Raw genomic sequence first — 288,358 nt, 5'->3', positions numbered from 1 at the left:
ATCAGGCTGAAAGTGCCACTGCACGGCCCAGTGGCCTGGGGCTTCCCTTGAGGGATGGCGCGCACTGGTGATTCCCTCGGCAGAGCTCCTGGAGGATCACGGCTGGGAGGAAAGACCCGCTCAGAGAACCCAGGGATGCTATGCCAAGTCTGGTGGTTTGTGGGACAGCGAGAGAGAGGGTCTGGGGCTGAAATGAAATGAAGGCTTAGACTCATGCGGTGGCCTTGAATCTCCGGGAACCTGGGGGATTTGAATATTAAAGCTGCCCTTCCTCCCTGGCCATCTGTACACACACCCCACATTCAGGGCAGACAGCTCCAGCAACACACCCAAACTGAGTTCTCCAACTGAACCCCACAAGAATTATTTCCCCTCACACTCCGGGAACAAGGTTGAGAACTGACTTGAGGGGTATAGGTGACTCACAGATGCCGTCTGCTGGTTAGTTAGAGAAAGTGTACGTCACCAAACTGTGTTTCTGAAAAATTAGATTGGTACCTTTTTGTTTTTTACAACTTGAAAGAACCCTATCAAGCAAAGCAAATGCCAAGAGGCCAAAAACAACAGAAAATCTTAATGCATATGATAAAACCAGATGATATGGAGAATCCAACTCCAAACACACAAATCAAGATATTGGAAGAGACTCAGTATTTGGCAGAATTAATCAAAGAACTACAATCGAGGAATGAAAACATGGCAATGGATTTAAAGGACATCAAGAAGACCATGGCCCAGGATATAAGTGACATAAGAAGACCCTAGAAGAGCATAAAGAAGTCATTGCAAGAGTAAATAAAAAAATAGAAGATCTTATGGAAATAAAAGAAACTGTTGGCCAAATTAAAAAGACTCTGGATATTCACAATACAAGATTAGAGTAAACTGAACAACGTCGCAGTGTCCTAGAAGTCCACAGAACAGAAAATGAAAGAACAAAAGAAAGAATGGAGAAAAAAATCTAAAAAATCGAAATGGATCTCAGGGATACAATAGATAAAATAAAACATCCAAACTTAAGACTCATTGGTGTCCCAGAAGGGGAAGAGAAGGGTAAAGGTCTAGAAAGAGTATTCAAAGAAATTGTTAGAGAAAACTTCCCCAACCTTATACACAATATAAATACACAAAGCATAAATGCTCAGCGAACTCCAGATAGAATAAATCCAAATAAACCCACTCTGAGACATATACTGATCAAACTCTCAAATACTGAAGAGAAGGAACAAGTTCTGAAAGCAGCAAGAGAAAAGCAATTCACCACATACAAAGGAAACAACATAAGACTAAGTTGTGACTACTCAGCGGCCACCATGGAGGCGAGAAGGCAGTGGCATGACATATTTAAAATTCGGAGAGAGAAAAATTTCCAACCAAGAATACTTTATCCAGCAAAACTCTCTTTCAAATTTGAGGGAGAGCTTAAATTTTTCACAGACAAACAAATGCTGAGAGACTTTGCCAATAAAAGACCTGCCCTACTTCAGGTTCTAAAGGGAGCCCTACCAACAGAGAAACAAAGAAAGGAGAAAGAGATATAGAGAATTTTAACAGACATATATAGTACCTTACATCCCAAATCACCAGGACACTTATTTCTCTCTAGTGATCACGGATCTTTCTCCAGAAGGGACCATAAGCTGGGACATAAAACAAGCCTCAAGAAATTAAAAAAAAAAAAAAAAAATTGAATATACTCAAAGCACATTCTCCAACCACAATGGAATACAAATAGAAGTCAATAATTTTTGAACTGTAACTCCACTATTTACTTCCTACATGATATAAAATACACAAACTCTAATGACAAATCAGTGGTTTTGAACTCAACGTAAAATATGTAATTTTAGACAACTATATAAAGGTGGGGGAATGGAGGATTATAGGAACATAGTTTATGTGTCCTATTGAAATGAAGGTGGTATCAAAGAAAAACAAGATTGTTATGGATTTAAGAGGTTAATTTTAAGCCCCACAGTAAACACAAAGAAATTATCAGAGAATATGACCATAGAGATGAAAAGTAGAGTATGGGTTAAGAGAAATGGGGGAAGGGGCAATGGGGAGTTAAGAAATGAGTGTAGGGTTGCTGTTTGAGGTGAAGGGAAATTTCCAGTAATGGATGGTGGGAAAGAGCATTACATCATTCTAAATGTGATTAATCCCACTAATGGAAGGCTAGGGAGGGGGTGGAATGAGAAGGTTTAGGCGACATATGTTTCCACAATTGAAAAAAAAAAAAAAAAAAAAGTCTAAATAGTTGAGAATTGAATGCCAAAGATGAGCCTGGATGGGATTGGAGGATGGAGGACAGGAGGCTCAAAGGGACACAGTTGAGACATAAGGAAAAGGAAACATAGAATGTAAGCTTTGTATCATTGTTGAATCTCTTGTACTTCTTAGCTGCGCTTAATGGGATTGCATAAAAGAATGTTCTTATTCATGGGAAGTGTATATATGAATTACAGTGCTTGTTCAAGGGTGTGTGCAGCTAGCTCTCATATGTTCAGAAGACAGAGCAATAGATGATGGATGATAGATAGGGAGGGAGTGAGGGAGGGAGGGAAAGAAATAGCGATGTGACAGCATGTTAAAGTTGGTGGATTGGGCTATCAGGGGAGGGGGGTCAGGGTATGATGAAATTCTGTGTATGGGGTCAGCATTGTTTTTGCAACTGTTCCTATAACTTTGAATTTATTTCAAAATAAAAATTAATTAATTAATTAAAATTAAAAAAATAAAAAAAAAAAAAAAAGATGAAGCTGAATTTCTTCCAAAATTCCAGAGACACTGGAAGTCTCAGCAAGGAAAATCTCACCCTGGTCCTGCCACCCTTTAAATCACACCCATGGTTTTTACCCAACATGGGAGAAGCATGCAGTCACCATCTTAGAGACTTCTGAGGAGGACCCAGATTCTGACAGAGGGCTCTAATTCAAAGGAGAAATGAGATACCTGCTGCCGTCTGAGGCTGAAGACGTACTTGAGCTGTAGAGAAGAAGCGCGTTGGTTCGTGTGTCCTAGTGGAGAGGGCTCTAACGTTACTGAGCATCTCTCAATCATCCATCATTCATTGACTCCGCGCAGCCACCCTGCAAAGGGGGAATCTCACTCTTATTTTACCGCTGAAGAAAACAAAGTTCCAAGATGTGCGGGGGCCTTCCAAGGTCACGAACTCATGAGCTGGCGTTAGAATCCAGGTGTGCAGCTTTTCCTTCATGAACTTTAACCCTCCTAGTGCCTTCCTGGTCTCTGCATGCAACCCCGTCATTAAGCACAAAGTCAAAGGGAAGTCAGGAGAAGGCAGTTAAGCTCCCGATAATTAAGGGATTAGAACTGTAAACCAAAATGAACGTTCTTTCATGAGTCTCTTTTTATTACTTTCAAGTTTTATTTGCTTCATAAGTTAATGAGAGAAAAAAAACAATCAAGAAGGTTCTTTGATTCTCTCAATACCCAGGTAGCAGCGACATCCTCTTCATCATTGTGTTTTGTGGACAGATTAAGTATTAAATTATAAAGCTAATCTGTTCTGATATCAGGAATAACGTCAACTTTGATGAAGCTTTGCTTGCTGTGAAGATTGCTTTCAAGATGAACTGATCTGACTCAATGAATAATTTAACAATTGATTTTCTCGCAGAGGTAGTAAAGAATGAAAGACACTGTCTGCCATGGATAATCTCGGGAGGAAAGATTTCCTTCTCCCTGAGACCTTTATTTCACCTTAGGTTGGCCATGACAAACTGGCTTTGATGGGGAGATTCCACCATTTGTCCTTAACGGACAGACAGAGATTTGCAGCTTTTCAGATAAATGTGTTTGTTTTGATAGGGAGTTATATATCCAAATCCCTGCTCAGGATATCTAGGAAATTTTTTGATAGGGAAGTTTACAGGGTCCTGAACCTGAGCAAGGCACTAGAGATGCAGCAGCGAAGTAGTACACGGTCCCTAAGCTGGCAGAGGTGGCGAGCAGGGAATTCTGGGCTGCTGGGTTAATGTTCTGGAAGCCTGGAGGCAGAGACGGCTGGGGACTCCTACCTCACACAGGGGTGTCCGAAGTGGCTTCTCAGGGGTGAACCACACCAAGTACAAAGTCCTGTTGGCGAACAGCAGGAGGTACCCTCAGGGAACCGTGTGCATTTAAGCAAGCTCTGAGCTTAGGATGGTGGAGAAATGGGCAGAGGCCATCTCATAAATACACTGCTAAGCCATAAAAGCTTTGACTCAGCAGGACTGAATCCAGGAATCAGAATTTTTAAAAATCATTCTGTAGGAGGGGACTCTCTTGTTTCCATCAGAGTCTTCCCCTAGGGAAATCGTTTTCAATTGTATCAGATTCAATGCGCTCTTTTTATAACAAATATTTTGTAACACCCCCATTGCTATCCAGAAATGAAATTCAAAGTTAATGTAACCTACCTAAGCACGCAGTATTAAAAAAAGTTATTATACTACTCAAACTGTAATATAAAGGAGTAAAACATTTAAGTAATTTATAATAAAATGAAATGTATTTCAGTATGTAAATATTTGGGCACAAGTCTACCGGAAGCCAAAAGTAGCAATCAGATGCTTGCACTTCTGTATGGAAACAAAATGAATATCATAGCCATAAAACAGACCAATAATGGTAGATGCTATTTGTGCTGGTTTGAATGTATTATGTGCCCCAGAAAAAGCCATATTCTTTGATGCAATCTTGTGGGGGCAGATGTATTAGTGTTGATTAGATTGCAATTATTTGATTGAGTATTTCCATGGAGATGCAACCCACCTAACTGTAGGTGATAACTCTGATTAGATAATTTCCACATAGGTGTGGCCCTGCCCATTCAGCATGGACCTTGATTAGTTTACTAGAACACTATATAAGCTCAGACAGAAGGAGCGAGCTGGCTACAGCCAAGAGGGACACTTTGAAGAACGCACAGAGCTGAGAGAGGAGCTGCAGCTTACAGAGACATTTTGGAGACAGCCTTTGAAAGCAGACTTTTGCTCCTGAGAAACTAAGAGAGGACAAATGCTCCAAGAGCAACTAACAGTGACATTTTCGAGGAATGTCCTGGGAGAGGAATGTCCTGGGAGAAAGCCATTTTGAAACCAGAACTCTGGAGCAGATGCCAACCACGTGCCTTCCCAGCTAACAGAGGTTTTCTGGATGCCATTGGCCATCTTCCAGTGAAGGTACCTGATTGTTGATGCATTACCTTAGACACTTTATGGCCTTAAGACTGTAACTTTGTAACCAAATAAACCCCCTTATAAAAGCCAATCCATTTCTGGTATTTTGCATAATGGCAGCATTATGCAAACCGGAACACTATCATATTGGTGATGAAAATATTACAGGAGTCATCATTGTCAGTGATAAAATTTTCTGAAATCATGAAAAATTCTCAGAAAAGTTCTCAATCCACCAATGTGTAATCAACACTCAATTCCAGTTATGTGCTTTCCTACAAAACTCAGTGTATAGTGTATATCGAAACTGTACAAAAAGTACTTTCTTCATGTAAAACAGATTTAAGTTCTAGATATAAATAATTATAAACATCATTCATCTATAAGAATGTCTGGTGGGACATTTAAAGTAGTACATGGTCAGGAAGAATTCTTTAATGTGCAGAATTTTTCTATGTATTGTGATGTCTTGCCTCACTAGGCCCCATCCACTAAATGCCTTAGCACCCCACATTATTATGACCCCCCCACCCCCAAAATTACATAACAGCCCCAGATAGCAGAAGCCTCCCTGTTGGTGAAGGGTGATGCCCTGATGTCTTTCCCACCCTAACCCACCTCTGCCCTGGCAGAGTTTTGATTGATGAATTTGGGAAAACTTCATCCCTTCTGGCTTCTCTCACAGAGCAAGCAAGCTGGAGGATATATGCATTCTAGACTGCTCTCCAGCCAGGCACAAATGCTTGCCAATGTCCAGTTCAACCCAGGATTAATGGGTGAGTTAATTCTGAGAAGGAGAGCCAACCATTTGGCTACAGATTACAGCCACCTTCTCTAATCAGCTTTGTCAGTATTAAAGCTGATGTTTTACTCTCTCTCTGTCTCAGAAGTCTCATTTCTCAATTGCTTTGGACAGGGAGGGAAGGAAAGGGCATTGTTTACTGCCATACACACACGACACTTGGAGAAAAGGATAGTAATTGTTGTTATTAGGAAGGATGAGACCTTCTGAGGACAGTGAGTGGCATGAAGAGTGAAAAGGCCAAGACGGAGCCCTGCAGAACCTCAGCCTTTAAGGCTGTGGTTTGCCATCTGAGCTTCTCTGAGCCCCAGGATTCTGGTGAGATGCTCTGTAGGGGAGAGCAGCAAAGGGAAGGGGCAGGGCTTCTCCTGGCATCACCAGCCTCCAAGAACCACCATCAGCCATTACCACCTTCAGCAGATGTGGTTTTCTCTCTCTGCTCCCCCCCCCCTTTTTTGGAATGGGACACATGTTGTATATAAAATTTCATTTAGTATAACACAAAGTTCCACTGCAAAAAAAAAAAAACAATAATCTTGAAAACCACCAATTTAAAGAATGGGCCGACAAAGAGGAACTCACAAAAAAGAATAATTAAGATAAGCCAAAAAGGCAAGGGAACCAAGACGCGTTTGCTGACCAGGAGGCCCAAGCAATGGAACTTTCCAAGAGGGAGGGAGTGCTCAAAGGCACCAACACTGGAAGGAGGTCAAGTAAGAGGAGGACAGAAGAGCGACCATTGGGTCACTGACATTGTGACCTCAGTGGAAGGTCAAGGACCAACCCCAAACTGCAGTGGATTAAGAGATAGGAAAGAAGTGAGACACTGAGACAGTCTCAACTTGACTGGGAAGAAGGCAAAGGAGTTAGATGGTATCAGCTTCCCTAATCCCCTCCGGTTGTCAAAAGAATCCATACTCAAAGGACAGTCAACTGGCAAAACTTGGACAATAGAATATTCTTCACGGTAGCAGCGGGGAACAGCGTGTCAGCACACCCTTGACTTCTTCCCTAAAAGGGCTGGTGTTTTTTTTCTTTTTCTTCATATTCAAAAGAACATTACTCTTTCTGGAAAGTCCAAGTATCAGATGAGAGCTGCAGTTAACGATGCCTCCTCTGCGTCTAACATACTAATGAGTGTCGGATCAGCAGGAGAGAAATCACTCCTCCTTCCCCCATATTCCATATCCTGCTGGCAGCAAGGCCATGAATGTTGCTGAACTGGCTGCCTAATGGCCCATGGAAGTCACAGAAGTGACATCGTTAGTGCTGGAACCACGAACAGGCTCTTTCCTTAGACCCAGAGAAATGCACGGGAAAGAGTCAGAAAGCAGCAACTCACGAGGACGAAAACTCCTTTAGATAAGAAACAAGTAAGTTCCAAGGAAACAATTAGGAATCTTAATCGTTACTTTGGTAAGTTCCATGCTGACATTCAAATTATGCTTGAACTCCTCCATACAAGGGCATGGCCTCCGAAATCCTCTTAGACAAAAGACTTACAAGAGACACTTCAGCCCATCAGAGGAATGAAGGCCCATGTTCTTCTGATTCTGACTCGGATGTCATGAGGGACCCTGCTTTCTACCATCTGCATTCTCTAGGTCTTCTTCCACTCATCAACAAACCGTGTCTACGGGCCACTGGGCAGATAAGTCATTAGCGTCAGCCACGGTGTTCAACCAACAAAAGAAACAGGTTCAAGGGTCAGGTGGGAAAGGGCAGCACATTTATTGGGGCCTTTCTATGAGCAGGCACTGTGCTTGGTGCCCCATGTACGTTTTTAGGTTTCATCCTCCCAACAGCCTCAAGGGGCATTGTCACCGATTCGGTGGATGGAAAAACAGAGGCCGAAAGAGAGCGGGTCCCTGGCATAAGGTCGCTTGACTGGTAAATGGCAAAACTGAGACAAGAACACAGATGTGTCTGGCTCTAAACAGCACGTGTGGAATGACGGATGAATGAGTGATGGTTGAATGAATGATAAATAAAGGAATAATGAACTAACATTATTAAATACTTAGAAATGTTAGATCCCGTGAAGTGTCTCTTTTGTTTCTTTTCCAGTTTGCTTTAGGAGTCACTTCTTTGTCCATAAGCAACTGTAAGCCAGAGTCCTGGTCAGAGATTCAGTGCTCAAAAAGCGATAACAAGGCAAGTTCTGGCACCTTCTTCCTGTGGCCCAACAAGTTGTACAAGATTGGTAAACCTTAAAGTATCCATAAGCCATAGAATGCATTATAAGTGGAGAGCAGATAAAGAATGCCATTTTTTGGTTACATAAATTATGATATAGTCACAAAATGTAATGCAATGCATGCACTGAAAAAACACGATGAGTCATGAATGACATTGCAATGTTAAGTGTGAAAGAAGCATGCGTGCACACACAAGAGTAACAATAATTGACTTTGGGAAAAGGGATCATGGATAATTCTTTCTTCTTTTTTACACTTTCCTTTGCCAAATTTTCTTCAATTAACTCATAATTTTTAGAAATAAAAAAATATGTCAAACTTTCTATATTATTGAGCTGTTACAAAAGCAGCCCACAGGCATCCTTCTGTAGGGTACATTGTGTTCAGAAACCTCAGACCACTTTATCCCCCCATTTTCCATGGACACCCTGACTCCATGGGGTGTAGTTTCAACATTCTACAATATCACACAATTTTGCCTGTCCCCTGAACAGACTTGGCTAGAGGCTTGAGAGTCTTCCAAGCAGCACCACTGAAGCCAGCTTTCTTCCTGGCTTGGTATTTTCCACAGTCAGAGCTTAGAACAGAGGTATAAGGGCATGACATAGCCCAGCTGAGGATCTTCCTGCTCCTGCATCCCCGAGGAAGTCACTGCCCCTCAGTAACTGACCCTGGAACCAGAATTTACACTTTATTTTACAGAGCTCTTCTCCATGCTTCTTTGGAGCACTTCAACAACTCTTACCCTTTTAACTCATGAGCAAACTGAGGCTCAGAAGGTTCCGTGACTTCCCAAGCTCCCATGGCTAAAAAGGGGCAGAAGTAGAACCTGAAACTCAACTTCTGTCTCCAAATCTCTAGTGCATTCCAGTGAAGCACCCTGCTGCCTGAGTGTCCCTTTTCAAAGACATGTCCTGACAGGTTTCATGGGCCTCCAGGAGCCACCCCAGGCTGGCTGCAAGAATCTTTTGCTCTCATATGGACCACAGTCCCCTTTGTCCAGTGTATGGGTGGATGAGTAGAAAAATGGGGGCAAAACAAAACAAAACAAAAAACTTTCACTCTGATCTCAAACAGCCCCTTTGATGACAGATGAGGGGTTAACAAGTGTCCAATGCTCACTTTCCTTGGACGGAAACTAAATCCTTGGAATAGCAGCCAATGCTTCTGGCAAAGCTGAATAAGATCACCAATAGCCCCAGTAACAATTTTTAAATGCCTCTGATATGGAGGAAAAAATAACAGTCAAAACCTAATAACAGCTCATCACCATTTCTTAAGGAAATGCAAATTAAAATTTTAACAAGATGAGCACTATCTGTCCACCAGAATGGCTAAAATTTTAAAGACTGACTGTACCCAGTGTTGGCAAGGATATGGGGCAACTGGAACATAGCAGATAGGAGGGTAAACTGGTTCAATCACTTTGGAAAACTATTTGGTGTAATCTACAAAGGCCAAAGAGATGCCTATCTAAAACCCAACCATTCCATTCTCAGGTATATATCCAAGAGAAATAAGTGCATATGTCCACTTAAATATATACTCATGAATGAATATAGCAATTTTATTAGTAGGCAAAAACGGACAATAAGCTAAAAGCCATCAACAGGAGAATGAGTAAATTGTGGCACATCTCTACAGTGGAATACTATACAGCAATAAAAAAGAACAAACTATTTATACATGGAAAGACAGGAATGAATCCCACAGACCTTATGTTGATTATGTTGAGTGATGGAAGCCAAGCGCAAAAGAGGAGTACACAGAGTATCACATCAAAGTGCTGGAGGCGGCTCATACTGGCTCATAAGAACCGATTTGTTACATTTTCAGGAATTTTGTGAGCCAATTGTCAACTACAGCCTTTATTTTAAAATTTAATTATATCCCCCAAATAACCAAAACAATCTTGAAAAAGAAGGGCAAACTAGAAGTCTCACATTTCTCAATTTCAAACCTTACTACAAAGCTACAGTAATCAAAATAGCATGGTACTAGCATAAGGATAGACATATAGATCAATGGGATAGAATTGAGAGTCCAGAAATAAACCCATGCATCTATGGACAATTGTTTATTGACAAATGTGCCAAGAGCTTTCAATGGGGAAAGAATAGGCTCTTCAACAAATGGTGCTGGGAAAACTGGATATGCACATGCAAAAGAATGACATTGGATTCCTACCTCACACCATATACAAAAATTAACTCAAAATGGATGCAAAACCTACATATAAGGGCTAAAACCAAAAAAAATTCTTAGAAGAAAACAGGGATAAAGTTTCATGACCTTGGACTTGGCAATGGATTATTAGCTATGACACAAAAAGCACAAGCAAAAAAAGAAAAAATAGAAAAATTAATTTCATCAAAATTAAAACCTTTTGAGCATGAAAAGACATTATCAAGAAAATGGAAAGACAACATACTGAATGGGAGAAAATATTTGGAAATCATATATCTGATAAAGGTCTAGTATCCAGAATATATAAAGAACCCTTACAATTCAACAACAACAAAAGCAAACAACCCAATTAAAAAATAGGCAAAGGACTTCAATAGACATTTCTCCAAAAATAGAAATGGTCAATAAGCACACAAAAAGATGCTCAACATTAAGGAAATGCAACTCAAAAGCACAAGGAAGTGCCACTTCATACACACTCAGATGGCTATAATCCAAAAAATGGAAAACAGCAAGTGTTGATAAGGATGTGGAGAAATAGGAATCCTCTCACATTGCTGAAAGGAATATGAAATGGTTCGGCCACTGTGGAAACAGTTTGGCAGTTCCTTAAAATGTTAAACATAGAGTTAACATATGATCCCACAATTCCCCTCCTAGGTGTATACCCCACAATTGAAAACAGGTACTCAAACAAGTACGGGTACACTAATGTTCATAGCGGCACCATTCACAATAGCCAAAAGGTGGAAATAGTCCAAGTGTCTATCAATGGATGAATGAATAGGCAAATTGTGGTATATCCATATAAGAGAACATTATTCAGTCATAAAAATGAATGAAGTAGTGATAAGTGCTTCAAGGGACATACCTCCAAAACCCTATGTTAAGTGAAAGAAACCAGACACAAAAGGTCATATATTATATTATTCCTTTTATAGGAATATCGAGAATAGATAAATCCATAGAGACAGAATACAAAGCGGTGGTTGCCAGGAACTGGGGACAGGGAGTTATGGGGAAAAAACTGCTTAACATGTTTTACTTTGGAGAGATGAAAATGTTTTGGAACTAGGTAGAGGTGGTGGTTGCACAACACTGTAAAGATACTAAATGCCACTGAATTGTTCACGTCAAAATGGTTAATTTTATATTATATGAATTTCACCATAAATAATTACTTTTTAAAAAACTATGTGGGGGGGAGGCGGTATATGGGAAGTATCTCTACTTTCTGTGCATTGTTTTCCTGTAAGCCTAAAACTGCTGTAAAAATAAAGTTTAGTATTTACAAAATTAAAAAAATAGAAAACAATATTCCAAACAAAATAAAAAGTATATAAACTTACAACTAAATAAATTATATTTAAAACAAAGTTAATAATCCTTAAAACTCATTGCTTCCTAATTATTTTACTACAGTGTAGTAACTGTTACAATTGACTTTGCAATGGAGCCTGCTTGTGCTGACTGTATTTGTATGATGGAAATCCTAGGGGCTGCTGTGTTTCTGCTCATCTCTGCCTGACTCAGCAGTCAGTGACCTGATGTTTACAGCTGGAAATCAGCATGGAGATTGCCAGGGATATTGACAAAATCTAAAAACCAGGGTGGGTTTGGGTTTGGGTTTGATTTGGGCTTGGAATTGGGTTTGGGTTTGGGTTTGATTTGGGCTTGGAGTTGGGTTTGGGTTTGAGTTGGCTAGGGTTGGGTTGGGTTTTCGAGATCCAATTGTCCAAGATTTACCTGCACACCTCTGCTATGGTTGCATCTGCCTGAAGTTCAAGAATAAGAAAAATGAATGGTCAGGCAGCTGGCAGGTGGCAGAGTCAGCATTTCTTTTTTTTTTTTTTTTATATTAAATTCAGTTTTATTGAAATACATTCACACACCATACAATCATCCATGATATACAATCCACTGTCCACAGTATGATAACATAGTTATGCATTCATCACCACAATCTATCTCTGAACATTTTCCTTACATCAGAAAGAACCAGAACAAGAATAAAAAATAAAAGTGAAAAAAGAACACCCAAATCATCCCCCCATCCCACCCCATTTGTCCTTTAGTTTTTATCCCCATTCCACCACTCATCCATACACTAGATAAAGGGGGTGTGATCCACAAGGTCTTCACAATCACACTGTCACCCCTTGTAATTTACATTATTATATAATTGTCTTCAGGAGTCCAGACTGCTGGGTTGGAGTCTGGTAGTTTCAGGTATTTACTTCTAGCTATTCCAATACATTAAAGCCTAAGAGGTGTTATCTATATAGTGCATAAGAATGTCCACCAGAGTGACCTCTCAACTCCATTTGGAATCTCTCAACCACTGAAACTATTTTGTCTCATTTTGCATCCCCCTTTTGGTCAAGAAGATACTCTCAGTCCCACGATGCCGGGTCCACATTCATCCCCGGGAGTCATACTCTGCGTTGCCAGGGAGATTTACCCCCCTGGGAGTTGGGTCCCACGTAGCGGGGAGGGCAGCGAGTTCACCTGTCGAGATGGCTCGGTTAGAGAGAGGGCCACATCTGAGCAACAAAGAGGTCAGAGTCAGCATTTCAACTGCAGGGACCCGCCTCTCTTGCCTAGATTAATCACTACACCCCACTGACAATAAGGAATCAAAAATAGGCTACTACATAATTAGCACCCTGATAAGGCGGCATCAGGCCACCACGTGTGTCTCGATCACCTGTTCCTGTGAAAAGATAGGCAGGGAAAGTCCAGCCATTTGGCCTCCATGATCTGCTTTCCTGCCCTTTCCAGCTTGGCAGGCAGTTGTGAACTGATATGAAGTAAACTAAGGGCAACAAAATAATCGATTGGAAATCATTCAAAAGGGGAACTTTCCCCCCAGGGCTGCAATTTAGTCAGTAGGGCAGGCAAGGCCACCTGTTCCTTCAGATAAACAGAAACCCAGAGAGAACACATTATCACTGATCTTCCCCAGCTGAGTTCAGCCTCCCTGGCAAGGGAAAACTTAAAGTCTTAATGTGCAGCTGGTAATTAATTACTCCAACTCCACCCTGTCTGAGCATGTGATTCTTCTCACACTCGAATAAATTTGCAGCATCACCCAGACATAATGAAATTTACTCTCCTCACAATTAGGCTGGGGTGATTTATAGAGCTGGGAGGTGCTTTACAAATCACAGCACACTTGCTTTTATGGGTGGGCAGACTGAGGTGCAGAAAGGGGTTCCAAAGGGACCCCATGCAATAGGTGAGGGAACTAGGACAAAAGCCCAGGTTCCCCCCCACCCACCCACACACACACACACACACACACACTTAGCCTGCTACAAGATCCCAACCTGTTCCGGGCCAGGAAGTGCTTCTCGGATATCTTAGGTTATGCCGTTTGCTCTGTGACTGCTGCCCCCACCAATGCCCCCTCCTCCACGATTGCCAGGCCTTGGTGATGATATCCCCCAAGCACACATTTTGTGCCAGCCCTGTGCTGCAAGCAGACTAACCTGTCAGTTTCTGAATCTTGCATGATAAGAGCCCTGTCTAATGCCAGTTTCAGAGAAGCCTGTGGGGGAGTGTAGTTGGGTCCAGAAAACACTACAGAAGCCACCTCAGGTGGCTGGGGGAGAGCGGGGGGCGGTGGGAAGGCCATGGAGAGGACCACGTGGCTCTAGCTACCGTTGCTCGGGGCCAGAGCAGAGCGGAGCACAATGCGGAGCGCAGTAGGATATCGGCAGGGTTAAAGTCACGTCTCCTCTTCACCTTCCTCCAAACACTCTCTCAACTTTTCAACTTCTTGGATCTTCTCTCTTCTCTGTCTCTCTCCCATTTCCCACTCTCCTCAGGAGAGAATTTTAGTCACAGCAACATGGTGGAGTTCTATACCGGCCTGAGATGCTGACCAACTTAATCCAGCGTTTCTAAGTGTTACTGTTCTGTAAAATGAGGAGCCTCACAGGCTGTTAAAGGATCTGAAAGAGGTTGTGCACATGGAAATGTGCACACGCACATATGTGTACAAACACATACACTAATTTTTCTTTTCTAATGTGCCAGACTCACCAGTTAAAAAATATTAAAACTTCCCCTTCACCAACTCGTCCCTTGCCCTTCCTCCACCCACAGAGAGACCGGGCTTGGCTGGAATTCTGCCCCAGGTCCCCACTTACAGACATTCTGGATTTTCAGGGCCCTTGAACTCCCAGTCTTTTCACAAGACGGCCTGTCGGCCTGAAAGGACTTTCTCCTTCCCCTTCTTTACCTGGCTAATGCCTACTAATACATTAAGACTCAGCTCAAGGGGCCCTTCTTTCTGGAAGCCATCCCTTATCTTTCCAGAGATACCCTCCCCTACCCGGGATCCCTGATTTGACTTCCTTCTATTCACAGCCTTAACCCCCATGACATAGCCTCAGGACTGGGGGCTCCTGTCTTGGGGTCCCTTTCCCAATTTTGTGCCCTCCTTGAGGGCAGAGACTGCATCCGCAAGTCTAGCAGGACACCTGGCACACGGTAGGTGTTGGTGAACGGAGTACCCTAACTCAGTATCAGGGCTTTTCAACTCTCATTTAGTGTGAAAGAGTATTCACACTGAAGTGTTGGTGACTTAATGCCTTTCCCAAGTAGCTTTGCTTAAAGGAGGACTAAGGAAAAGACAATATAGAAATAGAAACGGCTAATGGTGAAATTTCAGGTCCTAACGGAAGATATATAACCACCAGGATGGGGTTCTTCCTCAGGTTCCTGAGATAGGAGACAGACTTTTTCAAACTGGAAGGAGCCTAATAAATGACCAAGTTTCAGTTGTCTTTAGATTGTGCCCTGTGGACCCTTGAGGTTCCTGGAAAGTGTGGGGAGTGAGTAGCAAGAAAGATAAGAGTTGGAGGGATGCAGCCCCTATTGGACTTGTGTAAGATTTTGTTTGAAGAAAGGGTTCTACGGCTTAAAGACAGAAACAAAAAACATTGATCTTGTCCAGCTCACCTAGTTTATAAATGAGGCCAACAGCGCTCAGAAGGCTAATGCCAGCTGCCCAAAATGGCTTTTGGATGCTCTGACCAGGGCTTATTTCCCTACCTGCTCTGGTCTCCAAAGCACGGTGCCTCCAGCTGGCTGCCCTGATGGCAGGAAGGGCAGAAGTTCTCTGGCCACAAACCTCCTCCCACCCCACCCACCTCTTCCCAAATTCACCCTCCCTTGAAGAAGAGAGGACACTGATTTGATGGGACGGGGGCTCAGGTAGATTCTGTAGCTCATCCTTAGTGGAACCCAAGTTTGCCTCACTCAAGTATCACCGTGTACTATGCACAAGACATGCCACAGGGGCTCGGGGCAGGCTGATCTCGGACTGGGTCATTGGGGGGTGGAGGGAAGCCAGGTGGGGAGCTGTTGGGGTTGGGATTCCCAGGCAGCCCCAAAGTGAGGAAAGGCATCACTATTTCCTAAAACTCTGAGAAAGTTTCTGCTAGGACTATGTGGCATAATTCTCTCGTTCTGGAGTGTTAAGTTCCTTATATCAGATTAAATACTATCTACTGACTCGGGCCTGCCTGTGGCTGAGCCAAAAGAGCCACACAAACAAAAAGCACAAAAAGTTCTATCATTCTACAGCATGTTTTCTTTATTTGTGCCTTCAGGAAACCAGCTGACTTAAGACAATAGACCTTTAAGAATTTACCACCAATTGGAGCTGCAAACTACTGGCAGGTGCCTCTTGAAAGCCCAAAACAAAACACTCCACAGGGAGACAATAAATAAGAGCTATTTCATCTTAGGTTCATCCTGATTCCTAAAGTGTCCTTGCCTTCTAATAAGATTTTTTGTTGTTGTTGTTTTGCATTTCTTCAGTTTGTTTGCATTCTTGTGATTCTGGGAAGCCCAGCCCTGTGACCTGTGCCCCAATCAGGGGCCAATTACATTGTGCCAGGTATGCTCCATGAGAAATACTAATAACAACTAGCTAAATAATAATAACTAGCGCTCGGGGCTTCCTGTGCACCAGATGCTCCTCCTTGTGAGAATGCATTTAATCCACACAGGAACTCTATGGGTTAGCTACTATCATCATCATCCTTATTTTACAGTGGAGGCGATGGAGGCACAGAGAGATTTAGCAACTTGCCTGAGGGCACACAGCTTGTGAGAGGCAGAACTGGGCTTCCAACCCCTGAAGGCAGGGTCCAACGCCCCACCCTTGGCTGCCTCAGTGTTTAGTGACATGAGAGGTGAGGGTGCCCTTGCTAGAGCTAAGCAGAATACACAAAAGAGGGGGATATTTGGGCATCAGGAATTTGCTGGCCTGATTTAGAAAGATGAGCAAACATTCCTTTGGGCAGGGACCTATTTATTCTGAATTACGGCCACAGCCCACGAAGCAAGTCAGAGCCTTAGAGTTGGGAAGAAGGCAGAGACCATTTAGTCCAGCCTGTGAAACAGTGTGAAGCAAAGAAAAGGACAGGGCTTTGCACTCAGGCAGACAGCTGCCCTGTTTCTCCACTCACTGACTGTGAACTTTTGGTAAGTTGTGTCATTCTCTGCATCTCAATTTTGTCATCTGTAAAATGGGGGAAATAGCATTTCTCAAAGGGTTGCCATGAGAACTAAATGAGAAGCCGTGGGCAAAAGCCTTGGCTTGTGGGGGCACTCAGAACACCTGATTGCCCTTCCCTTCCCACCCGAAAGGCACACTCCCCTTCCCATACCCTGAACCATCAACCTCCGCTTCTGGGCCCCCTCTCTCATGGCTCCACCTTCCATTGCCCACTGCTTCACACACTTGGCAGGGCGTGAAAGGTAGAACGTGGACTTTGGAATCAAACCAATATAGATTTGAAGTCTGACTCTGACATTTACTAGGATCACCTTGAGTAAGTTGCTTTCTCTCTTCAAGCCTCCTTTTTTGACCAAGCGAAATGGAAATGGCAGCCAACAGCTGTTTCTGGGGGCCCTGGAGGAGGATAAATGACTGAGGACAGTCATCTAACCTGACTTTCCCCTTCCACGCCATTCCCTTCGTGTTCCCCCATTCCCAGCCTTTATTAAACTAAAAGCTGCTTCCCCGTGCTCCTATCCTTTGACCTTACTTATGCCCTATAGAATTGTGCCAAAGAAGTCAACTTCCTGCTCCAAACCTCATTGCTTGGAGCATGTGGTCACAGCGATTATGTCTCCCCTTATTCTGCCCCTCCCCTGTGTTGGCCACAATTCGCAGATGGTTCAGAGTCTGGAGCCCTCTCCTCTGGGCATCCTCAGTGTTGGTAGGGTTCCTTTTTAAAAGCCATTCCAGGAACAGAACAGGTTTTTCTCTATGCAACCTGCCCAGCTGGGAACACAGTGAATCTACCACTTCCCAAGAAAGAGAAACACTAGATCAATTAATGCAGTTGGGCAAGCTGGTTTCCCCCAGCTTTGCAATTGGATTTCTGAACCTGGGTTTGGGAATTTACGCTAAAACTGATTAGTTAGAATCTAATAGTCCCAAGTAATTCTCAACCCGGGTTCTGGCATCTGCTGCATTCCCTATTCCTCCCAATATTGTTTCATCTGACCGTTTCTCTGCTCTTCTATCCAAGTCATCAATAAGAACATCTAGATCATGCACCCTCAAGGGATGTATCACCCCATGGGGACCAAAAAATCTTACTCTTTTATGCATAAAGCACAGATATGCCTATAGCATGTAAACAGGTAAACAGTATAACCATGATGTCAAAATTTCACAGGGGGAAGTGGGCATTAGAAGAAAGTCGAGAGGCTCCTTAGGGGGTGATAATGGGAAAAAAGGTTGAGACGTACTGCTCTACGGGATCTGGCTCTGGACAAGCCATTACACGAGTGCTCTGGAGATCTCCCCAGAGCCATCCACACTCCATCAGGATGGCTTGGTCCTCGGCCTTGAATGGGCTGGCTGGCCATTTTCGGATAGGCAGGGATCCATAATGTTACTGGTGCATTCTACCACATTGTGCAGCACCACTTTCAGCAACTAACAAAGAGGGCACAGTGGTTAACAATTCATTCCATCTCTAAATGGTCATTAAATCATTCATTGGTTCATTCATTCATCCATTCAACAAGTATTAATTGAGTGTCTACAAAACGGCAGGCAATGTTCTTGGGGCTGGGCATACAATCATTAGCACAAGGTAAGCTTCATGGAGCTTACATTCTAGATGGGTTTCATTCTAGAGGGGAGACAGATAATAAACAAAAAAATAATTAAACTATAGAGCATTGTTAAATGGAGATGAAACGCCACGGAGGGGAAAAATGTCTCATAAATCTGTGGTCTGAAACCATGCAAAAACACAGAGGAAAGGAAAGGGCACCACCAGTCTGCTTGAAATCGGAAAGTTTGGCAAGAAGAAAGAGTTAAAATGGTTATGAGTGTGAGTGAAGTTGACTTCGTACTAGCGAAATGAATCCATGTGCCAATAGTGGTCAGTTGAAATAGTGCGACGAGAAAGAAGCAGGAAGAAATCGATTCCAAGAGATGATGTGGAACAGTGAGAGCAGAAGTGCTCAAATAAGCTGGTCACAGCAGTTTTGAAGACAGTTTTAATCATAAACCATTAAAGCAACTGTACAAGGAGGAGAAGGAAAGGAAGCCAAGTCATGATCAGTTATAAAGGAAAGTTCAGGTCTGGAAACAAGGGATGCAGTAATCAAAACACAGAGCAGAATTTAGGAATTAGGAGTTGAGAGGCAATTGCATGTAATTTTGAACGCTTCTCGCCCAGACACAATTTCCAGCTCATAACTAATTAGAATAAGTTTTATGAGTTTTTCATAGCTATACTGAACTATGAAAAACAATAATGAAGAAAAGGAACATTTTATTATGCCAAGATTAATTTATCACAGGGGTCTGACCAATTGATAAGTTTCTCATCAGAAGGACTTTAAAAGCTTCCAGATTTCAATAACATGCAACAAATTAAATAAAACACCAGATATGAGAATCCAGGTGTCTTCGTTAGGCCAGATATTAAAGAGATGTGCAAAAATATAAATTAATGACACTCTTCTTACTATGTGTTTTGTTTTGGAAAACATAATTACATTTCATAAAAATGTTATTTATATTTACATTTAGTGGGTTTATTGGAAGTATTTTAAATGAATTGATAAATAAAAGTTTTAAAATGTAACATAGACCTGTGAAGAAAGGAATCAGGCCTACAGGTAAGCTGAAAGGGAGTAGTGACATCATCAGTCCATGCACCACCCAAATGGACATTGAGTCTCTATCACCTGATGTGTCCAGAAGACTCCAGGAACTGAAAAACATGCCAAAAGAGGAGCACAGCTCCTGGCCCTGTCCTTGGAGAGATGACAGTTATCCCTTCCACATCGCGGGGATTAGGGCTATGGTGCCCCCATGATCCGAAAAATCTGCATAAAATTTTTTGGCCCTCCCTTTGTATCAGAGAAGAAGTCTGAATTTTTTCTTTTTTTTTTTAATGGGGTGTTTGCAGTACCTTATTTTAAAATTTGGATTAAATATTTGGTCATAGGCTATATGTAGGTCAATATTAAGTAAAAATACTGTTATTTGCAGGCCTTCTTGTGTTGTCTATGGCTTCAGCAAGACTCCCCCAAAATTTGCTTTTAAATTCTTATGCCCACCTGCAATATATCAAAACCGCAATGGGAAAAGTTATGATGTGGAAGGGATAATTGTATAGTCTTACTGGAAAGACAAGACTTGCCCACCTGGAATAAAAAGAGCAAAAAGCTGGGGAAAGAAAAATAGTATTCTGTTAAACACATCAGAGGAGTAAAAAGGGAGGCCAGATTAGGTGGGCTCAGCTGGGCTTAAACTTTCTTCCCCACAAGAGGAACTTTGTCTTTTGAGCCTGGGATGGAGACGGCAGGGTGTTAGGACAGTAGCAGCAATCAAGGGACAACCTCACACCACAGACACCCAGACTCGAGCTTCAAAGGCCAAGCTCAAGTCCCGTCTCCTCTAAGAAGCCTAACACTGAGCTCATCTTTCTCAGAATTCCACACTGTGCCAGTCTGAATGTATTATGTCCCCCAAAACGCCATTATCTTTGATGTGAACTTGTGTGAGCAGACGTATTAGTGGTGATTAGATTGTAATTCTTTGATTGTTTCCATGGAGATGTGACCCACCCAACTGTAGGTGATAACTCTGATTGGATAATTTCCATGGGTCTGTGGCTCCACCCATTCAGTGTGGACCTTGATTAGTTTACTAGGGAGCTAAATAAGTTCAGACAGAAGGAGCAAGCTTGCGACAGCCAAGAGGGACACTTTGAAGAGTGCACAGGAGCTGAGAGAGGAGCTGCAGCTTACAAAGACATTTTGGAGATGGCCTTTGAAAGCAGACTTTTGCTCCAGAGAAGCTGAGAGAAGACAAATGCCCCAAGAACAACTAAGAGTGACATTTTTGAGGAGCTGCAGCCTAGAGAGGAACGTCCTGGGAGAAAGTCATTTCGAAACCAGAACTCCGGAGCAGATGCCAGCCATGTGCCTTCCCAGCTAACAGGTTTTCTGGACACCATTGGCCATCCTACAGTGAAGGTACCCGATTGTTGATGACTTACCTTGGACACTTTATGGCCTTAAGACTGTAACTTTGTAACCAAATAAAACCCCTTTATAAAAGCTGATCCATTTCTGGTGTTTTGCGAAAAGACAGCATTAGCAAACTGGAACACACGCATATGCATTATCTAGACCATCCATCTGGAATCCTCAGGGGCAACGTGGTAGAGTGGGCAGCACTGAATTTTCAGTGACATCTGGATTCCAGTGGAGATCCTTCTCTCATTAGCTACATGTTCTTGGGCAGTTTCCTCATTTGAAAAATGGGGAGAATGTGAGGATTCAAAGCCCCTGTGTTTGAGTATGTGGGGCAATGGGAACTCTCATATATTGCTAGTGGGATATAAATTGATATGAGCCCTTTGGAAAACTACTTGCTAAGGTCTCCTAACATTAAAATATATACCTACTCCATGAGCCACCTATGTCACCCCTATGTACATAACCAATAGAGATCAGCGCTTATGTTCCCAGAAAACATACACAACAATGTTCATATCAGTCAGGTTGAGCACAATAGCCCCAAACTGGAAACAACCAAAATGCCCATCAGTAGTAGGATAGATTTTTTTAATTGTAATTTATTTGTACAGTGGAAAACTATACAGCAACGAAAGCAAACAACCAACCACTAAATGCAACAATATGGATGAATCTCACAGGTATAGTGTTGCATGTAAGAATCCAGATGCAAAAACTACATACCAAATCATTCTGTTTATACAAAGTTTAAGAACAGGCAAATTTAAACTATGGTAATAGAGGTCAGAAGTGGCTGCTTTTGGTGTATTTACTGGGAAAGATATAGAGGAACATTTTGTGGAGCTGGAAATATTCTATATTTTGATCTGTGTATTGCTGACCCAGATATAAGTGAATATGTAAAATGTAAAAAAAAAAAAAGTAAAAATTAAGCCATTCACATGAGATTTGTGCACTTTAAGCTACACTTCAATATTTAAAAGTTAAAACAAACAAACAAACAAACAAACAGGAGAAAAGAGCACCTGGCTTTGCTTAGAGTGTACATCCTCACAATATACATCAATAATGACCAACTGGAAGGGAAGCCAGGGGGAAGGAGGGGTCCTGACAGCTGTGTGGTTGGCTCCTCTGTGTCCTTAGCTCTGCAGAATCAGAGGCTGCTCTCCTACCTCCACCTCTAAGAGACAGTCACATTCCCTTGTTTTAATTTTCTTCATAGCACTTTCTTAACAAATTGGAAATCATCGTATTTTCCTTTGCTGGCTTGCTTGTTTAATGTCTGGCCCCCACCCCCACAAAAGCAGGGATGGTGTTGTCTGTCGTACTGTTTGCAAGATGCCCAAACTCAGCACAGTGACTTGCCACATAAGCCCTCATTATATTTGTTCAGTAGACGCATATATGAATGAAGGAACAAATGAATGCATGTCTGATGCTACGCTGGAACCTGGGAATATAAATATTAATAAGACATTTCCTTCCCACAAAGGGATCACAATTACCAATTCCGGTTGACCCTACCTTTAAAAAGTCCTTGGAGGCACCCACTCCCCTCTGTCTGAATTGTACCATCTTCCTCCTGGACTTGTTCAGCAGTCTACTACCTAGTATCCCTGCCTTGGGTCCCCCCCTCCACATCCCTCATACATGCACACACAAAACACACACAACCTCTATATTGCCACCAGTTAACTTGCTGAAAATAACTCTCATCGTATTACCTCACTGCTCCAAACCTCCTTTGGCTCCTGTGGCCAAGACCTAACTACCCAGCATGGCACAAACTGGCCCCCACCTCCATACCTGTTTGTCCATCACCTCCACTGCTCACCTCCCAACCCTGAGCAGCCCCCTCGTTCTCTTGGCTCCACACCTCTTCCCACACTGCTCTACAGCCTCTGGCCACAACGTAAAGCCCCCACACCACCCCTATTCTCACAGGCTTCTTTCCCAGCCCCCAACCCACACTGGGCTGTGTCTCCCTGACCAAGGTGGTCTATTGCTTGAGAGCTGGAATCATTGAAATGAGGCTGAAAACACATGGATGACTCCTCTCAGGTTGTTTCATTAACTTGTATTGTTTTTTTCCCAGTTTTTCCAAAATGCACATGCTTCTTTTAGGTTATTTAGAGAGGCAAAAAGAAGAAAATGAAAGCCATATTTCATCCCCTAGACTTCATCACTATTACAATTGAGGTAACCAAAATGATAAAGAAAAAAATGACACAGGGTCACTGACTGAGCCAGTTTGAATGTATTATGTCCCCCCAAATGCCATTAACTTTGATGTAATCTTGTGTGGGCAGACCTATCAGTGTTAATTAGATTGCAATTCTTTGAGTGTTTCCATGGAGATGTGCCCCACCCAACTGTGGGTGATGACTCTGATTAGATAATTTCCATGGAGGTGTTGGGCCGCCCATTCAGGGTGGATCTGAATTAAATTACTGGGGCACTATATAAGATCAGATAGAAGGAGTGAGCTTGCTACTGCCAAGAGGGACACTTTCAAGAACGCACAGAAGCTACAGATGAGAGACAGTTTGAAGACGGCCATTGAAAGCAGACTCTTGCTCCAGAGAAGCTAAGAGAGGACAAATGCCCCAAGAGCAACTGAGAGTGACATTCTGAAGAGGAGCTGCTGCCTAGAGAGGAATATCCTGGGAGAAAGCTATTCTGAAACCAGAACTTGGAGGAGATGTCAGCCGCATGCCTTCCCAGCTAACAGAGGTTTTCCAGACGCCATTGGCCATCCTCCAGTGAAGGTACCCGATTGTTGATGCATTACCTCGGACACTTTATGGCCTTAAGACTGTAACTGTGTAACCAAATAAACCCCCTTTATAAAAGCCAATCCATTTCTGGTGTTTTGCATTCCGGCAGCATTAGCAAACTAGAACACTGACCCTTTGGCTTTAGTTTCTTATATAACCTTAAGATTATGGCTTTTTTTCTTTGTGTGTAGTAGGTTTTTTGTTTTTTTTTTAAAAAAAGATCATGCTGAACATCTTGCCTTGTCAACTGTGTGTACTCCATAAATGCACTCATAGTAGGTGTTTGACTTTTTGTAAGGGCAGAACAGTGTGTAGCAAATATTCAGTACAGCCAGATGTAGAACTTCTAGGCATTAAAGATGTATCTAGCTCTTGTGATGGGCAGTGGTTTCTCAGACATGACACCTAAAGCACAAGCAGTGAAAGAAAAAATAGATAAAAGGGACCTCCTCAAAACTGAATACTTTTGTGCATCAAAAGACTTCCAAAAAGGTGAAAAGACAGCCTACTCAATAGGAGAAAATATTTGGAAGCCACATATCTGATAATGGTTTAATATATAGAATATATAAAGAAATCCTACAACTCAACAATAAAAATACAAACAACCCAATTACAAAATGAGAAAAGACTTGAACATTTTTCCAAAGAGGCAATAAAAAATAGCTAAAAAGCATGTGAAAAGATGCTCAACATCACTAGCCATTAGGGAAATGCAAATCAAAACCACAATGAGATATCATTTCACCCACTAAAATGGCCACTATTAAACAAACAAAAAACTGCAAGTGTTGGAAAGGATGTGGAGAAATAGGGACACTTCTTCACTGTTCGTGGGAATGTAGAAGACAGTTTGGCACTTCCTCAGGCAGCTAAATATAGAACTGCCATATGATTTGGCAATTCAACTACTAGATACATACTCAGAAGAATTGAGAGTGGGAACACAAACATATTTTCACACTGATATTCATAGCAGCATTATTCACAATTGCCAAAAGATGGAAACAACCCAAATGTCCATCAACATACGAATGGACAAACAAAACGTGTTATATACATACAATGAATGAACCTTGAGGATATTATGTTGCGTGAAATAAGCCAGACACAAAAGGACAAATATTGTATGATCTCACTAATACGAACTAATTATAAGTAAACACAGAGTTAAAATCTAGGATATAAGTTACCAGGAGATAGAATGAGTGTAGAGAATGGGGAGCTGATGCTTAATTTGTGCAGAACTTTTAATTGGCATGAATGTAAATGTTTCAAAATGGATAGAGGTGATGGTAGCACATTATTGTGAGTATAATTAACAGTGCTAAAATTGTGCATGTGATTGTGGTTGAAAGGGGAAGTTTAGGGTCGTGTATATCACTGGAAGGAAAGCTAGAGGATAAAACATGGGACTGTATAACACAGTGAACCTTGTTGTGGACAATGACCATGATTAACAGTTCAAATATAAGCATGTTCTTTCAAGTATATCAACTATCACAAGGAGTTAATAATAGAGTGATATATGGGGGGAAAATGCACATAATGCAAACTATGGATTATAGTTAACAGTAATATTTTAATATTCTTTCATCAGCTGTAACAAATAGACCAGACCAATGCCAAGGGTCAATAATGGGAGTGTGTTTGGGGGTGGGGTGGGGGACTACTAGGGAGTGTGGGTTTTTTTCTTTTTGGAGCAGTAAAAATGTTCTAAAATGGATTGTGGTGAAGAAAGCATAATTCTGTGATTATACTGTGAGCCATGAATGTACACTTTGGGTGGATTTTATGGTGTGGGAATATATCTCAATAAAACTGTTTTTAAAAAAAATCTAGCTGGAAAATTCTGTATAAAACTATATTTCAGGGAAACTTCAAGAAGAATTAGCAATTTCTCAAAAGAGAGAGACACAGAGAGAGGAATTCAAATTTATTTAGTTATTTACTCTTTACTCTTTGTTCCTTCAGTATTTACACCAAGAACAAGAGTTAAAAGTCAGAGTTACAGACATTCCCATTCTGTCTCAGCTGAACACCTGATATTCTCTGTGACTGGTAGAGGGCTGGCTCAAAGCAGATATAGAAATAAACATCATGTCAAATAGGACCAAATTAAACTGAATTTCAAACGAAGGTACCCAAATCCCTCCTTTCTCCAATTACTCAGAGTGGGAAATGTTGACACTTCCTTTGCTTTCTTCCCCAGTCTCCCGCAGCCTGGTGATTCTTCTCTTCCGATAGCTCCTAGTTCAGCTTGTCCTCCGTGTTCCCGTCACCTCTGTATAACCTTATTAACTCATGCCCAGAGACCTACCACTTCTGCTAACTGGCTTCCAGGCTCTCCTGACCCCATGTCTAACTTTTATGTTCTTGCCATTTAATTTTCCCAAACCGAGGAATTCCACCCGGCATCCCCAGCTAAAGTTCGTGAGTGCTCCCTTTGCCCAAGATACAGCTAAATTCCTGAGCCTAATAGAGTAGTTCAGAGTCTAGACTCACAGTCTCCCGCTACAGGAGCCCCATGTGGCCACTGAGCACTGCAAATGAGGCTCATAGACTGAGGAACTGAGTTTTTAATTTTAATGAATTTAAATTTAAATTTTATAACTGAAGCATGTAAAATATTTTTCTGTGAAACACAGCTTTATGTTTCGGTTAAACAACATTTCATTGTAACTATTGCATCACGGAAGATGTTATTGGAGTGCATAGGAGGGCACAATTATCGTTTCATCAATGGATTGATTCAGTTCAAAGGGTCTTTTCTATGCATCTATGTAACATTTTAATGTGTTTATTTGGTTATTTTCTGCAAACAGTAAGAGGTACATAGATATCCATGTAAATCCTAATTTGTAACTAAATTAAAATACGTATTACCTTAATTAAAATGTAATTAAATTATTTTTCAAGTTTAAAATAAAAGTATGGACAAATTAAAAATTTTAAATGAGGGTATATTATTGATTCAGAATCAAGTGGAAGTGCAGAAGCTAGTATTACCACAGGAAGAGTTAAAAAAAAACAAAACAATGACTGGGTAATTGCAATTTACTACAGCAGATTGTCCACTGGGTGGAAAAAAAAGTAAGATGATAAAGTGGACAATATTAAGAGATATTTCAGTGAATATATTGTGAATTTGATAAGAAGTTTCCTTTCAGTTAAAAAAGAATTGAAAAAAAAATCATTGCCTAAAAACAGAATGAAATTTTCAGCAAAAAATTTTAAAATAATTTTTACCAGGACCTGAGCTTATAACTTTGGCCAGCTATAAAACATCTTGGATTCTTGCACAAAGAGAAAACCACTTTTGGATGAAGAGATGGCCAAAGAAATTATTTTTAAGTAATGGAAATTTTCTTAAAATGTTCTGAGGAAAAGACTGAAAAAATAGTTTATAAAAAGTGAAAACTCTTCAATTAAGCCAACCAAATTATTGCCCATAAAACACTAGACTTTTGTAACAATAGCAAAGGTCAATTAATTAAAATTTTGAAGAATATCAAGTACTTGTTTTTAGCTTTAGATTAGTCAGGCAATATAATAGACACTGCCCAATTAATACGTTGGGTACATTTTGTTTCAAAAGACCTCAAATTTACAAAGAAATGTTGTCAATCACAGCCTAAAAAAATATAACTCAAAACATAGGCATTTTTTATATTTTACATGTATGAAAGAAGAATTCCAGGTAGATATGGAAAAATCACTTTCTATCCCAGCAAATGGTAGTCTGCCATCTTAAGTCAAAATTTTGAATGTACTGAAATTTAAAAAACAAGAGACTGATATTTCCTCTATTGCTTCATTCCGTTATATGATACTTATGCTCAGTTTTCTGCAGCAGACTCCGTGTAACTCATATTGGATATATTTGCTAAAATGCTTCAGTAAATACATGCAAATACTGTAAATCACTGTTGCAAGACATAGAAAATGATGAATTTACTGACCTGTTTTTTGCCAATGCCCATTGGTTGAGTCGTGGAACAGTTTTACAAAAATCGATTCTAGAGTTTAAGTTTAAATCAAGATTTTCTTGAAACAGAAGGAATGCTTGCCAAATATTCAATAATCAAACACAGAAAATGGCAGTGTGATTTACATTTTCTCAACAAAATCACACTGCGTAAGAGTGAGCTAAATAAATTTGAAGCTCTAAGGTAAGGAAAAGCTTATTTGTGACCTAGCTAGACAGGTATGTGAGAATTTATGTTGAAACTGAAACTTTTCATAATACAAATCAATAATAATTATTTTACACCTTTTTCTAACATGAATCAGTATGCCAAATGACTTGAATTTTGTATTTAGAGGGTGTGTGTAAATCAAGCTGCAAAGAGTAAAAAAAAAGATTAAAGGAAACTTTGTTGTTATTGGTAAATGTGGGGTTGCTTTTCTACTTATGCAATATGCTTTTGAATTTGATACTAACAATACCGAGTTGACACCAGACTTGGTGAATTTACTTAACTTGAACAGATGTAGTTTTGACACCATCTCCAAAAGTCAAATGAGTTCTAAAAAAGAGGAACCAGTTTTGTTGCTATGGATGTAAATATTAAAGGATACTTATTTTTTTAGTATTTGATTCAGTTATTGGAAAACTTTTAAATATGTTTGGGACATCTTGGGTATGTGAATCTACTTTTTCAACTGTAAATTTCATGAAAGTGATTACAGACCCAGCATTTCCAATGAAAATTTTGCATTCAAATCATGATGTGCTGTAAGTAAAAACTAAACACTGAATTGCCAAGACTTAGTATGAAAAAGATATACAAAATACCTCATTAATAATTTTCTTATTAACCGCATGTTGAAACAATATTTTGGATATATTAAATATATATATATATATATATATATATATATATATATATATATATATATATAATATATCTTTAAAATTAAATTCACCCGTATCTTTTTACTTTTTTAAATGTATATCCTGGAAATTTAAAAATCACATATGTGACTTGCATTACGTCTCTATTGGATAGCTCCTATCTAGAATGTAACTACCGTGAGCATGTGGCCTTTCTCTTGTTCATTGTTTTATTCCGAGATCCTAAAACCAGAGCCCAGCACAGACTAGGTGCTTAGTAAATATCAACTAAATACATGAATCTCATCACTCCCCACTGGTACCAATAAGAGTTCAGTAGCAGGAAGCAGAAACCACTCCAGTTATTTTAAGCAGAGAAAGATCTACTCCAGGAAATCAACAATTACAAAAATCAATGGAAGGTCTGGAGTGGCCGGCCCTAGATCACTGTGGAGCTCTCCTGCTGGAGATGCTGCCATCTCTGCCACATCTGGAAGACAGGAGCCAGGAGGCCACTCCTGGAGCTGCTGGATCAGGGAACATACCTCCCCAGCTGCCACAGCTTCAAGAGTTAGATTTCAAGCCACACCACAGCTGCAAAAACAAACAAACAAACAAAAAAACAGACACCCCACACCCTGCCTCTCACTCCCAAGAAGCTGGTGCCTGGACGCCAGCATACACTGCAGAAAAATCTGCAGCAACGCCATACCAAGCCTGGTGCCATGCAGAGGCCTTCCAAACCACATGCAGGTGCATCTCATTTATGAAACCTAAGTCACATCCAGAAGCTCCTCCAAAGACGTCTCTCCAACCTCCTCATTCGCCTCACTGGGCTAACACCTTCAGCTTAACATCCCCTTCCTCCAGATAGCATTCCCTGACTTCCCCAAGACTATATTAGGCCTGCTTTCTGTGTACTTTTTAGTGCATTCTTGGCTCACTTCAGTAAATTTATTTATTGTAAGTGTTTGTCTTTCTCCCCTGAAAAACTGTTAGCTCCATGAGGGTGGGGCTGTGTCTGCTTATTTACCATCATAACCTCCCCACCTAGAGACAGATGCTAAATCTGCATGTGTTGAGTGAGTGAATAAGCACATAAATGAAGCGCAGGGAACAGGCTTTGAACCCAGCATCTCCCATGACACGAGCCCTCTCGTAACACACCCACACACCCACACACCCACAACAGATGTCCAGCACCTACCAGGGCAAGACTGTGGTTGGCACAGCCTCCACCAGGATGGCCTGGGGCCCGTTCTAAGCGAGGGATTGTCATCTGCACAATGATTTTCAACAAAGTGCTGCAGGCTCCAGGGTGCTAGACCTGAATGTGGGCTGCAGAACAGCCAAGAGAAGAGAGGACCAAGAGGCTGTCCAAGACGTGGCCCAGAACACGCCCAGTCAGGGCTCCTGGCATCAGGGAGGGCAATGGGCATTTAAGTGAGACATCCGGAAGAGGACTGGGGTGCTGAAACAATGGCACCCTAGACGAGAGCATTTTCACAGCCTATGAAAGAACTCCCCATGCATTGGCTCATTCAGGATCATCACCCCCCATTGTGGGCAGCCAACTCAGCACCTGGCAGTCGGCCTAGTGGCGCGGTCTCTGGGCCTTCAGTACATGTCGCGGTGACCGTTCCGCAAGGCGGAGCACCGAGTGGCACCTATGACTCCTGCCTAAAAGGAATTTGCTTCTTGCTGCTGTTTCTTATATTCTTACTGCCTCTTTTTCCCATTTGGTGTCTTTCGGGCTCTGTGGTGGTGAAATGCTCCCACACCTAGCTACATTAATGAGCCAGCAGCTTACCCTGCATTAGCGTCAGTGTAGTGACAATGCCTGCTCCTTTCTTAGAAGACAATAGGTCACCCTTTCTGCTCACTCCCACTGGCCACCTGTCAACTAGGCGGTAATCCCCCTTCCCAAGCTTTGAAAGAGTTAGCTAGAAGAAACAAAAAGGTAATGATTAACAGATTCAAAAACATGAACACAAAAAATAGTTATAGATTGCTTGGTACCAAATAACAGGAACCGTTATGCCTGTGCCAAAAACACTGTGTCTTGCTACGCTTCAGGGAGTCTGTCCCTGCTAGCCCATTGATCATTGTGTAAGAATAAATAATGTCTGAAATTTAGCCAAACTATTCTAGTACTGTATGCCTAAATGCTAGTGTGTATGTTGTAGAAAATTATAAAAATAAAGCTCTGATGCTCTGCTTGGTCGGAGATTTCATCTTCGTACCCAGACACGACAAGGTGTCTGTCTTCTTTCTTCGCCGACTCCAGCCCCCCTATCAGGACCCTGACCATTGCTGAGGCCGGCCCTCGGCACCCCATGTTACAGATAAGGAAACTGAGGCACAGCCACATCAGCAACTTTTCCAAAGGCAAGTCACATCCACGTCTCAAACCCAAGCAGCATAAGCTACAACACAGGCTCTAGAACCGAACAGAGTCAGGTTTGAAGGTAACTCGCCACACGCCAGCTTGGTGTCCTTGCGCTAGTCACTCTGGGTCTCCTTTTCTCTTACGTGTAAGAGCCCCTCATAGGGCTGTGGTGAGAAGTAAATGAAAAACGTAGGCAAAGTGCTGTGTGCAGAGTCGAGTCGGTAAAGTTTCTATTTATTATTATTATTATCATTCCAAGGACTTTTTCTGTTATTCCAGTTTGCCTTCTAAATACACAAGTATTGTTATAATACTTACAATTTACTTTAAAATACTTCTGCTGAGCCAGTGTGATATAAATGAGGGTGTTAAATCCTCACTCGACCTTTCAGTCACCTCGACTAAGAGGGCATCCCCAGGGCATCCCCAGGGATGGGGAGCTCTCACTAAACCCAAAAGACCCCACCCACACCGTGAGCCCAGAGACATTAGGTAAAGCCCAGCCAACACCCAGAGGCTCTGCCAATCCACATAATGAATTTCGGTTTCTATGGGAGTGCTTAGTGGCTTGTTAGTGAGTATAATGGATGCAAGAAGGGAACTCCCTTGAAAAAATTAGTGGTATTCAAGAAATGAGTGATGTTGAAGACAAAAGATTTTAGAGACCTACTTCCTGCCTTTACTTGAATACTTCACCCTTTATCCTCAAGGATGGCGCCCAGGACTTGATCCCCACCACTGGCCAAGGGGTCCTGGTGTCCTCTAGTGAACTTTTTATGAAGGTGTTTTGCCAGTACCGAAAAGGACAGAGGGCTGGGACTTCACAGAGTTCACCAAAGCCCTCTAGGGTTATTATTAGCCTACAAGCTAATAAATATTGTATAGTGAAGTTGGTCTGATACTTACTTCCTTTATTGTGCCATAGCCAGTTGGGGGGAGGAGGTGGGGTGTAGCTAACCCTCATTTTTCTCTTTACTTCTGATGGCTCCAAGACTTACTAAGAAGAACCTAATATATTTGCAGGACCAAATTGGCTTAGAGAAGTTTGCAACAAAAGTTCTACTGAGTCTATCTCGCAGGATTGTCATGAAGCCCAAATAACAGAATGCACGTGAAAGTCCCTCATAAATTTGAAAGCGGTATGGAGATGTTAATAGAAGACTATTTGGGTTTGTCTTCTAAGTTTCCTTTGCTGGCTCTTCCCCAGGATCAGGTCTTTAACCTTTTTCTCTCTCCAGGAGCTCTCACACAGTCCCTTGGTCCTGAATATCCATCATATGTTGAGAACCTAACAAATTTTTACCTTTAGCCTGGGGGTCTCCAGTAAGCTCCCAATTATGCATATATTCAACTGCCCACTTAAGACAGCTCCAATTGAAGGGTGTCTTACAGGCATCCTCCACTTGCCATGATCAAAACACAACTCCTGATCTCATATCTTCCAGCTCCATCCTCGTTGATGTCTTACCCATCTCAGAAGATGGCGCTGCCATCCACTCAGACACTCAGACCAAGGACCTAGGAGTCATCCTTGGTTCCTCTCTTGCCCTGCATCTAATCCGTCAGCAAATCCCGTCAGCTCTACCTCCAAAATAGTAGAGCTATTCTCTATCTATCTCTGCTGTTTCTCTATCTCTGCTGTTTCTGCCCTAGTCACCGTCATCCCTCACATACATCCCCCAGCAGCCTCCTAACTGGTCTCCCTAATTTTCCCCTGCCTTACCTAAAGGACAAGATGATCTTTTAAGAATGTGAATCAGACCATCTGCCTCCCTGTTTAAATCCCTCAAATGCCTTCCATTGCTCTTAGAATAAAATCCAAACTCCTTTCCCAAAATACCTGCAACCATCCTCCTGCTTTTTGACCTCACTTCCTCCCACGTCCACCCTTACTTTATTCCGCTTCCACTGGCTTGTTTCTGTTCCTTCAATACCAACTCCCCCCTCTCAGACCTGCCTTACAGCCTTTGAGCCAGTCGTTCCCTCAGCCCTGGGTCCTCTCCTGGGTCTTCACCTGAATGTCCCCTCTGTGCCCCTCTGATGTCAGCCCAGTCACCTCTCAGAGAGGCCCTTCTTGGCCACACAACCCAAAAAAGGCCCAGTTTCCTTACAAGCCACCTTCATACCATCACTCAGTTTAATATGTTCATGACACTTTTCACTACTGTCTTGTTCATTTCTTTGACTACTTTTATGTTGTTTTTCTCTCCCACCAGAATAAAAGCCCCACAAGAGCAGGAGTTTCATTTTGTTCACCAATGAACACCAACAGTTCCCACCATAGAGAAAGTGCTGGATAAGCACCTGTCCAGTGGATAAATTTATTTATTACCACCTCCACATCCTTGTAGAAGTGGAAAAACCTGCTCATGAAGAGAAGGGACGAACAAATTGTGCTATACTCATACAATGGAATACTTCTGAGTAATTAAAAAGAAAGACCTACTGTGACATGCACCACATCATGGAAGAGTCTTGAAAACAGTGCTGAGACAAAGAAGCCAGGCACGAAAAGAGTACACGCTGTGTGCTCCTACCCATACAAAATGTGAAGAACAGACAGAACTAATCCATGGTGTTGAAATCAGAGCCCTAGTCAGTTGTCTCTAGGGAGGGGTGGGACTGACTGGCTGGAGTATGAGCAAACTTTCTGTAGCAATGAAGCTATTCTATTGTAAAAAGAAATTAAAATAGAGTTACTATGGCTAAGAGATTTAAAATGGAGTCAGGAGTCATTCTGGAGGTTAATCTTATGCAAATCTCAGCCAGATATCACAAACTGCCAGAGTATGCAAAGCCTCAAGCAACAATGCTCCTCAAAACCTAAGGACATTGGGACACCATAAACAAACCACAAGGTAAAGAACTCAGCAAACTATGGAAACTGAAGGATATTTGGAGCACCCCAAATATCCATGAACCACAAACAACTTACATAATCTTTTTCTTTAAAAACCCTTGCCTGGAAATTCCAAAACAGAACACATTTTGGGGTGCTACTTGAATCTGTGCTCCCCAAATTGCTTCTAATACTCCAAATAAACACCTTTGTTGCCTTGCCACTTGGTTTGTTATTTCTCAGTTGACACTGACTTGATTGGAGTATTGTATACACAAGTTTATGCATTGGCCAAAACCCACCGAGTTGTACACTTCAAATCTATCTTTCTCTGTATGTAAGTTTCGCTCAAATTTAAACAAAACAAAACAAAACTATTCTTGGAAATAGAATGACCAACTTCTTAGTATCATTTCAGAATGAAATAGTTTGATTTAGCTCTAGTTCAGAGACTATTTTGGACTCACAAGTTTCGTTTCAGTGAATCATTTTAGCAGAAATATGCTAAACTTCCTTTAGCTTCTTTGGGTTTAAAAAAAAAAAAAAGGCGAAATTTTGGCCCTGTTTATCATCCTATAAAAATACATATGTATATTTAGTGTCATTCTGCTTAGGGACCAGTTCCTTCTGGTTTTGTTTTTAATTTGTTTGCAAAGAAGATTTAGCCGTACATTCTTGGCCCTGAGGAGATTTTGGGGCAGGTACGGTTTCAGCAGAGTAGTAGACTAATCAGTGGTACCAAAGATAGGCTAATCACCTCAGGTTTTTAACCATCACCCTAAATGTAAAAATCTAAAGAAAATGATCATGTTGAATGTGCCCATCAGTTTGGGTCAAAGAAATGAAACTGCATTAACCACACTCTATCCTTCCTTGGTTCACTTGTATCCAAATCTGGCTGACCACTCCCGTTGGTTACTTCCCCCACCACCACCATCACCACCCGTGGGAGGTGAACACCTTTCCCCCAGGAGCCTGCTTTGTGGACTGGCAGAGAGGAGTAGAGAAAATTGGGGTGGTGACAGAGTGCCTTAGACACAGTCTTAGATGCATCCTTAAAACATCCCTCCCTCTTGAGGGAGGGGGAGATAAATTTATTGTTCTAGTCCTGCAAGAGTATGCTGAGCCAGAGGGGGAATAAATTATCCAACAAAGATTGTGCCCTGAAGGAAAGGCCTCGCCTTGACCTCCTCCTCCTGAGCAGCTACAGATGCCTACTAAAGATTTCCCAGTGCTTGGTGCTAAGCTCTGAGTTTCAAATCACTTCCTTACATTAAGTTACAAAGAATTTGCTTTGCCCTCTTACAGCCTCACCTAAAAGATGAACTGTCTCCAAGACCTAGGAGCAAGTTGTTGGGTTGTATGGGTGGTTGGGTTGGAATGACTTTTGTGGGTGACAATCAGGCAGCCCATGGGCAGGAGTAGCTGCCTGAGAAGCCACCCAAGCACCACCCAGCTCTGCTGCCTCCAGGCAGGAAGCAATGCTGCCCTGGATGCAGAAACTCGTGCTCCAAACTCTTCCTGAGCAAGATCCACCCAGGAGGCAGGGAAATGAGTGGGAGGTGACCCGAATTTATCTCGGGGAACAGAGAGAAGAGAGGAAGGCTTACGCCAAGCCTACAGGTACCTCAAGAGTTGGGTAACCTGGGAGAGAAGGAGCAAGACATGGAGTGGGAAAGATGTGAAGTTTTCTCGGAGGAAACTTCAAAGCTTTCTGCTGTATCTGATGAGATTTAGGCAAAACTTTAGATATCTCCTGTGTATTCAGAGCATTTACGTCTTGCCTGCACAGGTAGATTCCAAAGGCAATGAGAAATAGAAGTCAATAAATAAAAGGAACTGACCCAAGCTATAACTGCCTCCTCTTTTTCTCTCTATTGTATGAAATACCATCTCAGGAGGTTTTAGAATCAGATAGTCCTGAGCCCGAGATGAGGTGGAGAGGAAAAAAGGGTAAGATTGCCTTAAATTATTCTAAGGGCTGGTCTGTAGATTTGAGATTAAATTTATCTGTGGGCCCCCAAGGGGTGGAATTAAATCCAGAAGGAGGAAATTGCAGGAAACAGATTTCTGCTTAGAGTAAGGAAGGCCTTTTAGTCTCTCAGAGCTGTCCAAAGAAAGAGGAGCGATCTCTGAAAGCAATGAGCCCCCCGATACGGGAGGTGACCAACCCTCAGCTGGATAAGCCCCTTGGCGATGTGTTAAGTCCTATGTCTGTGTTGTGAGTCACAGGTTCACAGGGTGATTATTGCCCTTATCCCTTCTTTACAGGCTCAGCAGAAATGAGTCCCTTCCCCAATAGCACACAATAGTGAGACAGCACCCTCAGGATTCGAACTCTGATCTTTTAATTTCAATTCATGTTCAGTCCATTAAGCCAACCTTGGTGAGAAAGGGTGCCCACCAAACCAGCTCATCGCTGGAGGCACTTGGGGAGCTTTCTAAAAATACAGATTCCTGGGCTCCACCCCATATTTAAAATTTTCCTAATTGGAGTAAAAATCACCAAATTCAGAATGTAGTTTCTAGGGGATGAGGGAGAGGGAGATTTCACTGCAAAACGCACCCAGGGACTTCAGCTGTACCAGTAAAGCCTGATTTCTTAAGCTAAGTGAAATGTACAAAGATGCTGTTATGTTAATCCATGCACTGTTTTTTTTTTTAGGCCAGAACTATGTCATAATAAAAAATTTAAAGCTCCCCATTGATGCTTGTGGGAGCCCCTGGACCCCAAGTGTCTTGAAAACTGCACACAGCAGTTTGCTTGACCTAGGACCTATTCTCCTTGTAATATCAGATGCTAACTGTAATCTATACCAAAACTACCTCCTCCCTGAGATTCACTGAAATATTGCTATCCCTATAATCCTCCCCTCCTCCCTGTTGATTACAATCAGCCCCTCCCTACATTGCATGACCCCGTTCCCTGCCTTATGCTGTCAGAATGTCGAGCCCTTATAACTAGCTTATTCAATCCCCCAAAGCACTGACTACTTCCATGTTGTGCTCTGAACTCACCACCATTCAGAGCAGCTCCTGAATCCATTCAGAGAAGCTCCTGATTTCAGGGCAATGTGGCTTGACTTCCCCACTCTGTAGGTAAGCCCCATAATAAAACTCATGTCTCAGAATGTGTCCGGTGCTTTCTTTAGTCTTTTGGCTACAAAAGTTCTCTTGGGCTGTGACAATGCTGTAAGTTGCTAGGTTCGGGAACCACTAAGTTGTCTCTAGAGTCTTTTTTTTTCTATCCTGAAATTATCTGACCTAATTTGCTATAACACGGGGCAATTTCTATAGATCTGCATCTCTTCTTGGTAACTAGACCCTTTCCCACCAGGTTTACTAGTCACAGGAGTAAACCCAGGGCCCAACAGCCACTTCACTGGCACAGGGAGGCAAAGGTTAGCACCCAATGTGCCACTCACCCAGTCCCAATGGAGCCAGCTGCTTTAGGCATTCCCCGGGCCATCAGTTTCCCTGGCTGCTCTAGGAAGACCCCACAAGGTCTCTGGGTTGGCCCCATGTCAGGAAGGATGGCCACCAGCAGCAGGACACACAGCCGGTGTGAGCCTGCCACAACCTGTTTCTAAGTAGCCTGATTTAACCTGCTGCTGTCACACCTGATTATAATGACAGCTGGCTGCACAGCACACTCTGACATCCAGCTGTCCCCCACAGGCTGCTGTCTCTCCAGCTTTGAGCTCAGTGGGACTGCATAAACCCGTGCTGGCATGTGCAGAACAAGGCACGAAACCCAGGCCCAGCTCCATCCTGAGTAACGACTGGGCAGAACCAGCTGGGAGGCCCGGGCCACCCCACATTCAGCCTGACCTCATTACTATTTGCAAGCTGAGAAGCAAGGAGGTTTGTGTAGAAATGAGAGCGCACGTAACCGAGGTGTGAGGCAATCCACCTACCGTCCTCCAAGCTTTACGAGGTGCCTCAATAATCAGAATATTTAGGGATATGGTATGTTGCTATCATTGCTTGAGCCAGCATTCTCAAAGTGGGGGTGAATGTACCCCCGGAGACACAAAAGATGATCCATGAGTGGGAGGGAACTAATGATTAGAACTTTTATTTCTATTTTTGTCTTTGTTTCTAAATTTCTATTTTTCTTTATATTTTATAATATCTCTATTTTATTCTACTATAGGCATAATAACAGGTGACGTTATTGAGTTCTTACTCTTGCCAGGCAGTGTTCTAAGAGCTTACATAAGTCATCTCACTTAATCCATAAAACAACCCCATGAAGTAGATTAGTAGTTATGATTCCCACTTTACAGGCACAGAAAGATCAGGTGATCCTGTTGAGGTCATGCAGCTGAAAAGTGCCAGGGTTGGAATCTGAACCCCTAATCTGGCTACAGAGTTCACATTCATAACTGCTACATGATATCATCTCATATATAAATTTCCTCTACAAATAAGTAAACAAACATATTAGGACTGTGGGCTTAAGGATTTTGTGGTTTTGTTTTGCTTTCCTTTGTTTTTTAACTGATGGAGGTATTCAATCAAAAACAATGCTTGGAGAACATTGGTAAGTTCTGACAAAAATTAAAACTGTTTGCCTGCTAATGGTCCATGGGTGCCCCTGGGAGAGGAGGGATAGACGACAGGCTCTTCGAGGTCTTGGGTGCCACTATGAGCTCAAGAGCTACACCACCATGTCTTCCAAAGACCAATCCTTTGTATGTCACCTTTGCAGTTTTTGCCATGTCATCATCAGCACTTTTTTCTAATTCACATTTTTCTTTAAATCAACTCACTTTTTAACACTTAAATAATGGATTTAAAAAATAAACACTGCATCAGCGCCATACTTGGAAAACCAACATTCCTTGCAGAAACATCACCATCTCATTACACAGGATTACAAAAAATTCTACTACAAAGATCTTGTTTTAATAAAATCACAGCTAATATTTATCAAGTACTTACAGGGCCAGGCCCTATTTCAAGCATCTGAGATAGATTAAGTCATCTGTTTTCAACTGCCATTGATGTTACCAGGTAGCCCATTTTATAAATGAGGGACAAGGTCTTTCAATAACCTGTGCAAGGTCACACAGCTAATGAGGCAGAGGTTAGATTTGAACCCAGGCAGCTGGCAGCAGGATGGACGTGCTTACCAGCTACATCCACAGCAATGGTGGTTACCCATGGCCCTTGGTATATGCTAAGGGAGAGGGTTGGCAGGGTGTGTCCTCCTAACCTCAGCCTGGGGAGAGAGCACCTATGGCCCTCAGACCTCGCAGGGAGCTTGGTGCACCTGCAAGGAGGTCTCCTTAGACTATGCCGAGTGTCTGGACAGCCCCTGCACTCTCCTCCTCCAGTGGGTCCAGTGACTGGACTCCCCTCGATCTCCAGGACCAGGCATGAACTTGTAATAAGAATGTTGACCTGGGGTCATTTTAGAAGGAATGCTCCTGAGAAAGTGGCCTTCAACCAGAGAGGACCCCAGTGGTCAGAGGCTGTGGCATGAATCACCAGAGGGAGAAAAAGGCAGGTTTGGGAGCTTGTAGGGGCAGAAGAAGCACCATCTGCCACCCCTGAGCTGCTGCTAGACAGGCCTGGCAGGGGCACCCCCAGAGAACCCACAGAAGTGCCCACAAGGGAGAGCCAGCTTCAGAACTCACCCAAGTCCGGAGAACGTGGGGTCAGAATATTCCAGTATCAGCCAAGTAAGAGCCCTCCACTCCCTTGCATCTCCTCCTGCTTCCAACCCTGAGAAAGAGGCGGCTTACAGAGAGAGAAACTGGCCACCGCTACCCCCTTCACCGAGCAGAGGTCTGGGGACAGGTAGATGACCGAAAAAGGCCCAAGACTTTTTGAGAATTACCAGAAAAGTCATGAGACAGCCTTTGTTTTCATCCAGAGAATAGGGGAAGGAAAATTCCCACCAGACAATTCTCAAGGGACAGTTGAAACAAAATTGAAGGTACTTTTATGATCACATCCAGAGAGTCCTGCTTGTCCTACTTCTAAGAATCTTTTCTCAGCCACATCCTTTGGGGAGGGGGGAACAGTGGTTGGAAATCCAGGTACCAGGCACATGGGATTGTAATACTGCTAAAGATAAATGGAAAGTGAGTGAATGAGTGAGACTTCCCTCTCAATCCCTCTGTGTTATCTTATTTCCAACACAGAGCCTGATTCAGGGAGCTCAATAACCAACGACCAAGTGTGGGCTCCAATGACAATCAGTATATCAAGTATGTATTGCCAAAGCTGAATGTCTTCCCTAATTTTTGGATTAAGAATAAACATAAATAAAGTGTCTAATATTTCTTTCTGGTTCCTAATATAACATCTGTGAACCCATTGACAAATCCAGAGGGGAGATATTACAGGTTCTTAAGCAAGAGACAAATACAATAAAAGCTGTGCTTTAGAAGTCAAACTTGACCTCGGTGTCCACAGAGAAAGAGGAACAGGAAAGGCATAGGTTTTGAAGGGAAGAGAAAGGGACTGTGCTGGGATCATGGCAAGGAGATAGACAGGATTTGCTAAATCTCTGATTCAGATCTCTCAGGGGGTGGAGGGCAACACTTAGGAACAAGTGATCAGTCTTTCCAGGAATCCTAAATAACAATGACTGCCCCACTTCCTGCAACCGGGAACAACCCATATCCACCAGTCAGGAAAGTAATGAGCCAAAGGAGGGAGAAGACAGAAGGAAACAGGAGAACAGGCCAAGCCAGTCAGGCCAAGGCACCATCAGATAAGCTCCAGTGGGTTGACCCAAACTTGGCTTTTCTTCCCTGTCATAAGTAAATGAGGAAGGGGAAGAGGGTGGAGGAGGCAACCTAATTGATAGACAATTAGGGGCACCCCAGGAAACTCCAAGGCCAAGGAAGAAGGCAGGTGAGATGGTATTTGACTGAATCCTGACCCATTTTCCATCCTCACTTCAGAATCCCCCTACTGAGAAGATCCCTAGAGACAATCTGTCCAGAAGCAAACAAATCAAAACTAGTAGGAAAAGGTCAAGAGCACTAGGAGATGAGGAGTCATGCCAGATCCTGGAGGGAAACCTGGCAGAAGGGAGTGGGAGACAGATTAGGTCTGTGTTCAAAGACCAACTCAATTTGAGCAAGATGCTCAAATTCTCTAATTCTTTTACTTCATCTGTAAAAGGGGGTCAATCACGGCTACCTCAGAGACTTGAAGACTGAATGAGATGACACAAGTGAGAGTATCCAGAACAGGTTCCCAATGTCTTCAATGTTATTATCCAAGCAAAAGGACCTTAACAAACCAGCTGCCCATAATATACAGCAAATATGTTCTTGTCTGTCACTTATCTTTTGTTGGTTTGTTTATTTACTTGTCATACAGAAGTTTTAAATATTTATGCATTGTTTTAGTATCCTAGGCTGTTTAAAGCAGATATCATAAAGTGGGTTAAACAATGGGAATTTTACCTTGCAGTTTGGGGCCAAGAAAATGTCCAAATCAAGGCAACATCAAGGCGATGCTTTCTTCCTGAAGACTGGCTACCAGTGACCCATGGCTCTTCTGTCACAGGGCAAGGTACATGGTGGCGTCTGCTGGCCTCTCCCTTCTTTTCCAGGTTTTCTTGCTTTCAACTTATTTCTATGGCTTTCTCTTTGTCTGAATTTACATGGTTTTCTAAAAGATTCAGTAAAAGGATTAAGACCCATTCTGATTGAGGTGGGTCACACCTTAACTGAAGTAGCCTTATCAAAAAGATCCTACATACAATGGGTCCACACCCACAGGAATGGATTAACTTTAAGAACATGTTTTTCAGGGGTACATATAGCTCCAAACCACCACATGCACTCAAATCTGTCAGTCTTTTCCTTTATGGTTTTTAGGTTTTGTGTTTGCTTAAAATTGTGTTTCCCAAATCCTATTATGAAAATATTCTCCAGTATTTTCCTCTAATGCAGCTACAGCTTTGTTTATATTTCTTTACTTTTCAACTCATGTGGTATTTATTTACAGATACGGTATAAAATAGTGCTGAGTCTGCTTTTTCCTAACAGATAGCCTGCTGGCTTGACATCATTGGTAGAATAGTCTAGGCATTTCCCACTGAATCTCCTATTTACGCCTAGATCTGCTTCTGGACTCACTATTCAGATCTGATCGATCTGTTTAATTATCCCTGTAACGATATCACAGTGTAATCACAATAACTTTAGAGAAGATTTTGATATCTGTAGGACAAGTCTCTCAGCCCTCATTCTTCTTTTTCATAAAGTTGCTGGAATTCTTGTGTGTTTTCTCTTCCAGATGAATTTTAGAATCCATTTATTGAGTCCTATGAAATACAGTATTGGCTTTTTTATTGAGATGACAGGGAGTATGTATATTATTTGTGGAGAACTGACTTATTTACAACACTGAGTCTTTCCATCCAGGAGCATAAGCTGACTTTCCATTGATTTAAATCTCCTTCATGTACTTGAACATTGCTTTAGGTTCATTCCTAAGTGTTTTGTTTTGGTTGGGTTGGGTTGGTTTTTGATAGTTTTGTGAGTGGGATTTTTATGGCATTTTATAATGGATTATTAGAAAAATCTTCTGATTTTTTAGCATTGGTGTTCCACCCAACATTCTTCATTAGTTTTTGTTGTTTTTTTTTTAATTGATTACCTTGGATTTTTCTCAGCAAATGATCACACTATGTGTAAACAACAACAGTGTCTTTTCTTCTTTTGCAATATTTATACTTTTTTCCTATTTTTATTACATTGGCAATAACCTCCTTCCTTTGGCTAGATTTTAGAATATTGAATACCTATAGTAAACTGGGTGTCTGTCTCATTCTTGACTTTGAGGAAGTTCCTTTCCTAGTTGCTGAGTCTTTTATTATGAAAGGGTATTGCATCATGTCAAATGCTTTTTCTGTGTCTATTGAGATGATCCAGTGGATTTATCTTTTAGTCTATTGATAGGGTATATTACAGTAATGGCTTTTCAAATGTTAAACCCAACATTGTATTTCTGGAATAAAGCCCACTTGGTCATGATAAATAATCCTTTCTATATGTTGATGGATTCAGTTGGCTAGCATTTTGTTAAGAATTTGTCTACATTCAGAAAATATTATCTTTTCTTGTGATGTCTTTCTCTGGTTTTGGTATGAGGGTACAACTGGCCTCATAGAGTGAATTGGGAAGTGTTTCTTCTTCTGTCTTTTTGAAGAGTTTGTGAAGAAGTGGTTTTAATTCTTCTTTAAATATTTGGTAAAATTCACCAGGGACACTATCTGGTGCTGGCTTTCTCTTAGTTGGAAGTTTATTTTATTATTAATTCAATCTCTTTCCTTATTAAGGTCTTATTCAGATTTTCTATTTCTTCCTGAGTACATTTCAATAGCGTCTTTCTAAGAATTTGTCCATTTGATCTAAATTATCTAATTTGTTGGCATGCAGTTGCAATCATTTCATCTCAATTTTCAAATGTAGGAACTGAGGCTTTCAAAATATTCTCTCACAGTTTCAAATTCCTTTTTCATATTTAATATCATTTTCATTAAAAGGATTTATATCCTTCAGTTCATTTTATATTTGGAATTATTCCTGCTATCCTATTTATGTGTTCTAATTTTTATGTTTTCTTCTTGCTTCTTTTCTTTTTATGTTTTCTCCTTTGATTTGATTGATTATGTTCATGCCACACTTTTTTCCCCCTCTTCTGGTTAGGAAGTTAAATAGTCTTTATTTACTCTTCCAGTGGTTACCCTTAAATTAAAAAATTTTTTTCCATAATTATCTAAAAATAATAATTATACCACCACTTTAATAGAATAGGAGGCTTCACAGTTTCATATCTTGTCCTCATTGTAATCACTTCCCATTAAATCTATATTAACTTTGTTTCATTATATTGTTCATCATCACTTAGATTTAACACCAACTTTGTTTTATTACATTGTTTCATCATCAACTTAGATTTAACACCAACTTTTAAAAGTTTTCTTTGGCTTCTACTGTTTCTTATAACCCTCATCTACCTGCTTCTTGTATTCATTTTTCACTTTGCCAGAATAACATTAAGAATGACAGCTGATTTCAACAGAAACAATAATCTCAAAAGACAGAAGGAGGAGCTAAAAGAAAGTAACTGTCAACCTAGGATCACATAGTTAATGAAATTACACTTCAAAACTAAAAGCCCACAAAAGGACAAATATTACATTCACACTAGTATGAAATAATTATACTAAGCAAATGCTGGGAGATAAAATCTAGAGTGTAGGTTACCAAGAGATAGAAAGAGACTAGAGAATGGGCAGATGGTGCTTCAGGTGTACAGAATGTTTAATAAGGTTGATTGTAAATGTTCAGAAATGGACAGAGGGGATGGTAGCACGATACTGTAAGTATAATTAACAATGCAGAGTGTTAATATGGTTGAAAGGGGAAGTCTCGGGCTGTGTGTGTCACTAGAAGAAAAGCTAGAGGATAAAACATGGGACCTTATAAATAGCGAAATCTATTGTGGACAACGAATGTGCTTAATGGTACAAATAAAAGAAAGTTCTTACGTGAACTAGATCAAATGTATGTCACTATTACAACGTTAATAATAGGGTGGTATATGGGAAAAATACAATTAATGCCAACTGAGGACTATAGTTAACAGTAACATTGTAATATTCTTGCATCAATTGTAACAAAGTTACTATATCAAAGCCAAGCATCAATTATATGGTTTAATGGGGGTATGGGATTTTTTTTTTTTTCAGTGAAATGAGAGTGTTCTCAAATTGATTGTGGTGGTGAATGTATAGCTATGTGATTATACCAAGAGCCACTGATTATGCACTTTGAATGGATTGTATGGGGTGTGAATGAAACTGTTTTAAAAAAACACAACAGAACAGTACTATACAACACAAACAGTGAAACCTAATGTAAACCATGGACTATAATTATACTACAATTATAAAAATGTTCTTTCATGAGTTGTAACAGATGTACCAGACCAACGCCAAGGTGTTTAATGATAGGTGGTATTTGGGAAATCTGTATTTTCTGCATGATTTTTCTGTAAACCTTCAACTTCTCTAAAACAATTAAATAAAATTTAAAAAAAAAACACCAAGTTACCAAAAAACAGAACTAAAGGTCAAATAAGGACAAGTAAAACAGAATTTATAGCCAGTAGACACAAAAAGAAACATGAAAGGGAGTTTTTCAGGCAGAAGGAAAGTTACTCCCAATGAAGTAATGCAAAATGGAAGGAAAAACCCACAGAAAGGGCAAATAAAAATGAATATTGACTTGCAAAACAACTGCAAAAATGCATATGTCCTTTGAGCCAGTAATTTCCTTTCCAGAAATTCCCATGTCCTTTGAGCCAGTAATTTCCCTTCTAGAAATTCCCATGTCCTTTAAGCCAGTAATTTCCCTTCTAGAAATTTCCATGGCTATATTCTCCACCATTCAGCTCCATTCTCTGCGCTTGCACACCCAGCTCAGGGCCAGGAGGCTTACCCCTCTGGACTGAATCCAACTGGCTTCTGTGGTTGGATTTGGCACAGGGAGGCACTGGCAGGAGGTTGTGGGCAGGAAGAGAGGGAGGTCAAGGTATTTCTTCCCTGTTCCTCCTGTGCTTTGATGCTCAGTTTCTGGAAGTGGTGGGATCTGTCCAGGTAAACAGCTCCTGCTAGGTGGCTCTTCCCCAGCCTCCAGGAGCCCTGTACTCCCCTCTAGGCCCCCAGGCAGTAATGACTTCCTGCTATTGTCAGTCTCTAGATAACTGAAATCCTTTGATAAGCACCTTAACTCTGCCTGCACCTCTGCAAAGTAGTCCCTTCATAAAGGTTTCTTCATTTGAACCTTCTGAGTTTCAGGACCCTGAATGACAAAGATTCAAACACAGTGAATTTCATTGCAGAATTGTTTGTAGAAGCAAAATACCTGAAACAGCCTCATATCCATCAGTCCAGGAACTAGAAACAATAGAAAGAATAAAGTAGCTTAATAGGAACTGATAGGGAATGATCTCCAAGATGCATTATTAGTGAAAAAACAAAAATGGAAGAGGTTGGAGTTTGTATCATAAACTATCATTTATACAATAAAAAGTGCTTGTGCATGTGTGTATTTATATAAATATAAATATCTCTGCAAGAATATGCAAAATGTGGTAGTATCAATTGACTGGTTTTGTACTATTTGAATTTTGTTTTACCACATGCATGTATTACTTTTACAAAAATCCTTTAACACATCTTTTTAAAAAGAAAATCTTTTCCCAGGAGTCAAAGCCAGTGTTTAATCATTAGGCAAATCAGCTTCCTCTCTCCTTCTCACAGTGTTTCGCTCTCTAGAAAACTCAGAATCAGCCAAAGCAAATCTCTTATTTTAAAAAGGACTTGTGAGGAACTTCAATGAATCAAAGGAAAAGAGACAAAGTATCCAGATTTCAATGACCTTTGCCAGCTGTCCAGGGACGTTCCTCTCTATCAGTGGAGAGAAGACTCTTCAAGATTGAAAAGGTTCTGGAGGACACAAAAAGGACAGGAACCATCTGTTGAAAGTCCTCTCCCTGCCTGATCCTGCCCTTAGAGGACTTATTTTGTCTGTCATCTTTCACACTAACTGCCCCTGGTTCGGATAAATTTCAGGTCACCTCTTGTAGTGGGTGAGTGATACTGAGCACACGGCCAAGCGCCCTCCAGAGCAGCTCTGTGTTTACCAAGCAGCCTTCTCCCCAAACAGCACAAAGACTAAAGAAGATGGCTTCAGGGATAATTTGGGGCTCTAATTAAAGCTCTCCAACATCAAAATCTCATCTTGAGGAACCCAGCTCCATTGCAGATGGCCGATAAAACCAGAGTAAAAACATGAACAAAGAGAAAAAAAAAATCACAGTAGTGATACCAATGAAAAGCAGTGGATTCTTTGCCTGATGCGCTCAAATGACCAATTCCTGAGACACCAGTGTTTCAAAGAGAGAAAATCTATTGCTAGGTGCAAAGAAGGAAATCAGATGTCCTATAGGCTTAAAAATCTGTCTCCTGGAAGTGCAGTAATTCTGGTAGTTTTATAGTATCAAAAGATGGGCAGGTTTTAGGATAGTGGGCACAATGGCTCTAGTTGATGTAACTAGAAGTGATCTAATTATTGAGCATGCACAGATCGATTACATGCTCAGTTACAGACCTATGTAAGAAAATGGCCATCTTAATATGATGACGGGCCATGATTTTTTAGTATTAAAATGAGGTATAGGTTAAAATTAAAGCTACTGCACAAGTCAGGCGGGCCCATTTGGTTAGATCCAGCTTTGGTTATCAAGATAGCTCTGGAATTGGGATGGGTTAGCTCTGGTCTGACCCAAGGCCCTTCATTAATAGACTTAGGGGCTGTCTTTAGTGATCATAAGACTCTAAAGTTAAAAAAAAACAGATAAAAGGGTTACAAGAGATCAGTCAAAAGGTTTTTACAATCACAAGGCAAAAGATAAAGGCTATACAGTTATACAATCATTATCAAAGATCAAGACAACTAGATTACAGTTTGGCAATTTCAGGTATTTCCTTCTGGCTATTCTAACACATAGAAAGTAAAAAAAATATATAGTTAATATAATGATTCAGTAATCATAATCATTTTTTAATTCCTAACTTCTCGGTTACTATAGACGGCAGAGCATGACATAAAGCTAGACGCTTAAGAGGCAAAGCCAGAAGTACATTGGCTCCAAAAGAATTACGTTTACTTACCTGTGTTCTGCATTATGCTCTCGGCTCACATGTAAGAAAGAGCTAAATGATATATTCTTGTACATTATTCATTTGAAAATACTGCTACTAGATCCCTCAGCTCCTGTGGGAAAAAGCAGGGTTTCTTCTGAGATAACGGCACTCCTTTGTCCAGTGGAGGTTATGTGTCTTATGACTGCCCACGTTCTCCTCTTTGCCTTGTCTGATAGGAAGTTCAAAGATGAATTTTCTTCCCACTTTGAAAATTTTAGCATCAGCCCTGAAGGCATCCACATCTGTGTATTGATTCTTCTGAGCTTTAGCATCCTATTCAGGTCTCTTTTTCCTTTAGCCCTGATTTCTTTATTTTGTTCTTTTAAAATCATGCTGTGGTTTATGTATTTCTGGAGCCTTTAAATGCTTTTTAAAAACAGGTAAACGTCATCCATATACGAAAACAGGAGCTCTTGGGTCATTTTCCCCAATTGACTTACACAGTAAGGGGGAAGGACCTCAAATTTATTGTACTTATTTATTTTTTAATCAGTAAGTATTTATTGAGTGCCTGTTATATACCAGACATTGTTCCAGCATCTAGGATGTAGCAAAGAATAAAACAAAATCTGTGCCCTGATAGAGCTTTCATTCTATCAGGGGAACAGATAATAAGCACATAAACAAGTAAATATATAATCTGATAGATGATGATGATGCTAAGGAGAATAATATAGAAAGTTAAGGAAGGTGAGTAAGGTAGGGATGGGAATATTTTATATAGAGATCAGGAGTCAAGCACAACTTCTCCAATAAGGTGATATGACATTTTTCTTTTATAATTATATTTGGCTTTATTGAGATGTATTCACATACCATACAATCATCCATGGTGTACAATCAATTGTTCACAGTACCATCATATAGTTTGTGCATTCATCACCCCCAATCTATTTTTGAACATTTTCCTTATACCAGAAAGAATAAGAAAAAAAAAATAAAAGTAAAAAAAGAACACACAAAATCATCCCCCCCATCCTACCCTATTATTCATTTTCTTTTTGTCTCCATTTTTCTACTCATCCATGCATACACTGGATAAAGGGAGTGTCATCCACAAGTCTTTCACAATCACACTGTCACCTCTTATAAGCTACATTGTTATACAATCATCTTCCAGAGTCAAGGTTACTGGGTTGCAGCTGGACAGTTTCAGGTATTTACTTCCGGCTATTCCAATGCATTAAAACCTAAAAAGTGTTACCTATATAGTGCATGAGAATGCCCTCCAGAGTGACCTCTCGGCTCCATTTGGAATCTTTCAGCCACTGAAACTTTATTTTGTTTCATTTCACATCCCCCTTTTGGTCAAGAAGATGTTCTCAATCCCATGATGTTGGGTCCAGATTCATCCTTGGGAGGACATTACATTGAACCTGTCTCCTCCTCTCCCTTTATGTGCCACTGTCTTCATTTACACAACAACTGGGCTCTGCATGTCCTGCTTCTTCTTCAAGTCTATTCCATCCTTTGCTTTGAAGCCAGAGTGCTCTGTTTAGGTCAAACTCCTGATGAAGTTCACAAGCTTGGCACTTAAGATCCTTCAATGTCTGGCTCCATCCTGCCCCATTCCAAATGCCCAGTGGCACTTGCCCATTTGCTTTACCAAACATACTCTCAAATTTCACACCTCCACATCTCTGCTCGGTTGCTTCCTCTGCCTGAAACACCTTTCCTTTCCTTTTCTAACTGCAGAAATCTTACTCATCCTTGGGATCCAATTCACATACCACTTCCTCTGGGAAGCCCTCTGGAGTGCTTCAAGTAAGTAAAATTAATTGACCTTTCCTCTGAGGTTCCCAAATTCTTGTTCAGAGAACTATTACTGCACTGAAGACATTGTTTAGTAATCAGGTGTGAGTGTGCATCTGTGTGTGTGTGTGTGTGTGTGTGTGTTCGTATGTCTGCTTTTCCTCCCCAAGATTATGAATTTTTTGAGGGTCTTAGATGTAGCAGGCATTCAATAAATTTTGACTAAATTTAATTAATCAATTAATTAATTAAAATTAATAATTTTGCAGTTGTTTTCATCCTATACTAACCCTATGAAATCACAAAGACACTAACTGTTACTATTTGTCAGGCACGGAAATGAAGGATGAGACAAGCTAAGGGATTCATAGCTAATAAAAGGCAGAGCTCAGTTTAGAAATTCTGAACCTATGTCTCCTTTGACCACATTCATTTGAATGCCTATCTCTGGAATGTTTATTAAAATTTTTTAAAAATCAGCTTCATTAACTTATAGTCACCCCTCATAAATATTCAGTAGATATGAAAAGCCCTGTGAGTCACATTCATTTATTAAAGCAATAAGCAAACAGGGTAGGCTGCCAGAGGCTCAGCCACTTTGCTGATGTCCAATGAAGGTTGATATTTTAATATGCTTATGCATCCATGGACAATTAAGAGAGGTCAGGGCTCTTGTCTGTGGCATCCATAGAAAGGAAGAGCTGTGGCCAAATCCATTCATGGGATGGGGTTCTCCTACCACAGCCCAAACCAATTGTCTGTGTGTTTTTACAAGTGATGTAATCAGTCTTGATCCAAGCCAGGAGTCAAAGGTAAAATGGAAATATTTGAGACATTTGCATTTCCCTTGCGTGTCTGGTTTCACACATCTGCATTTAAAGCAAGGACTCATATTTAGACAACAATTTCAGGCACTGAACTTGTAATTAATTGCCAGAGATCTTAAATCAATGAATGACTGTCCAGAATATGAGCATAAAGACGCATTCTTGCATGCAAATACTAATTTCCCTTCCTTAATACTACATACACCGTGTTTGGTGTTCAGCTGTTAAACTGTACGTAGAGTACTAGCAAATAAATAAAGCACATGAGGAAAGTTACTATGATGAGCCCCCCAAATACATGAGCCCTTGTGATTCACTTCCCAATTTTAAGAATTCTAAAGCTCATTGACTGCTTACTGTGTGCAACGCACTGTTCCAAGGCTTCGAGGTTTTTATTTCATTATTTCATTGACTCTCCATAACAACCCAGTAAACTAGGTTCTATTTTATCCCCAATTTTACAGAGGAGAAAACTGAGGGCACAGAGAAATTAAGCGACATGCCCAAAGTCATGCACTTGCGGTCAGTAAATGAACTTGAAGCCAGGCAGACTGGCCACGGAGCCCAGAGGCTCAACGCTGCACTCGCATGGCATCGGATCACGAGGGGGTGGGGTCCACCTATTTTTTCTAGTTACTCCCTCCAAATCTAGCCACCACCACCCCCACCCACACTAATCACTCCCCAAGCTCTTCCCCAATGTCCATCACCATGATCTGACATCTCAAGGCACCTTCAGCTTGACACAGCCCAAAATTGAACACATCACCTTCCCCTCGAACTCCTCTGTGATGGTAACCATGCATCTGTCACTGGATTTTTAAGCCCCCAGTCACCCACCCTGAAATCTGGAGTGGTGGTGCTGTTTTCTGTCTGTTCCTTGCCTTGTTAAGTCACATGGACCCTGCTCCTGCTATGACATCTTTCCCCTCCAGCCCTCCTGTCTTCTACCCCTGTCTGCCTCGCTGGTCCTTGTCCATGACCACTGCCAATGGCCATGATCACTGCGACACCACGTCCCCTCTCACCCAATTCCAACTCAGTCTCCATCCTGTTGCCTGGTTAATCTTTACAAAAGGGAACTCTGATGGGTGAGAGTACCAGGGTCTTGGGGTTACAAGGTACTATATCATACAAGACTTCCCAACAGCCCCACAAAAGGCATATAACTCCCATTGTACAAAGGAGTCCAGGGTTATAACAAAGCTCCTACAGCTAAAAAGATCCCAAACCCTTTGGCTTCACTACATGCTGCCTCCTGCTCAGAAAAGTTCCATCTTTTCTGAAACTTAATTCTGAAACAGAATTGAGGGGAAATTCCTCACTCTGGCATTTGAAGTCCTCTCACAACTTGGTCCCAACCAACCTTTGCCGTGTCTGTGTCCCTCTTAAGCCTTGACACATTCTAGGGAAGGGAAAAGAGCGGGGAAGAAGGAGATCCAAAAGCCATCAAGTGGAAAGGCGATTCCTTCACCCCAAGACAAGGACAATTTGAAACAAAGTTTGGTGTGCATTGTCCTCTTAGGAAGAAATACATCTTAAAGGCTATTCTCTTGACTCCATAAAGAGGCTAATAAAATGCATGCTTCAGTTCTTTCTCTCATTCCACTTGCTTTTTTCATAATCATTTCTTAATCAGCCTATTAATTATGACATCACATTTTTATTACAGGAAAATGCACAGAAGACCTCCCAAAGGATGCTTTGCACTAGGAAGACTTCCTACATGTGTACAAAGTTAAACCAGGTGCTTCTGAGTTCTGAGTCAAACCCTGAAGACTGCAAGTTAGTGCCAATGTCCTTTCCCTCCAAGGGGAGGGGGTCTGAGTGTCAGGTGAACAAAGCTGCCAGTTCCCCGGGATAGAATCCCAGGCAAGGTTGGTTTTCTTCTTCATTACAGTGAAAAATTGTTCATTAACTTTTTAAATGGGTGCAAATTCCTCTAAATTCTGCTATTTCTAGAACATAAATATCAAATATTTGTTACATGAGTAATTATTGTCTTCCTAAATCGAGCAATGGTGCCTTCTAGCAATCACCACTTTCCTTTCTAAGTGCCACAAATCATCTGTTTAATAATCCCTTCTGGAATTTTGCTGGGTATTTGGCAAAATTTTCTCCATGCATGTTTGTTTTCCCTATTGATAGTAATACTCGCCAGCTTTAATGAGTAGTTACTGTGTGCTTCATAGATCTCATCTCATTTAGTTCCATAAGAACCCCAGGAGGGCTTTACATTCTCATGGTCTAGCTGAGGAAACTGAAACTCAAGAGGCAAGAGGCCAGGCAACTGGTCCAGAAGTTCCACAGCTGTTAAGTGCTGGAGCTAGAACCGCCAGTCTGGCACTTTAGCCCCGTAAGTCCTAAGCGCCTTACTTAAAGGGATTTTTTTTTTTAACCCAGAAGATTTTGAGAGTTATTGCTTCCTGTTCACGTGGGTGAATGTCTCACCATTCATCACGAGCACCACAGCCAGGACTAGTTTGTTAAACGATAAAAGGGGGTTTGCCATGAGTATATCTAAAATGGCTCCAATTCTGCCTGACTCATATCCAAGCTTGAGTTTTGTAATACATTATGCCCCTTAACTTTACCAAATTGCAAATGTTCAGGTTGCTTGAACATACTCAACCACTTTTTCCAAGTCATTCATCTGACAGCGCCATGTCCCCAGTCCCGAGACGTGAGCTCACCAGGTTAACAGCAAAGGCTTTCTGGGATGTTCTTAGAAACTTGACCATTGTACATGACACAAACGAAGCACAAATCTGGTTAATGGGTCCCCTTGTTAAGAAAATGTTTGTCCTTTCAACTGTCTCTTCTTGCATGATACATGTCTTATGGGGCATTCAGTACATTTCATCCACTCCCAGCTCTCTTCTCCTCTGAGACGGGAGAATGGTGTTAAGACGATGGCTCCAGTTAAATAGTCCCGCTTTCTTGTAGGATGGATTTCTATTTTATTCCAGCTTTAATGTTTGCTTAAGTAAGAAATATTAAGTTTTAAAGCAGTTATTAATTTTGTTTTTTTGCAAGCATGAATTTTGCTTGAGTTCACAATGGCTGTATTTTTTCTTCATTTTGAAAATTATTTATTTTTGAAAAAGTAATATATGCACATGGTTAAATTATGCGTAAAGGTAGACAGTGAAGTCTCCCTCCCATGTGTGCCCCATCCACTCACTACACAACTTCCTGCCCCCTCCTCCCCAGGAAAGACAGTTTTCATAGTTTCTTGTGTATGCTCCAGAATTTCTCTCTCTCATTCTCTCTCTCACTTTATCTCTCTCTATCTATCTATATATATATACACACACATACATATATACACAAGCCATTGTGAATATATATTCTTATTTCTCCCATACTCCAAAAGATAATTCTCTGCCCCTTGTTTGTTTATTTGTTTGTTTTCTTTTATGTTCTTTATTTTAAATTGATATTGTAGAACAGTAAATTATCTTTCACAGCAGTGCCTTCTGGTCTGATAATACAGTACTTCATTTCTCAATGTAGAGATTTAAAATAAATCAAAATGAACATTAAGGCTTACAAACAGCTACAGTAAGTCTGCTTTTATTTGATAAGGATCAGTTTTTACTCATATTCAACTACATGGAATATTGGCACAAAACTGAAGCTGCTGTAGAAGGATCAATCACAGATGTTCTGTGGATTATTGAAACTTGCATTTCTCTAAAAACACCCTTATGTGGTCTTAATTTTACAAATTTAAGTTTTGAGAAAATGTCTAAATAATAAGTAACAATTAAAATAAAATGTTTTATTTGTAAATTATGTACAGAATACATTTTATGTTATGAGAAGGAATTGGGGAGGAATGAGAAGAGACATCACCTTCCAACCAATGCCATTTGTTTTCTTTGTTGGAGATGAACATCTCTCTACTGAATCAGACGTAAAAACCAGTTTGGATTTCCTTAGTTGGAAAAGGAGAATTTGTAGCTAAACTAAAAGTGTTGCTGCATTATTACTAGTTGACATGTTTTCACAAAATGCTTTTGAACCGCATTAACTGAGAATCTTAAAAAAGAAATGTCCTGGTATAATTTTATAAAATTACAAAGAAAAGCTTAACTATCAAAAGAACTAGTTTAAGCATTTCATCTTAAAGAAACTATGAAATGGCTACATAACTAAGCATAATCGGAAATGTTGGTGTTTCTCTTCTAATCCCTTTTATTCTGATTACTCTAACAGTAAAAAGCCATACAACTATCAAAAATGCCATTAATCTAAATGTTACTGTGGAAAGTGCATCTTTGATAATTATCAGAAGGAATGAAATCTATTTACTGTAAAATTATTATCAATGGATAAAAGTTAAGTGTTTAATGGCTTTAGACTGTACCAATAATATTAGTCTATAAAATGAAGGACTGATTATAACTAATTTGATGTCAAATGCATTGCAGCAAATGGATTTAAAGAATGCTACAAATGCCACATGTACATTTTAACGATTGGCCAACACAGAAAATCCAACCTCTTGCATTTATTCTGTCCCAGAATTACAGTAAGTGTATGATTTTTCATGTGAAGGTTTAGTTTTCTCTCCATCATTTTCTTCCTCTTCCTCCTCTTCCTCACTGTCCCCATCTGTTTGCTGCTCCGGTTCCTCTTTTGTGATCATTTCAAAATTATTCCCATTTCTGCTATGGGGATCAGTCGCCTTCCCTCCTGTCACTGTCTGTGTCTGAATGTTGTTCTCCACCGGAACCTTCTCTTCCATTATTTCCTGGTCCTACTTTTCCCTCTTCATCTTCTTTTTTCTCACTGTCTGATTTTTCCTCACTGTCAGACTTCTGCTGCTCTATGGCTTCAGCTTTCTCATCTTTCTTTAAATCCGTTTTGGTCCTTTGTATTCACGTGTGTACAGAGGCCTGAAGGAGTCAGTGAAGCCCACGTCAGCAGTCAGATTTGGCAGGAACCAAAAGTGATGCCTTCCTCCAGTTATGAGCCAAATGATGAGGAACAGAAGACAACGAGCAGCAGCAAGGAGGAGAACGCCGGCTACAAAACAGCCTGCGCCAACACTGAGGTAAAAACACCTGCTCTCATTTCCGCTGGCCAAAGTGGGGAAAGGGTTGCCGCTATCACTGCAATCACAAGACCCAATCCCATGACAGATGTTTTAAAGTGAACTGGGTCATAGATCCACACAAATACCTCATTTCCATCCAGAAGAACTTGATCATCACGTGGTTCAAATTTTGGAGTTTCATCCTTTTTGGAGTCTTCCTTTCCACCATCTTTTTTCTCTCTTTTTCCTTCTTTATCTTTTCATGCTTTATATTTTCTTTCTTGCTCTTTTTATCATCTTCTTTTCCACTTTCAGCTTTTCCTTTCTCTTTTTCTTTCTTTATGTCTTTATCGTATTTCATTTTCATTATTTTTAGTGCTCAGTGAAAGAACTGCTTCTTTAAAAGCCTGTTGCAATAGTCAACCACAGACTCCCTGGTTGTAAATAAAGCTTCTTCTCCTTTCTTGGCCTTTGCCCACTTCAAATCCAAAAGGCAATCCACTGCTTTTGAAGCAATAAAATAATCAACACGGTGACCCATCATATTGGTGGACTTTGTTGGACAGTTGAATCGAAGATATTTGGCTACAGCCTTTTCTTCCTTAGATGGTTCACCACCTTCCTGGACCTGCTTCTTGAGCCTCCTGCATGCCGCCATGTTGGCCACTCCTTTCCCCCTTGTTTGTTTTTTAATGGTGTTATTCAACATACCATATACCCCTTGTTTTTTCACTTATCAATATATTTGGAAATCTTTTCATATTATTATATAAAGTGTGTCCTCATTCTTTATATCAGCCATGTTACACTCAATTTAATGAATGAGCCATCATTTATTTAACCAGTGTTCTAGTTTGCTAATGCTGCCAGAATGCAAAACACCAGGGATGGATTGGCTTTTATAAAAGGGGGTTGATTTGGTTACACAGTTACAGTCTTAAGGCCATAAAGTGTCCAAGACAACACATCAGCAATCAGGTACCTTCACTGGAGGATGGCCAATGATGTCCGGAAAACCTCTGTTAGCTGGGAAGGCATGTGGCTGGCGTCTGCTCCAAAGTTCTGGTTTCAAAATGGCTTTCTCCCAGGATGTTCTTCTCTAGGCTGCAGTTCCTCAAAAATGTCACTCTAAGTTGCATTTGGGGTATTTGTCCTCTCTCAGCTTCTCCAGAGCAAGAGCCTGCTTTCAATGGCCGTCTTCAAACTGTATCTCATCTGCAGCTCCTGCGCTTTCTTCGAAGTGTCCCTCTTGGCTGTAGCAGCTAGCTCCTTCTGTCTGATCTTATATAGTGCTCCAGTAATTTAATTCAGACCCACCCGGAATGGGTGGGCCAACACCTCCATGGAAATTATCCAATCAGAGTCATCACCCACAGTTGGGTGGGTCACATCTCCATGGAAACACTCAAAGAATTACCATCTAATTAACACTGATAGGTCCACCCACACAAGATTATATCAAAGATAATGGCATTTGGGGGACATAATACATTCAAACTGGCACAACCAGATTCTAATTGATAGGCATTTTTGTTGTTTCCCGTCTTTTCAAATTTACATAGTGCCACAAAAAACAACCTTGTATGTATGCCATTCGATCGGTAAGCAAATATCTTCACAATAAGTTCCCAGAAGTAGAAGAAGTGAGTCAAAGAGTGCAACTAACATGCCACCCCTCCCCCGGAACCAAACCCATTTCCCTTCCCAACAGCAGTGTATGACTGTGTCTTTTTCCTCACAGTCTCACTCATGGATTGTGTTATCCAACTTTTGATGTCTTGCCAGTCTGACAGATGAAAATAACTCAGTTTCAGTTTAATTTGCTTCTTCTGATTACAAGTAAGGTTGACTATCTTTCCAAATATTTAAGAACTATCTGTATCTCCTTTGCTCTAAACTACCTGTTTTTGTTTTTGTTGTTTTGTTTTTCCCATGTTTTCTATTGAACTTTGGTCTTTTTCTTATCAATTTCTAGGGGCTTATCTCCATTAGGGAGAATAGCCCCCTATCTATGATTATTTGACTTTGTTAATGATGTTAGTGATTTTTTAAAATTAGAAATGAATTTTCCAATATTTTCATCTAGCATTTTTATGATCTTATTTTGTATAATAAAATCATAGATCTGTTTGGAATTTATCTTGCTATATGGTTTTATGGTAAGAGAGAGTTTCTCTCTAAATTCTGAGATTCTGTGCTCTTTGTGTATAACCTGGTAGTTCCCTGGAACATTGGGTATCTGCGTGACATCTGAGACTCAGAGTTGGAGTTCTGAAGCTCTGAAAGTCAGCATTACTCCATATAGCAACTGTTAAAGAAGCTGAATGAGAAATCAGACTCCAATTAGAGATATGAATGAAATGGACCTGGTTAGGACTAATGTAAATAGTAATACAGGATAAAGGATGATATTGTCTGTATTCTAAAACTTCAACTTCTGTGTGAGACAAAAGGAAGAGATGTTTAGTTGGTCCAAGATTTAAATTTTCTGTAGCACACTATCTAATTTAACCTGTCAGGTCAGTTTATTTAAACAACCCAAATACATGGAAACTAGAATAGGGAATGAGATTATATTATTGTGTACAGGTTAATGTAATACTTGGACACATTCTAGAGTATTTGGGGGCAGAAAATAAAAAAAAAATTGCAAAGTATACTTGAAGGGCTGGGGAAAATGTGGAACTATTAAACTTCCCCACCTGGAGAATTCCTGATATTCTCTCAAGCACTAGGGACTCACAATTTATTAAGCCAAGCCTTTGATCTTGAGGCTTGCCCTTATGAAACTTATTTCTGCAATGGCGAAGCTAGGCCTGTTTGTAATTATACCAAAGACTCAGCCACAGAGAGCCTCTTTTGTTGCTCAGATGTGGCCTCTCTCTTTAAGCCAACTCTGCAAATAAACTCACTATACTCTCCCCTATGTGGGACATGACTCCCAGGGGTGTAAGTCTCCCTGGCAACATGAGGCAAGTCTCCCATTGTTAGCCTGGCCCTGGCATCATGGGATTGAGAATGCTGGCTTGACAAAAAGAGGGAAAAGAAATGGAACAAAATAAAGTTTCAGTGGCTAAGAGATTTCCAATAGTGTCGAGAGGTCATTCTGGAGGTTGCTCTTATACAAGCTATAGCCAGATATTGCAAACTACCACAGTATGCCAAGCCCCAACCAACATTATTCCTGAAAACCCTAGGGAGTACCCTAGGCTCTACCTAAGTCTCAATAAAAGTTTTTCTTTGTAAGACTATTTTTTCAGAACTTTAGGCCTCCAGATTGATCCTATGCCAGATAAGCCCTGAAGCCCAGAGGTACTAGTCTCTCCATCTCTCCAAGAACATCAACCAGTTTCATGCCTCTAACCCATAGGGTCAACACCCCTTTTCAGCATGAAGAATGGTCATTGCCCATATACTCCTGAAGACTGAGAGAATGATTAAATGAGAGGGAGGAGGTGTAACTGAGAAATTTGGATTTAGCAAATGACTGCAAATACTGACTCATTATACAGATATTTCTTTTTAGTGTCTAGTGTTTTAGAATAGCCAGAAGGAAATACCTGAAGTTGTTGAACTATAATCCAGGAGCTCTGATCTTTGATAATGACTGTACAACTATATAGCAAAAAAAAAGGTCAGTTGCCCTTATAAACTACTTCTGTATGTTGTATGTTTTGTTCAGACCCACTAATCTATGTATCTATCTCTGACAATACTACATTGTCTTAGTTAACCTACCTCTGTTGTAAGTCTTAAAATTGGGTAGAGTACAATACTAGTGATCAATAAGAGGGAGTGGTAAGGCGTATGGGATGTTTGGGGTTTTCTTTTTTCCTTTTGTCTCTTTTTCTAGAGTATTATAAATGTTCTAAAATGATCATGGTGATGAATACACAAATATGTGATGATACTGTGAGCCACTGATTGTAGGCTTTGGGTGGTATGTGAATATATCTCAATAAAATTACTTTAAAAAAAGAGAGAGTTCCTTGCTTGTTAGTAAATTTTGCTCCTGTTTTCCATATGTTTCTTATGTTATCTTGATATAAATTCTATGCCAGAGCTTATTTTTAATACTAATTATTTAAAGGTTTGAATTTTCCTGGAGCAGCCATTGGGGAGAGGCAGGAAGGAGTCAGGAAGGCTTCCCAGGATTCAAAACCCAAAGGTTCTCTCCTTCTCTGGTGCCACAAGAAGCGACTTTTTCCTGCAAAACTGGCTGTAGGATGAATTTCTTTCCATAACCCTGCCTCCGCCTCTTCTCTGGAAACAAGTAGTCTAGGAGAGCTTCTGTCCCCAGGATACTTACCCAGCTCCCTCGCAGGTGGTTGCAAAAAAGGGCCATGACTTTTGCTCTTCAGGGTGAGCCCCTCATCTTCAGGAAGCCTATTTTTGCTGGCACTTTCTGAGATGTGCCACTGCTAGGTGCTTCTCCTGCACTTCTTTCCCAGCAACTTCTTATCTCAGTGGCTTGGGCAGCTCTTACAGGTATTTTAGAGTTTGTGGATTATTTCTGTCTCTTAGTTTCTCTGAAACTATGAATTGTGGGAGAGACTGGAGATGGGGAGAGGCGTGTTTATCAGCCTTGTTGCTTTTGTGTAATTTCCAGGAGGAGAAGCAGGAAGATCCTGCCTTACATAGCCATGCTCAGACCTGAAGTCTCTCAAATTAATTTAATTAATTTATAACCATCAAAGTGGCCTTTGTGCTTCCCAGTCCCATAATCTGGGCCCGTTCTACACTGCTAGCACCCAAGATAATGAGCTCCTCGTAGCAGACAAAGAGGAAGAGTCATGGAGTGAGAATATTTTGGGTTCCAGCCTGAGTTCAAATCCCTACTCTGTCCCTTCCTAACTTCATGCATGGCTCCTCCCTCCCTGGATTCAGGTCACTGCTCTGATGTCACCTCCTCCAGGAAGCCTTTCTTGGCCATCCTACCAGCACACCCTTTACTTTCTCTCCTCTGCTAATTTTTCTTCAAAGCAGACTTCACCACATGACACTGCATTGCACAGTTATAGATCTACCTGTCAAATATCTGTCTCTTCCAGAAGGAGAAGAAGTCCTAATACCCAGGCCAGTGCCTGGCACACAGTTGGGACCCTGTAGTGAATCAGCTTCCCAAGGGCACATGGAATTTTATTCACAGATGTAGACGAAGTAAAGACTTTTGGTTAACATCCTGTCATGCGAACACTAATTAACCTAAAGTTATGCTACGACATAGCCTATTTATAAAACTTGAGGTATAAAATTTAATTGGTTATTAAATGCTTAATGAACAAATCAGCACTTTCTGGTTAGGCTGGCATGTAAATGTATGTAAGATGAATGAATGAACTTGTAAATAAAACAGGCTGAGGGTGAAAGCCACCACCCAGCCCAGTGGCCCACCATCTCCCCAGAGCTTTTCCAGCAGAGAAAAGTTCCTTGCCACAGCCAGGATCTACAGCCCAGCTGCCAAGATCACCACGGCCAGCAGAGCCCACCATGAAGCCCCAGGTCCCTGAACACTGAGCAACTCCCGGGCACTGCATTGTGTGAAGCGCTTGACACGCAGGTCACATTTCATCTGTACCAGAGCCCCAAGAGGTATCGTTGCACCCATGTTTTTTAGATTAAGCAGCTAAGGCTCCAAGAGGCAGGGGAAGCACCACCGGGCTAATAAGGGGCAAAGCCAGGACTAGATTCCCGGCATCTGAATCATGGAGCTCTCCTGCCGCTGAGCAGCTCATCTTAACTCCGGGTCACTTCTCATCTGTTCTGCTCCTCCAGTGCTTCAAGTCCCCGGAGGTCTTTCTGTGTCCATGGGTCTCTTATTTTCCTGCTAGCCTGGCTCCTTGAGGGTGCAGATCTAGCCTTCCCTCCACATGGAGCGGACTCCCAGCAGAGGGCTTGGTCTTCAGAGGCTCCCCAAATCCTTGCTGATTGACTGATGAACAGATCAGCTGTTGTGGAGGGGGAGGGGCGCTGGTCCCTTCTCAAGCCATGAGGGGCTCATCAACAAACAGAGCCCATTTGGCAGCAAAACTCAAATCTCACAGACTTCCACTAGAATATAAGCTCTGTGCAGGCAGGGCCGTTGTCTGCCTGGTCCCCTGCCACATCTGGAGCCTCCAGAAGAGTGTCTGTGAACACCTGAGGCTGACAATGAGGGGCCCAACGGCCGGTCAACAGGGGACTCCTGGCGATCAGTTGTCCTCCTTGTCTTACTGCATCCTTCACTGACGCCTGTCTGCCCCACTGAAAGGTGAGGTTCTCAACGTAAAGACTGCATTTCTTCACCCTTGTATCCCCAAAGTCCACCATTTGTTCCTTACATTCATTGATTAATTCAACAAATAGTTCTTGTGTACCTACCTAGTGTCAGGAACTAAGGATACTGCACGAAAACAAAGCAAGCAAAAATCCCTGCCCTCATGAAGCTGGTATACCAGCCAGTGGTTACTAAGGATTTTCTGTGTGTCCAGACTGAGCAGGACCCTGGGGACATGACAATGAACCAGGCAAAGAGGTCCCAGCCCTCCAGAGCAGATAAAACGCAAGCACCAAATAAACGAATAAGTGAAATAATTACCGACTATGAAAATTGCTAGTCCAGTGTATAACTGTGGTTTAACTGGTGTTCAAAAAGGAGAGGTATGGTGTGGTTGCTAAAAGCACAGACTCTGGAAAGAAAAAGACCAAGGCTTAAGACCCAGCTCTGAACTTTTTAATAAAACTTTGCCTTAAATGGAATGGGCTTCCTCATGAGGCAGTAAGCGACCCATTGCTGGAAAACTACTTATTTGAAATATTATAGAAAAGATTCATGTATAATGTTGAATTAGATGAGCTGTAAGATTCCCATTGAGATTCTCTAGTTTTACTATTTTGTTAGAGTCCTTTTTCAACCAACATTTAACATTCCATCCACAGCCAAGCAACAGACAATGTGAAATTAATTTTTCTGATACTGCAAATTATACTGTTGTTAGATCCAAAAAAAAAAAAAGACCCAGCTCTGCCAGTCACCAGCTCCATGGCCTTGTGCAGTCACATCATCTCTCCAAAGCCAAGTTTCCTCACCTGTTGCATTTATTTCGGGATTGCTATGATGATCAAATGGGATGAGTACGGGCAGAGAGGCAGGGAGAAAGGGAAAGCCCCTAAGGAAACAGGCAAGCCAGTCTCAAGCCAAAGCAGAAGGGCAGCTGGTTTAGCGGCTCAGGAAGAGGCCAAGCTGACAGCCACTCTCTGTGCCCTACATGCCTGTCCCCTCCTGGTCTTGACACCAGTCAAAGGCAACACTCTGCAAGACCCCACCCACCCCACGCAGCCCCACCCCACCCCAGGCTTCATGAAACACCTGGGAGCAGCTTCACAGGAATTTGGCCTCCAACATTCAGATGTCAATTAGCATTCATGTTTAGCTCAAGAGGGATGGCCAAGCCCTTTCAGCTCCAGATCCAACTCAGTTCCAACGCTAACTCCTCTCTGGGCCAGCAGAAGCCACACATCTACTCCAACATCAAATATAGAACAACTCAAGGAGCAGGAAAGACCTTGCCAGAGACGAGGAGGGCGGTGGTCCTCAAGTGAAACCAAGTGTGTAATTGATCATTCATCCATTCAACAAATATTTATCTAAAACCTCTGTGTGCAGGGCATTGTTGGGCTAGGGCACAAAGATAGCAACGTGTCAGTGTGTTTTTGCAAATGCTGGTTCCCTTTCCTGGAATGCCACCCACCACCTTCACCACTTCCCCCCCACTCCTCTTCATCTGGCTAACTTCTTCTCTCAAGGCCGAGTTCAGGCACATCTCCTCTTGACCACCTCTTGGGTCAAATGACCCTCTGCTGTGCTCCAAGATGGTCCCATCCTGCAATGAGTTTGTCCCGTGCTTGTCCTGCTGGATAGTGACCACCTGCCTCCTGGTCTTTCACACTAAACTGGGATGTTCTTGAGGACAGATATTGGCCTTTTCTATGTATACACCCAGCGCCAACCAAGTGCCTTGAAATGTAGTTGAAGCTTGATAAGTAAGTGTTGACTGGGTATTTTTGATCCAATTTCTTCATTACACATCAAAAAAAGTGCTGAGTCTGAAATTCAGCCCATTATATATAGAAAAGAGCCCCTGCTATCCTTCCTGGAAATACTAAGCCATTGTGCTTGTATAACTACATTTTGAAACACAGTGCTAGGCAAGTGGCAGAAACTGAATAAACAATAGCTATTGTGATATCATTGCTATTATTACTTTGGTGATGTTAATATGATAATTGTTATGTGTTGAATTGTGTCCCCCCAAAATATATGTTGAAGTCTTAATCCCTAGTACTTTAGAATGTGAACTTATTTGGAAATAAGCCCATTATAGATAGAATTAGGCAAGTTAAAATGAGGTCATGCCCACTAAAAGCAGGAACATCAAAAGAAACAATAGATAAATTTGATTTCATCAAAATTAAAAATGTTGTTCATCAAAAGACATTATCAAGAAAGTGAAAAGACAACCTACAAAATGGGAGAAAATAGTTGCAAACCGTATAACTATATATCAGATAAGGGCTTAATATCTAGAACATATAAAGAGCTTTTACAATGCAACAACAAAAAGACAGACAATCCAATTAAAATACAGGCAAAGGAAAAAAAATACAGGCAGCCACCATGATGCACACAGCGCAATAAAGCACAGGTTGTTTGCGTATGGAAAAACAAAGACCATAGCCCTTCAGGGGACTGTGGCTCCCACCCCCCGTGATAAAGTAGGGGGCAGTTGTGACATCACACTCATCACTCTGTAGCCTAAGGCCTGGTTTTACCTGTTCTGTCTATTCCCAGAAAGTTGGGGTATGGAAGAAGGGTTAAAGTCCTTTGGTTGGATGCCAATGAGGGCATCATGGTTCTTTTGGGAGAGGTATTGGCCCACTGACTCTTGGGCCTCCAAAACCAGTCCCTTAGAAGAGCTCTGAAGCTCCCATAGCCTCCCTGCTCCCAAAGAAGGAAGAAAAGTATAGAAGAAACAGGAGGGTTTTGAAGACCCAGAACATGTACAGGAGGCCTGGAGGCCAAGCAGAGCCCCACCTTGGAGTTAAGTCAACTCCTGAGATCCAAACTTCCCTAGAAAATCCAGATTACCTCTGTACATACTGTTCTAGTTTGCTAATGCTGCCAGAATGCAAAACACCAGAAATGGATTGGCTTTTATAAATGGGGGTTTATTTGGTCACACAGTTACAGTCTTAAGGCGATAAAGTGTCCAAGGTAATGCATCAACAATCGGGTACGTTCGCTGGAGGATGGCCAATGGTGTCCGGAAAGCCTCTGTTAGCTGGGAAGGCACGTGGCTGGCATCTGCTCCAAAGTTCTGGTTTCAAAATGGTTTTCTACCAGGACGTTCCTCTCTAGGCTGCATTTCCTCAAAAATGTCACCCTTAGTTGCACTTGGGATATTTGTCCTCTCTTAGCTTCTCTGGAACAAGAGTCTGCTTTCAATGGCTGTCTTCAAACTGTCTCTCATCTGCAGCTCCTGTGCTTTCTTCAAAGTGTCCCTCTTGGCTGTAGCAAGCTGGCTCCTTCTGTCTGAGCTTATATAGTGCTCCAGTAAATTCATCAAGGCCCACGCTGAATGGGTAAGGCCACACCTCCATGGAAATTATCCAGTCAGTCATCACCCACAGTTGGGTGGGTCACATCTCCATGGAAACACTCAAAGAATTACAATCTAATCAACACGATATGTCTGCCCACATAAGATTACATCAAAGATAATGGCGTTTTGGAGGACATAATACATTCAAACCGGCACACATACTTTCCTTCAGGGTCATGACGTCTCCTCTTTCAAGAAGCCCTCCCTGATCTGGTTGCATAAGCCTGGTTGGGTTTTGTGCCTAACCTCAGGGCTCCCCATACTAACTTGTACACTTAGGTCACTGCACGTAGGTCACAGCATCATAACTGCCTGTTTACATGTCCATTCCCACACTAGTCTTCAAACTCTGTGAACTCTGTTTTGATCATGTGTAATAAACACAGAGACATTAAGAAATAGAGTCAAGCCAGAGGGATGCTATGGTCTAGAACACAGCAGGCAGAGTTGAAAATGCCATGCACCATTGAAAACAGAAGCATTAAGTGGAGATCTACTTATTGAATGGTGAGTCTGTCTCACTCTGATGCCACCACACCCCACATACCATCAGCTTCCAGAACATTGGCAGCTGGGCTTTCATTTCCCAGGCCAAAGTGTGGAGGGGGTTTCTCTGGAGAAAATGAGCTGAGAAACCAGCCTGGAAGGAAAAACCCACAGAGACTGTTATTTGAAGGTTTTCATAATGAAAAAGCCTGGCAATTGCCCAGTCGTTCTATAATAATGACCATGAGTCAACAAGTTCTGCCATAAACTTTAGTTCCTTGTTCTAAAATATTAATGGGCAGCCAAGGAACACCTGACATTTGAGAAAGGCCTCTTACACAAAAGACAGAGATCAAAACAAATGCCAAAAAGAAACTCACAGGAAGCAGAAACAAATGCCAGGAGCAGAAGAAAACTCTGGAAATTCCTTAATCAAAAGCTCAGAGATAAAAGAGAACATATTGAGTCCATGAAACAATAACAGGGTGCTTGAGTAAGGAATGCTCAAAAACTGGCAAAGGCTCTTGGAAATGAAAAATGTAGTAACTAAAGTAAAAAATTCAGTTGAAGGGTTATAATATAAAATTGTGGAAATATCCTATAAAAGAATAAAAATTAATGAAACAGGCAACCAGAAAGGAAAAAAAAAATAATTAAATCATCAATCTGGGAGATCCACCAGGTCAAATTTAAACAGGAGCTACAACAAGAAAGTGTAGACAAAATAGAGGGAAGAAAATTATCAAAGAAATAATAATAAAAAATTTCCTTAAATTGAAGAACAATATTTTCCAGATTTTAAGGGCCCACCAAGTATCCAGCACAATGGATTTTTTCAAAAGGCCACATAAAGGCACCTAATCACGAAATTTCAGAACACCAGGGTTAAAAAGAAAATCCTGAAAGCTTCCAAATTGAAAATGAGAATTACATGGGACTTCTCAAAAACAAACTGAAAGCTGAAAAGCAATAGGGCAAGGCCTTCAAAATTCTGATGGGAAATTATTTTTTAACCTAGAATTCTACTTCTAGCCAAAGTGAATAAAGACAACTTCAGATGTGCCAGATGCTGATGTATTCCTTGCCTTCCCCCTGCCCCAGAACCTAGGGGTGTTGAACACTGCAGGCTGTTTCCCAGGTTTTCTTTGTAGCTGGCTTCTGGCTTGGTTTAGTCCATTCATTCTCAACAGGAGCCATATTAACCCCAAGCAGGTGAAAACTGCTTCTTGGCTAGAGGAGGAGGGGCAATTAATTATTATTATTATTAACAAAATTATTGTATTATTTTATTATTTTTATGTATGAAGCACAGTTATACATACAGTATATAAACAGATAATCTGTGGTAAGAAAATTGTATGGGGGAATGTGTGATCAGGAGAAAAAACAAAGGCTCCTAAGTGGGGGGTGACAACATAAACAAGGTTTAGAAACACCAGCTCAGTCAATGGAAGACACTGGCAGGAGGCTGGAGAGAGAAGCTACTGGAAAGGGAAGCCCTTTCTCCCCTACCTGTCTGCCTTGGGCATTGTCCCCAGCTATGGCAAGAGCTTGAATCCAGCTTCTGCCAGCTTGTGTACATTACCCAGCCATTCCCCAAATGGGGGGTGGTAGGAGCATCCTGTGGGGTTAAAGCCCTGGGTTGCCTCACCAGCCAGTTTGGATTTTTAGCAATTCCATCATTTAGATAACCACTCCCTTTATTATACTCCCTCTATCAATAATGGGAGGTAAATGGGGCAGCCCTATTTGACTTCATAAGCTATGTACCTTACATTGCTTGTGAAAATCATTTTTAAAGTTTTAATTAAAACATTTTTAAAGTTCCAGAAGGAATTTCAGTCCATCTTTTAAATTAAAACAATAATAATTGGCCAAAACCAAAAAGGTATGGGAGGCAGGGTGGAATGAAGATAACAAGTAGGCAGTGTTTTCAGTTCTGGAGGGCAGAGATAATGCCTTACTTCTCTGGGAGTCCTGATACCAGACAAAGGCCTTGGATTCTGCCTGGTAAGTTCAAATGACTACTTCCTGAGACACTAGGGTTTCAAAAAGAGAAAGAGTTTATTACTTGGCTTGAGGCTGGAGATCAGATGGCCTATGGGCCTAAATTTCTGTCTCCTATTTATGGATTCTAACAAGTGGCAATGAAGTCATTGCAATTTCAATAGCAAGTATAAGCAGAAAGGAAGAGAGGCAGAGCTATCTTTTCAATAGCAAGGATAGGCATAAACAATTAACAATGTAAAGGTATGAAACTGGACTGGAACCAGTTAATGGTTGGTTCTGAGCTGATTCAAGTTCCTCCATGAGCATTAGGGCATTTGACCTTGCAAGTTTCTAAAGCAAAAAAAAAAAAAAAAAAAAAACTGGAAAAAGAAAACCCAAAAACAAAAACACACAGATAAAGGGAGTGCAGGTTTTTGCAATCACAAAGCCACACGATAAAGGTTTTTACAATCATTATCAGAGATCAGGGCAACTGGATCACAGTTCAGAGATTTCAGGTATTTCCCTCTCTCCACTCTAATACACCAGAAAGAAAAAAAAAGGAATATCTATATAATGATTCGGTGGTCACAATCATTTGTTAAATCCTAACTTCTCGGTTACAGTCCCAGAGCCCAGGACAACCTTGAGCACACACAGTGGGTCCTAAGGGACACTAATGAATGAGATGTGGTGACACAGGTGGTCCAGAGGTTCAGGGTTTGGTGACACAAACCAGTGGCTGCCAGTGCCGACACCCTCCTTGCCTTCAGGCCACACACGGGTGAAATGACCTAGAGCCTTTCCACTACATCAGCCCGGTGCCCCCAGAGAGGAACAGGGTGTCTCCCACCCATTTCCTTCTACCCAAGCCTTCCACCATGGATGAGTCAAGCTTGGTAAAGGATTTGGAGGTGTTTGTATCTTGGGTAAAACAATGTACAGAGGTTCCTTTCTCTTCTTCACTCATAAGGAAACCAATTTCCCATGCCCTTTATTGATGAACCCATCCTCACCTCTCAGGATTTAATAAAAGGACAAAAAAAAAAAAAAAACTTTTCAAAATCTATTTTTATTCCTTCCGTGAGTGACAAGACCCTGCTCTGTTCCATTCTTTATCTTATCCTCTATTATTCTGGCTATTAGAAGGTGAACATTGAGTAAAGCTCAGGCTGCAGAAAGGATGGGCAGTATGGTTCTCATTTCTGTTTTTTAAAAAACAAACAGAAAGGGAGAGGAAAGGAGAGAGAAGAGCTTCCATACATGGGGCCAGAAACAGATCTGGTGGGATTATAGATCATTTTTCTCTTCTTTCTTTGAGTTTGTATTTATCCATTTGTTTATTTGTGTTTTCTAATTTGTTACAAAATGGGGTAAAAAGACTTTAGAGATTGATGGATTGAGTGGTATTTAAGAAATGAAAGCAGGGAGGGAAGCAGCAGGGAAGATGCAATGGAAATACCCCAAAATGACACCCCTGGTGTTCGCTTGATGAGCCTGAGGGCAATTTTTCCTCGCCTTCCTTGTTCTCATTTATGTTTCCTATGCTTTCCACAATGTCCACACCTCACCTTAGTAATAAATATCAATAAAATCCCTACACACAAAACAAACGAACAATATACACTATGTTTTGTCTTTAAGAAAGAAAAAGACTAAAATTCACCAAAATATAAATGGTGGTTATCTAGGAATGCAAAGATTTAGGGTGCTTCTTTTCCTTTCTTCTCTTCTCTGTTTTCCAAATTTCAACAACAAAGGCTATTTATTGTGATGGTGGGAGCATTGATTTTGTAGCAGGAAAAGATGTGGTAGCCTTTTTCCTCTTGGCTTCTATTTTCTCAGTGAAATGGAAAGCTCTGTCATAAGCTGGGAGTATGGGAAGAGGTGTTGGAAGTTTAAGGAGGGAAGAGAATATGTGTCATCGTCCTCAGAGTGGGACTTGGGCCTGGAAAGCGACTAGAGAAGAAAATGGTGAGCCAGGCACCCGGAGCCTCCACGGGTGCACGTGGGCATGGCCAGGATGTCGGTCAATGACAAGGATGAGGAGAGGTCAAGCACAGGCTTGGAAGGTTACTGGGGGAGAGAGGAAGACTCTCAAGGGACTAAAAGACCCACTGGGAAGTGTGGAAAATATCCCCCACTCCGGGCTGGGTATGGGATGTGAAGAAATAAGCTCCCTTATTCCTTCCAGAGGGCAGCCAGAATGGGGTTCTCTGGGGAAAGCCTGGTTTCCTTTTGGGTGAGAGCCTGGTTTCCATTTGGGTGAGGAAACGCAGAGGGGAGGGAAGGGTGTTAACAACCAAGCCTCCAGTGGCACCGTGGAAAATGTTAGAGGGGATGTCAGCAGTTATGAGAAAGCCATTGAAAAGTTCCTGGCCAACTGATTAACAGAATGCTTTCTGCAGCTTTGCAACCAAAGCCAATAGATACTTGTTGAATAAACGATATGAATGAATGAAGCAATTACCAAAGCGTTGGCCCTGGGTCATCCTGGGTCATCCAGTGCACTTTTCCCTCCTCAAATTGACTATGACTAGGAGCTTGTCCCCAAACCAACCAAAGCTCTGCTCTCCTCCCCACCACCACCCCACTCCCTTCCCCCAAGAATACCAAGACGTGACTCATGGCACAATTCCTGGAGGGCAGAACTGGATCTGGCATTTATGTGGCATTCTCTCCCGCCTCCCCCAAGCACCCCGCCTCTCTCATACACGCAGGGCACCCACACTCTCTGAAAAGAAATAGCTCATCCAGACGCAGAAACCGAAAGGGCCCCCCTCCCTCCCTCAAGGGAGGGAGTCTCCAGCAGAGAGAAATGCGCAAATGTGGAGAACGCATCAAAAAGAGAAAGCAGCCGCCACAGTGAGGGCGACGCAGGCTCCGCGCTGTGTACACGGTTCTTTAAGGCACCCAAATGGGATTTATTTTCCCATTTGCTTTCGGGTTTTAAATGCCCAACCCTTGTCCTGTGTCTCCACCCTCCAGCCGGGGATTTCCACATTGTCTAACTCTCCTTTGTGCCGTCCGGCCCGAGTCCCAATCACAGAATCGCGCTGTAGGCAGCGCGCGCAGGTCGGGCCCTTTGTTGTCCGAGCCCTGGCAAAGGCGAAACACACAAGCAGCCCAAAAGATAAACTCCTCATTGCTCCCCAGGCTGCAAGACCGATGCCAGATTCCCGGTTTTATCAGCGAGACCCAGGTGGCCTCTTTGCTGCCCGGCCAGCTGGTAAAAAGCAAGGAAGAGTGTTTAGCCGCGATTTACAGGCTTCCGCGAGCCTCTGGAAAGCGTTGGTGTCGCTTGTCTGCACCCAGCGCTCGGATAAAGTTCCACTGGCGCTGCGCTGATGGCTGGGTGCATCAAGCGTCATAAGCCATGGTTCAAGTGTCATAAGCCATGGTGTGGAGTGCTCGGAGGTGTGAGGGAGACGAGAACGGGAACCACTGCTCCTCTCTGGAGCCCGTGGACTTAAGTTCCAAAGGCCAAACCCTGCTGGGCATCAGTGTCCTCGCCTCTAAAATGGGCACGCTGACAGTACTCACCAGCAGGGGCGGCTGTGGGGATGGTATTGCTGATGCAAAGCATATTTCCAACACCAAGGGGGAGCTGCTCAATAAAAGTCAGTCTCCATTCCTTTCCCTACGAGATCTGTATTTAGGATGATTCTGGAACATCCTATTTGGATCCTGGGCCCCCTCGAGCTGGAAAGTAATATGAACAGAGAGGTGTCCCCTCGGAACAGCTCTCCAGTCCCTTCAGGGATCCTCTAGCAGGCAAACGAGGCCCTTCCAGATCTGCCGCTCTCTCTGTCTCAAGACTTGGCCTCCTCATTCCTGCCTGCACAGGAACTTACTGGGCTCTCCTCAAGGCCAGGGTTCCTTCAGGCTGCCAAGCCTTTGCAGGGGCTCCGCCTGTACAGCCCTTCCTTCTTTTCTGCACCTGGATATATCCAAATTCATTCCTCAGAACTAAGCTTGTGGGGCTATCCCCTCCTCCAGGAAGACTTCCTGGCCCCCACTAATGCTGAACAGGGGTGTTCCTCCTCTGGGCTCCTGGCTGTCCTGACATACACAATGGAAAACCATTTCTCGGGGGGCCAGACCAGGAGCCTCTGAGACAGGGACTGGATTTCATTTTTGTATTAAAATTTCCAGTGTTTAACACTATGTGCTTCAAAAACTAAAAACTAAAACATAGCAGGCACCCAAAAATGAACAAGGATGATGATGATGATGAAAGAGTACCTCAGTTCCCTTATCTGTTACAGAAACCAACAGAATGAATGCATGTTTGATTCATTCATTCAACAACCATTTATTGAGCACTTGCTATGTTCCTGGAATACAGACACTGCAATGAACAAAGAGTCAAGATCCCTGCCATCATGAAGCTTATATTTAGGAGAGAGACAATAAAAAATTAATTATATATGACAAATGCCAAAAAGAAAAATAAACACAAGGAACAGGGATGGGGACTGTGTTGAGGTGGGCAGGATGATCCTATCTTATGCAGACTGGCCAGGGAAGGTTAGGAGTGGGCACTGAGCAGAGTCTTGAAGGAAGTGAGGATGGACAACATAAGTATTTGAGGGAAACAGACTTCTGGGATTCAAATTCCAGCCCTGTGACTTATTATCCATGTAATTCTATGCCTCAGCTTCCTCATCTGTAAAATGGGAATAATAACAGTATGTATTAAGTATACTGTATTTATATATAATTTATATAATTACATATTAACTCTAATATACAACTAATAGCTGAGAGGTTTCAGTAAGTTAACACGTGGCCTCTAGGAAGTACTCAATAAATGATCCGAGATAGGTCCACCTTTCGTGACTCCATCTCCCTCCCATGCTGGGCTCCAGGCCCACCAGATAACTCACTGTTCCTTGTGTGGAGGCTGAATCTTCCCTGCTGTGCTCCTGGCTCATGCTTCCGCTCCAAGTGGAAGGCATTGTTCCCCCATCACTGTCTGATCAAATTTGCCCCTGCTCCCCAGAGCCTGCTGCAACTCCAGCTCCTCTTATGACTGTTTCCTTCTAACCCTGCAGGCCTCTCCCAATCTCAAACTGGCTTTCCCAGGTCATTCTCTCTTCACCCTGTGCCTTTCTCCGCTCCACTGCACTTAGCACACTCTGAACTTACTTTATTTGTTATCTTGTCAGTTTCCCCCCACTGAAATGTAAGCTCCAACAAGGGCCAGGCCTTCTCTGCCTTGTTCACTGTTGAATCCTCAATCACTGGCACAGTGGCTAGCATACAGTAGGTGCTCAATATATGTAGACTGAATATATGAATGTATGCAGGAATGAATGAATGATCCTCCTCCCCCCATCCCACCAGAATTAACCTCCCCTATGGTGCTCAATTTGTACCTTGCCTGGAGCATGCACCATGCAGCCACATCTGGCATTTAGTTTTGCATTCGACTTTTCAAACAAGATTATCTTCTCCTTGGGAGTCTGGAGCAGATCTGCACCCACCCCCACCCAGGATGGGGCCCAGTGCATAGAAAGCGCTCAGTAAAAGAACCTCTCTGATGATGGCTATGAATTCTGGCCAGAAGGCTTCATGCTTGAAACCACCCCATAAGAAGACAGAGGGGACAAATACAAACACCCCGTGTCAAACCAGCCCACCCCAAAAGTTTTTTAACTGGCATTTGTTTTCTCAGTTAAAGAGCTGAACCAGGAAACAAGTCAAAGGCATCTCCAGACAATGGTGTTGGCCCCACACTGGGCCAGTTTCTCCAGCATCCTCAGGATGTCTCCCTACCAGCAGTTTACTAGGAGCAATAGGCTTTGGGCTGGAAACAGTCCCAGGGGTCCTTGGGACTCCAGTTTTGTGGCTGCTGTTGCTGACCAGTGGCCAGATAGGCTGCCCATCAGCCCTCTCCACGCAGCCTCCTGCAGCACAGCAAGAGGGGTGAGATGCAGGAGGGGTTGAGGGGAGGATGAGCAAGCAGGCACACCCCCACGAAAAGAAAACTCACAGTAATCTTTCTGGATGAGGCAGAAAGGCTCAATTTCCAGACAGAGCAAGGAGGAAGCAACCATCTACAAATAGGACCGAGGGAAGAACAAGAAGGATTCAGTAGAGCGAGAGATTAGAAAAAATCCTCAGACTATAAAGGGACTTCCACAGCAGCCCACCCAGCTGCCAGGACCCACTCCTGTGTTCTGGTCCTGGAGCAACTTGAATGCAGAACCCACTTGGCTAGAACACATTTCAGGTCGTCACTGCCCAGAGGGGCAGAGTTAAGCACGCCCTAGTCTAAGGTGGACTCAGAGATGGAAGAGAAGCTGCCACATTTCCACAAAGATTTTTAAAGTCTCCATGCTACAATATACGCTCAGTCTCCTCCCCAGTCTCCCAAAAGGGAGCAGGAAGGGACGATTCCATCTTACTCAGCGGCCTTGTCTATTGGTAGTTCAAGTTTGGCAACTCCATCAATTGCATGGCACTGGATTTTGAAGACTGCAAAGTATTTCATTATTGTATCAATGGAGCTACTTTTATATCAGCAGCATTCCATAAAGAGCGATGGTATTCAAAAGCAATCAGCTGGAATAAGTACCTGCTCATTCCCAACCGGTAACCCTCGGGAAACTTGGCAAAGAACAAAGAGAGAAGTCAAGAGGGAACCTGGCCACATTCTTAGCCCTCTGAGTTTACTCATCAATCAAGTTCAATATTAGGTTACCTAGTGATGAATAACTTATGAATATCTCTGTGCCATTTGGATATATTATATCCTTTCAAAAGCCACGTTTTAATCCAATCTTGTAGGACAATTGGATTAGGTTGTTTCCATGGAGTTGTGTCTCACCCAGTTGTAGGTGACACTTTTTGTTAGATTATTTCCATGGAGATGTGGCCCTGCCCTTTCAGTGTGGGTCTTGATTAGTTTACTGGAGTCCTTTAAAAGAGCCAGCACATGTTGATGTTGTCACAAACATCGGGACTGGCGGTTTGATGTGCTGAGCCCTCGATCATGGGACTTGCCCTTATGAAGCTCGTTACCGCAAAGGAGAGTCTAAACTTGTATGCAATTGTGCCTAAGAGTCTCCCCCTGAGTACCTCTTTGTTGCTCAGATGTGGCCCTCTCTCTCTCTAACTGAGCCATCTCGACAGGTGAACTCGCTGCCCTCCCCCCTACGTGGGACCCGACTCCCAGGGTTGTAAATCTCCCTGTTAATGCAGAATATGACTCCCGGGGATGAATGTGGACCCGGCATCGTGGGACTGGGAGTATCTTCTTGACCAAAAGGGGATGCAAAATGAGATGAAATAGTTTCAGTGGCTGAGACATTTCAAATGGAGTCGAGAGGTCACTCTGGTGGACATTCTTATGCACTATATAGATAACACGTCTTAGGTTGTAATGTATTGGAATAGCTAGAAGTAAATACCTGAAACTGTCAAACTCCAACCCAGCAGTCTGGACTCCTGAAGACAATTATATAATAATGTAGATTACAAAGGGTGGCAGTGTGATTGTGAACACCTTGTGGATCACACCCCCTTTATCTAGTGTATGGATGAGTGGAGGAATGGGGATAAAAACTAAAGGACAAATGGGGTGGGATGGGGGGATGATTTGGGTGTTTTTTTTCACTTTTATTTTTTATTCTTGTTCTGGTTCTTTCTGATGTAAGGAAAATGTTCAGAGATAGATTGTGGTGATGAACGCATAACTATGTTATCATACTGTGGACAGTGGATTGTATACCATGGATGATTGTATGGTGTGTGAATGTATTTCAATAAAACTGAATTTAATTAAAAAAAAAAAAAAAAGCCAGCACAGGCCCAGATGCTTGCTGATGCTTGGAGGTGCAGACAGAAGCACATTTGGAGATGCTAAGCTAAGAGATGAAGCCCAAAGTTTGCCTTGGAGAAGCTAAGAGAGACCCAGAGACATTTTGGGGAAAGCCATTTTGAAATGCACCCTGGGAACAAAAGACCAGCAAACAGCAGCCATGTGCCTTCCCGGCTGACAGAGGTGATCTGGACACCATCAGCCTTTCTTCAGTGAAGGTATCCTCTTGTTGATGCCTTAGTTTGGACACTTTTATGGCCATAGAACTGTAAATTTGTAGCCAAATAAACCCCCATTATAAAAGCCAGTCCATTTCTGGTATTTTGCATAATGGCAGCTCTAGCAAACTCGAAAAATCTCTCAACAGTAAGGAGCTAGGAACTCAACAACTCCTAACTCTGCCTTGTAAATGTTGAAACCAGTAACCTGAATTGTAAACCCTACTGGTGAAACAGAGTACTTGGGCCAGGTTCGGCTACTGGGCCTAATTCTACCTTGCCGCCATCCTCTTCCAGAACATTCTCCCATTTTTCACCTTCACATACTAAAAGTCAACACAGAGCAGGGACCTGATAACTGGAGGAGGAGGAGGAGGAGGAGGTTGAAAGTCTGCCTTGGTTTCCTCATCTGTAAAATGGAAACCAATAGCATGAGCTCATAGATTTTCTGTGTGTGAGCATAACATGAGTCATTATACGGAAAGCTCTCGGAGCTGAACCTGGCACTCTTGTCAGTTGCCAACACCAGCGTTTTATGATACACTCAGCCCTCTCTCCACATAGCAGGATTTCCTCTCCGGAGAGAAAATGGTCACCCACCAGGTGGGGTGATGCAAGATGTCCTCCTAGAAGGAAAGGAGAGAGGGAGGGAGGGAAAGAGTGAAAGAAGGAGAAAGGAAGAGAGGAAGAGATGAAGGGAGGGAGGGAAGGATGGAGGGAGGGAAAATGGTTTGTATTAGGTGCTTACTAAATAATTTCCTCTTTCACCACATTATTTTCTTTACTCCCTATGGCAACTTCGCAGATTATGCTTTATTATCCCCACATATGATGAGAAATGCAAGTAAACCCAAAGCTCAGAAAGTTTTGTCCAGGGTCAAGGAACTTTTGAGATTTGAATGAAGCTGAGAGCCAAACAGAGCTCTATACCTGGACCTGTCTTTCCAGCACCTCCAGTGCTGTGCCAATTTGTATATATTATGTCCCCCAGAAAAAGCCATGTTCTTTGATGCAATTTTGTGGGGCAGACGTATTAGTGCTGATTAGGTTGGAATCTTTGACTGTTTCCATGGAGACATGACTCAGTCAACTGTGGGCAAGACCTTCCATTGGATTATTTCTATGGAGGTGTTGCCCCACCAATTCAGGGTGGGTCTTTATTGGATCACTGGAGTACTTTAAAAAGAGCCACACAGGCCCTGACACAGCGCAGCTGTGAGTAACATTTTGAAGAGGAGCTGCAGCTAAGAGAGGACAAAATGCCCCAAGAGCAACATTTTGGAGAACGCCATTTTGAAACGCAACCTGGATGCAAGCAGACGGCAGACACATGCCTTCCCAGCTAACAGAAATTTTCTGGATGCCAATGGCCTTTCTCCAGTGAAGGTACTCTATTGATGCCTTGCCTTGGTCACTTTATGGCCTCAGACTGTAACTTTGTAACCAAGTAAACCCCCTTTACAAAAGCCAATCCATTTCTGGTATTTTGCTTAACAGCAGCATTAGCAAACCAGAACAAGTGCTTTGAGGGGTTACTGAGAATAAAGTATGAAAAGGATTTTGAATGACCCCCTAGAAACATTTAAGAACCTCCCTGTCTTAATGTTTTCTTCACCCTCTGCCCTATATACCTGGCTCCTACAACATCAGGTCCTACTATTTTCCATCTATGGTGGGGAAGTGCTTTGTCAGGAGTGAAGTAATTTATATCTATGTATAGTTACTTAGGTCTTTTTATAAAAGCCGAGTCTTTATGCTGTTTGCAAAAAAGCAGCCCCCATTTATGAGAGAGAAGACTCTTATACATGTACCCAGCAACACCAAAAATGATGACCCCCCAACCTGTGGCCACGCTGCATCCCTCCCACCATAGCTCTGAGTTCCGCTGCAACTATGCCGTGCTCTAATTAGGGGCCCCCAAACGTCCCCACCCAGAGACCCAGTGCAGTGCCAAAATGCACACCAGATTCACTTCAGGCAATTATTTAAAATGCAGATTCCTGGGCCCCAGACCAAGCGACTTGGAGTATCTGAGGCTCTGGCCCAGGAATCTGCTTCTAACAGACACTTTATAGCTACTTTTATACAGAAAAGTTTGAGAAAGGATGGGCTAAGCTCATTTTCTGAAGGGACCTGCCCTCATCCCCAAAATGTATGGGGACCCTGAAGGGGGCAAGGTGGTGAGGAGACAGAAATGTCGACAGAGCCTGTGGAGAATGTCATGAAGGAAAGCACAGCACAGAAGGAGACATTTCAGAACGGGGGAATGAGCAAAAGGGCAAGGGTGATGGGCCAAGTGGAAGCTATTTCAGAGGCTGGAAAGGGACCGTCAGGGCAAGGGTGCTGTGAAGGTTACAAAGACAGGGCGGGGAAACGGGTTCAGAGAGAGGACTTCTAAAGGTAAAATGGAGCTGTGCTGTGAGGGACCAGCTGCAGGAGAGAGGTCCCGGGAGAGAGCAAGTGGAGCCAGAACGGACCTGCCTTCAACTCCAGCCCTGCCGCTTACCAGCTGTGCAACATGAGGTGAGTCACTATCCTTCTCTGAGCCAGTATCTCCCTATCTGGAGAAAGGAGGTGACAAGAGTCCCTGCCCTTCCTAATTCGTGGAAGACTGAACAGAGGATATGAGATAGTAAAGGGCTCTGTGATGGTTAGGTTAGTGTGTCAACTTGGCCAGGTGATGGTACCCAGGTGTCTGGTCAAGCAAGCACTGGCCTAACCATTACTGTGAGGGCGTTTGTGGCTGGTTAATGAACCAGAAGGCTGGTTTATTAAATCATTAGTCAATTGGCTGCAGCTGTGACTGATGACATCACTGAAGGGTGTGTCTTCCACACTGAGAGAAAGCAATCAGCTGGATTTAATCCAATCAGTTGAAGACTTTTAAGCGAGACAGAGAACCTTCACTACTTCTTCGGCTGACCAGCGAAGTGTTTCCTGAGGAGTTTGTGAAGTCGCCAGTTTGCTGCCTGCTCTATGGAATTTGGACTTGTGCATAACCAGTTACATGAGACACCTTTATAAAATCTTATATTTATAGATAATCTCTTATTGATTCTGTTTCCCTAGAGAACCCTAACTAATACAGGTTTTGACAACCACAACTCTGGTGGAGGTGTTATTATTGGTCCTGAATATAATAGGAGGCCTGGAGAAAGCAGAGGCAAAAGAGGCCAGACTCCAGCCAGAAGATCTTGCCTTGCATCACGGCTTCTTTACTTAGTGGCTGTGCATCCTTGGGCAAATTACTTAACCTCTCTGTGCCTTCATTTCTTCATCTGTAAAATGGGGCTACTAAAATCTCCTACTTCTCAAGGATGTTGTGAGAATTAAATGGATTGACACTGATAAAGCATTTAGAGTCTGGGGCAGGGTGAGTGTTTGCTAAAATATCTTATGGAGCAGAGGGGCTAGGGCAGAGGGGCCTATCTGTCAAGGAAGTCGTGGGAGGTGGGGTGGATAGGGGCTCCCAGGAGGAGAAACCAGCTGACATTTGCAGCTCTCCCAGTACCTTTCTCCACCTAAGGCTCCACTTCTGAATTCCCTTCCCAACAAGGCAGTTATCATTGCTGGCTTCTAGAGGCAGCTCTTCCTTCTGTCCCTCTCTTTCTCTCTCTGTCCTCTATTTCTCTAACAAGCCTGATGCTTAAGAAAATCTTCATCTTTCTTCCTAGCAAACCCATGTTGCTTTGATCTTTCGAAAACAGAGTTTACCAAGAAACCAAGTCATCTAAGCAGAATGAAATTCAGGCAGAAAGAGAGGAAGCCCCAGGAGGAGCAGAAGCTGGAAGTCGACGGAACCCAGAACAGGAAGGAGAGGATGTTGCCATGTGCATCACCACGTGAGAAAACCAAGCTTTCAAGGCTCATTGGTCCCAGAACACCACGGTCTTCTAGGACAAAGCATCGCCTTGCTGGCACCTTGATTTTCAACTTTTCCTGGCTTCAAAACCATGAGCCAGTCAATTTCCATTGTTTAAGCCAACCCATTGTATGGTATTTGTTCTAGCAGCTGGGAAACTAAGACATCCCAATGAAACAAAATCATTGGTCATTTTGCTGATTCTCAAATCTAAGTCCTTGTGGGAAGGTCACTTGGCTTGTCACCCTAACGAACACACCTTTTATGGGGAAACCTAGATGTCAGGATGGTAGTCGTAAACATTGGAATTATTTTAAAAGCATCAAAAGCCCATCATTCAGGGAAGGAAAGAGATGACACCCTCAAAGTTTAATTGGTGAGTTTAATAAAAGGGCCATTTACAAGTTGTGGGCTGAGTTAAAGGAGTCAGCAAGGATGGTTGCCAGGGACTAGCAACAGTGGGGCACGGCTCCTGCCCTAGGCCTGGAGGGACAAGGGGAGAGAACAGCATCAACGGAACCCAGGGGGAGCTGCAGCCATGGAACCGGGGTCCCCCTGCAGGATCTGTGGCCTATGAAGTACACAACCCTCCGCCAGGAAGGGGCGGGAATGCACACCTTGACCTCTCCCTCCTCTTGCCGTCTAATCTCCTATCTGTGCCTCTCTCAGACCAAACCCAGCAAGCGGGCAAAGGGCCTGAGTGACGCAATGCAGGGCACAGAGCTCAGTGGAAAAAAGATGGAGAGATTAGTGGGGGAGAGGGGATAATAGCACAGCATTAGGAATTAACTCATGTACCCCACAAAAGACATGTTTAGGTTCCAACCCTGCATCTTGTGGGTATGAAACCATTTGTATATAGGACCTTTGAAGATATTACTATTAGTTAAAGTGTTGACTCTTTCGCGAAGAGCCTATTTAGATGAGGCCAAATTGTATCAGAGTGCGCATCCTGGAGCCAAAGACTTGAAGACAACAAGCAAACAGGTAAATGGTGGTTGAGCTAAAGTGGTGATTGGAGAAGACATTCAGATGCATCCAGTCAGTAGAAGACAGAAGTCAGAAGAAACTAGAGAATGAAACAGACCGCCATGTGACAGAGGCAGAGATGCAAACCAAGCAACCCCAAGACTGGGGCAAGCCAGGATCAGAACACTATAGACTCCTGGAGAATGCATGGCCTGTCAAGAACTTGATTTTAAATTTCTGGTCTCCAAAACCATGTGCTCCAGTTTGCTAAAGCTGCCAGAATGCAAAATACCAGAAATGGACTGGCTTTTATAAAGGAGATTCATTAGGTTACAAATTTACAGTTCTAAAGCCACAAAAGTTTCTGAATTAAGGCATCAACAAGAGGATACCTTCACTGAGGAAAGGCCAATGGCATCCAGAACATCTCTTTTAGCTGGGAAGGCACGTGGCTGTTGTCTGCTGGTCCTTAGGTCCTGGGTTGTATTGCTTTCAGCTTCAGATTCTAGTGGTCTTCTCTTTAAGTGTTTGTGGGCTGGCTCAGGAACCTGGAGGTGATAACGAGAGGGAGATTCTCCCAAACAGATTGCACAGGGTCAGCAAGAGCCGAGATAGCTTCCGGGTGGAACTTTCCCAGGTTGGAAACTCCTCCAGTCCCAGCTCTGCTACTTCCTCCCTGTGGGAAGGGACACAGCCTCATCTCTCTAGACCAAGATTTCCTTCTCTGTAAAAAAACAAGACATTTGGACGAGAGAGGGGGCAGTGGGAGGAGGGCAGGCCCTGGGGTGGACAGAGCCGGTTTGAATCTTGGCTCCACCACCAGTAGTGTGACCCTGAGCAAGCCTCGGTTTCCCCATTTGTATAAAGAGGATACTGATAGCCACTCAGCAATGTTTGTTAGGAAGATTCAAGCAATGTTGATGCACCTTGGCCACAGGGGGTCCCCCAAAACTCCCCTACTCATCATCTCCCAGCTCTCAAGTCCTAGCATACTTAGCAATGAGTTTCCACTTCACACTCACCAGATGGCAAATAATGAAACATTCTGATAGCATAAGGATGCGGCAGGTGAAGTCACTGCCCTCCCCACTGCGAGGGACATGACTCCCAGGGGTGTAAATCTCCTTGGCAACATGGGACATGACTCCCAGGGATGAGCCTGGACCCGGCATCATAGGATTGAGAACATCTTCTTGACCAAAAGGGGGAAGTGAAATGAAACAATATAATTTCAGTGGCTGAGAAATTTCAAATGGAGTCAAGAAGTCACTCTGGAGGGCATTCTTATGTACTATATAGATAATCCTTTTTAGTTTTTCATGTATTGGAATAGCTAGAAGGAAATTCCTGAAACTGCTGAACTGCAATCCAGTGACCTTAATTCTTGAAGACGATTATACAACTATGTAGCTTACATGGGGTGATGGTGTGATTGTGAAAACCTTGTGGATCACACGCCCTTTATCCAGCGTAAGGACACATAAGTAGAAAAATGGGGACAAAAACTAATTGAAAAATAGGGTGGGGTGGCAGGATGGAATGTTTTAGGTGTTCTTTTTTACTTTAACTTTTTTTTTTGGAGTAAGGAAATGTTCAAAATTGATTCTGGTGATGAACGCATAACTATATGATGGTGCTGTGAATAACTGTACTCTGTGGATGATTGTAGGGTACGTGAATATATCTCAATAAAGCCGTATTTAAAAAAGAACTGGTGAGGATGCTGAGCGACAGGGACACATACACACTGTGGCTAGTGGGAGTTTAAATTGGTATTGATCACTTTGCAAACCAATTTGGCAACATGTAGTAAGGCTACATATTTTGCATACCCCTTGACCTGACAATTCCACTGCTATGTATATTCTCCAGAGAAACTAGCAAGAACACAAGGAAACTGGTATAAAAATGTTAATTGAAGTATTATTTGTAAATCGCAAAAAAATTGCAACAGCCTAAATGCCCACTGACAGAAGAATGGATAAATAAATTGTGGTGTATTAACAAGATGAAAAAAATCTGCAGAATTGAAAAGACCTAACTATAGCTCTATGCATCAACCTGGGCAAATCTCTAAAACATAATAGTGAAGTTTGTAAGATGCTGTTGCAATTTATAATTTATATGTGTACATATTTTATATGATACACATTTTATATTATGTATGATATAGAAACTTTTAAAACATATACAATAATGCAATTATTTATGGAGGTAATATTTGTAGTAATGATACAAAACATGCCTGGGAATAATAGCCGAATTCAGAGGGAGGGAGGAAAGGAAACAAACTGGGGAGGATAGATAGCAGACTTCAAATGTATCGATAACATTTTCTTTTTTAAAGAAATCTGAAGAAAATACAGCAAAACTTGGTGAACTCAGGTGCAGGCATATGGGAGCTCATGACAATTCTCTCTATGCTTTTGTGCTTGCTAAAATCAGGCATACTTTTCAAGATCTCTAATATTTCATCTATTTTATTCTGGGACCCTTTGGCTCAATATTTTAAATCGCCCTTTAATTAAACAGTCTTGCTGGCTTATCTCTGAATGCTTCCAGACCACTCTAAAATCCTGCATCCCCAGCTCCCTGGGAGACATTCTCACCCCACTTTCCCGGAATCTTTGAGAGTCCGATCTTGCAGAAATTGTACCTTTGCTTCGGTTTGTTTTAAGAATCAGCTGATACACATCTGGTTCCCAAGAACTCTACTGCTTAATCACGGGAGGGACTTCAAAGACTGCAGAAGGACCAAGGAAAACACTGTTTTCCTTGCCAGGTGCCTCTTTCCTGCCAAAGTACCAGGAAGCCTGAGGACACGTGCCCGGAATCAAGGCTTTCCCAGTAATTGTCTCCACGGGCACCTCCAGGAGGCCTGGGACACCCTGTCCTGTCCAGCTCTCACCTTATCTGTACCCTCTGGTACAGATAAGGTTTTCAGGCTTCTGGGGCTTGTACAGGGTTCTGCCCAAAGCCAAACCCTCTGCAGTGTTTCAAGTATTTCTCAATGGGGACAGAGAGCAATGACCCTCCCAGTGAATCCCCCAAATCGCCACTAAAAAGGCACTTAAGGAAATATCTAATCATCTTGGTCTTGGGTCCTATTGGAAAAAACAAAATTATCTTTCATTTTCCTGTATGGAGTCACCCCCACCCCACCCCCACCCCCGCCACACACACACACACACACACACACACACACACACACACACATGCAGTTCTCCTCTGCCTCCTCCATCCCCTTCTCAAAATAAAATGGAAACTCAGTAACTTGGAGTGGAATTCACGGGAGAAAAGACAGAAACCTGGGGTGCAGGAACACGGGTGGGCCTGTTCTGATGGACGTCCCACCCCGCCCCAGGGCCCCGTCCGTGGGCACCTCACAAAGCAGCATAACTGCTGAGCTGCTCCCCCACATTGCACACCAGCCTGGGCCCTGCCAGGTGCCAGGAATGCAGCTGTGGGTCAGGCAAAGACATCCCTGCCCTCAAGGAGCTTACAGGCTAGTGGGGGAAGACAGACGATTGACAAATAATGAATAATCACCTCATATAGTTTCTGGTAGAGATGATGCTAGGAAGAAAAATTAAGTCAGAGAATGGGTGAAGGAGTGGCAGGGGCAGGGGCTAGGCCAATGCGTCCTGGTCTGAAGGATCAGGAGGTCTCCCTGGAGGAGGCGACTTGTGAGCAGGGCAGGCATGTAAAGGCCGTCAGGGAACCAGGCCTCGCAACATTTGTAGAAGAACCACAAGGAGGTGGTGGGAAGGAAGGGAGGTGAGACAGCCAGCGGCAGGCTTTATAATAGCTCTGGGAGACTGATATTGTTACTGCCATTTTACAGATGAAGAGACAGAGGTTCCAGGAGGGCACTGGACTTGCCAAGACCACACAACCAGTGTGTGCAAGATGAAGCTCATCCAACTCTGAGGGCTAAGCATTGCAGGACTCCCTGCTGTCCCCTGTCATAAGCCATGCCTGGGCGGCCACTGTGCTTTATCCACACCCTGGGCCAGCTGTGGGTCAGAATCCAAAATACTCCGATTTCAGGAAGTTGACACAGTGCATGTATGGCCTGTGCACAATATTCCGGGAGCATCAGGGACGGCATGCCACAGTTAGAACACATTCGTATTTCTACAGCGAAACATATTAATCTTCACGCTAAGTAAGTTAAATAAAAGATTATTATTAGTCTCAGTTCAGGTAAGCTTCAATTCAGATCAGCTCAGGTCACGTTTTGATGCTAAGTTAGTTACCAAAAAAAAAAACAAAAACCAAAAACAACTTTTAGTTTTCAGAGCCTTTTGGATTTCCAGTAAAAGGCACAGTGTATGTGACAAATTCTGAAAAGACAGCTCTGTGAAGACAAGAGGTAGAAAAGCCAGCTGGCCATGGCCATTGGCTGCGGGAAGAGTGGCCAAGCTGGCCGAGGCTCTGGCTGCAAACGACCTCCTTGGCAAAGGACACACTTGTAGCCTGAGATCTGCTGGCAACACTCAGGCAAAAGGGGACACAGAGGTCCAGATTCACCAGCCAGGTCAGAAAAGGTGACTGGAAAACCCAGCTTCACACAATAAACCACCACAATGAATCGTTCTCATTTCAGCCCTTCTGTGTGAGCCCTTGCTAGACTTGGGTTGGGTTTTAAAAATGTGACTAGAGGCAGAGCAGTTGCAGGTGGGAAAAACAGAGAAGCATCTTTCTTTAAATTAAAAAAAAAAATCACCTGTTTCTTGGGTGTTGGTCCTCTTGCCCCATCCCTGCTGAGAAATGCAAACCAGTTCCCAGACTCCTTCCTGGCCTCCCTACCCCACCCCATTCTGCCTTAAGTGTCATCTTTCTTCTGCTCACCCTCTTGGAAGGGCCAGAACCTGAGCTGGGCTAAGTGGGAGGTGTGGAGGAGCCAGGCTCAGAGAAAGACCTTGGCCATAATCCTGTCACAGGTTTGTGTCTTTACACCTCAAACCTACGATCTCCGTTAGAAAGGGCCTGAGCCTAATCAGGTCATGATTCGATGGGTTTTGGGCTTCTTTCAAGCAAACTCCCACTCAATAAGAGTATAGGGACAGACGATAGTTTAAAGGTAAAGAGCACTCAAGACAAGAACTCACCTTTAACACATTTTTTACTAAAAGGAGCACTTCAGGTAAAAGAAACAAGTTTACAATGTAAAAAATTCATTGATACATTACCAAGCCTGGGAGCCCTCACTCCTCTAAATGCAGCTGGATATGAGATCAGAGAACTCCTTGTCTCAGTTACAGAAAATTCATAGTGCTTAATTTAGAGTAACTTTAATTAAGCATGTTCTATTTTTACACTAAATGATGCTTCATGAACATGAATGTCTCATGAAGTGAAGCATCTCAACCCATGAGATGTTCAAAATCAAAGGAAGGTGTCCACATTATCAGAGACTTAGCCTTGAATGCCCATAAAACTCTACTGATAATATTTTTACTAATTAAGCGATGATTTCTGTAAGGGCAATATAACATACTTTTACTTGTATAAAAATTAGAAAAGACATTACTATTACTTGTCTCTAATTTGTTAATATAGTTTTTTTTCATTCTATTCTATTGACTAATTTAGCCATTACATCATATTGAAAAACATACATTTGATTAGAACTGTATTCAACCTTGCTACATTGTTTATGACTTCTCTATGATTAAGTAATAGCTGCAGCCCATCCTGTTGTCAAAGAGGACTAAATGATTACGTGTTATCTATATCTAAAAAGGTTGGTAGGGCCTTTCTGCTTTCTTAAAAAATATTCACAGTTCTTTTAACTGTTTATCTTCTCCTTCAGTATAATTTCCTAATATGGGACTTGAAGGGTATAAAACATCTGTCCCAGTTATTATAGTAAGGCCTTTCCACTTTTTATCATTTGGATATTGCACTTGAGTGTTTTTAGGTAAAAGTTCTGTTAAATATGCTTCTATATCAGAAGGAATAACTAGTTCTTTACTACTAGAACAGAAAACATCAGTTCATATATGAGAGTAGCATAGAGAGAGACAATCAGTATTTTCATTCTCAGACAATCCTCACCCAGGTTCGGGTTGAATCTCAGTCTGCAGTCTCACCTTCTGCCCTAATCGGCTTTAAGATTCACTCAGACTCATAATGGTAGCACAGGTGAGAACAAAATGATACCCACAGCCCCAGGGTTTCCTTGGAAGTTAGGAAAATAGTCATTCATTCATTCATTCATTCATTCATTGTACAAATATTTATTGAGCTGCTATTATGGGAAAGGGGTTTGGGATATATCAGTGACAAAATAACAGAAATCCTGTCCTCACATGGAGACAGACTTGGATTCAAAATAGCGTATGTGCAGGAATACCCTCTAGAGTGACCTCTCGACCCCATTTGAAATCTCTCAGCCACTGAAACCCTATTTTGCTCCATCTCTCTTCCCCCTTTTGGTCAAGAAGATCCTTTCAATCCCACAGTGCTGGGTCCAGGCTCATCTCCAGGAGTCATTTCCCATGTTGCCAGGGGGATTCACACCCCTGGGAGTCATGTCCCATGTAGCAGGGAGAGCAGTGAGTTCACCTGCTGAGTGGGCTTCGAGAGGGAGGGGGCCACATCTGAGCAACAAAGAGGCTCTCTGGGGGGAGACCCTTAGGCACCATTATAAGTGGGCTTAGCCTCTCCCTTGCAGCAACTAGCCTCACAGGGGAAGGCCCCCTGATCGAGGGCTTGGCCCACTAAATTGGCAATCCTCAATGTTTGCGGGAAAATCAGCAATAGCCCAGGTAGGGAAGTCCAACACTTCCATGTTTCTCCCTAGCTCATTGTGGGGCCCACAAATACATTTATACTCTCTGCCCATATCACTCTGGGATGTGTTGGGATTTCACCCCAGCCTGTAAAAAATCACCAAATCCCACTTCCCATTCACCACTCCCTATACCTATGGTGTTCCAACAAACTGATAATTAGAGTTAAATTATCTACTATGCTACAGAAAATACAGACCTTGCACCAGATAAACATCCCCTCCCTTGGTCTCGCGCATAAGTTGTAGTTTTAAAACCCAGTCAATATCATCCTTTACCCTTGGGTCTGATTTGCCTTAGTCCTAACCAGATCCTCTTCATTCCTATCTCTAATTAAAGTCTGAATTATTTTTCAGATCTTTCAACAGTTGCCATATGGGGTAATACTGACATTCATTGCTACCAAGTTCTAGCTCCAACTCTCATGTGTGACACAGACACCCAAAGTCCCAGAGACTGACCAGGTTAAACATAAGGAGCTCAGCATCTCAGGATTTAGGAATAACCATTACAACTCAGGAATAGATGTGATTGCTGTAAGAACTTACAATCTAGGGACCATTACAATAAGCATTCCCCTGATAAGCTGTGCTCTGAGATTCACTTCTCAGAGTTTACACATTATAGTTAGTCCATATTAATGAGGCATTATAATGTTTGTCCTCTCATTTCTGGATTATATCTCAATAAAAATGCATTAAGAAAAAGATATATATATATATATACATGCAAAGGTGATATGTGCCTTAAGGGAAAATAAAAATAGCTCAGAGTAAGGGAGATCAGGGTGCCTGAGGAAGGAATTGGCATTTTGAGAAGACTGTCAAACTAAGCAAAGAATTGAAGGAGGAGGAGGGAGGCTCTCAACATTCTGAGTGAGTGTTCCAAGCAGAGAGAACAGCCAAGACGCAGGCCTGGAGCAGGGAGTGGGCCTGGCATGTTCCGAGTCAGCAAGGTTGCCAGTGTGACGGGAGCTAAGTGAGTACAGGGGAGCAAGAGGCTAAGGAAGCAGGCACTTCACTTAAGGGCTGGGCACTTGGGACTCTGTCTTTTACTCAGGATGAGAAAAGGAGCCCTTAGAGAGTTTGGAGCAGAGAGGCCAGAGCCAGCGTGTTTGTTACAAGAGCTAGGCAGTCCAGAAGGAAGCTCGGCCGGCTCCTCGCTGCGCATCAGGAGGGAGAGTGATTTGCCTGGCATCTCCAGGGTCTGAGGATCATAGGACTTGGGGATCCAAGTTGATTTCTAAACTTCTGGGTTAAGAGGCCCACTATGACCCCAGGATTTCAGGGTTGTAGTTATGGTCTGAAGAAGGGCTGGGAGCCAGGGAGGCCCTTGTTGTGGCCTGAAACTGCCAGATGGTGGCGCTGTGGATAGCCAGTGGAGATCAACCCCCTCTGCTCCTCCAGGCAATCCAGATGGATTCAGGGGATCAGAAGGGGGAAAGGAGCAAAGATGGCCTGTGCTTTCTGATCTGGGAATCTGGACTGCGTTATATATATACATATATATATTAATAAAATGCCAAAACATTAATAAGCTGGTGCAAAAATTTAGATGATATCCTCCAGCCTCCTGCCAACTGTCAAGTTCAAGTTCACTTCTACACATAGAACAGTGTTAAAGAGATCAGGCCCTGTGATCCCATTGCCTGCATTTGCATTCTGGCCATCTCACAAAACCATGTTGGGTTTTTGTTTGATCGTTTCTTTTCTTTCTTTCTTTTTTTTAAAATTTTCTCAGCATAATTTTTATTCACTTCAGTTTTTTTTTTTTTCCATTTTCTACAGCTCTTGTATCCCTTTGTTTATTTTTAAACAGTTCTATTCACACACTGTACATTCTCTACTAAGTAAACAATCACAAAGTTTCCCAGTATAATCACATGTTTACGCATTCACCACCACTATCTATATGCGGACCGTTGTGTTTCTTTTTAACTTCAGTAAGCCTCAGTTCCCTCATCTGCTATGTGGGGATGAGAACTGTACCTACCATTGAGAGTAACTGCAAGGATTAAACAGTGTAAACCAAGAGAAACAGCACAGTGCCCTGCACACACCTGATGCTAAGCCAATAGGGCCCAATTATTCTTATCTGTCTCCTCCTCTCTGTCACCCCCACTTACACCAGCCCTCATAGCACTTCATCACCTCTTGCGGATGAAAGTGTCTCCTCACCTCCGGCCCATCCCCGTGCCACTCCTTCCACTGTGCCGCCTGATCCACCTTCCTGGTGGGTAGGTCCCATCCTGTCCTGACTGCTCAAACTCCCCAGGCTCCCTTGTCAGTTTGGACAGTGGCTCTCCAGCTTGAGTGTGCACCAGAATCACCCAGAGGGCTGTTAACACGCAGCTTACTTGTTTCCAGCAAGTTCCCAGGCAAGGCTGGTGCGGCAGGTCCAGAAACCACACTCTGAGAACCACTGACCTAGAGAATAATGTCTAGAGAATCTGACTACCTCCCACCCCTACCACCTCTGCCTCTCTGGGGTCACCTCGTGCCTGGATTTTTGCAATAGCCACCTCACTGGTTTCCCTCCTTCTGCCTTTTCTTCCCTACATTTATTGTTGACACAGCAGCAAGAGTGATTCTTTGAAAACAGAAATCAGAGCATGTTCTTTTCTCTGCTTTATAATTCTCCAGTGGTGCCCATCTGATTAGAAATAAACCCTACAGGGCTTATCATGTGCTACAAAGTCCTCCATGATCTGGCCCGCACCTCCTCCGCTCTCCCTTGCACACCCCACTTCTTGTGTGTGCCAAGCACACTCCCACCCCAGGGCCTTTGCACTGGCTGTTCCCTTGACCGGGAGTAAATCTATTCCACAGAGTCACCTGGCATCCTCTTCCCCTCACTCAGGTCTCTTCTCCAATTCCCTCCTAACCTAAAATAGCAACTTCCTCCCTCTTCCTTCCTGCCACCCTAGCTCCTTAACCTGCTTTACTTTTCTTTATAATCATTACCGTTATCAAAAACTATCTTGATCATTCATTTGTTTACTTGACTATTGCCTATCCCTCCCCCCCATTAGAACATAAGACCATGAGAACAGGGACTGGATGTTGAACGATACATATCATCAGTGCCCACAATGATGCAGGCACATAGTAGGCCATCTATAAATGTTTGTTGAATGAATAAATGATAACTTCTGAACATAGCAAATAGTCTCCCCATTATCTGATCTCTGCCTCCTCTCCAGCCAGATTTCTTATCACCCTCCCTGAGAACACTCCAACCATATTCAACACTTGTAGGTCAGGGGATGTAATCCCACTGTTGACACCCTCAAGCCTTTGCACATGTTATGCTGTTTGTCTGGAACACCCTTCACTACCATGTCCATTTGGAGACAACTTACCCATATTTCCAGATTCAGTTTGCACGCCACATCCTGATAAAGTCTTCCTAGGCTTCTAAAGGCCAAGCTGCACTCTCGCCCCTTTGCTACATCCCTACCTCAGCCCCTACAGCTCTCATTTCATCTAGGTAGTTGTTCATCTGTGTCCTCCTTGAGTTGCTTGAGATCAAGGTCAGGGTCTCCTTGATCGTGCATTTGTGGGAGCCGGCATAGAGCCTGGTGTCTAGAATATGACCAGGGAATGCTGGTTGAATAGAGGAAAGAATCGGCAGAAACCAGCCAAATCTCCTGAATTTTACCTTTCTTAATATTACTATTAAAATTACAAAAGTAATACATCTAACTATTTTTTAGTGCAAATAATTGAGTGTACATAGGGAAAAGTGAAAGTTCCTAAATTTCCCAAGACTCTCTCTTGGGCTGACCGTGACCCCCAAGCACCTCCTCCCAGGCAGCTTAGGGGAGCCCAGGCAGTGAGCCAGAGGGACCCAGGGAGCAGAGCAGGCACCAGGGTCCTCCCAGCTTCCTAGTGTTGGCCCCACCTGGGTGCCAAGACGAGGTGAGCATGAGACACACCCAGAGAAGTGGGCTGATGTTAACTCAGCTGACTGCAGAGCTGACCCCTTCCTTCTGCAAGAAACTCCTGAGCCCCCTCTGGGTCTTTCCTTCCTTCCCCAATCAAGAAAAAAAGGTGGAAATGGTCTTTCTTATCACTTCAAAGTGAAGTTTCCCAAAGAAGTTGGTAACATTACAATCAGTAAAGTGGAGTTGTTGAATATTCATTGCTTTCCTCCCCACCCCACTCCCCATTTTGTGCCTTAGAAGAACTCCGAAAATGAACAGATTCTTTCTCAGGCTGTACTTACATCATGGCCTTGGTGTTCCCCTTCAGAAGAAATCAAATGCAACAACTGAGGCTCTTTTGTGGGCCAGACCCTCATAGCCCAACATCCCACATCCACGGAGGTCAGTACCTCTGGTGGATGTGGAGAACGAACTAGCCAACTTCTGGTTTAAGAGCTGGCATCTTACATAGATTTATACTACAGAAAAAAGATGCCCTGATTGGCAGGCATGTCTCTGGGTTGGTAGAAAACTATATTTCTCTTCATAAATTATGGTTTTAAAGACAAATTTTCACCCCTAAAAGAGGGCAGAGACATAAAAGGACTGTTAGACAAGTGGATACAGACCAGGATTCTAATGGCCATCATGGTGGTGATGCTGTAGAAGAAGATGATGGCTTAAAAAAAGAAAAAAAAAGAAACAGAGGCAAGTGAAGTAATGTTAGTCTGGATGCTTCTTTTGGACCTCACAAGTGTTAAATTAAAGCTTTAGACACCATGTCCATGAAGGGTTGAGCTAAATACTGTGGAGACTAATTGGACACACAACCAAATTTATGTCTCCCTCTAGTGGTGGGATGAGTTTCTGCATTGGCCACTTTGCTGACAGACACTCAGCCTCCAGCTTTTGCTGCCAACCAGCAAGGACTTGAGACCTGGTCCGTGGCTTTCTTGAATCTGTTTTTTCTGACCCCTACCTCCTTCCCCATCATCCCTGGTCCCCAGCCCTATACATTACTGAGACCCCCTCCCTCAGGTTCACATGATCAGATTTATCAAGTTCAAACTAATATAAATAGTCATTTACATTTGCCCAGGAACATAAGATTTATAGTTTGCTTTTGCATCCATTATCTCATTAAATCCTATCCTTGTGAGGTGGATATACCCATTTTGCAGGTGAGCAAATTCAGTCTCAGAAAGGTAAAGGGATTTTCTCAAAAATGACTTAGTTAACTAGATATAGCACTGGAATTTAAACTTGGATAGTCTGACTATAAATCATACATTTTTCCATTTATACCACTTCAGAATTTAGAAAGGGGGAATTATCTGGTTAATTTGAAAGGCAGAGAAGATAGAAGAGAGGTTTTGAATTTCATCTTCTTTGTAAACATCACATGGGGCGAGGTGAAGCACGTAAATGATGCTTGGTGGAAGGGAGAGGATTATGCTGCCACTAATCAAATATGTGTCATGGGCCCTGAGGGAGTGATTCATATAGGTTCAGTGGTGATATAGTCAATGGCTTGTAGGATATAGTAGAGTCAAGTTCTGCTAGAACTGGCTGTGGAAGCCAGGAATGCAAATGGTCAGGGCAGACAATTGCCTTTCTGTGAATTGCCTTTCCCTAAGGAACTATCACATTCCTATATATTCCAGCACACTTGAGAAATAGTGAGAGCTTTCTGGTTGGCACCATGTCATACAAAGGCATTTTGCAGGTAAGAAAATCTTGGAATAACACTAGGTATTGTTTCCAAGTGGATGCATGTGATCTCTTCCAAGTAAGACGGCCATTCTCTGACCAGCATGCCAGGGTCAGGCCTCTCAGGTACCAAAAGTTGTCATTAAAATAGTGGCCCCCAAAGTTGCCGCTGCTTCACATTAGCCCACCTCCAGCCTTCGTCCCATTCCTCCCTTCCCAGGAGAGATTCTTGAAAAGGCCCTTTACAAAAGAGTATTTATAAATAGCAAATAAGCACATGAAAAGGTGCTCAGATTCATAAGTCACATGGAAATGCAAAAGAAACTACAATGTGATACCACCACACACCAAACAAAACAGCTGAAATGAAAGAGACAGACAATATCAAGTCTTGGCAAAGATACGGCACTACTCAAAGACCCCTGCACTCCTGGTGTGTGTGCAAAACCTACTGGCATCCACCTGATGACCCACTCCTAGGTAAATACCCCAAAAAATGCTTGTATGTTCTCCAAAATATTTTATAAGAATATTCATAGCAGCTTTATTCCTAATAAGCCTGTTCCGGTTTGCTAATGCTGTCAGAATGCAAAATACCAGAAATGGATTGGCTTTTCTAAAGGGGATTTATTTAGTTACACAGTTACAGTCTTAGGGCCATAAAGTGTCCAAGGTAAGGCATCTACAATAGGGTACCTTCACTGGAGAAAGGCCATTAGCATCCGAAAAGACCTCTGTTAGCTGGGAAGGCACGTGGCTGGCATCTGCTTGCTCCCAGGTTGTGTTTCAAAATGGTGTTCTCCAAAATGTCTGCATCAGTTTCCAATGGCAGTCTTCAAAGTGTCTGTCTCTGCCGCAGCTGCTCTGAAGTCCTTCTGTTTGTGAGCCCCTTTATAAGACTCCAGTGAACTAATCAAGGCCTACACTGAATGGGCGGGGCCATAACTCCATGGAAACCTTCAGAGGTCACACCAATCAGGGGTCAAAACCTAATCAAGATGAAATACATCTGCCCTCACAAGATTGCATCAAAGAATATGGCTCTTTCTGGGGGACATAATATACACAAACCAGCACAAACCCCAAAGTAGAAACAATCCAAATGCCTATCAACAGTAAGAAGAGATAAATAAATTTTGGCATATCCAGATAATGGAATATGATAAAACAATGAGAATAAATAAATGTAGATGAATCTCACAAAGATGATGTTAGATGAATCTCACAAAGACCATGTTGAGGAAAAAAAGCTCAACACACCCACATAAATAAATAGTGCATAGGTCTACTTATATGAAGTTCAAAGGCAAAAGGAATGTATGGTGTCAGAAGATAACATAGCAGTTATTTGGGGAGGGGGCATAAAGTGGGCTTCTGGGGCTGCTGATACTAATATTCTATTTCTTGATCTGAGGGCTGGTTACCCAGGCTTCTTCACTTTATGACAATCCATCAGGCTATCCAGTTATAAGTTGTTTCCTTTTCTTAATGTATGTTGCACATCAATAAAGAGATATTTAAACTCTATGATTTTAATCAGAAGGCAGGATACACTGTGAAAATAAAATAAATAAATAAAAATGGTGATGGCTGGACATATATGGACAGCCTGGCATATCTTCAAGTTGGCTGTGTAGCCTGGTTAGTGACTGGAGTCTTGGAAATGGAAACATGGCATCAGAGGAACAAACAGGAGATAAGACAGAAGTGGAGGAGCCACATGGAGGGCAGATGGTGGGAAAGATCTGCCCCGGGTGTTGAGCTGGGCCACAGCTGTACACGTGGATATGGACCGCCACCCAAATATTCTCATCCAGCATGAAGGAAGGTTTATTTTTTAAAAAGCAGTTTTATTGAGATAAATCCACATTCTTTACAATCCATCCAAAGTATAATCACCGTCTTCTAGTATATTCACAGAGTTGGGTACACATCACCACAATCAACTCTAGAACATTTTCACTCCAAAGAAGTTTCACTATGTTATACATTCCTATGTTTTATTTTCTGACTTTCCTTGTAGTGACATAGATGACCCTAAACTTTCCCTTTTCAGCCACAATTGTGCCCACAGAGCATCACTGTTAATTACACTCACTATTATGTGCTCCCATGGCCTCCATCCACTGAAGGAAGGCTTTTTAATTGACTCCATGGGAACATGTGCCCAGGCAGGTGTCTGCAGATGCTGTTCCTGTGCCCTGTTCCTTTATGGATGTATGCCTCAGGGGCTTTCACTCCCAGACCCCAGACCAACAATGTCTGGGAAAGTGGAGGTCCTGGCCAGCCCAGCTGCTGCTTCACTCTCTCTGGAGGTGTCAGAGGAGAAAGAGCCAGCCAGGGACTCTCCCTGCAGCTTGGAAATAGCCAAGGACTGTGGGAAGACGGGTATTGAATGGTCAGAAGGCATTCTCCTCCTCGGCTGCTCGGCAGCTCACCAGATGTAAGGCACAGAATCCAGCAGAATTCGACCACTGAGAGAGGCCTCAGTCACCTGCTTACCGGATGTGCAGATGTGTGGAGCTCTGGGGGTTGGAAAGGTTTAGCAGAGGCCCAGCACTCTATGTTCACCCACGGCCCTAACGTTGCCACTGCTCTACGGTCAAGGCCAGGAGCCAGCAAGGAAGAGTCCCAGGTCCAGCCCCACTGGGAAAGCCAGAGGCTGCTTCAGCTGCTGTGTAGGGATGTTGTCCCTGGAGACAGGGTGTCCCCATGTGACCTTCCTTCCACATCTCTTTTCTGGGACACAGGACGATGCCCCCCACCCGCTCACCCATACCCTCTGGAAGGAACTGTTCTCACAACCACCTTCTGATTTCAAGAAACAAAGTTCTCAGTCTCAAAGGAATCTGGAAAGTTAACACTCAACCTAGGGAATTAAATATCTCAGGCCCACTCCCCTACACCTCATATAATGAGAAGGGTTTCCAGTGGCCAAGGAGTAGGTGAAACTGAACAGAATCCAAAAAGCGACAAGAAAGCCCATCGTAGCCAAAGAATATCCCCATTTTATGAAAAACTTCAAATACATAGCAAAGTTGAAAGAACTTACAGTCAGCTCCTGCACACCCCACCTAGATTCTGCTAGGAACATTGCACTATATTCGCTTTATTTCATTTCCATCCATCTATTTGTCCTCTCTCCACCCATCAATACATTTGATGTACTGTTTCTCAAACTAAGGTCTGAGGATGTCCCAAAAGTTGACTTGTTGGAGGTCCATGAAAATTTTCCCTGTTAAAGATGTCATAAAAAAGGAAATTTTAGGTTGCATATATGTTACTAGGATAAACATTAAAAAAAATAGGACTGTACAACACAAACAGTTCACCCTAATATAAACCATAGACTATAGTTAATAATACAATTATAATAATAATCTTTCATCAATTGTAACAAATGTTCTACACTAATGGCAAAGTGTTAATAATACAGGGTGAATATGGGAACTCTGCATTTTTTGCATGATTTTTCTGTAAATCTACAACTTCTCTAATAAAAAATTTTTAAAAAGGAGGTCATAAATAACTTAAGTCTGAAAAAGAGAGTTGAAATATTGTTGTAAAAATCAACAAGAGATAAAATCTATGGCAGAGTCCCTTGAAAATCATGTCTACAATATATTGTTAAGTAAAAAAGCAAGTTACAAAATAATATATATGTATTGTTTGATCTCAATTTTGCTAAAATACATGTGCATGGGTGCTGTAGTTTGAAGCTGTTATGTACCCCATAAAAAAATGTTGTTGAATTTACTCCTTTCCTGTGGGTATAGACCTATTGTGGGTGGAACCTTTTGATTAGGTCATTTCAACTGAGATGTGACCCACCCCATTGAAAGTCAGCATTAATTCACTTACTTTTATCTTTTATAAGAGGATAAAATACATACAGAAGCTAAGAGATGAAATTTAGAGAAGCAGCCAGAGAAGCTGAGAGATGGAGCAGCCCGAAGCTGGAAGCAACCAAATCCTGGAGTAAAGGACCAGCAGATACCTGCCATGTGCCATTCCATGTGACAGAGGAGTGCCAGATGCTGGCAGCCTGTCTTCAGAGTCCAGGAATCTTCCTGCTGATGCCATAATTTGGACATTTTCATGGCCTAAGAACTAAAATTTGTGAGCTAATAAATCCCATATTGTAAAAGCCAGTCTCCATTTCTGGTATATTTCATTCTGGCAGCTTTACCAAATCAAAACAATAGGGGGAAAAAACTTGGATGGCTAGATATCCAAAGGTGTTCTCTTTGGATGATGGCATTGCAGGTGATTTTATTATTTGCTTTCCTGTACTTTCTACATTTTCTAGATTACTTTGGAAATCAGGAGAAAAAATTAAAAACATTAATTATTAAAGAAAGATGACCATTCCTAGCCAGAAGGAGCTTAAAATCACACAGCTCCTGGCTAAATATACTTGTGCCCTTACATTAATAATAAAAAGACTTAAGCTTGTGCCTTTATTTAATGCCTGTTCCCCTCTCAGCTTTTCTAGCCTCAATCTTACCTCTGTTCCTCATATGAGGGTCACTAATTCTGGATATCACAGAGCATAATGCTGCATGCAGGAAGATGCCTGTGTAACAAACAACCATCATCACTGTCACAGCTAACATGGGAGCATCTGGAAAATGCTGGGCACAGTTAGAAGCACGTTACAGGTTTTAACTCATTTATTGTTCACAACAACCTTTGGCAGTAGATGGCCTTATAATCCTCAACTTACAGATGAGGAAACTGAGGCATAGAGAAATTAAGGGGCCTTGGCTGATGGAGGGGGGCTGAACCCCAGCAATGGAAAGCCAGGGTTCTCAATTCCTTCACTAGACGTAGGAGCAGCAGCTGTTTGCATTTTTTTTAGCACTTTCTCCATGAGTGCAAAGCTCTGCTTTTTAGCTTTACATCCATTGTACCATCTAATTCTTGAAAACTCTGTGAGATTCTGTTATTGCATTTTATATTTAAAGAGTCTCAATTAACCAAGATCTTCAAAGGAAGCCAGAGAAGGACCGGAAGTTCCCTCCAGGCAGCTGGGGTTAGAGTTCACTCAAACAGCCTCACCAAACATTTGTGTGCCTTCGGACAACACTTGTCCAGGGTGGGACTTCAAAAGCAAACTGTGTATCCAAACAATGGAACATTATTCTGCCATAAAAAGGAACGAAGCACGGACACATGCTACCATGTGGACGAGCCTTGAAAATATTACACTACGTGACACGAAAGGTCACGTATTTGTATGATTCCATTTATATGAAATATCCAGAATAGGCAAATCCATAGAGACAGAAGTCAGACTGGTGATACTCGGGGTCTGGGAAAAGAAGAGAATGGGAAGAAGCTGCTTAATGAATAAGAGGTTAAGTGTTTTGGAACTAGATAGAGGCAGTGGTTGCACAACATTCTGAATGTTCCAAATGCCACTGAATGGTTCCCTTTAAAATGGTTCATTTTATGTCACATGAATTTCACCTCAATAAATTATCTTTTTTTTAAAAAAAAAAGCAAGTTTGAGGTCTGTGGTTTTTATCCAACTTTTTATGGGGTAAAAACAAAAACAAACAAACAAAAACCAGCAAGGAGACTCTTGTGACCATAGCCTGAGGAAGGAGGTGGCAGGAAAGGAAGGTCTGAGCTCTCTCCTTCACTCAGTCACTAATCACCCCGAGATCGAAGACTGTGACTTAACTCATGTTCTAGTTTGCTAATGCTGCCAGAATGCAAAATACCAGAGGTGGATCGGCTTTTATAAAAGGGGGTTTATTTGCTTACATAGTTACAGTCTTAAGGCCATAAAGCGTCCAAGGTAACACATCAGCAATCGGGTACCTTCACTGGAGGATGGCCAATGGTGTCCGGAAAACCTCTGTTAGCTGGGAAGGCATGTGGCTGGCGTCTGCTCCAAAGTTCTGGTTTCAAAATGGCTTTCTCCCAGGACATTCCTCTCTAGGCTTCAGCTTCTCTCCAAAATGTCACTCTCAGTTGCTCTTGGGGTGTTTGTCCTCTCTTGGCTTCTCCAGAGCAAAAGTCTGCTTTCAAAGGCTGTCTCCAAAATGTCTCTGTAAGCTGAAGCTCCTCTCTCAGTTCCAGTGCATTCTTCAAAGTGTCCCTCTTGGCTGTAGCTCCTCTTCAAAATGTCACTCTCAGCTGCACTGAGTTTCTTCTGTTATGTCAGCTCATTTATATGGCTCCACTGATCAACTTAGACCTGCCCCAAATTGGTGGAGCAACACCTCCATGGAAATTATCCAATCAGAGTCATCACCCACAGTTGGGTGGGGCACATTCCAAAGAAACACTTAAAGAATTACAATCTAATCAACACTGATAACGTCTGCCCACACAAGATTACATCAAAGATAATGGCGTTTGGGGGACACAATATATTCAAACTGGCACAACTCACCACACACCTCCTGAGGTGTTGGAGTGAGTTGGAGAATGCAAAGCATTTTGACATTTCCCCTGAAAGTCTGACAGAAAATGTTAAGCATTTCAATGTGGTGGTTATGATTCAATGTGGTGATGGCGATGCTGAGACTCCGTTTTCATTGCTAATGTGGCATTAAAAAGAGAAAGCACCCCTGCAGTGGGGTCACTGACATGAGGTTGGGGGTGCTGCTGAATCTCACACTAGGGGTGTGATTTGGAGCAGGTCAGTTTGCCACTCTGAGTCTCAGTTTACCCAGTGATGAAATCATGACCACGGTATTGTTGTGAGCCTTGAAAGGGCCGTCCATAAAGTGCCTGGCACCATGACTGTCACCCATGAGGCACTCAACAAGCATTGTTAGCCGCAGTAAAAGGATGGCATAATGAAGGCAGTCTGTGCCTGCCCATTCTAGGTACTCAATAAACTCTTAATGAATGAGGATGGAGCTGAAGAGTAGGTGGCTATGAAAACCAGGCCTGTGTTGGTACGGAAATACTGTATCTTAGATGTACAAGCTCTACAGACATGGAAGAAAATGAAAATGAAGACCAGAAGTGGAAATATGGTTCCAAATGGCAAACCCCCTCTTCCACCCATGCACCTGCTCCGTAGGATTACTTGACAGGACTTCATGCACCATCTTTTTGGGCCTCTCAGTGTTTTCCACGTTGACCAGCTCTCATCCTCGAAGCCCTACATTTGGTTTCTCTGACATTCAGGCCCCTATCTCCCCAGTGGCTCCTGCTTGGCTTCCTTTGCAAGTTCATTCCTTTTCCAAAGTCCCATATTTGAAAGGGCTATGGCCAGATACTATAAAAGCCCTGTTCTTGTCCCACTCTTTGCTCTTACCTTAGAAGATCTCATCACTCCTGGTCGATTTCCAAATTTTTATTGCAATTTAGACTGCAATTCTGAGTGCTCCCAGAGAGTCAACAACCACACCTAGGTATTCCAAAGCCACCTCCATTTCAACAGGTCCAAAGTCAAGCTAAAGATTTTTCTGCCCCATCTTCTACTGCTAAGCAAAAATCTCAGGCCACAACTTCCCACCCCCCACCCCCAATCTGGGAGTTATCATGGAAATCGCTCTCCCTCTTTACCCCCTTATCCAATCAACCTGGTCTTTTCTGCTCCTGGAAACCTCACAAATCCATTCACTTCATCACTGGAATCTAAGTCACCATCTCTTAACTAGACTTCTAGGATAGCCTTCTAACTGGTGTTCCTATGTCCACTCTTGACTCAGAGCTCTAAAAAATACTGATCTGATCAGGCCTCTGCTCTTCATAAATCCCTTCAATGACTTCCCAATGTGCTTAAGGAGAAAATTCAAAATCCTCAATATGGCCTGCAAGGCTCAGCATGATCTGGCCCTGCCTACACCATCGCACACCCTTGGCCACACCAGATGCTTTGGGATAGGGGGGAAAGCAGGGCTAAAAAAGGAGAATAGATGGAAAGTTTATTTATGAAACAGATCTCCATGTCTTCTCTACTCTGCAATGCAGCCTTCTTGAAAGTGAGCGACCAGGTGTGTGGTGGCTTGGAGCTGTGTACCCTAGACAAACATGTTCTTAAAGTTAATCCATTCCTGTGGGTAAGAACCCATTGTAAAAAGGACCTTTTGATGTGGCCCAACTAACACAGGATGGGTCTTAATCCTAATACTGAGGGCCTTTTAGGGAAGGCCACAGAAAGCAGGAAGGAAAGAGGGAACAGTCAGAAGCTGAAAGTCAGTGAAACCCCAGAATAGGAGGGAGAAGCCAAGAGAGGCTGCCATGTGCATTGCCATGTGACAGAAAAGCCAAGGACAAAGGATACCAGCAGCCAGTCCCCAAAAGCCACAGTCTTCTGGGAGAAAGCATCATCTTGATGATGCCTTGATTTTGGTGTCTAGTTCCAAACCATGAGCTAATAAATTCCCATTGTTTAAGCCAACTCATTGAATGGAATGTTTTTTAGCAGTCAGGAAACTAAAATAACATGGATCAGAGTCAAGTCACCCCAGCCAAGGCCATCCTAGACCAGCCAGCATCCAGCCAGCACATGGCTGATGGCACACACATGAGTGAGGCCAGCTGAGAGCAGCCAAGTCTGGACCAGATCACCAGAACTTCCAAATCAGAAATAATAAGTGGTTGTTGTTTAAGCCACTAAGTTCTGGAGTGGTTTGTTACACAGCAATGGCCAACTGATAAAACAGTTTCCACAGGAAAATAGTCCAGTCACATCAAATGACAGTGAAGTCAAAAGTCAATAATCCCCATCACACGCAAAGAAGTTCCAATCAAATTTATTGTGCTTCCCTCTTAAAAATTAGCAGATAAATATCACCAGATACCCGAAGGAAACTTTTTACATGAAAAATAAAACAAAACATACAAAATAAGCGCAACCCAGAGGAACCAGACAATGCATGGAGATAAAACTCTTTAAAAATCTGCAAAACTATCCTCAGGGACATTAGACAATATATTGTACCTGTGAAATAAGAACATGACCTAGGAGGAAGAGGAGGAGGGAGCGGAGGAGAAAAAAAATAATCCAGTGCCAAGGTCCAAGAGGGCTTTTGTAGCCAAAAGACTAAAGAAAGCACCAGGCTCGTTCTGACACATGAGCTTTTATTATGGGGCTTACCTACAAGGTGGGAAGTCAAGTCACATTGTCCTGAATTCAGGAGCTTCTCTGAATGGATTTAGGAGCTGCTTTTTGAATAGTGGTGGGTTCAGAGCTCAATGTGAAGATACTCTGCTCTTTGGTGGTGGGGGGCACTACTGAATAAGCTGGTTATAAGGGCTTGACATTCCAATGGGTATGAGGGCATAAGGCGGGCTTGCAATGTAGGGAGGGGTTGATTGTAATCAACAGGGAGGAGGGGAGGGTTATAGATTATCTTATAGATAACAGGGAATCTCAGGGAGGAGGTAGTTATAGATTAGATTTAGCAGGGATTTTACAAGGAGAATAAGTCAAACATTAACTGTCCTAGGTCAAGCAAACTGCTGTGTGCAGTCTTCAAGACACTTGGGGGCCCGGGGTTCCCATATCCAGGAATAAGAAAGAGCTCCTGGAAATAAAATATGCTAGAAAAAATAAAAATTGACTAGAAGACAAAGTTAAGATAATCTTTCAGAAAATAGAATGAAAAGGCAAAGAGATTAAAAAAAATATATAGGAGTGTTCTAGTTTGCTAATGCTGCCATTATGCAAAATGTCAGAAATGGATTGGCTTTTATAAAGGGGTTTATTTGGTTGTACAGTAACAGTCTTAAGGCCATAAAGTGTCCAGGGTAAGGCCTCAACAATTGGGTACCTTCACTGGAGGATGGCCAATGACGTCCAGAAAACCTCTGTTAGCTGGGAAGGCACATGGCTGGCATCTGCTTGCTCCCAGGTTGCATTTCAAAGTGGCAATCTCCAAAATGTCAGCTTTCAACAGCTGTCTTCAAGATATCTGTCTCAGCTGCAGCTGTTCTGGGCCTGTGTGGCTCTTTTCAAGTACTCCAGTGATCCAGTAAAGATCCACCCTGAGTGGATAGGGCAACACCTCCACAGAAATAGTCCAATGAAAGGTCTTGCCCACAGGTGACTGAGTCACATCTCCATGGAAACACTGAACCAATAGGTTCCAACCTAATCAACTCTAATATGTCTGCCCCCACAAGACTGCATCAAAGAACATGGAGTTTTGGGGGACATAATTCACCCAAACCAGCACAAGGAGAGAAAAGATAGGATACAAGGATCAGTCCAAACAAATTCCAGAAAGAGAACAGAGAAAATTAAGGAAGAAAAAAATCAAAGATAATAATAATAACTTTAAAAATCCTAGAACTAAAGGACATGAATTCCACTGGTGAGCTGGAATTGTTCTGGCTCACAAGAGCCGCTTTTTAAATTTTCAGCAATTTTGCTGGATGGTTGCTAAACACAGCTACTATTAAAAATTAAATACATAAACTTATGATTAAATAAATTTAATGTATGAAAAACAAAATTCATTACTTACAAATCATTTTACAATATTTTACTATATTTTATAACATGTTGCTATTATCTATGCTTTTGAGGTTGTTTAGACTATTCTATCTGTAAGGTCTGATGTACATCCTTGTCATCTCATTTTTGTCATTTAGCATAAATGGAAGCATCAACTAATATTCATGCTGGTGCTACACTTGTTTATCAGTGACATGAACGACTTATGGCTGAATGGGATAGTAATCAGGTATTTATTTGGAGTCTGATTTTGCCAAATCATCCTTGAATTGCAACCGTAGATGGCTATTGTATGAGAGTTTGATAAAAATCAGTGAAAGCATTCTATTAGAGCTGATTGGTCATATTGACTAAATTATTGCATATTTTTATATTTTATTTATTGTATATTTTATTATTTGTGGGCAAGGCTTTCCAGACTGAAGTCCACTGATGGCAAAGTAAATGAATGAAAGTAGTCCCACATGAAGACACATCATTGGGAAATCTCAGAATATTGAGAACAAAGAGATGATCCTAAACACTTCCAGAGGAGAAAGCAATAACAAAAACCAGGTTATCACAGATGAAGAATTGTACTTGGCAACACTGAGACCTAGATATTACTGGAACAACCACTTGGAAATTCTGAACTGACTTCTAATGTTGAAATGTGTACCCAACCAAACTATCAACACATGCAAGAAGAGAATAAAGACATTTTAGGAAAAAAGGTCTCAAAAAGTTTACCTCCCTTTGAGGATTGAATTGTGTTCCCCCAAAATATATGTTCAAGTTTTAACCCAAGATCCCTGTGGATGGGACCTTATTTGGAAATAGGGTCTTTACAGATGTAATCTGTAAAGATGAGGTCACTCTGGGAGACAGTGGGCCCTATTCCAATATGACTTGTGTTCTCATAAGAAGAGGGACATTTGCACACAGAGATGGGGACAGTGGCCATGTGAAGATAGAGGCAGAGAGTGGAGTGATGCTGCCTCATGCCAAGCAAAGCCTGGGCCACCGGAAGCTGTACAGGGCCAGCAAAGATCTTCCCTAGAGCACGATGCTGTCAATACCTTGACTTGTTGACTTCTGGCCTCCAGAACTGTGAGGATAAATTTCTGTTGCTTTAATCTACCCAGTTTGTGATCATAGCTATGGCAACCTTAGGAAACTGATAACACTGCCCATGTACCCTTTCTCAGGAATCTTCTGGAGAATCTGCTGCCCCAAACAGGGCATTGTCTTAGAAAGAAGAAGCCGTGGGACCCAGGAGACAGATGAAGGGAACCCCAGCGTGATGGTGAAGTTGCTGCGGGATGCCATCTCTGAGAGCTCCAGGCGTAGGGAATGACCAGGGCAGGCTGCAGCAGGTCAGAAGGCTTGTCTCACTGTTTTGTAATACATTTTCTATGGTCCTCTTCCCAATTGATTTTAAGGCACCTAGTGTGTATGTCTGAAAAACCCTTAGGTCCAAAAGTTGGGTTTGGTTTGATCAAGAGAAGTGTATTTCTGTCTGTCTGGTTCAGAATTTGGGCATTCCTCAGGCTTCCTGGGGGCTTTTGAGGAGACTTGCAAAGTATTAAGGGCAAAGTGGTTGGGATCATGGTTCTGACATGGCAGGGCAGTGGGGCACATGGTCTGGCAAAGGTATTTAGTGAACATTTATTGTGTTTCTCTGGCCTCTCAAAACTGAGGTAAGCGCCAGGTGTTTGCAAATGTGGCAGCTTCCATGACTCACCCACGTGGTATCAGCTAGGCACAATGGTCTTCAAACTGCTAGTGTCACAGAGCAGGCAGAAGGGCAAGCTCCAGGGTGAGGTTATTATTTATCAGGACACTTACTTGTTCCTGGCCACTTCCCAACACTCAGCTTTGGAATTGTGACTACAGTGCCAAGGGACAACTTCCAAAACACCCCTCCAGAACTGTGGGTACAAATGAGCGCTTCTCCCTTGCAAATGGCTACCCTGGGACCAGAGACTCACTCCACCCATGCTACTGTTTTTCCAGAAGCTTGGAGAAGGCCCCTTTGGCAGCTGCCAATGGCCCTTGTGACATATTCTCAGCGGAGGAAACTTTTCATCTTTTGTGGGTTTGGAGGGGAGTCAAAGCCCGAGCTCAGGGAAATGGAGGGGATGTTTGTACAGGGAACTGCTCTTTGATTAAAAAGAAAGACTGAATCAAAGTCATGCAACTGATGGTGATGGCGACGGTGACATGGAGCTAACCACATAAGCGAGTGAGAACTAAGGAAGGTGAGCGTCCTGAGTGTCAGTGGCATTGATCCCTTTATTATCTCGTCAAGCCCTCGCCTCAGTGCTATTCCCATTTCACAGATGAGGACGATGAGGCTCCGGAGGTGGAGTAGCCTGCTTGAGGTCTCCCGGGTTACTAAGTGGCAGAGCTCTGAGCTGCTCTGTCGGCCCTGGAACCTTCTGTTAGAAAGATGTCAACCAGACTAGCCCAGACGAGGGAGGCCAAGGGAAGGAGCAAGTGTTGCAGGGAAGACGGAGCACTCACACTGGCTCGGTTTACTTGAGTAGCCTGGATGGGAGCAAAGAGAAAAACAAATACAGAAAAGCCTCTGCTTTTGGTTGAAAAGCAATGTGCTTTTTGCCATGGACCCAAATTAGCAAATCATTGGAAAGAGAATCTATATATTTTTTGCTTTTGAGTATTTCAAGGTGCCTTGACAAGGCTAAGTTTACAAGCAGAGGGCTGGAGAAGCCACTTTTATAAATGACAAAGAAGGCATTGAAATGAAGTTTTACACTAAATAAGAAAAAAATACATATATATTTTATAAAGAAATTAGATTTTACACTTATATTGGAATTGGTTTTGTGTAACAAGATGTTGTTTAGGTCCTTGGAAGTTTTACTCTCCACAGATTAAATACCGTCCCTGCTCCTCGCTCCCACAAATGGTGACCAGTCCCCAAGGGCTGGGGAGCCTCCAGCACCAGCCTGCTGGGGGTGAAAGTTACACATCTCAGACATCAGGGGGCACTATGGCTTCCCAAACAACCCTCAGGTGTGGGCCACCATCATTTTCAGAGGCAGGGCTTCCCAGAGGGCACAGACAGTAAGTGAGGATCTAAAGCAGGCAGCTGGGGGTGCCTGCCCTCAAGGAGTTCAGGAGCCAGAAGAGAAATATACATCACTCATAATTAATGGGAGAAGGCCATAGATGGAAGAAATGTACAATGTATGATTGAGAACTTGGGCCCCACCCCTCCCTAGCTGTGTGACCCTAGGCAAGTCATCTAACCTCTCTGTGCCTCTCCAGTCCTCCTCTGTATAAAGGCATTCCTCAAAGCAGGAGGGTGGGGACTGAATGAGCTAATACCTGTAGCTTTCAGCCCAGAAACGCGCCCTGGTAAGTGCTCAATGGCTGCCTCAATTATCAGGAAAACTCTGCTGAGGGTGGAGATGACAGCCAGCCCAGGGCTGAGGTGGTGGTGTTTGGAGGAGTGAAGGGAGGCTTCAGAAAATCTTTTGAGTTGGTCTCTGAGACAGACAGAGGGAAGGCAGGGGATAACCAATCATTCTTCTAAATGAGGGGGCTATATTTTACACACTTACCCACCCAGCGCGTCCCCACTCCCTTTTGGTTTGCTTCAACCCAAAAAACATACACATCTTCATTTTCTTTTCTGATAGTTTGCAGAATGTCATCTTCTCAACGACCCTCTGGCAGCAAAAGTCATCCATCCCTCTGGCTTTCAGGTATGGGCTGGACCAGGCACGTCTGTTACTTGCCTACTGCCTAGCCCAGAGCAAGACTAGTTGCTAATTAGCATTACATTTAATTAAAAATAAATGGGCAGTTGTAGTAACTTTGGAACTATAGGGAGCAAAAAGCAGTGGACTAGAAATGTGAGAGATCTAAGGCTCATGTTTTAACTGAATTGCTGAGCCAATTTGCAAATCTGCTCCTTCGACTTCTGTTTCTCAAGCGGAATCGACATGACTACATTTTCTGCTCCATCCCAAGACTGTTTCACCCCATAGAGTACCACCACCCCTCCCTTTTTTTTTGGTCATTGTTCATGGTTTATTTGGTGTTTCAGATGGTATGGCACTTGGCTAGTTGGTTGCATTTATATAGGTAGGACTTTCTTTTTACAAACATGGCAGTGTACACAAAATAAGATCCTTTGGAACATTCATGCACAAGACATGCAATGTTGAATTTACACATTGGAGTCCAAGATGTGATTGATTGGGGGGAAAGAGTTGGACTAGACATGTTGGGTGAAGGAACCAGAAGGTTCCAATCTTCTGGTTTGAAAGGTAGCATGTGCAACACTGGCGCTGGTGCCTCAGAGGTAGACTATTTTATACTAACCAGTTTGGGACTATGCAAGATAAGTATCATCTCCAGCATCAGGATATAGCTGTAGGGGTTTATGAATCACTTCTACTTCTAACTTGAAGAAACTGATGTTTTTTCTAGGTCATCTTAACATTACTGCTTTGATCACAGATCAGATAAAAAGGACAACATGCCCAAGCCTCAACTAAAATCCTGTTGTAGCCTAGACAATGAAGTGGCACATTAGAAGACTTTAAAATTGCAGCTCTTTTTGGATCCCCCAAAGTGTGTCTGCACTCTTCTTCAAATGGGACTCTTCTTCAGGAGTCAGAGTACCTTGACAACACCCGAGATGTTATTCTGTTCCAAGATGCAAGGAACACTGAAGAAGACGTCATCTTTTATTCCAGAGAGACCCTCAATCATGGTGGAAATTGGATGTACCCGCCTAAGGTTCTTCATTATACTTTCTGCCAAATCTGCCAGACAGCCCAGTGGCCCAGGAGGTGAAGCCTTTCAGGTTGATCACCTCATAAGCACCATCAACCATCTGTTGGTGAAGCTCTTGCCACTGTTCCGTATCCGCGTCGACACCTAAATCAGGGTGCAATTTTTCAAGGAGACCCCAGCAACATCCATTCCACTCCTTACAGGCACACTAGCATCTCACTGCCCCCCAGGGACCCAGTTGTGACAGCCATGAACTTCCAGTCTTTCTACCAATTAGTTAACGGAACTGGACTGAATCCGGATTGCAACCACTTCCAATAACACGGTTTGGGGAGAAGCCACTATTTTCCAAGCCACATGGGTCAAGATATCCAGTAGATTGGAAACAATAAGCAACTTGCAGTTTGGGCTGTATTTTACATTAGGCATGATGAATTTAAAGACGTTCATGTTCTGCTGGATCAAATTAAGGCGGCTTTCTCCCTCTTGCTGATGTGCCCCAGCCGTGATAATAATCAGCTTGGAGCTTGCAGTTACACGATAGTCTTTGCCAGAGACAATTTTTGGTGTTCTAAGAAAAAGGCTGCAGTGTTGGAGATCCATCATCTCTCCCTTCAATTTGTCTTCTATGACATCAAAAAGCACAAGTTCATCTGCCAGTTCTTTCATGAACATACTGACGGCACAGGCCATGCCAACAGCACCAACCCCAACAACTGTAATCTTATTCTGAGGGGTCTGTTCTTCCTGAAGAAGATTCTGAACGAGTTGATCCTTGACAGTTGCCATTTTAGATGTGGAATGGAAAGGAAATGGGACTACACGTTGAGTGGGCATCTGTAGCATGTGTTGGTTAGATGCGCTCGGTGTTGGTAGCTCCAGGACTTGAGTCCCTTTTACATGTTGGATGGATGAATAGGGTAATTGGGGCATGATGCTCTGAGCTATTTTGTGTAACAACACAAGACATAACTATTAGCTCTATTTCCTTGCCCCTGCATTATCATAGTTTCTAGCCCCCAACCAATGGGTCAAATATGTGCTTTCCTGGTCTGTATCTTGGAGTCGCAGTCTTTCTCACGGCATTCAGAACTTCTATGATCTATAATAGTTTCCTGTTACAAACTGCAAATTTGGCCTCTGCCTGGCCCATGTGGTCATTGTGAAGACTATTTCTCTTCTTCCCCAGGCTGCCTGCTTTCCCTCTCCCCTGGGAGCTATTACTCACAGACTGCAAAATCATCTGGACAAATTGGAAAACGGAACAGAGAACAGCCACAGCAAAACTGTAGTGGGAGGCCTCCTGCCCTTTCTTGCCTGATGAGGTGGCAGCCCCTCTGGGGGAAGAGCACAGCTCTGTGTCTGTGGGAGATTCTCGTAGGGATTTCTTGTAGAACACTATGAAGGCAAGGAAAGAGGACACACATAACTGGCTTTGAGGAAAACCACACGAACTACAGGGTCAGAAGACATGGGTTCTGGTCCCAGTTGCACCACATATCACCACCATGTCTTCAGGGAGAAAAGCTTTATGTCCTCTCACGGCCTCAGTTTCCTCACAGAGCTGGTGGAGATCATGAATGAAGGAGCTCTGTGAAGAATGAACCTCACCACATTCGGAAGCCTTACTGGCATCACTGTTGGTCTAAAGCCACCCAAGGCATTATGGCAGCCAGGCCATTACAGGAAGCCTGAGGTTCAGCGAGCAAGGCTGTGGGCAAGGCAGCCAGGTGGGCAGACAGGTGTAGTAGGACAAGCAGCAACCCCAGAAAGGCAGCATGGGGAGTGGATGAAACATGGGTCCTGTGGTCAGACTGCCTGGCCACACGTCCCAATCTCACTCCTCACTGCCCACGTGAATTCCCTTGTACAAGGTACTGAATTTCCTTGTGCCTCAGTTTCTCATCTGTGAATGGGGATCATGCTAATGATAGCACTGACCTCATAGGATTGTGGTGAGATTTTAATGAGTTTTTATCCATGGTATGTGTCTGGAAAGGTACCTGGCTCTTACTAAGTAGTCAATAATTGCTGGTGAGTATTGTTATTTGGAGTCAATCTGTTTTGCATCCTGGCACTACCACCTCCTAGCTGTGTGATCTGGGACATGCAAACCTCTCTGAACTTTGCTTTTAACCTTTTCTGTAAAATGAGGATGACAATTCTTTCCTTGTAGATTGTTTAGAGAATTATATGAGATAATGTACATAAAGCACCTTGCAGTCTCTTGCACTGAGTAGGCACTCTATGCCTCACCCATGACAGAGTCTGCAAAGGAGGACCGTAAAAAGTCAAAAGCAGACAAGGAGAAGCTGGGGCGATGGTGGTGGTGGCGGTGGTTGGTGTGGTGTGTGTACAGTAGAGACTCGTTGATGACCACGAGCTCAGGTCTGACCTGGCGCCAGAACGTCTGCAGTTCCAAGCACATGGGATTTCCACATACCATTAGGCAGATCTCAAGATTTCCGGATCCAGCTGGGTCTACGTTCCCCTGAGTCTGCTAAGCAGCCCCTGACACCCAGTGCCATCTTCTGAGGAGCCCAGGAACCCAGGACCAAGTAGTGGTTTGGTCTGCCTCATTCACATGCCACCCAGTCCAGTGCAGATTCAGCAAACCTCAGAGAGAGGAAAAGGCTGATTGTTCACCTAGTCCTGCCTTGTCCGAAGAGATGCTGCCAGAACCCACGTCTGGGCCCTGGAGCCTGGCCAGGCCGGGCTCTGAACTGCCTCCCTGGCCCTCTCCTCACTTTGCCACAGGAATTGCTTCCGTCCTCCGTGGTGCACAGATTAGGCCAGGCAGCAACCAGAAAGCTGACTTCCCCGAGTCAGTGTGGGCCAGCTGCTGAACCCAGATTTAAAATCAAAGCAGAGCTGAGCTCCACCTCCACAATGGCCTTTAATCTTATCCCAGAGATAAGAAATATCAACTGCTGGCAGATAGATGAATTAAAAGACATTACCCATGCTAACAGGTTGGCTTAATGTTTTCCTTCTGCTCTCTGGGTGTCTTGATAGCCGATGGTATCTGTTACAAGCTCCTCCAGGGCAGAGAGGCCACCGGGTTTAAGAGGCCAGCTCTGCCTCAGCCTGCCTGGGTTTGGATCCTGGCCTCCCTTCTGAGGAGGAGAACTTAAGGAAGTTGTTGGCTCTCCTCCTGGCCCTTTCACAGGCCCCAGCACGTTGCAAGCTCATGCTGCTTTTCCTCCCCTCATTCTGCCTCCCTGCAGTCCTGTCTGCCTTGCTCAGCCCCTGCCCCTCTCTGGCAGCCTCAGCACCCCATACACTACTGCCTTCTGCGCCATCATTGCTGTCTCTTTTGTGGCAACTTTAACAACCACATAGATGAGCCACGCACAACCCTGGCCCTGCAGCTCTTGACTGACTTGGTGGTGTTCCCCTTTACCCCACTGCTGCCGCCTGCCGCCGTGTTACACGTTATCACCAACCCCCACCACCTCCGAGACCACTCTGGCCATAACCTCTACCTTTTCTTCCTTCTGATTCTAAAACTCCACAATTCTCCCACCTTCTAGTCCACTCTAGAGCTCTTCAACTACTTGGCCTGTGTCTTCATTCCCACCTTCCCTGGGCTAACTCTCACCATCTGGCATTACAACCACCCCCGCTTTTTCCAAGGCTCCATTGGTGGCCTCCTCCCCTAGCGGACCCCGCAGCATGGACTCTTATGCCTCGGTGGACCCCAGAGCAATGGCCTCAGCTCCGCTTACTTGACCTTGACTTCACATCCCAGGAGAGAAGGGACCAAACCATATGTATTTTTCATCCCTCACACCTCTTATGAAAACAATTCACACTTCACGGAACACAATAAGTGGTGAAAGGAGGAATGAAATTAAACTTGTTATCTGTTTGTTAGCAATGTAAGAAGAAATTTTTTCAGCATTCCTTAAAATGTTGACAGTCACTAGTGTAGTTTATAGCAGATGTGCCCACCCACCCAGTTGTTTTTCCTTGCAATTTTATTGAGATATAGTCACATAACATATACTCATCCAAAGTGTACAATCAGCTGTTCACAGTTTCATCATATAGTTGTTCATTCATCACAATTTTGAACATTTTCATTACTCCAATAAAATAATAAAAATAAAAATAAGAACAAAAATCAGAGTAAAAAAGAACCACCAAAACAACAGTCCCTTCCATCCCCCCTTATTATTCATTTATATTTTTGTCCCCATTTTCCACTCATCTGTCCATACACTGGATAAAGGGAGTGTGAGCCACAAGGTTTTTACAATCACATGGCCACACAGCGTAAGCTGTATAGTTATACATTCGTCTTCAAGAATCAAGGCTACTGGGTTGCAGTTCAACAGTTTCAGGTATTTCCTTCTAGCTATTCTAATACCTAAAAAACTAAAAAGGGATATCTATATAATCCATAAGAATAACCTCCAGAATGAACTCTCGACTCCATTTGAAATCTCTCAACCCCCAAAACTTTACTTTGTTTCATTTCTCTCCCCGCTTCTGGTCAAGAGGTTTTCTCAATCCATGATGCCAGGTCCAGGCTCATCCCTGGGAGTTATGTCCCACATAGTGGGAGGGCAGTGAGTTCACCTGCCAAGTTAACTTAGAGAGGCTACATCTGAGCAACAAAAGAGGTTCTATGGGGGTTGTGCTGGTTTGAATGTATTATGTCCCCCAGAAAAAGCCATATTCTTTGATGCAATCTTGTGGGGCAGACATATTAATGGGGATTAAGTTGGAACATTTGGATTAGGTTGTTTGCATGGAAATCTGCCCCACCCAACTGTAGGTGATAACACTGATGAGATAATTTCCATGGAGGCATGGACCCACCCATTCAGGGTGGGCCTGATCAGTGGAGCCATTTAAATGAGCTGACAAACAGAAGGAACTCAGTGCAGCTGTGAGTGACATTTTGAAGAGGAGCTACAGCCATGAGGGACACTTTGAAGAAAGCACAGGAGCTGTAGATGAGAGAGATTTTGAAGACGCCCGTTGAAAGCAGACTCTTGCTCCAGAGAAGCTGAGAGAGGACAAATATCCCAAGTGCAACTAAGAGTGACATTTTTGAGGAACTGCAGCCTAGAGAGGAATGTCCTGGGAGAAAGCCCTTTTGAAACCAGAACTCTAGAGCAGACACCAGCCACGTGCCTTCTCTGCTAACAGGTTTTCTGGACACCATTGGCCATCCTCCAGTGAAGGTACCCGATTGTTGATGTGTTACCTTGGACACTTTATGGCCTTAAGACTGTAACTGTGTAACCAAATAAACCCCCTTTTATAAAAGCCAATCCATTTCTGGTGTTTTGCGTTCTGGCAGCATTAGCAAACTAGAACAGGGGTGAATCTTAGGCACGATTATAAGTAGGCTTAGCCTTTCCTTTGTAGTAACAAGCTTCATAAGGGCAAGCACCAAGATTGAGGGATCAGCCTACTAAACTGGTAGTCCCCAATGCTTGCAAGAAAATCAGTAATTCCCAGATGGGGAAGTTTAATATTTCCACATTTTCCCCCAGTCCTTCAAGGGGGCTTTGTAAACACTTCATTGGCTGCCCGAATTACTCTGGGATGTATCAGGGCTTCACACTAAACCTGTACAAACCAGACAGATCCTCACCCCTATTCAAGGTTCCATATTATTATGATGTTTGAATAAACTGACCATACAAGTTACATTAGATAGTGAGCTACAGAAAATATAGATTTTGCACCAAATAAACATCTCTTCCTTTGGTCTCACATAGAAGGTGAAGTTTTAAAACACAGTCAATATCATCTTTTACCCTTTAGTCTGATTTACCTTAGTCCTAACCAAATCCATTTTGTTCATATCTCTAATTGAAGTCTGATCTCTTTTTTTTTCAGACTCTAACATTTGCTGTATGGGGTAATGTTGATATTCATAGCTGCTGAACTGTAGCTCTGAGTCTCAGGTGTCACATGGATACCCAAAGTTCCATGGACTGACCAGCTTATACACAAGAGCTCAGCATTTCAAAATCTGGAAATAACCATTACAACTCAGGAACAGATGTAACTGCTCTAAGAGCTTACAATCTAGGAACCTTTACAATAAGCCTTCCCCTGCTTCCCCTGATAACCTATGCTCTGATAATTCTCAGAGTTTGCACATTACAGTTAGTCCATATTAGTGAAGCATTATAATGTCTGTCTTTTCATTTCTGGCTTATTTCACACAACATACTGTCCTTAAGTCCATTTACCTAGTTGCATACCTCACAACTTCATTTCTTCTTGCAGCCACTCGATATTCCATTGTATATATACACCACAGTTCACCATCTGTTCATCAGCTGATGTACCCTTAGGCCACCTCCATCCATTGCAAACTGTGAATATTGCCACCATAAATACCAGTGTGCAAATGTCCATTCATGTCCCTGCTCTCAGTTATACTGGAGTTGAAGACCACAAAAATGCAAATGAAAAAATTCCCTAGAGGGTTTTAACAGCAAAGTAGAGTTGGCAGCAGAAAGAATCAGTGAACTCAAAGATAAGACAACTGAAATGATTTAGGCTGACAAGAAAGAAAAAATAATGAAAAAAAGTGAACAAAGCCTAAGAGACCTGTGGGACACCATCAAGAGTACCAATATATGTATTATGGGAGTCCCAGAAGGAGAAAAAAGAGAGAAAGGGGTAGAAGGGATATTCAAAGAAATAATGGCAGAAAACTTCCTAAATTTAATCAAAGACACGAATATACAAATTCAAGAAGCCCAACAAAACCAAACAGCATAAACTCATAAGACCTGTGCCCAAACACACTGTAATAAAACGACTGGATACCAAGGACAAGGAGAAAGTTTTGAAAGCTGCAAGAGAAAAGCATCATGTTATGTATAAAGGATCCCCAACAATATAAAGTGTGGATTTCTTATCAGAAACTATGGAGGCAAGAAGGCAGTGGATGAAAATAACCACCAACCAAGAATTTTACTTCCAATGAAACTGTCTTTCAAAAGTGAAGGAGAGATTAAGACATTTCCAGATAAACAAAAGCTGAGGGAGTTCATCACCTCTAGACCTGCCCTATGAGCAGTAAGTTAAAAGGAGTTCTTCAAACTGAAAGGAAAGGACACCAGGCAATGGATGAAAGCAGCATAAACAACGATCTTTGGTAAAGGTAACCATATGGGTAATTGTTAATGCCAGTAATACCATATTGTATTTTTTTTTGGCATGATACTCCACTTTTTACTTCTTACAGATTATAAAGTGCAAATGAATAAAAAGATAATAAATCTATGGTTTTGGACCTATGATGTATAAAGATATAATTTCTAACAAGTACAGCAAAATGGTGGGGGGATGGAGGAGTACTGGGACAGTGTTTGTGTATGCTATTTGTGCCTGTTTGGATGTATTATGTCCCCCAAAAATCATGTTCTTTACTGCAATCTTGCGTGGGCAGATGTATTAGTGTTGATTAGGTTGGAATCCTGTGATTGTTTCCATGGAGATGTGACCCCTCCAACTGTAGGTGATATGTTTGATTGGATTATTTCCATGGAGATGTGGACTCTGCCCATTCAGGGTGGGTCCTGATTTAATCACTGGAGTACTTTAAAAGAGAGCCACACAGGCCCAGACACCTGCTGATGCTGATGCTTAGACACACTTGGAGTTGTGGACCCCTGATGTTAGCTGCAGCCAACAAAGACATTTTGAAGGGAGTCACTGAAAGTAGACTTTTGCTACTCCAGTGTTTGCCTGGGAGAAACTACAAGAATACCCCCAGACACCTAGAGAGAAATGTCCTGGGAGAAGGCCGTTCTGAAACACAAACTAGAAGCAAGCTGACGCCAGCGACATGCCTTCCCAGGTAACAGAGGTTTTCTGGATACCAATGGCCTTTCTCCAGTGAAGGTACCCTATTGTTGATGCCTTACCTTGGACACTTTATGGCCTTAAGACTGTAATTTTGTAACCAAATAAATCCCCTTTATAAAAGCCAATCCATTTCTGATATTTTGCAAAACAGCAGCATTAGCAAACCAGAACACTATTGAAGTAAAGTTGGCACAAAAAAATCAAATGTGATTGTCGTATATTTAGGATGTTAAATTTAAGCCCATGGTAACCACAAAGAAAATAACTGAAATATATAAACATACGGAAATGAGAAGGGACTCAAAATGGTTCACTACAAAACAAAAAAAAAAATCTTTAAATGTAAATGGATTAAAATCTCCAATCAAAAGGCAGAGAATGGCAGAATGGCTAAAAAGCATGACTCAACTAGGTGCTGTTTACAACAGACTCACCTTAAATTCAAAGAGTAAAGTAGACTGAAAGTCAAAGTACGGAAAAAAAATATTACAGGCAAATAATAACCAAGAGCAATAAAATAGACTAAGGCAACAATTGTTTCAAGGGACAAAGAAGAACACTATATACTGATAAATGGACCAACTGAACAAGAAAGCCTAAAAATTATAAATATATATGCATACAACAGCAAAGTCCCAAAATACATGAAGAAGATATCAACAGATTTGAAAGGAGAAATAGATGGTTCTACGTTAATAGAAGACTTAAAAACACCACTTTCCATAATGGATATATCTAGACAGAAGATCAATAAGGAAATAGATGATTTTAACAATACTCTCAACGAACTAGACCTAACAGACACATAAAGAACACTTCACCCAACAACAGCAGAATACACGTTCTTCTCCAGTGCACATGGGTCAGGACAGACTATACTTTAGGTCACAAAACAAGTCTCAATAAATTAAAAATTATTTGAAATCATATAGTGTATCCTCTCCAACTACAATGAAGCTAGATATCAGTAACAGAAGGAGAATCAGAATATCCACAAATTATATGAAAATTAAACAACCCACTCCTAAACAACCAATGGGCCAAGGAAGAAATCACAGGGAAATTAGGAAATATCTTCTTGAGGTGAATGAAAATAAATATAAACACACCTACACTTTGAGACGCAGCAAAGGCAGTGCTAGAGGGAAATTTATAACTTTAAATGTTAACACTATCAAAGAAGAAAAAGCTAAAATCAGAAACCAAACCTCACAACTGGCGGATCTAAAAAAAAGAAAACTAAACCCAAGGGAAGGATATAATAAAGATTAGAGCAAAGATAAATGGAATACAGAATAAAAAACAGAGAGGATCAATGAAATCAAATGTTGCCTCTTCAAAAAGACCAATAAAATCAAGAAATCTTTAGCTAGACTGACAAAGAAAAAAAAAAAGACACAAATACTAAAGTCAGAAATGAAAAGGGGGACATTATTACCAACTATATAGAAATAAAAAGTATTATAAGAGAAAAAAAAAGAACAACTATACACTAAGAATTTAGATAACTTAGATTAAATGGACAAATCTAGAAACACACAAACTACCTACCCTGTCTCAAGAAGAAATAGAAGATTTCAATAGACCAATAACAAGTAGAGAGATTAATCACTAGTTAAAAACTTTCCAAAAAAAGAAAAGCCCAGGACTAGATGGATTCGCTGGAGAATTTTACCAAACATTCCGAGAAGAATTAACACAATCCTGCTCAAACTCATCCAAAAAATCAGAGGGAACATCCCTCAAACTAATTCTAAGAGGCAACATCACCTTAATAACAAAATCAGATAAAAATACCATAAGAATAGAAAATTACAGATCAATACCCCTTATGAATACAGATGCAAAAATCCTCATCAAAATACCAGACAACCAAATCCAACAACACATTAAGAGAATTATACACCATGATCAGCTGGGATTTATCCCAGGTACACAAGGGAGTGTCAACTTAAGAAAATCAATTAATGTAAACACCACATTAATAGGATGAAGAAAAGAAACCACATGATCTTCTCAACTGACTCAGAAATGGCATTTGACAAAATCCAGACCCATTCTCAATCTGAAGAATGGTAGAAAATATTTGGACTCCAGGTATCCAATAAGGGCTTAATATCCAGAATTTATAAAGAAATCCTTTAACTCAACAATAGAAAGACCAACAACCCAATTAAAAAATGGGCAAAAGACTTGAATATACATTTTCCCAAGAAAGATATACATATGGCCAAAGGCACATGGAAAGATACTCAACCTCATTAGCCATTAGGGAAATGCAAACCAAAACCACAATGAGTAAAGTTGCTATTTCACACCCAACAGAATGGCTACTATTAAAGAAATGGAAAAGATCAAGTGTTGGAGATGTGGAGAAAAAGGAACATTCATTCCTTGTTTGTGGGGCTGTAAAATGGTGCAGCCACTATGGAAGACAGTTTGGTGGTTCTTCAGAAAGTTAAGCATAGAATTACCACATGACCTGGCAATCCCACTTCTAGACTTACACCCAAAAGAACAGAAAGCAGAGCACTAGTGTTCATAGCGGCACTATTCAAAATTTCCAAAAGATGGAGGGAACACAAGTATCCATCAACAGATGAATGGTTAAACAATATATGATATATACTCACCATGTGGAATATCATCCAGCCATAAAAAAGAATGACGCTTTCATACATGGGACAATATAGATGAATCTTGAAGACTCGTGTTGAACGAGATAAGCCAGACACAAAAGAACAAATATTATCGTGGTCAGTGATATAAAATAAGCAAATTCTTAGTCAGAAACTAGAATACAGGTTACCAGGTGGGGGTAGGTATAGAGAACTGATGCTTAGTTGTTACAGAGTTTCTGTTTTGAGGTGATGGAAAGGTTTTGGTAATGGATGGTAGTGATGGTGGTACAACACTGTGAATATAACTAACACCACCAAATTATACTTGAATGTGGTTAAAAGGGGAAAATTTTAGGTTGCTTTTATGTTACTAGAACAAAAATTTTTAGAAAACACAAACCATATGTGCCAGTTCAATGTATTATCTCTCCCAAAACGCCATTATCTTTGATGCAATCTTGTGTGGGCAGACATATTAGTGTTGATTAGATTTTGGAATCCTTTGGGTGTTTCCACGGAGATGTGATTCAATCAACTGTGGACAAGACCTTTGGTTGGATAATTTCCATGGAGGTGTTGCTCCACCCATTCAGGGTGGGTCTGAATTAAATTACTGGAGAACTATATAAGCTCAGACAGAAGGAGGAAGCTTGCTATAGCCAAGAGGGACACTTTGAAGAATGCACTGGAACTGAGAGAGGAGCTTCAGCTTATAGAGACATTTTGGAGACGGCCTTTGAAAGCAGACTTTTGCTCTGGAGAAGCTAAGAGAGGACAAACGCCCCAAGAGCAACTAAGAGTGACATTTTTGAGGAGCTGAAGCCTAGAGAGGAACGTCCTGGGAGAAAGCCACTTTGAAACCAGAACTCTGGAGCAGACGCCAGCCATGTGCCTTCCCAGCTAACAGAGGTTTTCTGGACACCATTGGCCATCCTCCAGTGAAGGTACCCGATTGTTGATGCGTTACCTTGGACACTTCATGGCCTTAAGACTGTAACTATGTAACCAAATAAACCCCCTTTTATAAAAGCCAATCCATTTCTGGTGTTTTGCATTCCGGCAGCATTAGCAAATGAGAACACCATAGTTCCGTACAACACAGTGAACCCTAATGTAAACTATGGACTACAGTTAATAATATAATTACAATAATATTGTTTTATCAGTTGTAAAAAAGGTACCACACTAATGCAGTTTTAATAATAGGGAAAAACTTGCGGGGGTGGGGGGTATATGGGAACTTTGTATTTTCTGCATGATTTTCCTGTAAACCTATAACTTATCTAATAATGATAGTAATAATAATACAATTTCTCTAATAATAATAAAGCAAATAAACAAACAAAAACAGTCCTGGATCCTACCCTCAAATTGTGATTGAGTGTGTAAGGGATGGAACCCATGAATTTACAATTTTAACCACTGCTCCAGATATTCTGATGTGGTAGCCTATGTTCATGGGAAATCCTGTGCTGTAAGTTCTAGTTTGCTCAGAAACCAAGAAAAAAGTGAAAAATAAACATCGATTACTTATTATATTAACAATTCATTTCCTAGAATTAATTCTTTAACAAATGAGTATCTGTACTGAATATTCCTCCTAAGAGTTTAAATACACTGCTTTGTGCTAACATATCCCTTACTCTTACATCTGAAGGTTGTGATCTTGACTTAGTGTAATCCTAAATACTATCTCCCTGTGCTCAGAGAAGTAAAGTTGATTATGCTGGACAGTCAAATACAGACTGTAGTACATGCGAACCTCTTAAAAAAAGAGGTGTCAAAGAAACTCTGATTTGCTCCTGGTGAAATCATGCAACTCAGGATTTCTATATAGAGATATCTATATAGATTCCCCAGTTTTGGGATCATAAACTCAAGACTCTACCATAATAGTTTTCTTCACATTTATATTCAAATGCTCTGAATAAAGAAACAGAAACATTTTACTGTATAAACTTTTTATTTTGGAAGACAAAACCAAAAAACTATGAAACCAGAGAATTAGGCTATTATCAGTGGCCTGTTGAGTCTGGGGAAAAAAAAAATTTTTAAGAAACCACAGTTTCTCCTGGAAGAGGGCAGCACAGAACACTGTAAATAAGAAGTGCTAATTTCTACCAGGTACTTCATATGTGCCAACAACAATGCTCTACGGGCACCCCTCATTTAGCCCTCAAACTCTGGGACAGGTACTCAATTGCCCCACTTCATGAGGCTTGGCACCTAGAGTTATGCACACAGCCAGTAACTGCCACAGCTGATTTCCAGAGGCCTCCACATCCCCACATGCCTCTTACTGGTCACTGAATTCAAAACTCAAATTCAGCATCTTCTGGTAAAGACACTAAAAGTAAAGTGATGGTCTATAATGATCCAATTGGTTGTAAATATTTAAAGCAAAGTTGCTCTACTGACATGAAGAAAACCATAGCATACCTAAAAATACAATGACAAACAGAAAATTATTTGCTCTATATACCTTATTAAAACCTAAAAAGAGATTCTGATAACAGTTAAAACTTTTTCACTTTGAGATAATACAAATCCAGTTCCTAAATATTTAATGTATCACGTACATTAAAAGCATTCATGGGAAAACCATCCTCCTATAATTAGAAATGATTCACATTATGAATTTAAGAGAAAGTCAGTACATCAATAGAAGCATTACTGATTCCTGGTTCAAGATAGGGGAAGAGTCTAGGAGTCTTGGTTTCCATTTATCCCTATGCTGGAATCCCAGGAAACAAATGTATATATAGCAAAAAATCTTAATAGATTTAATACTGAAGTTACATGGAAAAGATTACTGTCTAATGGAGAACTAATTATTTATTTTAAAACTGTAGCTTATTTTAAGAAGAAGCTGTAATTACATGTCCCTAAAATCTATCAAAATTATTTAAAAGTTATGCGGTAAATTTGTGCAATGCACTCATTTTTAATTGTTCTACATACTTACAACCTATAATTTCTCCTGAATGTCATCCAACAGTTCACCTTTCTTGCTCACAAAAGCTAATTCAAGGCATTCCGCAGTATGCCATGCACATGGACCAACTGTCAATCAATATTTACAAAGGTCATATATTTATGGAGCTGAAGGCTACAGGCCGACACTCCTGAAGATCACAGTTCCCTACTCCAGGCTCATACACAAACAGTGGCTACTCTTCAGTTTTCCCTTCACAGAGAGGAGGCCAAATGAGGGCTATGTCCCTAATATCCAAAGGTAACAGCTACCTATTAAAGAAACAGACAACGACACAGGAATCCTGCAGTTACCTACACACTTGGTTATAGTACATCTTCCTGCCTAATGATATTTAAAGTTTTAAAAAGTTTTTTTTTAATTTTTCAGTGAACTGATATTAAAATTAATTTATAAAGTGGAAACTCTGAGAGTCATATGAGAATACCATTCTACTTTAGGAATAAACATTATGAAATCAACAGTAGCTCATTTGCACTAATGCTAAATTATGTCTTGTTGACCCATATTTCTAATGTTGCCAAAGAGTCAACCATACTGATGGCCACTGTGTATCCTTGATCAGCTCTAAACCGTGAAAAAGACACATCTAAATACTGATAATTCAAAAAATTTAGAGCTCAAATACAATAAACAAAATGAGAAAGGAAGGACAATCATAGAGGGTATCAAGCAGTGTTTTTGCTATTTAAATCATAAAGAAAGTGTCCATCTTTTGGCTTAGCATTACAGTAAACAAGTATAATTTACTTTGAAAACATGATTTTGATAGCTTTCTGGAGACCTGAAATGAACTAGAAGGGGATGATGGAAAAATGGGAATAAATGATAAATGTTGTCTAAATTCTTAGAATGTTAAATGCATCAAAATTTCCAGTGATGAATGACTATTTAAATGTAATTTCTTCGTGAAATAGGAATAATTCCTGATACCTACCTTTTGACAAAAAAGATTAAACTTTTTCATCACATTCAATTTGCTTTGCATACAGTATTAAAAAGAAACCTCAGTATAAAGAAAGTCTAATATAGTGACTATATCACTAAGAGAAATGAAGCAGAATAAAAGAAAATAAAATGTACTGTTTATTTCTTTGTCAGTCACCCAAAGAAAATTTAAAGTGGTCACAAGATATCTTAGGCCATTTCCTTTCTCACATAATGAGGACATACAAAATAATGACACCTAAATTATGAATCTAGCTCAGGGTCAAGTTTTTCCACTTTAACTACTATCTCAGGAGGTAAAACAGCAGTACTGGCTTGTTGGTTCTCTGCCTCCGACTCAGACAACACTTCCTCCTTGATTTTTACAGGCTTATTGCTGGCCTCCTCCTCTTCATCTGAAGACTCATCGAGCTCCCATTCATCATCTATGTCCATCTCAAATACTCTCACATGACGGAGATTTGAGCTTAACTAAAGAAGAAAAGCCACACAAAGAATTTTTAAAGTAATGGCTTAACTAATACATTACATACAAGGAATAATAAATCAGAGGTACGACTCAAAGAATGGCTTTATGGAAAGTTAAATTCCCATCAATTTAAAACAAAATCACTGAACTAACCTTTTATTTTGTATAAAAGGATCTCCATACACAACAGTGACAATTTCATGACTATTAACATCTAGAATTCTTAACTACTTAGTAAGCTTTCTCAGAACAAGAGAACAAAATAGCTAAGACCACATGTTCATAATCAATAAACACTGTAAATTGCAAAATTTTTGCACTGAAGTGATCTTATACATCATGTATTTAATGAAGCTCCGTAGAAGCAATGCCGCTTTCCCGTTAGTTTTAGTCAGTCAACAATCTGTAAAGACTTACCACACAGGACACTTTTCGAAAACCATTCCCAGCAACATACTGTGCTTTCATACTTTCCAGTAATCTCCAATGCTTCTCAAAATGCATGGTACGTGTGGGAATAGCACTACATTGTTCATCCAGCCTGGATGAGGAAAAAAATCAATACAGAAATAATGAGGAGATCTTCTCCCTGGTTAAACTCCTACTCATTTTTTCATTACCAACATAATTCTACCGGTCATGTATAAAAAATATATATATAATACTATATTCTATTAAAAATACTGCAATTTCAAGCAGGCAGAATATCATCTTAATAAAGCTTTTGATTCCCTTTTGGGGAAAGCAATTGGACACATTTTTAAATTAGAGAAGGATCTGGTTACCTAAATCTCAGTCAACAAAAGCCATCTGGTAGATTTGGTCATCTACTCTCTATGTGGATATTGAGGTCCTAATTCTAGAATGAAAACCCCAAAGGCAAATCTAAGATAGTTACTTCTACTACAAATTGAGGTTAATGCTACCCTTGAAAGAAGAACTAACAGAAGTCCCACTCCCCACCCTAATAATTCCCTACCTCGTTCCAAAATACTTGGTTTACTAATAAAGCAAAGGGAAAAAGTGCAGTAGAAGCCAATATTTGTTGAATTAAAAAAAGGAGTATTTCTATTTTATTATTAGCTGAATTTATGGTTATTTCTAGTAACTAAATAACCATTATCTAGTATACTTTAAAAAATTGAAACTTAAAATGTACATTAAAAGTGTTTAACTGGTATATTAGAAAGAGCTTTTGCCATGAGTTCATACCTTGTAGAGTAAGTCCCACTGAACTGATAATCTGCAGCATCTTCACTGTTATATACTAAAGATAATGGCAACTGGACCAAGAGTCTATCTCTTCCTTCACGTCCTACAGTGTCTTTAAGGACTACTGTTACAGTTTCATCATCATAAAACTGTGCATCTAAACAACTGTAGGTGCTAGAATTGGAACAAGTTTAGTTATATCAAAGATGAGCATCACTACTGAGAAAATACCATATGCATAACATTATGCTGGCACCAAGCAGAAAACATGACGATAAAAAAGATCTAGTGATATTCTGCACAGTAACATTTAAGATCTATTGTTAGTTTGCACTAAAATTACAATTATCTGCTGCACTGATTAATTACAAATATACTTAGGCCTTAAAAATAGGTAATCATGAAAAAAAGAAAATCTGTGAAGTTGGTTCACAACTCCAGAAAATTCTTGACATAAATGGTGAAGCCTTAAGACTGTGAAAATTCCATAAACGATACCTTATATAACCTTTGGGTAAACAGAGTTAACTAGACTGATTCTAATAGATGCAGGAAAATAAAAATAAGATTTTATACATGAAAAAAAAAACAACTCCAAAGACTTCATCATAAAAACTACTTCTATATAAGGAAAACCAAGTGAGAAAAAGATCAGTCTGTGATTAGTGTCAATTCTTTCCCCTGCAAAGCCACAGGGATGGCTTAGATATTGTTACCCTTTTATATCCCTAACAAATATTCTCAAATCATTGAGAATGATACCTAACACCTGTTTTGGTCATAACAAGCACTTCAGCCCTCGAGGCCATCTGCCCCCTGGAAACTCAGTATTTTCCTAGGAGACAGAGAGCTCAGAAGTATTAACTATAAGAAAGCACACTACATAAATTTCCACAGAGCAGTGAGTCTATCCAATTGTAATCGAGTCATTCTCTCTATAAAAAAATCAAGAATCCTGGCCCCTAGATGGCGAAGCCCTTTTACCACTATCATCACCGTACTGAGTCTGACTATATTTTTGTAACTGCATTCACTAAACATAAACACATAACATATGTACAAATACATTTTATCCAAACAAGTTAAGATTTACCTTCTTCTCACTTTTTCAGTTGTGGCATATGTGAAGCTCCCAAATTTAATAGCAATTAGTCCATTACTTACAGATCTTGAGGAAAGAAGGGGGAAAAAAGAAACTCTGTGGAACAACCTGGATAGCCAATAATCTAAATGCTTGAAAGAACATGGTTGTCAGTATTAGTACATTTACCCAAGTACCAAATCTCCCACCAAAATACCATTCCTCTCACTCTAGAATACTGATAACTAATTTACTCATAACCCCTAAGCTGTGAAACCTAACATCAAAATTACAATTTGGTTTAAAATCTTAGTCACCAAAATAGCTAGATATCTCACAGAATTAAGGGTATCTGGAACAACCAAATTATTTCTCTTTGGCTTCATCTCGGTCTTGAAAAATTTCCTTCAAATTCAGATTTAAGACTATTTAAGATAATAATGGCATCCTGAACATGATTTGTCTTTCAGAACTTTTGTTTTGGATTCTCAAAATAAGTCTCTATGGGCAAGGCCTCTTGTTTAATGAAAGGCATACATAAACTAAGTAAAAAACCCTTTCTATAAGGTACCCAATAATACAATTTGAACTTATAACAACTCATGAGATGTAATGTAATCCTGAGTCTTCTGCTGCAGTATTTTTCCTACCTAAAAAAATGCCATAAACCAATACAAAATTAAATTATCAAGAACTAGAAGGGGCCATGTAGCTTCCTAATTTGGCATTAACATTTTAATGATGTGAAAACTATGACCGAGAATGGTTAAGTAACAAGTCTAAAATCACAGGGTAGCTGCTTAACTAAAACCTGAAATGTTGGGAAGGGGGGATGTATATTTTTGTGCCGGTTTGTATATTTATGTCTCCCAGAAAAAGCCATATTCTTTAATGCGTTCTTGTGGGGGCAGACGTATTAGTGTGGATTGGGTTGGAACCTATTGGTTCAGTGTTCGTGGAGATGTGACCCACCCAACTGCAGGTGATAACTCTGATTAGATAATTTCCATGGAGGCGTGGCCCCGCCCATTCAGCCTGGGCCTTGTTTAGTTTACTGGAGTACTATTAAGCTCAGACAGAAGGAGCTTGTAGCTAGCTGGAGCTGAGAGAGACATTTTGAAGATGGCCGTTAGAAGCTGATGCAGACATTTTGGAGGAATGCCACTTTGAAACACAACCTGGGAACAAGCAGATGCCAGCCACATGCCTTCCCAGCTAACAAAGGTTTTCCAGACACTAGTGGCCTTTCTCCAGTGAAGGTACCCTTTGTTGATGGACACTTTATGGCCTTAAGACTGTAACTGTTTAACCAAATAAACCCCCTTTATAAAAGCCAATCCATTTCTGGTGTTTTGCATTCTGGCAGCATTAGCAAACTAGAGCAGTTTTATTATCAGAAATAATAAAATCTTATCTCTTCGATTCAAGCTTTAGACTATTACTTACTGGGAAATATCAGTATGTCTCCTTAAGATGCACATTTTGTAAAGTGAATCTTCTAAAATAGTAAAAAGAAGATAATGTAGATTTGAAGTTTTGTTATTCCACCTAAGGAAAAAAAATGTCAAAACATGTAACAGCTATAGATATTTAGAACAAAACTGTATTGTTCACATAAGATAGGGGAGAAAAACACACTTACAAAAAAGGAAACTTGAACAATCGATGGGTAGATTCCACACTGAAACAAAAAAGGGGAGAAAAGTAAGAAAATTTTAAGTTGGCTGCTGAATTATAACACACAAACGGTAAAAAGAATTACCTTCTAGCATCTTTATATAGAGGAATACAGATTGCTTGATTCATTGATTTTCCAATTACATCCTATAAAAATAAGATATACAAATATAACTAGAGCATATACATACACAGACAAACATCTACAGAAAGTTAACTGAGGAGCCTGTTCAAGTCCAGTCAAGTATCATCTGTATTATCAAACTTTCATACAAGAAACTTTAATGACAGCTCTAACAGTGAGGAAAAAGAGAAAATTAGAGTTTAAAAGGACCTTGGAAAAGTACGATTTGTTTTGTATGACTGCGTGGTATGTGAATATATCTCAATAAAATGAAGATTAAAAAAAAAAAAACAGTACATTTTCTAGTTGTTGAACTGTAATCCAGTAGCCCTGATCTTTGACGATGATTGTATAACAATATAAGAAAAAAACAAAAAGTCAGTTGCCTGTGTTTGTATGGATCTACTTCTAGATGCGTTGTTCTGTTCCACTGATCTATATGCCTACCTCTGACAATACTACACTGTCTTAATTAACCTACCTGTATTTAAGTCTTAAAATTGGGTACAGTGCAATACTAGTAGTCAATAAGATGGGGGGTGGGGGTGGGTGGGTAAGGGGTATGTGATGTGTGGGGTTTTCTTGTTTCTTTTTATTTCTTTTTCTAGAGTAATGCAAATGTTCTAAAAATGATCATGGTGATGAATGCACAACTATGTGATGACGCTGTGAACAAGTGACTGTATACTTTGGATGGATTGTATGGTTTGTGTGAATATATCTCAATAAAATTACATTTGAAAAAAAAAAAAAAAAAGGACCTTGGAGACAAGAGCAGGGCAGGTAAGAACCGCCTCCTCTGGGCTCACATCAACCATCCATGCTTTGTTAGTAAGCATGAGACATATCAGCTCTGTAATTAGCATTCTTCATAGAGAGTTTGTTCTGGAAATAAGTAAAATACTAAAGATGCCAACGCTTTCAATATTTATCTATTTTTTGTTTAGGTAAGAAACTAACAAAAGGAAGTATGTAGTTGAACCATATGAAATTCCATTTTTGTGAGTCAAAAACAAATATTAGCATTTTCATGTGGTTCATCCTAATAACGGTGATTATTTACATAAGCGAGCCACATATTGTAGATATTCTTGCTCCAACACAAAAGCATCTGTCTTTTTCAAACTTACTGCTGGCTTTTGCAAACAATGATCAATAATGTTCTCCATCCGCCTTTTCACAAAATGCAATGATTTTCGAGGATAATAAGGAAACAGCAAAGGACTTTCTGGTTTCAAACAAAAACAAAAAAAAAAAGCTATAGATGATTAGGAACAAAAGCTCATATTTGCACACAACCTCATTAAAAATGAACATGGCCTTCTGCCCTTCATCAGCACCCACTGCCAGCCCACTAAAAAAGGACCATGCTGACTGAAAGCCTGGTCCTAGCAACGTATCATTCTTTAATCTACTTCTCTTACCAAAATCCTATGGTATCTTTCGGTTGGCTATAAAAAAAGAATAATTTGGGACATATATTGAAATAAAGGTCATTCTTCTCTATTCTTGCCGCAACAGAACAATGGCAGTCCAATCCCTTTTGGAAGAGTATTTTACTAAAAACAAAAACAGTGTCCAGAAAAACTAACTCCTAAGTAAATAAGCTCCTTTATGCATGAAAAGTTTGCTTTATCAGTAAAAAGTAATAGGCAATTTAGCATTTACTGACTACCTACTATGTTAGGTTAACTCTATTCCTTACCAGCAGCCCTCCAAAGTAAACATAATAATCTCCAATTTACAGATGTAAAAAAATTAGGCTCAGGGGCATAAGGAAATTGCCCAGTGTGAAAGTGACTAAGTGTCTAGATCTAGGAACCAAACCCAAATCTGACTCCAAAGCTCCCCCTCTTCCACTGCGTTCTAAAGTCCTCTCTTACATAAAGGATCTCATGTCCCAGCTATGCAGGATAAAACGAACTTTAATCAGGGTAACACTGTAAGCTCCCAATGGATAACAGATTCTGTAACATGTAGAAAAACTTCACTGATAATAAATTGCTAGTATCTACTGACTGCTTACTGTGTGCCAAGCACTACTCTAAGGGCTTTATCTAGATTAATGTTGTAAAGATTAATGTATTTAATCTTTACAACAGTTTATGAGAAAGACACACTATTATCTTCCTCAATTTATAGATGAAAAACTAGGGCACACAGAGGTTAGGCAACTTGCCCTAGGCCACAATACCAGAAAGTTGTAGAGCAAGATTCAAACCCAGGCAGTTGGCTTCTAGAGCCCCCACTCTCACCCACTATACAATACTGACTCATTAATACACCCTAATAAAGTATGTGTCAAGTATTTAGCACGTGATTTTCGCAATGCTGGATAAATATTGTATTAAAGTTTTCTTAATAGCTCCATAATGATGGTTGTTACTTCATACTGGACTAAGAAACTGGGAGGTAATGAGCTTATCTAAACTCAAATACTAGCAGAAACTTGAGCATTTAATAAATGGAGTTAATCTGAAGGGCATCTTAAACATGAGGCCTAAAACTAAGATCAGGCCTTTCCTATTCAGACATGGAAGATGCAGCGGTTAAAAAACAAAAAACAGAAAACAAAAAAAACAAGAGAATAGGACCTCCGTAGTCCAACAAAGTTCCCAGGATTGCTATTAGCTTATACAGTGACAGGGTCCAGGTGCCACCCCTCCCTGGCACATTGTCAACAGCCTTCCCCTGGCATTCCTCCTTACTCCTTGGACATCCTACTTAAACATAGCGAATGAGTACTCCATGCAGTACTCAGCTTGCACCAATGCATCTGATGATTTTAACTAAGACTCTGAAGCAATACAAAATAGGTCCTGCTCCGAAAAATAATATGGACTTCTAGGGTTAAAACGAAAGAGCCATATGCAAAGTTCTGGGCCTCAGAGAATCCCCACCCTATCACATTCATTCATTCATATAAGTAGCAACCAAATAGAAGTGGCAGAGACTATTACTGCCAGTTAACAACCCAGCTTTCAAGTTAGTAGAACACTAACCCCATCACTTCACTAGCTTATGTGGTCTTGGGTCTTCTCTAGCCTCCAGATTGCTCATTAGTAAAACAGGGATTGCAAACCCTACCCCATAGGTTCTTGTGAGGATTAAGAGAGGTAATACATGTGTATGGTACAGAATAAGCACTCCATAAATGTTAGTTATTACCTCCCAAGGATCCGAGAAATTGCTAATATGTAGTCAGATTACTGTTTGAGAAAGCAAAGAAATACTTGCTTTAAAAATATTTTCATCTAAAATGGTGAAAAGTGTTGACACGTTCAATGGTTGCTATTTTTTGTCGCATCGCCTTAATGCTGGATAAATAACATTTTACTATATTAACATTTTAATTTAAGAGCCTGGAGAATGAAAGGCATACAAAGTACACAAAAAAACTACAACCTCAGGAGAATCCAGATAAACATCATTATGGTTTTAGGAATTAATAAACTGTAATTGGCAAAACAGACTTCTCTTAGAGGGCTTTATAGTTCTCCCTCCTATTATTTATAAGGTGCAAAGCTAATACCTTATAAGTCATATAAACCTTATACACCTTGTAAGATTGTACAAGCAATCTTACTACATCACAGTTAATTTCAGAATGTTTTCTATCCATTGTGGTCATACACTATTTGTTATTTTGTTGTTTCTCTAGTTTAGTCACACAAAAAATAAGCCTAAATAACTCAGGTAAGTATTCAGCAAGTGTTCAGCAAAACTGCTAGCAGATCTACAGAAAACCAGGGCTCAAGTAAATTTAAACATGGCTAAAGTCCACTTGGTACACAAAATACCTTTAAGGTGGTTACTATTTTGAAGAAAATCATACCACTGGTTTCCTTCTGTGTTAGGTGGTGACACAAGATCATCATCTTCATCTTTCAAGTACTAGAAATAATTAAAAATTAGAAAACCAAAAAAATTGTGGTTTATATTTAATATTTTTCTTTTTACTATGATATTCTGTTTGACAGCCAAGTCCTCTGAAAGCACATTAGCTTTTTAAGTGAGGTGACCAAAATGTGCTCAATGTCAAGCAACTAAACAAACTGGAAACTACTAAAAGATTAGAATGTTTTAAGTGCAGAGACCATAAATTGAGTTTAAATTTTGTGTTCTATTTCCATGAAGCATATTTTAATTTTATTTATATAAGTTATACATTAGTTTTACAAGTTTCAGCTGTCAATATACTCTATGGTCTGTGGACCCCTGGAGAGTCTCCAAGTGCCTTCAGGTTCCACAAGGTCAGTATTATTTTATAACGAAACTAAGATGCTATTCACCTTTTTCACTGTGTTGACATTTATACTGACAGTGCAAAAGCATTAGTAGGAAAAACTGCCAGTACCTTTGTAAGAGTCGAAGTAGTGACCCAAACCATACTGGTAATCACTGCATTCTTACCTACCACATAGAGTTTCACTAATCTTTGGTAAAGCTTTTAAAATTATTAGTTTTATTAAATCTCAACTCTTGAGTACAGAACTTTTCAATATTCTGTGTGATATAAATGGGATACACACATAAAACCATCTTGCTGCATATTAAAGTATGAAGGTTACCTTTAGGAAAAACACTTAAGAAATTACTTTAGTTGCAAGTTAAACTAGGCACTTTTTTTAAAAAACGGAATTCCATTTTTACTTGAAAGAACTGACAAAGAAACTATGATTATTCATACTCTGGAATTTAGCAGACATTTTCTCAAAAATGAACAAAGTGTATGTGAATATATCTCAATATAACTGAATTTAATTTAAAAAATAAACAAAGTGAGTCTATCACTTTAAGCAAAACAACTGACAGTATTTGTTGCTAATGATAAAATTTAAATTTTAATCAGAATCAGAATTTTGGAAAATCTATATCTGCTACTGTGTGCTTGACAAGAGCTTCCCAGCACTTAAAAGACTTTTCTTATGAGATAGGTGGTGGTGATAACAAAATCTGACTTTTGAATACTGTGTGATGAAAGGTGTCAGCATTTGGCAGATCTGCATAATTCAGTGAACCAGTATTTTCCAAATGACCAATGCATGATGTCACAAAATCATGCATGGATAAAAGATCCATTCAAAGTGCAAGAAGGATCAATGGATTTTAACATAACAGAAAATGAAAAGTCCACCGATGCAATTTTAGATAATACATTACAACTAACTTTTAAGACACTATCACTTGCCAAGATTTGGTGGAGTAACCAAGACAGTCCACAGTTATGAGAAAAGCTATTAAAATACTCCTCCCTGTTCTAACAACAGACCTGTGTGAGGACAATGTTCTTTATATACATTAGCCCAACAACATATCACAAATTATTGAATCCAGAAGTAGATACAAGAATCCAGATATTTTCTATTAAGTGGGACATCAAACAATGCCACTTTTCAATAAATTTATTTTGTTGTGTAAAACATATTTTTCATTAAAATTAATTCTATTAACATGTAATAGTAATTGGGTTTATTGTTATTTTTAAATAAAGCAATTAACTTTTCTATTGTTAAATTTCTAATATCTAATAATATTTATCACTGATAAACAGAACCCACATAACCAAAACTCTTTGGAGTCAACAATAACGAAGAATGTAAAGGGGTTCTGGGGACCCAAAAGTTTAAAAACTGCTGCTCTTTAGTTAAGTTTTGTTGAGAGGGCAGGACTTCTATATAACTTGGCCTCGTGTCCCCTCCCATAAACATTGGATAATAAAGATTAACACTGCTAAAGTTAATTCATTCTTAAAAATCAATAAAGAATAAAAACTAAGTTCAACCCAAAGTCCATACCTGTCCAACTTTTTCCACATTAAAGTATTTGCCTTTTCGATTGTAAAGGTCTGGAGCCTAGAAAGAGCAAATATAGTTTAATTTTTAAGTCAATTCACAAAAGAAAAAGATCTTAAATTTAAATCAACTACTGTATTTTTTAAGAGAGGTGTTAGTGGCAGTTACTCTTTTCTTTACTGGATTATAAGACACAAACAGAAGTTTGAATCATAGCTTTTAAGTTCAATAAAAAACATAATTGTTATTAAACTGGATTAAATTTGATTACTTCTTAGCATTACACAGGTTTATCACAGTTGCTTTCAGAAAAACAGCATTATAAATATGCCAATTTCCTACCTCATTGAAATGTTCAGTAAGAAAGTCAGCAACAAATGTGATATCTTTTTGAGTCATCTATCAAAAAAAAAAAGAACAAAAAGAAAAAAATCAAGATAAAAAAAGCTTCGCAATAAAAAAAGAAATATCAAGTAATAATAAATTTGACTTTTTACTACCTATTAAAAGCCATGGGAAAAAGAGGCAAAGTACCGTCAAAGAAATATCAATAGCTATCTACATTAGAGAATTGTGAAAATCATGAAACCCTGGGGCTCAGAACTCCTTATGGCCTACGGTTGCTAATTTATTATTTTATACCTTGTGATAAGACTATGTGTGCAGAGTCGTTTTAGGGGAGGGGGACTGCAAAGACAGATAGTTCAGGACTACAACTAAATAGCATTGCTTGCTTTGGTGTTAGCCCCTGCTTCTTGCAATGACCCTGCCTACCCCATCCCAGGACTTCAGCCTTTAAAAAATTGACATTAAGCTCACCTCTCTCAACAATGAAAATATTTTATCTCCCAAAATAAAGCTAACAGTGATGTCAGCAAAACATCTAACATATGAAACTTTCCTGGTTTACAAGGTCTATCGTCCATATCTCAAACCAATCCCCCCACCCCCAAATCTACTTAGCAAAAGAGTTGTAGAAAGAAGAGGATTCCTTATTCATCCAGTCCATGGAAGTTCATTTTAGCATTCTCCATTTTTTTCAGTCTCAAAATTACAGAATCTATCTGAATGAGACAGTTTGGGGGGCTGAGGAGGATCCACCACAGGAGTCAAGTAAGGATTTTGCCCTAGTGTGTAAGATCTCCCTGGAAGGAGACTCCATTGCCACTTGTCACATCCTTAGAGTCAGAAGGAAACCGTTGCTTACCAGACATTAACATACATACTAATATCTAAGTTAGATTTTCAAGGGAAATGAAAATGCATTTAAATTTAAGAAAGTTAAAGTAAGGAATACATGAATCATACATTATATAGATTATAAAATCTCATACAAAAGCTTACTAAGAGCTGTCTAGTATCTGTGGGTCTGTCAACCCATCAACTAATCAATTAATATAATACAAGAGTAACAAAATAACTGCCAAAGTTGAGCTAAATCAGGGCAATATCAACACACTGGGAAAATAAACTACCTTATTTAGCTCAGGAAGTACATGGTCTTCTGTCATTCTCAACATTGCTGGAAATATAAAGTTAAACCAATCTTTAAAGGAAAAACTACAAATATAATTTTTATCATAAATGCATTTAAAAGATAAGACATGTTTCACTCAAGATTAAACCTTCAATTTGAAATAACAATATTTATAATATTATTATTTTCTCCAAGGAAAACTTGTTTTATTCTGAAAACTAAAGGGTTAAAAAAAAAAAATTTGATTTTTCCAGTTCAAAACTGTTGGCCTAATCATTGTAAACTGTTGGCCTAACCATTGTAAACTATTATTTTTCTTTTTCTCCTTCAACTCAATAACCTGCCATTCCAGACAAATTTATCTGCTGCCCTGCCCTCAGATAAAGTGTGTAAGGGTTCTAAACTACTGATGTTTCCCTCCCTTAAAATATGCAAGTGATTCTCTCCAAAAGCCCTAGAATACCAAAGAGATGTGTTTCTTTCTCTTGGCCATTTTTTGCTACACAAAGACATTTACACTGATATTTATGTGTATACACAGACTTACATACTTGTGAATTTATATATTTTTCTTTAAAATCTTTGGTTGATTCTCTTTGTCCTTTCATATGGATGTCCTCATCAGTACCGTGTTTTTTGTGTGCCACCCACCTGTATCAGGAATAAGTAATGTTCCATGTATTTGTGCATAGTGTTGGAATATGCTTCTTTACGGTGTTTGATCAGTACTAAGCATCTGGACATACTTTTTGCAAATGCAGACTATTTTAAAAACTGTTTTTAATTCAGTTGAACATCTAATTTATCTGAAAAACCTGCCATAATTTAGTTCAACTCATTCATTCATTTATCTATCAAAAAATATTTACTGAGTATATTATAGGTGCAAGGGATACAGCAGCATGAAAGAAAAAAGTTACTGCTTTCATGGAGTTTACATTTTAAGAAAGAAAAATCCAAGGCTATACAGCTAATAAGTGGCAGAGTTGGGATTACAATTAGTTCTCCAATTCTCCAATACACCATCCTTTGTACAATGCCATGCTCTAACAATAAGGAATGAGCAGTAATTTGTGTCTCTTCTAATCCTGCTTCTTACTATGGTTAGAATATGCAATAAGTATATAAGCTGCCTAAATTACCTCCAATAATTGTAAGTAAAACCAAACTACTTCTGCTGCTGCTGCTGCTGCTGTAAAAAAAATGGGTTTCTAAGGTCTCATTCAATTTTAATATTTTAAGACTCTTTATTGTAATTAACAATGCTCATATTCAACAGGCTGGCCTGATAAACACTTTGGCTCCCCATTCTGGCTAGTGTTGGTACAGTTTTGAGAAAATCTGAAACATTCAAACATCAACATCTGCAGATCACATTCAGTTTTTAAACAATAAACAAAAGCAATTATATAAGGCGAACAAATAAGAATTTTACTTTTATAATATGAGAATACAAGATGTGGCCATTTGTTGAAAGGATGTTAGCACATTAGAGGTAATTTATCTTCTATTTCATGCTTCAGAATTTTAACAAATATAGGAAAAAATTCTATTTAAAACTGAATTTTGTCTATGTTGGAGGAAAATGAATTCTAAATTATTTCAAGGATATTAATAGAAAGGTCACAAAAACAGGAGTACAAATGGACCTAAATAAAATATGCATACACCATAAAGTGAATATTAAAATATGTAGCATCAAGTCAATAAATACTTGTTAACTACTCACCCAAAGGCAAGGATACTGTGGAAATACAAAAAAATATATCCATCCAGGCCCTTGCCCACAGTGACATGCGGTCAACCTGGCTGGAGCATCACTGTCCAATATGGTGGCCACTACCACATCTGACTATGAGGAAGTTCAAATTAGGCCAGTATGTTTAGGGAACTGAATTTATAATTTTATCTAGTTTTAATTAATTTAAATTTAAACAGCCACAAATGATTAGCAGCTACTATATTTGGCCAACATTGACCTAGAGACAGAAGACCAAAGTTTAAAACAGGAGATAAGCTATTCAAGAGCAGAAGCTAATTTTTTTTTCCTTTTAAATCTAACAGTACCTATCACATAGCAGAGATTTAAAATATTTTAATTAAGGAGACAGTATAAGGTAGAAAAACATGAACTATCAGTGAGTGATGGAGACAATAAGTACTTAAGACAGCTTGACTGTATCTTTGGGGAGGTGGGGATGGTTGGGGGAAGAGATGATGCCAATAACTGCTAAAGCTGGTGTAGGGTACAGGGGGTTCACTATACTATTCTCTCCTTTTTTTAAATTCATTTTATTAAGATATATTCACAAACCATGCAGTCATACAAAACAAAGCGTACATTCGATTGTTCACAGTACCATCACATAGTCTATTTTTATAGGTATTTGAAATTTTACTCGAGCAAGTGAAACATTCTAAGATGAAACTCCTACATTTTTTTAAACGGTGTTAAAATAACAAGAATGTTTCATTCAATTAACTTACCCACATAAAGCCACCGAAAAAATGCTTTGAAGTTTTTCATGCTACTATCTATAACTCTAAAAAGGTAAAAATAAAAGCAATCAGAATGAAAATCATTGTGTGGGTTTCATGTATCACTGCTCAATTGTCATGGAATATAATAATCCTCACTTTTCTATTTTATCCTGTCTGGATGACCTTTACGCCTTTAGAACAGCAGTTTTTACAAAATCAAACACATAACCAAAAATAAAATTTTGAAAGAGCAAATTCTGATACTTTTAAAAAATAAAGCAAATAACTCAGATTCTAACTGGTTATAATAGCCTTGCCACAAACTGTATAATATTCTTTCCCAGCATTCAGTAAAGTGTGAAATCCTTTTCTAACTTTGCAAATAAAAGACATCAGGAGAACAACATTATCAGCATTATTTGCAGTTTTTACAAAATGCTCACCGGTCAGTAAGAAGAGAAAACATCAACCCAAACAGAAAATCACTATTATAAATTTGTACTATGTCACTACCACTGATATTAAAGAACACTATTTTTGGAAGTTGATTTTTGAACCTTACAGTAACTAATAAGATCTCGAAAACTGAATTTCCCTGAGCTTTAGACACATGTACCCCCCAAAATTAGTCTTATAAATGGAAGTCATCTTCATTTTGATGAAACTATCTCTGAATAGAGAGACTGGTATCATTCTTTAAAAATCTCTTTAAGCTCACATCTAAAGATTCCAAGCAAATAATACCTGCACTTTCCATTACTAAATCTCAAAGCCCTACCCAAGCATTAAGTAAGTCTCGTAAGACCACTGGAGAGGCAGGTCAATATCATTAACCTTTTTCTACACAATAGAACACTTGAAAAAAAAACATGTGACATCTCTTATGTTACCAAGAAATACGATCACAGTCTCTTGCAGCATAAATGAAAAAACAGTAACAACAAAAAAAACCTCATCACTTTGAGAGTTCACATGAACTCTAATTTGGTATATATAAACTCTATTTAAATATTTTCACCACGTTAATTTATCTCTAGCATTCATCTTTTAAAATAAACTTTACTGAGATACAATTTACATAAAATTAAATGCACCCACTGCAAGTGTATTACTTGAAGAACTTTGATGAATTTATATACCCTGTAGCTACCACCACAATCAAGTCAGAGAGCATTTCCATCAGCTTGGAGAGTTCCTTTGTGTCCTTTCTCTCTATCCCCCAACCCCACCCATGCAACATCAAAATTCTCATGGCCTCCTTTTCTACATCTGTAACCTGCAATAACAATGCTATAACCTGCAGTGGTAATGCTATATTCTACTTATCTCAAGGGAATGGGAAGTTAAATAAACTATCCTTCATTCATATGCAAAGGTAATCATAAAGAGCTTAATAGTTTATATTAACTTTCAATAGATTCAGAGAACCAAAAAATAATTCAACATATGGGACACATAATCTAGTGTCCCATAAAATGATAGTGATAGTGGGTAGGGAAGTGGGGCATGTGTTAAAACTCATAATAATAAAGAGAACAGGAGAAAAGGGATGAAAATAAATTTCAGAAATGCCAAGAGCAGAGGGAGGCCTGAGGACTGACGGAATACATGCCAGACAGTGGACAGAGATGGCAGGAAGGAGCCACTACTCTGGAGGACCCCAGGGACGCTCCAACCTTAGAATGTCAGGTTCAACAGAGGGTATTAGGATGATGTGTGGGCTGGAGATAAGGGACAAATTAAATATTTGAAGAAAGCCTGCAATAAGAGAACAAGATAAACAGAAAAGTGGCCTATGAAGCACAGATAATTCAGGGAATAGGAGAGACCTTTAAATATTCTAATGTCCTCAGAGAGATTTGAGAACAGTCACATCCAAAAAACGAGAGTACAGATTTGAAAAGGGAGTAAAGAAACACAAAAAGCTTTTGGAAATTAGACGACAGGATTGCCATAATAGAAAATTCAATTGATGGTTCACTTCAATATTGTCCTCCACCCCAACTGTGGAAGATTGAGCTACGTACCCCAGAAAAAATATGTTCTTAATTTTAATCTGCATTCTTGTGGGTATGAACCAATTATCAAAAGGACCTCTTGAAAATGCTATTTTAAAAATATGCCAACTGAATGAGGGTGGGTCTTCATCCAGATTACTGGAGGTCTTGTAAAAAGGCCACAGTGAGAAGTAGCAAGTAGGAAGTCAGAGAGAACCCAGAAGAGAAGGGAAAGGACTGAATGTAAGGCAAGGAATCCCAAGGACTGTGCAAGCCAAGAGGAGAACACTGCCCACACCAGGAGGTAGTAAGCCTTCTATCCTCAAAACTCTAAGCCAACAAATTCTCGTTGTTTAGGCCAAGGCCAGTTTGTGGCATTTGTTTGACAGCAACTCAGGCAAACTAAGACACTACTTCAGTTACTTATTCCCAAATTCATACTCCAGACTCCCTCATTACCAACTTCCACTTTTCCAAATCAATTTCAGGTATCCCATTCAGCAACCACCACTTCCTATCTTTCCAGCATCCTCTCTCCACCAGAACATGCTGTCTACGGATGCTACCACCCTTTCGCTGTCTCTCGTTGCACACCATGTCCTCACTTCCCTCCTCAACTAGTTCAGATTCCAGGTTCATTATTTTAAATCACACCCTTGCTTCAACTCACTTGCCCCTCTCTTGCTTTGTCTTACTTGCCAAGTCTAGTACATTTAACAGCTCAGCTCCTGCAGATGACCCTGACTGGGAAACAACACGCAGCCATGCTGGCTGGTCTCAGGTTAATGCTCCCTGAATGCTTGCCACATGGCCCCCAGACCTGCTGATAATCCTCCTGGGTGTCGCTAGTCCCTTCACTCTCCCTCTCCTCCCTCTCAGTCTTTCACAGGTTTCTTTTACTCCTAAATTGTCACCACCTCCTCCCCATCCTTACTCTCATCTGATAACAGAATATTTCCTATTTCATTAAGATTAAAAAAACAAATTAGAAGTAAATGCCTCCAGAATCTTCACACACACACACACACACACCCCAACCTGTTTTCCCCATTTCAGGAAATGTCAATTCTATCTTCCAGGTGCTTAGACTCTACACTCAGAATCATCCATGACTCCTTTATTTCACCAGTGACATCCAATCATTCAGCAAACTTTAACTTCTACTTCCAAAATATATCCAGATTCTGCACACTTCTTAACCTTCCACCACTAAGAAATCACTATCTCCTCTGTCCTTGCCCTCCTATAACCTATTTTCAAGACTCAGTAAGTAGCATGAGGGCTCTTTTTAAAATTTAGGTCATATCTGATCCTCTCTCATATCATATCTCTATTCATAACTTCCCCAGAGCTTCTCATCCGAGTGAATGAGTGAAAGCTAAAGTCCCTCCACTTGCCTATAGGTTCTATGTGAGGACATCGCCTCTCAATTAATTCCCCCCACCTCAGGCTCTCCCCTTCATTCCACTTTAGCTACAATGGCCTCTTTGAGGTCCCTCAAACATGCCAGGCATGCTCCAAACTCAGGGCCTTTGCACATGCTATCCTTTCCACCCTGAGGTAGTCCCAGGGGTCGCTCCCTCCCACCTGGTCTCTCTCCAACTCACCTTTACCTGAGGTCATCCCTGATCATCTATTTAAAAGTGTAACCCCCCATTGCTAACAAAACCAAGGTTCACTTTCCTTGCTTGAGCTTTCTCAGAGCTACCTATCTGTTACACCATATATTTTAAGTATTCATTTGTTTACTGTCTATCTCACCACATTAGAATATGTACTCTGAATGCAGAGATTTTTATCCATTTTGTTGACTGCTATATTCTCAGCATCTATGACAGTGCTTAAAATACAGCTGATGGCTTAATAAATGTCTATTGAATAAATGAAAGCACTGGACAATAAAGTAAAAAACATTTCTCAGAAAAGACAAAGATGAAAAATAGGAGAGAAAAAAATTAGAGACATAGAGGATCAACCCATGAAGTCTAATAGCTGATCAACTATATTTCTACAACAAAAATCTAGTATAAAAAGGAAAAGAGAAGGAAATTATTAAAATAATAACACAGAACTCCCCAGAGCTAAACAGGGCTCTTTAACAATGAATGAAAAGACCCACACACAGAAATGCTACTGTGCAATTTCAACATATCAGAGGATAAAGAATAAAGCCATTAGAGATAAGAAAAAAAAAAAATTCTACAGAGGAATGAGAATAGAAAGGCACCTTCAATTAGCAACAAAAGGTGAGAATACAATGAAGCAACATTTTCAAAGTTACACAAGAAAATGATTACGTAGCCCAAATCATCAATCAAGTGTGAGAGTAGGAGAAAAGACATAAAAGGACACAAAGTTTACCTTCCATATCTGCTTTAAGAGTAAGTTACTGGAGGTTGTTTTCCAGCATACTGATTAAAGAAACCAAAAAAGAGAGGAGGATCCTGGAAATCCTGGATCTAACCAATGAAAACAATGAAGAAAACCCCTGTAGGGTGTCTGAGCAGGAAATCTGAGGCACAAGTTTCCAGACTGACGCTGGTGGAAGGAAGACTCAAGCAGAAGCGTCTGGGACAGAGGGAAATCCCAGGGACAGGATACCATCTTTGAAAAAGCAAAAGAGCTTAAGGATGATAAAGGCAGACAACATAATGAAAAAAGAAAGCCAAACTGAGTCTAGGAAAATCAAAACAAACAAAAAAGAAAAAAAACAGAGAAGAACAATTTCTAAAAATTGATAAATAAAAGAAAGGGCAATATAGTTATATAATTTAGAAATAAGGAGGTAGACTATAGAAGAAACAGTTATAAGAATTAACAAGATTCCTTCTGGAGAGAGGACCTGAGGTAACGATGGATGGGACAGGAAAATAGCACTTTTTAAGATCTCTGTGCTACTGATTTGTTTTAATCATATAAAGATATAATTTTGATAAAAATAAAAATACTCATTTTAAGAAAATTTTGACAACCTATTCTTATTTAAGTTAAAAAGTGAAATATTCTCAGGTCAATAATATCAGGTATTTCCAATACTTACTGAAGAAGTTCATTTGCCTTGAGTATGAAAGAACCTACAGCAGTAATAGCATCTAAAGGGAAAAAATAAACAAATATCATTTGTCAAATAAGTAAACTACACTTAAGGTATTCTATTAAGAAACGAAATTACTACCTTCAATTCCTGCAGCATCTAGTCCAAGAGGTTCATATTTTTGCTTCCATGATGCCATGCCTTTCAATTCACTTAAATGGTATAATAAAGACTCTGAGCCACTATCAAAACAGAGCAGAAATGAGTATCATTACTATCATCAAAGTGGCAGGTAACTACTACCTTTTGCCTGAAAACTTCTAAATTTTCAAAAATAAAATCTAAAAGTAACTTCAATTTTCTATGAGAAGCAGTTATTTCTCAAAACTATTTCTAAAAACTGCAACAGAATCATTGGTTATCATGACTATGAAGATAATCCCAGAACTACAAGAATAAATCCTCTAAGATCAAATTATGTTCCACAGTTAGTCCTGGCATTTTAAGATAGTCATATGATCATCTTGTGCACCCAACGGCTACATATTCACCACTAACAAATATTTATTAAGTACCAACTTACAGTCAGGCACTGTGCTGCATACTGGGGACATAATGGTGAACAAAACAATGGGATCCTACGGGCACTGAGAGTCTAAAGTGGAGACTGTCATAACCACACAATGATACAGTGCCTCACTCCAACTACCATAAATGCCTTGAAGGAAACACACAAGGTGCAAATGTAATAAAAGGACCTCATCTGTCTGGGGCATCAGGGAAGGCTCCGCTGAAGAAGTGCTATTTGAGCTGAGAACTGAAGAATGCAAGTGAAGAGCAGGGCAGGAGTGTTCCAGAAAGGGAGAAGGACATACAAAAGCCCTGGGTGGGAGACGAAATGTCAAGTTGGAGAAACTAAATGGCCATTGGTGTGGGCAAAGCAGAGAGGCAGATACGCTAAAACCATGCAAAGGATTCTGGTCTTCGTCCTAAGAGCAATGCGAAGGCAGTGGAAGTTTTTAAGAGAGGAACCTGCTCAGATGCACTGTGGAGAATGCATCTGAGGGGCACAGCGTGGACTGGAGAAGACCAGCTGGAAGCTGCTGCAGTGGTCCAAGGACGTGATGGTAGCTAGGGCTCGGGACTCAGAGTACAAAGGGGTTTATCAAAATTTAAGTTGAAAACTCAGTATTCACTCGCAAACGGCTTCACTGAGGTAGCTGGGACAGAAACGGAATGAGATCTGGAATGGAGTCTTGACTCTGACATTTAGTGACCTTCAGCCAGCCATATAGCCATTCTGAACATTAGTTTCTTGTGTAAAATAAGGATAATCATAACTAATACCTTACCAAGGCATCAAATGGAAAAAATATTGTGCATTTTGTAAATTATAAAATGATATACAAACAATTTCACAGCTTCAAAAAAGGGGTATATACTCTATTTCAAAATATACCTCATCGTAGTCTGGGTGAGGAAAAAAAGTCCCGACAGGGCCTAGGCTCGTGTAAACATGTTGAAGAATTATTTTATAAACCCAAAAGAACACAACTATTATTTAAATCTGGAGCGCTCCTAGATTCCCTTCGAATGCCAATGCAACAATTTTAACTAAAAAAGGCTAAAAAAAAAAAAAATGAACTCAAGATTATAAAAAGAAAACAGGTGCCATGACATAAGAGTTCCATGTATATGTGGATGCAATAACAAAAAATTCTACATCAACTGCCTACCTCTGTAAGTGACTTATAACCAATTTTTGTATACTGGAATATGACGACTCAATAGACTGGCCAAGCTTTTTTAAGCCCTAAATAAAAGAAGAAAATATATTTAGCATCCAACTAGTACACTATATGTCATTCTGAAAATAAAATGTACTCAAATACTTTAACTGTACCTTAACTGTTAACTGGTTCATTAAGAGGGTCTGAAGTTCAGCACTACAATGAAAAAGAACATATTTTTGGTCATTTATTCAAAACATGAATGTATCCCTTCAAATTCAAAGTTTCAGAGTACAAATAAGATTTTTAAATGAAGTAAACAAAAAGAAATAGCCCCTCCTCCCAAATTAAGACTTTGATACTCACAAAGGAACAAAAAGAAAACAGGAAGCAAAAGTCTAGAAACAGATTAAAGTATATATGAGGATGTACTGTATGCTAAAATGACATTTCACATCATAAGGAGGTATAGCAAATCACAATGGGCAATAATTGAAACACTGAAGGAAAAAAGGAGTTAGCCTTCTAGAGAACAAAACCAAATAAATCACATCTGGAACATGTAAATGGGAAAAATGTAAACCATAAAAAAGCTTTAGAAGAAAATAAAGACCAATCTTTGAATACTCTTATGATGGGGAGGGTGTTTCTAAGAACAACAGCAAAGGCAGATACTATAATGGAAAAGATGTGGATACATGCACATTTTAAAACTTTTATATAATTATATTTTTATGTAAAACAGATCATCATATACATGTGTATATATACAATATATACATATATGTAACAATCACATTTACATAAAAACATGTACATAGGAAAATCCAGAAAGATATACATTGAACCGTTAACAGCAATTCTGCATTTAATAGTGGCTTTAGTGAGTAATGGGATTAAGGGAGCTTTCTACAATATTTTCTTTCATCTCACCAAGATTTTCTAATTTTTTTTTACAATGGCTATGAATTACTTTTTAAAATAAAAAATTACCTTAAGAAAAGAGAGAAAAGCAGGGGCACCTAGTATGAGTTTATTACCTTGCTTTCCCCCACAACAGCAGGTGCATGAATTCATCTTGCACTGAGGTGGTTGTGTTCTTTTCCTAGACGAAATGAATAAAATGGTGATACATATGCTAATAAACTACAAGAATATTTAAATGACATTATAGGAACAACACAACTCCATTCCTTTTCCTCAGCAGCTTCCCCGACATCCCAATTCAAATTCATCAACTGTGTATCAGTGACTGGAAGACGGTCAGTGATTCCGGCATCTGTCCTTCCCCAAGCCCCACTTGCTCCACTTCACAATCCTTCCCCCACCTAAGCTATATCAGTAGGAAGAGGGACCTCTTTGCAAATCTCTCTGAGAAGGATTTCTACTTTTGAGGTTAGACTGGTTCATCTGAAAGAAACCATGGTTTTATTTGCCTTTTACAGATCAGACCACTTTTTTCTCATGTACCTCATAAACTATATAAGGACGTCATGCATTCTTGTATTTTTTCCATGGGCAACTTCAGTTATATTACCTGCACAAACTTGGTGAGACGAGAGTCCATCTGCATCAGTATTTCTTCCCATGCTTCACACATACACGTTAGTGACAAATTTATATACTATTAGCAAAAGAAAAAGTATTAAAACAGTAAAAAATATTTAAGCTAACATGCTCACTAAATAATACGTGCTTCTTATTGTCAATTGTCTCAAAGGAATACAGAATTTCCTTTCAATCACTCTTATAAGTCCCTTAAGCCTGTGAAAAAGACCATAACTAACATTTAAAAATCATGTAACTATAAAACTCAATAATTCCTAGAATTCTACAACAAAAATTCCCAAATAAAGGTTATACTTAGTAAAATAAGTATAACCAAGCTTTTTATATATAAGATATGATATTAAGTACATTAACTGTCAAAATGATTACTTGGTCAAGTATTCAATTTTAAAACATGATCCTTAAAAAAGATACTGGATTTTCAGAAATCTTTGACATCAAGTAATTTAGTGACTGTGGGAGACTGAAACACATGACCACAATTCTTTGTGGTTCCTTCCATCAAAAAGTAGTGTCAATTTCTCCAGCCCCTGAATCTGGGCTGGCCTTGTGCCATGCTTTGACCAACAGATGCAGCAGAAGTGACACCGAGTCCAGGGCCTTGAAAGGCTTTGCATGCTTCCATTCGCACTCTTGGGTCCCCTGCCACCATCACCACATGAACAAGCTTGGGCTGGCTTGCTGGAGAATGAGGGACACTTAGATCAGCAAGCTGACCTCAGAGGCACAACCAGGCCTAGCCAAGACTAGCTGAACCTGGTACAGATTAGTAGAACCACCCAAATTGCTGACTTACAGAATTGTGAGTTGATTTGGAGTAGATTTATCATGCACAAAAGCTAAATGATACAATGACTGTTTTTCCACAGTACTTTATTTGTAGTTATGCTTAAGATTCCAAAACGGTACTTTATTTATGAGAATATATTTAAAGTTTTAAGCTATTTTTGTCTTTTCTTTTGGAGATGGTAAATAGTATTGTGTGGGAGTAGATTCTCAATAAAATTTCCTTTTCTCGCTTTGATGGACATATTAAAAAGATATCTCAGGAGGGAGAGAGGGAAGATGGTAGCATAGAGAGGAGTGGTAGCTAAGTAGTCCACCTGGAATAACTGAAAAAAAAAAAAAAAACAGAAACAACTAATGAATGATCCAGAATAGCTGCAGGGGGGCAAACGAGACCGTCCACTCATCATACACCAACCTGAATTAGGAGGAATGCCTGAGATCACAGCATAAAATCTGTAAGTAAAACCTGCGGATCCAAGTCGTGAGACCCTCTCCCCCATAGCCCGAGCTGCAAAGCCTCGTGGTGCCAGAGAGAATCTCTCTCCCAGCAAGCGAATACAGCCCAGCTGGGCTCCAACTGGGGTTTTAAGTAGCGAGTGTGAACTGCTCACTACAGGTACAAATCCCCCAAAAATAGACAGAGGCTTTGGGTGACAACTGACCTCGGAGAGCCAGAGGGTCACCTTGGACTAGGTCTGAAGGGGACTATCTGTTTCTTTTATGGCTCAGTCCAGAAAGCTCCAGCCATTTTCAGTTCCCAATGCTGTGACTCAGAGAAGGGTGGAGATAGCACAAGCAGAGAGAAAGACCATTGAAATGCTAATGACCTCCACCTAGGAGGTCTATCTTCTCCAAGAGGAAAGGGGTGGGGCCCTTTCTATTCAGAACCAGACCCGAGAGCCTGGGGGAACACAGCCATATCTCCTCACACCAGTCAAGAATTATAGGCTAAAAAGGAGAAAAAAACACATGACTTGCAGCCATCTCCCCAGTGGGTGGGGGCACTCCTGCCCGGGAACGAACCCACAGCACAGAGCCATGCCAAGAAACCCAGCATGACAGGGAGTCTTTCCCGCAACACCGCTCACACACCACAATATTGGCCATGGACAGCGGCCTTGAATACACCCACGGGTGACTGTCCCGGAGTGGGGATGGCAGAGCTGCGTAGAAGGGGGAAGCTAACGTGTCCCATTCAACCATCTTTGAAGTGGGCTGGGAACACCCCTGCACAGCCTGGCATCCCAGGACTTCCTTAGAGGCTGGTGCGCACTTGTGACGTGGCACGGCCCTCCCTCCCTCAGCAGAGGTCCTGGAAGAGCAAAGCAGGGAAGGGGGAACCACTTGGAAATCCCAGGGAACCTACGCCAATACCAAAGACTTGTGGATCAGAGGCAGAGAACAGCCTTAAATCTCCGGGAACACCTGGGAGGTTTGATTATTAAAGCTGCCCTTCCTCCCTAACTGCTCAGACGCACACCCCTCATTTGGGGCGGATGGCACTGAGGGCACACCCAAATTAAGCGCACCGAGTGGACCCCACGGGGGTCAGATCCCACACACCACAAAGACAGGGTTGGGGAGAGCTGACTTGAGGGGATTTGGTGACTCACAGACGCCATCTGCTGGTTGGTTGGAGAGAGTGTACGCCACCAAGCTGCAATTCTAACAAATTAAAGATCAAGTAAAGCAAATGCCAAGAGGCCAAAAACAACAGAAAATCTTAAAGCTTATGATAAAACCAGATGATATGGAGAACCCAAACCTAAACACCCCAATCAAAAGATCAGAAGACACACAGTACTTGGCACAATTAATCAAAGAACTACAGACAGGCAACGAGAGCATGACACAGGATATAAAGGACATGAAGAAGAGCATGGCACAGGACATAAAAGACATAAAGACGACCCGAGAAGACCCCTAGAAGACCATAAAGAAGATACTGCAAGAGTAAATAAAAAAATAGAAGATCTTATGGAAATTAAAGAAACTGTAGGCCAAATTAAAAAGACTCTGGATACTCATAACACAAGATTAGAGGAAGTTGAACAACAACTCAGCCTCCTTGAGGACCACAGAACAGAAAATGAAAGAACAAAAGAAAGAATGGGGAAAAAAATCGAAAAAAAATCGAAACGGATCTTAGGGATATGATAGATAAAATAAAACATCCAAATTTAAGACTCATTGGTGACCCAGAAGGGGAAGAGAAGGGTAAAGGTCTACAAAGAGTAGTCAAAGAAATTGTTGGGGAAAACTTCCCAAACCTTCTACACAATATAAATACACAAAGCATAAATGCCCAGCGAACTCCAAATAGAGTAAATCCAAATAAACCCACACCAAGACATATTCTGATCAGACTGTCAAATACTGAAGAGAAAGAGCAAGTTCTGAAAGCAGCAAGAGAAAAGCAATTCACCACATACAAAGGAAACAAAATAAGACTAAGTAGTGACTACTCAGCAGCCACCATGGAGGTGAGAAGGCAGTGACATGACATATTTAAAATTCGGAGAGAGAAAAATTTCCAACCAAGAATACTTTATCCAGCAAAACTCTCCTTCAAATTTGAGGGAGAGCTTAAATTTTTCACAGACAAGCAAATGCTGAGAGATTTTGCTAATAAAAGACCTGCCCTACTTCAGATACTAAAGGGAGCCCTACTGACAGAGAAACAAAGAAAGGAGAGAGAGATATAGAGAATTTTAACAGACATATATAGAATATTACATCCCAGGTCACTGGGACACAGATTCTTCTCTAGTGATCACAGATCTTTCTCCAGAATGGACCCTATGCTGGGGCATAAAAACAATCCTCAATTAAAAAAAAAAATGAATTTGTTCAAAGCACATTCTCTGACCACAATGGAATACAAATAGAAGTCAATAACCATCAGAGACTTGGAGAATTCATAAACACCTGGAGGATAAAAATGAGGGGGAGATGAAAACATTCCCGGATAATCAAAAACTGAGGGACTTCATCACTAGTAATCAGTCCTATAAGAAATGCTAAAGGGAGTTGAGCAGGCTGAAAGGAAGGGGCACTAAACAATTGACTGAGACTACATGAAGAAATAAAGATTTCCAGTAAAGATCACATGGTAAATACAAATACCAATACTACTGTATTTTTGATTTATACCTCCACTATTTACTTCTTACAGGATCTAAAATACACAAACTATAATGATAAATCAGTGGTTTTGGACTCAATGTAAAATAGGTAATTTTTGACAAGAACTACATAAAGGTGGGGGAATGATGGAGTATAGGAACATAGTTTATGTGTCATATTGAAGTTAAGCTGGTATCTAAGAAAAACAAGATTGTTATAGATTTAACATGTTAAATTTAAGCCCCATGGTAAACACAAAGAAAGTTTCAGAGAATATGACCACAGAGATGAAAAGTAGAGTAGGGGTTCTGAGAAGTGGGGGAAGGGGCAATGGGGAGTTAAGAAATGAGAGTAGGGTTTCTGTTTGGGGTGAAGGGAAACTTCTAGAAAGGGATGGTGGGAAGGTGATAGCATTGCAACATTCTAAATGTGAATAATCCCACTAATGGAATGCTAGGGAGGGGGTGGAATGAGAAGATTTAGGCTATATATATGTTTCCAGAATTGAAAAAAAAAAAAAAAAAAGTCTAAATAGATGACAATTAAATGCCAAGAATGATCCTGGATGGGATCTGAGGATGGAGGAGAGGAGGCTCGAAGGGACACAGATGGGACACAAGAGAAAAAAAAAAGGAAATACAGAATGTAAGCTTTATAGCAATGTTGAATTTCTTGAACTTCTTAGCTGAGCTTAATGAGATTGCATAAAAGAATGTTCTTGTCCACAGGAAAGGTATATGTGAGTTAGATTGTTTGTTCAAAGATACGTGCAGCTTGCTCTCATATGTTCAGAGGACAGAGCAATAGATGATGGATGATAGATAGGGAGAGATAGAGGGAGGGAGAGAAGGAGGGAAAGAAAAATGGTGGTGTGACAGGATGTTAAAGGTGGTGGATCGGGGTATCGGGGGAGGGGGGTCGGGGTATGATGGAGTTCTGTGTATGGGTTTTGTACTGTTTTTGCAACTGTTCCTGTAAGATTGAATTTATTTCAAAATAAAATTTATTAAATTAAAAAAAATATATCTTAGAGTAGATACCTCAACCCACAGACAGTTAACTTTATAAAATCAAATTTTGAAAGTTTTTATTTATGGTACTTTAGAAATTTACAAAAATATTCAAATAAAACAAACTATAAATAAATACCTGTAAAAGAGCTGAAATGTGAGTAAACTTTCTGGCCATCCGAGTTACTTCAGGTAAGAAAGAGTACAACAGATTGGTTTCAAGCTATAAAATCAAAAAAGCGTAGTCACAATCAAACACACTTGATACTTGTAAAGATAAATCAGTCCCTCCCAGCTAAAAAAAAAAAAAATTCTATAACATAGAGAAGACTCTAGGCCCCACTATGTATCAAAAAGACTATATTATAATTCTGCTCCCTTTGAGCATGACACAATTCAGAGACTAAAAACACCACCTGGGGATTTTCTCATCTGCTGCATCACTGCACAGTTCACCCTCTCAGGGTCATCAATTCCCTCTACATAGCAAGAATAAACATAAAAACCTATTTTTTAACACTATTATGAAGACTTAAAATGATCACAAATATAAGTAAACTTCTTAAAGGAAGGAGAAAGAACCAAAGACTATTGATAAATAAAATATCTACTGCAATGGTATGTGAATTATATCTCAGTAAAGCTGTTATTAAAAAATATCTACTACAACCTTCATGGAAATAGTAAATCATTTTATTAGACGATCCTGGAAATCACATTTTTACAGAACTTTAAGATGAAGAGCAAATATCAACAACAGTTACCATGAATTAGTAAGTTGAGTTCTCTGAAGCTGGGAATACAACAAAGAATGCTGAAAAATCACACATGTTGCATCTGGCATCTTTTTTTTCTACTTTTGTTCAAGAGTCAGGCGCACTTAAATTAAGTGGCCAGGATATTGAGATGATTTTGAGAAGATTTTTGAAGGCAAGGCAATTTAAATTTAAATATGATACTGGAGACCAAACAGTTCCCTCAATCTACAATACAAACAGCACATAACAAAACAAGGTTTTTCCAATATTAAGTGGTCATCTTTATAAAAGAAGCAAGTGGTGGTTAAGAGCACAGACTCTAGAGCCAGAATGCCTAGCAAAGCTTTCCAATTCTGTGACATCGAGCAAGTTCTGCAGTTTCTCTATGTGCACATTTACTCATCTATAAAATGGAAATAATAACAACATCCACTGATTAGGTTGCTGTGAGGATTCAAATGAATTACTAACAAGCTTTTAGTACATGGCACAAGATAAGCGATTAATAAACATTTTTTTTTTTATTATTTCCAGGACAGAGTCCTGAGAATACAATTTGGAACAAAGTTGAATTGGTATAGTGACTAGGTCGCTAACAGACCATTGTGGTGGCTTGATTCTTTTAAAGATAAAACACAGTCTTAAACTCAATCCATTGCTGTGGGTGTGAACCCACTGTAAATAGGACCTTCTGATGATGTTACTTCAGTTAGGATATAGCACAGTTAACTCAGGATGGGTCTTAATCCTATTACTGAAGGCTTTATGGGGAAGGCCACAGAAAGAGAAAGCCAGAGGGAGCAGCCAGAAGCTGAAAGTCAAAAGAACCCGGAAGAGAAGGGAGAAGGCAGGAGAGGCTGCCATGTGCATTGCCATGTGACAGAGAAGCCAAGGACCAAGGATCGCCAGCAGCCAGCCCCAGAACTCCACAGTCTTCTGGGAAAAAGCATCGCCTTGATGACACCTTGATTTTGGAATTCCTCTACCCTCAAAACCATGAGCCAATAAATTCCCATTGTTTAAGCCAACCCATTGCATGGTATTTGCTTTAGCAACAAAGAAACTAAAACAACTATCAAAGGACTGTTTTCTTTAAAACTATACTGGAGCATGGAAATAATAAAATGACATTCCTATTTGATTCTATGTATACAAAATTTGGAAACTCTAGTAGATTTTTTTGTTTTGTTTTAATGGCCATTAGACAAAGGTGAACGGATAATAAAAACCTATGAAACCTATAAAAAATATATTTACTCTTTATTGCTATAAGGTTTCAAAACTCACCTGAAAGTATGAAACTTCTGAAGCACCACTGGTAGAAACCTCTGTGACCACTGATAATGATTTCAAATCACTTGATAAACATAATGCAAGACAAGTACCAGCAATCTGTAAAACAGTAAAACCCATCAGTATACTTAGTATTATTGTTAGACTGCATGTGCTTACAATACAGGAAGTAAAAACTCGCAGTTTGAGCTTTAAAAATGAGAACACATACACCTAGCTCCTGCTGCTCACATGCAGTGGGTGAAGGCAGGCACCCAACTCCACGGCCCTAATTAATCACAAGGACACAAATAGACAGTCTGTTCTCCCATCAGGGTTCCATACCAGTATATTCCACAGAGCCTACAATATTTACTGCCCATTCAGGGAATGGTAAGAGTAGATAAAAAAGCTATGGAGAAGACCAAGACTTAGTAATCGCGATAGATTTTGGGCTGAGCCTAAGAGTGCTTCCGATGTCTCTCAGTACATTCCAGTCACAAACTGCAGCTCTTATCCATCACAAATCAGAGGTAAATCATGATCAATGCTAAAGCATACTCAAGTGTATCATACCAATCTTTTTTATTAAAAAAAAAAAACAAAAAACACACACACAAATGCTAATTCCACAAATAGCACCTGATCTTTATAGGCATCATATCATTACTATTTTATCTTAGTTTCTTAACTTTTAAGAATTAATAATTTCAATAATTGAAAATGGGGGGGAAAAAACCAACTAGCGTTGTATTCTTCTTTCCACAAATCAATTAACTGTTATATTCTAAGACAAACAATACAGAAAATTTTAAAGAAAAACTCACCCCTGTGACTCTAGCAATTTTGAACATTCCATAAGCATAAAGCTCAATAAACCCAGAGCTTCCTCCAAGGACAAGAATATTAAGCCTAATTAAAAATAATGCAAAAAAAAAAAATTAAAACAAAATAATTCAATAAGCTGAGTACCAATCAACAACAGAGATGATGGAGTTCTTAAACCAAGATATAAATTAGTACTGTTTGCATATCATCTATATGCTAAAGCTTCCCTGCAGAGGGAAATGAAACAACACGACAAAGCCAATGACTAACACCCCATATTCATTCATATTGGGCTTGTTTATTTTTTTCAGAACAACAAAGTAACTTTTCTCTAGTCTAAAAAAAAAAAAATCAATTTATAAGAAAATAAGAATATATTGTTTTAAGAAAAATTGTACTTATTTATCTACTCTCAATAACAGGACAATACTTTGTCCACTGAATACAAGGTAAAACCAGTTTTACCTTGGTTATGATACTAAATGTATTAAGTAAGCTTAAAGAGCTTGAATATTTAAATTTAGATTTTAGAAACTCTAGTTCTTTTATCTTTCTTTACTTCTCTTTAAAATAAAGGTGCATTATATTAAAACTTGACAAAATGAAAGACTATACAATAGAAACAAGTAACCAATACATATTAATGTCTGTATATTGCTCTTCGCTATTAACGTCAGCAATGAAATAACATGATAAAAAAAGACTTGCTCTTGAAACTTCTTAAAACTACCTCAAGAAAACAAAACAAAACAAAAAAAACTGCCTCAAATATCAACTTGAAAAAATTAAACTTTTTATGGTATCTGCAAGATTTACCTGACATCTCCCAAGAGCTTAATAATCTCATCAGAGTTTTCTTCACTAAAATACAGAAAACAATTAGTTTATTTTTCAGGTATATGTCATATAATGAAAGATTTTCTTACTTGAAAATAAAAAAGGCATATCTTACCTAAATATTTTTGAGGTGTTGCTATAACTAGAGAAAAACATACATAACATTATTGTCAACAGAAAAATATTTTTAAAACTGTGGTGGTTTAGGATTATGTACCCCAGAAAAACATGTTCTTAATCTTAATCCATTCCTGTGGGTGCAAATCCACTGCAAACAGGATCTTTTGATGAGGTTACTTCAGTCGGGGTGTGGCCCAAATGAATCAGGCTGGGTCTTAATCCTATTATTGGAGGCCTTATAGAGAAGGTCACAGAGAGAGAAGCCACAAGAAGTGGACAGAAGCCAAAAGTCAATGGAACTCAGAAAAGCCAAGGGCCCAAGAATCAAGGAAGCCAGACCCAGAACGTCCCAGTCTTTGGTGAGAAAGCATCATCTGGCTGATGCCTTGATTTTCGACTTCTAGCCTCAAAACTGTGAGCCAATAAATTTCCGTTACTTAAGCCAACCCATTGTAAGGTATTTGTTTTAACAACGAAGAAACTAAAACAAAAACTCATGAGAAAATTGTCCCCTAAATGTTAAAAGTAAAGGCAAGAGAAATCTGGAAGATTAATTCCAAAGAAACTTAACTCTGATCCTTACTTTTTTGGCAAGGTAGGTAGTTTAGGTAAGAGAAGATTTGATTCATCCTCAGCATTATAAAAGGATGTTAGGACACTAAGAAAAACAAAACAAAACAAAAAAACAAGCATTAAAAACATCAAAGATTTTGCTTCTCTTTCATTTAGAAAAATGTTAATTTTTAAAAAGATAACAAATTTTATGATATTACCAAGCAGACACATCACAAACATTTTACCTTTATAAAACAGTCACCTCAACAATCACAAAGAAATAGAAAAGTAGGAAGTTCCTCATTTACAAAGGGCTTCATTTTTGCAAAAGAATAAGTCTACCCACTTCACATTTAGAGGAACAATATTAATAAATAATTTTCTTGGCATCATACAAGATCAGTATTATCTTAAGAACTTCTTATCTAAGAAACTACACTAAACATATCAGCACCCTGCAATTTTTAAAGAACATTGCAATTATTATATCATTTAGTTGCAGGTTCTATGGCTTACATACTCTTAGGGACTTGACAATCCAGCAGGTCTGTAAGACTATACCATGCATTTTCAAATAGTCTCATTTATCTCCTTTTCTTTCTCAATCGTACCGCCAAATAAGGTTGGAAATAAATGAGTGAGCAAGTGAAAAAGTTGTGACTTGAAAAGCATTTTTTTATCACTTTCACACAAAGTAGCTGTCTTGAAAGACCCTGGAATTTCCACAAAACATTTATAAATTATTAGTTGGAAGTATGTTAAGAAAACATTTAGTAGGTAACCAGACTGGGATAGAAATTACATGGTATATACTCTGCTCCTCTAATCTTTTACAAATTCACATAATCATTTGCAATCCTTGATTAGTTGACGATGGATTAATCACTCTGTTTTATCTACAGCAAATTTCAAAACCCAGGCTAGGTCCTTGTCATCATATTCTTTCCAGGCCCCCCTTAGGAAACTTGTCAATTAATATTCAGGATTTACAAATTAATTTGATATTAATTTAATGAAATTTAATTAGAAAGGAAAAGCTAATAAAAAAAAAGATCATATTTCCCAAAAAAAGAAAATCAATTTTTTTTCAGTGTTAGTCAAACCCAATGATCCCCTAGGCCATTTTTATTTCAAACCTGGTATATTACTTGACTATGCAGACTAGAACAAAGTTATTTTCATGAAATAAGGAAATTATCAACGACTATGAACACAGAAAGAAACTGTTCAGTATCAGAGCAGAATGCTCAATTTAGCACATTTCATATCAAGAATATTTACCATGACACAAAAAACAAAGTTCCAGATAAAATGTATGGTGAGAAGAAAACAGAGCCTCAATTTGCTAATTGGTAATTTTTATTTTAATTAATATTACTTGAAAGTATAAATCATTGATATCACCAACTACTAAAAATGTCTAAAAAGAAAAAAAAAATGGCCATTAGGGCATTATCAAGCCCCATTAAGAAAAGAGATTTTTTTTTTCAGAAGGGAAAAAAAAACCTAAAAAAGCATTAAAAATTTTCAACTTCATAAACTTAAAACCAGAATTTAAATGCAATATACACCTACTCAACGTTCAGATACTTGTAAGTTGCCCTATGAAAATATGAAAACCTCACGAACATTCTATTATGATGACCGGAGTTTCTTCTTTTATTACTCTACCTGCTTTCTACAGTCACTTCCATCCAATGCATACAAGAAACTGGAGCCTCCACAGTAAAAGAATGCAAGCTTTCAGGTTTTTCTACATCACACAAAACAATTTTTTTGGTGTCAGCAAGAGCAAAGGCCAAAACTGAAATGAGATAAGAAAAAATGATCAGAGTAGATTAGTGTAGCATTTGAGAAAAATAATGGGTATTTCACTTTACTGCCTAGTTTTACTATTTTAAGCATATCTTAATCATATAAATTATTTTACTTAATTCTTCCCTTAAATAATATTTTAAGAACTAAAAAAACCTTTGCATATAGTTTCAATTTTATCCAAGTTTATTTTCAAGTGCTCAAACTTTCATGAGCCATCTACCACCCTCTTGCATACTATACTTAAACATCTTACACATCCAAGCCTCTAGATTGGAACTTGTTTTCAAGCAGACAATACAGAACAGGTCTCAATAGGTTATCTAATCACTAAGACATACTGGTCCCTTAAACATGCCTAAAAGATCAGAAGTGATTCCACCTGCCTTGTTCTCAAAACGCAACCTCCCTTTTGTTTCTAACCCTTAATGGCAAACAAGGCCATCAAATGCTGATGAATCTTCTTCCTTTGTCACTGAATTATGTAGTACAGTTTCTCTATGTAAGTCACTAATATCTTCCTAACATATCAAATTTAAGAATTTCTAACTAGGGGGCAATGAGTTTCACTGTATACCAGCACATGCTAAATCTGAGACAATTCTGGTTTCCTCTTCTTAAAACCAATTTTAAACAATGTTGAAATGATTATCTAAGAAAAATCATATTTAACTGTCCAAAACACTAGGAATATTTTTTTTCATAATAAATACATCTAATTAAATAAATTTTAACACACACTGACTTTCATGATTTATTTTTGAGATACAGGTGGTTTCTGGATAAATTGTGTAAGGAGATCTCAGGATGTTATTTATAAAGTCCTCTCATTTTACACATACTCTACACATACTCTTTTATCAGTACAGAATGAGTACAGTATTTTTAAAGCATTTCTGGAAATTCTACTTCTGGAAATTAACCTAAGGAGCTAATCACACAAAGTTTTTTTTACAGTATTCAGAATTTTTAAGCAGAGTTTCTGATAAAAGACAAAAAACAGGCAACAATCTAAATGTCTATCAAAGGGGACAGATTTAGGAAATTCCAATATATAAAAATACAGTGATTGACAGGTAATCATTTTAACATTAATGTTGCAAGTCTACACATATTGACATGAAAAAGAGGCAAAAAAAAAAAAAAATTAAAAATTAAAAAAAAACCAAAGTAACAAAATGGCATGTATTACATGATCTTCTCTTGATAAGATCATTTGTATGTATTTCTACATGTACATATTTTATCAGAAAATGTCTGGAAGGATGTTCACTAAATGGGAGCAGTTCATATCGCTAACTGATGGGTTTTCAGGATATTTTTTACTTACTTATTTATATTCATCCAGAAAAAAAATAAAGAATGCATATACATCATTTTCCATAACCAATTCAGCATTTTTCTTAAAGCACCAATGACAGATGAATTTGAAACAGTAAAATACAATATTTTACTGTACTGAGTGCACGTGTCAAAAGATCAAATAAGGACTGGCATGTAGGAGAAAGTGGAATCCCTGGAGCCATAACTACCTACAATGTACAGGGCACCAGGAGGAGAAAGATCATACAGAAATAGAAGGAATGGGGTCAAATAATCCTTCAGGTGAGGCAAATGTACATGCACAGAGAGAAGAGCATTTATGAGCCACATGTTTAGTGCTAAAATACATTTCTGGGGGAGGAAAAGGTCATGTTGGTATTGAACTGACTGGCAAGTGGAAAGTAGAGGTTGAACCAACCAGTGCAAGATGGACAAGACGGCAGCAGGAACACCATCCAGGTATTTTGTATATTCTAGCAGATTTCACTTTAGAGTTATCTTTGCCAAGAAGGCAGATTTCATTTCAGAGATATCTTTCCCAGGAAAAAAGTTGGCAGAATTAACCTGAGTTCCACGAAAAAAATTTAGAGCATTCTGAAAAAAAACTTTCCAAACTAGTACTCTAGTATATAGTAAGAACAATAACTCTCTGGAATAAGCTTTGTGTGCATAATACTTTTTGGGAATAAAAAGTTATTACTTTATAATACTATCATTACGTTTGCCATCTGGTCTCCAAGCCAGGCAAGTCACTTCCTTTCCGGTATTTTCATTTGGTGGAAAACTCCAAACCCGGTGAAAACTTGCAAGTCGATGAAGTAAAACCTAACACAAAACAGATACAATGGTAAAAAATAAAAAACCAATTTCCTGAAATAAAATGAACATAGATCTCCCACTACAAAATTTTTAAAAAGTATCACCTCTTAAGTATAATATTTCACTATCAGAAGAAATTATTGGAAGATAACAGTGTGCAAATGAACTTAAGATATTTCAAAAGAAATGGGTGAAACAAGGTCTAAATTAACCCGGTACCCTATACATATTCTTACCTTTTATAAAACAGGAGTCTTACATTTTAGAAAGGAATCTCTCCTCTAATGATAACATCTACCTTACCTTAGCCAATCCCAGGTGCTACAAGTATAATACCACCAGCATCTGTTTCAAACTTCCATTTCCTATCCACTACCTCTATCTTTCCAGATCACCCCTATAAAAATCCAATTCCAATTCATCAATCTCACCAAGCCACACAATCCATTGATCCAACCACCTTATTCACTGTTCCACACTCTACATGTTTCCTCACTTTCCTCCTTAATCAGGTTAGAATCTACGGTTCATCATTACAATCACTCCCTTTGCACAGAACCTTAACCCCCTTGTTTTTCTCTTGCTTTGTCACACTTGCCAAACAATAACCCTGGTTAATCCTGACCATGCCTATACCCACACAGCTCAACAGAACTGAATGCCCTCAAATTACAAGATCACTAAACTCAGGTAGCCCGTAATCCTGATCAGCAATCATACTAGACTGTCCCAGTCCACTTGCCTTGTCAGCTTTTTCACACCTCTCCTGTCACCTCAAACTTCCAATATTTTCTCCTTAATCAGTTTTCTTAAACAACACCCTTGCTTATTTCCTCAATGAGAAAATGGAAGCAACTAGTGTCCACTATCACACCTACTGATCTGATTGAACTGATGCCCCTATTCTCTACCTGACCCCCTATTGCTATGGCTGAACTATCTGTAGTCCTACCTACGACTATCTACAATCATCAAAAAGTTACAAAGCATCCTGGCGGAGAAGAGAAACTAGAAGATTTCATGGAGAAACTAGAAATCTAGGAACTTAAAGATTTCATGTTGAGCTACAAGATGACAACACCCTGGTGGCTCGGTCTTGACAGAAAACATGGTCAAACAGTTTTGCAGGCTGCTAAGTCTCTCTTACCATGTAGCTTCTGAACTTGGCAGCACACCCCACTATTCTCTCAAGGCCAGAAAACTATTAGGAAAACTGCCAAGAGGCCAAAGGAGAGAAGATGCACCAGTGAAGGTTTCCTTACAAGATGGCTGCCAGGTTACTAGGAACTCTTGGCAAAAAGTTGGGTACATTCTGTTTATACTACATGTAGGGGTAATGTAAGGTGAACCAGAAATGCTTATTAACAACAGTCACTGCACATTCTGGCAGAAATCCAGCGAAGCATGACTCCCTTGTTCAGTTTAAATTTATTTAGTAACGAGAGGTGGTTATGCAACCCACAGTTTAAAGCTTGGACAGCAGAATATAGATTCTTAAACCTGTAGTCTGTGAAACCTACATGCAGGATAATTTCCAGCAAGCTCGACAACAACTCATTTTTCTTCTGCTACTACACTGTAAGCAAACTTAGGGCAGGGTCTGTGGGTCTACCACTGTACTTGCTGAGTGAATGAAGGGGATTTGGGGATGCAGCATTGTGTTAAACCGTGTGAAAAGGAGCATGTAAATAATCTTTCGCGTATGTGGCCCTTGATACTCTCTCTTAAAGATGCCGTCCTGGGAGGGACGGGCGGGGAAGACAGGTCCCCAGAAGAGGAAACTGAGGCAGTGTGTGACCCGCACGAACAGGGTCGGGTTCTGTGTTCTCGGCGCCTCTGCCCTACGCGGGCGTCCCGCCGGCTCACTTACCTCGCCCGCCGTATTGGCCAGAGCAATGAGATCCCGCTTAGGAGACCAGACCAGGAAAATGATCTCCTGCGGCAGCTGCTTCTCTCCCACCACCCGGAAGGACGGGAAACAGGTCGGAAAACGCAACATGGGGACGACCCTGCAACGACACCCCAGTTGGAGGCCGGTAGCATCCCCTCTGCCGGACCGGGGAGCGCGGGTCGCCCTGTTCCGGCCGGACGCGGGCGCCACCTTCGCCCCGGGCCCACCCCCGGGAACTCGAACCAGGGCAGTACCTGCGAGAGTCCCCTCAGCGGCCGAAGCGTCCGCAGCGGGCCCCCTCCCTCTGCCGGCCGCGCGCAGGAGTCTCCGGGCCGCCCCGCCGCGCGCCCGGGTACTTCCGGCGCCGGGACTTCCTCGCGAGAGAAACGAGGCGGCGCGCGGCTGGACCGCGGCGCCGGGCGGGGAGGCGGGCGGGAGTGGTGCGGCTCACCGCTACGGACCCTCGCCCGCAGATCTTTCCCGTTTTCCCAGAAATTCGCTTTTGTGGTCGAAGGGACAGCCAGAGGTTAGGGCTGAGGCCTCAGAGACGACATGGAGAGAAAACGGCATGTAAATTCGCGGACCTGGTCAGCTGAAGCCGCCCTTGACAACCTCTGAACAAGTGGTCTTCATTCTGATTACACCGTAGAATCATCTGGAGAGGTTTTAAAAATCCTCCTACCCAGGCAGCACTCCACACTAATTAAAGGAAAATTAACACTGTGTGGGAACAGAATTTACCGAAATTCCCTAGGTGATTCCGATTTGCAGCCAAGTTGGGGGACCCTGCTCTAAATCCTCCTTCACAGGCAAATAATATCTTGATTCCTGATCCTTCCTACTTGAGCCTCACGATATGTTGTTAGTGGGCGCCCCTACTACTCAGTGAACGAGCAGTGTGGGCTCATCCAGAACTTAGCCTGTAGCTGTGTGAGCATCTCTTATGTTAAGGAAGCTGGGGCTACGGAAATGTTTGGGACATGGACTCTGGCCAAAAGGCTCACAGGCCAGCCTGGTAGAGAACATGCAAAAGCTGACCCTTCTGATGGTCCTTTATAAGTGACATATTTTAATGTGTCAAACCATTCAAGAGTTCCCACAGCCTGACTTGGGATAAAAGAATGTCACCGTGTCATCCTGTGACTATGGTAGAAAGCCCTGCATGTTTCATTTATTTTACTTATTCAATAGAAAAGAGGTGCAAGCTGCATCTTCCTGCCCTCTTTCTGGATCTAGAAGACATTATCGTTAGAGGAGAGGTAGTTGAGAACTGAAAAGCCGGGATGTTGTACAACTCGAAATTGCCAAGCATATGATGACAACTAGTGTTGGAAAGCCTGGGTGAGCCAGGAGTTGTTTGCCTTTGCTGCAGACAACTTAGCGTGTCCCCCCAAATCTTCAAAAGTCAGCATTTCTAAGGTGAGAATGGACATGCCTTTCTTATTCATGAAATGCATTTTTTGTTGTTATTTGCTTTGGGGTGGCAATAATGGATAATGTGGATGGTGGGGATCCAATATCAATCCACTTAATTCTTATGAAAATTGAGTATCCATTTTCCTGGAACTTAAACTGAATATGAACCCTCATTCAGGACATTATTAAAAGGATTGACAGACAGCATTTAGGACATTATTAAAAGGATAGACAGATAGGAGAGTGCAACTAGCTGCACATTAAGAAATCTTAAGATATGAGCATGAATTTCCTAGAAAGAAGGCATTACAGTACAGGAAACAGGATAGGTTTGGAGTTCCAGATAAGGCGAAATAACAGCAGAGTTTTATGTGGCTATGGTACCTCGTGTGTTGGTGGGGAGTAGGGAGCAGGGATTGTTACTGGAAATGATCCTAAATAAGGAAAGGAAAAAAACTATTAACACTCAAGTGTTTTTAGCTTTTCTTTCCTCACTGCTCAATGAAGGAGGTTTTGGCTTTACCAGCTCCTTTTTTTCTTTTTTCTTTTTTTTGTCTTTTTTTTGTTTGCCTTCCCCATCTTCTATGTAAGAACTGCTTTGCCAACCAGCTCATTTGTGCTTTTGTGGCACAGAATCAAGAGGAAAGGGGGAGAAAGTGGTCCAGGGATCAGACATCAGTGCTTTTTAAGGAAACAAGGCAGGAGATATTTATGTGTGAAAAGTTGGGAAAAGTGAAGTAAATGGAAAAGAAAATAGGGAGACTTTAAATATTTCTTTGCTCTGTGTATCCTCGCCCTAAGTGTTTCTTTAAAAAAAAAAATAGCTTTTTCAAAATAACTCTTTGGCTAGCTAGTCTGTTCCTTTAATCACCACACTTCTTGGTCTAGATCATACTGATGGCATCTTTGTACATATTATAATAGTATGTGGTCAGATTTGGAAAGGCCAGAGAGCTGCCAACAGAGATTTAGGGGGGTGGGGTCTGAAAGCATCATGCTGGTTATTCAGGACCTTAATTCTAGACTGGAGGGTATAAAGATGTCAGGAAGGCTAATTAAGGTGGGGGGGGGGGTAAATTCCAGACACATTTCTGAAGTAGAACACCAAAATATTGATTACTAATTAGGGATATGAAAGCAAGGGAATAGTCAAACTCTGAGGTTGGGATAGTAATATGCAAAAAATTAGGGAATAGAGGAGGACAGCTGGTTGTTGGATTGTAGGTGGGGAGTGTGGGGAGAGAAAGCAGAGTTCAGTGAGGACTATGTTAAGGTGGAGGTGTGGCATAAAAATCAATCCGTGATGGCCAACAGACAACTGAAAACCAGGTTTGAAGGGGAAAGTTCAGGGCCTAAGAAAAGATCTGAGATTCCCTCTCCTGTGTACAAAGATGGAAGCTGGAATTGTGGAATGTGACCAATATAGGCCATGTGAAAGGCTGTTATGTTGAGAGGTCTGTTTTGGAGTCATAAAATAGGTGAAACACAAAATAAGCAAATTGACCGGGAACTTATTGCAAAGAGAAAAGGATGTGTATGGTTGGTCTTGGGACCTCTCTGCTCTACCACAGTTGCATCCATTAGGCAACCAAAAAAAAAAAAAAAACAAAAAAAACTCAACTCAAAGCAGAACAGGCAACAACAAGAATGTCATGGCTCATGTAAATTAAAAGTCCAGCAGAAGGGCAGAATTCAGGCCAAGCTAGATGAAGCTACTTGGTCTCCTCAGGGATCCAGTACCTTCTGTCTGCCTTCTACAGGGTTTACATCATTGAGCCTGGCTCCCATGTGGTCGCAGAGGATTGCCACAGCAACTGGAGCTGTATGCTTCCTCATTCAGACCAGAGAGTGAATGAATGCCTCTTCACCAACCCCAAGACAAAAGTCCGGGGCTTCATTATGATTAGACAACCCCCTATCACCAGCCTAGCCAGAAATCACTCACCTGGGAGGTGACTGAATTATGCCAATTGATGTAGCCCATTAAAAAGTCCTCCCCTGGAGCTGAGGAGAGGGCCAGTTGTTCCTCCCACAACCCCATGGCAGGCACACAATGGGGAGGTTTGACTGATGCTGCTGAAGCCATCAACACTGCTGAATGCCACCATCAGTCATAACTAGTCAAGGGGTAGCTTTCAGTATGAAGAACATTTGGGACATGCCCCCTCTTGGCAAAATGTCTAAATTGTATGGATTTCTGGGGTTTTTGCTCTTGCCCACAACTGTTTCAGTTCCTTTTCTGGCAAAAAAACTCAGAGACTAACTCATGGGACTCCAATCTAGAAAAAAGTTCTTATTAAGTTGTTAGTCCAGTATTCTTATGTATAGGAATTTATCCTAAAGAAATAAGTAGAGATTTGATTATTAAGAAGTTCATCATAGGGTTATTTACAATAGTGAAAAACTAAACAACTCAGGTGTCCAACTGTGGGAGACTGACTTAAAAATATATTCCATATTGAATAACACTATTGTTGTAGATATAAGTTGATGTTCACACTATGTTTATGAAAAAGAATAGGTTACAAACAGTATGTATTTACAGTTCAGTTTTTTGTGGGGGGAAATTTAGAGTGTGTCTCTTTAGCTATCTATGCAAGATTCTATCTTTGAAAGAACACACACCAAAGTTGTAACAGTGGTCATCTCTGAGTGGTAGAATTAGAGATGATTTTAATTTCCTTTGAAATACTTGGATCACGTATTAATTTTTTAAATTTTTTTCAAATTTTGTTTAGTTTTTTTTTCTTTTTTGTGTTTTCATCTATTAATTTTAAAGATATTCAGCAGAAACCTTATTTCCTTTTTTTTTCCTTGAGTTAAGATGTTTTGGAATAAAAAGCATCTATTTTAGGTAAAGTAGAATTGACAGCAGAACTTCTGCCTTGAAGCTGAAGTTATGCACCAGTTAATGTAGCATACCACAATCATGAAAACAGTGTAGTCATTAGGAGTGATGAAAGTGACCAGATACAAAAAAGATATTCTTCCTAAAGTGAAAGGACATTCATAACTAAAGTTCATAAACCAGTTATGAACATACATCTCTGAAAAATGAGTGCTCACCATCATGAGGAGATATTGACCCAAAGATGATATATAGTAATCTTGCCTGATTCACCATTGGTCATGGTTTTAATATATAAGTCAACCAAAAAGCAGAGTCACTTTGATGTGTCCAATGATCAAGCAGGACATTTCTACAGAACATCCTGATTCTTAACTCCTATGAAGACAAAATTATAAACTCATCTTCCTAGAAAGGTTGAAGTGCATATTGAAGAGCAATTAAAGCAACAAATTAACCACTGTGGTTACACAGTAATCTGAAACTGGGTTTCTAGAAAGGAAGTAACCAAGAGATTATCTGTTCTTAAACTGCCCTAACTTCATGGTTTTGACTATCTACTTACCCTTACATTCCTGTCTTATATTCAATACTTTGAATAATGGGTCAATCAAAAGACAAGCTTATGTTTACCAGAATCTTATAAAATTTTGAATTTTAAAAGAAACAAATGCAGAAAAAGGTCAAAGGCATACACTGCATTTACTAGAACTGCTGAGAGGACTGTATATATGATTTTAAACCTAAGTTGATTTTTTTTCTCACTCTTGAAAGGAGTACTTCTTTGTGAAAGCAGTTCTTAGAGCTTTGTTTTCAACCAGCTAAAAACGTTTTATATATTACTCTAACCTGTTGTCCTCCACATTCTATTGTCCTAATTGTACTGTTTTCTGATTTGTATTTATGTCTTGAGACAGTAACTTTTTGAATAAAAATAAACCTACCAAAAAAAACAAAGGTCAAAGGCATATATCATCAAGTTTTGTATTGGAAGAGCTACTTCATTTTCCTCCATAAAAATTTTGGTTATCAAAGGATTACTTACTCAACAATTAGAGGCTTTGGTCTGCATGCATCCATTCTTCTGCGTCACCTATTCATTTTTTAATCCTTTTTTTTTTGTGAACTTTAGCATATATACATAACAGTGATAACTTTCACAGTACAGTTTAACAAGTAGTTAGAGACAAAATTTCAAAGAACGTCATGGGTCACAGTTCCACAACTTCAGCTATTTCCATTGTTGTAAAATATAACAAACATACAGAAAGTTGTTAACTTCTGATGTATAGCTCAACAAGCAGTTATATAGGTAATTTCAAAAATTGTTATGGTTACAGTTCCATAGTTTCAGTCCTTTCCTTATTATGTAGTATACGGTATATACAGAAAGTTGAAGATTTTCAAAGCACAATTCAACGAGTAGCTATAGAACAAATTTCAAAAGATGTTATAGGTTATAGTTCCACCATGTCATTTACCTCCTTGTAGCTATTCCGATACCCCAGCATCTAAAACTATATGTTTATTTATATAAAGTTTCAGTATTCATAGACCTTTGTTAAATCTTGTTTGTTGCTACCCCTTCCTCTCACTTAATCTTTCATCTTCAGGGCTGTCTAGGCAGTGAGCACCCTAACTTGTTCATATTGAAAGGGAGCGTCGACAGTATGGGGAAGGAGGCTGCATCCGATTGTTGTTCTTAAAGAGGCTGTTGCCTCTGGGTTTTAGGATTTGTCTGGCATAGGTACACTCTGGTGGATTTAAGTTTCTGAGAGAGAAAACTTAGCGAGTGAATCTCTTATAGAATCTCAGGTAGGGACCTACGTATTTGGGGACTACTTTTGGTAAGGCCATGGCATACTGTGGCCATTTGTGATATCTAGCTGGAGCTTGCATAAGAGAAACCTCCAGGATAGCCTCTCAATTCTATTTGGGATCTCTCAGCCACTGTGACCTCAGCTTGTTACTTTTCTTTCTTTATTCCCCCTTTTGGTCAAGTATATATGTTCATTCCTTCATTGCCAGAGTCAGGCTCAATCCTGGGAGTCATGTCCCATGTCAACAAGGAGATTCATTCCCCTGGGAGACATGTCCCTCATAGGGGGGTGGGGGTGGGGATTACTGAATTTATTTGCCAAGTTGGGTTTAGAGAGAAAGGCCGCATCTGAGCAACAAAAGAGACTGTGAAACATGACAACATGAATGAACTCTGAAGACATAATATTGAGTGAAATAAGCAAGACACAAAAGGAGAGATATTGTATGTTACCACTAATGTGAACTCCATGAAAAATGTAAAATAAGTATCTATCTTATAACCTAGAATATAGGGGACCTAAAGATAGACAGAAGCTAGTGAAGGGGGAATGATAATCTAATATGTACAGATATGATAATGAGGGTGAACTTAATGATATGGGAATGGTCAAGTGACTATAGTTCATTAATGGGATTAGTATCAGTGACGCATTGAAGGCGAACATGTTTGTAAATGGTTGTTTAAAGGCACATAACCCACAGAGTAGCACCACAAACCTAAATAAGTGTTAGCATGATATATTTATAAGGTATGACACTGGTGCAGAGAGTTAACAACAGAGTGGTATATGGAAAAACAACCCATTACATATTAAGACTATATTTAATAGGAATATCTTACCAACACTACACTAAAAATAGGGATGAATAATTAGCAGCTGATAAGAGCTCTGGGATGTATTATGTTATGATAATTGTTTAAGGTTGAGAGTGATGGTGATTGTACAACTAAGTGAAGATAATGTAAGAAATTGACTGTTTATCTTGGGATAGAATCTATATTAAGTGAAATTAAGAACCCACTACTTAATAAATCAAGCCCTTGACTTAGGATATTTAGGGTTGGAAATGGGAGGCTGAGCCCTCCTATAATTATGCCTAAGAGGCACCTCCAGAGAACCTCTTTGTTTCTTTTTATCTGTTTTAAGCATGAAGAATGTTTGGGCTGACTGTCTCTAGTTTTCTCCTACTCCTCACCTCCATATTTGCAGATAAAAAAACGGAAGCCCACCAATTCAGACTATTTCTTAGAGCTCACTGGATGTTATGCCTCATCTAACCTGCATGCTATTGAACAAAAAAGCAGTTTGAGAATCTTGTGGCTGTCCAGCTAATAGGATAACTCACCTCTCAGAGTTCTGAGATGTGCTTTCTCACTTTTGGTCTTGCTGAGTTTAACATTTACACTAAATAGCCTGAGATCACACAGTAGAGATCTTCTCTTTATTACAGTGAACTTCTTAGCTGACCTCAAGTATTTTAAGCCATATCCTAATGTCCCAATTAAAACAGCATCAAATACATGAAATTGGATTTTCCTTTGCATTTTGTAGAAACTTTCCTTACCTGTGCATCAGCTGCTTATTCATGTAGCTCTTATCAGCTGCTAATTATTCATCTCTATTTTTAGTGTAGTGTTGGTAAGATATTCCTATTAAATATAGTCTTAATATGTAATGGGTTGTTTTTCCATATACCACTCTGTTGTTAACTCTCTGCACCAGTGTCATACCTTATAAATATATCATGCTAACACTTATTTAGGTTTGTGGTGCTACTCTGTGGGTTATGTGCCTTTAAACAACCATTTACGAACATGTTCGCCTTCAATGCGTCACTGATACTAATCCCATTGATGAACTATAGTCACTTGACTATTCCCATATCATTAAGTTCACCCTCATTATCATATCTGTACATATTACATATTGGGGTTTTGAGGCATTATGCAGTAAACAAAAGAGATTTCCATTCACTCAATTTATGAGCACCTACCACTTGGAGAGCATTCTCTTGGTATGAAAACTGCCTTAGCCTGTCTGCTTGATTCCCATGGTTGTTGGGAAGAGGAACAGCATATGGGATGCAGTTGGTTGCCTCTGATATCACCATGTACAAGGCCCAGCTCTAGGGAGCCACAGTGAACAAACGTGATGATGTCCACAAAGTTTCTGCACTAACAAGTTTCTAATTTGTACAGGGGTGAAAAAAAAAATACACAAAGTTGTTCCAATACAGGGCATGATTTAAGTATCTTAAAAGAAATACAAATTTAATATATATATATATATATATATATATATATATATATATATATATATATATATATACACACACACACTCATTTTTATTTCGCTGGCCAGAGATGTACTGTTTCATTGGAAAGACCAACAAGGACATTGTAAAGGAAGTGGCATCAGACTAGGACCCTTTGCAGGGTGTGCTTTTATATCTAAAAATTAGTCAAGCTTCTCCCAGGTGCCTAGTATTTTATAGCTTACTTTGAAGTGGCCAGACAGCAACTTAAATGTTTTTCTTAAAATAACTTGGAAAGCTGAATCATTCTAAGTTTAAAGACTTCAGCTAAGACTGCCAATCTTCTTCACACAGTATATCCCAACATTTAAAACCTTAATGTTAGGATAGTACAAACTCATCTTGACTCTAAAACCCTACCCCAGCCCCCTGCCCTATATTGTTTAGGTCTGTTTTCCCTTTTCCAGTACTTAGAAAAGAGCAAGTCCTCTCCATGTCTTAGGTATGCTTTTCATCTGAAAACCTGTAGAAAATTCTATTCTATCATCAAATTTTTATTGAGCACCTACAATGCATAAGAAAGATGAATGAATGTATAAAATGGGCAGTGACATTAAGAACCTTAAAATCTGGGGGAGGGGGAATAAAAATCTGTAAATATAATTACAGGGTAATGTGTGAAAGTACCTCAGATGCAGAATGCTAAGGGGTTGAAAGAAGATGGTACTCTTTTGTATCATGGACTCATGGAAGACTACCTAGAAGACAACAGGACTCAAGCCTGAAGGCTGCCTAAGATTTCAATAGATGACCAAAAGGCAGAAACATTCCAAGCAGAAAGAATAGTACAGGATGAAAAGGTTGGGGCATACAAGAGAAATAAGTTAGTCTAAACAGCAGACTAATGGACTACCATAAAGGAGTAATGGAAGAGAATGCTAGAAAAAGACCTGAAATCTGATCACTGAAGGCCCACAAAAATACTTTGTATTACATTAGATTTTGTAATTAAGCAAGAAGCAAAATAAAATTTAACTGTAAATATGTAAGAAAGATGCCCTTATAAAAAAACTTAGTAAGTCTTACCTGTGAAATTTCAGAGATTTTCTTTTATTGGTGCTTTGAGTAGATTTCTTAATATTCAGATATGCAGATTTCTAATAAGAACAATCGACCTCATCTCCCTTCACACCCTAATCTATCTCCCAGAGACATATATTTTGACATCCTACCTATAAGTTTGTTTTTTTTTTTCATTTTTATTGAGATTGTTCAGATACCATACAATTATCCAAAGATCCAAAGTGTACAATCACTTGCCCCTGGGTACCCTCATACAGCTGTGCATCCATCACACTTAATTTTTGTTCAATTTTTAGAAACTTTTCATTACTCCAGACAAGAAATAAAGTGAAAGATGAAAAAAGAAAAAAAGGAAACTCTAAACCTCCCCTATCCCTAACCAAACCCCCTCAATTGTTGACTCCTAGTATTGATATAGTACGTTTGTTACTGTTTATGAAAAAATGTTGAAATACTACTAACTGTAGTATATAGTTTGTAATAGGTATATAGTTCTTCCCTATATGCCCCTCTATTATTAACTTCTAATTGTATTGTCATACATTTGTTCTGGTTCATGAAGTAATTTCTAGTATTTGTACAGTTGATCATGGACATTGCCCACCATAGGATTCAGTTTTATACATTTCCATCTTTTGACCTCCAACTTTCCTTCTGGTGACATATATGACTCTGAGCTTCCCCTTTCCACCTCATTCACACACCATTTGGCGCTGTTAGTTATTCTCACATCTTGCTACCAACACCCCTGTTCATTTCCAAACATTTAAGTTCATCCTAATTGAACATTCTGCTCATACTAAGCAAGAGCATCTACATTTCTTCCTCAAGGCAGGAGGGAGAGTCAAAGAAGGTAGAGAGGCAAAAGAAAGAGGAAACAAAAAAATGACAGCTAGGAAGCAGCAAAAGGAAAAATAACCTTAAATCAAAGTAGAATAAAGAATCAGACAACACCACCAATGTCAAGTGTCTAACATGCCTCCCCTATCCCCCCCTCTTATCTGCATTCACCTTGGTATATCACCTTTGTTACATTAAAGGAAGCATAATACAATGATTCTATTAGTTACAGTCTCTAGTTTATGCTGATTGGATCCCTCCCCCAATGCCTCCCCATTTTTAACACCTTGCAAGGTTGACATTTGCTTGTTCTCCCTCGTAAAAGAACATATTTGTACATTTTATCACAATTGTTGAATACTCTAGATTTCACCAAGTTACACAGTCCCAGTTGTTATCTTTCCTCCTTTCTTGTGGTGTCTCACATGCTCCCCATCTTCCTCACTCAACTGTATTCATAGTTACCTTTGTTCAGTGTACTTACATTGTTGTGCTACCATCTCCCAAAATTGTGTTCCAAACCACACACTCCTGTCTTCTATCACCCTGTAGTGCTCCCTTTAGTATTTCCTGTAGGGCAGGTGTCTTGTTCACAAAGTCTCTCATTGTCTGTTTGTCAGAAAATATTTTGAGCTCCCCCTCATATTTGAAGGGCAGCTTTGCTGGATACAGGATTCTTGGTTGGTGGTTTTTCTCTTTCAGTATCTTAAATACATCACACCACTTCCTTCTTGCCTCCATGGTTTCTGCTGAGAGATCCGCACAAAGTCTTATTAAGCTTCCTTTGTATGTAATGGATCGCTTTTCTCTTGCTGCTTTTAGGATTCTCTCTTTGTCTTTGACATTTGATAATCTGATTATTAAGTGTCTTGGCGTAGGCCTATTCATATCTCTTCTGTTTGGAGTACGCTGCGCTTCTTGGATCTGTAATTTTATGTCTTTCATAAGAGATGGGAAATTTTCATTAATTATTTCCTCTATTATTGCTTCTGCCCCCTTTCCCTTCTCTTCTCCTTCTGGGACACCAATGATACGTACATTATTGTACTTTGTTTCATCCTTGATTTCCCGGAGACGTTGCTCATATTTTTTCATTCTTTTCTCCATCTGCTCCTTTGCGTGTAGGCTTTCAGGTATTTTGTTCTCCAGTTCTGAGTGTTTTCTTCTGTCTCTTGAGATCTGCTGTTGTATGTTTCCATTGTGTCTTTCATCTCTTGTGTTGTGCCTTTCATTTCCATAGATTCTACTAGTAGGTTTTTTGAACTTTTGATTTCTGCCGTATACATGTCCAGTGCTTCCTTTACAGCCTCTATCTCTTTTGCAATGTCTTCTCTGAACTTTTTGAATTGATTTAGCATTAGTTGTTTAAATTCCTGTATCTCTGTTGAAGTGTACGTTTGTTCCTTTGACTGGGCCATAACTTTGTTTTTCTTAGTGTAGGTTGTAATTTTCTGTTGTCTAGGCATGGTTTCCTTGGTTATCCAAATCAGGTTTTCCCAGACCAGAACAGGCTCAGGTCCCAGAGGGAAGAAATATTCAGTATCTGGTTTCCCTGCGGGTGTGTCTTAGAAAATTGCTCCACCCTTTGATGCCTCTGGTCACTGTGCTTTTCTGCCCAGCAGGTGACGCCTGTTAGCCTATAATTCTTGACTGGTGTGAGGAGGTATAGCTGTGTTCCCCCAGGCTCTGGGGTTTGGTTCTCAATGGAAAGGGCCCCACCCCTTTCCTCCTAGAGAAGACAGACCCCTCAGGTGGAGGTCATTAGCATTTCAATGGTCTCGCTCTCTGCTTGTGGTGTCTCCACCCTTCCCAGAGTCACAACCCTGGAAACTGAAAATGACTGGGGCTTTCTCCACTGAGCCAAAAAAGAAAGATAGTCCCCTTCAGACCCAGTCCAAGGCAACCCTCCGGCTCTCCCAGGTCAGTCGTCACCCAAAGCTTCTGTCTGTTTTTTGGGGCTGCGTACCTGTAGTGAGCAGTTCATACTTGCTACTTAAAACCCCAGTTGGAGCTCAGCTGAGCTGTATTCGCTTGCTGGGAGAGAGCTTCTCTGTGGCACCACGAGGCTTTGCAGCTTGGGCTATGGGGGAGGGGGTCTCCCAGCTTGGTCCGCAGGTTTTACTTACAGATTTTATGCTGTGTGCTTGGGCATTCCTCCCAATTCAGGTTGGTGTATGATGAATGGATGGTCTCGTTTGTCCCCCCGCAGTTATTCTGGATTATTTACTAGTTGTTTCTGGTTTTTTGTAGTTGTTCCAGGGGGACTACTTAGCTTCCACTCCTCTCTATGCCGCCATCTTGCCCGAGTCCCTCCCTACCTATAAGTTTATTCCCTGAAAAGAGAACTGAGATTAAGTGCTTAAAATCAGTATTAACTGAATGCAAGAACAGAATCACAAAATTTTCTATTTTCAATTTTCTAAGAAGGTAAGAAAGTTTAAAGTACACTATTCCTGACTTTAACTAATACCCTATGTCCTCAATTCTAAGATGTACTTTCTTTTCACATTTCAATATTTCTGAAATCAAATGCATCTAAAAATTACTATGTACAATTAATGAGGTATAGTTTCTTTTCTTTCCCCTGAAAAGCTATGAGTAAATCAATGGTGTGTTTTACAATTGATGGTATCTTAAAATTAAAGAAATATAGTGATGATAATAGCCACTGACCATCAGGACCCAATTCTTCAATAGTCATGGTCCCTCAGGCATCTAAATTTCAGAGGCAGGTGCTTGGAAGATTTTGTAGTTAACCCAATATGGTGGACACTATGAAAGGCAATGTTCCTCATCGACACCTGAATCAGAGAAAGAACTCTCAAAATCACTTCACAAGGTTCAGTATTATCATATCTCAGTCAATCACCTCCAAATTTGCCCTCCTAACACCATAGCAATCTATGTAACAAAGGAGGCAAGAGAACAGTTCTCTGATAGCTCAAGTCCAGGAGTTTGCCTCTTGATGTATGTTTGATACACATCACTACCACATTGACCCAGGCCATGCTTGAGAATTCCACATCATGCATCCAGAAGTCCTAATTTACCTGGAATTTAAATTCTAGCTAGGGTGCAGTTCCTCTACCCCTATTAACAAGAGACTCTGACCTCAAGTAAAGAGTTTAAGCTCAAATCTGCTCTAAAGCAGTTGTTTGGGGGAAAAAAAAAGAAAAGCCATTATGCTAATGTAAACCAACCATTCAATCTTGAAGAGATAATGTCAGATTTGTAGCACAGAACTAGGGAAATGAACTACTGGTTCTCTGAGTTCCCACTATTCCCTTTAGTGCTTTGATACTGGGCCACCTGTGGATTAAAGTTAACATTTGATATTGGACCAACCAGTGGATTAGGTCTCTGTAACAATCTTTAATGTTAACATTATTCATCAAACACAGAGGAGAACTGTGAGTCAGGCATGTGTTTAATTTAACTACTAAAACAAACCTGAGGTATAACTATTATTGTCCCTAATATAACAGTGAAGAAACAGGGGCTTCTAGAAAGTGAGTGACCTAGCAAAGGACACACAGTCAGAAGTGTTAGTCAGGACATGAATGAGGGTTTTAACCACCAAATTTTCCTACCTTCTGCTACTACTTTTACATAGAGATAAATTTACACCATCAATTAAAAGACAACATGACAAAGCAAAGCATAATTCTAAATGTCTCTGTGGTAGTTTGGAGTTGTTTTGTACCCCAGAAAAAAAGCCATGTTCTCTTAATCCATTCCTGTGGGTGCAGACCTATTGTGAGTGGGACCTTTTGGTTAGGTTGTTTCAATGGGGATGTGACCCACCCAATTCAAGGTGGGTCTTAATCCTTTACTGAAGCCCTTTATGAGGATAAAAGTCAGAAACACAGAGAGAGAGAGCAGAAAGAGAGAAACGCCCAAAGATACTTGGAGACAGCCACTGAAACCAGAACCAGGAGAGAAGGACTAGCACCATGTGCCTTCCCATGTGACAGAAGAACCCTGGATGCCAGCAGCTTTTCCCCAGAGAAGGTATCTTCCTCTTGATGCCTTAATTTCGACATTTTCTTGGCCTTGGAACTGTAAATTTGTAACCTAATAAATCCCCATTGAAAAAGCCAACCCATTTCTGGTATATTACATTCCAACAGCTTTAGCAAACTGAAACAGTCTCATTCATTTCACACACATTTAAGTGATTCTATACAATTAAGAGATGGATGTTTGGGTTATTTTAACTGCTAAAAAAAGATAACTGCAAAAAGTATGTTAAAAATTAATATTTAATAATAATGCAACCATAATCCTTATTTCTTTACAGTACATTCTTCAAAATTTTTTCCATCATCTTGAGTCAGTCTGAAAATAACTGTATACTGTACTTTTCAAGAGGAGTTGAAAACCATCATATAGTATTTTAATATTTAACTTAAAATATTTCCATATCTAAGCTAACAGTTTTTATGTTCAGTGTAAACAAAACCTGATAGATTTTCACTTGCATTTTCTTCTGCAAAAGAATGTTGTAAAAGAGTGTTGCAAAAGAATGCTGTATGCCCATATTTCAGATAAAGAAGCCTAACATAATATGATTGGAAAAGATTTAAAAAGAAAAAAAGGCATGCAGAGAGTGCTAGTAAACCAGCTAAGGATGAGTGACAACTCCTCAGGTCTCCAGAGAGGCAGATGAGGAGTCTACAAACCAGCAAAATACTGCCTGCCTCGATCTAGCCTAGCAAGATGCATAATTTCGAAAGCAACTGAATTTAAGTCCACTGTGGTACTTTCAGAAAATGGCATCAAAGGTTGGACCATAAATCTTTCTTATTTTCAAGTCACTGGACATTTAAGAGCAAAGATATTGATGGGCTCTTTCCCTCCTTTTCTTTTGCCTTGTAACAGATGTATGATTCATGAATGTTCCTTTAGTGGTCTCCAGTTTCATCTTATTACTTTTTCTTTGCTTCTGCTTGCTGACAGTCCTGAAAAACAAGGTGCTAAATTATTTTAAAGAATGAGCACAGTGAATTATATAATTATGGTGAAGTTTAATTAACTAGTCAACAAAATAAGAAAACAGAAGGGAAAAGATTTATTGTATTATAAGCATAAATCCACAGAATCCTAACCAGAATAACAAGGAGACTGTCAGAAGCCTGACCAAACCAAATGTTTGAGGAAAGAAATTTCTCTGGAAGATGGTTACTACAGATTTAGAACAATCTCTTCGGGACAAACACACCACAGAGGTAAACAGCCAAGCCGACGAGTTGGATTTTTGATGTTGTTTTGGTCTAGCTGTTCTACTCAATTCAGCACATCAATCTCCAAATCCCTGCATTACATTTTTTTAGAAAAAAAGGACCAATATGTTTGGCAGCTAGCAGAGGTAGAAAAATGAAAATTCACAATGGAAAAAGTGACATCACTCGAAGGGGCCCATTTTATAAGTCCTCCTGCTAATTTTCCTTTCCTCGGTAGATCTAAAAGTCCTGACAGAAGGGCCACACAGGATGTCCACATTTTGTGATCCCTGTCTACTTGAAGACTAGCTTCAATATGAACAAGTTAGAATTCACCCTCTAAAAACACTAAACCATACCTGAGAAAACAGATCCTTTCTATATGGTATTCTCTGAACTAACTTGCTGGGGATCTGTGACTGACAGAGATTACTGGTCTGTTCATTTGCTTTCTCCAAGCTGGAAGAATCATGCCATTTACCCATGAACCAAGGCACATGCGGGAACTCACAGTACTGGCCAGCCTGAGAATTTCCCCTCCCCCTATCTAGCAGGATCACCTAAGCCACAGCATTCCCAGGGAGAAGTTTATCTTGATTTTCCCAGGATCAAAACCTGGGAAAGGAGCTTATAAAATCTTTCAGAAACAACATATAATCCCCTACTGGAACAAACTTAAGATTCACTTTTTGTTCACTCAGCATATGCTGTGTCGGGAACACAAAATGAAAGGGCATCATATCTTTGACTTCAAGGAGCTGGGAGACAGAGCAGGCAGATGTCACCCTCCCTTTCCCAGTTTTTTTGTTTTAGGTGAAGAAATTACGGCTCTGAAAAGCTATGATCACCCACAAGTAAGTGGCAGAACTAGCCTGATCCAAAAGTTGTGCTCTTAATTACCTTTACACTATATACTCTACGATAATTTACTCAGGTATGAAAAATACTAAGCATATAGTAATCATTCAGTAAATATTAGCTATTAGTAGTAGTTCCACATAACTATTATTCTGAGTTTTACTTGACAATTTTACATTTTTCCATATTTAAATTTTATACTGATTGGAATATTCTGTCAGTTTAAATGAAATAATCCTCTTTATACTGTTTTGCAAATGTTATAAAAATCTTTCACCATGCCATTTTTTTAATGTACAATAATTTCCTAATAAGTAATGATTTAGCAAATTTAATGAGGTATAGTATAAGCTCTTGAAGGCAAAGTCAATGAAGCTGAGTGCCTGTATGCAAAATTTAAACAAATTTTTCTTTGGCTAATCCACTCATGAAAAAGACTAAAAGTAACAACACAGTATAAACATTTTACTAGGAGCTATAGTAAATAAAAACAAGGAAATTTTTGAAAATACTCATTTGTAATATGAATAAACAAATCTTTCCAAGGATAAAGTCTTTAAACTGTGATAAACTGAGTATAAACCAATTAATTGTTTTATTTTTGCCTTGAAATTAAAGTGACCTAGTATTTGTCTTCTAAATTGTAGGTATTTAACTGATAAAATGAGCTTTAACCACAAGAGGGCAGCATCACTCCAGTTCACAGCTAAGGGAAAAAGTAACACTAAGGAAAAACAAATTAATATAAAACAGCTGTTAAAAAACAAGATGAGAATTTCTTAAATGGCTACTACAATTACTTTTACTAGCTATTTCAAAGAAAAAACTAATTCTGCCCTGTCAATTTCATTATAAAATTTTTTTAAAACCAATATCTAAAAATAACTTAACAGGTGTTTAGAAGTCTTTGCTGAGAAAAGAAAGTAAAACAGAATTTAGAATTATCAGGTATACTACATCCCAAGGGATTTGCTCTTGGACTTAAACCTGATAAAATCTAGTTCTGAAAGATACTAGACAATTTCCCGCAATGAAAACAATATATTTCTTCCAAGTAGACTATCTGAGGCTACCTAAAAACAATGAAGAGTCCAGAATATATTACCAAAATGCAAATTCAGTTTCCAGGTATCATAAGCTCACAGAATCAAAGGCTAGCACATTATCTGATTATCAGTCCTATGCAGAACTATCATATAAATGGTATAACAGTCCCAGACCAATAGCTTATTAGGTTGTCTACTCTTGAAGGTGTCTAAAGAAAAATATTTTATAAGAATCTTTAATAAACCTCTTTAATTTTTTTTTTCTGGCCTGGCTATTTTTTTTTCATTTAATTTTACTGAGATTGTTTACATACCATACAATTATTCAAAGATATAAAGTGCATAATCAATTGCCCATGGTACCAACACACAGCTGTGCATCCATCAAAATTTTTTTCAATTTTTAGAACATCTTCATTACTCCAGAAAAGACATAAAGACAAAAAAAAAAAAGAAAACTCAATTCCTCCCATACCCCTAACCACCCCCCTCCATTACTGACTCAGTATTTGTTACTGTTGATGAAAGAATGTTAAAATACTACTAACTGCAGTACATAGTTTGCAATAGATATATATTTTTCCCTATATACCCCTCTATTATTAACTTCTAGTTATAGTGTCATACATTTGTTCTAGTTCATGAAAGAGATTTCTAATATTTGTACAGTTAATCACAGACATTGTCCACCAGAAGATTCACTCTTTTATACATTGCCATCTTTTAACCTCCAACTTTCCTTCTGGTGACATACATGACTCTAAGCTTCCCCTTTCCACCACATTCACACACCATTCAGCACTGTTAGTTATTCTCACAATAACATGCTACCGTCACCTCTGTCCATTTCTAAACACTTAAGTTCAACCTAGTTGAACATTCTGCTCATAATAAGCAACTGCTCCCCATTCTTTAGCTTCATTATATATCCTGGTAACTTATATCTCATATCTATCAGTTTATATATAATAATTATTTCATATCAGTGAGACCATGCAATATTTGTCCTTATGTGTCTGGCTTATTTCACTCAATGTAGTACCCTCAAGATTTCTTCATCAACCCTTTTTTTTTTTTAAGATGGTTTTGTTTACCCACCATACTTTCCATCCTAAGTAAACAATCAATGGTTCCCTGTATAGTCATATATTTATGTATTCAGCACCATTGCCACTATCTATAAAAGGACATCTCCATTTCTCCCACAAAGAAGGGGGAAGAGTCAAAGAAGGTAGAGAGACAAAAGAAAAAGAAAAAGAAAAAAAACATGACAGCTAAAAAGCAACAAAAGGAAAGACAGAGTTAACCTAAAGTAGAACAAAAGAGTCAGACAACATCACCAATGCCAAGAGTCCCATACCCCTCTGTTATGTCCCCCTCTTACAGGCATTTAGCTTTGGTATATTGCCTTTGTTACATTAAAGGAAGCATAATACAATGTTTCTGTTAACTATAATCTCTAGTTTCCATTGATTATACTTTTTTCCCCAGTACCACCCTATTTTTAACACTCTGCAAGGCTGATATTCATTTGTTCTCCCTCATGTAAAAACATATTTGTACATTTTATTACAATTGTTGAGCACTCTAGGTTTCACTGAGTTATCCAGTTCCAGTGTTTATCTTTCCTCTCTCCTTCTGGTGTCCCACATGCTACTAACCTTCCTCTTTCAACCATACTCACAGTCATCTTTGTTCAGTGTACTTACATTGCTGTGCTACCAAAACTCTCACTTCCGTCTTTTCCTTTCTGTCTGTAGTGCTCTCTTTAGTATTTCCTGTAGCACAGGTATCTTGTTCACAAACTCTCTCATTGCCTGTTTGTCAGAGAATATTTTAAACTCTCCCTCATATTTGAAGGACAGTTTTGCCGGATAAAGGATTCTTGTTTCGCAGTTTTTCTCTTTCAGTATCTTAAACATATCACACCACTTCCTTCTTGCTTCCATGCTTTCTACTGAAAAATCCACACATAGTCTTGTCAAGCTTCCTTTGTATGTTATGGATCGCTTTTCTCTTGCTCCTTTCAGAATTCTTTGTCTTTGACGTTTGATAATCTGATTATTAACTGTCTTGGCATAGGTCTATTCAGATCTATTCTGTTTGGGGTATGCTGTGCTTCTTGGATCTGTAATTTTATGTCTGTTATAAGAGATGGGAAATTTTCACTGATTATTTCCTCTATTATTGCTTCTGCCCCTTTTCCCTTCTCTTCTCCTTCTGGGACACCCATGACATGTGCATTCATGCGCTTCTTTAGTTATTCAATTCCCTGAGACGTTGCTCATATTTTCCCATTCTTTTCTCTATCTGTTCTTTTGTGTGTAGGATTTCAGGTGTCTTGTTCTCCAGTTCCTGAGTGTTTTCATCTGCCTCTTGAGATCTGCTGTTTTTCATCTCTTGTGTTGTGCCTTTCATTTCCATAGATTCTGACAGTTGTTCTTTCAAACTTTCAATTTCTACCTTATGTTCGCCCAGTATTTTCTTTATGGCCTTCATCTCTTTTGTTATATCTTCCCTGAACTCATTGATTTGGTTTTTGGTTTGATTTAGCATATTTCTTTGAAAATCTTTAATAGATTGTTTCATTGAAGTGAAACAATATCTAAAACTGTATCTTGACTGAGGTGTAAGTTTGTTCCTTTGACTGGGCCATGTCTTTGTTTTTCCTAGTGTAGACTGTAGTTTTCTACAGAAAAGACATAAAGACAAAAAAAAAAAGGCATCTGGTTTTCTTGATTACCCCAATCAGATTTTCCCAGACCAGAACAGGTTCAGATCTCAGAATGGGGTTATATTCAGTTTCAAGTCTCTCTGTGGGTGTGTCTCAGAGATCAACTGACTTTCCTGTGACATCTCTAGCCACTGTCCTTTTCGTAACCTGCCCAGCAGGTGGTACCTGTCAGCCTGTCGCTCCCGACTGGTGTAAAGAGATGTGGCCCCTTCAGTTTCTGATTTGGCTGTTTTCCCCCAGGCTCTGGGGTCTGGTTCTGAAGGGAAAGCTGGGCTCCACCTCCTTACTCTTAGGGAAGATGCACTCCCTAGGGAGTTAGTATCTGCATTTGAATTGTTGTCTCTCTGACTCTGTTATCTCCACCCCTGTCTGGGTCAGAGGGCTATGAACTGAAAACAGCTGAGTCTCTCTACATGAGCCCCTCAGTTTGAGAGAGAGAGAAAAAAGGACAGAAAGCCCCCTATTAGAGCCAGTACACACCCTCCCCACCCCCCCACCCCCCAGTTTCACTCATCAGCCAGAGGTAACACCTGGTCTTCTGGGCTCCCCTTCCTGGGACAGATGAGTCTTCTGGTTCTTTAAGGTCAGTCGTCACTAAAAGCTTCTGTCTTCTTGTTGGGGGGGTGGGGGTTGTAGTTTGTATTCAGCAGACTGTATTTGTTAATTAAAACCCTAGCTGGAGCTCGGTTGAGCTATATTCACTTGCTGGGAGAGTGCTGCTTTCTACCACAGTGAGGTTTTACAGCTCAGCCTGCCATGGGTAGAGGGGGCTCCCAGCGCAGTTCTGCAGTTTTTACTTACAGAATCCATGCTGTGATCTCAGGCATACCTTCCAATCCAGGTTGGTATACGATGTGTGGACAGTCACGGTTGTCCCCCAGCAGTTATTCCAGATTATTTACTAGTTGTTCCTGGTTGCTTATTAGTTGTTCCAGGGGACTAACTAAATTCTACTCCTCTCTATGCCACCATCTTGCCCCCTCCACCTCCTTAATTTTTGAAACTACCACTTCTACCCTGGGTGACTTAATGAAAAATAATTATTTAAAATAAAGTAAATGATTAAAAGTAATAGATGAGGCAGTTTAAATGTAGGGAGAATTCAAGTGGCTGAGCCTTAATGGAAATTATTTTTTTTCAGTGACCAAGAAATACAAGTAAATCAACAAACAAAAATGCTAATACAATCATAAAATAGTTACTAAAGCATCAGACACTTCTAATACTAACAAGTGTTTTTTCCTCACAACTCATATGACAACTCAGAATTTTTATCCTGCTCTCAACCATCATGTAATGTTAAATTTGGATATCTGATAATCTGCAATAACCGTGTGACTTTAGGCAAGGGTCTCAGTTTTCTTATCAATGAAACAAAAGGATTCAATCATGATCATCTTTTTAAGTAAAAAAAAAAAAGTACAATTATAACCATTCAAATTAGCCCAGTTGAAACAGCAATGGTTTCTTAAATATGATTTTATCATTGGTTTAACTTTCCTCTGAGCTATAATCAGTTCCAAATATTGGTGGGAAAAGTTAAAATAGTCACGGGGAAAAAATGATAAAAATAAAAGTTTTAAATATTTAAATGTTTAACATTTCTAAATAATTTCCTTGAAGGCTGATATAACTTTAAAAAGTAACTTCATTTTACAATTTCTTTACTATGGAATTAAACATTACATTCAATCTGAAATGTATTCTCCAGCCTTTCTTGGTACCACATCTGTCCTTGTAGCCTTGCTCAGATATCATGTCCAACAATAAAGCCTGAACTCTTACTCCACAAATTACAATTGCATATGAATCACAAAGGATGTAAAGTTAACCACTTTCTACCTTGTATTTTGGCTATTTTCATGTCTCATCCTGTAAAACCGTAAGCTCCTTGGAAATAAGCTCTTTGACTCTTCAAATCCTCCTTCCCCCTCATCTACACAATTTTTGAATAATGATTGAATAAATTGTTTCTAATGGATAGCGTTACTTTAAGTTTTGTTAGTATCTTTTCACTAGTAACAGCCAAAGGAACAATTAATTTATTAGCACATATGAATCCTCTGAGAACTGCCTACTTTTATGGCTTGTACAAATCAGGAAGGGAAAATTTTTTTCAGGTAAATAAAAGAATTCAACTAACTTGTTAGCTCTCTTAGATGTAGAGATGTTAGGACAAGTAGTACGTTTGTGATCTAATTCACCACAAATAAAGCAGCCATCTTTAGGGCCCTTGCAAGAATGATCTGGAACAGCACAGTGATTGCAAATGCTACAGTGGATCCAGGCTGTAAAATAAAAATTAAATTTTAGAAGTTCATTTAGTATAATTTTTCATGTTGTTAACTTTTAAGATAAGAAAGCATGAACAGTGTTTACTGTTGCATATTGTGACCAGTTTTCATAGCTAGTTATAATTTGACTGAGACCAAGGTTAAGAGGTTGGAATCTCACATTAACCAGCTAAAGTCTTTCTGTTACATGACAACAAAGTTGGCCCTTCTCTAGCGAGTTCTGAGCTGAGAGCCACTGACACAGTGGGGGCTGGCTGTGCAACACAAAGTTCATCAAAATAAGTCAAACCAAATGCTGCACTGACACAGGTTAGCAGAGTCATTTCTCCCTATGAAGGAGAGAACATACATTTTTGGTAATTCCAAAAATTAAAAAGCAAGTACATTAATGCAGGCCTCTACATTAATTATTTTTCATTTATAAATAAAATGAAATAAAAATCCTACTTAGATGAATTAAAACTCTAAAATGTTTTAGTAGGATCTCAAACACTAAATTTCAATACTTACAAGGTTTTACACACTTTTTGCAGAGAAAGCAATGGTTCCATTTCCTGCCATCCTACAAAAACAATTTTAAAATTGTTTAATTTGTCATTAAAAATCAAGTTCCACAATTAAAAATTAAAATGTCTTATTAAAATCTGTATAAATTATTCATTCCTTATTTCTCACTTTCCTGGGTTTCACAATTAAAGAATTTGATTTAATTTATACATTTCTCCACTCAATTCATGTGCCTCCTTGCTGGGGCTCAATTTCCTTAACTGTAAACCTAGGGGATTTATATAAATGATCTTGGAAGTGCATTCTAGTTCAAGCAGCCTGATCTGCACAAAGAAGGACTCCGTAAAAATTTCAAAGGAATTAATCATTTATAATTTTAGGTGTTTATATTGCACAATCGTTAATAAAATTCAAATTTGAGAATTTACATACTTTTGATAGAGATTATAGGTTACTGTTTGGATGATTTTAAAACTATGAAATAAAACATATCTAGAAAAATGCATAAAACATATATGTCCAGTTTAATGAGTACTGTAACTTAAATACCAACGAACCCCATGAGATCAAGAAATACAAAACCACCAGCGCCCTAGAAATCTCCGCACGTTCCCCTTCCCAATCAGAGCACTCCTCCTTCCCCACTAACAGCTCTTCTGGATTCTGTGATAGTCATTTCCTTGTTTTTGTTTCTATTTTTACCACCCATGTATGTACCCCTAAATAAGAGTCTTGTTTTCCTCTTTTGAACTTTATATGATCTGGGCATAATTTTTTTTAATGAATACTGATAATTTCTAAACTAATTGAAAGAATATATAATCAGATGTGTTACCATATTAAAAACAAGTATAACCAGTAATAAAAATATACAATTATGAAAAGTATATTTTCCAATAGTCACACAATATAATCTTTCCTTTGGGGAATAATTTGTGCTCACCAGCCAAACTTTGTATGCCTTTTCTGGCTGGATTAAATTAAAATAACCAAAGCAACTTAAGGATCATCCTAGTTTCCTAAAAAATAAATATGAGGTTTGTCTTTGGTAGTCTTTCCTTGTCTCTAAAAAGTGGGGAGTAACTGCAGCTACCTAAAAGGGCTGTTGTGAGGATTAAATGAGTTAATCCATGTAAAGCTATGACGAAAACGACTGGCACATAAAAAGGGCATGGCACATGTTTTTATTATTTCATTGGAACAGTTATGGTATCTAGTAGTTCAATGCCTTATTTGAAACACCCTAATTTTATTCTCAAACATCAGTACTCACTTAGGGCCTTACTTGAAATAAGCATAGTTTCAGAGATAAACCATACCATGTAAATATGAATGCAAATAATTGTTGATGATGATGAAGGCAATTAAGTATTTTAAAAAGTCTATTGTCCTCCTTCATTAGAAATAATATATAGCATTAAAGTATAATTAATCATACATATAAATATACATTAGAATATTAAAATATTACACAAATGTAATGAAACTAACAAATTAAAATAAAACTAATATATTTGAATAAAAATGCATCCTATAAGAAAACTATACCTTTGATGTACAAGAATTACAGTGCTCACAGTGTTGATTCTCTAGAGAAACATATCGTTGACACAGTGGGCAAAATCTAAATGGAAAGAAATAAACAGAAAAAGCAGCTACATATACTTATTGAGATTCAGAGTAGACAAAAGATTACAAGCAACCTATTACAGAAATTGGGTATAATACAAATTCAACTCAATATAAAATTATGAACCAAATTTAAAATTAATAGTGGAAACTTATATGAATCAACACTGAAAGCATTTTACTTTTAGATATATGTCACTTTATTTTCAGTGACTCCTGTGTATCAAAGACCCACTGTAATCGTACCTGTACCCTTCTTCAGCAGGAAGGATTATTTTGTTGGGTGGAATGTTCGTGAAAATACGCACAGGAGACTGTTTTCGACCTGTCTTTCCATGTTTGTAAAGTGCATGATTATCATAATCTACCTAGAAAATTAAAAAAATAAAATAAAAACAAAAAGAAAATGGACTCAAATGAATCAACATTCATTAGGATTCTTTAACCAATATATGAATAGGCTGATGCCAAGATACAAATTAAACCGAAGTATTTAACAAGAAATTCTTAAAGCATTTACTTATTAATCAACAGCCTCAGATAGGCCTCCATGGCAGTGAAATTTCATTATTAAAAAAATTTTTGTTATTATGATAAATTCATGTTGCCTGGTATTAATGGAACAACCCTACTCTTGTATCCAATCCAATACAAGAAAGTCTATTATGTAATTAAGAATTCAGTTTTGGTTTAAAAAAAAAAAAAAAAAATCTGCCTTTAAAGATGAGTGCTGGGTTTCCTAGGCTTTTTCATTGTTTTATGTGTGAAATTTGCCATATGTCCGTATTCAGCCTACCAAGTCTAAGGAACAGTCTGGCCCTCCACCACTCAGTATTTGTCCTGTCACTTTCTGGCAGAGCCTAAGGTTGAGCCCAACAGTAGTTCGGCCACTCATCTGTTATGTGATCTTAGACAACCTTACATAATTTTTATCTCTAGAAGAAGGTTACTGATATTCACCTCATCGGTTACTGTGAAGATTGAATAAGATAAAGAATGTAAAACAGTTAGCTCAGGGTGTGGTCTATGGTAGAAACAGAAGGATGGAGGTGAAGACAGACATTACAACCAGAGTTGTTCCCCCCAACAGTGACTGTTTTAAACATTGACCTCTTTTCTTGAGTTCTCCAACTCAACTTTCAATTTTAGCAGATTATCTTGCAAGTAAACTGAAGCCAACAAGCATGATTTCTTCTTGCTTTTGTCTCCTACTCCAAACTCTCTGTTACCCACACACATTCGCAATTTGGTTTTAAACCTATTATGAATCCACCTGGCCACTAAATCCACCTTTGTTTGTCAACTCTCAAAGTGTGGTGTCTGAATCAGCAACATAGGCATCATCTGAGATTTTGTTAGAAATGCAAATTCTCAGGTCCCATCCAGGACCTTATAAATCAGAAACTCTAGGGGTGGGCCCAGCAATGTGTTTTAACAAGCCCTCCTGGCACACTAAAGTTTGAAAACCACTGCTTTAGATTATCCACAAGAATATCATGAGATTTTTATGAAATCAATACAGGTAGATCCCAATTTTCAAATAAATGGTAATGAATTGTTTGCCTTCTAAGAACATTCTTAAGACCTCACAGAGAACTGGCTTGCAAGCTTAACTGAGACACAAAGATGCAAGGTATTGCTGACAATGAAAAGAGAGGGTGTTAACAGCATATCCCATGGCTCTCTCTTGTGCACTATCCAGTTTAATGCCACGGCCCTGGAAGAAGACATGAAAAGAATGTCTACCAGATTCACAGGTGAGCAAATTTAGGAAAATAATAATAAGTTTAAACAATGGGAAGAAAATACATATGGGGGATGAGGAGACCCAGCTAAGCAAGGGACAGTATAAAAACGCCCTAGAGGTTTTTGGCTGCCATTGTGGGGAGTCCGTCCATACAGCCTGTAAAAGTTGGGGTGGACTCACAGTTGGCTGTCGTAGACATTAAATACTATAACAAGCAAAATATGAGGTTTGATCATACTTGACGTTCTGCATTCAGTCATTAAATTTTAGGAGAGACATTGACAAACTGGTTCATTTCTATTGAAAATAATGGGAATAAATAAGATTTATAGTTTAACAAATTGGGCATGTTTATTCAGAAAAGTGAAGACTGGGAAGACCTGAAAGCTAATTTATAACTGAAAGGCTAGAACAGAAATTAAGACTTATCCTTTACTGCTTCAGAGAACAGAACTAGGACCAATGGTTAGAAGTTAATGGGGAGCATCTTTTATCTCAATATGAGAAAATTTTCTGATGATTAGAGCTATTAAATAAATTGAGTTGCCTTGTAATGCTGTAGCACTCTGCTCAATGAAAGCATTTAAGTGAGGCTAGATGAGGCCTGTCATGTATTTAGTGGATAGGATATTACATTGGGAAGTTAGCCTATTTCATCTCTATGTTTCTTTCCAACTTTAAAATTCCATGAATATATGTTACCTATTAGAGGCTAAGATATAAAAATAGATTGACTTCAAAACCACCTTTAGATAGTACCTGAAACAGTTTTCTTTCAAATGATTTAAATTCATAATTTTTTCCCTAATGAACTCCTCTGTATAATCAATAAATGATATTGTATTAAATTCAACTAAGATGTTTTGAACATTTATGAGTGTCATAAAAAAAAAAAACATAGTCCTCAAGAGAATCTTACAAAGGTTTTCAAATGTTGGAAATAATATTTTAGAAACATTTCTAGTACAAGGAATATTCCATGTAATATAATAGCAGATGGAAGAGGAAGAAAAAAACAGAACAATTTCTTTATGGTTATCCAAGGAGTCAGAGAATGTATGTGTCAGGAAGGTGGTTGATTGCTTGATTTTGCATAACCTAATTGAGATTATTATTATTTTTAAATGCGGGTTTGTTGTGCTAATTAACCATAAACATATGGTATGTAAAATGCATGCTGCTTGGGTAAATTAATGTACCTCTAACATACATCCATATTTCATAGCTTCATCCACACAAATAAACCTCCTATGGAAGTGCTGTAAAGCAAACACAATTTTGCAAATTGCGTATCACTAGCAGTTGAGCTGATACACCATTTTCTCGTCATTATCCCTGACATTTCACTCACAATGATGATGAGAGGCATTTTCAAATAGAAAATTTCTCCCATGGAACTGATTAATGTGATGAAGTACTGTATAGAAATGAGGAAAAGCACAAAATCTCTGCAAGTCCTAACTTTAATTTTATCTATATGCAAATTTCTTTGGTAACACGAGACTAAAACTAGTTATATGGTAACAAAGACATTCAAGTCAACAAACATTAACTTTACACCTACTATGTTTCAGGCCTCATGCCATGAAAGAGAGATTAAATAAGACAGAGTACTTGTATACCATAACTAACTAAGTATTGTGTTATATTTAATTTCCATATGCTCTGAAGGTCCCAAGTGTACTCTTTACCTCCATCAACCACTTTCTACCACAGCAATTAGGTCTTCGAGTTGTATTCCCCATATCCCAAGTAACCTCTTATTTAAAATTACTATTTATATATATGTATGTGTGTGTGTGTGTATATATGTATGTATATGCATACATATGCATATATAGTCCCTCTTTTCACTCCAAACCCATTAAATGTTTTATGCGTATTATATTTTGAATTTTAAGAATTTAAGTTGTCATCTTGTAATCTGCAACAATTTCTTAGAAATACCTACCAAAATATCTTAATTTCTGAATGTGAAACTAGCCCTGAAAGACACAGAGGTTCCTATACAGGCTGATTTTTAAAAAAAATTAAAAAAGAATAGCTTAAATAAAAGCAAGTAGCTTTACTGTTGACAATTCAAGCAAACGTCCCACATTAATTAGAAATCACATAATGTTCAAGGTGGAAGACATATGACATTATCTAGTTCTGATATGGTAACTAAAGGGCATGAATGCCACCACTCCCTGCCCCTGGCCCCGTGGCAGACATCACCAATCAATCATGTTACTGTTTGCCACGGAGCCTGGTATTCTCAACAAATTCTCCAGAAAGTCACTTCCAATTTATCAGGCTTAGCACTTAAAGTGAAACTTTATCTGCCATTCATGTTCTGGTTCAATCATTTTATTTTATAGGTAAGGAAACGGAGACCTGAAAAGATAAAGTGACTTCCCCACAAGATTAAATAGCCTCCAAAAGGCAATGCAAGGACTCACACTTCTGAATTTAAAGCAGACTTTCTTTTCATTATAACATCCTTCCTTTCTAATCTACCCTTAAAACTCTTGGCTTTCTAAGTCTTTGATGGCTATTTTGTTCTGTACTCATCAACTGCTTTATCACTGAAGTGTCTATATAATTTACATTTTATGAAGATTTGCAGCATTTCCTCCCTCCTCTTATCTGAAAAGTATTTTGAAATAAGAGACTTAGTGATTTTGTTTTTTTTACTGCATTATGGTTTTGGGACTTATCATCTTAGGCAATGTCAAAAGAAGGCTTAATTGGGACTATGAGACTAGATCAGTGAAGGAGGAGGGGAAGCTTTCCATTTTTTTTTTTTTTTTATTTGATGAATAAGGCTAATATAAAGGGGGGAAAGTACCACAAATGAGGTTAAAGTAAGAAAAGGAAGAAAGCAAAAGGCTCGGAAAGGTTTACTACTACTACTACTGCTAATTCCAGAGAAGTTTTTTTGAAATAGAAAATGGAGTAAGATGCTTCAGAGTCCCCAAACCTCCATAGAAGCTTTGAACACCCAGCAAGAACAGAAAGGAACATCTTTCTCAAAGCTCTGGAAAACAGTTAAAGAACTGCAGTAACATGGCAAGTTTAAGTATATAACTGAACAGAGGTTAGTATCAAAGCAAATGAGATTGTTATTAATTTAGGATATTAAATTTAAGCCCCACTGTAACTAAAAGAAAATGCTAGAGAATATGCTAGCTCATAGAGATAGAAAATTAGAATACAGGTTACCAGAGGTGGTGGATAAGGGGAAAGGGGAGTTAATACATAATGGGTGTAGGGTTTCTGTTTGGAAAGATGGGAAAGTTCTAGTAATATTAGTGGAGATGTTACTGCAACGTTGTGAATGTGATTAATCCCACTAAGTGGCATGCTTGGAAGTGGTTGAGATGGGAAAGTTTATGCTACTTATATGTTCCCACAATTAAAAAAATCATAAATAAAGAGTAATTGAAGATCAAATGACAATTAAATACATGACAGTGGGTAGAATCTAGCAAGAGAGGAGAAAAGTCTCAAAGGGGCATTATTGGGACATAGGAAAAAACTGGAATATAAGCTTTACACCATAGTTAAATTTATTGAACTTGATAACTGCAGCTAAGGTGCTTACGTAAGTGAAGATCCTTAGGATATTAGAAAATGTACATGGTAGAGGAGTGTGCCAGTTTCAATGTATTATGTCCCCCCAAACGCCATTATCTTTGATGTAATCTTGTGTGGGCAGATGTTTTGGTGCTGATTAGATTTGCATGGAAATGCGCCCCACCCAACTGTAGGTGATAACTCTGATGAGATATTTCCATGGAGGTGTGGCCCCACCCATTTAGGGTGGGCCTTGATCAGTGGAGCCATATAAACGAGCTGATGGACAGAGGGAACTCAGTGCAGCTGTGAGTGACATTTTGAAGAGGAGCTACAGCCAAGAGGGACACTTTGAAGAAAGCACAGGAGCTGCAGATGAGAGACAGTTTGAAGACGGCCACTGAAAGCAGACTCTTGCTCCGGAGAAGGTGAAAGAGGACAGATATCCCAAGTGCAACTAAGAGTGACATTTCTGAGGAACTGTGGTCTAGAGAGGAACGTCCTGGGATAAAGCCATTTTGAAACCAGAACTTGGGAGCAGATGCCAGCCACGTGCCTTCCAAGCTAACGGGTTTTCCGGGTGCCAGTGGCCATCTTCCAGTGAAGGTACCCGACTGCTGATGTGTTACCTTGGACACTTTATGGCCTTAAGACTGTAACTGTGTAACCAAATAAACCCCCTTTTATAAAAGCCAATCCGTCTCTGGTGTTTTGCATTCCAGCAGCATTAGCAAACTAGAACAAGGAGCAAGATGTGTGCAACTTACACTCAAGTGTTCAGAAAATGGATTGATGGGTAGACAGATAGATGGTAGGAAGGAAGGAAAGAAAAAAGGAAGGAAGGAAGGAAGGAAGGAAGGGCAAATTTGGCAAAATGTTAAAATTAGTGGATTTGGGTGGCTGTGGAGTTGGATGTATGCTGGAGTTCTCTGTATGGGGTTTGTATTATTTTTGTAACTGTCCTGTAAATTTGAAAATATTTAAAAATAAAAAGTTTAAAAAGAAAAAGAAATAGGAAAATCGCCAAGAGGGAAGAATAACATTTCTAAGTACACTTAAAGATGTGAAATCAGTATCTTCAGCACCAGCAGGACATGGGCAATACTGTTCTTACCTTTAGTGAGAATCATGAAAGACATATTTCTTTTGTTTGGATTTATAGATTTTTATCTCATTTTTCTTTTCAAAGGTTGGCTTTCTCTTTATCAAAATGACAGCTTTTCACCCTGTTAGAAACATATGACCTAACAAGAACATTTTTTTCACTAATACACTGAATTGTATAATTATTTTCAATAAATTTGGACCTTAACTGTTTCTCAGAAATAAAACTCCAATATTTCCAAAAGTTCTTTCTCAGTAACACAGGCTGCCTACACAAACAATAATCAGTTACTTCATATTAACCTCTCCCATCCATTTTTCCCCCCATCCGTTTTATTCCGGATCTGCCGCCTTTTGCTTCAGCACCATTTAAACTCCTGCCCAGAGTAAAAAGTTGTCTTCTCTGAATATGGATGCAACAACTCTTGTAGGGGCCTTGTTTTATGCAATTTTAATGTCTTGGATATTGTATAAAGAATGGACCCGAGAAAGAGTTTTACCCCCACCTTGGGACTACCTGAATGACAACAAGCAATGGTGTTAGCAGCAACCTTCACTCCACACTTGGTGTGTATTAGGAACTGGGCCAAGCCTTTTCATATACTACCTCATATAATCCTCAAAACCTTATAAGGCAGATACACTATTGCCATGCTAATTTAACAGATAAGATCTTCAGAGATGCTAGGTAATATGTATAAGGCCTAGCCAGAAAGTGAATACCAAGACTGAAACCCAGATCCTTTGATGTCACAGTTCATGCTCTTTTCATACACTCATAGGGCACCTGCTATGTGCCAGGCATTGCACTAGACAATCATTTACTATCATCAAAGGCAGCAAGTACTGCTGGAAATGAACCAGTTTACTTAGTTAACATCTTTAGGATATGTCAGCTATCTCTGCTTTGCAAATGTCAATAGTAGAAGCATTCCCTCAGACAAAGAACAGAAAACTAAGCATACTAAATAGGACAGTAAACCAGCTTTGAAAGGAATTATGATATGGATTTTTTATGAAGCAGAGCTGAAGAAGTCCAGGTTTGGTTGTGCCATATACTTTTGGAAAGGAACCTGTAATATGTCTCAATAGCCATAAAAATGCCTGTTAAATTTGATACAGTAATCTCAGTTTGGGATATCTATTTTAATGAGTTTATCTAAAATATGGAAAAATTATATGCCTAAGAGATGTTTATGGCAGTATTATTTATAAAACCTTAAAGATGGATGCAATCTATAAGTTCAAAAAGAAGGGAATGATAATACAGCCTGCTGAGATAATTTAGCTATTAAAAGCATAAAGATTATATAGCTATATTTTAAAATGTAAGACAAAGTGAAAGAAAACAACTTGAAATTGTCTGCTACAATTACAAATATATAAAAAGTGCTTTTTAAAAAGACTGGAAGTGAATACTTAGAAATAAAAGTTACTGTTTGGGATGGAATCATAGGTAGGGTTTGTCCCCTTCATTTCTGGTAAAATTGTTTCTTTCAGAATTTAAAAATAATTTTCATAATGGCATATGCCTTCAAGATTAGAAAGATCAGAACCAGGTGCTATCTTAGAAAAACTAGTGAAGACACCTGTAGTTGTAGGTTTAAAAGCTTTAATCAGAGGCTGGCTCATTATTCAGGATTCCCAGATAGAAGAATGTCATTACAGACAGAGGAAGCAGTGCCCACCAGTGACCACGTGCAGAGATGGTGACAACGAGTTAATAACTTCAGAACCCAAGGGAATGAATCTAGGAAAATGGACGTTAAAGCAGAAGAATTTGAATGGATGGAGCTGCCATGGACACTGGCATCTATTCTCATCTAAGACATGGGGAAAATAACATCAGCAGGGATGTGAAGGAGATCTACTCACATCAGTAAATAGCGGCCTGATTCAGCACACTCACACTCACACTCACAGTCAGACCTCAGCATCTCTGCCTTCTCTGACACCCCACGACCTTGGACACACCCCTCTTTAGGGCTCTTGACATCTTCTGAGTGGCACTGTAAAGTGTACAGTGCATTCTACCAACTAGAAAAAAAGGATTTATTTCTTTACAACTTCTGTTACAGAGAAAACTGATGCTCATGGTGATGTTTCTGGGGTGCTAAGAAATTTACTGGTGATTATAAAAGATTAGATCAGTTAGTCTAAATGAAACTTAGCTGCCTTCAGAATCACCTGGGAAGCTTAGTAAAAGTATTTTTTCCTGGGTTTCACCCCTGATTTTGATTCAGGAAGTTTATTTTAGTACTCAAGAATCTATACTTTGAACAAGCACCTTGGGTATTACAGACATTCAGGAATCACTGGACTGAGCTAGGCATGGTATAATTGTAGTGTTTAATACAGTTTATAATATTTTAATTCACTAAAATTGATGGCTAGGCTTTAAAATATTTATTTAACCAGAATACCCATTCCTCCACCCCAACCATGCCAGAAAACAGAATATCTTTACTATACCTGGTAATCCAGCATGCAGAAGCTTGGAAAAAAATGACAAATTCGGGATTCAAAGAAATAAGGGAAAATCCAGAAAATGGGTAGTTCTTTGTGATTGTCATCTAACGGATCACAAAAAGGGGGGGGGGGGAGGAATCAGAAATTGGTATTAAAGAAAAAACAAAAGATAACTATAATCAAAAAACTTCTGGTATTAGAAGAAAGTGCTATTGTCCGATAAACTGAAAACTCATATATAAATAATGTTCATTAGAGTGCCATTTATAACTTGAACTTTCCCAAAGGTGAATGGGAATGTTCTTTTATATCTAAACACAGGTATAAAGGGTATATAAAAGTAATCTTTATATTTATATATCACTGTAGACTAGGAAAAGGCAAAGATAGTGGTAAAAAAAAGTAGAAAATAAAAAAAATGTAGATATCACTTTGAAGAACCTACAGGTAGTTGTGATATAGTAGAAGGAAGCGTGGACTAGGAAGCAGAAGGCCCTAGGACTGAATCTCAGCTCTGTCTCACCTCACTGTCACAGTTCATAAGAACAAATCAATCTTCTGAATCATGAAAGATTCTTAAAACAATCTCAAAATTCATTTTTATGAGATGTAGAGAATGGAGCTATCATCTACAGAGCACCTAGTCTGGGCCAAGCACTATGTTAGAACCTTGCTATGTATCGCTCCTCACAATAACCCACAGAGTTGATATTAACAATCCATTTTACAGATGGGGAAATGAAGCTGCAAGATGTTAAGTAGCAGATTCAAGTTCATACAGCTAATAGGTGGCAGAGCCAGATTTCACGCTCACAAAGCTCTTTAATGCTTCCCCAATTACACTGGTTTTATCCACTCTGATAAGTGGTCTTAAGAACAGCAAATAAAAGAAATACCTAAGAATGTGAGTCATAATTCAGACTCTGCATTCTATCCTCAAAGCATACATGTAGCACAACTAATGAAGAAGCGTGACAGCACAATTTCTGACATTTTATCACAATTCCTGACAATTTATCAATTTGCCTACTAGCAACAATATCTAAAAAATGATTGTATCACCCAATTATATAATTAAATAAAATATTTTGAAATACTAAGCCACTTCAAATAGAATAATAACCTGGACCATCAAGCCACTTTCAGGGTCAGGTATCTGTATCTATTTGTCACTGATAACACCTATTAGGCTACTGGATGTCTGCCCTCCACACCAAAATCTTGGCAAAGTTTAGAGTTCTTAGCCAGAGGTTGGGTGCTGTGCCAGTTTGAATGTATGGTGTCCCCCAAACACCATTATCTTTGATGTAGTCTTGTGGGGCAGACATTTTGGTGCTGATTAGATTTGCTTGGAATGTGCCCCACCCAGCTGTGGGTGATGACTCTGATGAGATATTCCCATGGAGGCATGGCCCCACCCATTCAGGGTTGGCCTTGATCAGTGGAGCCATATAAATGAGCTGACTCAAAGAGAAGGAACCCAGTTCAGCTGTGAGTGAAGTTTTGAAGAGGAGCAAGCTTGCTAGAGAGGAACATCCTGGGAGAAAGCCATTTTGAAACCAGAACTTTGGAGCAGATGCCAGCCACATGCCTTCCCAGCTAACAGAGGTTTTCCGGACACCGTTGGACATCCTCAGTGAAGGTACCTGATTACTGATGTGTTACCTTGGACACTTTATGGCCTTAAGACTGTAACTGTGTAGCCAAATAAACCCCCTTTTATAAAAGCCAATCCGTCTCTGGTGTTTGGCATTCCGCAGCATTAGCAAACTAGAACAGGTGCCCTCTTAAGAGTTTTGGGCAAGACTTTAGGAACAGGGAAGGTCAAGTACATGAGGGCAGAGATTTGTGTCCATTATGTTTACTACTCTATTACCAGAACCTAAACAGTACTTGACACATAGTGGCCACTAAGTAAATATTTATTCAAAGAAAGAAAACAGTTCATTGCCATTCTGCTTAATGTCCCCTATCCCCAGCAAAACCAAATATTTTACCAATAAGCCATTTTAAAAACATATAATTAGGATAAAACAAAGTGTATTATGATAATGAAGACTGCCATATCATCAAATAAGCCTGTTTAAAAAAAAGATGAGAACTCAAGACATGCATACTTTTTCAGTGCTCTGATCCACTGGGCTCTGCTAATATTTGACAGGAAATACATACATGTTTATTTTGCAGTAATAAATTGCACACCTTGGCTTTGACCTTCTTTCCATATAGCAATTAACTTCTTGAATGTAACAGCCAGAGGTTCAACCAAGCCACCAAAAGGAGGATCTGTCACCATAATAGCTCCTTCACCTTTATCTTCCTGTAAAAATGCTCTGCATACTTCAAGGGCAGCCTGGAACAGATAAAAATTCATTTCCAAATTAGTAGTAGAGGGAGGCACTTCATCCTATTTGGAGGAGAATGCATTAGGCTCAGGCACACTCTCAGCACTGAAAACTTGACCCATCCAGCCACCCCAGAGCCCTCACTGACATCCTGAAGGAGCAGCGGCTCTCATGCAGCCCCTGTAAGATTTTATCTCTGGGTTCCTTGACAATCAGGTTTTTAAAATTGCAAATTCAAATACCATCACTATCAGAGGACTACACATTCCAAATGGTTAAGTTAAAAAACTAAATTTAGTGACCTAAAAGAGTAAAACTCATTACCCATGAAGACTTTCTAAAACATTAAATTCCAGTCAACCAACAGAACAACAGACAGTGCTAAACACTAGGAACACAAAGATAAATAACATACATTTTTTCCTCTCTGGTCTGCCTATTACCATGAGTTCAGTTCAATAACAGATATAAATTATATCTGTGTTTTGCAGTTAAACATTCATGTTTTTGAGTATCAGAAAATGACAGACATATTTGAATAAGCACAATAAGTAAATAAATTGAAGTTCACAAACAACAAAGCTTATCCAGTTCAAAAAACCATGTTGTTAACACATTTTACAAACAAGCTGATTAAAGTGTTTTTAGTAATTGTGAAGTTAACATTAACCACTGTCTAGGATATTTATCATTTTTGCTTCAGAAGAAGTTAATTAGAGCTATAACTATAATAGTATCTCTGGTCTACTGACTTTGTAGTAGTTTTCAAGTACTCATCTATGAAAGTAAATGAACATTTACAGTATACAAAATGGCACAAGATTTTAAAGTTTAATGGTACTTTAAACTTTAATAAACCTATATGTTCTTTATAATAAAAAAATATTGTTCTACTAAATCAGTTTAAAAGACCCTACTGAACAGAGGAAAAACTATAACATCCTATTCCTTTTTCCCTAAGAGAGTCTTTATTAACTCCCTCCAGGAACTCCTACAGCAGAGAATATGTGTCAAGAAAGTTAATCCTTTTTTTAAGTGCTGCCAGGTACTTCCTTAATCTGCCTACGTGAACAAGGACTTAAAGCACAGATAATACTGAAAAACCTTCAAATTCCTTAGAGTGAGTGGAAAAAAAAAAAAAAAAAAAAAGAAAAGAAACAAGTAAACAATGCCTAAACTTCTAACCAAATTTTAAAAACAGTAAAGAATATTTTCCCAGGTAGACATCCATGGTGTAATGTCCCCTCATGAGTTGCTGGAGGTCCTAATGTTGACCACCTATGGGATACAGATGCCTGCTTATGCCAACAAGGTCAACAGTTACTTGACTCTTTCCTTCATCTCAATTATCACAAAAAAAGTTCTTGGCATTTTAAGTAGTTATTCATTCTCTCTCTCTCTCTCTCTCTCTCTCCATATATATATATTTAACTATATCTATCTATCTATCTATATATATATATATATATAACCCCATTTACCATTAAGGTGTATGAAAAAAGTTGCCTTAATGGAAAAGGCATACACCTTTCACATGCCTTAACTGTGAAGAGGCTGAAATATATATAGAAGATGGCTATTTAAAAACGGTATTATTTGCTATGCCAAAATCTTGTGCTATATACTCCCACTTTTTCATGCAATAGACTGTAGCGTACTTATGTGGAGTGGCAGTCTTATATCTTCCAAAGCATCCTATGGAGTCTAACAGGTGTCTAATACACTTAAATACTTGGTAATTGATCAGTAGATGGGAAATCTACTGAAAAACTTGGTTCAGGTAGTAGGTTGAAAAAGGGCAGACAGTAAAATCATTAAAATAATAGTTTTCTGTGTAACAATCTCAATAGCTGCAGTGCTATTTAGAAGCTGCTTCTAAAATATATAGTAAGGAAAGCCTAAGATGGATGACTAATTTCTCTGGGAAAGATAAAAGTGAAAGCTCAGTTTGGCAGCTTATTCTAACAGTCATTCTATTAACTTATTCTATAAAGTTTCAGTATTAAGTTACAAAGAATTTCCTAGAAAAATACTAATTACCTGTTACCTTTTTGGAACATATGAAACCACTAGCCAACCATTTGGTATTTAAATGTAATTTCATCCTGCTTTTGTGTTTACTGTTCAAAACAAAAAGCAAAATTATGGTATGGTTTAAAAAAAAAAATCACTAGCTCACTAAAGCAGCATCAACTAGTAAAACAAATTTGGTTACTTCCTATGATGTTTTCCAGCTCTGGCTTCACCCCTGAGTTCAAGTCCCCACACTTTCAGTTGATTCTACTGGGCAATTCCACGTCAAAACCCAGAAGCCCCCACAAACTCAACATTTCCAAACTTTACTTCCAAACTACTTTAACCTCTGTTTTAAGAATAAAATATGAATCCATGCTATAGTGTCAAGTCATCTTTGGTTTCTCCCCTAGTACACCTGACCATCAAGTCTTGTTTTCATCCACAAAATGCCTACAGAATACATTTGTTTCCTCTTCTGCCCACTGCCCCTGTCCTAGATGAGTGGTCCCTCTTTCACTCTCATCTAATCAGTTTTCAAATCACAGTGATCATCACACACACACCCTTTGGGTTGTGAAATATGTCAACAGTGAAATATGTCTAACTTTAATTTTTGTTTATTTTGATTTTTGGTTTTAATAGGTACCACAATTGAAGAATACATAACCCAATGTTAGATTGATTCAAATGGCAAGAATACATCACTGGTTATACTTATTAAATCAGGAGATGCATTTGTCAGTCCCAACAATTTAGAAACTGTTTTTTATTTCCAGAATGCTTAGTTTTTAGTCTTGCTAATCATGATTTCATTCTCTCATTAGCTAACATCTCAAAGCACAATATATACTTACAGCATGGTTCACGACAAAAAAGAAAAGATATATATCCATATATCTGTGAGTATGCTTCAAACAGTCTTGATAATTTCAAAACATTTTAGGCCAACTTCCTGTGAGGTGTGATTACTTGATTGGTTATAGTTTTTATTTTGTAATAGGCCTGAAAAAGCACTCAAACTAGCAGAGGCATCATCTCTGTTATGTTTATTTTCTGTAGTGAGATTATTAGCATTAGATTGAAAAAAGCTTTTTTAAGCCACTAGACAATTTTTTAAGGATTAGTTTAATATAACCATAAATCCTCCTAACTGGGACACAAAATTTATCAGGGAAGCAGACACTAACTACGAACCACCAAATTTATTAATTCATTACAGTACAGTAAGTCCACAAAGGAGAACTTGATCTTGGCTGAGGGGCAGAGGAGGCTGGTGCTGGAACAGAACTCTGAAAGAAGAGTTGAAGTTGGCAAGGCATAGTATGGGCAAAAGCCCTGCAGTAGAAAGGCACCCAACCAGTCCGAGATGAAAGCCAAGTATCCTGAGCACACACAGCAACAGGGGAACAGGGAGGGGGGAACTGGACAGGTAACAGGTCAGATGACGAGCTGCCTTGGCCTTGGTTACGAATGTGGGTCTTCTTCCAAAAAGCAGTGAAAAGTTATGAAAGGGGAATAAAATGATCACTTCTAAGTACTCAATAGACATTCAGTGAATGAAAACAGAAAAATATCAATAAATGGTAGAACAGTCTCAATACGATCTTGTGAGAACTTAGAAAAATTACAAAGAAGGTATCCTTGAATCTGTTATTCCACAATAAAAGAAGGAAGAGATAATGGTCATAATTCTTACCTTTCCATCAAAGAAATGATGGTTAAACATGTTATAATGGCAAAAGCTATCTTCCATATAAAACTGTGAATACCTGTAAAATAATTTTTTTAACTGGAGTTATTTGCCTAGTCACAGCTTTACAATGAATAAATTTTAAAACTAGGAAATCTCACCTTTAATAAAATTAATTTCATCATTCTTTAATATTTTGAAATAAAGAATCTTTTCACCAATCTCAGGAAGTCTTCAACAGTGATGGATATTCAACTTAAATTATTTGTACAAGTTTAACAAATTAGTGGAAAACTACAGAATATACAAAATAGGTACATAAATTACATATATAAAATACACATATACTTATGTACCAGAAGATTATACTTAAACAATCAGGTTACTGGTAGATTATTAAGCAATTTAAGTTTGAGAAGGGTTGGCAATTAAAATACATCTCTCATAGTTAATAATTTTAGGGAAAATACTGAGTCCACATTTCTGCTGAATAGCTTTTAGTTATTTTCTTCTGAGGTTAACAAAAAAAAGGACTTTATACACAAAATACTTACCTAATGCAAAGATTTTTTTGTCTAATGTAGATTCGCTTAATAAAATATGCTTGTCAATACAGAAGAAAAAAAGTACGTGCATTTGATAGTTACTGAATTAATGCTAGGAAAAAGGGATGTTTATTTCCTGATGGTATTATTTTATTCTTCTAACATACTACTTTAAAATGCCATCAACAATGAATGAGCATACCAGTTTTGGCTACTAAGATTTTATAAATTTTTGCTAACTTGCTAGACAAACTGATAACACATTATGGTTTAAATTTGCATTTATTTGATTACTGACAGGACAGGACTTTTTTTAATTTCTCAATTGTATTTGTATGGTCTGTTCATTTTGCCCATTATGTACAGGGGTCTTAATACATTTCTCGCTGAGTTCCAAATTTTTTGTATAACATAGAAACCTCTTTGCTATCTCAATAGGATTTTGAGTTCTGTCAATTTTGTTATAACAACTCTCATATGAACCACTTCATCCTTCTATGGAATTCATAACCTAGTGGAAATACTGAAAAACATCAGGGACACATTGTTATTTATATGATTTCTTAAACCAAATCATGATAGCAACACTTCTTTGCTTCTACTACTCGCAATTATCTGTTACAGTCTATAATAATGATTCACTATCACTAGTTAATACTTAATATAATGGACAACTCTGATTTATCCTCTTCCTATTGCACTGTGGTTAAGACCACAGGCACTCTAGTCAAGATGTTCTAGCTTCCATCTCTGGGGCTTTCATTTATTAGCTGTGTTACCTTAGTAAGATATTCAACTTTTCTGAACCTCAGTTTCTTCACCTACAAACTGGGGATAATAATAGTTTCTACCTCATAGTACTTGGTAAGAAAAAATAATGTATGTAAAGTGCTTAATGTAATGCCACCTACATGATATATACTCCAAGGTTAGATACTATCATTCTTAATAAATATTAGCTATAAAGATGTATGACTTAATGCTCCTAATATTAGAGAATTATGTTTATGTCAAACCAAAATTTCTCCTCCTATAATCTAAACCCATTCCTACTTGTTCTGTGGAGATGGAAGAACTGCTGTTCTTTATCTCTTAATACCTCTTAATATAATTTAAGATACTGTATGTTAGCATATCTGCTGATTTCATAAAACATAAATTTGCACTGAAGAAATAAACAAGAGTTTGATAATTAGAAAATACATAAACTATATAATTTAATTTAATGAACATTCCAAAATCTGTGGGACAATGTTAATTACCATTAATAAACAAATATGTCATCCTAATTAACTAAATTCCCAATAATTGATAAAAGAAAATCATTGCTAATATACTCATGGGTAAACTGTCATTAGAGAATTTTTCTCCCCTTTTGTATGGTATTGTGAGTGTGAGCAAAGGAAAATGCAATCCTTTTTTTATTATGTTGCTACTCCTTTCCTATTTTTTAATTGCTTCACTAAGACACAATAGTCATTTTTAAAATTCAAAAACAATTTTTAAAATTGCATAAAATTCAACACAACACACTGTCAAAAACTCTGTGGGCAGTAGTGTGCAGGGCCAGAAAGAAAAAGCCAAGATTTCAGTTGGATGTTTCATCAAATATAAAGGAGTATAATTATTCATATATTAAAGTATGAAAAATCACCCAACATCACCCTCTTAAGATGAAATTGGCCACAAAGAATTATTCTCTCCATTGAATAAGGCAAACAAAACCAATCATGAATGCATGTGCTTGAAAACAGCTCAAAAGGACCTTCATTTAATTTGGCCACTCACTTTAAAAGAGAGTCAGTTACCAAGTGTGAAACATGCTCCTCACACAGAAAGAGCTGAATGAATCAAGAGCTGAATAAAAATAGTTCATGAGATGAACCTTAGAAATAATTTTTTAAGTAACTTAAATAGATGATGGTTTGCCAAAGAGTTTCACATCTTTCATGCTAAAATTAGAGCATACAGAAATCCATCTCAGCAAATGTTAATTTCATATCTTTTACTCCAAGGAAAGAATATTTATAGCATGTTTACATAAAACACTGGCAACTTTCTGTAGTGGCAGATAAACCTTCTGTAGAGAAACAATAAACCAAAGTCAAAGTGGTGAAAGTAACTTTTCATTGTCACACTATACCATCCAAGAATTTTTTTCCTAAATAACTATGGTCTTTGTGAGAAATAATTTCAGCCAACCACACACTCCTTCATCTGGTAAACACAGGCAACAGACTAAGTTCATTGTGAACTTATGTGCTTCAAAAACCAGTTCTCTCTTAACTCTCAGTTTGACCTTTTACAGAACTGAGGTACCAACAGACAACACTATCAAAGAAACTAAATTAGGATGTCTCCCAATAGGATAGTGTCAGCTTCTTTGTTCGTATCTCACCAAGAGAGGTGTGACATGAAAAGTAAACAAATAGCAATATACTTAATAAGTTAAAAAATGATTTCATAAAATATGTATATAGTATTAAGAATGACACATGGTGGCAATTACTTGCTACAACACCTTGCTACTCAAATATCCATTCCCCCCAGCTCCCTATCCTGATTAGGAAATTTCAAGCACAAATTAAAAAAGGTAAAACTACAAAGCATGGCATTAAAGACAAATAGTTAAAAGCCCAGAAATTTTTCCAATTAAAAGTAATTCAGGGCAAACAACCAATGGGTAAAAAAAAGAAATCACAAGGGAAATGAAGAAGTATCTTGATACGAATAACTGAAATCCCAACCTACCAAAGTTTATGGGATTCAGCAAAGGTAGTACTCAGAAAGAAAGTTTTAGTGGTAAATACTTACATTAAAAAAGAAGAAAGATCTCAAATCAGTAATCTAACCTCACTTTGGAGAAACTAGAAAAACAAGAGCAAACTAAACCCAAAGAATGCAAAAGAAAAGAAATAAAGACTAGAGCAGCTATAAATGAAATAGAGAACAGAAAAAGAAAATCAATGAAAACAAAGGTTGAATCTTTGACAAGAGCAATAAAGTTGACAAAATTTTAACTATATTGATAAAGAAAAAAAGGAGAACACACAAATTAACTAAACTCAGAAATGAAAGGGAAGACGTTACTACCACCCTTACAGAAATAAAAAGGACTATAAAAGGATACTATGAGCAATAGTCTGCCAACAGATTAGATAACCTAGATAAAATGGAAAAATTCCTAGAAACATACAAATTAACTATACAGACTCAAGAAGAAATAGAATATCTCAGCACACCAATAACAAGAAAAGAGGATGAATGAGTAATCAAAAACCTCCCAACAAAGATACGTCTAGGACCAGATGACCTCACTGGTGAATTTTACCAAACATTTTGGGAACAATTAACATCAATCCTTCTGAAACTGTTCTAAAATATTAAGAGGTAATATTTCCTAATTCATTCCATGAGGTCAATATCACCCTCCATGGTTAAAGACTGAAAGCTTTCCCTCTTAGATCAGGAATGAAACAAGGATGTCCATTTTCACCACATGTACTAGAAGTTCTGATCAAAGAAATCAGACACACACACACACACACACACACACACACACACACACAAGAAGAAGAAAAGAAAAAAAAGCATTCAGATTGGAAAGGAAGAAGTAAAACTACCGCTAAAAGCAGATGACATGATCCTATATTTAGAAAATCCCCCAAAATCTACAAGAAAGCAACTAGAGCTAATAAATGAATTCAGCAAAGTGGCACAGTACAAAATCAACAGGCAAAAATCAGTGGTGTTTCCATACACCAGCAATGAACAATCAAAAAAAGAGATCAAGGAAGCAATTCCATTTATAATAGCAACCAAAAGAATCAAATGCTACAAATAAATTTATTCAAGAACGTAGAGGACTTGCACACAGAAAACTACAAATCACTGATGAAAAAAATAAAAGAAATCCTAAATAAATGGAAAGTTACCCCTTGTTCATGGATCAGAATACTTGATATCATTAAGATGTTGATACTACCCAAAGTGGTTTACTGATTCAACACAATCTTATCAAAATTACAACAGCCTTATTTGCTGAAATGGAAATCCCAATCATCAAATTTATATGGAAGGGCAAGGGGCCCCAAATAGCCAAAACCACCTTCAAAAGGAAGAAGAAAGTTGGAGAACTTACACTTTCCATTTAAAAATTTATTACAAAGCTACAGTAAAGAAAACAATGTGGTACAGGCACAAGAACAGACATATAGACCAGTGGAATAGAACTGAAGATTCCAAAATAAATCCACAAATCTATGGTCAATTGATTTTGACAAGGGTATCGAGTCCACTCAATGGGGAAAGAAGAGTCTCTTCAAAAAATGTTGCTGGGAAAACTTGATAACCACATGCAAGAGGATGAAAGTTGACCCCTACCTCACACCATATATAAGAATTAACCCAAAATATATCAAAAGCCTTAATATAAGAGCTAATTTTTAGGTGAAAACATAGGAAAATATCTTTAGAAACTTGTATTATGCAATGGCGCTTTAGACTGTACACCAAAAACACGAGCAACAAAAGAAAAAATAAATGAATGGGACTTCAACAAAATTAAAAACTTTTGTGTAGCAAATGACTTAATCATGAAAGTAAAAAGAAACCTATAGAAGAGGAGGACATATTTAGAATCCACATAACTGATAAGGGTTTAACATCCAGAATACATTTTAAAAGTCCTATAACTCAACAACAAAAAGACAAGCAGCCTAAGTTTAAAAATGGGCAAAGGACACAAACAGACATTTCTTCAAAGAAGATATACAAATAGCCAATGAGCACATGAAAAGAAGCTCAACATAATTTGTCATCAGGGAAACGCAAATCAAAACCACAATGATATACCACCTCACACCCACTAGAAAGGCTAATTTTTTTAAAAACGGAAAATAACAAAAGATGTTATAGATGCAGAAAAATAGGAACCCTTGTACATTGCTTGCTGGTGGGAATGTAAAATGGCGCAGCCATTGTGGAAAACAGTTTGGAAGTTCCTCAGAAAGTTAAGTATAGAATTACCAGATAACTCGGCAACCCACATCCAGGTATACATGCAAAAGTGAAAGCAGGAACTCAAACAGATATTTGCATACCAATGTTATAGCAGAATTATTCACAATACGCAAAAGGTGAAAGCAACCCAAGTGTCCATCCACAAATGAATGGATGAACAAAATATGGAATATACACATAATGAAATATTATTCAGCTTAAAAAGGAATGAAGTTTTTTTTGTTTCATTTTGTTTTTTTCTCATTAAACTTTGTTTTAATGGGTCTCAAAATTCTGTGACAGATTTTCAGTCATTGTTTCCATTTAAAAAGTACTGATTTTAAAAACTAATAACTTAAAACTGCCACACAAAAACAAATGGTCCACAAAACATTCCTTTCCTTCTGAAAGTTTTACGATGCATTGTTATCATTAACCAGTCTTTTATTATTAAACTTAAATGGCCAATTGAGACAAACAGTTCTGAGACCGTTCTTCCACCACTGATTAAGACTGGGGTGGCAGGTGTTATAGGTAATATTCATTTAGCCTCCTGAGCTTTCTGGGCAGACTTGGTGACCTTGCCAGCTCCAGCAGCCTTCTTGTCCACTGCCTTGATGACGCCCACAGCAACTGTCTATCTCATATCCCAAACAGCAAAGCAAACCAGAGGAGGATAATCAGACAAGCTCTCAACAAACATAAGCTTGCCAGGAACCATATCAACGATGGCAGCATCACCAGATTTCAGAAATTTGGGGCCATCTTCCAGCTTCTTACCAGAATGATGATCAATTTTCTCCTTCAGCTCAGCAAACTTGCAAGCAATGTGAGCTGTGTGACAATCCAGCACAGGTGCATAGCCAGCACTGATTTGGCCTGGATCGTTCAGGATAATCACCCGAGTGAAGCCAGCTACTTCCATTGGTGGATCATTTTTGCTGTCACCAGCCACACTACCATGATGAACATCTTTTACAGACACGTTCTTGCCATTGAAGCCCACACTGTCCCCAAGAAGAGCTTCATCTCAAAGCTTCACGGTGCATCTCAACAGACTTTACTTCAGTTTTAACACTGACTGGAGCAAAGGTGACCACCATGCCCAGTTTGAGAACACCAGTCTCCACTCCACCCACAGGGACAGTACCAATACCACCAATTTTGTAGGCATCCTGAAGAGGCAGACGCAAGGGTTTGTCAGTTGGACAAGTGGGTGGCAGGATGCAATCCAGAGCTTTAACCAGTGTGGTTCCACTGGCACTGCCATCCTTATGGGTGACTTTCCATCCCCTGAACCAAGGCATGTTAGCACTTGGCACCAGCATGTTATCACCATTCCAACCAGAAATTGGCACAAATGCTACTGTGTCAGGGTTGTAGCTAATTTTCTTAATGTAGGTGCTGACTTCCTTAACGATTTCCTCATATCTCTTCTGGCTGTAGGGTGGCACAGCACAGTGGAATCCATTTTGTTTACACCAACAATTAGCTGTTTCACACCTAGTGTGTAAGCCAGAGGGGCACACTCATGGGTCTGCCCATTCTTGGAGATACCAGCTTCAAATTCACCAACACCAGCAGCAACAATCAAGACAGCATAGTCAGCCTGAGATGTGCCTGCAATCATGTTTTTAATAAAGTCTCTGTGTCCTGGGGCATCAATGATGGTCACATAGTACTTGCTGGTCTCAAATTTCCACAGGGAGATATCAATGGTGATACTATGCTCGCATTCAGCTTTCAGTTTGTCCAAGACCCAGGCATACTTGAAGGACCCCTTTCCCATCTCAGTAGCCTCCTTCTCAAATTTTTCGATGGTTCTTTTGTTGATTCCCCCACATTTGTAGATCAGGTGGCCAGTGGTGGTGAATTTGCTCAAATCTACATGTCCAATAACGACAATGTTGATATGAGTCTTTTCCTTTCCCATTTTGGCTTAAGAATCAGCGATGGTTTTCATGACACCTGTGTTCTGGCGGCAAACCCATTGCAAAAAAGCAGGAATGAAGTTTTGATGCATGCTATAATATGCATGAACCTTAAAGACATTATGTTTAGTGAGATAACGCAAACACAAAAGGAGACATATTTTATTATTTCATTTATATGAAATAACCTGAATACACAAATTCATAGTGACAGAAAGTAGATCACAGGTTACCAGGGATGGGAAGAAGGGGTAATGTGTTGTCAATGCTTACTTGGTATAGAATTTATGTTGGGATGATGGAAAAGTTTTGGTAATAGATGGTGGTGATGGTAGCACAACACTGTGAATGTAATTATTGCCACCGAATAAAATGCTTGAAAGTGGATAAAATGGATATATTACCAAAACTTAAAAAAAAAAAAGGTAAATCAGGACACTAACAATGAACAATCTGAAAATAACATTGTGAAAACAATTTGATTTATAATAGCATAAAAAAGAATAAAATACTTAGGAATAAATTCAATAAAAGAAGTGTAAAACTTGTACACTGAAAACTATAAAACAACATTTAAAAGAAATTCAGGAAGACCTAAGTAAATGGAAAGACATCCCATGTCAATGGGTTAGAAGACTTAATACTATTAATGATGACAATTGTCAACAAAATGATCTACAAATTCAAGCAGTCCCTATGAAAATCCCAGGTAGCTGATCCTACAATTCATATGGAAATGCAGGAAATCAAGGAAGCAAAAACAATTGTGAAAAGGAAGAACAAAGTTGGAGGACTCACAATTCCCAATTTCAAAACTAACTAAAAAGCCAAGAGTAATCAAGACCATAATGAGAAGACATACAGATCTACGAAACACAATTGAGAGTTCAGAAATAAACCCATATATTTATAACTGATTTCCAACTAGGCTGCCAAGGCAACTCAACGGGTGAAAAAATAGTCATTTCAACAAATAGTGCCAAGGCAACTGGGTATCTACATGCAAACGGATGAAGGTTGGTCCTACCTCACATCATATACAAAAATTACCTAAAAATGGGTCAAAGACCTAAATATAAGAGCTAAAATTATAAAACTCTTAAAAGAAAATATGGGTGTATGTATTCATGGCACTGGGTTAGGTAATGGTTTCATAAATATTACACCAAAAACAAGCAACTGAAGAACTAACAGATAAACCTGATTTCATCAAAATTAAAAAAAACTGAACATTGAAGGACACTACCAAGAAAGTGAAAAGATGACTCACAGAATGGGAGACAATATTTGCAAATCATATATCAGGTAAGTATCTAATATCCACAATATATTAAGAACACTTAAACTCAACAGTAAAAAGATAAATAATGAATTTTAAATTGGGCAAAGGATTTAAATATATATTTCTACAAAAAGATATACAAATGGCAAAAAAACACATGAAAGTATGCTCAACATCATTAGCCATCAGGGAAATGCCAGTCAGAACCACAATGAGATACTTTTTCAAAAAGACAGACAATAACAATTGTTGGCAAAGAAGTGGGGAAATTGGAACTTGCCTACACTGCTATGGGAACACTTGGGCAGTTTTTTTAAAAGTTAAACATAAGAGTTACTATGTAACCCAGATTTCTACTCCTAGGTTTTTACACAAGAGTATCAAAAACATATGGTCATATCTTTTAAACTATTTCCTTTTCACTATATGTCTTATCTTATTTGAAAAAAAATATATAAGGGTTTCCAACAAACCATCTGTTAGAGTTAACTGCATTTATTTTACTGTTTTCTGCCATTTTTGTTCCCAACTCAAGCTGCTCCACTTGTGATTTCTCTGAGAATATTAGTTGTGTATCATCTTTGCATTGCTCAGTAAGCATTTTGATAAATTTAAGAAACAAACAAACATATGGTCACTTACACTGAAAAAAATCAGGAGTTTAAGAGTATCTCCTGTTGTGCTCTGTCCCTTCTTTGCTTTTGGACACACAGTTCACGCTGCTGTGTCACCCAGGGCAAACGGTTAAAAGTGAAAGTGTGATTAAACTGAGCTTGGAAATTTGATAAGCACAACTCAAAACGAAGAGGATTGTCTGGTGATCACAATATCCATCAACATCATGACCAAAATGTGCATAAGTTGGCATAAATGTGTCAGGAGACTTGGGGTTTTTGTTCCTTTCCTGTTAATGTTTTGTTCTTTTGAAACATGAATGTTTGCTTGATTATAGGTTGGGGTTGACTGGGATGGTTTTTACGCCATAAAGAACTGTTGTTGAAGGAAAACAAACAAACATATGGTCAAAAAAACTTGTACATGCATACACATAGCAGCATTATTCGTAATAATCAAAAAGAGGAAACAATCCAAATGTCCATCAAATGATGAATAAAAAAATGAGATAGTATATAAAAGACAATGGAATATTATTCATCCATAAAATGAAATGAAGTTTTTGTTTGTTTGTTTTTCATAGTGTACATTAGGTGTATTTTTTCCCATATACCATCCTATTATGAACACCTTGTATTAGTGTCATACATTTGTTACAATTCATGAAAAAACATTTGAATATACTATTAAGCATCCATAACAGGGTTCACTGTGTTATACAGTCCCATGTTTTATCTTCTAACTTTCGATCTTTACATGAACCAAAACTTCCCCTTTCAACCACATTCACATACATAATTCAGCACTGTTAATTATACTCACAATAATGTGTTGCATTCACCACCATCCTTTTCCAAACCTTTACAATCAACCTACAAAGAAAGACTATACAAATTAAGCATCAGCTCCCCATTCTCTACCCCAATCTATCCCCTGGTAACCTATTTTCTAGATTCTAACTCTATGAGTTTGCTTATAATAATCAGTTCATATCACTGAGATCATATAATATGTGTCCATTTGTGCCTGGCTTATTTTACTCAGCATAATGTCCTCAAGGTTTATCCAGGTTGTTGCATACATCAAGACTTCATTCCTGCTTACAGCTGAGTAATAGTCCATCTTACAAAAATAAACCACATTTTGTCTATCCATTCATCTGTTGATGGGCACTTGGGTTGCTAAATTTTTTGGCAATTGTGAATAATGCTACTATGAACATCAGTGTGCAAATATCGTTCAAGTCTCTGCTTTCAATTCTGGGTATATACCTTGTAGCAGGATTGCCAGGTGTGCCAATTTGGATGTATTATGTCCCCCAAAATGCCATGTTCTTTGATGCAGTCTTGTGGGAGCAGATGTATTAGTGTTGATTAGGTTGGAATCCTTTGATTGAGTGTTTCCATGGAGATGTGACCCACCCAACTGTGGGTAATACCTTTGATTTATTTCCATGGAGTGTGGCCCCACCCATTCAGCGTGTATCTTGATTTAATCACTGGAGTCCTATAAAAGAGCTCACAAACACAAGGAGCTGCTGCAGCCAAGAGAGTCATTTTGAAGATGGCAATTGAAAGCAGACTTTTGCTGACACTTTGCTCCAGAGAAGCTAAGAGAGGACAAAACTCCCCAAGAGCAACATTTTGAAGAACACACAGGATCTAAGACAGGAGCTGGAACACAACCTGAAATCAGCAGATGCCAGCCACATGCCTTCCCAGCTAACAGAGGTTTTCCGGAAGCCAGTGGCCTTCCTTCAGATGATGCCTTAATTTAGACATTTTCATGGCCTTCAGATTGTGAGTTTGTAACCAAATAAACCCCCTTTATAAAAGCCAATTCATTTCTGGTATTTTTGCATAAGAGCAGCATTAGCAAACTGGAACACCAGGTCATAAGGTAATTCTATATTTAGCTTTCTGAGGAACTGCCAATGGTCTTCCACAGTGGCTGCACCAGTTTATATTGCCACCAGCAATGAATGAATGTTCCTATTTCTCCACATCCTCTCTAACACTTGTAACTTTTTTTTTAATAATAGCTATTCTAGTGGATATAAAATGATAACTCATTGTGAGTTTGATTTGCATTTCCCTAATAGCTAGTGATGTTGAGCATCTTTTCATGAGCTTTTTAGCCATTTGTATACCCTCTTTGGAGTAATGTCTATTCAAGTCTTTCGCCTATCTTTGTTTTCTCTACTTGTTTTTTTTCACTGTATTTCAATTGTCTAGTCTTCTAGCTCACTGATTCTTTCTACTGCCTGTTCAAATCTACTACTATATGTCTCTAGTGTATTTTAATCTCTACTATTGTGCCTTTCATCCCCATAATTTCTGCTGTGTTTCTTTTTTATTTATTTAATTTTAAATGCAATTTTATTGAGATATATTCACACACCATAGAAACCATCTGAAGTATACAATCACTGGCTCACAGTATCATTACATAGTTGTGAATACATCCCCATGATCAAATTTAGAACATTTTCATTACACCAGAAATGAAATAAAAATAAAAAAGAAAACCTTAATCCTCCCATACTCCTTATTCACCCACCACATACCCCGCCATTATTGACCTATAGTATTGGTATGGTAGCACCAAACTGTGCATACAGTTTTCTGGAAGCAGAAAAGCTTCACAGAAAATGAAAGGGGGTTGGGTTGGGGTTAAACTGAACTGCTGTAAGATAGGACAGGACCTAGAACTGAAAAGTGTAAGGAAAGTGGGACATGAAGTGAGGAGCAAATTTAAACAAATCATAGGAGCTGGGGAGAAAATTCTGCACAAAAACAAGCAGAACAGATCAGGATTCCTGTGGAAGGAACAGAGGAAAGGGAGCTCTCTCCTGGAGGTGAAACAATTGCACAAAAAGTACAATCATAAAAATTGCACCACATATCCAAGGTACTAATCTGATGAAGAAGAGCTGACAAAATCTGAAGAGTTAAACACAGACTGTTTTAAAGGTCTAGAATAAGTTGGACCAGACTTCCTAGACTTCTAAAAATGTGAGTCAGTAAATCTTCTTTTACATGTATGGATTTCTGGGACTCTAGTGAAAAATTCCTGACTAACATGAGTGTCTTATTCTAAATATCTGAATAACCTGGAAACCAGTGACATTAATGACTCATCCAAAAATCTGTGTGGAGCAAGGTAGGGGGATAGAAGGAGAAAGGGATAGACGGAAAGATAGCAAAAGAGAAATGGACTATGTAAAAGGTCATATAAAAGTTCAAAAGCAAAGATATTCCTAGAGGATAACATTTTTTAGAGCCACACTGTCTGGGTTTGAATTTTAGTTAAGCCACTTATAAACTGTGACTTTGGTTAAGTTATTTAACCTCTTTGTGTCTTAGTTTTCTCATTTGAAAAATGACAATAATAGTAACACCTGTCTTTTAGGGTTATTGTGAGGACCGGGTGAGTTAAATGCTTAAACCAGGGCTTGATATGCAGTAAACATTCAATAAATATCAGGTATTATTATTATTATCATTATAAGAGGAAAAGTAAAAATTTCTACCTTTAAGTAATGAATTTATAATAATTTAACAATAATACTTTAGGAAAGGAATGTGGTATGAAAAAAGAATCTGATATATCCATACAATGTATTATTCTGCTATAAAAAGAAATTAAGTACTGTTAAACAAGACAAACATGGATGAACCTTGAAAACATTATGAAAGAAGCCAGAGACTGTATGATTCCAATTACAGGAAATGTCTAGAACAGGCAAATCCATAGAAAGTACACTAGAGAATGGGAGGAATAGTGAATTGGGACTAACTGCTAACAGGTACGGGGTTTTTTTATGAGGTAACAGAAATATTTTAGAATTTGATAATGGTGATGGTTACACATAGTGAATATACTAAAAACCATTCTAAATTGCATACTTTAAAAGGGTGAATTTTATGATATATAAACTATATCTCAACTATAAAAAGGAAAATAAATTGAAATTTAAGAAGTGAATATTATCACTTATAGAATTCCATTTTGCCAAAGATCACTCATGCCACCCAGATGTAAGTATACTGTGCTAGTCCTATTAACAAGGGACAAGTGGTTGGTTACAGAAAGCGTGGGTTATTTCCAAGAAATATGGCTGCTTATATTAAACAATCTAAAGGTGACTTAGAAATCCAATAGAAAATAAATTATAAAAACTGTATTTTTTAAATGTGATTTTTTTACACTTTAAAAACACATCTGCCTTGTTTGTAGGGAGAAAACATATTTCATTTCACAGATTCTCCCCAACAAATATTGGAATATTGGCAAATGGATGCTATCAGATCTAAAAAAAAGAAAGAAGCATACACCTGATTCCTTCAATACATGCAAGAAACATGAAAGATACTAAGAATACAATGTATTAGACCCTGCCAAAGAATTATTGGAATTCAAATAATTAAGGAAATAAATAGGAAGAGTACTTTAAATTACAGACTAAATCATAGAGACTGTGGATGGACATATTTGCCATCCTGTATTATAAATCAAAGGTCTCTTAAACTTCCACCAGGGAGCATATGGGAACTCTGTATTTTATGCATGATTTTTCTGTAAACCTACAAATTCTTTAATTAAAAAAAAAAAAAAATCCACCAGAGGAGAGCTTCAAGGTATGTTCTCAGTCTGTCTCAGCTCTGTTTATCCCAACACACTTACTGCCACTGAATTCTAACCGTCCCCCACAAAGCTTATGTGTTTCCTAATCCTCTTCCTTGGGACCTATCTACTCCCTAGTTAGCTCTTCTTTCACTTCAGGTTCTATCCAGTGAAAGACAATTGCACATCATCTGGTAAAGTACATTAGAATGCATGTCTTATCACATGTCAAAGATCTGATGATGAAATAAAATCCTGAAAACCTGATTAATTAAGAGGAAGCTCAGAGTCATTTTAGAAAATAAGTATATGAGAAGAAATTTCACTCAATAGGAATTTACCTCTAATCTATAAGTCAAGGACAACCAGACACATTCATAGAAAAAATCTGGGAAGCACACCAAGAAAAAGAGAAATCTACTACCTCCCTGCTGGAAACATGGACAATCACGAGTTTATACGATAGTCAGTTAAAAAGTTTTTTCAAAAGCAAGTACTATCTCTAAATGCTAATTAAAGGGGTATAAAAGATTATAAAGAACTAAGAGAAAAACATTTAAAAGAAATAGGAGATAATAAACGAGAAAAAGTATTATAGTTTGTAAACCTACCGAAAATCAATATCCAATAAAAGGCTTTTAAAGTTAGACTTCTTGTCACCTGATGCGTTCAATCTGATCAGCTCATGCAACCTAAAGCAATTAGTGAAAGCAAACTTAATAAGAAACTTCAAATATCATAGACAATAAACAACCAAAAAACACACCCATTGATGTTCTTCTGATGTTTCCGATATTTTAATAAAACACTGAAGAGAATTTGGCATGTAAGACCAAGTTTTCTCTTTTGCAAATATTTTAAAAGGAGGGCAGAACTTAACTGAAACAGAGAACTGTCAAGTTATAAATAAGCTCCTATCATATACCAGAAATGTATAAAGCTTTCATCAAATGGAATATGGATTGCAAACTCCTTAAGTACCACGCTTTATACCTCCTTTGTATTCTCAATGCTTAATGCTGTATCTTACACATAGTCAATGACATCTTGATAAAATTTTCATACAGTTTAAATAATGGTGACAGGAGAATTTAAAAAAAGAAAAGGATCATACAACATACCTTGGAGTTCCAACACATAGTACTCTTCTGAATCCCAGGGTAGAAAGCAGGTCTACCAAGAATTGACAACTCCTATCAGCAAACAAATACTGGGCATTTGTCTTCTTATTTTCCAGAGGATAGAGGAGTTGACTGGGCCTTTTTAACTGCGTGATAGAAACATCACCCACCACTGGATGCTCCTGATGCTTCCCCCAATTGTCTGGTAAAAGCAACTGCTGACATCTTTGACAAAACTTTCTTTGAGATAAGGGCAACTCAATAAACTTCAAGTACCTTCAAGACACAATAAAGCACAAAGTAATACATTTTAAGTTTGTTGTTTTAAAGGCAATACATCTTGCTATTTTTTTTATTCAAAAAGTATTATTGAGAGAGGTGGGGGAAGATGGCAGCATAGGGAGGTGTGGAATTTAGTTTCTCCTCTGGAACAACTAGCATACAGCCAGGAACAACTAGTAAATAGTCTGGAACAACTGTTGGGGGCTATCTGTGACCCGACACACATTGTACACCAGTCTGGAACAGGTAGAATGGCTGAGATCTCAGCATAAGAACTATAAGTAAAGCTCCCCAAACTGTGGATCTGGTGCCCCTCCACCACCAGCATATCAGGCTGAGCTGAAACACTTCCTTTTAGGGGAAAGAAGCAATCTACTAGGAGGAAAGGAAGGTAGCTCACCCAAGCTCCATCTGCGGTTTTAGTTAACGAATTTGGACTACCAAATACGAGCTATGAGCACAGATAAACCCAGAGCAAGTGGGAAAAGAACTCAAACGTTTCTCCCAGCAGAGAGGAGATGGGGCTAACAGAAAAAAAATACATAAATAAATAAAAACAGAGGCTTTTGGAGTCCGCTGAGCTCAGAATACTGAAAAAGGGCTGTATGCCAAGGAAAGGGGCACACAGAACTGGGCACCAACTCTGGTTCTTGACTGGTAACTGGGGGGCTAGGAACTGGCTTTGAAAAGGGGATTTCTTTCTTTTTTCCTTTTTTTTTCTGTCATTCTAAGTAACTCATAAGAGAAAGCCTTAGGCATTTTCAATTGTCAGCACTGACCCATGCAAGAATGGAGTTAAGATAGTTAGAGAAACAAAGGAAGAAGTCAAATGTAGAAGATAAACCCCTAAAGGGCTTATCTTCTCTAAGAAAAGAGGGAGGCAGGGCCCAGCTCAAGTGGCTGCCCTCTAGAACTCAGACCCTATGGCATGGGATTAAAAAAAAACAAAAACAGAAACAGCTTAAGTTTGGCTTCTGACATTCTCAGCTCCTGGCTGGGAAAGGGTCTACTGAGGATTAAAGGCAACACACCTCTTTACACCGGTGGGTAGCTGCGGGCTGACAAGCACCAGTGCTGGGAAGAACAGCATCTAGAGGCCTCAGAGGCAAGTCTGACAACTTGCTAGGTCCATTCCCTGTCTGGTCTGGGAAAATCTGATTAGAGTAATCAAGGAAACCAGATGTACAGACAAAAAATTACAATTCACACTACAAAAAACAAAGATATGGCCCAGTCAAAGGAACAAACTTAAACTTCAAATGAGACATAGGAGTTGAAACAACTAATTAAAGATCTTCAAACAAATATGCTAAATCAGTTCAAAAAATCAAGTCAGCAAGTTGAGGGAAGATATAGCAAAATACATGAAGGAAGCCCCAAGCAAAGCTGCTTGCTTGCTCCCTAACAGCTCAGCTGGAGCCGGAAGGCTGGTCTGACTACTCCCTCCCTGGTGCTCCCTTGAGCTGGGACCTGCTCTCACTGTTATTCCCAGAACCTTTTCCAAGGGACAAGGATAATCCAGGCACTTCTCTCTGAGAAGGCTGGTTCTTGGAATGCCGAAACTGGTGCAGCCTATGGCACAGCCACTGCTATACATTTTTTGGTTGTTTTTAAGAAACCCAATGAAAAGGGTTGTCATTCTGAGCTCAGGGTGGTTGCCTGTTCTTCACCAGAAGGCGAGCCACACCCTCTGCAACCACTTCTGCCCTCTTTGGCCACCTCTGCCCTCCAAGCCAAAGCATAGCCTGGCTTTTGTCTTCCCATCTAGTTTTCCTCTTTTACTCTCCTTTTTGTGCTTAATTTATTAAAATAGTTGCTATATAATTTATTTTCATAAACTATTTTAAAAATACTAAACGGTTAAAATAGAATTGCAGGCCAATCTTAAATTGGGTGGGAGGGTCTGAGGGTGGGATGGGAAAAGGGAAAGATGTTTTGATATAAACAAAACAAATGCATTTTGGGTGTGTTTTGGTATTTTTCTGGGGATAGAGGTGGTGGGTGTTGGGATGTCCCTGTAAATTAGTTTCAGAATGGGGTGTCCGTATATATTGTATTAATAGGCATGTCTGACTCTCATAAAGGGACATTAGTAGCTGTTGCATGTCCTGTTTGGAAACCCCACATACAATTCCCAGTTTTTTTCTAAGTGTCAGTGAGGGAGACATTTGATTCTTGTATTTGTATCTCCTTTTTATGATTGCTATACCAACCCATGTCTTATTGGGGAGGGGTGAAAAGAGATTTGAAATAAAAATGTTTAGAAATTTAAAAAAGAGAGAGATGAAAGATATAAAGAAGACATTGGGTGAACATCAGGAAGAACTTGAAAGTTTGAAAAAACAATTGGTAGATCTTCAGGGAATGAAAGGTACAATAGAAGAGATAAACACAATGGAGACATACAACAGCAGATTTGAAGAGGGAGAATGGATCCAGGAACAAGAGGAAAGGACAGCCAAAATCCTACACAAAAAAGAACAGATAGGGAAAAGAATGGGAAAATATAAGTAGGGATTCAGGGAACTGAATGACTACATGAGGCACATGTGTGACAATCTGAATGTATTATGTCTCCCCAAATAACATTATCCTTGATGTAATCTTGTGTGGGCAGATGTATCAGTTTTGATTAGATTGTGGTTCTTTGAGTGTTTCCATGGAGATGTGCCCCACCCAACTATGGGTGATGACTAATTGGATAATTTCCATGGAGGTGTGGCCCTACCCATTCAGGATGGGCCTTGATCACTGGAGCCATATAAATGAGCTGACAAACAGAAGGAACTCAGTGCAGCTGAGAGTGACATTTTGAAGAGGAGCTACAGCCAAGAGGGACACTTTGAAGGACGCCCAGGAGCTGAGAGAGGAGCTGCAGATGAGAGTCAGTTTGAAGACAGCCATTGAAAGCAGACACTTGCTCCAGAGAAGCTAAGAGAGGACAAATGCCCCAAGAGCAACTGAGAGACATTTTTGAGGAACTACAGCCTAGAGAGGGGCATTCTGGGAGAAAGCCATTTTGAAGCCAGAACTTTGGAGCAAACACCAGCCACGTGCCTTCCCAGCTAACAGAGGTTTTCCGGATACCATTGGCCATCCTCCCGAGAAGGTACCCGATAGCTAATGTGTTACCCTGGACACTTTATGGCCTTAAGACTGTAACTGTGTAACTAAATAACCCCCCTTTATAAAAGCTGATCCATTTCTTGTGTTTTCAATTCTGGAAGCATTAGCAAACTAGAACAACATGAATATATGTGTCATGGGTGTCCCAGAAGAAGGGAAAAGGGGCAGAAACAATAATGGAGGAAATAATCATTGACTATTTCCCATCTCTTATGAAAGACATAAAATTACGGACCCAAGAAGTGTAGTGTATCCCTAACAGAATAGATCTGAATAGACCTACGTCAAGATACTTAATAATCAGATTATCAGATGTCAAAGACAGAGAGAGAATTCTGAAAGCAGCAAGAGAAAAGTGACCCATCACATACAAAGGAAGTTCGATAAGACTATGTGCAGATTTCTCAGTAGAAACCATGGAAGCAAGGCAGCAGCATGATATATTTAAGATACTGAAAGAGAAAAACTGCCAACCAAGAATTCTATATCCAGCAAAACTATCCTTCAAAAATGAGGGAGAGTTTAAAATATTTTCAGACAGACACTGAGAGGGTGAACAAGAGACCTACTCTACAAGAAACAGTAAAGGGAGCAATATAAGCAGATAGGAAAAGACAGGAGAGAGAGTTCTGGAGAAGAGAGTAGAAATGAAGACTATCAGTGAGAGTAAAAAGAGAAAGAGGGAAAATAAAATAAAATATGACATATAAATTCCAAAAGTCAAAATGGTAGACAGTAGATATAACGTTGAGTGAAATTAGCCAGAAACAAAAGGACAGGTACTCTATGGACTCACCAATATGAACTAACAATGATGAGCGAAATGAGAGTTAAAGTTGAGAACAAAGGTTATCAGGAGATAGAAAAAGGTTAGAAATTGGGCATTTGATGCTGAAGGAGTACATAAGGGCAAACAGGATTGATTGTATAGATCCAGAAATGGAGAGCATAATATTGTGTGATGGTAGCACATTATGGTAAGTACTCTGAGCAAAGATAAGTGTGAGTATGGTTGACATAGGAAGGCTAGGGGCATGTATGACCCAGAAGGAAAGATAGAAGATAAAGACTGGGATTGTATAACTTAGCGAAACCTAGAGTGGCCAATGATGGTGATTAAATGTATAAACAGAAGACTAAAAGGGGGAAGAGAAATGAAATAAAATAAAGTTTCAGTGGCTGAGAGATTTCAAATGGAGTCAAGAGGTCATTCTGGAGGTTATTCTTATGCACTTTATAGATATCCCTTTTTAGTTATTAGTGTATTAGAACAGCTAGAAGGAAATACCTGAAACTGCTGAACTGCAATCCAGTATCCTTGATTCTTGAAAACAACTGCATAACTATATAGCTTATACAGTGTGACTGTTTGATTGTGAAAACATTGTGGTTCATATTCCCTTTATCCAGTATATGGACAGATGAGTAGAAAAAAGGGGAATAAAAAGTAAATGAATAATAGAGTGGGAAAAAGGAGTATAAGATGATTCGGGTGTTATTCCATACTTTTATTTTTATTCTTATTTTCATTTTTATTTTCTGGAGTAATGAAAACGTTCAAAAAAATCGATTGTGGTGATGAATGTACAATTATATGAGGATACTGTGAACAACTGATTGTACACTTTGGATGACTGTATGGTATGTGAATATATCTCAATAAAATTGCATTAAAAAGTATTCTTACTTGTTAAAAAGTATTGAACAAAGAAGCAAAGGTGAGAAAAAATTGTGGAATATTGGCTAGAATTTATGTCTGGCTGCATAACTTCAAAGTGGAAAAGAATCAGCAATTTCATAAGAATTGAGATGCTCCAATTTAGTCACTGAATGAAGATCAATAACCATTTAAAATGTGAATATAATATATTACTCAAACAACTTAGTAATGGAAACTACTATCTAGTTTAAATTTATTGACAAATCCATGTTTTCTAACTTTGAAGTGTCAAGCAGACTGGCTCATATGACAGTCTGGCTCATAATTTAAAAGGAGAAATCAAGAGCATTCTTCAAGTTCTCATGGCATACTTAGCAAGAAAAATTGCCTCCTGAAAGAAAAGAGGTTCCTTCAAAGCGCCTCTATTCTTAGCAGTACTGATAGGGGCAGATTTCAGAAGCTCAAACATGCCCCCCAAACACAAGACAATATTCAAAGCCTTAGAAAAGACTGTTAGATATCCCATTTCATCTCTTTCAAGTTAACTCTTATATCTGATTTCAAAGTCACCATTTTCTTTTTTCCCCCATTATATTAGAGATAATTGATGAGAGAAAATAATCATGGTTAATGTGTTTTAAAAACTATTTTTGTATATGCTGATAAACAGAGGCTGTGAAATTGGAATAAGAAAACACAATAAAAATAAGATTATTAAAGCCTATACAGTCTGAAATGTCTAAATCCAAATAGTACCTTAAAAGATTATTATAGCTTGAGAAGAGTCATATGGTTTCAATGGAACCAAACACAGGAACTGCACTGTAAAAACTGCGAACTTAAAATAGAATCATAGAGCATTTTTAAACTTTTTGTATCTAAGCACAGGTTTACCTCAAAGTACCCAGGACAGTGACAATGAGATATTCTGAATGTCTAGACTAAAAGATGAATTATCATGCCAGTAATTTAAATATTTCTATTCATATAACTGTTCTTTTGGCGGCCTTATCTATGACTAGAAAGAAAAAAGAGGGATTAGAAGGAGCTGCTAAATAATTCAAAATAAGAATGTCAGTAGGGAAAACAGCCCCTAAAACATGAAACACAAGTGGAAAGAACCACTAAACACTCTTCAGCAACAGAACCATTGAATTTACGACTATATCTTTCATTATTAAATGTTCAGCATTGAAGGCATCCACATCCAGCCTTGACAAGAGCAACACAGACCAGGTTTACCATCCGTCTTAAAAAATTTTTAAACATAAAATACAAGAAACAACAGTTTTCAGATACTGGACAATTGGTGGCCCAAAACAGAGAAACCAGAGACAAGGGAAACAGATGAGGTGAGTTGTACAACTGCCCAGCTTATTGTCTATAGAAAGATGGCAGTACAGGGAGGCAGAACCCACACAGAGCCTGGTGAGCTCACTAAGTCCATGAGACAGAGGAGAGAAATTGGGGAAGCCATGGAAGCTAGAACTCACAGGGTAGAGAACTGAGGACATACATGGATATGGGGCAGGTGAGGAGGTGAAAGAAAGCAGGAGCTCCAAGATCTGCTGACAATTCCTCTCAAGTCTTCAGCTGAGCACTGATCAGTACACACATGTGAAGAAATTAACCAAGACCAGGGAAAGAACCATTAGGAAGATGTAGGTGGTAAAACAGCTGAGATTCACAAAGGACTCAGAATAGTTTGTCTTCTGACAAGAAAGTAGAAAAAAGTCTAATACACACACAAAAAAAACCTCTTAAAACAAAGGCATGAGTTAGATAAATCACAGGATACTACCTCAGTAGTGAGGGAAAATTAGCCCTGGACCAAAGGTCACTCTGTTCCTGCCTAGCAAAGCTTTTTAAAGACAAGCTTCAAAAGTAGAGGTCAGCAAACTTTTCTGTAAAGGATCAGATAGCACATGTTTTCAGATTTGTAGGCAATTGGACTCTGCTATTGTAGTGCCAAAGCAACCATAAACCATACACAAATGAATGGGCATGGCCATATTTGGCTTGCAAGCCACAGTTTGCTAACTCCTGCTCAAAAGCATCAAGCTATAACCAAATAACTTAAATGTATCCCAGAACAAAGCCCAAAAACATGTAAAGGAATGAAAAATATCCAGTATACAACAAGGTAAAACTCACACTGTCTAGCATCCAATCAAATACTATCAGGCATGGAAATGGCAGAAGCACTTCAGTGCTTCGTTCCCCCACAGAAGATTTGAATAACCAGCAAGAACTGGCAGAAATATTTTTCTCAATGTTCCAAAAAAACAGTTAAAGGATTGCAGTAACAGGACAAGTACTGAATCAAGTAAAAGGCTACTTAAAAGTGGTAGGATCCTGTGGTGCTCTGGCTGTCCCTCACCCCAACCCCCATCGGCTAAGCACAGAACTGGCCTGTGCTTCCAGTGCAGATCCCTGGTCCTGGTTCTAGAGGAACAGCATAACCCTCGTGCGCATGCTGGGAGCACATATGTCAGACTCAGCCTCTCTGGTGGTGCACTGTGTACAGAAGGCAGTTCACAGAGCTCTCCTACAGAAGGCTGTGGGAGAGCAATCAAGCTGTGTTGCCCAGGACCGGGACCAGGACCATGAGGAATCTGTTTCCTAGGGAAGAGGACACATTCCTATCCACTTAAAGGGGGAATTCCCAGCACCACCATGCTTTCAGGCAAAACATGCTTTCAGGCAAAGCATGTTTAAGACAAGATGCACATGCTGAACAGATCAGGGAGGTACCTACACTTTGGCCTGAAACTATTCTCTAAACTCATTGTATGGATAAGCCCTGAAGGAGAGTGCTCTCAAAGGTCAAACTGTAAAGGCTGCAAAAGTGTTTCCTTTTTCACGTTCTTCTTTTTTTTCTTTTATTAATTCCTGGCATTTAAGGAAAGCCCTGTCATACACCACCTGGATAGAGGCTTAAGGAACAGATACCTCAGAATCTAAATTCCAGTGATAACACATTAAAATATCAAAATGTCCAGTTTTCAACAAAAGACTATAAAACATACAAAGATACAGAAAGTAATGGCCCAGACAAAGGAGAAGTCTAAAGAATCAGAAACCATCAGTGAGGAGGACCAGACCTGAGACATAGCAAAGTCTTTAAAAGAATGGTCCTAAGTATCCTCAAAGAGCCAAAGGAAAACATGGACAAAGAACTGATGACAAAAGCCAAGTTGGGAGTAAGGCACTTTGAAAATGGAGGTGCAGTGCCACAAGCCAAGGAATGCAGGTGACCTGTAGAAGCAGGAATAGGGAAGGAAATGGATTCTCCCCTCTGAGGGGAGAGAAGGAACCAGCCCTGTTGACACCTTGATGCTCTGTGAGACTGATTTTGGACTTTGGATTTCCAGAACTGTAAAAGAATAAATGTTTTGTTTTAAGCCACCAATTCTGTGATAATTTGTTACAGTACCAACAGGACACCAATGCAGGTGCCAAGTGGGGGAAGGATGAGATTTTCAATAAATGGTGCTAAAAAAGTGTGAAAGCCACATGCAAAGAAATGTACTTTGACTCTAACCCTACACTATATTCAAAAATTAATGCAAAATGGATCACAGATCTAAATTTAAGAGTTGAAACTATACAACTTCTAGAAGGAAAATATATAGAAGAAAATAGTAATGACCTGGGTTTGGAAAATATATCTTAAATAGGACATAAAAAACATGAAGTATAAAAGAAAAAAAGCAATTAATTGGCTTCTTCAAAGTTAAAACATTTTTTCTTCAAAATCACTTATTATTATTATTATTATTATTAGAGAAGGTGCAGGTTTACAGAACAATCATGCATAAAATACAGGCTTCCCATATATCATCCTGTTTTTAATACCTTGCATTGGGGTGGTACATTTGTTACAACTGATAAAAGCACATTTTTATGACTGTACTACTAACTATAGTCTATGGTTTAACTAAGGATTCACTGTTTATGTAGTGCAGTTCCATGGATTCTTTTAAAATTTTTTTATTCTATTACCATATATACAACCTAGCATTCCCCTTTTAACCACATTCAGATATATATTTCAGTGCTATTAAGTACATAAATAATATTAAAATTCACTCTTATAAACATATGTCTGATATCAATCCAAGGACTAAGAACACTTGTATTCCTAATTCAAACCACAAGAAACTTGAAAAAATTTCCTCCCCAAGTTGGCCTATCTTCAGAGATGAGGATGAAGCAAAAACTGTATGCTACTAAAAGAAAAAATCAGAGGAAAAACCAAAGGATCTCATAGCAGAAATGAAAATTCTCCAGATAGGCTGGACAACATAGCTGAGATTATCTCTATGAAAAAAGGAGCAAAAAAGAAGTAAGATAAGGAGAGAAAAGATGAGAAAATGAAAAGATTAGAGGAGGAGGTCATGGTTACTGCAAATAATAGAAGTTTTCATAAAGAAATAATAGCAGGAAAGAAAGCTTCAACAATATAAGCTGGAAAATTTCTCATAACTGAAGGTGAGATTACAGCTTAAAAGGATATATCTATCTAGCAAAATGGGATAAAACAGGCTCACATCAAGATAGATCATCATGAAAGGTCACATTCCTCAGAATAAAAAGATCCTGAAAAGATGACAAAGGGATCAAACAGATCACATATAAGAGATCAGAATTAGAATGGTCTGAATTTCTCAACAGCCATAAAGGAAGACAGAAAGCAAGAGCAATGCCTTCCAAACTCTGAAGGAACATTATTTCCAACCTAGAAGTCTATATTCAATCAAATATCAGCATAGAAAAAGTATTTTCAAAAATTTACTTCCTTCAAACATTCAGGAAAAAGATCAAATCACATTATCTTATTTAAATCTAGAACAGGCCTCCTCAAATGCTGGGCACACACTGGTGCTGGCCACCAACTGTTACCAGCCCCTGATGAGACAAGGACAGAAATCGAGAATACACGTTTGAGATTTTGTACCAATTAACCAGAGTAATTTTATGTCTGTTCAACTTAATAATAATAAAAAAATTTTACTTGTATTTTGTATGTCTTCTTTGTTTTCATTTTATTTTCTACTAATTTATTTTTACTACATTTACAAAAGTATTTAATCCCAATGGACAGGAAATAAAAACAAAAACACGAACAAAACAAACAGAAATCTTGTCCTTTAACACAGACAATATAAGAAGTACAGCTCTATTCTTGACCAAAAGGGGCAAGTGAAATGAAATGAAGTAAGTTTCAGTGGCTGAGAGATTCCAAAAGGAGCCGAGAGGTCACTCTGGTGGGCACTCTTAGCATAATACAGATAACCCTTTTTAGGTTCTAATGAATTGGAATACCTAGCAGGAAATACCTAAAACTAGCAAACTACAACCCAGAACCCTTGAATCTTGAAGACAATTTATAAAAATGTAGCTTATGAGGGGTGACAATATGATTGGGAAAGCCATGTGGATCACACTCCCCTTTGTCCAGTGTCTGGAAGGACGAGTAGAGAAAAGGGGGAAAAAAAAAAAGCACCCGGTGATCTTTTTTACCTTAATTGTTCTTTTTCACTTTAATTTTTATCCTCATTACTTTTGTGTGTGTGGTAATGAAAATGTTCAAAAATTGATTTTGGTGATAGACATACAACTATATGGTGGTACTGTGAACAACTGATTATATGCTTTGTATGGCTGTATGGTATATGAATATATCTCAATAAAACTGAATTAAAAAAAAAAAAGAAGAAGATGTACAGCTCTAGAGGGAACACAGAAGCAATCCTTCAAGTCCCCAAGGAAAACATGGGTAATCTGAATTTTCTACTTGGCTAAACTGCCATTCAAGAGAAGGGAGACAAATGTTTTTTGGACTTGGAAGAATTCAAGTTACATAACAATATAACCTGGGGCCCTCCTGAAGAAACTGCTGGACGGCTGGGTGCCAGGAAGAATGGGCATCCATTACAAGTGGCGCATGTCCAAAAGCTCTAGGACAGATTTCTCGGAGAAGATGAAATCAATAGATTATGGTATAACTGAATGCTTGTAAAGGATATAGACATATTGGCAAATGGTTTGCCATTAAATCAATGATAAGTGCAAATATAACTTAAATAACAGCAGCAATGACAACAAAAAATCCAAGACTATAACTAACTCCAAGGAAAACAAAAAGCTGTGCAGGAGAGAAGTTATTATGTTTTATTACATGGTTCAGACTATGAGCAGTATTTGTGCTGTCATAGTAATGTAAATGCTAAATTTTGAGTCTAACCAAAATTATGATATAAACATATAAGAAGTGGGGGGGGGTAAGAAGTGTATAGATTATAGCAGGGGAGTGAAAGCTAAATCCTCATCTTCCAAAGTGGTATTTAGATAATTCTGAAAACTGACAAATCAGAAAGCAGAAATACAAGCATGGTTTTTGGAGACAGGAAAATAAATTCTAAAATAATGAGCCGAAAGAGTTGACTACAGTCACTTCTTGGGAAGGGGAAATGTAGGGTGGAGACAGGAATGTTGGGTTTTTTTCCATAAAACATCTTAAAACTATTCAATTCTATTGCTACATATCATCTTCTTTTACTGAGATGTTATCACATACCATAAAATTCCCTCTTCTAAGGTGTGCAATTCAGTGGTTTCAAAAGTATGAAATTCAATGGTTTCTAGTACATTCACAAAGTTGTGCTACCATCATCATTATCTAACTCCAGAACATTTTCATCACCTCAAAAAGAAACTCCATACCCATCAGCAGTCACTCCCCATTCTCTCCTTCCTCCAACCACTCCCAACCACTAATCCCCTTTCTGTATCTATGGTTTTGCCTATTCTGAACATTTCATATAACCACAGATAAATTTTGATTCATATTTTAAATTAATAAGACTTTTGTATAAAAATATAAACTGCCAGAGAATAAATCTCAATCAAAGAGGAGATAAACAAAGAAACTACAGCAAAAGTGCTGTCAGTGAGTACTGAATCCATTCAACCACAGAAAAAAACAGAAATAAAGGTGGAGATTATAGTTATAGACAAAATGTAAATAATATAAATCCAAATAAAAGTGGTAGGGGAAGAGAAAGAGAAGATGCAAGTTATTTTAAGGATATTGATTTTCTCATCTTTAAGAGCCATGTGCCAAAAGATGTAATTTAAAACTGAAGAATCAAGTCAAAGAGTTAAAAACAATATTCAAAGGCCTAAAGGTTTACACTAAAGAGAAATCATCAAGGAGGCGGGGCAAGATGGCAGACTGGTGAGCTGTATGTTTTAGTTACTCCTCCAGGAAAGTAGGTAGAAAGCCAGGAACTGCGTGGACTGGACACCACAGAGCAATCTGACTTTGGGCATACTTCATACAACACTCATGAAAACGTGGAACTGCTGAGATCAGCGAAATCTGTAAGTTTTTGCGGCCAGGGGACCCGCGCCCCTCCCTGCCAGGCTCAGTCCCATGGGAGGAGGGGCTGTCAGCTCCGGGAAGGAGAAGGGAGAACTGCAGTGGCAGCCCTTATCGGAAACTCATTCTACTGATCCAAACTCCAACCATAGATAGACTGAGACCAGACACCAGATAATCTGAGAGCAGCCAGCCCAGCAGAGAGGAGACAGGCATAGAATAAAAACAACACGAAAAACTCCAAAATAAAAGCGGAGGATTTTTGGAGTTCTGGTGAACATAGAAAGGGGAAGGGCAGAGCTCAGGCCTTGAGGTGCATATGCAAATCCCGAAGAAAAGCTGATCTCTCTACCCTGTGGACCTTTCCTTAATGGCCCTGGTTGCTTTGTCTCTTAGCATTTCAATAACCCATTAGATCTCTGAGGAGGGCCCTTCTTTTTTTTTTTAATCCTTTTTTCTTTTTCTAAAACAATTACGCTAAGAAGCCCAATACAGAAAGCTTCAAAGACTTCCAATTTCGGCAGGTCAAGTCAAGAGCAGAACTAAGACAGCTCTGAGACAAAAGGCAATAATCCAGTGGCTGAGAAAATTCACTAAACACCACAACTTCCCAAGAAAAGGGGTGTGTCCGCTCACAGCCATCATCCTGGTGGACAGGAAACACTCCTGCCCATCGCCAGCCCCATAGCCCAGAGCTGCCCCAGACAACCCAGTGTGACGGAAGTGCTTCAAATAACAGGCACACACCACAAAACTGGGAGTGGACATTAGCCTTCCCTGCAACCTCAGCTGATTGTCCCAGAGTTGGGAAGGTGGAGCAGTGTGAATTAACAAAGCCCCATTCAGCCGTCATTTCAGCAGACTGGGAGCCTCCCTACACAGCCCAGCAGCCCAGAACTGCCCTAGGGGGACGGCACTCACCTGTGACATAGCACAGTCATCCCTCAACAGAGGACCCGGGGTGCACAGCCTGGAAGAGGGGCCCACTTGCAAGTCTCAGGAGCCATACGCCAATACCAAGGACTTGTGGGTCAGTGGCAGAGACAAACTGTGGCAGGACTGAACTGAAGGATTAGACTATTGCAGCAGCTTTAAAACTCTAGGATCACCAGGGAGATTTGATTGTTAGAGCCACCCCCCCTCCCTGACTGCCCAGAAACACGCCCCATATACAGGGCAGGCAACACCAACTACACACGCAAGCTTGGTACACCAATTGGACCCCACAAGACTCACTCCCCCACTTACCAAAAAGGCTAAGCAGGGGAGAACTGGCTTGTGGAGAACAGGTGGCTCGTGGACACCACCTGCTGGTTAGTTAGAGAAAGGGTACCCCACGAAGCTGTAGATCTGATAAATTAGAGATAAGGACTTCAATTGGTCTACAAATCCTAAAAGAACCCTAGCAAGTTCAGCAAATGCCAAGAGAACAAAAACAACAGAAAATTATGAAGCATATGAAAAACACAGACGATATGGATAACCCAAGCCCAAGCACCCAAATCAAAAGATCAGAAGAGACACAGCACCTAGAGCAGCTACTCAAAGAACTAAAGATGAACAATGAGACCACAGTACGGGATACAAAGGAAATCAAGAAGACCCTAGAAGAGCATAAAGAAGACATTGAAAGACTAAATAAAAAAATGGATGATCTTATGGAAATTAAAGAAACTGTTGACCAAATTAAAAAGATCCTGGACACTCATAGTACAAGACTAGAGGAAGTTGAACAACGAATCAGTGACCTGGAAGATGACAGAATGGAAAATGAAAGCATAAAAGAAAGAATGGGGAAAAAAATTGAAAAAATCGAAATGGACCTCAGGGATATGATAGATAATATGAAACGTCCAAATATAAGACTCATTGGTGTCCCAGAAGGGGAAGAAAAGGGTAAAGGTCTAGGAAGAGTATTCAAAGAAATTGTTGGGGAAAACTTCCCAAATCTTCTAAACAACATAAATACATAAATCATAAATGCTCAGCAAACTCCAAATAGAATAAATCCAAATAAACCCACTCCGAGACATATACTGATCACACTGTCAAACACATAAGAGAAGGAGCAAGTTCTGAAAGCAGCAAGAGAAAAGCAATTCACCACATACAAAGGAAACAGCATAGGACTAAGTAGTGACTACTCAGCAGCCACCATGGAGGCAAGAAGGCAGTGGCACGATATATTTAAAATTCTGAGTGAGAAAAATTTCCAGCCAAGAATACTTTATCCAGCAAAGCTCTCCTTCAAATTTGAGGGAGAGCTTAAATTTTTCACAGACAAACAAATGCTGAGAGAATTTGCTAACAAGAGACCTGCCCTACTGGAGATACTAAAGGGAGCCCTACAGACAGAGAAACAAAGAAAGGACAGAGAGACTTGGAGAAAGGTTCAGTACTAAAAAGATTTGGTATGGGTACAACAAAGGATATTAATAGACAGAGGGGAAAAATATGACAAACATAAACCAAAGGATAAGATGGCTGATTCAAGAAATGCCTTCACGGTTATAACACTGAATGTAAATGGATTAAACTCCCCAATTAAAAGATACAGATTTGCAAAGTGGATCAAAAAAAATGAACCATCAATATGTTGCATACAAGAGACTCATTTTAGACACAGGGACACAAAGAAACTGAAAGTGAAAGGATGGAAAAAAATATTTCATGCAAGCTACAGCCAAAAGAAAGCAGGTGTAGCAATATTAATCACAGATAAAATAGACTTCAAATGCAGGGATGTTTTGAAAGACAAAGAAGGCCACCAAATACTAATAAAGGGGGCAATTCAGCAAGAAGAAATAACAATCGTAAATGTCTATGCACCCAATCAAGGTGCCACAAAATACATGAGAGAAACACTGGCAAAACTAAAGGAAGCAATTGATGTTTCCACAATAATTGTGGGAGACGTCAACACATCACTCTCTCCTATAGATAGATCAATCAGACAGAAGACCAATAAGGAAATTGAAAACCTAAACAATCTGATAAATGAATTAGATTTAACAGACATATACAGGACATTACATCCCAAATCACCAGGATACACATACTTTTCTAGTGCTCACGGAACTTTCTCCAGAATAGATCATATGCTGGGACATAAAACAAGCCTCAATAAATTTAAAAAGATTGAAATTATTCAAAGCACATTCTCTGACCACAATGGAATACAATTAGAAGTCAATAACTATCAGAGACTTAGAAAATTCACAAATACCTGGAGGTTAAACAACACACTCCTAAACAATCAGTGGGTTAAAGAAGAAATAGCAAGAGAAATTGCTAAATATATAGAGACGAATGAAAATGAGAACACCACATACCAAAACCTATGGGATGCAGCAAAAGCAGTGCTAAGGGGGAAATTTATAGCACTAAACGCATATATTAAAAAGGAAGAAAGAGCCAAAATCAAAGAACTAATGGATCAACTGAAGAAGCTAGAAAATGAACAGCAAACCAATCCTAAACCAAGTACAAGAAAAGAAATAACAAGGATTAAAGCAGAAATAAATGACATAGAGAACAAAAAAACAATAGAGAGGATAAATATCACCAAAAGTTGGTTCTTTGAGAAGATCAACAAGATTGACAAGCCCCTAGCTAGACTGACAAAATCAAAAAGAGAGAAGACCCATATAAACAAAATAATGAATGAAAAAGGTGACATAACTGCAGATCCTGAAGAAATTAAAAAAATTATAAGAGGATATTATGAACAACTGTATGGCAACAAACCGGATAATGTAGAAGAAATGGATAATTTCCTGGAAACATATGAACAACCTAGACTGACCAGAGAAGAAATAGAAGACCTCAACCAACCCATCACAAGCAAAGAGATCCAATCAGTCATCAAAAATCTTCCCACAAATAAATGCCCAGGGCCAGATGGCTTCACAGGGGAATTCTACCAAACTTTCCAGAAAGAACTGACACCAATCTTACTCAAACTCTTTCAAAACATTGAAGAAAATGGAACACTACCTAACTCATTTTATGAAGCGAACATCAATCTAATACCAAAACCAGGCAAAGATGCTGCAAAAAAGGAAAACTACCAGCCAATCTCCCTAATGAATATAGATGCAAAAATCCTCAACAAAATACTTACAAATCGAATCCAAAGACACATTAAAAAAATCATACACCATGGCCAAGTGGGGTTCATTCCAGGCATGCAAGGATGGTTCAACATAAGAAAAACAATCAATGTATTACAACACATTAACAAGTCAAAAGGGAAAAATCAATTGATCATCTCAATAGATGCTGAAAAAGCATTTGACAAAATCCAACATCCCTTTTTGATAAAAACACTTCAAAAGGTAGGAATTGAAGGAAACTTCCTCAACATGATAAAGAGCATATATGAAAAACCCACAGCCAGCATAGTACTCAATGGTGAGAGACTGAAAGCCTTCCCTCTAAGATCAGGAACAAGACAAGGATGCCCGCTGTCACCACTGTTATTCAACATTGTGCTGGAAGTGCTAGCCAGGGCAATCCGGCAAGACAAAGAAATAAAAGGCATCCAAATTGGAAAAGAAGAAGTAAAACTGTCATTGTTTGCAGATGTTATGATCTTATATCTAGAAAACCCTGAGAAATCGACGATACAGCTACTAGAGCTAATAAACAAATTTAGCAAAGTAGCGGGATACAAGATTAATGCACAGAAGTCAGTAATGTTTCTATATGCTAGCAATGAACAAACTGAAGAGACACTCAAGAAAAAGATACCATTTTCAATAGCAACTAAAAAAATCAAGTACCTAGGAATAAACTTAACCAAAGATGTAAAAGACCTATACAAAGAAAACTACATAACTCTACTACAAGAAATAGAAGGGGACCTTAAAACATGGAAAAATATTCCATGTTCATGGATAGGAAGGCTAAATGTCATTAAGATGTCAATTCTACCCAAACTCATCTACAGATTCAATGCAATCCCAATCAAAATTCCAACAACCTACTTTGCAGACTTGGAAAAGCTAGTTATCAAATTTATTTGGAAAGGGAACATGCCTCGAATTGCTAAAGACACTCTAAAAAAGAAAAACGAAGTGGGAGGACTTACACTCCCTGACTTTGAAGCTTATTATAAAGCCACAGTTGCCAAAACAGCATGGTACTGGCACAAAGATAGACATATAGATCAATGGAATCGAATTGAGAATTCAGAGATAGACCCTCAGATCTATGGCCGACTGATCTTTGATAAGGCCCCCAAAGTCACTGAACTGAGTCATAATGGTCTTTTCAACAAATCGGGCTGGGAGAATTGGATATCCATATCCAAAAGAATGAAAGAGGACCCCTACCTCACCCCCTACACAAAAATTAACTCAAAATGGACGAAAGATCTCAATATAAAAGAAAGTACCGTAAAACTCCTAGAAGATAATGTAGGAAAACTTCTTCAAGACCTTGTATTAGGGGGCCACTTCCTGGACTTTAAACCCAAAGCACAAGCAACAAAAGAGAAAATAGATAAATGGGAACTCCTCAAGATTAGAAGTTTCTGCACCTCAAAGGAATTTCTCAAAAAGGTAAAGAGGCAGCCAACTCAATCGGAAAAAATCTTTGGAAACCATGTATCTGACAAAAGACTGATATCTTGCATATACAAAGAAATCCTACAACTCAATGACAATAGTACAGACAGCCCAATTATAAAATGGGCAAAAGATATGAAAAGACAGTTCTCTGAAGAGGAAATACAAATGGCCAAGAAACACATGAAAAAATGTTCAGCTTCACTAGCTATTAGAGAGATGCAAATTAAGACCACAATGAGATACCATCTAACACCGGTTAGAATGGCTGCCATTAAACAAACAGGAACCTACAAATGCTGGAGGGGATGTGGAGAAATTGGAACTCTTATTCATTGTTGGTGGGACTGTATAATGGTTCAGCCACTCTGGAAGTCAGTCTGGCAGTTCCTTAGAAAACTAGATATAGAGTTACCATTCGATCCAGCGATTGCACTTCTCGGTATATACCCGGAAGATCGGAAAGCAGTGACACGAACAGATATCTGCACGCCAATGTTCATAGCAGCATTATTCACAATTGCCAAGAGATGGAAACAACCCAAATGTCCTTCAACAGATGAGTGGATAAATAAAATGTGGTATATACACACGATGGAATACTACGCGGCAGTAAGAAGGAACGATCTCGTGAAACATATGACAACATGGATGAACCTTGAAGACATAATGCTGAGTGAAATAAGCCAGGCACAAAAAGAGAAATATTATATGCTACCACTAATGTGAACTTTGAAAAATGTAAAACAAATGGTTTATAATGTAGAATGTAGGGGAACTAGCAGTAGAGAGCAATTAAGGAAGGGGGAACAATAATCCAAGAAGAACAGATAAGCTATTTAACGTTCTGGGGATGCCCAGGAATGACTATGGTCTGTTAATTTCTGATGGATATAGTAGGAAAAAGTTCACAGAAATGTTGCTATATTAGGTAACTTTCTTGGGGTAAAGTAGGAACATGTTGGAAGTTAAGCAGTTTTCTTAGGTTAGTTGTCTTTTTCTTACTCCCTTGTTATGGTCTCTTTGAAATGTTCTTTTATTGTATGTTTGTTTTCTTTTTAATCTTTTTTTCATACAGTTGATTTAAATAAAAGGGAAAGTTAAAAAAAAAAAAAAAAGAAAAACAAGGAAAAAAAAGATGTAGTGCCCCCTTGAGGAGCCTGTGGAGTATGCAGGGATATTGGCCTACCCCACCTCCATGGTTGCTAACATGACCACAGACATAGGGGACTGGTGGTTTGATGGGTTGAGCCCTCTACCATAAGTTTTACCCTTGGGAAGACGGTTGCTGCAAAGGAGAGGCTAGGCCTCCCTATGGTTGTGCCTAAGAGCCTCCTCCCGAATGCCTCTTTGTTGCTCAGATGTGGCCCTCTCCCTCTGGCTAAGCCAACTTGAAAGGTGAAATCACCGCCCTCCCCCCTACGTGGGATCAGACACCCAGGGGACTGAATCTCCCTGGCAACATGGAATATGACTCCCGGGGAGGAATGTAGACCCGGCATCGTGGGACGGAGAACATCTTCTTGACCAAAAGGGGGATGTGAAAGGAAATGAAATAAGCTTCAGTGGCAGAGAGATTCCAAAAGGAGCCTAGAGGTCACTCTGGTGGGCACTCTTACACACAATATAGACAACTCTTTTTAGGTTCTAATGAATTGGGGTAGCTAGTGGTAGATACCTGAAACTATCAAACTACAACCCAGAACCCATGAATCTCGAAGACAGTTGTATAAAAATGTAGCTTATGAGGGGTGACAATGGGATTGGGAAAGCCATAAGTACCACACTCCACTTTGTCTAGTTTATGGATGGATGAGTAGAAAAATAGGGGAAGGAAACAAACAGACAAAGGTACCCAGTGTTCTTTTTTACTTCAATTGCTCTTTTTCACTCTAATTATTATTCTTGTTATTTTTGTGTGTGTGCTAATGAAGGTGTCAGGGATTGATTTAGGTGATGAATGTACAACTATGTAATGGTACTGTAAACAATCAAAAGTACGATTTGTTTTGTATGACTGCGTGGTATGTGAATATATCTCAATAAAATGAAGATTAAAAAAAAAAATCATCAACTAAAATCAGATCATAATTGTAGAGAAGGAAGAGATAGCAAGAAAAAATACAAGTTCATCATTTCCCATTTTTTTGATAGATAAAGACTAAAAAAAATGAAATGATTAAATGTGGTATTGAAAGTTACAAACGTACCACTAGTACAAAAAATATTGAAGAAATACACATTACAAAAAGGACAGCAAAGAAAAAACAGACCATATAATGAAAATGAACAAAACCAAGCAATAAAAACAGAACACATAAAATAATATTGCAAGAGAGAAACACCCAGAGACTTTTGGAGATAGCCATTGAAACCAGGAGAGAAGGATCAGCAAACGTCACCATGTGCCTTCCCATGTGACAGAGGAACCCTGGACGCCAGCAGTCTTTCCTCAGAGAAGTGCTGCTGGCAATAATGTCATTAACATGGCGACGTAAACAGGTACTGAAAACTCCTCTTCAGAGATTCAATGAAGACAAGGACAGTTCTGAATAGTTTGAAACACTGTAGGAGGTTACAGACTGGAGGAGGACCATGCAGATGCTGAATTGAAGAAAGAGAAGAAATATCAGGTAGTAATCTTCCATCCTCAACAAATCAGTCCTCTTTTCTCCCCATCACTAGGCCTCAGTGCAGGAAAAGGCACAGAATTAGCAGCTGAGAACCCTCCGACTAGGGACACAGATTTAAAAATATCCCACAGCAGTGAGACATACCCCCACTGTCTGAAGACTCGGGGGACAAAGGAGGACATTTCAAGGCCCAGGTCAGTGAGGAACAAAGAAACTGAGAAGACATGGACAGACACTGTGTTTCCACCCCTGGATCTGAAAACCCTTCCCCCACACTTGAGGGAAGCAGCAGCCAGCAGTCGTTTTCTTGCCTTGGGGATGGCTGGAGTACTGGGTCAGCTGAGGGAGTACTCTCCCACAGGTGGAGTCCCATATCTAGTCATATTTTGGCCAGCAAAATGAGGGCATAGGAATTCCGCAGATTCAGCTGACCTGTGTACATGCAGCCTGTGCTGAGAGGCAAAGCAGCCTCTGAAGAGATTAAGTTACCAAACAGTGCCATCTGCTGGACAGTCCAGAAACTGCAAGGGAATACTGACAACTGGCCAGTGAGAGAAAAAAAGAAATATAGAGATAAAAGGCAACAGAGAAAAAAAGAAATATAGAGATAAAAGGCAACAGAGAAAATAACCTCCAGAATAAACTAATCAAGAAAATCAGATGACTAGACAGCAAAAAAATCACAAGCCACACCAGGAAACACGAAGATATGACCCAGTCAAAGAAACATACTAACATGTCCACTGAGATTCAAGAGTTGAAACAGCTAATTAAAGATGTTCAAATAAACCTTCTAAATCAAGTAAACAAGTTGAAAGAAAAAGTGATCAAAGAGTTAAGGATATAAAGAAGACACTGGGTGACCATAAGGAAGAATTTGTAAGCTTGAAGAAATAAATGGCAGAACTTATGGGAATGAAAGTCACAATACAAAAGAAGAAAAACACAATGGAGACATACAACAGCAGACTTTGAAAGACAGAAGAAAGTATTACTGAACTAAAGGACAGGACATGTGAAATCCTACACATAAAAGAACAGATAGTGAAAAGAATGGAAAAATATGAGCAGAGGCTCAGACAACTGAAGGACAACATGAAGTACATAAATATACATGTTATAGGTGTCCCAGAAGGAGAAGAGAAGGGAAAGGATAATAGAGGCAATAATGAATGAAAATTTCCCAACTCTTATGAAAGAGATAAAATTATACATCCAAGAAATGCAGTGCTATCCCAAACAGAATTGATCTAAATAGACCTACTCCAAGACACTTAATCAGACTGTCAAATGTCAAAGACAAAGAGAGAATTCTGAAAGCAGTGAGAGAAAAGCAATCCATCACATACAAGAGAAGCTCAATAAGACTGTTTAGGTTTCTCAGTAGAAACCATGGAGGTGAGAAGGCAATGGAATAGTATATTCAAGATACTGAAAGAGAAAAACTGCCATCCAAGAATCCTATATCCAGCAAAACAGTCCTTCAAAAATGAGGGAGAGTTTAAAATATTTACAAATAGACACTGAGCGAGTTTGTGAACAGGAGACCTCCTCTACAAGAAATACTAAAGGGAGTGCTACAGAACAGAATAGAGAGGTTTGGAGAAGAGTGTAGAAATAAAGATACCAGGAGATAGAAAGAAGGTAAAGATTGGGCATTTAATGCTGAAATAATACAGAATGTGCAACAGGATTGATTGTATAGATCCAGAAATAGGTAGCACAATATTGGTTGATGGTAGCACAATACTGTAAGTACACTGAACAAAGATAACTGTGAGTATGGTTGAAAGAGGAAGGTTAGGGGCATGGTTTGGACACCAAAAGGAAAGATAGAAGATAAAGACTGGGTTGGTATAACTTAGTGAAACCTAGAGCAGTCAGTGATTGTGATTAAATTTACAAATATAAGAATATTTTTACATAAGGAAGAACAAATGAATGTTAACCTTGCAGGGTTTAAAAATGGGATGGTATTGGAGAAAAAATACAATCAATGCAAATTAGTCTATAGTTAACAGTAACATTGTAACATGCTTCCATTAATTGTAACAAAGGTGTGATGGTTGGGTTCATGTGTCAACTTGGCTAGGTGGCCTAGCTGTCTGGTCAAGCGGGCACTGGACTGACGATTGCTGTGAGGCTATTTGAGGCTGGTTGGTTTGTCGGATCATCAGTCAATTGACTGCAGCTGACTGATGACTCATCAAGGGGCGTGCTTCCACAGTGAGAGAATGCAATTGGCTGGATTTGGTCCGGGTGATCAGTTGGAGGCTTATAAGCCGGACGGTTAGAGAACCTTCACTTCTTCTTCAGCTGCTCAGTGAAGCTTTTCCTGGGGAGCTCGTCGAAGTTGCCGGTTCGTTTCCTGAGGAGTTCGTCAAAGTTGTCGGTTCGTTTTCTGAGGAGTTCTTCAAAGTTGCCGGTTCGTTTCCTGAGGAGTTCGTCAAAGTTGTCGGTTCGTTTCCCGAGGAGTTCGTCGGACGTCTTCCTTGGAGTTGACAGCTTGTTGACGGCTCTGCAGAATTTGGACTCGTGGGCTCCCGCAGTTGCGTGAGTCACTTTTACAATTTGATAATAAGAGACATCTCTCATTGATTCTGTTTCCAAGGAGAACCCTAACTAATACAACTTGGTACCAAGAGTGGATCTTGAGAAACGGAATCTTAAAATGGGCTTTTACAACTTGTTTTCTACTCTGATTAGATTCAGAGGCACTAATGACTCTATTTCCAATAATCAAGAGGGTACTAATAGTCCATGGCAGGAGTTGGCAAAGGAAATACGCAAAATAGCACCATCTGATTCTCCTAATTGTGCTCTAGTACGAAGCGAGGCTCTGGGTGACAGCGCTTTCAACACTTTCACGGAGTTTTGCAGTATTAAGAGGTATAATGATGTTGGCTGGCTGCTCTTAGATACTTTGGATACAGTTGTAAGAGAAAGGGATGAGCTAAAGGCTTCAAATTCAAAACTTGAATGCCATATGACAGATGTAAAGGGTTCCATCTGTGCACGGAAAGAAAATCTTATTTCCTGTGCCCACAGACTGGAGGTTTCTGAAAATCAGACGCAGTCTCTTATTGTGCGAGTAGCACATTTACAGCGTAAACTAAAATCTCAACCTCTCAGGGTGTCTGCTGTTAAAGTAAAGGCATTGATTGGAAAAGAATGGGACCCAGAAACTTGGGATGGGGACATATGGATTGATAATAATGACAGTGAGGACATTGGAACCCTGGATTCTGCTGTGTCATTGTTAGATTTACCTGTAGAGGGCTGTCCTGGGGAAACAGCTTCTCTGCCTCCAGTCTGCCCTAAGGAGCCTGCCAGGCAACTCCCACCTAAGGAGATTAACCCTTCAGTGCCTGCTAATCTTGTAATCACCTCCCCTGAGGAAGCAGCCCTCACTCCTCTGTCTGGAGAGATTAATCCTGTTTTAAGAGATGAAAATGCAACAGAGTGCCCTGAGGTGAATGGCTTGAGAGATGATTCTAACTCTTTTCATGACCCACCCCCACCACCAGTTTTTGCTTCAAGACCTATAACTAGGCTCAAGTCCCAACAAGCCCCAAAGGGTGAGGTACAAAGTGTGACCCATGAGGAAGTACGCTATACTCCAAAAGAACTGTATGAGTTTTCCAACTTATACAGACAGAAACCAGGGGAATATGTGTGGGAATGGATGTTGAGAGTATGGGATAATGGTGGAAGGAATATAAGGTTGGATCAGGCTGAATTTACTGATATGGGCCCACTAAGCAGAGATTCTGCATTCAATGTTGTAGCTCAAGGGGTTAGAAAGGGTGTTAACAGTTTGTTTCGGTGGCTGGCTGAAACATGGATCAAAAGGTGGCCGGCATTACCAGAAGTTGAAATGCCAGAACTGCCCTGGTATAATGTGGAGGAGGGGATTCAAAGGCTTAGAGAAATTGGAATGTTAGAGTGGATTTATCATGGAAAACCTGCTCACACAGCCCTGGAATGTCCAGAGGACACACCTTTTACCAGGACTGTAAGGAATAAATTTGTGAAACTAGCTCCATCATCCCTGAAGAGCTCTGTAGTCGCCCTTCTCTGTAGGTCAGATATTACTGTAGGAACTGCTGTCACTGAACTGGAATCCTTAAACACAATGGGGATAATCGGGTCCCGAGTCAGCAGAAGCCAAGTGGCTGCAGTTAATCGCCACAGACAAGGTGGACAGGGCTACCATAATGGAAAACAGGCTCAAAGCAGCAATCGAAATAATATGACTCGCAGAGACTTATGGCGTTGGCTAGTGGATCATGGAGTACCAAGTAGTAAAATAGATGGACAATAGACTAAATTCTTGTTTGAACTATATAAGCAGAAGAATTCTAGGCCACATGAACAAAAATCTCCCTTGAATTACAAAAACAGAGAGTCACAGCCCCTTAATCAATTCCCAGACTTGAGACAGTTTACAGATCCAGAGCTTCTTGAATGAAGGGAAGGCCGGGTACCCTTGGAGAAGGACCCTGTCACACTGCCAAAATTTTACACTGTTAATCTTCCTCCCAGCCTTCCCCAGGGGGACCTACGGCCTTTTACCAGGGTGACTGTGCATTGGGGAAAAGGAAATGATCAGATATTTCGTGGATTATTAGACACTGGGTCAGAAGTGACATTAATTCCCGGAGACCCAAAACGTCACTCTGGTCCACCAGTCAGAGTTGGGGCTTATGGAGGTCAGATGATTGATGGAGTTTTAGCCCAGGTCTGTCTCACAGTGGGTCCAGTGGGTCCCCGGACCCATTTTGTGGTTATTTCCCCAGTGCCGGAATGCATAATTGGAATAGACATACTCAGCAACTGGCAGAATCCTCACATTGGTTCCCTGACTCCTGGAGTGAGGGCTATTATGGTGGGAAAGGCCAAGTGGAAGCCACTAGAGCTGCCTCTGCCTAGCAAAGTAGTGAACCAGAAGCAATACCGGATTCCTGGAGGGACTGCAGAGATTAATGCCACTCTTAAGGACTTGAAGGATGCAGGGGTGGTGATTCCCACCACATCCCCATTCAACTCTCCTATTTGGCCTGTGCAGAAAACAGATGGGTCTTAGAGGATGACTGTGGATTATCGTAAGCTTAACCAGGTGGTGACTCCAATTGCAGCTGCTGTCCCAGATGTGGTATCATTGCTTGAGCAAATCAACACATCCCCTGGTACCTGGTATGCAGCTATTGATCTGGCAAATGCTTTTTTCTCAATTGCTGTCAGCAAGGACCACCAGAAACAGTTTGCATTTAGCTGGCAAGGCCAGCAGTTTACATTCACCGTGCTACCTCAGGGTTGTATCAACTCTCCAGCCCTATGTCATAATATTGTCCGCAGGGATCTTGATCATTTCTCCCTCCCACAAGACATCACACTGGTCCATCATATTGATGATATCATGTTGATTGGACCTAGTGAGCAAGAAGTAGCAACTACTCTAGATTTGTTGGTAAGGTATTTGCATGGCAGAGGATGGGAGATAAATCCAACAAAAATACAGGGGCCTTCCACCTCAGTAAAATTTCTAGGTGTCCAGTGGTGTGGGGCCTGTCGAGATATTCCTTCTAAGGTGAAGGATAAGCTGCTGCATCTGGCCCCTCCTACAACCAAAAAAGAGGCACAACGTTTAGTTGGCCTCTTTGGGTTTTGGAGACAACATATTCCTCATTTAGGTGTGCTACTCCGGCCCATTTACCGAGTGACTAGAAAAGCTTCTAGTTTTGAGTGGGGACCGGAGCAAGATGAGGCTCTGCAACAGGTCCAGGCTGCTGTGCAAGCTGCTCTGCCACTTGGACCATATGATCCAGCTGATCCAATGGTGCTGGAAGTGTCAGTGGCAAATAGAGACGCTGTTTGGAGCCTTTGGCAGGCTCCTATAGGAGAATCACAACGCAGGCCCTTAGGATTTTGGAGTAAAGCTTTACCATCTTCTGCAGATAACTACTCTCCATTTGAGAAACAACTGTTGGCCTGCTACTGGGCCTTAGTAGAGACAGAACGCTTAACCATGGGCCACCAAGTTACCATGAGACCTGAGTTACCTATCATGAGCTGGGTGTTATCTGACCCACCAAGCCATAAAGTTGGGCGTGCACAGCAGCACTCCATCATAAAATGGAAATGGTATATACGAGATAGAGCTCGAGCAGGTCCTGAAGGTACAAGTAAGTTACATGAGGAAGTGGCCCAAATGCCCATGGCCCCCACTCCTTCCACCTTACCTTCTCTTGCCCAGCCCACAGCTATGGCATCTTGGGGAGTTCCTTACAGTCAGTTGACTGAGGAAGAGAAGACTCGGGCCTGGTTTACAGATGGTTCTGCACGATATGCAGGTACCACCCGAAAGTGGACAGCTGCAGCACTGCAGCCCCTTTCTGGGATATCCCTGAAGGACAGTGGTGAGGGGAAATCCTCCCAGTGGGCAGAACTTCGAGCAGTGCACCTGGTTGTTCACTTTGCTTGGAAGGAGAACTGGCCAGAGGTGCATCTGTATACTGATTCCTGGGCTGTTGCTAATGGTTTGGCTGGATGGTCAGGGACTTGGAAGGAACATGATTGGAAGATTGGTGACAAAGAAGTCTGGGGAAGGGGTATGTGGAAAGACCTTTCTGAGTGGGCAAACAACATGAAGATATTTGTGTCCCATGTGAATGCTCACCAGAGGGTGACTTCAGCAGAAGAAGGTTTTAATAACCAAGTGGATAAAATGACCCGTTTGGTGGATACCAATCAGCCTCTTTCCCCAGAAACTCCTGTCATTGCCCAATGGACTCATGAACAAAGTGGTCATGGTGGTAGGGATGGAGGTTATGCATGGGCTCAGCAACATGGACTTCCACTCACCAAGGCTGACCTGGCCACAGCCACTGCTGAGTGTCCAATTTGCCAGCAGCAGAGACCCACACTCAGTCCCCAATATGGCACCATTCCTCGGGGTGATCAGCCTGCTACCTGGTGGCAGGTTGATTACATCGGACCACTTCCATCATGGAAAGGGCAGCGATTTTTTCTTACTGGAATAGACACATACTCCGGATATGGGTTTGCCTTCCCTGCACGACATGCTTCTGTCAAAACTACAATACGTGGACTTACAGAATGCCTCATCCACTGTCATGGTATTCCACACAGCATTGCTTCGGACCAAGGAACCCACTTCACAGCAAATGAAGTGAGGGGATGGGCACATGCTCATGGAATTTTGTGGTCTTACCATGTTCCCCATCATCCAGAAGCAGCTGGGTTGATAGAACGGTGGAATGGCCTATTGAAGACTCAGTTACGGCGCCAACTAGGCGGCAATACCTTGCAGAGCTGGGGCAGTGTTCTCCAGGAGGCTGTGTATGCTCTGAATCAGTGTCCACTCTATGGTGCTGTTTCTCCCATAGCCAGGATTCATGGGTCCAGGAATCAAGGGGTGGAAACAGGAGTAGCACCACTCACTATCACTCCTAGTGATCCACTAGGGAAATTGCTTCCTGTCCCTGCAAGTTTAAGCTCTGCTGGTCTACAAGCCTTGGTTCCAAAAGGAGGAGTGCTTCCCCCAGGAAACACAATAATAATCCCATTGAACTGGAAGTTAAGGCTGCCACCTGGCCACTTTGGGCTTCTTATGCCTCTGAATCAACAGGCAAGTAAGGGGATTACTGTACTGGCTGGGGTGATTGATCCTGACTATCAAGGGGAAATAGCACTGCAACTACACAATGGAAGTGAAGAAGAGTTTTCCTGGCATACAGGAGATCCCCTGGGGCGTCTCATAGTACTACCATGCCCCGTGATTCAAGTCAATGGAAAACTGCAACAACCCAATCCAGGCAGGACTACCAATGGCCAAGAAACTTCAGGAATGAAGGTTTGGGTCACCCCACCAGGCAAAGAACCACGGCCAGCTGAAGTGCTTGCTGAGGGTAAAGGGAACATGGAATGGGTAGTGGAAGAAGGTCGTGATAAATATGAACTACGGCCACGTGACCAGTTACAGAAACGAGGACTATGATGATATGAATATTTCCTCGTTTTGTGATGATTATGTTTGTATTTGTCTGTGAAGAAAATATTTTTGCTTTCTTCTCTGTCTTATCCCCTTATCATATGGCATAAGTTGTAACGTTCATTTTGAAGATATGGTTTTAGGTGATGTGTACAACTGCCAAGTTGACAAGGGGTGGACTGTGATGGTTGGGTTCATGTGTCAACTTGGCTAGGTGGCCTAGCTGTCTGGTCAAGCGGGCACTGGACTGACGATTGCTGTGAGGCTATTTGAGGCTGGTTGGTTTGTCGGATCATCAGTCAATTGACTGCAGCTGACTGATGACTCATCAAGGGGCGTGCTTCCACAGTGAGAGAATGCAATTGGCTGGATTTGGTCCGGGTGATCAGTTGGAGGCTTATAAGCCGGACGGTTAGAGAACCTTCACTTCTTCTTCAGCTGCTCAGTGAAGCTTTTCCTGGGGAGCTCGTCGAAGTTGCCGGTTCGTTTCCTGAGGAGTTCGTCAAAGTTGTCGGTTCGTTTTCTGAGGAGTTCTTCAAAGTTGCTGGTTCGTTTCCTGAGGAGTTCGTCAAAGTTGTCGGTTCGTTTCCCGAGGAGTTCGTCGGACGTCTTCCTTGGAGTTGACAGCTTGTTGACGGCTCTGCAGAATTTGGACTCGTGGGCTCCCGCAGTTGCGTGAGTCACTTTTACAATTTGATAATAAGAGACATCTCTCATTGATTCTGTTTCCAAGGAGAACCCTAACTAATACAAAAGGCAATATACCAAAGCTAAATGTCTACAAGAGGGGGATATAAGGGAGGGGTATGGGATTCTTGGCATTGGTGGTGTTGTCTGCCTTTTTTATTGTATTTTATTTTTATTTTGTTTTGTCTTTTATTGCTTTTTAGTCATCATTCTTTTCTTTTTCGTTTTTCCTTTTTTCTTTTTTCACCTCTCCCTCTTTTTTTGCGGAAGAAATGGAAATGTTCTCATAGAAAGTGGTAGTGAATGCATAACTATGTGATTATACAGGGAACCATCGATTGTTTACATAGAATGGAATGTATGGTGTATGAATAAAACTGTCTAAAAAATAAACACAGGATACAAGTACTGGAGAAAATGTGGAGAAAGAGATGTACCTCATCGCCGCTGGTGGGGAAGTAGAATGGTGCAGCCCAACTGGAGGGCAGTGTGGTGGTTACTCAGGGAGCTAAGCATGGGGTTGCCATATGGTCCTTCAACCCTGTTACTGGTATATATACTTGGAAGAACTGAAAAGAGGGACACAAATGGTCATTTGCACAGTGGAGTTCATGAGGTCTACATTCATGATTTGCAGTGGATGGAGGTGGCCTAAGGGTACATCGACTGATGAACGGAATGGCAAACTGGTGTATACATACAATGAAATATTAAGCTGCTACAAGAGGGAATGAAGTTTTGAGGTGAATGGGCATGGTGCCAGTTTGGATGTATTATGTCCCCCAAAATATCATGTTCTTTAATGCAATCTTATGGGGGCAGATGTATTAGTGTTGATTAGGTTGGAATCTTTGGATTAGGTTGTTTCCATGGAGATGTGACCTACCCAACTGTGGGTAATACCTTTGATTAGATTATTTCCATGGAGGTGTGGCCCAGCCCATTTAGTCTGGGTCTTGATTAGTTTACCCGAGTCCTATAAGAAATCAGACAGAAGGAGCTCAGTGCTGCAGTTTACAGAGACATTTTAGAGACAGCCTTCGAAAGCAGACTTTTGCTGACACTTTGGAGATACTAGCCCAGAGTTTGCTCTAAGAAGCCAAGCCTACACGTTTTGGAATGTCATTTTCAAACACAACCTGGGAGCAAGCACACACCAGCCACATGCCTTCTGAGCCAACAGAGGTTTTCCAGACGCCAATGCCTTTCTCCAGCAAGGGTATACCCATGTTTATGCATTGATTTGGACACATTTATGGCTGTAGAACTGTAAATTTGTAACCAAATGAAACCGCTTTATAAAAGTCAATCCATTTCTGTTATTTTGTATAACAGCAGCATTAGCAAACCAGAATAGACATTGAGGATAGCATGCTAAGTGAAATAAACAAGAAATGAAAGGAAAAACATTATAATGCCTCACTGTTATGGACTGACTATAATGTGCAAACTCTGAGAACTGAATCTGAGAACATGGGTTATCAGGGGAAGGCTTATTGTAAAGGCTCCTAGATTGTAAGCTCTTACAGCAGTTACGTCTATTTCTAAGATGCTGGGCTCTTTGTGTATAACATGGTTGGTCCCTGGAACTTTGAGTATCTATGTGTCACCTGAGACTCAGAGCCAGAGCCCAGCAGCTATGAGTGTTAGCATTACTCCATACAGCAAATGTTAAAGAGTCTGAAAAAGAGATCAAACTTCAATTAGGATATGAATGAAATGGGCTTGGTAAGGACTAAGGTAAATCAGACTAATGTATAAAGGACGATATTGACAGTGTTTTAAAACTTCAACTTCTGTGTGAGACCAAAGGAAGAGATGTTTATTAGGTACAAAATCTGTATTTTTTTGTAACACACTATATAATTTAACTTGTAAGGTTAGTTTACTCAAACACTATAATTACATGGAACTTTGAATAGGGAGTGAAATCTGATTGGTTTGTACAGGTTAGTGTGAAGCCCGGATACATCCCACAGTAATTTGGGCAGAGAATAAAAATGTATTTGCAAAGTGTCCTTGAGGGACTGGGGGAAAATGTGGAAATATTAAACTCCCCCATCTGGGGAATTAATGATATTCTCACAAGCATTGGGGACTACCAATTTAGAAGGCCGAACCCTCAATCTTGGGGGTTGCCCTTATGAAGTTTATCACTGCAAAGGAGAGGCTAAGCCTACTTAAAATTGTGCCTAAGAGTCACCACCAGAGAACACCTTTTGTTGCTCAGATGTGGTCTCTCTCTATAAGCCAACTCTGCAGGTAAACTCACTGCCCTCTCCCCTACATGGAACATGACTCCCAGGAGTGTCAATCTCCCTGTCAATGTGGGGCATGACTCGTGGAGATGAGCTTGGTCCTGGCATCATGGGACTGAGAAAGCCTTCTTGGACCAAAAGGGGGAAGAGAAATGAAACAAAATAAAGTTTCAGTGGTGAGAGATTTCAAATGGAGACAAGAGGTCATTCTGGAGGTTATTCTTATTCATTATATAGATATCCCTTTTTAGTTTTTAGTGTATTGGAATAGGTAGGAGGAAATACCTGAAACTTGAACTGCAACTCAGTAGCCTTTATTCTTGAAGACAACTGTATAACTACATAGCTTACACTGTGTGACCATGTGTGATGGTTAGCTTCATGTGTCAATTTGGCCATCTGATGGTGTCCAGGTATCTGGTTGAGCAAGCACTGGCCTAACTGTTACTGCAAAGACATCTGTGGCTGGTTAATAAACCAGAAAGCTGATTTATACAATCATCAGTCAATTGACTGCACCTGTGATTGATTACATCAACGAAGGGCATGTCTTCCTCAATGAGAGAATTCCATCATCTGGATTTAATCCAATCAGTTGAAGACTTTTAAGGGAGAGAGGGAACCTTCACTTCTTCTTTGGCTTGCCAACAAAACACTTCCTGAGGAGTTCATTGAACACCTTCAGCAGAGTTGCCAGTTCGCTGCCTGCCTTACTGAATTTGGACTTGTGCATCTGCCCTATGGAATTTGGACTCATGCATCCCCACAGGTGTGAGACACTTTTATAAAATTTTATATTTACAGATATCTCTTGTTGGTTCTGTTTCCCTAGAAACCTTAATTAATACACCATGTGATTGTGAAAATCTTGTGGCTCCTACTCCCAGTGTATGGACAGATGAGTAGAAAAATGAAGACAAAAGGTAAATGAATAATAGGGAGGGATGTGGCATATGGAATATTTGGGGTGTTCTTTTTTCTTTAATTTTCATTCTCATTTCTTTTGTGTGTGTGGTAATGAAAATGTTCAAAAATTGATTGTGGTGATGAATGCACAACTATATAATGGTACTTTGAACAACTGATTGTATACTGTGGATGACTGTATGGTTTGTGAATACATCTCAACAAAACTGAATTTAAAAAAAAAATTGCGAAACTAAGACCAAGCATATCTACTAAATCCACCCCATTAATAAAAAGCCTGTCAAACTACATCACAAAGTAAAACCCAACCACCCTATTTCATCAGTTCTATGACGCAATTTTTTCACATATCAATATTAACATCTATTATGTCAAGATCAATTTATAATTGCCATCTGCCAGATGGAGCTTATGATGTAGGTGGGATTGTGCAAACTTGGTCTTAGCTCACCATGCTGTCATTCATTGCTTCAATTCAGTAGTGTGCACTGATGGAACTACACACAGAGTGTAACTGCCATCACACACTATGATTCAGAACCAAACACAAAGGGATTGTGCACAGTCAGGCATCAAGAGAAGAAATGGAACCGTCATTTGATACTGAAGAAGTAAATGCTCATTTTTGGAAGAACAAAGGCAACAATCTAGTGCTTTACAGGACCTAAGGGAGATAGAACCCACAAGGAGATGAAGTGTGTCAGATTTTGTTTCTCAGATATGGGCAAAGGACTGTGTTCACACACCAAGCAACATACCTGAAGCAGGACAAGCTGCAAAATCCCTAGGAAGAGATGAAAGAAAGCTCAGAGCAATGAGGACCTAGTGTGACAATTCATCCATGACACAGGAACTATCATAAGGTATTAAGTTTATTTTTAAAAGAAAGAAAAGAAGAACACTGCTAAATGAACACCCACCCATATGATATATCTTTGTGCCCTGTCAATTACCCTTTTCCTTTCAGTGTTTCCAAATTGTCCTTCAGAAAACTTTATTGCTAGTTTATTAACCGTCTCTTGATAAAAGATAAACTGAGATTTTGTGTCTACTTCTCTATATTCAAAATCACGTCATAATCATTCAACTATACCATTTCAAATTTAACAGACACAAAGCTTTTCTCAAGGCTGGGTAGAAAGAACAGGAGAGTATGAAGAGCTACAGATTACGCAGTGTTCCCTCCTTATTCATTTACTGTATACACCCAGGGGAGAAAAAATTCATTCTACTGCATGGCTCAGCCTGATTCACAAATTACCAGCTAACATTTTGAAATGTCATTTTTATTGATCACCATTTGATGTTCCATTTGCCTTTCCTGGAGTAGATAAATTATGCTTACAGCATTTCCCTAATAGCAGACCTTGAAAATTTGAGTTTAAATGAACACTGGAAAAACGTAACCAAATGAAATAACTAAAAAAGCTATGCGGATGCATATAAATTAATGCTGATTTTAGCATTCATATATATTTTCCATAAGACTCCATAGGTCACAATAAGAGTCCTAGTGCACCACGTAATAGAATAATAACACATTTTAAGGCATCACAGACAGCTAAAAACTATAAGAGACAAATCTCAGCCACAAAATGTAAATCTATCAACTGAACACATATGACACATAAAGCATGCTTCAAAGAGTAAGAAGATTAGAAAAATGAATCTCAAATCCTATTCCGTAGAACCTAGATATCTGTGCAGTATGTCACTCCATAATAAAAATCAGATAATAAAGATCAATTTATCTTGCCAGCTATCATCATTCCTTTCTAATGATTTAACTAATAAATTAGTCAATGAAAAGTTCTTGTTACTCCACAGTAACAGATGAAAAATATGCTTTATAAAATAGGTATAAAGTTTAAATCCATTTTAATACTTTCAAATATAGTAGTTAATTTAGCAAGCTAATTTACAAATGACTGATACAACATTAAATTATCCAAGTTAAAACAATTACACTTTCAAGTAATAAGTGTTTTGTCATCTTTAGGTCCATTTACATACAGAATGAACTGCTAGTCCCAAGCTAAAGATACGCTAAGAGAATATGTAATTTATTTAGCCTTTGACTATAAAGCCAAAATATTCATAGGGCTTTCATATCTTAAGTCACTGAAAATTTTTAGAGGAATTACAGATTTCAAACTTTTTACTCCAGAGAAAACAGAGCATAAAGCACAGAAGTATCTATTATAAAGTGATCCAGAGAAATTACTGACATTACATTGCAAAAAGTGAAACTTCTACCCAGCCTGCAAAACCCATTCCAAAACCATGTCCTTACATGATGCCTCTATTGATCAAATGAGGCATAGTTAGCTCTAAGGCCTCTGATTCAGAGCACTTCATCTTTTCAGTGAACACTGATGGCACTTAACACATTCTTCTTTGCATTGTAGAAACTTGTATACCAACTCCATTACTAGCATTTTAAGTTCTTTTGAGCCCACAACAAATACATGCTGAATGAACAAAGACTGAATGGATGGATGGTTGGATGGAGGCTTGTGGCAACAAAATCCAAGGTTATGGACCACAGATTAAGATGTTGAAAATCATTTTGTGAAGACGTGCTGTCTGGCAACAAAGAAATATCCTTTTAGAAGTTCTTTAATACTTTATATTTCTGCCAGAACACTATCTATGTTCTAATTAATATAAAATAGGAATTTCAAAAATTCTTTATTATCAAAAAACCACATTTTGGCAGTACAAAGACAAAAATTTCATTATCCAGGGAAACAACATCACCTAGATTTTAGTATAAAATTTAATCGCGTCGAGGGGAACCTAAGATGGCGGCTAGGTGAGACAGAGAAAAAAACACCTCTGTGGAAAACACTAGATAAAAAACCAGAAAGTGACCCAGAACACCACTTCCAGAGTAGCAACAGCCGCACAAGATCTGCTAAAGCCACAGGGAACATGCGTTTAGTGAAACCTGGAGTCTGCATTCTGAAACGAGTGAGTTGAGTCGGCTGAGTCCCTCGGCCACGCTGCGGTGTGGGGAAACGGTGGGTTGGCATTTTTAAAAAAAAAAAAAAGAAGAAGCCTGGGAACAGCTGCAGATAAGACGGGAGCGGTCTGGACTAACACCTTGGTGTCTGGGGTAGAGGATACCCCTTCCCACACCCACTGCTGATTGTCTCGGGTCCAGGGCAGCAAACGGGAGATGCACGACTTGCAGCTGTCTCCCCAGCGGGCGGGGCTGCTACTGCCTGGGGCTGAACACACAGCACAGAGCCAAGCCAAAACACCCAGCCCGACAGGGAGTCTCCCGCAGCACCGCTCACACAACACAATATTGGCCATGGACAGTTGCCTTGAATACACCCACGGCTGATGGTCCCGGAGCTGGAAGGGTGTAGCTGTGCGGAAAGGGGGAAGTTAACACATCCCATTCAACTATCTTTGAAGCAGGCTGGGAACACCCCTACACAGCCCAGTGGCCCAGGGCTTCCCTGGAGGCCGGCGCTCACTTGTGACGTGACACGGCCCTACCCTCCCCCCAGCAGAGGTCCTGGAAAAGCACAGCAGGGAGGGGGTAACCGCTAGGAAATCCCAGGGAACCTATGCCAATACCAGGGACTTTTGTGTCAGTGGCAGAGAACAGCCTTAAATCTCCGGGAACACCTGGGAGGTCTGATTATTAAACCTGCCCTTCCTCCCTAACCCCTCAGGCACACACCCCTCATTGAGGGCACACAGCACCGACAACACACCCAAATTAAGTGCACCAATTGGACCCCAAAAGAATCAGATCCCCACACACCACAAAGTTGGGGAGAACTGACTTGAGGGGAATAAGTGACTCACGGACGCCATCTGCTGGTTAGTTAGAGAACGTGTATGTCACCAAGCTGCAATTCTAAAAATTAAAGATCAAGTAAAGCAAATGCCAAGAGGCCAAAAACAACAGAAAATCTTAAAGCATATGATAAAACCAGACGACATGGAGAACCCGAACCCAAACACTCAAATCAAAAGATCCGAAGACACACAGTTCCTGGCAGAATTAATCACAGAACTACAGACAGGCAATGAGAGCATGGCACGGGATATAAAAGACTTGAAGAAAAGCATGGCACAGAATATAAAAGACATAAAGAAGACCCTAGAAAAGCATAAAGAAGATATTGCAAGAGTAAATAAAAAAAATAGAAGATCTTATGGAAATTAAAGAAACTGTAGGCCAAATTAAAAAGACTCTGGATACTCATAATACAAGATTAGAGGAAGTTGAACAACAACTCAGCACAGAACAGAAAATGAAAGAAAAAAAGAAAGAATGGGGAAAAACATTGAAAAAATTGAAATGGATCTCAGGGATATGATAGATAAAATAAAACATCCAAATTTAAGACTCATTGGTGTCCCAGAAGGGGAAGAGAAGGGTAAAGGTCTAGAAAGAGTAGTCAAAGAAATTGTTGGGGAAAAATTCCCCAACCTTCTATACAATATAAATACACAAAGCATAAATGCCCAGCGAACTCCAAATAGAATAAATTCAAACAAACCCACTCCAAGACATATTCTGATCAGACTGTCAAATACTGAAGAGAAGGAGCAAGTTCTGAAGGCAGCAAGAGAAAAGCAATTCACCACTACAAAGGAAACAACATAAGACTAAGTAATGACTACTCAGCGGCCACCATGGAGGTGAGAAAGCAGTGGCATGACATATTTAAAATTCTGAGAGAGAAAAATTTCCAACCAAGAATACTTTATCCAGCAAAGCTCTCCTTCAAATTTGAGGGAGAGCTTAAATTTTTCACAGACAAACAAATGCTGAGAGATTTTGCTAATAAAAGACCTGCCCTACTTCAGATACTAAAGGGAGCCCTACCAACAGAGAAACAAAGAAAGGAGAGAGAGATATAGAGACTTTTAACAGACATATATAGAATATTACATCCCAGGTCACTGGGACACACGTTCTTCACTAGTGATCATGGATCTTTCTCCAGAATGGACTGTATGCGGGGACATAAAAACAAGCCTCAATAAAATAAATAATAAAAAAATGAATTTATTCAAAGCACATTCTCTGACCACAATGGAATACAAATAGAAGTCAATAACCATCAGAGACTTGGAGAATTCACAAACACCTGAAGGATAAAAATGAGCGGGAGATGAAAACATTCCCGGATAATCAAAAGCTGAGGGACTTCATCACCAGTAGATCAGTCCTAAGCAGGCTGAAAGGAAGGGACACTAAACAATTGACTGAAACCACATGAAGAAATAAAGACTTCCCGTAAAGATCACATGGTAAATATAAAGACCAATACCACTGTATTGTTGATTTATAACTCCACTATTTACTTCCTACAGGATCTAAAATACATAAACTGTAATGATAAATCAGTGGTTTTGGACTCAATGTAAAATATGTAATTTTTGACAAGAACTACATAAAGGTGGGGGAATGGAGGAGTACAGGAACACAGTTTACATGTCCTATTGAAGTTAAGTTGGTATCAAAGAAAAACAAGATTGTTATAGATTTAAGATGTTAAATTTAAGCCCCATGGTAAGCACAAAGAAAGTATCAGAGAATATGACCAAAGAGATGAAAAGCAGAGTAGGGGTTCCAAGAAATAGGGGAAGGGGCAATGGAGAGTTAAGAAATGAGAGTAGGGTTTTTGTTTGGGGTGAAGGGAAACTTCTAGAAATGGATGGTCGGAAGGTGACAGCATTGCAACATTCTAAATGTGATTAATCCCACTAATGGAATTCTAGGGAGGGGTGGAATAGGAAGATTTAGGCTATATATATATCTTTCCATAATTGGAAAAAAAAAAAAAAAAAAGAAAAGACAGTCTAAATAGATGACAATTAAATGCCAAGGATGATCCTGGATGGGATCTGAGGTCGGAGGAGAGGAGGCTCAAAGGGACACAGATGGGACACAAGAAAAAAAAAAAAAAAAAGGAAATATAGAATGTAAGCTTTATATCAATGTTGAATTTCTTGAACTTCTTAGCTGCGTTTAATGAGATTGCATAAAATAATGTTCTTGTCTATGGGAAAGGTATATGTGAATTATACTGTTTGTTCAAAGATATGTGCAGCTTGCTCTCATATGTTCAGAGGACAGAGCAATAGAAGATGGATGTTAGGGAGGGAGGAAGGGAGGGAGAGAGGGAGGGAAAGAAAGAGACAGTGGTGTGACAGGATCTTAAAGGTGATGGATCGGGGTATCAGGGGAGGGGGTTCGGGGTATGATGGAGTTCTATGTATGGGGTTTGTACTGTTTTTGCAACTGTTCCTGTAAGATTGAACTTACTTCAAAATAAAATTTATTATACAAAAAAAAAAAAGTGAATGCCCACCCCAGGTCCCCCTTTTCCATGGTGCTGCACTTGGGAGAGATGAACCCCAAATGTCACAAATATTTTGTTCCAGATCTGAAAACAGGACTATTAGCAAAGGAAGAATACTTCCCTGATCTCTCCATTCCCAAATTTGCTGAAGCCCAAGGGAGTAGGCCCAGGCTGCACTGACTGTGACCATACTTCTCATATCCCATGAAAGCAGGTCAGTGTAATCTCACACTGATCTGAACCTGTGCCTTCGTGAGGAGGAAAAGTAACACATGTGAAGTCTTTATTTAATTTCTTTCATCACTAATTTAACATTATTTCATATTCCTAGTACAATAAGGTTTTCTTTAACAGTTTTAAGTTTATGTTTCAAAAAATGTCAGCTTCTTTAATTCTTCTTGTAGTATTTCACTTAAGAACTGTATTCACAGGAACATTACCACAATTATTAAATTAACCTCATTGTAGTACAAATATCTCATCTAGGGGCCTTGTCCCAACCTCAACAATTACCCAATCATGTCCTATCAACCAAGTAAAATTTTAATATTAACAATAATGTAGAAATGTAGAAAGGCAAAACATAATAGTGCCCATTCTCATATCAAACATGGCATTTCTTTTTCAGGTATATTTATTCTCTTTCATCTGAATATATCTGAATTATTTCCTTCATCTGGACTTATTAGAAAGCAGCTGAATCATCTTTTTAAAGAATATTCCTCAAATTGTGTTGTTTTTTTTTCTGTGTTTTTTTCCTGATGAAATTGAGTTTATGAATTTTAGGCTGTATTGGCAGAAAATTATTTTTCCCTCATGGTGATTTTTTTTAAAAGGAAATTTAATTCTTGTTTATTTCATTGTATTGAATTCATTTTAAACATTATCTATACGCTACAACACACAAGTATCAAAAATCACTACTCTATAATAAAGCAAAGCAAATTTTCAGGGAAGCAAGTAACGTGAAATAAATACTTTGCCTCCCACGTTGCACAAGTTTGCATTAATGGGTTATGTTCAAGGCTTTGATTAATGATTTCAAATTATATAAACAGTTCTCTTCATTGAAAAAAAAATTTAATTGCATCAATATCATAACGTAATGACACAAAAAACTTGCTTATCAGATAAAAGCAATTGGTAAGAATAGCGTATAAAACTATGTACTCACAATGACTACAACCTTGTAAAACAAACAATCTATGGTGAAGGAAAAAAGGCCAGGAGGAAATACTACAAAATGACTTGAATTGGTGGTTCCAAAGGAAGGAAACCATGGGCAACGTGTTTCTACTTTCTTCGTCTTCAATTATTCTATTTTATCTCCTTATGATAATCTCATTACAATATATCTCCATGTAACTCCTCACATTTTATCTCCTTAAATTAAATCACATCGTGTGTTAATTACTATCTGCTTTTAGCCTTAAAATAATGTTTCAGATCAGAGACATAAGTTTGAGATACTGCTCAGTCACTCTAGTGGTGTGAATTTGATAAAGACTCAAGTTCTTCAAGTCTCAAGTTCCTATTCTACGTAAACCACCCTAGTAAGACTAAATAACATAAAATGTAAAACACATATTGCGGTAGTGCTCAATTATATCACTGCCCTTTTCAGCACTTTTTATTGTTGATTGAATTCCTGTACAGTAAGAGAGATCTCGGATGGTAGTTAAGATGTAATCAAGTTATGTTACGAAAAGCCTCCTCAAAAGAGATGGGGGCTGGGGTGGAAGGAGGGTGCCTCCTCCATGAAAGAACTTTAAAATCAGTTACTGAGAAGCTCAAGAAAGACATTTTTAATAGATCCCAATATTCCATTCCACTTAGTCTGGATAGAGCCTCAGAATCCTTCTGAACACAGCAGTCAAGGTAGCCTGAAGGGAGCAACATGATCATTAAAACTTATGTGTCATCTGCATCCCAGATAACAGGTTTCTTAAGGAGCTTCTCCTAGAACACAGAGCATGATGCCTATGACAAAGGAGGCATTAAATCACTGATTGCTAAAGGAATGAATTTTTATCACAGATTTGCCAAAGAATTAAATCTGTGATTTAATCCAATTCACCCATAATTTAACTATGCAGATGTTTAAGCTTTTAAATTTTTTTTTATTCTTTTAGTATTTAGCAAAAGAAACCTTGTAGCTAAAATAATAAAGAAAACTGACATTTCATCAGTACCTTTCCACACACTGTTTTCGAGATAGGGGAGGCTGACATCTTCGATTATGAGCTTCTCGCGCAGCAAGTCTAGCTCCTGACACCTGAAAGAGTATAAAGTCCATTTAGTAAACTATCAAACTTGCTATTCAGTATTGGAAAAACAGTGTCACATTCCTGTCATCAGGCAACCAGAAATTTAAGCAGCTCAATGTTGTAAACAAGCATTCATTTCTGAGGAAAAAACACAACACAGAAATGGAAATGGGGGGGGGGGCAGATTCTAGAGCAGTTTGAAGCAATATTAAAGCACTGAGACTAACTCTCCTGATGATATTAATGGATCATCAGAAGAGTGATAAACAAGACTGCTTTCCAATAAACATGAAAAAGCTGAAAATTCTCTGGTCAAAACATTCAAAACCTTAATTGTAGCTGAACCGAGGAGGATACCAAGCTCATAATTATATCTCTAAGTGCCTTAAGAGGGTCATGCAGCAGTTGCATAAAAGATGTTCAGTGCATATATTCAACAACAACAAAAAAGTGTTCTTTGAACACTGCCTGGAAATGATCATAACCTAGACTCTTTAGGAAGAAATCTATATTTGCAAAGGGAAGATCAGCCACCCAATACTAATAGAGGAACTTACTGTAACAGTAGTTTAGGGCACCAGTAATTAGAGCAAGATTGTATTTAAATAGTCTCCTGAACCCAAAACTAAGTATGACATCTCTTTTAGAGATGCATCTCATATAATGTTCAAACTGTATCCATTTTAATTTGTTTAGACATTCTCAATAAAATTCATGTACATCAAAAATATAAAATTGTATATGCAAAAAGTTAATGTACCTTTTCATCTTCCCATTGAAAAAAATTACAGTCTTTCCTATCTCTACAGGCTGAGCAGGCATAAAACCTCCGTGTTTCTTCTTTCCCTTGGTTCACCTTTACAAACAGAAGAGTAGGTCCTAGTTCCAGAACAGGGAAAAAAGCACATCAAATACTCATCTACATCAAGTTTCTTAGTTTTCACAGCCCTTAAATAGGACTTGTTCTGGTTTTATAGGCAATTTATCGTAATTAAATCTACCATTCTTGTCAATAAACTACTTTTTTCTCAGTCACAACATTCAGGCAATGACTGCTTATTAGATATAACTATTAATCTTTGAAAACTGGTTTCCGCCAGAAAGGAAACGCTATTGTCAATATAGCAGCCGCACGCAAATTGAAAGATAAGGACCTGGGTCATGAGACTAAAACTAGAAGGAGGTCTAGAGAACTAACCACTTTGCCCCCTCCAGCTCCGTTGCCCTTTCGGCGAAAACTCGAGCTTTTAGATTTGAACACACCTCCCCATAACTTAGACAAAAACTGAGCCTGGTTTCCAGGCAGACCAAAATTCATTCAAGCGTTTTCCTTGACATTTTTTTATTGAAAAGACTGCACAACAACAAATGAAATCTTCGAAAGGTTGGACAAGGAGAGATATTTTATCCCATGCATCCTCTTTGCCCACAGTTTACCACGACTCCCACCAAAAAAAGAGTAACAGCCCTGGAGCCAAATCAGAACAGTCGGGACTATGATGGTTTCTGAAGAAAACTAAAAAACAAAACGTTCCGAAGTAAGGACGTTTTCCAGGAATTACACATGGTGCGGGGAAAAAAAAAAAATACTGGCTGAAAATCTAGGAGCTCCGAAAGCCCACAAACCTCCAGGCCAACTTTTGCCCCTGACTCCCGACAACCCGGTTGACACCAGACGCCGACCCACCGTGAGGACACAGTGGGGCGGGGGCGGCGGGATACGGAGAAAGAACCACCTCCACTCCTGATCCTCCCCGGCGCCCCGAGATCCCCTCTGCCTCCATAGCTTCAAGCTGGTCCCTGGGGGCTGCCATCTTCCCGCTGCCGTCCCGAAAGCCTCAGTCCGAACCAAGGAGCCTGAGAAAGAGCGTCGCCGCGAGCCACAGCAACCCACAGCGCCCCCAAGCGCCCAGGAGGAGCTACAGACGCAGGGGCGGAGGGCATTCCCGGAAACAGTCCGTGCAGGGCGCCTCGGGAATTCCGCTAAGGGACTGCTTGTCGCAATTGCGCCATGAGGTGGATTCGCGCCTGTTTTGCGCTTCACCTTCAGCGCCTGCCAGAACCCTCCTTTTAAAAAATATATAACCGAGAAATAAGACGGGCCTTTGGAGGAAAGATTTTGGACTAGTTATAGGTGCAAAAGGCCGCATCACCACTAACAGCAGCAAATGATAGCAGTGCAATCCCCTTTTTTTAAAGTCACATTCAGTGTCTTCTTCCAACGTTTGAACAATGTTTACAGTTACACAGCCATTAACATTTATACATGTGCTTAAGTATACAAAGGTTTATGGTAGCATCCTCTTTATACTTTAACATGCTCCTTTGGGGAGAGGTATCACAGTATAATTATTTTGGCTCAGGCCAAAATCTTGGTATCATCCTTGATTCCTCTCTTTCTTTCATACTCCACATCTGACCACCAGTAAATGCTGTATACCTTCAAAATATATCCAGCATCTGGCCCCTTCTCACCACCTCCTCAGCTACTTCCTCTGCTCCAAGCCACCATGGTGGCTCTCCTAGGCCACTGCAGTAGTCAGCTCATGGGAGTTGGCTTCTGCCCTTCATGCCTAGTGTCTGATCTCAGGAAGTCAAAGTGATTGTTTTAAAGCGTAAGTCAGGCCATGCCCCTCCTCTTTGCAAACTCTGCAGTGGCTCCCATCTTATTAGACTAAAAGTGAAAGTTTTTATAATTGCTGATGATCTGCCCTTTCCCATGTACATCTCTGACTTCATCTTCTATCCTCTTCTTTCACTTCATCCACTCCAGCTACATTTGACATCTCACTGCTCCTCAAACACACTAGGCTTTTGCACAACATGTTTCCCTTTCCTTTTCCCTGAACACTAGTGCTGGTGTCTGTCTTTGGGAAGATGGAGCCAGGGAAGGAGGCCCTGAAGAATCTTATGGTGGGCTCAGGTCATGGCAGGGCATGAGGGGCCTGTGGGTAGGTGTGTCCCTTTGGCCCCATAATTTTTTTGCCCTGTGGGACCTGGCTGGAGGAGAGCCAGGGAGAAGACCCTCCCACCCAGGTCTAAGGTGGAACCAAGCCTACCCAGCAACAAGAATAGTCAAGTTAAAATGACATGCAAAAGCATGGATAACCCTTGCAAATAAAATGTGGAACCAAATAAGCCCAAAGAAAAAGAGTATACATTCATATAAAGTTAAAAAATGGATAAGGGTAATTGTTACAAAACTGTGAATGTAATAAAAACCATTGAATTATACACTTAAAAAGAGTTGATTTTATGGAAAAAAAAGTCATAAAGGGTAAAACTAATCTATGATGCTAAAAGTAAGGGTAAGACAAATCACCGGGATACACATACTTCTCTAGTGCTCACGGAACTTTCTCCAGAATAGATCATATGCTGGGACATGAAACAAGGCTCAATAAATTTAAAAAGAATGAAATTATTCAAAGCACATTCTCTGACCACAGTGGAATACAATTAGAAGTCAATAACCATCGGAGACTTAGAAAATTCACAAATACCTGGAGGTTAAACAACACACTCCTAAACAATCAGTGGGTTAAAGAAAAAATAGCAAGAGAAATTGCTAAATATATAGAGATGAATGAAAATGAGAACACAACATACCAAAACCTATGGGACGCAGCAAAAGCGGTACTCAGGGGGAAATTTATAGCACTAAATGCATATATTAAAAAGGAAGAAAGAGCCAAAATCAAAGAACTAATGGATCAACTGAAGAAGCTAGAAAATGAACAGTAAACTAATCCTAAACCAAGTAGAAGAAAAGAAATAAGAATTAAAGCAGAAATAAATGACATAGACAACAAAAAAAACAATAGAGAGGATAAATAACACCAAAAGTTGGTTCTTTGAGAAGATCAACAAGATTGACAAGCCCCTAGCTAGACTGACAAAATCAAAAAGAGAGAAGACCCATATAAACAAAATAATGAATGAAAAAGACGACATTACTGCAGATCCCGAAGAACTTAAAAAAATTATAAGAGAATACTATGAACAACTGTATGGCAACAAACTGGATAATGTAGAGGAAATGGACAATTTCCTGGAAACATACGAACAACCTAGACTGACCAGAGAAGAACAGAAGACATCAAGCAACCAATAACAATCAAAGAGATCCAATCAGTCATCTAAAAGCTTCCCACATAAAGGTTGAAACTGTGTTTTTTTGTTTGTTTGTTTCGTTTTTTTTTCTTTTTTACTTTAATTGTTCTTTTTCACTTCAAGTTTTTTGTTTTGTTTTGTTTTTGTTTTATTTTGAAATAAATTCAAAGTTATATGAACAGTTGCAAAAACAATACTAGCCCCATACACAGAATTCCATCATACCCTGACCCCCCCTCCCCTGATAGCTCAATCCACCAACTTTAACATGCTGTCACATCGCTATTTCTTTCCCTCCCTCCCTATCATCCATCATCTGTTGCTCTGTCGTCTGAACATATGAGAGTTAGCTGCACACATCCTTGAGCATTCACTGTAATTCACGTATACACTTCCCATGAACAAGAACATTCTTTCATGCAATCCCATTAAGCACAGCTAAGAAGTACAATAGATTCAACAATGATACAAAGCTTACATTCTATATTTCCTTTTCCTTATGTCTCAACTGTGTCCCTTTGAGACACCTGTCCTCTAGCCTCCTGTCCCATCCAAGTTCATCCTTAGCATTCAATTGTCATCTGGTTAGACTGTCTTTTGTTTTTTGTTTTTTGTTTTCAGTTGTGGAAACATATATACAGCCTAAATCTTCCCATTCCACTCCCTCCCTAGCCTTTCATTAGTGGGATTAATCAGGTTTAGAATGTTGTAATGCTCTTTCCCACCATCCATTACTAGAAATTTCCCTTCACCTCAAACAGCAACTCTACACTCATTTCTTAACTCCCCATTGCCCCTTCCCCCATTTCTCTTAACCCAAACTCTACTTTTCATCTCTATGGTTATATTCTCTAATAATTTCTTTGTGTTTACTGTGGGGCTTAAAATTAACCTCTTAAATCCATATCAATCTTGTTTTTCTTTGATACCACCTTCACTTCAATAGGACACATAAACTATGTTCCTATACTTCCGTATTTGACAGTCTGATCAGAATATGTCTTGGAGTGGGTTTATTTGGATTTATTCTATCTGGAGTTCACTGGGCATTTATGCTTTGTATATTTATATTGTGTATAAGGTTGGGGAAGTTTTCCCCAACAATTTCTTTGAATACTCTTTCTAGAACTTTACCCTTCTCTTCCCCTTCTGGGACACCAATGAGTCTTAAGTTTGGATGTTTTATTTTATCTATTGTATCCCTGAGATCCATTTCAATTTTTTAGATTTTTTTCTCCATTCTTTCTTTTGTTCTTTCATTTTCTGTTCTGTGGACTTCTAGGACACTGAGATGTTGTTCAGCTTCCTCTAATCTTGTATTCTGAATATCCAGAGCCTTTTTAATTTGGCCAACAGTTTCTTTTATTTCTATAAGTTCTTCTATTTTTTTATTTACTCTTGCAATGTCTTCTTTATGCTCTTCTAGGGTCTTCTTTATGTCGCTTATATCCTGGGCCATGGTCTTCTTGATGTCCTTTAAATCCTTTGCCATGTTTTCATTCCTCGATTGTAGTTCTTTGATTAATCCTGCCAAGTACTGAGTCTCTTCCAATATCTTGATTTGTGTGTTTGGAGTTGGATTCTCCATATCATCTGGTTTTACCATATGCATTAAGATTTTCTGTTGTTTTTGGCCTCTTGGCATTTGTTTTGCTTGATAGGGTTCTTTCAACTTGTAAAAAAAAAAAAAGGATATCAATCTAATTTTTCAGAAACACAGTTTGGTGATGTACTCTTTCTCTAACTAACCAGCAGATGGTGTCTGTGAGTCACCTATACCTCTCAAGTCAGTTCTCAACCTTGTTCCCGCAGTGTGTGGGGAAATGATTCTTGTGGGGTTCAGTTGGAGAACTCAGTTTGGGTGTATTGCTGGAGCCATCTGCCCTGAATGTAGGGCATGTGTACAGGTGGCCAGGGAGGAAAGGCAGCTTTAGTATTCAAATCCCCCAGTTTCCCAGAGATTCAAGTCCACCGCAAGATTCTAAGCCCTCATTTCAGTTCAGCCCCAGACCCTCTCTCTCGCTGTCCCACAAACCACCGGACTTGGTGTAGTGTCCCTGGGTTCTCCGAGTGGGTACCCCCTCCCAGCTGCGATCCTCCAGGAGCCCAGCTGAGGGAATGCCGTGCTATATCACCAGTGCATGCCATCCCTCAAGGGAAGCCCTGGGCCGCCAGGACGTGCAGCAGCGCTCTCCACCTGGTGCAAAGATGGCCTAACAGGGCATCTCAACCCCGCCTCCTTGCACAATTCCTCCTTCCCAGCTCTGGGACAACTGGTGGGGCTCTGGGCTGTGGGCATGGCCCCAGGCAGGAGTTTATCCAGCCCTCTGGAGAGCCAGCTGCGAGCCGCAGGGTTTCTTTCTGCTCCCGGCTCTCCCCTCCATTCCCCCGGCCCGAGGGTATCTGCAGCAGACTGTCCTCCAGGCCAGACACTGAGAGGCCGACCCAGCCCCCTCTTGCTGTGTGTTACTGTGTGGTTCCCACTCCCGCAACTGCAGCCACTCCTGAGTTTGACCCTTTTTTTTTTTTAAAAGAGCCAGTCGGTCTCCAAACACCAAGCCCTGACTTCCCCACAATGCCACATGGCTGCGGGTCTTTCAGCCAGCTTACTCACTCATTTAAGAATGCAAACTCCCGGTTTCACCAAGTATACGGCCCCTGTGGAACTAGCAGAACTTGTCCAGCTGGTGCATCGCTGTAACCAGTATTCTGGGTCACTTTCTGGTTTTTATCCAGTATTTTTCACAGAGGTATTTTTTTGCCCTGTCTCACCTAGCCACCATCTTAGTTTCTCCAGTAATGTTTCTATATGTTAGAAATGAACAAACTGAAGAGACACTCAAGAAAAAGATACCATTTTCAATAGCAACTAAAAAAATCAAGTACCCTAGGAATAAACTTAATCAAAGATGTAAAAGACCTATACAAAGAAAACTACATAACTCTACTAAAAGAAATTGAAGAGGGCCTTAAAAGATGGAAAGTATTCCATGTTCATGGATAGGAAGGCTAAATGTCATTAAGATGTCAATTCTACCCAAACTCTTCTACAGATTCAATGCAATCCCAATCAAAATTCCAACAACCTACTTTGCAGACTTGGAAAAGCTAGTTATCAAATTTATTTGGAAAGGGAAGATGCCTCGAATTGCTAAAGACACTCTAAAAAAGAAAAATGATGTGGGAGGACTTACACTTCCTGACTTTGAAGCTTATTATAAGCCACAGTTGTCAAAACAGCATGGTACTGGCACAAAGATAGACATATAGATCAATGGAATCGAATTGAGAATTCAGAGATAGACCCCAGATCTATGGCCGACTGATCTTTGATAAGGCCCCCAAAGTCACTGAACTGAGTCATAATGGTCTTTTCAACAAATGGGGCTGGGAGAGTTGGATATCTATTTCCAAAAGAATGAAAGAGGACCCCTACCTCACACCCTACACAAAAATTAACTCAAAATGGACCAAAGATCTCAACATAAAAGAAAGTACCATAAAACTCCTAGAAGATAATGTAGGAAAACATCTTCAAGACCTTGTGTTAGGCGGACACTTCCTAGACTTTACACCCAAAGCACAAGCAACAAAAGAAAAAATAGGTAATGGGAACTTCTCAAGCTTAGAAGTTTCTGTACCTCAAAGGAATTTGTCAAAAAGGTAAAGAGGCAGCCAACTCAATGGGAAAAAATTTTTGGAAACCATGTATCTGAGAAAAGACTGATATCTTGCATATATAAAGAAATCCTACAACTCAATGACGATAGCACAGACAGCCTAATTATAAAATGGGCAAAAGATATGAAAAGACAGTTCTCTGAAGAGGAAGTACAAATGGCCAAGAAACACATGAAAAAATGTTCAGCTTCACTAGCTATTAGAGGGATGCAAATTAAGACCACAATGAGATACCGTCTCACACCAATTAGAATGGCTGCCATTAAACAAACAGGAACCTACAAATGCTGGAGGGGATGTGGAGAAATTGGAACTCTTATTCATTGTTGGTGGGACTGTATAATGGTTCAGCCACTCTGGAAGTCAGTCTGGCAGTTCCTTAGAAAACTAGATATAGATTTACCCTTCGATCCAGCAATTGCACTTCTCGGTATATACCCGGAAGATCGGAAAGCAGTGACACAAACAGATATCCTCATGCCAATGTTCATAGCAGCATTATTCACAATTGCCAAGAGATGGAAACAACCCAAATGTCCTTCAACAGATGAGTGGATAAATAAAATGTGGTATATACACATGATGGAATACTACACGGCAGTAAGAAGGAACGATGTCATGAAACATATGACAACATGGATGAACCTTGAAGACATAATGCTGAGCGAAATAAGCCAGGCACAAAAAGAGAAATATTATATGCTACCACTAATGTGAACTTTGAAAAATGTAAAACAAATGGTTTATATTGTAGAATGTAGGGGAACTAGCGATAGAGAGCAATTAAGGAAGGGGGAACAATAATCCAAGAAGAACATATAAGCTATCGTGGGTAAATTTAATGTTCTGGGAATGCCCAGGAATGACTATGGTCTGTTAATTTCTGATGGGTATAGTAGGAACAAGTTCACAGAAATGTTGCTATGTTAGGTTACTTTCTTGGGGTAGAGTAGGAACATGTTGGAAGTAAAGTAGTTATCTTAGGTTAGTTGTCTTTTTCTTACTCCCTTGTTATGGTCTCTTTGAAATGTTCTTTTATTGTATGTTTTTTAAATTTATTTTTTATTTTTTTAATTTTTCATACAGTTGATTTTAAAAAAAAATGGTTAAAAAAAAACAAGGAAAAAAATATGCAGAGCCCCCTTGAGGAGCTGGTGGAGAATGCAGGGGTATTGGCCTGCCCCACCTCGATGGTTGCTAAAATCCCCACAGACATAGGGGACTGGTGGCTTGATGGGTTGAGCCCTCTACCACAGGATTTGCCCTTGGGAAGACTGTTGTTGCAAAGGAGAGGCTAGGCCCCCCTATAATTGTGCCTAAGAGCCTCCTCCCGAGTGCCTCTTTGTTGCTCAGATGTGGCCCTCTCTCTCTAGCTAAGCCAACTTGAAAGGTGAAATCACTGCCCTCCCCGCTATGTGGGATCTGACACCCAGGGGAGTGAATCTCCCTGGCAATGTGGAATATGACTCCCAGGGAGGAATGTAGACCTGGTATCGTGGGATAGAGAACATCTTCTTGACCAAAAGGGGGATGTGAAAGGAAATGAAATAAGCTTCAGTGTCAGAGAGATTCCAAAAGGAGCCTAGAGGTCACTCTGGTGGGCACTCTTACACACAATATAGACAACTCTTTTTAGGTTCTAATGAATTGGGGTAGCTAGTGGTAGATACCTGAAATTATCAAACTACAACCCAGAACCCATGAATCTTGAAGACAATTGTATAAAAATGTAGCTTATGAGGGGTGACAATGGGATTGGGAAAGCCATAAGGACCACACTCCACTTTGTCTAGTTTATGGATGGAGGAGTAGAAAAATAGGGGAAGGAAACAAACAAACAAACAAGCAGACCAAGGCACCCAGTGTTCTTTTTTACTTTAATTGCTCTTTTTCACTCTAATTATTATACTTGTTATTTTTGTATGTGTGGTAATGAAGGTGTCAGGGATTGATTTTGGTGATGAATGTACAACTATGTACTGGTACTGTGAACAATTGAATGTACGATTTGTTTTGTATGACTGCATGGTATGTGAATATATATCAATAAAATGAATATTAAAAAAAAAAAAGTAAGGGTAAGAATACCTTGCTGTGGAGGAGGCAGTGTGGTTTGCCTCTGGAAGAATGTGGCACATGCAATATTTCTTTATCTTAGTAACAGATGTACAAAGAGCAGTCTCCTACAGCTCTAAATGCTGTGAGAGCAGTCAGATTTATTTTTTTGGTGAATCCTCAGCTCATAGAATGGTGTCTAGACATAGGACGTTGGGTGGATAAATGAATTTATTGGTTACATGAATATAAATTCATAATAAATGAATGTGGCTAAGTGTTATGCAGCAGACAGTTATTTGCCTACCCAACAATCATTCCCTGTCCACTTCTCCAAGCTTGCAAATCTCACCTCCCTCAAAAGATGAAAATGTTGCATACTTACTTCCCAACTTTCCTTAAAACTAGAATGGTGTGAATTTGGGGTCCAAACCTGATCAGTGCTACAATCAGGTGAGGCCTGCTGGGGGGCCTTGGAAAAGGTTCCTTACTAATAAAGAGAGAGAAAGAGAGAAACAGTGTTCCCTGTCTTTAATTTTGGTGAGAATGTCATGTATGGAACTGGGGCAGTAATCTTGAAAACATCAGAGCACGTGCCTAAGGATGAAAGCCAACTTGTAAAGGATGAAGAAGCCAAAAGATGAAAGATCCCGAGCCCTTGGTATAACCAAATTCAACAGCTTTGTATCCATCACACCTTCAAACTTCTTGTTACATGAGACAACAATGTTCTTATTGTTTAGGTAACTTTTGTGTTACTTGCAACCAAAAGAATCTCAATGGATATAAACAATAGAGCCCCTTTCCTTCTCTTTCAGCAGTTTCGTCTCAACCAATTTTTCTTCAGAAAGAAATAATTCAGGTTCATGGCCACACAAGTGCTGTAATTTTGGATGATACCAGGTAGACTTATGTGAGTCTAAAGATTATTTTCCAAGCCTCTGCTTATTTCAATTAAAAAACAAAGAAACTTATACATTAATCTACAATTCAAGGACTTCTGCTTCCAAGAATATGGAGTAGACTTCCTTTTCCATATTCTCCCTACTATATACAACTAAAAACTCTGGACATTATATGTAAAACAAACATAGGAAGACTCTGAAAGACAGAGAAGGGGAAAGGTTGTCTAGAGAACTTGGGACCCAAAGAATGACACAGTAGTGAGTTCCCTGGGTTTTCTTCTTGCTTCATATTTCCTAGACCTAGAGTGGAGGAAGCCAACAACCCAGAACCATCAAGAGGCACAAAGACAGCTCCCCCAAAAGCCTGGTCTCTCTAGCCAGAGGACCAGGAAAGAGACAGCCTAGCAAGATGGAAAAATTCTACAACAATTCCACTTCTACACCAGCCAAAAACCACATAAAAAATTATGGCTTTGCCCTCACCCCCACCAACAAAGCCCTAATGGAAGCCTAGACTTCCACACTTGCCTAGCTATATTGAGTGACCCCAATTCCCCACTGCTAGGGTAGTGTCAGAAAAAACCAAGTTGGGATCTGTAATTTTCATCCTCACCAGGAGGTACATCAGTGGAGGCCACGTAGGGAGAGTAAAGAGGCCCTCTCACCATCCCTGCCAGGAAGTTATCAGTGGAGGCCTAGTGGGGAACCAGAACACCCACTCCCACCAAGCAGTAACAGTGAACCCCCTCCTAAGGGGTTAATGAAGGACAAGTAGGGAACCTGACTTCTATCTTAACTGAGAGTTACAAGGCTGCACATCAACTTCCTTTGCTGGAACAATGTCAAAGTAAACCAATTAAAACAGAAGCTTTAAATAAAATACAGAGTCTCATAACTTCATTTCTAAAATGCCTAGATTTCAATAGAAAACCCACTCATCATAATAAAAACCAAGAAGGTATGAAACTGAAGGAAAAAAGACAATCAATAGACGGCAACACCAAGGTAACAGAGAAGTTAGAATTATCTGACAAATATGTTAAAGTAGCCATCATAAAAATGTTTCAGTGTGCAACTACAAACATGCTTAAAACAAATGAAGATATAGAAGGCCTTAGCAAGGAAACAGAAGAAATAAAGGAGATCCAAATGGAAATTTTAGAACTGAAAAAAACAATAACCAAAATTTAAAACTCAGTAGATGGGCTTAACAACAGAATAGAAGGGCAGAGGAAGTAATTTGTGAAAAGCATGAGAAAACTATAGAAATTACTCAATCTGAAGAAAAAAAGAGAAAATAGACTGGGGAAGAAAAGGGCAGAGAATCAGTTACTTTTAAGACCATAAAGAAAGATATAAAATTGATGTCATTGGAGTCCCAAAAGGACAGAAGAAAAGGGTGATGATTCAAAAAACAAAACAAAACAAAACAAACTCAAAACAATAGCTGAAAACTCCCCAAATTTGGCAAAACCAGAAGTCTACAGAATTAAGAAACTGAGCAAACCCCAAACATCATGAACGCAAAGAAATCCATACCAATATGTACCATTGTCAAACTTCTAAAAGCAAAAGAGAAAGGGGTAAGAAAAGGAAAAGAAAAGAAAAGAGAAGAAAAGAAAAGAAAATCCTTGAAAGCAGATAGAATGACAACTTACCTATAGGGGAAAAACCATTCAAATGACAGTGATATGTCAGAAAGAAGTGGCACAACATTTTTCAAGTGCTGAAAGAAAATAAATGCCAATCCAAAATTCTATATCCAGAAAAAATATCCATGAGGAATGGAAGGGAAATCAAGATATTCTCAGATGAAGGAAAACTAAGGGAATTTGTTGTGAGAAGACATACCTTAAAAGAATAGCTAAAGGAATTTCATTAAACAAAAAGAAAAGGATAAAAGAAGGGATCTTGAAATACCAGGAAGACAGAAAACACTAAGTAAAAATATAGGTAAATACAATAGATTTTCCTTGTCCTGTTACATGTTCTAAATTATGTTTGATGGTTGAAGCAAAAAATTATAACACCATCTGATATGGTTCTAAATATAAGTAGAAAATATTTAACAAATCATTAAAATTGGGGAAAAATAAAAGTATATAAAAAGATTAAGTTTTTATACATCACTTGAATTCATAAAATGATAACACTAGTAGACTTTGAAACTTATGTACATGTGAGGTAATACCTAGAGCAACCACTAAAAAAGCTATTAAAAAGATACACTCAGAAGTGGAATCTAAAACATATTCAGGTAACCCACAGGAAGGCAGGAAAAGAAAACAGAGACACACACACACAAAGACAAACAGAAAGGAAAAAATAAAATGGCAGACTTAAGCCTTTATGTATCAATAATTGCATTAAGTGTAAATGATCTAAATCTTCAATTAAAAGACAGAGATTGGAAGAGGGGATTAAAAACAAGACAAAACTAGATGCCCTCTGCTCTGGTCTGCTAATATCAGAAATGGATTGGCTTTTATAAAGAGGGTTTATTTGGTTACAAATTTACAGTCTGAAAGCCATAAAAATGTCCAAGTGAAGGCATCAACAATTGGATACCTTCACCAAAGGAAAGCCAATGACATCCCGAAAACCTCTGTTAGCTGGGAAGTCATGTGGCTGGCATCTGCTGATCCTGGGTTGTGCTCCAGCTCCTCTCTCAGCTCCTGTGCTTTCTTCAAAATGTTGCTCTTGGGGTGTTTTGTTCTCTCTTAGCTTTTCCAGAGCAAATGTGAGCAGCCACCTTCCGGATTTGGCCTAGTAGACAAGCTGCAGCCTGCCCTTGAGTTCCCCCCGCCCATCGAGTGGTGCCAAGATGGCGCCCACATCCTGCTTCCGGCTTCTGATGTATGTAACCACCCGCTGTATTCACCAATCATGCTTGTGTGCGTGGCGTTAGCCCATTGGATACACGCAAGGTTTATAAGAAAGTTCCCGGGCAAAGCTCGGGGAGACAGCCCACAAGGAGCCGTACCTGACGGCCGCATCGAGGTTGTTCTCCCCCGAGGTGTCTCGCCCCGGGTGGAACCTGTAAAGATGATGATTGCCTAGTCCCATTAAAAGTTTATCTGCTTTACCACCGCGAGTCCTGAGTGATCACAAGTGCTCCGGGTAAGACGTTGTCCGCACCCTCTCTCCCCTTATCTCTCTGGTCCCCATCGCCGGCCGACCGAGGACTCGAGGCGGGGCGGAGAAGCGCCGGACAAGTGGTGGCCCGTACGGGGAGCTTCGAACCCGCAACCTCATTTGCGTTCCCCTCGCCCCGACGGAGACGTGCTCCCGGGATCCGTGGTTTGACCTCCGCGACTGATCACCGCGAGAAGGTAAGCACCCCCTTTCCATACGAGGACTAGGGCCCGTGGGCGTTCAGGTAGCCCCGGGGACTCGGAAGAGCTCTCCGAGTGATTACAAGACAGTGCCGGCTGCAAGCATGGGGCAGTCCGGGAGTTCACCCCTACTAACCCCCTTAAAGACCCTTTTGAAACAGTGGGGTATCTCAGTTAAGAGAAGCTCTCTCCAGCGATTTTTTGATGATGTGGCCACTTTTGCCCCCTGGTTTCCTTGTTCTGGCAGCCTTAATCTGCCCTCTTGGATGAAACTTGGTCGTGACATAGACCGAGCGCGCCAAACGGGTGTCTGTTTGGACCCGATTCTAGTCCTTATATGGGAGACTGTTCGTGCAGTACTTGAGTTAGAATCAGCCACAGGCCTAACTACGCCTACCGCCTTGTTGCAGGCGCGACATGCACTCCAAGAGGCTCAGTCTGTTTCATCTGCGGAGGGCTCCCATAAGGGCAAGCCGCCGGAGTCGAGTGCTAGTTCTGATAATTCTGACTCAGAATCTGAAAGTGAGGCAGATGAAGGGCCGGAAGCGCCTCCGCTGATTGACCTAGAGGGGCCTCCTGTCTCACCCACGCGGCCCTCCGCCCCACCAGCAACGGCTGCTGCGCCTCAGAGGATGCACCTGCATCCGGTGGATGGTTTCAGCGGTTCCGTAAAGGGCCCTTATAGAGGGCTCCCTCTGGCGGACATGCCGAGTACATACCCTAACCTTCCCGCGCAATGCCCAGAATCCCCACCCGACTACGCGGACCCTCCGCACCCTTCACCCAATAGGAGGCATTTTTGGAGGTGGAGCCCTTTTACCACATTCAGACCTTTTGGCGTTCTTGGCGGCTACCGACCGCTGCTCAATGAACCCGAACCAGCCTCCGAGATGTTCCCAGTCATTATCAATCAGCAAGCTCGTAATCATGAACCCTATGATTACAAGCTCTTGAAGGAGCTGAGGCAAGCCGTCCATCAGTACGGCCCTAACGCCCCTTACACCCTGAATATGGTTGAAAACCTCTCCGCCCTAAATCATACACCTGCAGATATCCTTCAGCTGGCTCGCTCTTGCTTGCCTCCTGGCAGGTTTATCGATTGGAAGGCGTGGTTTGAGGAGTTAGCTGAGGAACAAGCCGCAAGAAACGCTGTGGCAAGGCACGGCGGGTGGAATGCGGATATGCTTTTAGGGAAAGGTGCTCACGCCCAGAATCAGACAGGATACCCCCAGGAGGTTTATGCCCAAATTTTTCGCTGTTTCATAGGGGCTTGGAAAAAATTGACAGGGGAAGGAGAGGCGCAGGCTTCGCTTAGCGGCATACACCAGGGTCCCACAGAACCACTTAAAACTCTCTTTAAAGCAAGTGGAATGAAAACGCATCAACCATGACGCCTGCCCTACAACATACCACCCCAGGTCCTCCGCATAGAGGCCTGGTCCGTTGGAGGGATGTTCTGTCGGGGCAATGGAAAGGTCCTGACCCAGTGCTCAGCTGGGCCAGAGGCTCTGTTTGTGTCTTTCCCCAGGAACCAGGACGCCAACCAGTGTGGGTACCGGAGAGATTGGTGAGAACCGTGCAGTCGCCTGAGAACACCAAAGAACTGCAGCCTGACGGGTCGTTAAACCCCCAACGTGACCTGTTGGATCCAGTCCTCAACTCGCGTGATGAGCGGTCAAATGATGTCGACGGTGTCGACCACTCCCCAGCAGACCGGGAAGAGGGCCAGGAATATTGACCTTTTTTCCCTCCTGGTTCTCTTGGCCTAATCTGACCAACTGGGTTCTTCTTGCTGTGGGGTTATTAGTAGGTTTGATCATTGTTAAGAGTTTGCTGGAGCGTTTGTTTCAAAGACAACAGCAATTACGTGTTACCGCCATGATGGCCATGTCCTCTGCCTGTAACCCTCCTGATAACTATAGTCCCTCTGCCCAGCACCCATCCCAACCACTCGAAGCTGGGCATTCGGGGGTAAGGTTCGCAGCTAAGTATATGAAAAAATCTCGTATATAAACATTCGGTACCAGTGGCCCTAATTTTTGTCTCAGGTGGACCTCTTACGCAGAGTCCTAGTTGTGGCCAGACGGGACCCTTGGCGTTTGCACAGAGGCTCCTAGTGACGCCCTCGGCACTGGCTACCTTCTCCTAATCCTCCTGTCCCCCAGTTGCGAGACTGAGTACTGCAAGGAGGGCCACGTGGTTTCCGGCTCACGGGTTCTCCGGTCTCTATATGAAGTGAGCATTCTGGTCGGTGCCAGAGGTCCCACCTTGGTATGGCCGGGACCTAGTCCAGACTCCCCAAAGCACCAAAAAATACGTTGTGGGCCATCTTGGTCCACGGGAGCACATTCATCACTGGAGACACTGGGGCATAAAAAACAAAAAGGGGGAGATGTGAGCAGCCACCTTCCGGATTTGGCCTAGTAGACAAGCTGCAGCCTGCCCTTGAGTTCCCCCCGCCCATCGAGTGGTGCCAAGATGGCGCCCACATCCTGCTTCCGGCTTCTGATGTATGTAACCACCCGCTGTATTCACCAATCATGCTTGTGTGCGTGGCGTTAGCCCATTGGATACACGCAAGGTTTATAAGAAAGTTCCCGGGCAAAGCTCGGGGAGACAGCCCACAAGGAGCCGTACCTGACGGCCGCATCGAGGTTGTTCTCCCCCGAGGTGTCTCGCCCCGGGTGGAACCTGTAAAGATGATGATTGCCTAGTCCCATTAAAAGTTTATCTGCTTTACCACCGCGAGTCCTGAGTGATCACAAGTGCTCCGGGTAAGACGTTGTCCGCACCCTCTCTCCCCTTATCTCTCTGGTCCCCATCGCCGGCCGACCGAGGACTCGAGGCGGGGCGGAGAAGCGCCGGACAAGCAAACACTGGTCTAGCATCCCCAAAGTGTCAGCAAAAGTCTGCTTTCAGTGGCCATCTCCAAAATATCTCTCTGAGCTGCTCTCCAAAATGTCACTCTCAGCTGCTCTGAAGTCCTTCTGTTTGTGTGCTCTTTTATATGACTCCAGTGACTAAATCAAGACCCATCCTGAATGGGTGGGGTCCATATCTCCAGGGAAATAATCCAATCAAACTTTTCACTCACAGATGATTGAGTCATATCTTCATGGACACACTGAATCAAAGAATACCAACTTAATCAGCATTTTGGGTGACATAACACATCCAAACTAGCACACTCTCTATAGGAAGCTCACGTCAAAAATAATGATATAGATTGGCTGAAAGTGAAAGGATGGAGAAATATATATCATGCCATCATTAATCAAAGGAAAACTGGAGTGGCAATATTAATATTAGAGTAGAATTCAGAGCAAGAGATATTACCAGAGACAGAGAGTGACATAACATAATGATAAATTATTTTTTCATTGAGGGTCAATCCAGTAAGAAGACATGGCAATACTAAATGTACCTGCATCAAACAACAGAGCAGCAAAATATATGAAGCAATAACTAATAGAACTGAGAGGGTGAAATGGGCAAATCTACAATCATAGTTAGAGATTTCAACACCCTTCTCCCAATAATTGATAGAACGAGACAGAAAATCAGCAAGGATATAGAGGAACTCAACAAAACCATCAACCAATAGGATCCAATTGACACTTATAGAACACTTCATCCAACAATAGTAAAGTAAACATTGTTTCAAATGATTATGGAACATGTATGAAGATATATCCTGAGCCATAGAACCAACCTCAATACATTTAAAGACTGGCATCAGAGTGTGTTCTCCAAGAACTGTGGAATCAAATCTGGAAATTAGTAATGAAAAGGTTTCAGGGAAATCTCCAAACACTTTGAAACTATACAGCACACTAAAAAATCTGTAGGTCAAAAAGGAAATAACAAGGGAAATAAAAAAATTGAACTGAGGGAAAATGAGAATTCAACATATAAATCTGTAGGACAGAGCTAAAGCAGTGCTGAGAGGAAACTTTATAGTACTAAATGCATACATTAGAAAACAGGAAAAGCCTCAAATCAAATGTTGATGAAAACTTTTTTTTCCCCCATGGATAGATCTTGGGTTTTTTTAAATACAATTTTGCTGAGATATACTCACATGGCATATAATCCATCAAAAGTATACAATCAATGGCTCACACTATCATTGTATAGTTGTGCATTCAACACCACAATCAATTTACAAATATTTCCATTACTCCAAAATAAAGAAAAAAATATAAAAAAGTAAAAAAAATAAAAAAGAACACTGAAACCATCCCATACCACTTATCCCCCCCTATTATTTATGTATTTGTGTCATTGTTCTATTACTCATCTGCCCATCTACTGGTTAAATTGAGTGCTGGTCACCAGGTTTTCACTATCACATGGTCACATGATAAAAGCTATATAGTTATACAATTATCATCAAGAATCAAGTCTTCTGGATTACAGTTCAACAGATTCAGGTATTTCCTTTTAGGTACTCTAACACAGTAGAGACTAACACACTAGAGATTAAAAATTATGATCAATATAACGCCCATGAATAACCTGCAGATTGACCTCGACTCTATTTGAGATCTTTCAGCCACTGAAGCTTTATTTTGCTTCATATCTTTTCCCCCTTTTGGTCAAGATGACAGATGAATACATTTTTTTTAATATTTATTTTATTGAGATATATTCACATACCATGCAGTCATACAAAACAAATCATACATTCGATTGTTCACAGTACCATTACATAGTTGTACATTCATCATCAAAATCAATCCCCAACAAACTCATTACCACAAACACAAAAATAACCAGAATAATAATTAAAGTGAAAAAGACTAACTAAAGTAAAAAAGAACACTGGGTGCCCTTGTCTCTTTGTTTGTTTGTTTCCTTCCCCCACCTTTCCACTCATCCATCCACAAACTAGACAAAGGGGAGTGTGATCCCCATGGCCCCCCCAATCCCACTGTCCCCCCTCATAAGCCACATTTTTATACAATTGTCTTCAAGATTCATGGGTTCTGGGTTGTAGTTTGATAGTTTCAGGTATCTACCACCAGCTACCCCAATTCATTAGAACCTAAAAAGAGTTGTCTATATTGTGCATAAGAGTGCCCACCAGAGTGACCTCTCAGTTCCTTTTGGAATCTCTCTGCCACTGAAGCTTATTTCATTTCCTTTCACATCCCCCTTTTGGTCAAGATGTTCTCCATCCCACGATGCTGGGTCTACATTCCTCCCCGGGAGTCATATTCCACGTTGCCAGGGAGATTCACTCCCTTGGGTGTCTGATCCCACATAGAGGGGAGGGCAGTGATTTCACCTTTCAAGTTGGCTTAGCTAGAGAGAGAGGGCCACATCTGAGCAACAAAGAGGCACTCGGGAGGAGGCTCTTAGGCACAATTATAGGGAAGCCTAGCCTCTCCTGTGCAGCAACAGTCTACCCAAGGGCAAATCCCATGGTAGAGGGCTCAGTCCATCAAACCACCAGTCCCCTATATCTGTGGGCGTGTTAGCAACCATCGAGGTAAGGCAGACCAATACCCCTGCATTCTCCACCAGCTCCTCAAAGGGGCTCTGCATATTTTTTTCCTTGTTTCTTTTTTCCTAAGTCAACTGTATGAAAACTAAAAAAAATTAAAAAAAACATATAATAAAAGAACATTTCAAAGAGACCATAAAAAGGGAGTAAGAAAAAGACAACTAACATAACTACTTTACTTCCAACATGTTCCTACTCTACCCCAAGAAAGTAACCTAACATAGCAACATTTCTGTGAACTTGTTCCTACTATACCCATCAGAAATTAACAGACCATAGTCATTCCTGGGCATTCCCAGAACATTAAATTTACCCACGATAGCTTATCTGTTCTACTTGGATTATTGTTCCCCCTTCCTTAATTGCTCTCTATTGATAGTTCCCCTACATTCTACATTATAAGCCATTTGTTTTACATTTTTCAAAGTTCACATTAGTGGTAGCATATAATATTTCTCTTTTTGTGCCTGGCTTATTTTGCTCAGCATTATGTCTTCAAGGTTCATCCATGTTGTCATATGTTTCATGACATCGTTCCTTCTTACTGCCGTGTAGTATTCCATCATGTGTATATACCATATTTTATTTATTCACTCATCTGTTGCAGGACATTTGGGTTGTTTCCATCTCTTGGCAATTGTGAATGATGCTGCTATGAATATCGGTATGCAGATATCTGTTCGTGTCACTACTTTCAGATCTTCCGGGTATATACCGAGAAGTGCAATCACTGGTTCGAAGGGTAACTCTATATCTAGTTTTCTAAGGAACTGCCAGACTGACTTCCAGAGTGGCTGAACCATTATACATAGTGGCTGAACCACCAACAATGAATAAGAGTTCCAATTTCTCCACATCCCCTCCAGCATTTGTAGGTTCCTGTTTGTTTAATGGCAGCCATTCTAACTGGTGTGAGATGGTATCTCACTGTGCTCTTAATTAGCATCTCTCTAATAGCTAGTGAAGCTGAACATATTTTCATGTGTTTCTTGGCCATTTGTATTTCCTCTTCAGAGAACTGTCTTTTCATATCTTTTGCCCATTTTATAATTGGGCTGTCTGTGCTATCGTCATTGAGTTGTAGGATTTCTTTATATATGCAAGATATCAGTCTTTTGTCAGATACATAGTTTCCAAAAATTTTTTTCCCATTGAGTTGGCTGTCTCTTTACCTTTTTGACAAATTCCTTTGAGGTACAAAAACTTCTAAGCTTGAGGAGTTTCTGTTTATCTATTTTTTCTTTTGTTTTTTGTGCTTTGGGTATAAAGTCTAGGAAGTGTCCGTCTAATACAAGGTCTTGAAGATGTTTTCCTACATTATCTTCTAGGAGTTTTATGGTACTTTCTTTTATATTGAGATCTTTCGTACATTTTGAGTTAATTTTTGTGTAGGGTGTGAGGTAGGGGTCCTCTTTCATTCTTTTAGAAATAGATATCCAACTCTCCCAGCCCCATTTGTTGAAAAGACCATTATGACCCAATTCAGTGACTTTGGGGGCCTTATCAAAGATCAGTCGGCCATAGATCTGAGGGTCTATCTCTGAATTCTCAATTCGATTCCGTTCATCTATATGTCTATCTTTGTGCCAGTACCATGCTGTTTGGACAACTGTGGCTTTATAATAAGTTTCAAAGTCAGGGAGTGTAAGTCCTCCCACTTGGTTTTTCTTTTTTAGAGTGTCTTTGGCAATTTGAGGCATCTTCCCTTTCCAAATAAATTTGATAACTAGCTTTTCCAAGTCTGCAAAGTAGGTTGTTGGAATTTTGATTGGGATTGCATTGACTCTGTAGATCAGTTTGGGTAGAATTGACATCTTAATGACATTTAACCTTCCTATCCATGAACATGGAATATTTTTCCACCTTTTAAGGTCCCCTTCTATTTCTTTTAATAGAGTTATGTAGTTTTCTTTGTATAGGTCTTTTACATCTTTGGTTAAGTTTATTCCTAGGTACCTGATTTTTTTAGTTGCTATTGAAAATGGTATCTTTTTCTTGAGTGTCTCTTCAGTTTGTTCATTTCTAGCATATAGAAACATGACTGACTTGTGTGCATTAATCTTGTATCCTGCTACTTTGCTAAATTTGTTTATTAGATCTAGTAGCTGTGTTGTCGATTTCTCAGGGTTTTCCAGATATAAGATCATATCATCTGCAAACAAAGACAGTTTTACTTCTTCTTTTCCAATTTGGATGCCTTTTATTTCTTTGTCTTGCCAGGTTGCCCTGGCTAGCACTTCCAGCACAATGTTGAATAACAGTGGTGATAGCGGGCATCCTTGTCTTATTCCTGATCTTAGAGGGAAGGCTTTCAGTCTCTCACCATTGAGTACTATGCTGGCTGTGAGTTTTTCATATATGCTCTTTGTAATACTGAGGAAGTTTCCTTCAATTCCTACCTTTTGAAGTGTTTTTATCAAAGAGGGATGTTGGATTTTGTTGAATGCTTTTTCAGCATCTATTGAGATGATCATTTGATTTTTCCCTTTTGATTTGTTAATGTGTTGTAATACATTGATTGATTTTCTTATGTTGAACCATTCTTGCATGCCTGGAATGAACGAACCCCACTTGGTCATGGTGTATGATTTTTTTAATGTGTTTTTGGATTCAATGTGCAAGTATTTTGTTGAGGATTTTTGCATCTATATTCATTAGGGTGATTGGCCAGTTGTTTTCCTTTTTTGTAGCATCTTTGCCTGGTTTTGGTATCAGATTGATGTTAGCTTCATAACATGAGTTAGGTAGTGTTCCATTTCTTCAATGTTTTGAAAGAGTTTAAGTAAGATTGGTGTCAATTCTTTCTGGAAAGTTTGGTAGAATTCCCCTGTAAAGCCATCTGGCCCTGGGCATTTATTTCTAGGAAGCTTTTTGATGACTGATTGGATCTCTTTGCTTGTGATTGGTTGGTTCAGGTCTTCTGTTTCTTCTCTGGTCAGTGTAGGTTGTTCATATGTTTCCAGGAAATTGTCCATTTCCTCTACATTATCCAGTTTGTTGCCATACAGTTGTTCATAGTATCCTCTTATAATTTTTTTTAATTTCCTCGGGATCTGCAGTAATGTCACCTTTTTCATTCATTATTTTGTTTATATGGGTCTTCTCTCTTTTTGATTTTGTCAGTCTAGCTAGGGGCTTGTCAATCTTGTTGATCTTCTCAAAGAACCAACTTTCGGTGTTATTTATCCTCTCTATTGTTTTTTTGTTCTCTATGTCATTTATTCCTGCTTTAATCCTTGTTATTTCTTTTCATCTTCTTGGTTTAGGATTGGCTTGCTGTCCATTTTCTAGCTTCTTCAGTTGATCCATTAGTTCTTTGATTTTGGCTCTTTCTTCCTTTTTAATATATGCATTTAGTGCTATAAATTTCCCCCTGAGTACCGCTTTTGCTGCATCCCATAGGTTTTGGTATGTTGTGTTCTCATTTTCATTCGACTCTACATATTTAGCAATTTCTCTTGCTATTTCTTCTTTAACCCACTGATTTTTTAGGAGTGTGTTGTTTAACCTCCAGGTATTTGTGAATTTTCTAAGTCTCTGATGGTTATTGACTTCTAATTGTATTCCATTGTGGTCAGAGAATGTCCTTTGAATAATTTCAATCTTTTTAAATTTATTGAGCCTTGTTTTATGTCCCAGCATATGGTCTATTCTGGAGAAAGTTCTGTGAGCACCAGAGAAGTATGTGTATCCTGGTGATTTGGGATGTAATGTTCTATATGGGTCAGTTAAATCCAATTCATTTATCGGATTGTTTAGGTTTTCAGTTTCCTTATTGGTCTTCTGTCTGGTTGATCTATCTATAGGAGAGAGTGATGTGTTGAAGTCTCCCACAATTATCATGGAAACATCAATTGCTTCCTTTAGTTTTGCCAGTGTTTCTCTCATGTATTTTGTGGCACCTTGATTGGGTGCATAAACATTTATGATTGTTATTTCTTCTTGTTGAACTGCCCCTTTTATTACTATGTAGTGGCCTTCTTTGTCTCTCAAAACATCCCTGCATTTGAAGTCTATTTTATCTGAGATTAATATTGCTACACCTGCTTTCTTTTGGCTGTAGCTTTCATGAAATAATTTTTTCCATCCTTTCACTTTCAAGTTCTTTGTGTCCCTGTGTCTAAGATGAGTCTCTTGTATGCAGCATATTGATGGTTCATTTCTTTTTATACATTCTGCAAATCTGTATCTTTTAATTGGTGAGTTTAATCCATTTACATTCAACATTATAACCGTGAAGGCATTTCTTGAATCATCCATCTTATCCTTTGCTTTATGTTTGTCATATGTATTTTTCCCTCTCTCTATTAATATCCTTTAATGTACCCATACCGAATCTCTTTAGTACTGAACCTTTCTCCATGTCTCTCTCTCCTTTCTTTGTTTCTCTGTCTGTAGGGCTGCCTTTAATATCTTCAGTAGGGCAGGTCTCTTGTTAGAAAATTCTCTCAGCATTTGTTTGTCTGTGAAAAATTTAAGCTCTCCCTCAAATTTGAAGGAGAGCTTTGCTGGATAAAGTATTCTTGGTTGGAAATTTTTCTCACTCAGAATTTTAAATATGTCTTGCCACTGCCTTCTCGCCTCCATGGTGGCTGCTGAGTAGTCACTACTTAATCTTATGCTGTTTACTTTGTATGTGGTGAATTGCTTTTCTCTTCCTGCTTTCAGAACTTGCTTCTTCTCTTCTGTATTTGACAGTGTGATCAGAATATGTCTCGGAGTGGGTTTATTTGGATTTATTCTATTTGAAGTTCGCTGGGCATTTATGGTTTGTGTATTTATGGTGTTTAGAAGATTTGGGAAGTTTTCCCCAACAATTTCTTTGAATACTCTTCCTAGACCTTTACCCTTTTCTTCTCCTTCTGGAACACCAATAAGTCTTATATTTGGATGTTTTATGTCATCTGTCATATCCCTGAGGTCCATTTCAATTTTTTTTTTTATTTTTTTCCCCATTCTTTCTTTTGTGCTTCCATTTTCCCTTCTGTCATCTTCCAGGTCACTGATTCGTTGTTCAACTTCCTCTAGTCTTGTACTATGAGTATCCAGAATCTTTTTAATTTGGTCAACAGTTTCTTTAATTTCCATAAGATCATCTATTTTTTTATTTAGTCTTGCAATGTCTTCTTTATGCTCTTCTAGGGTCTTCTTGATGTCCTCTATATCCTGTTCCATGATCTTCTTGATGTCCTTTATATCCCATGCCATGGTCTCGTCGTTCATCTTTAGTTCTTTGATTAGTTGCTCTAGGTACTGTATCTCTTCTGATCTTTTGATTTGGGTGCTTGGGCTTGGGTTATCCATATCATCTGGTTTTTTCATATGCTTTAAAATTTTCTGTTGTTTTTGGCCTCTTGGCATTTGCTTAACTTGCTAGGGTTCTTTTAGTATTTGTAGACCAATTGAAATCATTATCTCTAATTTTTCAGATCTACAGCTTCATGGAGTACACTTTCTCTGACTAACCAGCAGGTGGCATCCATGAGCCACCTGTTCCCCTCAAGCCAGTTCTCTCCCAGTTTGCCTCTGTGGTTAGTGGGGGAGTAAGTCTTTTGGGGTCCAATTGGTGTACCAAGCTTGCGTGTGTAGTTGGTGTTGCCTGCCCTGTAGAAGGGGCGTGTGTCTGGGCGGTCAGGGAGGGGAGGCAGCTCTAACAATAAAATCTTCCTGGTGTTTCTGAAATTTTAAAGCTGCTGCAATAGTCTAATCCTTCAGTTCAGTCCTGCCACAGTTTGTCTCTGCCACTGACCCACAAGTCCTTGGTATTGGTGTGTGGCCCCTGAGACTTGTGAGTGGGTCCCTCTTCTAAGCCTTGCACTCCCTGGTCCTCTGTTGAGGGATGACTGTGCTATTTCACAGGTGAGTGCCATCCCCCCAGGGCGGTTCTGGGCTGCTGGGCTGTGTAGGGAGGCTCCCAGTCTGCTGAAATGTTGGCTGAATGGGGCTTTGTTAATTCACACTGCTCCACCTTCCCAACTCTGGGACAATCAGCTGAGGTTGCAGGGAAAGCTAATGTCCATGCCCAGTTTTGTAATGTGTGCCTGTTATTTGAAGCACTTCCGTCACACTGGGTTGTCTGGGGGAGCTCTGGGCTATGGGGCTGGCGATGGGCAGGAGTGTTTCCTGTCCACCAGGATGATGGCTGTGAGTGGACACCCACCTTTTCTTGGGAAGTTGTGGTGTTTAGTGAATTTTCTCAGCCACTGGATTATTGCCTTTTGTCTCCGAGCTCTCTTAGTTCTGCTCTTGTCTTGCCCTGCCCAAATTACAAGTCTTTGAGGCTTTCTGTATTGGGCTTAGATTTCGCTGATCTCAGCAGTTCCACATGTTCATGAGTGTTGTATGAAGTATGCCCAAAGTCAGATTGCTCTGCAGTGTCCAGTCCACGCAGTTCCTGGTTTTCTACCTAGTTCCCTGGAGGAGTAACTAAAACATACACCTCACCACTCCACCATCTTGCCCCTCCCTCTACATTTTTAATAAAATATTAGCAAATGTATTTTGGAAATATATAAAAAGAATTAGACTCTAAGACCAGGTGGAATTTATTCCAAGGATGCAAGGCTAAGTTCAATATGTGAAAATCAATCAATGTAATTCACCATATTAACAGACAGAAAAGGGTACAAAAATCATATGATCATATCAACTGATCTAGAAAAGGCACCTGACAAACTTCAACAACCTTTCATGATTTGGGTGATGAATGTACAACTACGTAATGGTACTGTGAACAATCGAAAGTACGATTTGTTTTGTATGACTGCGTGGTATACGAATATATCTCAATAAAATGAAGATTAAAAAAAAAAAAAGACATAATGCTGAGCAAAATAAGCCAGGCACAAAAAGAGAGATATTGTATGTTACCACTAATGTGAATTCTGTGAAAAATGTACAATGTTTTATACTGTAGAATGTAGGGGACCTAGAGATACCAATTAGTGGAGGGGGAATGATAATCTAATAAGAACAGATAAACTATGGAGGGTAATCTCAATGTTATGGGAATGCTCAGGAATGATTATGGTTTGTAAACTTTCTTGGATATAGTAAGATCAAGTTGGAAGCAATAGAGTTATTTTAGGTTTTTTTTTTCTCTTATTCCTTTGTTTTCTTAGGGGTTGTTAATTTTCTTGGGGTATGGAAGGAACATGTTGGAAGCAATGTAGTTATTTTAGATTATTTGTTTTTCTTACTCCTCTGTTTGGACATGGTTTATTAATTTTCTTGGGGTATGGTAGGAACATATTGGAAGCAAAGTAGTTATTTTAGGTTATTTGTTTTCCTTAATCCATTGCTTTGTTTGAAATGTTGTGGGGTTTTTTTGGTTGTTGTTTGCCTGTTTGTTTTTAATTTTTTGATAAACAAAGTTAAAAAATTGAAAAAAAATCAGTAGAAAAATGGGAGTAAAAACTAAATGACAAATAGGGTGGGATGGGGGGATGGTTTGGGTATTCTTTTTTCACTTTTATTTTTTATTCTTATTCTGATTCTTTCTGATGTAAGGAAAATGTTCAGAAATAGATTGTGGTGATGAACGCATAACTATATGATCATACTGTGAACAGTTGATTGTATACCATGGATGACTGTATGGTTTGTGAATATATTTCAATAAAACTGAATTAAAAAAAAAATAGGATTAGGAGGTGTGCCCATTTGGGTGTATTATGTTCCCCCAAATGCAGTGTTCTTTAATGCAATCTTGTGGGGGAGATGTATTAGTGTTGATTAGGTTGGGATCCTCTGAGTGTTTCCATGAAGATGTGAATCAATCAACTGTGAGTGAAACATTTGGATTATTTCCCTGGAGAAATGATGGGTGGACCCCACCTATTCGGGGTGGGTCTTGATTTAATCACTGGAGTCCTATAAAAGAGCTCACAAACAGAAGGACTTCAGAGCAGCTGAGAGTGACATTTTGAAGAGCAGCTCAGAGAGATATTTTGGAGATGGCCGCTGAAAGAAGACTTTTGCTGACACTTTGGGGATGCTAGCCCAGTGTTTGCTCTGGAGACGCTAAGAGAGGACAAAATACCCCAAGAGCAACATTTTGAAGAAAGCACAGGAGGTGAGAGATGAGCTGGAACACAACCCAGGATCAGCAGATGCCAGCCATGTGACTTCCCAGCTAACAGAGGTTTTCGGAATGTTATTGGCTTTCCTTTGGTAAAGGTATCCAATTGTTGACGCCTTCACTTGGACATTTTTATGGCTTTCAGACTGTAAATTTGTAACCAAATTTGTAAGCTAATCCATTTCTGGTGTTTTGCACAATGGCAGCACTAGCAAACTGGAACAGAAGGGAACTTCCCCAACATGACAAAGAACATCTACAAAAACAAAAAACAAAAAACAAAAACAAAACCAAAAGCACCTACAACTAACATTTTACTTAATGGAGAAAGACCAAATGCTTTCCTCCTAAGATATGGAACAAAGCAAGGAGTTCCAGTCTCATTACTCTTACTCAACATGCTGCCAGAAGTTCCAGTACAATAAGGCAAGAAGCAGAAATAAAAGGCAAACAGATCTGAAAGGAAGAAATTAAACTGCCCCATTTGCAGATGACATAATTCTCTACATAGAAAATCCCAAGAAATCCACAAAAAAAACCTCCTAGAACTAGTATGTATGGTCAGCAAGGTTTCAGGATACAAGATAAATGCAAAATTCAATTTTATTTCTATATACTATCAATGAACACATGGACATTGAAGTAAAAATAGTTACCATTTAAAATCTTTCAGATAAATGAAATACTTAAGTGTAAGTCTAAAAAACGTGTACGAAACTTGAATGCTAAAAACTACAAAATGCTGATGAAAGAAATAAAAAAGATCTAAATCAATGGAGAGACATATTGTGTTCATGGATTGGAAGACTCAATAAAGGTATCAGTTCTCCAGAACATGATATATGAGTTGAGTGCAATCCTATAAAAATCCCTGTGAAATTTTTTGGATAAATAGTCAAAATTGTTCTAAAATTCATATGCAAAGGCAAAGGAACTAGAATAGCTAAAGCAATTTTGAAAGTTTAATAAAGTGAGGGGAATCAGTCTACCCAATTTTAAGGCATTATATAACTGCAGTAATCAAGACTGATACTGGAGGAGGGATAGATATATAAGTTAATGGAACAAATTAGAGAACCCAGAAATAGACCCACTGAGATGGTTAGGTTCATGTGTCAACTTGGCCACGTGATAGTACCCAGCTGTCTGGTCAAGCAAACACTGGCCTAACAATTGCTGTGAGGATGTTTGTGGCTGATTAATAAACCAACAGGCTGGTTTATTAAATCATCAGTCAATTGACTGCAGCTGTGACTGATGACTCACCAAAGGGCGTGTCTTCCACAATGAGAGAATGCAATTGGCTGGATTTAATCCAGTTAATCAGTTGAAGACTTATAAGTGAGACAGATAGAGGACCTTCACTTCTTCTTCGGCTGCCCGGTGAAGCATTTTCTGAGGAGTTCATCGAAGTTGCCAGTTCGTTTCCTGAGGAGTTCATAGAACACGTTCATCGAAGATCCCAGTTCATTTCCTGAGGAGTTCGTTGAAGTTGCCAGTTGGTTTCCTGAGGAATTCATCGGACATCTTCCTTGGAGCTGACAGTTTCCTGACTGTTCTACAGAATTTGGACTCGTGCATACCTACAGTTGCGTAAGTCACTTTTACAAATCTGATAGTCAGAGACAACTCTCATTGATTCTGTTTCCCTAGAGAACCCTAACTAATACGCACACCCAAATATGCCCCAGGGATTTTTTTTACAAAGGTGCAAAAGCATGTCAATGGTAGAAAAGTAGACTCTTCAACGAATTGTGCTGAAGCCATAGAACATCCATAGGCATAAAAATGAACCTTGACCTACGTTTCACACCTGATACAAAAATTAACCCAAAATTTATCAAGGAATTAAATATAAAATACAAAATCTATAAAGTTTGTATAATGAAAACATAGAAGCAAATCTTCAAGACCTAGGGCTAGGCAAACAATTCTTAGACTTGACATCAAAATCCAATTCATAAAAGAAAAAACTGAAAAATGACCTCATCAAAATTAAAAACTTACATGAAAGCTCCTGTTAAAAGGTTAAAAAGACAAACTCCCAAATGGAAGAAAACATTTGAAAACTACAAATCTGACAAGGACTGGTATCTAGAATTTGTAAAGGACTTATAAACAGTAAAACACAAACAATCCAATTAGAAAATAGGCTGAAACATGAAAAGACATTGCAGTGAAGAGGATATACAGATGGAAAATAATAAGAATGTGAAAAGATACTCCATATCATTATGAAATGCAATTTCAAACCACAATAAAGTAATAGTGCATACTTATCACAATGGCTAAAACTTAAAAAGTGAAACCACATGCTGGTGAAGATGCAAAGAAACTAGATCATTCATGTATTGCTGGTGGGAATGTAAAATGGTTAAGCCACTCTGGAAAACAGTTTGGCAATTTCCTAAAAAGCTAAACATGCAAATACCATATGATCCAGCAATTGCTCCTTGGCATCTAACCTAGAGAAATTTAAAATTATGTTCACACAAAAAACCTGTACATGAATGTTAATAGTTTTATTTGTAATTAACAAAAACTGGAAACAACCCAGTTGTCCTTCAGTGAGTGAAAGGTCAAAGTGTAGTACATGCAAATTATGTGAGGCAGAGAAAATATCCGAATCAAAGCATCATCAAGGTGATGCCTTCATCCTGAAGACTGGCTGCTGGTGAACCTTGGCTTCTCTGCCACATGGCAAGGCTCGTGTCATCATCTGTGGTTCTCTCCCTTCTTTTCTGGGTGTTGTTGCTCTCAGCTTCTTGCTTCCAGTGGCTTTCTCTATTTCTCTGAATTTTATTCTCTTATAAAGGACTCCAGTAATATGATTGAGACCCATCCTAGTTTAGGTGAGACACATCTTAGCTAAAGTAATGTCATACAAAGGGCCTACCTTCAATGGGTTTACACCCATAGGAATGGATTAGATTTAAGAATATACTTTTCTAGGGTACATACAACTTCAAACACCACAGATGGGAAGGATTAGAATGCTTAAAATCAGAATGGGGCATTGAAACACTAGATTCTGATGAATCTCTGGCAGATAAAATTGTAGTGGTTGGCCCTGAGGAATCAGTCACCCAATATCCAACCTCCCCTGAGAAATGAATCATCCAAACTCCACATGAAGAGATCAACCCTGTTGTGCCTGATAAACCCATAACAACCTCCCTTGAGGAAACATCCCTCACAGATATGACTGAAGAGATTAATCCTGTTTCACCAGATGAAACTGCAATGGAATGCCCTGAGGTAGTTGCTTGCAAGAAACTTCTAACTCTCCTCATGACCCACTCCCACCATCCTTCTTTTCTTCCATATATATAACTAGGCTGAAGTCCCAATAGGCCCCAAAAGCTGAAGTACAAAGTATGACTCATGAAGAGATATACCACATTCCAAAAGAACTACATTTTCCAATTTATATAGACATAAATCAGGGAAATATGTATGGGAATGGATATTAAGAATGTGATATAATGGGAGAAGGAGCATAAAGTTGGGTCAGGTTGAATTTATTGATATGGGCTCACTAAACAGAAATTCTGAATTCAGTGTTGAAGCTTGAGGGATTAGAAAGGGATCTTACAGTTTGTTCCGGTGGCTGACTGAAGCATGGACCAAAAGGTGGCTTACATTGGTTGAAGTTGAAATGCCAGAACTGCCCTGGTATAATGTCAATGAGGAGATCCAAAGACTTCTAGAGATAAGAATGTTAGAGTGGATTTATGATGTAAGAGCTGCTCACCCTCCCTAGGAATGTCCAGAGGACACATCTTTTATCAGAATTGTGAGGAATAAATTTGTGAAACCAACTGAAGAGCTCTGTGGTCACTCATTTCTGTACATCAGGTATTACTGTCACCAAACTTAGATCCTTAAATCAAGTGAGATGATTGGATCCCAGGTTGGCAGAAGCCAAGCACTTAATTGCCAAAGACAAAGTGGGTGTGGCTATCATAATGCTTAGTAGACTCAAAGCAGTAATCAGAATAGCCTGACTCGGAACAGACCTATGGCATTGGCTAGTAGATCATGGGGTACCTAGAAGTAAAATAGACAGGCAGTCTACTATGTTCTTCCTTGATCTATATAAGCAGAAGTGTTCTAGCTCAAGTGAACAAAAGTCTAACTTGAATTACAAAAGCAAAGATTCATGGCCCCTTGCAATTCTCAGACTTGAGACAGTATACAGACCCAGAGCCCTTTGAATGAAGGGAAGGCCAGGTCCCCTTGGGGAAGGACCACCCCCCCCCCAAACTGCCAACAATTTATACTGTTAATCTTCCTCCTAGCCTTCCTTAAAGAGACTTATGGCCTTTTACCAGGGTAACTTTGCATTGGGGAAAAGGAGATGATCCAATATTTTTGGTAGTTTTAGACAGCAGCTCAGGAGTGGCATTAATTTCAGGAGACCCAAAATGTCCCTGTGGCCCACCAGTCAGAGTGGGGGCTTATGGAGGTCATGAGATCAACGGAGTTTTAGCTACGGTCTGTCTCACAGTTGGCCCAATGGGTTCTAGGGCTCATTCTGTGGTTGTTTTCCCAGTTCCGGAATGGATACTTGGAATAAACATACTCAGCAACTGGCAGAATCCCCACATTGGTTCCCTGACTTGTGGAGTGAGGGCTATTATGCTAGGAAAGGCCATGTGGATGACATGAGAACTGTCTCTACTTAGCAAAATGGTAAAACAGAAGCAATACTAGATTCCTAGAGCAGTGACAGACATTAGTGTCACTATCGAGGACTTGAAGAATGCAGGGATGGTGATTTCTACCACATCCCCATTCACCTCTCCTATTTGGTCTGTTCAGAAAACAGACGGATCTTGGAGGATGACAGTAGATTATTATAAACTTAACCAGGTGGTGACTCCAATTGCACCTGATGCTTCAGATGCAGTATAGTTGTTTGAACAAATCAACATATCCCCTGGTACCTGGTATGCAGCAATTGATCTGGCAAATGCTTTTT

At 39.8% G+C, this 288,358-nt stretch overlaps 2 protein-coding genes and 3 pseudogenes across 6 annotated transcripts; all 5 read right to left on the bottom strand.

The window, feature by feature from the left end:
• Positions 1–54,602: 54,602 nt before the first annotated feature.
• LOC119530222 lies at positions 54,603–55,788 on the bottom strand (annotated as a pseudogene).
• Positions 55,789–107,545: 51,757 nt separating this feature from the next.
• On the bottom strand, positions 107,546–108,531 carry LOC119528567 (annotated as a pseudogene).
• Positions 108,532–120,155: 11,624 nt separating this feature from the next.
• On the bottom strand, positions 120,156–160,334 carry ANAPC4 (anaphase promoting complex subunit 4). 2 transcript variants are annotated; one of them, XM_037829523.1, is made up of 29 exons: positions 160,198–160,334; positions 159,923–160,061; positions 157,953–158,058; positions 155,767–155,899; positions 154,124–154,198; positions 153,536–153,562; positions 153,400–153,444; positions 152,583–152,667; positions 151,771–151,875; positions 149,865–149,948; positions 144,769–144,855; positions 144,272–144,336; positions 143,405–143,447; positions 143,238–143,314; positions 141,643–141,743; positions 141,508–141,559; positions 136,477–136,532; positions 133,988–134,034; positions 132,855–132,911; positions 132,516–132,572; positions 130,518–130,611; positions 127,848–127,945; positions 126,679–126,740; positions 126,559–126,597; positions 126,363–126,464; positions 124,929–125,003; positions 123,836–124,009; positions 123,041–123,164; positions 120,156–122,625 (listed from the first exon to the last, which is right to left on the bottom strand). In XM_037829523.1, exons 2-29 carry the CDS (start codon positions 160,049–160,051, stop codon positions 122,398–122,400), a joined length of 2,427 nt encoding a protein of 808 aa, XP_037685451.1. In that variant the 5' UTR covers positions 160,052–160,061; positions 160,198–160,334; the 3' UTR covers positions 120,156–122,397. The 2 variants fall into 2 exon arrangements, with proteins under 2 accessions (XP_037685451.1, XP_037685452.1); XM_037829524.1 differs by lacking the exons at positions 159,923–160,061; positions 160,198–160,334 and having other exon boundaries at positions 157,934–158,058.
• Positions 160,335–174,283: 13,949 nt separating this feature from the next.
• Positions 174,284–257,532, bottom strand: ZCCHC4 (zinc finger CCHC-type containing 4). 4 transcript variants are annotated; one of them, XM_037829519.1, is made up of 13 exons: positions 257,384–257,532; positions 256,457–256,575; positions 255,622–255,704; positions 214,548–214,823; positions 214,038–214,118; positions 199,433–199,505; positions 195,578–195,728; positions 193,379–193,479; positions 184,744–184,865; positions 184,417–184,492; positions 182,872–182,923; positions 182,211–182,355; positions 174,286–175,168 (listed from the first exon to the last, which is right to left on the bottom strand). In XM_037829519.1, the coding sequence occupies exons 1-13, from the start codon at positions 257,508–257,510 to the stop codon at positions 175,033–175,035; spliced, it is 1,542 nt and encodes a 513-aa protein (XP_037685447.1). In that variant the 5' UTR covers positions 257,511–257,532; the 3' UTR covers positions 174,286–175,032. The 4 variants fall into 4 exon arrangements, with proteins under 4 accessions (XP_037685449.1, XP_037685447.1, XP_037685448.1 ...); XM_037829522.1 differs by lacking the exon at positions 256,457–256,575 and having other exon boundaries at positions 174,289–175,168; XM_037829521.1 differs by lacking the exons at positions 214,038–214,118; positions 214,548–214,823 and having other exon boundaries at positions 174,284–175,168.
• Positions 205,467–206,959, bottom strand: LOC119529280 (annotated as a pseudogene).
• Positions 257,533–288,358: the final 30,826 nt, after the last annotated feature.

The sequence above is a fragment of the Choloepus didactylus genome, chromosome 3 (assembly GCF_015220235.1).
Source record: "Choloepus didactylus isolate mChoDid1 chromosome 3, mChoDid1.pri, whole genome shotgun sequence".
Classification (NCBI taxonomy): Eukaryota; Metazoa; Chordata; class Mammalia; order Pilosa; family Megalonychidae; genus Choloepus; species Choloepus didactylus.
Note: the sequence above shows the minus strand (reverse complement) of the source record. Positions and strands in the feature narration are given on the sequence as shown.

Bases quoted from the DNA above. Each gene is read 5' to 3' on its own strand.
- ANAPC4 (XM_037829523.1), bottom strand. From the start codon at position 160,051: ATGTTGCGTTTTCCGACCTGTTTCCCGTCCTTCCGGGTGGTGGGAGAG. The intron at 154,199-155,766 runs GTAGAGTAATAA...TGTTTTTCTTAG, and splicing joins GAAGTGACTGTAGAAAGCAG to TGTCCTAACATCCTTTTATA. The intron at 130,612-132,515 runs GTATGGACTTTG...AATTATTTCTAG, and splicing joins ATGTGGAAAAAGTTGGACAG to TACTTGAAAGATGAAGATGA.
- ZCCHC4 (XM_037829519.1), bottom strand. From the start codon at position 257,510: ATGGCAGCCCCCAGGGACCAGCTTGAAGCTATGGAGGCAGAGGGGATC. The intron at 256,576-257,383 runs GTGGGTCGGCGT...TTCTGGAACTAG, and splicing joins CGCCCCACTGTGTCCTCACG to GACCTACTCTTCTGTTTGTA. The intron at 184,866-193,378 runs GTATAGTAAAGA...TTAATTTTCTAG, and splicing joins TCTGCATGCTGGATTACCAG to GTAGATTATGATAATCATGC.